At 41.5% G+C, this 277,868-nt stretch overlaps 9 protein-coding genes and 1 long non-coding RNA gene across 13 annotated transcripts; 6 read left to right on the top strand and 4 right to left on the bottom strand.

The window, feature by feature from the left end:
• Positions 1 to 1,873: 1,873 nt before the first annotated feature.
• On the bottom strand, positions 1,874 to 33,053 carry LOC117262176 (ceramide kinase-like). Its single transcript, XM_033634927.2, has 13 exons — positions 32,704 to 33,053; positions 24,262 to 24,402; positions 19,419 to 19,541; positions 19,180 to 19,305; positions 19,026 to 19,092; positions 18,626 to 18,771; positions 16,663 to 16,737; positions 15,660 to 15,812; positions 14,926 to 15,031; positions 14,588 to 14,667; positions 13,110 to 13,315; positions 12,743 to 12,957; positions 1,874 to 10,453 (listed from the first exon to the last, which is right to left on the bottom strand). The coding sequence occupies exons 1-13, from the start codon at positions 32,837 to 32,839 to the stop codon at positions 10,366 to 10,368; spliced, it is 1,662 nt and encodes a 553-aa protein (XP_033490818.2). The 5' UTR covers positions 32,840 to 33,053; the 3' UTR covers positions 1,874 to 10,365.
• A 4,998-nt stretch (positions 33,054 to 38,051) lies between these two features.
• On the top strand, positions 38,052 to 39,207 carry LOC117262823 (uncharacterized). Its single transcript, XR_013491568.1, has 3 exons — positions 38,052 to 38,122; positions 38,234 to 38,410; positions 39,094 to 39,207. It is a non-coding gene; the product is annotated as an uncharacterized LOC117262823 (long non-coding RNA).
• A 3,491-nt stretch (positions 39,208 to 42,698) lies between these two features.
• Positions 42,699 to 53,140, top strand: LOC117262594 (E3 ubiquitin-protein ligase TRIM21-like). Its single transcript, XM_033635611.2, has 2 exons — positions 42,699 to 42,801; positions 46,300 to 53,140. Exon 2 carries the CDS (start codon positions 46,309 to 46,311, stop codon positions 47,980 to 47,982), a length of 1,674 nt encoding a protein of 557 aa, XP_033491502.2. The 5' UTR covers positions 42,699 to 42,801; positions 46,300 to 46,308; the 3' UTR covers positions 47,983 to 53,140.
• A 1,546-nt stretch (positions 53,141 to 54,686) lies between these two features.
• LOC144463434 (E3 ubiquitin-protein ligase TRIM21-like) lies at positions 54,687 to 58,503 on the top strand. The gene is made up of 2 exons (XM_078167619.1): positions 54,687 to 54,797; positions 56,363 to 58,503. The coding sequence occupies exon 2, from the start codon at positions 56,574 to 56,576 to the stop codon at positions 58,017 to 58,019; it is 1,446 nt and encodes a 481-aa protein (XP_078023745.1). The 5' UTR covers positions 54,687 to 54,797; positions 56,363 to 56,573; the 3' UTR covers positions 58,020 to 58,503.
• Positions 58,504 to 59,521: 1,018 nt separating this feature from the next.
• On the top strand, positions 59,522 to 72,940 carry LOC117262593 (E3 ubiquitin-protein ligase TRIM21-like). 2 transcript variants are annotated; one of them, XM_078167616.1, is made up of 2 exons: positions 59,522 to 59,598; positions 71,120 to 72,940. In XM_078167616.1, the coding sequence occupies exon 2, from the start codon at positions 71,129 to 71,131 to the stop codon at positions 72,803 to 72,805; it is 1,677 nt and encodes a 558-aa protein (XP_078023742.1). In that variant the 5' UTR covers positions 59,522 to 59,598; positions 71,120 to 71,128; the 3' UTR covers positions 72,806 to 72,940. The 2 variants fall into 2 exon arrangements, with proteins under 2 accessions (XP_078023742.1, XP_078023741.1); XM_078167615.1 differs by lacking the exon at positions 59,522 to 59,598 and adding an exon at positions 69,153 to 69,245.
• LOC144463433 (E3 ubiquitin-protein ligase TRIM21-like) lies at positions 59,522 to 148,551 on the top strand. 3 transcript variants are annotated; one of them, XM_078167618.1, is made up of 2 exons: positions 59,522 to 59,598; positions 145,775 to 148,551. In XM_078167618.1, the coding sequence occupies exon 2, from the start codon at positions 145,784 to 145,786 to the stop codon at positions 147,455 to 147,457; it is 1,674 nt and encodes a 557-aa protein (XP_078023744.1). In that variant the 5' UTR covers positions 59,522 to 59,598; positions 145,775 to 145,783; the 3' UTR covers positions 147,458 to 148,551. The 3 variants fall into 3 exon arrangements, 2 of the variants coding, with proteins under 2 accessions (XP_078023744.1, XP_078023743.1); XR_013491567.1 differs by lacking the exons at positions 59,522 to 59,598; positions 145,775 to 148,551 and adding exons at positions 143,904 to 144,277; positions 145,046 to 145,379; XM_078167617.1 differs by lacking the exon at positions 59,522 to 59,598 and adding an exon at positions 143,918 to 144,277.
• Positions 78,258 to 90,080, bottom strand: LOC117261990 (zona pellucida sperm-binding protein 3-like). The gene is made up of 9 exons (XM_078167614.1): positions 89,900 to 90,080; positions 87,697 to 88,004; positions 86,520 to 86,638; positions 86,071 to 86,174; positions 84,830 to 85,007; positions 83,804 to 83,921; positions 81,329 to 81,411; positions 80,751 to 80,839; positions 78,258 to 78,385 (listed from the first exon to the last, which is right to left on the bottom strand). Exons 1-9 carry the CDS (start codon positions 90,030 to 90,032, stop codon positions 78,324 to 78,326), a joined length of 1,194 nt encoding a protein of 397 aa, XP_078023740.1. The 5' UTR covers positions 90,033 to 90,080; the 3' UTR covers positions 78,258 to 78,323.
• Positions 148,552 to 171,776: 23,225 nt separating the features above from the next.
• On the top strand, positions 171,777 to 269,059 carry LOC117262440 (chemokine-like protein TAFA-5). The gene is made up of 4 exons (XM_033635406.2): positions 171,777 to 172,623; positions 220,937 to 221,086; positions 241,741 to 241,868; positions 265,938 to 269,059. The coding sequence occupies exons 1-4, from the start codon at positions 172,533 to 172,535 to the stop codon at positions 265,944 to 265,946; spliced, it is 378 nt and encodes a 125-aa protein (XP_033491297.1). The 5' UTR covers positions 171,777 to 172,532; the 3' UTR covers positions 265,947 to 269,059.
• LOC117262438 (E3 ubiquitin-protein ligase TRIM21-like) lies at positions 194,441 to 200,554 on the bottom strand. Its single transcript, XM_033635404.2, has 2 exons — positions 200,294 to 200,554; positions 194,441 to 197,329 (listed from the first exon to the last, which is right to left on the bottom strand). The coding sequence occupies exon 2, from the start codon at positions 197,318 to 197,320 to the stop codon at positions 195,647 to 195,649; it is 1,674 nt and encodes a 557-aa protein (XP_033491295.2). The 5' UTR covers positions 197,321 to 197,329; positions 200,294 to 200,554; the 3' UTR covers positions 194,441 to 195,646.
• Positions 204,060 to 212,561, bottom strand: LOC117262439 (E3 ubiquitin-protein ligase TRIM21-like). The gene is made up of 2 exons (XM_033635405.2): positions 212,446 to 212,561; positions 204,060 to 205,829 (listed from the first exon to the last, which is right to left on the bottom strand). The coding sequence occupies exon 2, from the start codon at positions 205,818 to 205,820 to the stop codon at positions 204,186 to 204,188; it is 1,635 nt and encodes a 544-aa protein (XP_033491296.2). The 5' UTR covers positions 205,821 to 205,829; positions 212,446 to 212,561; the 3' UTR covers positions 204,060 to 204,185.
• Positions 269,060 to 277,868: the final 8,809 nt, after the last annotated feature.

The raw sequence follows: 277,868 nt of genomic DNA, 5'->3' as shown, positions 1-277,868 counted from the left end.
ACCCTGGCAGGTAAATAACATCTGGTAACATCAAGTGGAGTGAAGAGGAAGGAGTATGGCAAGCCGTTTTAACATTTAATCGCTAGACTGGATATTCATTAGTGATATCTGCAACATAATTTTGCCTAGTCAAAACTCTTATTCGGGATATCTGTAATTAGATTTTGACTAGTCAAAAATCTTATTCAAGATATCTGTAATTAGATTTTGACTAGTCAAAAATCTTATTCAAGATATCTGTAATTAGATTTTGACTAGTCAAAACTCTAATTACAGATATCTGTAATTCAGTTTTGACTAGTAAGATTCAAACTATTTTTGCCATTCATGTGTATGGGGTTTGTCATTATAGATATCTGCAATTGTTATTGTTGATATCTGTAATTCCAGTTTGAGATATCTACAATTTAATTTTGACTAGTCATAATTCAAGTTCAAGATATCTTTAATTATCATCAATTGAAGATATCTACATGGTCCTTTCTAGATATCTTGAATTGAGTTTCAGATAGTCAAAATGACGTTGTAGATATCTCAAACTGGAATTATAGATAGTCATAATGTAATTGTAGATATTTATAATGACAAACCCCATACACATGAATGGCAAAAATAGTTTGAATCTTACTAGTCAAAACTGAATTACAGATATCTGTAACTGTAGTTTTGACTAGTCAGAATGACGTTATAGATATCTTCGATTAAAATTCATACTAGTCAAAATGACGTTGTTGATATCTATAATGGTAATTCCGGATAGTCAAACTTAGCGATTAAATGTTAAAACGGCTTGCCATAGAAGGAGGTGGGCGCAGGGAGAGGAGGGAGGAGTAGAAAGACAGAGGGGAGAGGCTGAGGAGTCAGGAGCAAAGTTCAACGCTTTTGCACAGGCACTGAACAGTATTAGAACGTGTTAAAATATGTAAACATGCTAGTTTAACAGCATTAAAAATATATTTTTATAGTTTCACATGATCTACATCAATCTTGAAATTGGTTTATATTTTATTAACTGGAAACTTAAAGGCTGTCCAACCGAGTGGACATGTGAAAAACTCCTCGAGAAATGCATGTTTAAAAAATGAACTTTAATTTTTGTCATGTCTAAAGAGGAATAAAACAATTAAGAAAAAAAACTTGTACCATAACAATTACATATTATCATTATTACATATTGTCATTACCTTCTGTCCTGTATCTCTCTCTCTCTCTCTCTCTCTCTCTCTCTCTCTCTCTCTCTGTCTCATTGTGTCATACGGATTACTGCTAATTTATTATGCTGATCTGTTCTGTACGACATCTATTGCACGTCTGTCCGTCCTGGAAGAGGGATCCCTCCTCAGTTGCTCTTCCTGAGGTTTCTACCGTTTTTTTCCCTGTTAAAGGTTTTTTGGGGAGTTTTTCCTCATCAGCTGTGAGGGTCCAAAGTACAGAGGGATGTCATATGCTGTAAAGCCCTGTGAGGCAAATTGTGATTTGTGATATTGGGCTTTATAAATAAAATTGATTGAAAATTGATTGATTGATATTATATAGCATAAAGGATTAAAATATAAAACTGAACTAAAAGTAAAACTAGCTTTACTCTTTAAAGCCAGACTCCAGTTCTGAGGTTTTTTAGTGATGCATTTGTTTGTGAGGTAATGATCACATGACTGGATACATGAGACTTGGATTAAACCACTCGAGATGTGTGAGAGTTTCTAAACAGATGTTTTGATACACTTGTGCCGTTTTTAAATGTGGACCTCAATCAATAAATCAGTTCGGTGCATTTTCTTCAACGTAACACGTCATGATTAACTGATGTACAAAGGGTCATGCAGTGGGTGAGGAAATACTTTGAATAATAAAACCATAAACCGTGAACATGAAGAGTTGAATATGTTTTTATTTCCTGATAGTGAAACAGCTACAGCAGAAGGTAAAGATCAGTTACAGCTCAGATTACAGCAAGAGGTCGACTGATTCACTACATCGTCTAGTGTTCAGTCTTCAGATTTAACTACAGTGTTGAAAATAAAAATATTCCCTGTTAGTGGGAGAGGGTGAAAGAGTCTGAAGAATCAGTTTGGACTCTGAAAACTAAAGGTGGACATTTAAGTTTGACATGTTAGAGACAACTAGACAGTTAATATTAATCGACACTAAATAGACTAATGCTGCGTTCTACCTGCTCTACGTGCTGTTTGCAAAATACCGGACACAACACTAGAGATGTTCTCATGATTTAATTCTACATGTTCAGTTAAAATCTAGGATTTATTATTTTACTTGGCGCTGCTTTCGCATATCAGCAAAAATGTAATGACAAATTTCAATGTTTTTGCCACAATCAGTGGATTCACTAAACTTTAAAATGCAAACTTGCATCACACATTCAAACCGTCTCAACAGTGTCGAACTCTGAGGGAACAGAAAGCTGGAAAATTGGGGTTGTTTTCTGTGTCAGCACTCCGTGTTATATTAGCCTGCGTCTCACAAAGAGATCGAGCTTTGTCTTCTGTTCCCTTCACTAGACTGTGCGTATTGTCCCATTAGCATAGCTAGCTTACAAAACCTTCCTCCAAAATACGACCGCAGACAACAGACAACTTATGTGGTCGTTGGCGCTGGAGAACTTGCTGAGGTTGCTAGCTGCTAACTGGTAGAAAGCATGTTGGCAGAACATGAACAAGACAACCTCATGTTTTGACCATCAGTTTTTATGTGTTAAGTTCTTTTCACTGAGTGGGAGATAGAAATCCTGAAATCTCTGACTCAGAAATAACTAAACTTGGCTGACATGAATGTTATTTTTCAGTTAGGTGCTTGTAACTAAAGGTCACAACATTTAAATGCACTCAAATCAGTTAATTCCAGTGGAACCTTTTTCGTAATTACGCTTTGCCACTTCCTGGTGTGACCGGGCCTTCTCAGTTGGGAGCGCATCATTAGCTTGTAGCAAGCCATGCTAGACAGCATGTTAGCGGTTAGCTAATCAGCTACAGTCACTTGCGGTGTATTTACCATCAAACCTCGCACGGACTATTTTAAAAACATGCAAATGAATTGGTCAGTTTCTGGTTTGATGGGCACTAAATCTATAGTACTAAAGCACAAACACATTTAATTCACAATTACCGCTGGCTTAATGTAAATAAATATTTCCATTGTCTCCTGATTCAAAGTCCACTTCAGTCATCAGTCGACCTCTGAGTGCACATGATTTACACATTTGGTTTGTTGTTTCGAGGTTTTACAGCAAACATTCAGACTCTGATTGTTCATCAACAATTTGAGACAAATCAACATGAGACAGACGACTGAGCTAAAAGGTCTTCACAGGCCCACTTGGTCCCTACAAACATAAGGAGTTTTTGGACCAAAGGAACTTTGTCATAGTTTTAAGAATGCCGCTTTTTATTGTGTCTGCACTGCAAGAACTAAGAGCAACTGTGGTTCTTAGAACGTGGTTTTGAGGGACTTATTTCCTCCAGACACAAGAGGAACCTTGAGCCACGAAAGTTAAAAGGTGATTGAGCCAGAGGTCTACACTGATTCGCTGAACATGAGCCAATGCAGCATTCCGTCCGCCATTTTTTAAAGACCGGTTTGTCATATAAAGTCACAAAACAAAAGCTTGCAACAAAAACTTGAATTACTGCCTCACGATTGAATGCCTCAGCGAAACAGACAAGTTGCACTTACAATTTACGTCTGTGAAGTTGATATCGCCTTGTCATTTGTTAGACATTTGTGTGAAATTTGTCATGGCCAAAAACATGTTTTTTAAGGTCACAGTGACCTTCGACCACCGAATTCAAATCAGACAGTTCTTGAGTCCAAGTGGACATTGTGCCAAATTTGAGGAAACTCCCTCAAGGCCTAATTGAAATAGTGCAATCAAAGGAATAAGACGGATGCAAGGTCACAGTGACCATGACCTTTGACCTTCAACCATCAAATTCTAATCAGTTCATCGTTGAGTCCAAGTGGACGTTTGTGCCAGTTCTCTCAAGATGTTCATTAGTTATCGCTTGTGTTCACGAGAATTAGACGGATACAAGGTCACAGTGACCTATGAGAACCAAAATCTAGTCAGTTCAATCTTAAGTCCAAGTGGATGTTTCTGCCCAATTTGAAGAAATTCCCTCAAGGCATCCTTGTGACTCACGGGAATGGGACGGATGAACAACCTGAAATCTTAATGCCTCCGGCTGTGGTGGAATAAAATGAGGACAAAAGGGCCGACGGTGAAGTCCAGGCTTTACTGAGCACAGATGCAACGGGTGACATACGATGAGACTTTATCATCAAAGTGTAAGTTGCTATACCAACCGCCGGCCTGTATACATAAATTAGGGGTTCCTTTTGGCGGTGTGAATGCAAACCTAAAAAAGCCCTCCAAGGAATGTAGTTCTCACGGAAGCTCCCCAGAGGGCAGTTCCTCTCAGGGAGTCCTCAGAGCTGTTTGGTCCAAAAACGCCTACAGTCAGTCTAACCAGGTCTCTAAAGGTGTTGTAGTGCTGTTATAGTGTATATTAGTGATGCATGAAGCAGCTAGTGTTGGTGTTCTCTCTCAGGTCAGGTCGGGTCCACCACATTCAGGTCTAACTCCAATTCACATAAGACCAGTTCTGACTGTCCCTTTTGGATCCAGTCTGTGTGCTGGTACTTCTGATTGGATCCAAGACTTTGGACCGGTGAAGACCTCTAAGTTAAGCTACAACTGTCGGAGACAGACAGACAGCTACATCATCAAACCCCAGCTGGTATTTGGTCAGATTAGAATCAAAAGAAAGCTGACTGGTTGGCGTCTTGGAGCACCGTGAGCTGCTACTGGTTCCCTCCTCCATCAGTTTGAGTCCAGCTCGACGTCAGCAGAGGGGAAACAGAATTGTTTGTCAACAAACAATACGCAAACAAACAAACAAACATCTAAAGTCTGACAGTCCAGTGTTGATACTCGACTTCATGCCCGGTTCATCTCTGGGTCAAAGTTAAAATGATTTCTACTTATATGGAGCTCTGTCGCTGTTTTGGAAAATAATCACATTATTTCAAATCTATTAAATTTGTGTTTCCTAAAAGCAAATAACACGCTGATGATTTAGAGCTTCTAGTGGAACTAAAAACGTCTAATTTGTCCTGACGTTGGAACTAGATGAACGGGTTTGAAAAGGGTTCATCCTCTTGAAAGAAGGAATGAGATCAGGACATTTTATGATCTGAAAGTATCTGTGGACCAAACTGACATCACCATTCTGAGGCTAAATGGAGAACATGCTCCTTATTTATTAGGGATGCACGATATTGGATTTTTTGCCGATATGCGTTACGCCAATACATAACAACTTATTTGGCCGATAACTGATCCATTTTTCCCCCCAACTAATTTTCTTCTATCATGACAGCACACCAGCAGATGGAGACATGAAATACAATACTTTTCACAGTATGTAATATCCATTCATTGTGCAAAACAAAAAAAGTACGTTGGCCAATTCTCATTTTAAAGCCCACACTGATTACGTATCGATATTAATCGTGCATTGCTATTTACTGTAAGTAACAGAAGGGAAGAATATGGAAAAATGAAATTACAGATGATGTTGCTACATGTGGATTGTAAAAACTGATCCTGTGGACACAGTGAGCAGTGGCTACAGGTACGGCTAACATCAGAGGCTACGACATGCTTAGAGCTGTGAATGCTTAAAATTCAAAACCTACAAAGATCCAGAAATGGTTGAATATCAACACTGGACTTTACAGTGCAGCTTCCTTCAACAAAACAACAATGGACAAAACTTCAAATCAATAATATCAACCTTCCACTAACACAATATAAATTCCTAATTGGATTTTGTGTGAAATGTGAGGTGGATTCATTTATACACAATCAGTTTAGCTTTTTGGATTCAAAAGACAATATTTGTAGTTTTGTGGGTAAAATTTAAAAACTATGTGGCCATAAGTCCAAACCTTTTGTTGCAGCGAATCCAACATTTTTGGCTTCAGACTCCCTAAAACAAGGCTATGTCTTTTTACAACCTCTTGTCACAGGTTGCATATGTCAATTGGTTGCGAAATGTTAAGATCAGATTTAGATTTTACTATAATTTCTCAGACATATCCAACAATATACAGTCTGTGAGCCCGTACTTATAAACATAACCCTTTTCCACCAACATCAAACAGGTTCCGTTGCGACAGTCGCACCTAATTTTGAACCATTTGGATCATTTTGACCAAAAATAATTTGGTGTGGAACCTGAAAAGTTGTTTCCAAGCTGGATCAAAAAAAAAAAAAAAGAAAAAAAGAAAAAGCAGGTTTTCCTTGACCTAAAGAGCAAACCGTGACTACTTCTGTGGAAGCTCGCAGGTAATCAATGCCATCTTGCTACTGTAAGTTATTTTGCTGAATGCACTTTAGCGAGATGCTCTGAGAAATTTTTGCGTTGGGGTTTTTACCGTCAAAGACAATGGCCAAAAAGATACTGGCGAGTCATAGCTCTGAAGATTGAGTCTTCAGGTGAGAAATGAAGTTTAATTAGGTTCTGTCCAAACATGATTTTAAGCCAGTGCATAGGTGAAGGAAGTACAGATCTTTCAGTAAACGTAGTAATAAGTTTTCATGGTCGTCTGTTGATGAGCTGCGGAGCGACGTGTCCAGTTTGTGCGTCACATGACACGCATCAAGTGTGTTTTCAGCTTTACTATAGGCGCAACCTTAAGTACCTCTGGTACACCACTGCTGTTTACCTCCAATGTGCAGTGCCCTTCAGTGATAACCCATCCTTGATTTCAATAGTTACACTCAAATCCTGTGAAAAGTGGATTGTTTTGCTAGATAGCACCAAGGTTCCAAGAATATTTAACGGAACAGGTTCAACAACCAGAGCTGATTTGGCGGAAAAGGGACAACAGTGGAGCTCTGAGCTTAGTGCCAACAATGACAATGCCAACACACAAATGTTTAGCTTCAAGATACAGTATGCTCCATGGTATTTTGATATTTTGCTGTGTGTGAATCTTGTTTGATTTGTGGAAGGTTCAGATGATTAACTTGAAGTTTTACAAAACACAATAAACCTGACAGACAATTTCAGAACACCACGTCACACTGTGAGTAAACTGAAGTTACAGCTACGACTTTAGCTCATTCTGAAGTGAGAACATCTGCACAGTTTCAGTGAAACATTGGTGTTAAAGCTGTACTTTTTCAGATGATTTACTTTGAGTTCTGTTTGCTCAGTTCATTTGCATATCGAGCAGAAATGGAAGATTAAAAACATTCACGCGTGTGCTCTTCAGCACGACCAGCTTGACTGACACAAAATCATCTCAACTAAAACTAAAATTTGAGATTTTTCATAGTTTATTTCTTTCTAGATTGCTGGGAATTAAAACGTGTAAAAATATAGTTTCAGTTACGATCGAGCTCAGGTTTTCCTGAGAAACGATGGAAACATGAAGATTCAGAGACAAATCTAATGGAGCTGTTTGAGAAGCAGAAAGTAAATGAACTCTTGACAAATGATGACTGAGAGGAAAGTTCAACCATGGAAACTACATCTCCAGTCAGCCTTATTTTTCCTCACAAGTACTGACCATGTGAAGGGGATTTACTTTCTACTTCTCATGAATGAGAATCAACCTCTGACCCCTAATGAACACAATGACCCTTGGAATGACTGGCAGGTGTCTGGCATCTTTAAAACATGCAACAGATAATTCCAAATTCAAAATAAGTTTTTAAAATAATCAAAACTATTCAAAAAGTGCAAAGAAGCTAACATTTCTGTAACAACATAGAATCTACTTACATGCTAAATAAATAAAATCAGCCTGCAGGGCAGCACTGAGTCAAAACATTCACAAGACAGACAAGTCTGAGATAATAGTAACAAAGTCTTGAGTTCGGACTCAAGACCAGATTTGAGTACTACAACACTACCAAATAATATGGAGAAATACAACAAACAAAACAAATAAAAATCAATCCAGTCAGAGTCAAGTCCAAATAGGGGTCGGGCTCACGTCAAGATCGCAATAACAGATGAGAATAACTGGTGGCCAGAATGAGACAAGTCAGAGTCAAAACACAGACTACTGAGAAAACAGCGAAATGAAACAATCACCAAGACCATGATGAGTCCGAGATAAAGGAAAAACTCATCTCGACTGAGACGAGATGTTTGAAAATAAAATCACAAATACAGAAGGAAATATAGACATTTAAATCTAATCTAGAGCGGTTTTGTGATCAAGTCAAAGCCGAGTCCAAACGGGGTCGAGTCCGTGTCAAAACCCCCGACAGCTGACTGACGGCAGCCTCGCCTACACTGAGAAAACATCTGGGGTCTCATTTATAAAACAGTACGTAGAATTCAGAATGAAATTGTTCAAGTGCGTGGGTGAGTCCGACAGTGTGCAATGTAAATCCCAAATCACCGTGGAATCGTCCGCACGTGGTTCAGCTTCATATCCCGCCCTCTACACGCCCACATTCAACCTTAAACAATCAATGCAAAGCACCTCATGAATGCTGTTGCATAGAAATGAGTGTGCCAATCAGAAGTTACCTATGGTGAGTCACAGCTAAAACGGTGTTACGGCAGTATTTCTGCGATTACAGCAATCAGACTGATTGTTTCAAACCTTGCCAAAATGATCGCGACAGTCAGTGGTATCCCTTACCCTGGGATATCATTTAAAGATGGAAGCTTACTAGGGTTGTACCGGACTCAGGATTATGTCAGTCGTACTGGATCTGGCTGTTCAATACAAATATTTGACTATTTGTTTCTTTTTTTCCCACATAGAGTTTGACGGTTTGAATGGGGTTCAGCAGAACGTTCAAGGTGAGAGCTGTGCTAACGTGCAACAACAGTTTTTGCTGGCACTTGATATCAAAGAAAACTGGAGACTACATCACATTACACTGCTGTGAGCTGTAAATTCACCATTTCTAGCAGAAGGCTGAAGATAACGTTACCTTGGAGCCTGAGCGGGCAAAGCCTCTCTTCCTCCAGGCAGCTGCCTCTGTGTCTGCAGCTGCCCGTACCAAAAAGCGGTGTGAAAATGGGGAGCGCTCACTCTGCAGCTGATTCTGGGGATCAAAACTTCCCGAAGATAAAAAAAAACAACTGCTCAACGTGAAAGAATCTCAGCCGACGAAGGGGTCTCCGACTGATGTTTTGGACCTCTGACCTGTCATGGTAAACTTTGCCTTAGGATCTAAAATAAGGATATGGAGTGTAATGATTGTGCAAGAGTTGTCTCTGTCATTATTTCCAGACTTTGCTAATTTACACAATCCATATGTTCAGGTGGTAAATATGTACATGAGGTGCCTGGAGTGTCAGCGTCATACAGTCGGCCCTCTCCTCTGCATTCTGGGCAAATGTGATGGTGAGACAGTGCTGATAAAACATTGAGTGAAATTTTATTTGAGATTTGGTTCGGCTATTTTCTTACAACTGAAAGGTGCTTATAAAAAAGTTATGGATCACTTTTCTATCGAGTTTAATCACAACTTTTCAAAGTGGTGCAGCCTCTTCAGGCCACGTCTTGCATGTTTGCAACGGTTATAAACGAGACCCCTGGACTTGGTCGAGACAAAAGTCTGTAACACGTAAGGTGGCTGACATGACGGCAACTCCAAGTCAAAACATCTATAACAAGCTCGAGTCAAAATGAGAGAGAGATGAGTCCAAGTCAAAACATCTGTGGCCCAAAACAAGTCTGAGATAACAGAAAAAGACTTCAGCTGACTCTATAGGCAGTGACACGCAGGGCGACACTTTGGGCAACACAGAAACAAGTCTGTGTTGTTCGTCTACACGTTATGTAACTGTTACAGGCAGCATTTGTAACCTCAACGGTAACGAGATCATCCAGTCACGATCTGAGGATTGTTGGGAAAAAATATTATCAAAGAGGGCGGGACTGGAGTTCAATATTAAAAACAAACCAGGTGCCAGACACCCATCAATCATTCAACACCAACAGTGTCACCCAGAACAAAATGTGAGGGTGAAGCTTTACTCTCCAGGTCAATCATTTCCTGATTATTTCTTTAAAACAGGTGCTAGTTTCCAAGGAATATATTTAAAGCTGTTCAGGACATTTTAAGAAGACTACACCTCACGTCCTGTCTGTGAGGAAATCATTTCGGACTGTCAGACCAAGAAAGTAAAGCTTTGTCTCCTTCCCTACTGCTTATCTTTGTAACAGTAACAGCACAACTCTGTAAATCTGTGAAGTCTCCTGGTGAAGGATGTGCTGAGTGTCACATGACTACAACAGTGACGTAGGCCATGGCTGGAAACAGAAAGATGACTCCAGTGTCTGACGGGGAATAATGGGGGTGTGGACCTATATTGCACAGGGGTTGTTGAGCTCCTCAAACACTGTGGGTTCTTCGATGCCTCGTGCAAACAGCTTGATCAACTGACAGTGCGCTCTGAGGAAAAACAAAAGGTGTTTGTTGTAAGAGAAATGAAGTCAAGGCTGAAATAATACTTCACCTGCAAAATGTATCTGTATATCAGTTACTCACCATGTTACCTTTCATGGAGAAAACTTTATTTTCTTGAATGCCTCCACGGTGGACAGAGAACCCAAAAAAGGCGACATTCTTCAATAACTAAAGTTAATATGGACTGCATTTAACAACAGCAAACCTACAGGTGCAATTCCAAAAAAACTGAATGCAATGATATCTATATTCAACTGAATACAGTACAAAGACAAGATATATAATGTTCAAGCTGAAAAAGGTATTTTTTTTTGTAAATCTACACTCATTCTGAATTTGATGCTGCAACACGTAATAATAAAAATGGGACATCACCTTTTCCTTTCTCTCAGTCAGTGTTTGGGAACTGAGGACACTGCAGAAGTTTTTCTTGTCTGATATCCGACTTCAGTGTCTCAACAATCGACGCTTCATCATGTTCCACACATGTTCAGTGGGAGACAGGTGTGGACTGCAGGCAGGTCAGTCTGGTACCTGCACTCTGTCACTACGAAGCCACACTGTTGGAACACGTCACAGTGTGTCTCATTGTCTCGCTGGAATAAGACGGGACGTCCCTGAAAAAGATGTCGTCTGGATGGCAGCATATGTTGCTCCAAAACCTGTGTGTACCTTTCAGCATTCATGGAGGCTTCACAGAAGTGAAGTTACCCATGATGCACCTGTCCGTCCCATCACAGATGCTAGCTTTGAACTTTGAGCTGGTAACAATCTGGACGGTCCCGGAGGACAGGATGTCCATGATGGACTGGTCAGACCACTTTGTGTCAGTCAATCTCAGATGAGCTGAGGTGCAGAGAAGTCTTTCTGGATGTTGTTGACATCGAGCTTTCACTTTGAATGGTAGAGTCTGAACTGTCATTTGTAGATGCTGCGATGAACTGTGTTTCCTGATAATGGTTTTCCAGCGCTGAGGGATCAGAGCTCATGAGCATTCAGTGCTGGTTTTCAGCCTCGCTGCTAGTGTGCAGAGCTTTCACCAGATTCTCTGAAACTTTTGATGATATTTTGGGTTTGTAGATGGTCCATCCATCCATCCATCCATCCATCCATCCACATCCGTTTATCCGGGGCCAGGTTGCAGGGGCAGCAGGCAAAGCAAAACACCCCAGACGTCCCTCTCCTCAAAAACGCTTTCCAGCTCCTCCTGTGGGACCCCCAAGGTGTTTTCAGGCCCTGATAATGGTTTTTCCAAAGTGTTCCCAAGCACAGGGATCGAAGGTCACGTGCATTCAATATTGGTTTTCAGCCTTGCGCCTTAGGTGCAGAGATTTCTCTGGATAGTCTTTTGATGATATGGATTGTAGAGGGTGAAATCCCTGAATTCTGTGCATATGTGTGTTAAGACCCGTTGTTCTTAAGCTGTTGGACTGTTTGACTACACAGTTTTTCACAAAGTGACCGTCCTTGCTTGTGAACAACTGAGCCTTTTGGAGGATGCCCCTTTCATTCTTAATAATGATGGGGGACATTCAACAACTTTTCCTGTCTTTTGTTGCCCCTTTCCAAACGTGTCACAGGCATCAAATTCAATACAAGTATATATTTTACTAAAACAATAAAGTGAATCAGTTTGACCAGTAAATATCTTGTCTCTGTACTGTTTTCAACTGAACGTGTGTTTAAAGGAATTGCAAATCACTGTGTTCTGTTTTCATTGAAGTTTTACACAGTGTCCCAACTTTTTTGGAACTGGGGTTATATATCAAAGTAATCTGATAAAGTAAAAACTGTCACACAACTCCTGCAGTATGATCCAAGTCTTAATTATCCAGTCGTGCACTCAGTGCTACTCAAACACATGCATTCACAATATAACATTACCATTTAAATGCAAACGCCTGTCCTGGTACGCTACTCAACCGAGAATGAGACTGTCTGTACTGATGTAACTTAAGTAGTAAAGTTTTAGCGAAAATACATTAGTTTGGGAAGTACTGAGCATACAACTAGACAAATGAGACTCGGATTATACTGCACCAGTTATCTAAGAGTTAGTAAATGAATGCCTTGATATAGTTTTACTGTTGTTAAACGGGGTCTACGTTTTTACTTCAGTTCATTAAGAATGTTCCCCTTGCTTGGATTCTTTGTTCACTGTGGAGGCCTCAAGAAAAACAAAGTTTTCTTCACGTATTTAAAGTAACTAATATACAAATGGTCACTTTATGGATGACAATGGCAAAGTATGAGACTCCCAAAGGGTCGTGTTACCTGACGTCGATGGCCGTGTGGGTCAGAATCTCGCCGTCGCAGTTCCAGCTGCTGTAGGCGGGGGCGCAGCCGCAAGCCGGGTGGTCTCGGCAGATCTGGCTGAAGAGCTGGTGTTTGCCGTTCTCCTGCAGGTCCAGGTCTGAGTCGCTCTGGCAGTGACGCGGTGTGAAGCGGAAACGCCGAACCCGGTGGACCTCAACAAAGGTCAGGTCAAACTGTACAAAGACAGAACAAGAAAAGAAGGATACAGTAAGGGAGGTCTGGAGGAAAGCAGGTGAAACTGTACCAGGTGTTTTGGATCTTTGGATGCAGTCTTTTTTATCATCATTATTTGTAGAGACCATAAACCAGAGTACTGATTTATTACCTGGTCGTCTTTGCTGGTGTGACGTAGAAGGTGTCTGAGGAAGTTGAAGCGGGAACATTTTCGGACAAGGATGAGGTCGGTGGTGCCATCGGCCAGGTGAGCTGCAGGTGAGAGGCCTTTGGGGCTGCGAGGACAAGCACAGCTCATACTGGCAGCATTTATTGCCAGGAACTTCCCTCGGATTGTCCTCCACTCGCTGTCGTTTTCTAAAACAAATCCCATCCCAAAAGACAGATTTCAACTTTCATGCTGTTGCCAAACCTCCATCACTCAAGTGCGCACATTTTAAATAGCTCGGCTTTAGAGGAATACACTGATACATATACATCAGTGACTGCAGAGTTTTAGGAAATCAACCACAGGTAATCATGAATTCACTGGGTAGCATTTAATACCAACCAGATACTAGAATGAAGAGGAAAAACGAGAGAAGAAATCCATCTTAATATCAGACAAATTACTGAAAAGCTTTAAAGAGTTGTGGCTCAAAATGTATTCTAAGAAATGTAATTGACTGCTCCAGAATAGCTACTGTTCTTTCAATTGCAGGTTCGAAGGTCAGCAATGAACTTAAATTCTCAATTTTTAAGTCAACATGACAACTGACTATCTACAATTCAATGACAACTGGTCAAACTCTGTCTGCTGATAAAGATCATGGGATATGATTGACAGCTCCAGAGCAGCTACTAAATGGATATACGTTGAGGGAAGATTGTTTTGTCAACGTTCAGATGGTATTATACAGATCTTTTCATGTTAACGCCAATGATTTTAGTTTCTTGTGAAGAGGACTATCCTGAGGTGTCCCCCAGGGCTCCACTCATGGATCACTTTTGTTTCCAAATACAGTGTAAAGGGTACAACAAGTTAATCCAACAGCTTTGTCTTTGTTTGTTTTTGAAGGTGTATTTCTTTATCACTTCTGATGAAGCCAGACTTGCAGTTTCCATCTGCTTCCACTCTTTGTGACTGATGCCTTTTTGTGTAAAAAAAAAATTAAACTGGTTTGACAGGATATTTCAAATACAAGACAGTTCAGTACTTTTCTTATTAACTGGGTATTGTCCAGCAGGGTGGAAATTCGTCTTCAGCTCATAAAACACAACATGAAACAAAGCAGACGAGCAGTTAGTATAAAGAAACATATTGATATATTGATCGTATATTGATATTGATCATTTTACAGATTAAATCAGTTCACTTCAGTGTCTGTCTGTGGTTTAATCTGTCACTTTGTCAAGATAAGAATATTGATGGCATTTGGGATAAAGGAGGCTGAAGAAAAGATGGGAGCTATCTACCAACATACTCTCTGCTTTCTTCCTCATCCTCTCTGTAGAGAGTTGGTGACTGAACCAGGCAGGAAGGTGAAAAGTTAAAACACTTTAAGTACAGTTTTGCACACTGGTTCAAAAATCTGCTGACTAACACCGAGGCCACTAAGTTTCCTAAGAAGACGATTTTGTTGGACTCACCGCTGTCTGATGCTTCATCCATCTCATACTTCTCAGCCTTCTCTGAAAGTAGCTGCCCGTTGTGCTGACAAACCACACAGCTGGAAATTAACAGACACACCAATATCATTTTAAATGTAACAGATCACCAGATCACAGTTCAACCAACAATTACACCTAAACTCATTGGTAAAATCATCTGAACCAAACCATTAACTCACCTTCACTCCATTCAAACAGTTTAAACTGATAAACTGAACCATTGGCTAACTGGAACCAGAGTATTTTAGTCTTTAGAATTGAAAAAACAAATTAAACACAATTTCGCATCTTTCACATCAATACAGCATCTCTCTTACCCAGATCGACACCTGGCGTTGTCCCGCGGAGTTCCCATGATGCCTCTGGCTGGGAGGTAGGACACTGTTCCTTCATAGTAATGATGAGTCAGAAACATCTTCACACCTGGAGGAGACAGAGCGTCATCAAGGTAAATACATGGGACAACCAAGGGTTACTCTGGTCGTCCATTTTTCATGCAGTACGAGTATCGCAACTACCTCTCGGCCACTTTGTATTTATGTCATTTCGAGTCCTTGCAGCCTCTCGCACTCAAGCAATTACGAGGTGACATCAATTAAGTCTGTGAGGGTTCAAGGCTCAGGCTTTAAGGCAGAGATTGGAATAGGGCCAACAATTTGCAGAGCCTTTGCGTTTTATGCAAAACGTGATGATGTAATTTTTGGCGTTTTTGACAGCGGCTGCAGCTGATGTGGAACCTTCTTTTGAAGTACTATTTTCAAACTGTGTTGGCAAAGATGTCAAGACTCGGACATATTGATGCGACGCATTACATTTTCATTTGTCCATCTAAAGTGCAAGGACACGTTTCATTGCTCTGATTGGTCATAGGTCTATCCAACTGCGTCCTGAGGCATTCCGGTCTAGAGCAGATGATAACGCCCCTTGGAAATCGAAAATGAACTGAAAGGTTCCAGACAAACTCGTCTGATGATGTCAGGCTAGTATGAGGTAGCATAAAATGGAAATACTCCATAAAAGTCAAACATCTGAACAGATGTTGTTTTCACACCTGAGAGGTCGTATCTGGCCGGTCCCATCCATCTCTTCCTCTCGCTGTCAGTTAGCACATCGCCGTAGAAACCGTATCCCAGGAGGGAGACGGAGTATCGCAGAAAGGTGTTGTTGTGGTGAACTGAGCACACGTCCATCGGCTGAGAGTCTCCTAAACACACACAGACACATAGATAAACACACGCACGCACAGTCAACATACTGACCTGGAATCATTTTACCTTAGACTCAAAGCAGAGGTTTTAAAACACAATTAAAAAATAGACCTGCACCCAGCAAATCAAGTGTGTGTGTTGGAGTTGGCCTATTGTATTTTTGTATTATTCTAACTGTCTGATTTTAGTTGCCTCATTACAATCCTGACACGTTTTCATCCTGGTTCTGCCACGTAAAGCACTTTGTTAATTTGTTCGGAAATATGCTATAAAAAATAAAGTCTATAATAATTATTGTTGTTGTTATCATTTCTACTTCTATTTGTATATTTGGTCCTCCAACAGGTGCAGGCTCAGAGCCCATTTTTATGAACGAACACTAGATGGCAGCATGAGACTGTGGAAAGCCAAGTGATATGCATCAAGGCATTTTCATTACATCTGATGAGACTATGTTAGAACTGGATATGAATAAACTTATGTATAATGTGAAATATAATTATTAGAATGATGAGTTACAGCGCCTCCTATTGTTACATTAGTACCTAATGTTGGCACTGGAGATCACATCTGAGATTGGTGTACCAAATTTAGAGAATGTACTGGTGAGAGAATGAGATCTTTTTTCCAAAATAGCAAAAATGACGCTGAATATTCAAATTCATAAAATCCTATTTGACTATGGATTCATCACCCTCCTTAAATCAAACCATCTCTGTGGGGTCAAATAACCAAAGACTTTTCACATTCTTCGTTAACAAATATTCTATTTATAATAAAAACGAGTCTCCCTGATTGAAATAATGGACCCGCCCTTTAAATGTGTAGTGAGACCATGTGACCCACCCACTATGATGTGCAGTGCAGAGGTCACGGGGTCGTTGGTGCCCACAGTGGCGAAGCAGATACAGTCTGTTGAGCCTGAAACACACAAACAGGTTGTATGATTAATGTTCTGGTGAGGTGAGGAGCAGGACTGAAGGTTCTGACAGCATCAGATGTTCTGATTAATTTTTATAAATGTTGCCTGTTTACATACGAAAATGATAAAACTGCACATTTTACAACAACAACAACAACAACAACAACAACGACACTGCTGCACGGAACATCAGCAGCCATTAATTAACCAGGTGAGCTGCTGCGTCTTTACTGCTGCAGAGAGAATTAATGTCTCCCTGGTGTGTGTGTGTGTGTGTGTGTGTGTGTGTGTGTATTTATAGAGCACTTAAGCAGAACAACAGAAAACACAAAAGGACACAAACAAAAAGAACAAGCAGCTGAGAAACGAGGCCACAGTCAGTACCTGCATTTATACCCCGGTAACAGAGAATCCTGCTCTCTGATTGGTCCTCATCTGTCTATTAAAATCACATCATCGTTCACCTCAAACATCGCTCGTGTCAACATTGTACAACCTTCGCTCTAAATCAGAGCTCAAGCTATTTTTAGCCCTCTGTGTGTCTGAATGTTTTATTAATAGTAACATAACTTTATTTATACATCATGTGGTGACGAGCTGAGAAACCAGTTCATAGTTCTGATGATGAGCTTTCACGCAGTATCTTGTTACTTCCTGTCTGTAGACCATGAAATAACATTTTCACTGATTTGTTTCAGTGATTTACAAACAAACAGACTTTGAATAAAAAAGACACAAAAACGAGTTGGAATAAAATCTCTTTACATGTGTTACGGTTTTATTTCTGATTTTTTTCTGCTGCATTTGTGTATCAATAGTAAAAATAAATTATTTACAACCTTGAACTGTTATAAAACAATATTTGACTGATTATTATTATAGATTTGTACATTTACAGGTGTCTGTCAGAGGGCTCAACCTTGAACCTAACGTAAAAGGTTATACCTAAAAATGTATGGGAAAGGTTCTACCCAGCACGCGCCTAAGTTTGAACCATTCAGGGCATTTCGACCAAAACAAATTGTTTCGGTTGATGATGCATGCTTGATTACAATGGTTCTAATCAAAACTGTTGGGACATGTGGGCTGGTTCACTACATAGCACCAAAAGCCCTGAACAGAACCAGTTCAAGAGCCGGAGCTAATCTGGTGGAAAGGGACTGAGGGAGGTTCTACAGAGAACCATTCTATTGTGTAAAGCTTCCACCCACAACTGCTCTGAGGGTACTTTCCAGGACCCTTCCACTTTCTAAGGGTGCTATCAAGAACCCATACAGGGGGATTTCCTCTAGAACTCATCTGGGCGGGGAACTCTAAAGCCTAGTTCAGACCAAACATTCACAACAAGCAGAGTTGAAACAGGCAGCTACTTCCAATATGCAACGCTCTAATAGCCTGCTGGTTGACAGGAAGTGACCACCATGAGACAGCGTATCATCTCTAGTCAACAATTCTCTGTGCTTCTGATCTGTAACGTTGACAGGAAGTGACCACCATGAAACAGCGTGTCATCTCTAGTCAACAATTCTCTGTACTTCTGATCTGTAACGTTGACAGGAAGTGACCACCATGAGACGGCGTGGCATCTCTAGTCAACAATTCTCTGTACTTCTGATCTGTAACGTTGACAGGAAGTGACCACCATGAAACAGCGTATCATCTCTAGTCAACAACTCTCTGTGCTTCTGATCTGATTTGCAGCTTTTCAGATTTATTTTGTGGCTAAATATAATTTGTAGCTTCTTAAAGAAGATAGAAATGAATGAAGATAGTGATAGTGAGATACTGGCTACAGTGATGAAACAAAACCAGCATCAGATGGATTGTAGAAATAAAATAAAATAAAAAAAGAGCAGTATGTCAGATTGTCACGTCAGTGTTTCTGACCTGCAGGAATGATTCCAATACGAAGCGAGCAGGGAAACAGCGTTTCCTCTGGACAGTTTGGATCTACGCCACCGTCGATCTGCGTCCTCCAGATCAGCCCATGAATGATCTCACTGAACATGCCGTCCCCTCCGACACACACCACCCTGTGACATGTGAAACAGCAGGAGCTTAAAAAGTGAAACAAAACTGAGCGTCTGTTTAAACTGTAGTTCCATTACAGGGTACGACAGCTTTTTGTTCTCTTACAAAAAAAAAAAAAAACACATTTCCTGACAGATGTCTTCTCTGTTGTGCTTTTATTTTGGCGGTTCATCTGTTTTAGCCATCCTGCAGATATTTGTTCTGTGTGATGTAATAATTCATTTGAACTCTGTCAGTGAAGGAACCAAACTCTCACCCGTCAAACTTCTTCAGCTCCGCCTCCATCCTCAGGTGATCCCTTGCATAATTGGCGTACTCCGTCACTATGACAACAAACAAACAGAAACATTAGATGTAAAATCCCTGATACAGGAAGCCCGAGAACAGGAAGTGAGTGATACGGGACGTACCGATGACATGCGTGGAGATGCCTGCCTGGGCGAACAGCGGGGCGACCTTCTGCTCGTAGATGCGTTTTCCCTGTTTCTTCCCGCCAAATGGGTTGATGTAGACCAGCAGGTGTTTTGGTCTGCTGGCTATAAATAACAACAAAAAAATAACAACGATGATGATCTCTGGCAACAATCATGTTAGCAAGTGTGTGTTAGCGAGTGCATGTTTGCGAGTGCATGTTTGCGTGAAGTCGTACTGATAGCTGCGAGCTGCTCTCTGATGCTGTTGACCCAGCGTTGACACAGCGCCCCCTCTGGACACGTGAAGGTGACCTCAGCACACCGCCAGCGGTGCTGCTGACACCTCTCCACATACAACACTGAAAGACAACAGACACAAACAGATACAAGTTACATTTTTATTTTATAACCACTTAATGATTCACTCGGGACTAAATTCAGATCATGAACTGTTCTGATTGGCTGCTTCACATTGAAAACATTCAGCCTCTGAGCCAATAAAATGCTTTTATTGTGAAGGAACTATAGAAAAAGTCACCCAGGTTATCAGAATATTTCCAGAATATCCAGGTCACATGTTGCTTCATTCAGGTAGTGATCCACAGTTAACACACGTGTGGTCACATGTTTGTGTTTACAGATCGGTTTACTGTATGTACAGGGGTCCGTTTCACAAAGCAGGTTCAACAAACTCTGAGTCAAATCCTGAACTCTGAGTTGATCTACTCTGAGATAGGAAACTCTGAGTTTCCGGTTCCAGAACAGCTGATTTGAATCAGTTTAATCAACTCGGAGTAGTTTCACCTGGAGTTAAGCGCGTGCACTACGACTATAAAAAGCCAGCATCAATGGAGCCCCGACTCGACGAGTCACCATGGCAACGGGGACGGGGAGGGCTGCGTTTTTCACCCCACCAGAATTAGAAATCTTAATGCGCTCATGCTGCGGGTTTGCACACGTTTTCAAAAAGAAGTGCAACACCGCTGCAGCTGCAAAAGAGAGGGAGACGGCGTGGGAGAATGCATAAGTTTAAATGTAGTCCTTTGCAATCACAATAATATTACAGGGGAAAACTGCTTGAATGGTAGCCTATTAATTTATTTCATTTAGGTGCAGTCCCGCGGGGGAGAAGCGCACTTGGCAGCAGTTTAGGATGAAATATAAAAACATTGTTCAAACAGGTAAGACCTCGGCATAACCTCATGGGGGTACCTCATTTTGATCATGTTTTACATTGTAAAGTAAATATTAAGTGGCTGTTTGACTGTGCAGTTGTTTTATCCCCAACATAATGCTGTTTTCACACACATAAAGTACAGGCCAAAAGTTTGGACACACCTTCTCATTCAATGCGTTTTCTTTATTTTCATGACTATTTACATTGTAGATTCTCACTGAAGGCATCAAAACTATGAATGAACACATGTGGAGTTATGTACTTAACAAAAAAAGGTGAAATAACTGAAAACATGTTTTATATTCTAGTTTCTTCAAAATAGCCACCCTTTGCTCTGATTACTGCTTTGCACACTCTTGGCATTCTCTCCATGAGCTTCAAGAGGTAGTCACCTGAAATGGTTTCCACTTCACAGGTGTGCCTTATCAGGGTTAATTAGTGGAATTTCTTGCTTTATCAATGGGGTTGGGACCATCAGTTGTGTTGTGCAGAAGTCAGGTTAATACACAGCCGACAGCCCTATTGGACAACTGTTAAAATTCATATTATGGCAAGAACCAATCAGCTAACTAAAGAAAAACGAGTGGCCATCATTACTTTAAGAAATGAAGGTCAGTCAGTCCGGAAAATTGCAAAAACTTTAAATGTGTCCCCAAGTGGAGTCGCAAAAACCATCAAGCGCTACAAGGAAACTGGCACACATGAGGACCGACCCAGGAAAGGAAGACCAAGAGTCACCTCTGCTTCTGAGGATAAGTTCATCCGAGTCACCAGCCTCAGAAATCGCAAGTTAACAGCAGCTCAGATCAGAGACCAGATGAATGCCACACAGAGTTCTAGCAGCAGACCCATCTCTAGAACAACTGTTAAGAGGAGACTGCGCCAATCAGGCCTTCATGGTCAAATAGCTGCTAGGAAACCACTGCTAAGGAGAGGCAACAAGCAGAAGAGATTTGTTTGGGCCAAGAAACACAAGGAATGGACATTAGACCAGTGGAAATCTGTGCTTTGGTCTGATGAGTCCAAATTTGAGATCTTTGGTTCCAACCGCTGTGTCTTTGTGAGACGCAGAAAAGGTGAACGGATGGATTCCACATGCCTGGTTCCCACTGTGAAGCATGGAGGAGGAGGTGTGATGGTGTGGGGGTGTTTTGCTGGTGACACTGTTGGGGATTTATTCAAAATTGAAGGCACACTGAACCAGCATGGCTACCACAGCATCCTGCAGCGACATGCCATCTGGTTTGCGTTTAGTTGGACGATCATTTATTTTTCAACAGGACAATGACCCCAAACACACCTCCAGGCTGTGTAAGGGCTATTTGACCAAGAAGGAGAGTGATGGAGTGCTGCGGCAGATGACCTGGCCTCCACAGTCACCGGACCTGAACCCAATCCAGATGGTTTGGGGTGAGCTGGACCGCAGAGTGAAGGCAAAGGGGCCAACAAGTGCTAAACTCTTCTGGGAACTCCTTCAAGACTGTTGGAAAACCATTTCAGGTGACTACCTCTTGAAGCTCATGGAGAGAATGCCAAGAGTGTGCAAAGCAGTAATCAGAGCAAAGGGTGGCTATTTTGAAGAAACTAGAATATAAAACATGTTTTCAGTTATTTCACCTTTTTTTGTTAAGTACATAACTCCACATGTGTTCATTCATAGTTTTGATGCCTTCAGTGAGAATCTACAATGTAAATAGTCATGAAAATAAAGAAAACGCATTGAATGAGAAGGTGTGTCCAAACTTTTGGCCTGTACTGTAAATGTCTTCTCATCTATATCATGTTCTGTTAAATAATTAAGCCTATTTAAACTAACACAGACTTCTACTCAGCCAACAGAAAGAAGGCAGATGCCCGTAAAACGAGCACACTTTTCTGACCACCCTGCATACAGCTGCCTTACTCAAGTGCTCAGCGTCTCCGACATTGTACAAAAAACTTCCATTTGCAAAGAAACACAGCGCAACACACAATGTCTGCTGGGATGTGAGAGCATGACTATGATTGGTAATGTTGCAGATGTAAGGACGGATTAGGTTGTGTATGTAGATGATGGACTGTGACGTGAAATGGTACCGCTCAAAAAGATAATTGTGTGGAAATGCTAAAACATCTATCCGCGGTCTGATAACCATCTCCTGACGAATATTTAATTCTCTGCGCAGTAATGCTGCACCTTCATCCACGGGATCGTTATCTAAAGGACATGCCATGTTAGTGAAAAAAGTCGGCACCTACTGTGCCTACATGGACTTCTAATATACTGACTCTGATTTTTTTTTTTTTTAAATGACAGACGGCAGAACTAGGCTACGCCAAAACTTGCCTGCTGACTGAATGAATGAGTGTGTGGCTCTGAAAGAGGGCGGAGACAGAGAGATACTCGAGGTTCATTGAGAAAAACCTGGTCCCGACCAGGTTAGGTTCATAGAGTGTGTTACTATGGTAACTGACCGAGAGCTTAAGTTACCTCTCTCTCTGAAACAGGCTAGAGTTACCCCTCTTTCTCTGGTTTGAGTTACCTCCCTTTTTGAAACGGAAAACTCAGAGTTTCCCTCATTTCAGGGTTAACAGACTCTGAGTTTTCACTAAACCTGCTTTGAGAAACGGACCCCAGGTGTGTTAACGAGTGTGTTTAGTGTGCTTCAAGTTTCTTATGTCCGCCATGTGGGGATCATGTGTTTCTTCATGTGTGTGCATGGGTGAGTATGTGTATCTCTCTGTCCGCAGCTAAACTACTGGACCTATCAGCCTAATATTTTGTGTGCACATTTATGACTGTAGGCTCAAGGACCTCTCGTGGATTCGGTGATTCATAATTGTTGAATTATTTGTTTTACAGGCTGTTTTATATCGTCACATGATGCTGGCTCCTCACTTATCTTCACCAGCAGGTAGGGGTCGCAAATTTTCCGAAAATTGTCTTGGCTCAAAACAACAACTTTTAGTTCCTGTTTTGTTGTCTTTTGTTGTCCCAAATTTGTCGACTTACAGATTTTGTTGATTCGGTCATTTTTCCTTGATATTTACGCTTCTACCAAAGTAAGTAATCAGGCTGTGTTGTTAATCTGTTCCTGGGTGTGATACCATGTTATGTTTCCTCGTGCATGGACTAATGTGTTTCCAGAAGGGTTCTTTTTTTTTTTTAACTGTGTTTCCATTTTTATTCGTTGCACTTGTCAGTGTTTCCAGGTGTGTTTTAATGAGTTTCGAGGTATGTTTCCTGGTGTTAAACCCAATTTCAGCATCTGTGTATTGTGCTTCCAGGTGCATTTCCAGTTGTGTTTTCACGTGTATTTCCAGGTGTGTGTACAGATATTTCCAGAAGTTTTTTAACTGTATTTACAAGTGTGTGTTCCTGTATTTTCTGTTTTCAGCTGTGTTTCCAGATATATTTTACTGTGTGATTCCAGATGTGTTTCAGTCTGTTTCCAGGTGTGTTTTCATGTATATTTCCAGCTGCGTGTACGGATGTGTTTTTTTTTTTTTTACAGTACTTCCAGATGTTATTTTACTGTGCCTCCAGGCGTGTTTTCATGTTTATTTACAGGGGATTTGTTACTGTGTTTCCAGGTGTGTTTTCATGTATGTTTCCAGGTAAGTGTACAGATGTGTTTCCAGATGTTATTGTACTGTTTGCAGGTGTGGTTATGATATTTCCAGGTATGATTCTAGATGTGTTGTAATCTGTTGCCAGGTGTGTTTTCATGTATGTTTCCAGGTGCGTGTACAGGCATGTCTCCAGATGTTTTGTTACTGTTCCTCCAGGTGTGCTTACTATATTTCCAGGTGTATTTCCAGATGTTTTTCTCCTGTGCCTCCAGTGCTTTCATGTATATTTCCAGGTGCATGTACGGGCATGTTTCCAGATGTTATGTTACTGTGTTTCCAGATGTGTTTACCTGTGAAGGCCTGCCTGCAGTCCTTTCCTTCTCTCTCCTTGATCTTTTTCCAGCTGCCATCGTCTCTTCCTCTGCTGCTGTTTTCCTCCTCTTCCTCTCTGACAGAGATGATCTCTGACACTGACACACTGTGACACACACCTGCAAACACACACAGACACCCACAGCTTGTTAGTTGTTTGAAGGCCAGATATTTCAGAGCCTCTCTACTGCACATGAATGCATCACAAGTTTCAAGTTTCATGTGATATTTTAAGAAATGAACTGAAACCTGAACTTGAACCAAACGAGAACAACACAAGAAGAAACAGTTCAGCTGGGATTGTGCAAGAGTTGTTTTTGGTTTTGAATGTCTGAACTGTAATCTTGGATGAGCCCAAGTGAAAGCAGAACTTTCAGGGTCTAAACCAGAAGAAACTAAACGTCATTTGAAATCAGACTGACATTTTCCCTCCACACACCAGTCATGTTGCACTCACAGTTTCCATCCATGTCAGTGAAAACATGGATGCTTCACACAGAAGATCTATACAATCAGCACAGTTTCAAGATTAGAGTCACCAATTCAGTATCTGACCAAATGTCTCCCCTTCTGTTCCTGGAGTAATGTTAAAACATGGTGATGTCACAGTAAAGTTGATCTTTGACCTTTTGGATATAAAATGTCACGACTTCATTATTTTATCCTGTTTGACATTTGTCTGAAGTTTTGTCATAATCAGTGTATGAATTCTTGAGTTATGGCCAAAAACATGTTTTGTGAGGTCACGGTGACCTTTGACCACTAAATTCTAATCAAGTTATTCTTGAATCTAAGTGAACGTTTGTGCCAAATTTGAAGGTAAAACCTCAAGGTGTTCTTGAGATGTTACATTCACGAGATGAAACTGATCACAGTGGCCTTGACATTTGACCAATCATGACCAAAATCATTGTTAAGTCCAAGTGGATGTTTGTGCCAAATTTGAAGAAGTTCCCTCATGGTATTCTTGAGATATCATGTTCACAAGAATGACAAGGATGCAGGTTCACAGTGACCTTGACCGTTGACCACCAAAATCTAATCACTTGATTGTTCAGTCCAAAGACCCTGAAGGTGTTTTTGAGATATCATGTTTGAGAATGGGACAGACATACGTACGTATCGACAGGCGTACAGACAGACATATGAAAGGATGGAAGGACAACCCGAAAACATAACGCCGCTGGCCACGGCTATTGTTGTCATGAAGGTGCTGGTGGTTATTTGAAATTCCCAGGTCGAGACTAAAAGCACCTTAAATGGCGTGCAAATTATATTTTAATTACAAACTATCTATTATGTCTCGTAGTGTTTTTATTGCAATCTTATTTAATTTTCATGTCCTAGATTTTATGGTCTTTATTCTTATTAGGTCATATTACATGTCACACTGATCTTTCTTTGATTTATGTCTTTAATAAATACACTTTGTGAGCAAGAAAAAGGTTTTCATGGTTTTAAAAATGTATTCACCAGGTTACTTAAAGGAAGAACATTGATATTATAACGTTTATAGGCTTTTAATTCTCATAAACATCAGCCTAAATATTACAGCTGCAGACTGCTTTAATAAAAAGCCTTCTACAATGTGTAATTTGGTCTCAGTGTGTCCCTCAAGGACACTCTGACTTGACATGTGAACCAGAGGAGCCATGGATCGAACCACTTACCCTGCGATTACATCACCACTTTGTGTAATGCTTGTTTCTCTATTCAGACTGCTATCATCATTAATAGATTTGATAATAAAATATGTAAGAACATTCAAACCCAGACTGTCAGGGGGAAACAGGCGATATAAAGAGGACTGACAGGAGCTGATTTAACTCTTGGTGTTTTAATCCTGCGAGTCAGTTTAAGGCTGTTTACAGTTTGTGTGTCCATGTTTTACGTTGAATTGAACCTGTGTTGTGTGTTTTCTTGGTTAATATGTAGCTGTGTTATTGTGTAGTTTGTTTAATGACAGATTAAAACATCTTAATACGGCAGAAAGAGAGCAAACTGTAAAAACAACAGCTGCTATGCTAAGCTAAGCTAACAATGTCTTGACTGCAGCTGCAGGTTTACCACGCAAACATGAGTTCAACGTCCGTCTGAACATCTCACTCTTACAAAAAAAACCCTATTCTTCAAAGAACATTTGATTAAATAGGATTTTTTTCTGAAAGCAGCAGCACATGAATCGACAAACTGAACAAACTACAGCAGAGGCACTGAAACTACTCAGCCACACTACAAACACTAACCAGGAGCAGCGAGGGGAAGAAGCATGTTTCTGCTGGATGTTGATGGAAAACAGCAACAAAGCTGACACCATTTACGTCTCTGAAAACAAGAGTTTTATTCCAAAATGTGAGTTTGGAGACTCATAAATGAAATTAAAGCTAACATTAACAGAATTCAGACTGAACACAGCCAGTTTCTTTGTTAAGATTTTAAGATAAATATTTAAGATGCCTGATTTACTTTCATCATTTTGGAACATAACTGCAGGTTGAGTCATAGTTCAGCCATCAAACACAGAAACATGTTTTTAAACAGCAGCACCACAATAACTAAACCTGCACCCGGGCAGGTGGAGGTGGCCCACTGCATTGTGGGAGCTAAATCTCCTACCTGAGTCTGGTCGACGAGGGAACGAAGGGACACAAAACCCTGCAGGAGAACCAGACCGTTACCAAACACTCCACAGATCAGAGGTCACCCAGGAGACCCTCCACCTCAGTGTTTTAGTGCAGAGAGCGAACTGTGGTGGTCCTCCACCGTGCGGAGCCCCGACACTAACAGAAGGCATTAAAATGTTCTTAGTTTAATAACTAAAATAGAGTGTAAAAACAGGTTTGTAAAGTAAATTTTAGTACTTTTTAAATTTAGCTCAGTTTAATAAATGTTAGCGCAGTGGATATCACATTATCACGTGAAGCCTTTTTCTTCATACACAACACAGCTGCACAAAATGTCTTGTTGTGTTTTTGTTACCTTAGAATGAGCTGTATATATCTACACAAGGGGCAGGTCTAGATAGGAACATTGGAGTTTTTGCATCAGCCACTGTAGTTAGCGGCCCCTCTGTGACGAGAGCAGCGGAAACACTGATTTTTTGACATGGTCCCACCTACTAATCATTCACACGCTCTCACACAGTGATAGAACAACATCCAGGAGCTTTGTGGGGTTCAGCATTTTGCCCAAGGATACCGACCCGCTCTACCTCTGAGCCGCAGACGCCCTAAAAAGCATGTTGGCTGATTCTAATATTTCATTATTGGCCAATACTGATGACGTACCAATATTATCCTGCATCCCTAGTTTATTTCGTCCGAATTTGTGCACATTCTCTGAAAGCTTTTGGAAATGGACCAAACACAGCAGAACCACCGGAGATCGTGGGCGCAGTGTGGCACCATTTCAGCGAGATATGACCATGGGAGAATTTTAAAGAATTTAAATAATGGCGTAACACAACAAATTGGAAATACAGTGAAAAGAATTCTCCATCCACACATTGGGGATGTATTTAATGGCCTCACAGACTACTGCCATCTATAACGCTGCCTCCTTTTAAAGGTACAATATCACAACCTCCTCCATCGTTGCCTCGTTTGTTGTTGTCTGAAACTTTTGACTCCACCCTCTAGCGCCGTCTATTGGCTGTATCTATGCCAACATACAGGATGTTAGCACGAGGGCAGTGGCACGGTTTAAAAAGGTCGTGCCTATCTTGTGTGTCTCCAGCATAACACTGACTTATAACATAAAACTAATTCATTCAGTGTTTTACTGGTTTAAATCACCTGGTTTGTTTTGGCACAAGACACCTCTGCAGATAATTTGGCTCCAGCTGAAAACCTTCTCAGTGTCTGGATCAGAAAATAAGTGAGCACACAGCAGGTGCTATGCTAGCAACCCGTCTCTGACGTGCCAACCAGCATCAGAAAAACACTGATTGTAACTTAAAACTGCTTTACTCAGTCTTAATCACCAGATCTGTTTATTCTGGAGAGCAGGCGACCTCTGTGGATAATACGGCTGCCAATTAAAACCTCCTGATCAATGAACACCAAAGGAATTCTAACTACGAGAAGATTCAGCTGGTTGCAAACTGCAACCCTCACCACTAGGTGCCACTAAATCCCCCTAAATCTTACACACTTAACCGTTAGCAATAAACACGTAGGAAAAGACTGCAATATTGCACTTAAGTATATTTCGATTAGTTGAAAGAGAGTATCTGAAAGTTGCACTTTAAAATATAATTATCATTCTTTGTTTTATTGGTGTCTTTTTTCTTGATCTTATTCGATGTGATGACATCTGAACAGTTTAAAACAGCTGTTTGATCTACTTATTATACCCCATTTCATGTGTGTGAGCAGCAAACAGGAAGTAAATGTCAATATAATACTGCCCCACTGGTTTACTAACATACAGACAACATGTAATTAATGTTATACTGTTTGTCTTCTTCATATGTGCTCTTAAACTAACATTTTATAATCATCAGCAGCAGCAGACAGGAAGCAGGTCAGACATTAAAGATTCACACCTGAAACACAATCACGACACAAACACACTGCTTCCTGTCTCAGCGGCTGTTTGTCGTCACCATGACAACACAAACAGCTGGACTGTGATCACCCGAGAGAAACCCGTGACAGAGATAACGTGAAGGCGCTGACACTTTTTAACAGACAGGAAACGCTGCTGGTTCACTAAAGATGAACAGCTGTGCCAGAAAAACATCTGATTGCTCAAGAAAGAAAAGAAATAAATTGAAAGCTACACGCCTGTGGACATAAATACTGAGGATGAGAAGTCAACTACAACTCCCAGGATGCTTCTCAGTTAAAAGAAAGTCACAGAGCTTGAAATGCTGTTGTTTCTTCAAAGGTCAAGCTAATCTTTACCTTCAGAAACCTCCAGCAGTGTAAATAAATCTGTGACTCTATGACTGCAGGCTGCCTCAGCTGCAGTCATAGCGCATGTTGAGACAGCCTCTGATCTGCTGCTTTTAATATTCAAACTGTCACGTTCCTGAACGCAGCTCACCTGTCTGACTCTCAGGACACACCTGGACGAACACAGAGTCTAAATATGAGACATTTACACTTGGAGGTTTTTAAAAGTGCACTATTACTAAAGAATATTGTTATTATTATTATTATTATTATTACTAATAGTATTCTTTTCATTTTTATTTATCCATTTTTTAATCTTCATACACTTTGCCCTTATATTTATTCCACTGTCATGTACTGATACATCAATGGACTAGTCTCCTGCATATTTCTGATATGAATGTAATGATTAAATGATATATTTTGGTGGTTTGAGTTGAAGGTGTGAGAAAGAATAGTATCAGTAACATTGTTAACACTGTGCTACATTACAGAGAAATACAAAACCGTGCTAATGAACCTTCATTAATATAGGCCTATATTTTATCTCCAAGTGCACGTCACACACTGAGCGAGCCGCCTGTTAATGACGCTGTGGGCTAATGGGCATGTAGCTACTTCCATGTTTCAGATGATACGTCATGTTTGTAGTCGACCAATGAAGATGAGTTTACATATCACCTTGGGTTCGTCCTTCACCTTCTCAAAATGATCCCACACTTTGGATTTCCTGCCCGACATGTTATTAACTAGCCTGTGGAATAACTACATGATCTGGATCAGAATGATTCAGTCCAATGTTGCTTTGAAAAACCGGCAGAAAGGTGAAATGAATTATCTGATCCTGGACAGCAAAACATGGGATTTACAAATCTGGATCATTCTAATCCAGATTTAATTTCTTTTTTAACAACTAGGCCCAGACGACGGCGGCAAAGTTCAGCAGCTGATCACAGAAATACGATTACTCCACATCACAGTCCACATTCAGGGCTATCAGTTATCCTCTGCGGTGGCCTTCACGTGTAGCTGCTTAAACTTCTTACAAAAAGCGGGAGCACTCGTTACATATCCAGTCATACTGTAGTTGTGCAGATCTGCATGTCATAGAAGACTGGAGCGTTGACAGAGGTCTGCGCTCTCCTTTCTAGTTCTACACATTACTGTTTATTCTGTTTATTACTCTGCACTTCACTGCTTTTTGCACCTCTGGTTAGATGCTGAACTGCATTTGTTGTCTCTGACCTGAACTTTGTGCAGTGACAATAAAGTTAGATCTAATCAATATTTTACCAAATACCCTCAAAGCACTTCTTTCATCACAAGCTCCACAGATTAATGGACCTTTATCTGCACCTTGAAAACCCACTGTCAACCTAAACACTCTCAGGAAGCTGAATCTTCGAGGAAACACAGTGTTCAGTAACAGTTATCACAGTGAGTGTCCTTAAAGAACAAACAGGAGGGACAGTTCAGTGTTCACTGCAGAGCTCCTGAAGATAAACTCCTCACCTCCTGAAACCAAACCCACTGATATTTCACTCATCGACTCACTGCAGAGATTATTATGATGGAGAAAGCAAACAGAGCAGTCACAGCCTTTAAGCAAAAGGAGCAGTACACTATGAGACTGCCACCAGCGCAGCCAGCCATTTCCAGTTGAGCTCTCTGCTAACGTGAATGGAAATAAAATAACTGAATCTTGCGGCTCTTCTAGACTTTCCAGATATTTTCAGACAGAATGGATTTAAACCTGCTATTGAAACGAGTCATCACAAACTGTGAAACTCAAAAAATCATCCACTGATCTACTGACCTACAAGCGTCTCTTTCACAATGTTAGTCAACAGAAAATAGTCTTCTTGAGCCCCAGGTAGGGGTGTGCCATCTTATCTCATTCACTTTAATACCAGTATGATTTTTAATAAATTAAAAATTCATATTGTGATACTTGTTCACATATTGACGTCATACTGTTACCCACGGCTACAACAAGAATGACTAAAAGCGAAACTATTACCGGCTGTGCGGTGGTTCCAAAAAGAGGAGCAGCTTCAGTAGTGTGGAATAAACTGTGGCGTCCTGAATGTTTTACTTCTCTTAGCGCTCAGAGGGAACTCATTCAGCGGCTCCTCTGGCAGCAGCACAGCGTCTCTCCCTCTCCTCTCTGGTTTTGTCATAAACCTTTGGTGATAGAAACCTATATGTGACTGTGTGATAGTTGTGGTATCATAACAGCCTGTCACAGGTTACAGCCTGATGATTAGAGGAGAAATGGCAGAGCATAAAGGTCCAGGTGGAAAAAACAATCATTTAGGATTTTACTATTTTACTAAAAGAAGAAAATCAGCTGTTGATTTATATATATAGATCCCAGGGGACACTTTTTGCATTTGGGAGCTGTTTAAATGTGTAATTAGTGTCAGATTTTATTTAGTTGAACTATTAATATTGTAACAGACTCTGAATCTCACTCTGAGTTACTGTTGTTGTTCACAAACTAAAGAAATGAGAGATTATTTTTCTTTAGTTTTTACTGAATATTTGAAGCAAACTGTAAAACTACACTTAGTTTTTGTTTTACTAATTTGTCATATCGTCACAAATATTTTTATCCCAAAAATACCCTGAAATATAGTGTAATTACGTAAGGACCATATCACCCTCCCCTAGCCTCAAGGCATCATGTGATGGACTCAGGAGTTGTTTAACCGTTTGGCCACTATGAAAATTAGCTTCAAGGCTGACACAAAAGCCAAAGTTTGGTTTGTCCATTCTGGGCTACTGTAGAAACATGGCAGAGTCCGCAGACGAGGACTCGCTTCCTATAAACTGCTCAATCTAAGGTAAAAGAACACAGCGACTCAGCGACTTATCATGTTATATTCCATTGCTGCCAATATGTCGCCCTAAACCTACAAACTGGAGCTTTAACAGTCTGAATCTGCAAAGTGAGCTCCAGCTGTCAGACAGATGTTCTGCAGTAGTAAGTACATTATTTGCCTCTGACCTGTAGTAACCTAGAAGTATAAAGTAACATAGAACACAAGTGAAGTATAAATACCTCAACTACTGAGCTACAGTTGTGCTTCCACATCTGCCCTGAGAACTGTGAAATATCATGGTTTAGTTCCTCGAACATATTTAGGCTCCTCTGTTTCTCCACATCAGTCTGACTTTAAAATCCTGTAAAAAATGTATGAGGTTTGGTTCGTGCTGTTCCTCCCCCCCCCTGCCTGCAGCCTTCCTGTGACCTCCATATATCGTGTGTCAGACTCGATGATGTGTGTTGTGTAACCGGATATATCATGTCTCACTCATTGTTACAGCCCGGATTGCTTCATGTCTGTTAAGTCCATTAACGAGTGTGTTGTGTGCAGGTCCGGACACTGTGTCCAACATGTCCTCTGTCTGTCCTTTGTTTATCACACAGGATGTCGCGGTGTGTTTAGGGCCGACAGACAGAGAGGTAACTCAGAGACACATGGACATAAACAGACATATTATCTATCCGGGTCTTACTGGGTCTGAACGGGTGGTACACCGGGCTGGAGATCCGTCTCTTCCAGGTGAGCAGGGACCGGCTCAGGCTCACATCGTACGCCGCGTTTCTGACGCGGAGCTCGGACAGCAGCAGCAGCCTGCCCGGCCTCTCCATCTGGGTCTGTCCGTCCTGCTCCTGTCCTTCAGCCGGCTGAGGAGGCAGCAGCGGCCCGGGGACGGTTACCTCAGTGCGGGCATGTTCTCTCTGTGTGTCCGGAGAGGCTACAAACCCCGTAAAATAACAACCAGACCGCGGTGGTGTCGGGAGAAGTGTGTCCGTGTAGCGGATTTCAGCTCGGGATGTTTTTTCTGACGGATAGCGGTTTCTTACCGGAAGTAGGAGGAGTCTAGTGGTGCGTTCAGGTGCTGCCAGAAAACTCTGACTATCCTAAAGTTCCGTTATTCCCCATGTTGCGATCGCACTGATATTCAACCCCGTTTGTGACATCATGGACTTTATTAACAGAAAAATACACGCTCAGATTAAAATATAAATTGAATCCATATCTAAAAAGTTGTTTATTTATTTATCTATTTTATTTTTTCGCTGGGAAGCTTTTCAGTATTCGGGACTGTTAGATATTTCAAATCATTTCTCAAGCACTGGAAGGAGATTATTTAGGTTTAAGGGAATTGTATACAAATTTAAACAGCTGTATTTTTTTTTTCTTTTTATTGAGGACAAAGAAGAAGATATACCTTACATGTTCATTTTCAGTAGGCTAACCACTTATTCTGCTGGGGGTCACAGGGGTCACCAGACTGTCACAGGGCTGACACATAGAGACAGACAACCATTCACACTCACATTCACACCTACGGACAATTTAGAGTCACCAATTAACCTGCATGTCTTTGGACTGTGGGAGGAAGCTGGAGCACCTGGAGAAAACCCACGCTGACACAGGGAGAACATGCAAACTCTGCACAGAAGGACTCCCCCACTCTAGGGTTCAAACCAGGAACCGTCTTGCTGTGAGGCGACAGTGTTAACCACTTTTTTGGGGAGTTTTCCATTATCTGCTGTGAAGGTCCAAAGGACAGAAGGATGTCGTGTACTGTAAAGCCCTCTCAAAATGTTATATGTGATACTGAGCTTTATAAATAAAATTGAATTGAATTTAATTTTGGGGAAATGAAAAAAAGAACAGAACAGACATCTTGTCCATAAATTTGTTATTCAAGCCTGTTTGTGTGACATTAATAACTGTATTAAGAGAAAATTAGACACTCACATAAAAAAATTAAAGTCTGACCTCAACACATGAAAATTCTGTGTGAAATATATTTAATTTATTTTGACAACATTTTTAACATTATTAACTGCTCAAGTGCACAAACCCGTAAAACCTGCTGTCAGCTCTATTTAGTGAAATTACACAGAACAATTATGATCAGTTCTGCAATCTGTTTTTTTCTTTTTCTTTTTTATGTAAGATTATTGCTTTTAAATTTAAGAGGTATCTTCATGAGCTGTTTTTGGCTCCTAACCTTTCCTGCACGATGTTTAAGCCTTTTATTAGCTCTTACTGTCCTTTCTGTGCACATAAATAAACTAAATACCCAAAAACTTCTCAGAAGTCTCAAACATGGCATATTCATTGAAAATATTGAAAATAAAATATGAGGTTTGTTGGAATAAATTAACATTAAATATGTGTAAAACCAAGTTTAAGATTTTTGGGAACTGAAAATAAAGGTAGAACAAAACAGACAGCTTTCACAGACATACATATTCTTAAAAATTTCTTCTGCGAGGGGTAAGAATACACGAGATAAAGCCAATAAATAGGTATTAAGTGGGGCAAACGTTGGGATGAAAGTGCCAAAATATTTACAATGAATGCATAACTCAAATGGACATCATGAAAAGGATGATCACAGTCACATCTACAGATGAAGCTGAGATTGAATTACTTGTTTAAAATCAATATTTTTGGGTGTCAAAACTTCTAAACTTCTATAAAGACAAATATGTCCAAAAGTATAAAACAAAGTATGAGATCAAGTTGCACATCAAGTGAAAGGCAAAATAACCAAAAATGAAGGAGGAGCTCACAATACTTAAATATCACTTCATCAAACTGATGTATAATCTTTTAAAATGATCTGAATTATTCCAGTTCTCACTGACTGGTTGTTTGTGTTGCTGTTAAAAGTCTCATAATTCCAACATTTCACACAGCACGTGAAGGCATCAAAAATCTGATGCGTCTGTCGTCAGTCACGTCACACGTCATCACGTCCCCAAAAACATTTTTTTAAAACGCCATTTTCAGCAAAGCTCAACATCAGCTCCACTTTAACCAACAACAATATTATTGAAAAACAATAATCTATTTTAGTAAAACAGTCACGGGAGACATTTTTCTATTTTTTGAACATTTTCCAGATCATAGGCTACTGACTTTAATTTCAGTAACAGTTTTTCAACGCAGGACTTTTACTTGTAACTGAGTATTTTTACATCATGGTCTTAGTACTTTTACTTTAAGGGTCTGAATTCTTCCTCCATCACTGATAATAACGGAAAGTTTGAACATCTACTGACAACCAGTGGTGTAAGGGAGTTAGAGAGGCCCTAGTGCACACTAGTGTGCACATATCATCTCGTCACATGATCAGAGACTTGCCACAGGATAACATAAACATTCATATTACCCAGCAATCATCATTGCATATCTGTATATAACAAAAAATACCAAAGAAAATGAAAAATATTAGTTGATTTATTTTTTATTTTTTTATTTTTTTATTTTGACAGTTACAGAATAAGCATGTCATTGTGTTATAGAAGCTGTTGACTGGTGTACAAAAAAAGTAAAAATTAACATGATGGAGATGGGTTTCCTTTTTTCAAGGGCATATATAGCTAATGTTTTTAATTTAATGAGAGTTCTTCTTTGAACACGGACACATTTTCAAGGTGGCAGTCACTCATCAGGGCCCAATCTGCGCCCAACACTTCAGCCCCTTTTACACTGCCAGATTTTCCGCGAATGTTGGGCCGTTTTGCCGGCAAGTTACGAGCCGCGTTTAGACACACAGAGCTGGATTGGCGAGTTGATCCGAGGTGTCCAATTTTCCCCCTCGTAGGGTAGACATATTGGAGGAACCCTTTTAGTTTAAACAGACCGAGGCGGCCTTCTGCCACGGGAGGGGCTGTTGAAGACTTGTGGGAGGAGCTGTTGATGACGCTGCACGTGCGACCCACTGGCGGTGGATAAACAGGAAACAGCTGATAGCAGGAATTAGCGAGCAGCTAGTAGCAAGAGGGAAACACAAACCTGACAGACACTGTAAAGATGAGCAACTGAGGAGACAAGGAATTGTGCGCCCTCCTTGTCCTCGCAAACGAAGAGGCCATTAACTGTCAGATGACGGGGACGGTGAAGAACGGGCCGACTTACGAGAGAATCGCCGAAGGACTGACCAGCCGCGGCTTCCCTCCCACGTCACTGTTTACGTCACACGCTGAGCTACACGTTTTGTTACTTGCTCACGCCCCCCATTGCCCCGAAAAAGGCTCATTCTGTATGAACAAAAGTAGGCAGGCGGCATTTTGCTGCACTCCCCGATTTTGTTTTTATACTGCCGATGCTGAAAAAAGACTGATTGGGCTTTCCTGCAAATTTGCACAGTTCCTATCTAAAAAGGACTATTGTTGGAGGGCCCACTCTCTCTATGGCCCCCCCACATCACGGGCCCCAGGGCAAACACACAGCCTGCACTGTCTGTATTAACGCCCCTGACGACAACTGAACAAACTCATATACAGCTAAAAGCTCCAGAGAGACAGAGTAAGTGGGCCTTGAGTGGGAGACAGTTTGTTCAGGTGTTTAGGATCAGCTGTCTCTCTTTGTAGCTGTGTCTGGACGGCCTAACTACATCAGCAGTGTTGAGCAAGTTACTCTCAAAATGTCATATATTACGTGTTACTAGGTACCTTCATTTGAGAGTAGTTTGTTACTTAAAGTGTTACTCTGTGTAGAGTAACACTTACTGATCTATACTTATATATATAAATATATAAAACGCAATAAACAAATGTTGTGGTTAGAACAACAAACAGAAAGGCGTGCGATTAAGTCGCTATGAAAGACAAGAAAAAAGTTCTGTTACACAAATCAGTTTCCATTCACTCAAACTTTGCTATATCATTTTCCTTTTTGGGAAAAATTGGATCATTTTTCTGTTTTAGGCCTCAAGGTTTTATTTTAAGGAAACACTGTGTAGATATAGTGGCATCTAGTGGTGAGGACTGCATACTGCAACCAGATGAAACTTCTAGTTAGAATTCCTTCAGCATGCTGTATGAGGTACTTATCCATAGTCAGTGTCTTACCTACAGTGGACAGGCCATTCAGACGGGAAAGCCGTTAGCAGCTTCAGTTTCACATTTATGCTCAATCAAAACCACCAGACTGAGAAAAACAGTAATTTTTGCTCACTGAACACGGGAGCTGTTGGTCTACTGCTGCTCCCATCACTTATGTTGTTTTGTGACTTTGGTAAATCTGAATCAAGTCTTTTAAACGCCAAAGTCACATAATAAATGTTAAATCACCGTTCTTCTCAATGGAGTCTGGCTTTGATGAAAGCAGTATAATGGCTTCAGTTTTAATTGCTGTCTGACAGAATGGATACGGTGGTAACAATACCCTCAATATGATGTACACTTAAACTGACAGTAATTGTTGTCGGTGGGACTTTTTCTAGGTGTTTAAAAGGTGTTTGTTTTATTGCTGACCCATCCACAGCAGTATTGCTTAACGTCTGGCTCAGACTCCAGCCTGTTTCTCCAATCTGGGGCCGTACCGACTGACATTTACTGTATGTACTACACTGATAAGTACCTCATACAACCCCGCTTCAAAAAATCATGACTATCCCCTGAAGATCTTGACGTGGTTTTCACCAGAAGCTGAATTATCGGCAGAGGTATCTCCCTCTCCAAAACAAAAACACCTGGGGTTTCATTTATAAAACAATGCGTCAGATCCACACTAAAAATGTACGTACGGACAAAAGCCAAAAATACTTGACAGTTTCTAAAATCAGTCTTCCACCTCACCATCTGTGTCGCTATTTTCCAGTCTCCAACAGGAAGTGGCGTACGCCTCATCCAGGCCATGTTTTGTGCATACACAATGTTTACAAATGAGACTCCAGGTGATTTAAACCAGTGAAAACACTGAATAAATTAATTTCAAGTTAAAAATCAGTGTTTTTGTGATGCTGCTCATTGCAGAGGGGCTGCCGACTATGGTGGCCGACGCAAGAACACAAATATCCCATCTAGAGCCAGTGTTTGGTTTGTCTCCTCAGGGCTACTGTAGAAACATGGCGGTGCAACATGGTGATCTCTGCAGACAAAGACCTGCTTCCTACAGTATGTGTAGGTATAAATATCTCATTGTAAGGCAATGAAAACACAACGATTCTTATTTTCAGGTGATTATACACTGAAGAAAACTGACTTATTATCTTTCTGCCAATATATCCTCAGAAATCTTTCACGCTAGACCTTTAAAACCATCTGAGAAGTTTGGAGGAGGAACGTCTCTTTGGTGGAGCTGCTAACAGCTAACAGACATCTGAAATACAGCAAGGAGTCAGAGGATGAGCGGCCACAAGACAAATAGGTTTAATCTTTAACACTGGGTTCTGTCCTACATCATGTCAGGTATTATTATTTAACTTCACTCTGAGATGTCGTGAAGTAGACGTATCAAGTAGCATAAATAGAAATACTCAAGTAAAGTGCAAGTACCTCAAATTTATTCTTAATAACAGAACTGATGATCACATTTCAAGGATATATTCACATTTCTGTAAAGTGTATTTTAAACATATTTACATGGATGTCACTGTTTAAATACAAATAGTGTGTGAAGTTAAGGTGAAGCTTATAAGAGGCGTCACAGCTGAGTTAAAGTGCTGATTAATTATGTGAATATAAAATCTGCTTTTATTTGATTATTTGGTTAAATTGTATTTAACCTGTCTTTGTAAAGCACAAGGTTCATTTTAATCATCCATTAAAACAGGCTTATCACTTATTACTGACAACCAAAACGCAGAAAACTGATACCTGCAAAATAAAACCACACACATAAAAAACAACACACAGTGGGTCAGGGTCAGTTTGGCAACCAGGACTGTGATGGTGCTCAACAAATAAATATACTTCATTTAACTTAATTTATTTCTTGAAAAACAAATTTTATAGATTTTCTTTTCATTTATTTGTTTTTATTTGATAGAAACAAAAACATTTATGTAACTTTTTGTGGTTAATCAGTGGGAACACACAAGACAAACTCCACGTTTTCAAAGACATTTGAATATTATTTTGACATTTTCCAGAGCGTCTCCCTGATAGAGAAGATGTCTCGTTCCAGGCTGTGCTGCTTCATCCAGAGTCAGCAGGGGGCGCTGCTGCTGCACTCACTGCTCTCTCCCTCAGTGTGAGTGGAGTTTGTCTCAGGTGTCTATGAGAGGCTTATTGTGTTTCAGGTTCAGTCATTTTTCTTTGATATGAGATTAATTTGAGCCGATAAAATCTCAACTCAAACCTTCAGCTGCTCAGTAAAATCAGACTGATTTTAAATTCCTGACTTTACCTTCACAGCAGTTGAACTACTTGTTGCAGTGACGTTACAAACTCAGTCTGCTGGGTTCATCTTAGTTTTCACTCGTGCTACATTTAATTAATGTTTGTGTGTTTCAAATCAGAGTACTCACAACTCCCGTGGGTGGGGAAACATTGAACGCAGCACAAAGGCAGTGGGATCATTTTTTATTTTAAAATTATTGCTGATTATTTATTGACGTTTTTTTTGGCATCTGCAACAGATTATTAAAACGGTCTGAAAGAGATTAAACCTCTGGGGCAGGTTGCAAGATTTTCCTTAAGGTCCTAGTTAAGGTTTTCTTAAATAAAATCTGGGGCGGCTTGCACAGAACACCTTGAGTTAAGATTTTCCTTAAGGTCCTAGTTAAGGTTTTCTTAAATCTGGGGCGGCTTGCACAAAACACCTTGAGTTAAGATTTTCCTTAAGGTCCTAGTTAAGGTTTTCTTAAATCTGGGGCGGCTTGCACAAAACACCTTGAGTTAAGATTTTCCTTAAGGTCCTAGTTAAGGTTTTCTTAAATAAAATCTGGGGCGGCTTGCACAAAACACCTTGAGTTAAGATTTTCCTTAAGGTCCTAGTTAAGGTTTTCTTAAATAAAATCTGGGGCGGCTTGCACAGAACACCTTGAGTTAAGATTTTCCTTAAGGTCCTAGTTAAGATTTTCTTAAATAAAATCTGAGGCCCACAAAACACCTTAAGTTAAGATTTGAAGTGTTTATGATTTTCTCCTTGTCTTGGACTTATACTTAAGGAATCCCTTGACCGCTGCACAAAAGACCTTAGCAACCATAGCCAGGTAAAAAACAAAAACAAACTTAAGGTCCCTCTGAGTCTATCTTAACTGCAACATGACCAATTTTATGGTGGTAAATGAAAACAAAAAATTAAAAAAAACACCTTTTTTAGATTTAAGATTTGACTGAATTAATGTTCACTAAGCTCCGCCTCTTTGTGATGGTCCGACAAGCTGTCAGAGTAAGCGTGGAGCCCACACTGTAACTAACTGCACTCCCTGAAGAAATATTAATATCATATATTTGGGAAAATGAAACAGTGATCCCAGAGAGAAGCAGACAGAGGGGTCTACAGTCTGTGTTTGAAGGATATATCCAGGATGTCAAACTGACTCAGCAGCAACAACAGGTTAAAAAGACAAAGATAGTTAGAAGCTAAAGCCGAACTATAGGCTACAGATCACAGTGTAAAAGTGAACCACCACATTACTGCTGATCGCCACACAACACAATGCATATAAAGGGAAACTTTGCTGATACTGAACCAGCTGTGTGGCATCACAGTGTGTGCAGATGAACAGTGTTTGGCTTCACCCCCGTGCTGCTGCCAGCACCTGGACCTCTGTCGCTGGACAGGCAGGGATCTCAGGGGGAAGTCAAAAAACGTTCAAGCCGGCCTGATGCTATGTTGTGATTGGCCAGTCTGCATCCAGGGGTGGGACTTAGCAAAGGGTCAGTTTCTTCCTGTTATAGTTTTTTGTTTTCTGGTGTTTGGGGATCAAAATTATTTTGTAGTTTGTGTATTCAATGATTGTATTCCTCCAGAAGTTTAATCTTTTCCTCCTCTGACCAGTTTGGTTTTCTTGTCTTCTTTTCTTCTGCCATTTTTTCACTCTCTATTGGCCATCTCTTTCAATGCAGTAAATGAGCTAATGTTTTTCCCTCACTAAGGAAAACTTTGAAGGGATTCTGTGCTACTGTGTGAGTCCCTCAGCTGAGGAGAAATTAAGCCTTAAGTGGGCGAAAACCTAAGGTGTTTTGTACAACCGGTCCCAGCCGCACAAAACAAAACTTCTCCTCCGGATGATCTTCAAGTGTTCACTTTAGTATAAGATTTTCTCCTTTCTTGATCTCATACTTAAGGAATCCCTTAAAATTAGTGAAACCATTGCACACAAGACTAAGGTATCAAAAGTGTGAGTGCAAACAAACAAACGGTTACCACGGAAACTGTGGAATCTGCTGGCTGTAAAATCTCTCTCAATGCAGTAAACGTCTTAATGATTTTTTACCTAAACTAAGGGAACTGTCTATGGGACTCTGCACAATGCTCTTAAGTAAGGACCTCAGCTAAGGAGAAATTAAGCCTTAAGTGTCATACTTAATGAGAAAACTGGCTCCTGACTCTGAGGAGACTCTCTCTGTGTCTCTGCATTTTTGTTGAATCTCTGATGGATGCTGAAGCTGAATATGTCTGTTTTTCGTTCTCTGGACTTTAGAGTTTCTTTAAGCACTAAAATATTTTGTGAATAACTCTTAAGAGCTTTTATTTTAGCTTTGAAATGTTTAGTGAACACATCCCCCGCTCTCCATTAATGTATTCTGACCTTTGACCTTCAGTCTGACCTGTCTGGTCTCGTCTTCCAGCTGTGGTGAATTTACTGGGGCGCGCGGTGCTGTGCTGGGACAGCTGCTCTGCCGCTTCGCCCATCGTCCATTTTAGATGACATCACCTGAGTGGACACAGCTGGAGAGGCTGTCATCATGCATCACAGAGAGGGCGGAGCAAAAACCTCATCATCTGTTTTCTATATATAACCCTGACCTACACCCTCCTCCTCCTCATCATGGAGCCGCCGTGTTCCCTCACTGCAGCCTGAGCGTCAGAGGCAGCAGCATCCATCACGGGCTGGAGAGGAGCTTCCTGTCGGACTCATCCATCTCTGCTCTCCACCTCTCGGGGGAAGAGAGGACAACCTGCGGGCTGTGTGACCTGAAACTGAGAGGTCACAGGATCAAACTTTAAAATCAAAGTCTTTAACACATAAAAACTCTGTGATGAACTTTTCCTCTGTCTTTACTAATTTATTCTTTAAACTTAATAAATCACCTCAGAAAACTCTTAGAGACACGTGGTTCTCACAGGACAGCCACGCTACAGACATATGATGATGTTATAGACCATGATGCATTGCTGTAGATTAAACTCCCCAACAGGATATAAAGGAGTTCAAATGAGCTCAACCTGAAACATGTACAGCAGTAAAATGACACATACACATTAATGCAGCAGGAATATTAATCCAAAAACATCAGATAGAATAAAACACTGACAGCAGGGAACACTTTACTGCACTATCAGTCATTTTACACATACTTATAATAAATGTTCCTGATCAAACTTTTACTGAGGGAAGGATTTGAAGAGAGGATTTTTACCTGTAGTGGAGTATTGTCACAGTGTGGTATTAGTACTTTGACTTCAGTAAAGGATCTGAATACTTCCTCCACCTCTCCCTCTTGGTGACGGCCCACTGAGAGGTGGAGCAACAGTGAAAGAGGAGAGCTTCACAGTCACATGACCTGAAGTGAAAGTGAAAGTGTGTGTGAGTGACAGCAGAGCTGCAGTGGAGACGAGTCTCTCTGTTTCTCTGGAAAGAAACATTCAAGTGAATCCAGCAGGTTTTTCTCAACAACAAACACTGGTGAGTTCACTGTCCTACAGAGACAAAATACACTAAATATTTGCTCAAAGTTTAGTTCAAACCACAATCTGACTGTTTTACATCTGTTTTACCTTATAAAGAATATTATACCATAGAAATGTGTCAGTTTAGATAAAAACAACATGTGAATTTAGCCAGAAATACAAAACAGAGGTAAAAACCAAAGCACAGTGACTGAACTACAGTCACAGCTAGCGTTAGCTTCAAGCTCATTTACAGGCCTGTTTACCTGTATGAACTCAAAACCTGAGCTCAACTCAGACAGGAAGTTACACTCAGAGCTGTAGACAGGGCAAATGGAGAAGGAGATTTTATTTCACTATACTTCCTCAGACGCTTCAACAAAACAAATAATAAAGACAAACACTGGCTAACTATATCCCAGTAAACTGTAATACATGTGTTCAGTTGATATTAAAATGATTCGTCTACTTCAACAATAAATTCACTCCAATAACAATATAAGCAGCAGTGTATCAGTGTCATTATGTTATTTCATGTGTGATGTGACAGTAACAGAAGTTAAATTCTGAGTCAGCAGTTAAGGGGAAAGTTAAGGGAAATGTAAAATACATTGCTGAGCGACCGATCTTCGGCTTCTTGCAGCTCCTACTGTTGTGAATGCATGTGAGACATTTTAGGTAAAGCCTTTATATTGTCTGAAACCCACATTCAAATTTGTGATTTTTTTTTCTGTTTGTAAAAATACAAAAATGTGAGCTTTCACTTTGTTTTTCACCTCGAGACCACATGAAACCAGGTCCAGATCAAAACCCACTTAGACAGGTCAAATCTGGAGTAGATTTTCCCAGAGAGGCTGAATATTATTTAAAACACAGTTTCAGATTTGTGAACCCTTGACTTTATTTGTGAAGATGCAAAATGAACTGCAGTGAATCTCTGGTGTTTGATCTGGACCAGGTCCAATGTGGTCCATGTGTGAAAAACACAGTGAAATCTCCTTTTATGCATTTTTACAAAAATAATTAAAGTTTCACAAAACTGAAACTGTGTCTTATATGCAATATTACACCAGAGGCTGGGCTTTAACGTTATTTGAGACGTTAAAGCCCAGCCTTGAGAGTCATATTGTGATTTTACAACTATTACCAACAAAATAAAATATATAATCAAAATGTTTTCATGTTGAGGGGCAGTTAGCTCTCAAAATGAAAAACTGTTTGCCACAGTTGTGTCCGTTTCCATGGAGATACACTGGGTCTGACTAATAACTGGAAAAGAATGTAATGAAACCTAGTTTACTACTCCAGCAAGTAGGTGGAACCTTAGTAACGACCTACAGACTCGTTTTCTAGTCCCTGTTGAGTCCGCCAGCCAACAAGAGCTTCTAGAGATGGTCAGGTTTCTCAAACTAAATAATACCTCATATATAAACACCAAACTGCACAGCTAGCTCAGTCTTGTTACGACTAATATAAAAATAATTTTTCCACAAACAGATTTAGCTCCCACATCCTCAAACTTCATATGTATTATTAAGATGGTAGCGCCGTGTCACCGGCACAGCTAACGGAGGACTCCAGAGGATTCCAAACATTTCCAGTCACTCAAGAGCATTGTGAAGTCCAAAAGTCAAAATTAATTGAAAAACAAAACAAAACAAAAAACAATGTAATAATTTCTAAAATCCACAACATGTTTTTATCTAATGAAATGTTCTGCTTCAAGTCCATATCTGATGCATTCAGCCTTTCAGAAACGGCTTTTTACTGTTTCAGCTATATTAGTTTAATAAATGTTGACATTCAGTGTGCTCATACTTACATATTAGGCTGTCTAATATTTTCAGGATTGTGAGGAGTTTTTTCTGTAGATTTTAGCCCATATACATGAACACATATAGAGCATGAACGTGACCATGGATTAAAATCACTTCAGGCTGCAACAACGTCTAAGTGTGAGTTTACATCAATATGAACCAGCGGTGGAAGAAGTACTCACATCTGTTACTGAAGTAAAAGTAGTAATACCACAGTGTAGAAATACTTTGTTACAGTAAAAGTCCTGCAGTCACTATTTGATTTGCAATAAAAATACACAAGTATTAGCATCAAACTAAAAGTACCAAAAGTAAAATGACTCATTACCCAGAACGTCCAGTTTCAGAAAAATATACTATATTACAGGATTATAATTATTGATGCATTAATGTGTTCATCACTTTAATGATGAAGCTGTTAACAGTGGAGCTAATTTTAATGACTTTATACACTGCTGGGTGGTTTGTAAATTCCCCCCGGGGTCAATAATATCTTAACTGATAATAATACATCAGGATTTATTTGTTGATTATAATTTTTATTCTTAATCTGAATCTGTAAAGTCATTAATGATATTAAATTAATGTAGTGGAGGAATAAGTAGAATGTGTCTCTCTGAGATGTTTTTACCAAAGTAGAAGTATAAAGTAGCAAAAACATGGAAATACTCAACTAAAGTATCTCAAAATAGTACCTTAGTACAGTACTGTAATGAATGTACTTAGTTACTTTCCATCTCTCTCTCATGTTTTTGTGTCTTATTATATCTCCTCTGTGTTTCTGATGAATGTGTGCAGGTTAATGTTTACTAATGTCTTAATAATTAGATTCAGGTTGAAGATTATAATGTCATTTTGATGCCTCTGTGCTGGTGACAGCCGTGGATGGAGGCATTATGTTCTGTGTCGTCTGTAAGTCGTCCGTCCCACCCATTCTGGTCAACGTGACATCTCAAAAATGCCTTGTGGGAAGTTCTTCAAATTTGGCACAAACGTCCACTTGGAGTCAACAATGAACTGAATGAATTTGGTGGTCAAAGGTCACTGTGACCTCACAAAACATGTTTTGGCCATAACCCAAGAATTCATATGTAAATTATGACAGAATTTCACACAAATGTCTAAAAGGATAAAATAATGTTTTATATCTAAAAGGTCAAAGGTCAACTTCACTGTGACATCATAATGTTCTGCAGTTTTCTGGACATTATTAAAGGTCATATCTCAGGAACAGGAGGAGAGACATTTGGTCAGATACTGAATTGGTGACTCTAATCTTGAAACTATGCTGATTGTATAGATCTTCTGTGCTGCCGGAGGGAAGATGTGTGAAGCATCTATGTTTTACAGATGTGGATGTAAACTGTAAGAGAAACTTGACTGCTGTGCTGAGGCAGACAACCACGAGGCAACTTTAGTTTGAGTAGTATTTTGAGAAATAGTATTTTTTCTGCAGGCAGTCAGAGTAAATGTTTTAGAATGAAGATCTCCACGTTATCATTTATTCTCTGAGCTTGATGATCTCATAGAAATACCACTGCTGAAGTGCACATCTGAGCTCTCCTTCACTCACAGCAAATTCTTATAACAACAGAATTCAGGATGCTTATATTACATTGATCATAGTTTGATTATAGTAAACAAATAAAAAACAACATGTAATCACAGTTTTGATGTTTCTCACTTTGTGTCCTCAGAGTGTCAATATGTCTGCTGCCAGCTGTCTGCTGACTGAAGATCAGTTTCTGTGCTCCATCTGTCTGGATGTGTTCACTGATCCAGTCAGCACACCATGTGGACACAACTTCTGTAAAACCTGCATCACTGAACACTGGAATATTAATGTCCCCTATCAGTGTCCAAACTGTAAGAAGGTTTTCTACACCAGACCTGAGCTGCAGGTCAACACTTTCATCTCTGAGATGGCTGCTCAGTTCAGACAGTCAGCTCAACAGAAAGCCAGCAGCAGCAGCTCAGAGCAACAAGTTTCCAAACCAGGAGAAGTTCCCTGTGACGTCTGCACTGGAACCAAACTGAAGGCCCTGAAGTCCTGCCTGGTGTGTCTGGAATCCTACTGTGAGACTCACCTGGAGCCTCATCTGACAAGATCAGGCCTGAAGAAACATCAGCTGATCGACCCTGTGGAGAACCTGGAAGGCAGGATGTGTCTGAAGCACGATAAACTGCTGGAGCTGTTCTGTAAGACCGACCAGATGTGTGTCTGCATGCTCTGCACTGTTTTAGACCACAAGACACATGATGTTGTTCCTCTGAGAGAAGAATATGAAGGAAAGAAGGCCGAGCTGGGGAAGACAGAGACTGAAATTCAGCAGATGATCCTGAAGAGACGACTGAAGATTGAGGAGATCAAACACTCAGTGGAGCTCAGTAAGGAAGACGCAGACAGAGAGATAGCAGATGGTGTTCAGGTCTTCACCGCTCTGAAGGAGTCTGTTGAGAGAAGCCAGGCCAAGCTCATGGACACGATCAAAGAGAAGCAGAGAAAGACAGAGAAACAGGCTGAAGGCTTCATCAAAGAGCTGGAACAGGAAATCTCTGAGCTGAAGAAGAGGAGCACTGAGGTGGAGCAGCTCTCAAGCTCTGAAGACCACCTCCACCTCCTCCAAAGCTTCATGTCCCTGAACACTGCTCCACCCACCAAGGACTGGACAGAGGTCAGCGTCCGTCCACCTTCATATGAGGGGACTGTGAGGAGAGCTGTGAGTCAGCTGGAGGAGACGCTCAGTAAACAGATGAAGAAGCTGTTTGAGGTCGAGCTGAAGAGGGTCCAGCAGTCTGCAGTGGATGTGACCCTCGATCCTGATACAGCACATCCTGAACTCATCCTGTCTGATGATGGAAAACAAGTTAAACATGGTGATGTAAAGAAGAATCTCCCAAACAATCCAGAGAGATTTGATTATTGTGCCTGTGTCTTAGCAAAGCAGAGTTTCTCTTCAGGAAGATTTTATTATGAGGTTCAGGTTAAAGGGAAGACTGACTGGGATTTAGGAGTGGTCAGAGAGTTGATCAACAGGAAGGGAAAGATCAGAGCGACTCCTCAGAATGGTTACTGGACGATATGTTTGAGGAATGAAAATGAGTACAAAGCTTTTGCTGGCCCTCCAGTCAATCTCTCTCTGAAGTCTCAGCCTGAGAAGGTGGGGGTGTTTGTGGATTATGAGGAGGGTCTGGTCTCCTTTTATGATGTTGATGCTGCAGCTCTTATCTACTCCTTTACTGGCTGCTCCTTCACTGAGAAACTCTACCCATACTTCAGTCCCAGTCTTAACTATGGTGGTAAAAACTCTGCCCCTCTGATCATCTCTCCTGTCAATCAAGCACGTAGGAGCAGTTTGCTCAGAGGAATTGTATTTTAACTAAAACTAATAGCGTCAGTCACACAAAGTAGAACAACCATCTGATTGTCTACAGAAAGATTCACTCTCATTTAATGTAATAAATGTATATTATTGGTAGGGTTGGGATCCGGATCCGGTTCTTTTTTGGAACCGGGTCCAAAGTGCCGATTCCGGAACCGGTTCTATCACATTTGGAGTAACGGTTCCTAGATTGTAAAAAAAAAAAAGGTCATGTGCATTTCCATTAGAGTGCGGCACGGGCCACATATTTCTGTCCGAACCCGACCGAGCCCAACATTTTTTAATTACTAAGCACTGAGTTTGTGTCACACAGTTGTTATGGTTACAGCCAGGCTATTTAACAGGCTGGGCGTGCACCCTGGGTGATCCGCGGAAAGGAAGACCTCCGCGGGCGGCGGGAGGTCCGATGCTTCTAGCGAGAGGAGAGGGAGAAATATAACAAAATAAGATAAAATAGGAAAACTTGTCTCCCTCTTTTATTTTATTGTCAGCGTTTAATCAAGGCGGAGGCGGGCGGCGGAAGGTCCGAGACTTCCAGGAGGGGAGAGGTAGAAACAAACAGCCAATGTGCAGTGTTGCCAGATCTCGCGAGACAAATAAGCAACCAGACCTGTGAAAACAAGCCCAAAACAAGCAACTTTTTCTACGGAGCCCCCCTAGGTTCCGGTGAGAGAAAATTAAATAAACTGTGTGCACGGTTTTACAATCCGTCGGGACAGATTTTAAACTGTGGGTACAGATTGTCAATTTACATCCATGTGGACAGATAAGTAAACTGTGCGCAGTTTTGCAAAACTGTACCCACGGTACACAGTTTATTTATTTATCTCCCCCCTGAGCTTCAGGACAATGACTACAAGAGGGAGTTAAACCACCTTTTAACATTATTTAACATTAGAAAACAGATGGGATATCAAATATAGACTGATGCATCAAGTACATTATATACACAGTAAACCTCTGATAATTAAAATTTGCACACACAAATAAATATCATCCTGAATTCACAAATTCTTTATTTATTATTGCTTTTTATGCACTCATCTAACTTTTTTCTTTTAGTTACAGGACTGACGTTTTCCTAACCAGAAAACACATTACTCTGCTCTGCCTCTGATTGGCTAGTACTCGTTGCCATCAGGGTCAGAGCCAATTAAAAGCAGGATGCGGGTGGGAAAAAACTCTGCTGTCTCCTGTGTGTATGGGGAAAGGGGAGGGACAGAGGGAACAGGCAAGACAAACTATCCTACGTTTAAATAACATATCAAAAATATCTGCTTGACAACTTATTATGGAGCTGGGAACAAGCCCAAATAAGCAACTACGCTTAAGAAACAAGCCCAAAAAAAACACGACCCGCAACTACCAATATTTGTAAGGACTTTACAGAAAAACAAGCCCAAAGTGGCTTATAATAAGCGGGCTTGGCAACACTGCCAATGTGTGTGTGTGTTGTGTTCAGGTGTTGTCACGTAAATAACAGTGCCCAAGCATGAATGCATAAAGTATTTTTTATTAGGCTACATTGCTGTGGTTAATTTGAGGTAATAGTGTTACTGTAGAAATCAGAGAATCACTTTTTGTTTTTATATATTCTCAGGGAGATGATACAAGCTCTAAATCTGAAATACACACCACACACAAATGTGTATTTTCATCTAACAGTTAGAATACAGTTTTTGTATTTGTATGATTGCATTTGTGTTTATTATAAACTTGTTTAAGTATAGCAAGTATAATGAATAGAATGTAGGAATCGTTAAAATCCTAATGAGTCCCAACCCTAATTATTGGTGGTGTACTATACATTGTTTATTGTTTAGATTCTGATCAATATGGTTTTTCCCTTTTTTCTGTTATTGTGTCACGTTGCTACTTACTACTACAACACAAAGATTTAATCACACTGCTGATATTATCTCATGGATAGTCTTTGTTGGGGGCTCAGTCCATAGGGACTTGGGTTGGGAACCGGAGGGTCGCCTGTTCAAGTCCCCGTCCGGACCAAATATAGAGTGTGGACTGGTGGCTGGAGAGGTGCCAGTTCACCTCCTGGGCACTGCCGAGGTGCCCTTGAGCAAGGCACCGAACCCTAAGACCAAGGCAGCCCCCTCACTCTGATATCTCTCCACTTTGTGCATGTGTGTGCCTTTCAGACCTGTGTGTTAAAAAAAGAATGACAAAATTGAATTTCCCCTCAGGGAAAAAAATAAATAAATGCTCTTCTTGTTAAAGTTATAGTCCCTTACAGGAGTTGGGCTACTTCTCATGGAAACAAAAGAAGACAGGAAGTGTCATCTTTACAACAGTTACTGTTCGTCCCTCCCACCCCATCTCATGTATAGTCTGATTTATTCTAATGATTTCATTACCTGTTTTGGGATTAACTGGACCACAGATGATTTGTCATTTATTAAAATTTAAACTGGACATGTGAAGGCTTTTCTTTTCTGCATGCTCTTTGTTCCTCAAACAAAGACAGCCATCTCTACCATCTCTCTCATTCTCACACCGAAGTGAGAGACCAGCCTCCAAAGTTGTTTGGACAGTAGTTTCACAGTGACATGTGACTTTGTGATGTCACCATGCAAACTGTAGGATAAGTTCTACAACTCTTCCCCCCAGCTTCTTCCTCCTGAGCTGCTGACCGGCTCAGATGTGCTCTTGCCCCTGAACCATTGAAGGGGCACTTGCTCTCAGACTCTTGCTCTCTTTCTTCTGGACCACAACCTGCATGCCCACAGCAGGAGCACAACCTGGAGACCAGAGAACTTAGTGTGCCAAACACAAGGTTTGCAACTAACTTTCCAGTAACAAGAGAACCAATTTAAGTAAGCATCCCAATGTTTAACTGTGCAAGGACCCCGAGCAACCGGCTCGTCAAAGACTGCTTTTTAAACTACAGCTCTTTCCAGCTTTCTTCTGCTGGTTATTAAAAGCAGCACGCCACAAAGCAACTCTTCCATTCATCCATTCAAGGATTGGTAATGTAACAACTGGGCATAGCTTTATCACAGTTGTACAGGCTAAGCAAGACTGTTTAACTTGTCAATTGTGATTTTATGCTGATATTAAGTTATTGTTGTGATTACTGCAGTTAGGTTATTGGTTAGTTGGCTTGGCCAAAGCTAAGTGGTGTTAGTGCTAATGCTTTTCACAGACAGAGTCTTGCATGCAACTAAACATCCTCTGTACTAACGAAGACCCTTTGCAACACAGATCACATTCACATAGACTCACTCACACATTGGCTTTCGACAGTTACACCCAAAGAGGCAACTCAAAGTTTCCGCTTCTTTTCCTTTGTCTGTTTTTAGCCTTGTAGCCTGCAGCTCTAACTGTCTCTCTGTGGACCGTGCTTACGTGTGCACGCTTGCGCAAGAGACCAGCAAAAGCACATGAACACACATGAAGGCGATGCCCACGTCTCATGGTCTGACAGTTAGAGGTACAGGCTACAATGAGGCTAAAAACAGAGTTCAAATGACGTTTCTCCAAACAACTTTTTATGTTCGGGCTTCAGGACACTTGGATAACTACAGACGAAAAGTATGGAGATATTTTGTGGTTTCAATTATGTGTTTTTGGACGTTTGAATCTGCGGCACCGTCAGCCTCCATTAGGTGTTCAGTTGTGCTGCTACCCACTCCTCCCTCTGAACTCTGTAAGTGTCGTGAGGACTCTAAAACTTTACCTGAGCCTCCCTCGACATATGGGTGAGTAGATAATGGGTGAACATTAATTTTTGGGTGCACTATCCCTTTAATGATGTTGGCTAAAATCTCTGCCCCTCTGATCATCTCTCCTGTCGATTAGGAGCAGTTTGACCAGAGGCATATTTTATTTTAACTAAAACTAATAGCGTCAGTCACACAAAGTAGAACAACCATCTGATTTTCTACAGAATGATTCACTCTCATTTAATGTAATAAATGTATATTATTGGTGATGTACTGTGAATACATTGTTGATTTTTTAGATTCTGATCAATGTGGTTTTTCTCTTTTTTGTGTAAATGTTTTTATTTGATGTGTCATGTTGCTACTTACTACTACAACACAAAGATTTAATCACACTGCTGATATTATCTCATGTATAGTCTTTGTTTAATACACTCTTTATTTGTCAGAGTTATAGTCCCTTACAGGAGTTGGGCTACTTCTCATGGAAACAAAAGAAGACAGGAAGTGTCATCTTTACAACAGCTACTGTTCGTCCCTCCCACTTCATCTCATGTATAGTCTGATTTATTCTAATGACTTCATTACCTGCCTTCAAGACTGTTGAATCATCAAAAACAAATGTGCTCAGAAATAAGAAGCATTTGCACATTTCTTAAATGTCTCTGTGCCAAATTCAGAACTTTATATTGTCTGATAATTGTATATAGATAAGAAGTGTTGTCATGCACACTTTATTTGTTAAGAGCTTTTCAAAATAAGATGTGGCAATACGATATGATGAAGTACTAATTTACCCAGTAGTGTACAAAGTTTACAGTGCTGCTGTGGCATAAGCAGTACAGGTGAACACTGAGGGCGCCATCATCCACAGGGGGCGCCACAGATGGGGAAGAAAAAAATCTTATTGTTTATCTTTTGCTATTTTTTACTAGAAATATTAGGCCTACTACTATTATTTTGAAATATGACATAAGGCCACAACAACATAACTACACAGCAAAGTCTACTAAATAACAGAGAGGCCTTTATTTGTGGGTTCCTGTCGGTCCCCGGCCCCCCTACCCAGCTTGTTACTCTTTACCTGCTCTCTGGGGGAGTTGGGCGGAGTTATCTGATGTCACCTGAACTCTGGACCACTACTCTGTTATCATGTCAAAACGACTCAACTACCACGACACTACTGAGAGGAGTGGATGTGGAGAGAAAGAACATGAAATCAGCAGGAGGAGAGCTTGTTAAGTTAGCTGTTAGCTGTTAGCAGCTAGTTATTGTTTTCTCTCAGCAGGCAGTGGACACAACCAGCAGCTCACAGAGGTTGAAGTGATTTACATTGTGAAGCGTTCAAGCTGTATTTAGTAAAATGAATACTGGGCAACAGTAAATGATAACGTTCCCATGATGTGTTCAGTGTAATCTTGTAAAATGTATCTTCTGGTGAGAAACTTGAATAAATCAGCTGTTTGAAAGAGAAATGCGTTGATGTTTTCGCAGCACTATAAAACATATATCAGAGAGAGAATTAGGACGTATCATATATAGTAAAAAGACTTTATGCTTTTGTTTTTTAAAGATGTTTTTCATGTGAAAGAAGGTGTTGTTAAAGGTTGTTTCATGAATGTGTTTAATTGAATTTGTGCTCATTCGAAGGTGTGAAGTGTAACGAAGGACTGAATGACCTCAAAATACAAGAAAAAAGAAACACCAATATAAAAACATCGGTATTGGCTGTTGGTGAAATTGTTATTTTAAACATTATATTATTTTACAATGTAATATATTATTTTATTGTTTATTCTTCTGAACCAGTTAATTTGTGATTCTTTTTATTGATTATTGATTTATATGATTATTATAACACATGTTCAACATGTCAGTTAAAGCAAATCAGCACAAATTTATATCGTTTTTTTTTTTATTGTTAGCTTGGTTTTTATTTGCATTTTAGTAGTTACCAGACAGCACTTTGGCTGTTGAGCTGCAGCTGCTTTTATTTGGGGTGATTCGCCTACAGGGCACCAAATGTGCTGGAACCACCACTGATACAAAGCATCTGAAGTTAGCTCCACATTGACAAATTACAACATTAAAATGCTCTTACATGTGAAATGAATCATATAATATTCTATCATAACCTGAGGAGCTCATGTTATGATGATAGAAATAATATTTCTGTGGTTATGATACTTTGATACTATTCTGTATAATGAGTACTTCTCACTTTTCAGTACATTTTGCTGATAAAACTTCTCAACGTTTACTGAAGTAACATTTTGAATCCAGGACTTTTTCTTGCACCGAGTATTTTAGACTGTGGTATTTCTACTTTTACTTCAGTAAAAATTGGAGTAGTTCTTCCACCGCTGGTAATGACATCATAACCAAAGGTTGACAGGATGCTGCTCACCTCTTTCCTCAGTTGGAGCAGGGCTGGATCGTTGATGGTGGGAGGTATATGGGGACACAAGGCTGCTGAGGATGAAGCTGCATCTGTACTTTGGTCTGGTACCAGGCACAGAGGGACAACTGATTTAGGATGAATAACTTTCTAAAAGTTTTTCTGTGAAGACATTAACTTCATGCTACAGACATATGATGATGTTATAGACCATGATGCATTGCTGTAGATTAAACTCCCCAACAGGATATAAAGGAGTTCAAATGAGCTCAACCTGAAACATGTACAGCAGTAAAATGACACATACACATTAATGCAGCAGGAATATTAATCCAAAAACATCAGATAGAATAAAACACTGACAGCAGGGAACACTTTACTGCACTATCAGTCATTTTACACATACTTATAATAAATGTTCCTGATCAAACTTTTACTGAGGGAAGGATTTGAAGAGAGGATTTTTACCTGTAGTGGAGTATTGTCACAGTGTGGTATTAGTACTTTGACTTCAGTAAAGGATCTGAATACTTCCTCCACCTCTCCCTCTTGGTGACGGCCCACTGAGAGGTGGAGCAACAGTGAAAGAGAAGAGCTTCACAGTCACATGACCTGAAGTGAAAGTGAAAGTGTGTGTGAGTGACAGCAGAGCTGCAGTGGAGACGAGTCTCTCTGTTTCTCTGGAAAGAAACATTCAACTGAATCCAGCAGGTTTTTCTCAACAACAAACACTGGTGAGTTCACTGTCCTACAGAGGTTTCAAAGGTTCATATGAAAAATGTTTGGCCTGCTTTCAAATATTTCCACTCTAATAACAACATAAGCAGCAGTGTAGCAGTATTGTTATATTATTTGATGTTTGATGTGACAGTAATGGAGAGTTAGTTTAACATAGTTTGATTATTTTTGAAACTTTTATTTGAATAACTAAAGTTTTCAGGTCGACTTTAACAGTGAACTCTGGTTTTATCTGTGAAACAACATGAGCTAACACTCCCCACTGCAGACCAGTCACACTGGTTTCCCCATGTTTACATATGCTGGCACATTTAATTGGTTGCTTGTTAATGTGGTGACCAATTAATGCCAGCCCAAATAAGCCTTGAGGAAATGCAGTTATCCTTCATATTCATATACTATGCAGACCTGCACAAACAGCATATTTATCAGATTTCAGATGAATGTCTGATGTTACTCATATTGATGTGATCTGCTGTTTAAATCCTGTTTACAAAGCCTAATCCAACAAACAACAAGTATAATAAACTTCTCACTTAATTCAGGCATATTTTCCACAGTATTCAAGACCTCAGTGGTAAAACCTCTTCCCAAGATATAAGACTGACAGCCTGATTTCAAATCTATCTTTTCTTAGCAAAATTTTTCGACAGAATTATTTTTAATCAGCGACTAGTTCATCTTACCAACAGTGGCGTTTTAGGAAGGGTTCAGACTGGTTATCTCATAAACCACAGCGCAGAGACGGCCCTACTCAAGGTTGCACATGATCTCTGAATTATTGTGGATGAAAACAATATGGACGTTGTTCTCCTGTTAGACTTAAGTGCAGCATTTGATGCAGTCGACCGCAGTGTTTTAATAGTTGGGTGGCCTTAGCAAGCACATTAAAACTTACATCACTAACCTGGGAGTGGTTTTAGACTCTGATTTAAATTTTAACTCCCATTTTAATAAGGTCATCAAAAAAACCTTTTATTTGAAATATTGCTAAGGTCAGACCTTTTTTAACCCAGAAAGATCCCAAAAAAACTCACTCACGCTTTTATTACTGGCTGTTTAAACTGCAACTTCCTTTTCACTGCACTACCCAAAAAGTCAATTAAAAAACTACAGCTAGTCCAGAACACTGCAGCCGGAGTGTTGACCAAAACAAGAAAAATGGATCACATGACCCCGCTGCTGAAGTCACTACACTGTCTCCCTGTATCTTTTCAAATTGATTTTAAAATGGTTTTAAAAAGCTGTGCTAAACTTTTAAATGACCTCGTCCCTCCATATGTCAGAGCTTTTCGATCATTTTATGTTCCAGCCAGATCACTGAGGTCCTCTACTGCTTTACTTTTAAATGTTCCTCATGTGTCCCATAAAAGTACTGGTGAGAGCACTTTCTGTTTTCACGCCCCTAAGCTGTGGAATTCTTTACCTCTGGATATCAGAATTCTGGATAAAAGCAGAATTCAGGATCCTTATATTTCATTGATCATAGTTTGATTATGTCAAACAAATAAAAAACAATATGTAATCACAGTTTTGTTGTTTTCTCACTTTGTGTCTTCAGAGTGTCGATATGTCGGCTGACTGAAGATCAGTTTCTGTGCTCCATCTGTCTGGATGTGTTCACTGATCCAGTCAGCACACCATGTGGACACAACTTCTGTAAAACCTGCATCACTGAACACTGGAATATTAATGTCCCCTATCAGTGTCCAAACTGTAAGAAGGTTTTCAACACCAGACCTGAGCTGCAGGTCAACACTTTCATCTCTGAGATGGCTGCTCAGTTCAGACAGTCAGCTCAACAGAAAGCCAGCAGCAGCAGCTCAGAGCAACAAGTTCCCAAACCAGGAGAAGTTCCCTGTGACGTCTGCACTGGAACCAAACTGAAGGCCCTGAAGTCCTGCCTGGTGTGTCTGGAATCCTACTGTGAGACTCACCTGGAGCCTCATCTGACAAGATCAGGCCTGAAAAGACATCAGCTGATCGACCCTGTGGAGAACCTGGAAGGCAGGATGTGTCTGAAGCACGATAAACTGCTGGAGCTGTTCTGTAAGACCGACCAGATGTGTGTCTGCATGCTCTGCACTGTTTTAGACCACAAGACACATGATGTTGTTTCTCTGAGAGAAGGATATGAAGGAAAGAAGGCCGAGCTGGGGAAGACAGAGGCTGAAATTCAGCAGATGATCCAGAAGAGACGACTGAAGATTGAGGAGATCAAACACTCAGTGGAGCTCAGTAAGGAAGATGCAGACAGAGAGATAGCAGATAGTGTTCAGGTCTTCACCGCTCTGAAGGAGTCTGTTGAGAGAAGCCAGGCCGAGCTCATGGACACGATCAAAGAGAAGCAGAGAAAGACAGAGAAACAGGCTGAAGGCTTCATCAAAGAGCTGGAACAGGAAATCTCTGAGCTGAAGAAGAGGAGCACTGAGGTGGAGCAGCTCTCACGCTCTGAAGATCACCTCCACCTCCTCCAAAGCTTCATGTCCCTGAACACTGCTCCACCCACCAAGGACTGGACAGAGGTCGGCATCTGTCCACCTTCATATGAGCGGACTGTGAGGAGAGCTGTGAGTCAGCTGAAGGAGATGCTTGGCAAACAGATTAAGTTTCTTGCTGAGGTCAAGCTGAAGAGGGTCCAGCAGTCTGCAGTGGATGTGACACTCAATCCTGATACAGCACATCCTGCTCTCATCCTGTCTGCTGATGGAAAACAAGTTAAACATGGTGATGTATGGAAGAATCTCCCAAACAATTCAGGGAGATTTGATACTTACGTCTGTGTCTTAGCAAAGCAGAGTTTCTCTTCAGGAAGATTTTATTATGAGGTTCAGGTTAAAGGGAAGACTGACTGGGATTTAGGAGTGGCCAGAGAGTCGATCAACAGGAAGGGACCAATCACACTGAGCCCTCAGAATGGTTACTGGATGATATGGTTGAGGAATGAAAATGAATACAAAGCTCTTGCTGGCCCTTCAGTCCGTCTCTCTCTGAAGTCTCGGCCTGAGAAGGTGGGGGTGTTTGTGGATTATGAGGAGGGTCTGGTCTCCTTTTATGATGTTGATGCTGCAGCTCTTATCTACTCCTTTACTGGCTGCTCCTTCACTGAGAAACTCTACCCATTCTTCAGTCCTTGTCTTAACTATGGTGGTAAAAACTCTGCCCCTCTGATCATCTCTCCTGTCAATCGAGCACGTAGGAGCAGTTTAGTCACATAAAGTAGAACAACCATCTGATTTTCTACAGAAAGATTCACTCTCATTTAATGTAATAAATGTATATTATTGGTGATGTACTGTGAATACATTGTTGATTTTTTAGATTCTGATCAATGTGGTTTTTCTCTTTTGTTTCTGTAAATGTTTTTATTTGATGTGTCACGTTGCTACTTACTACTACAACACAAAGATTTAATCACACTGCTGATATTATCTCATGGATAGTCTTTGTTTAATACACTCTTTATTTGTCAAAGTTATAGTCCCTTACAGGAGTTGGGCTACTTCTCATGGAAACAAAAGAAGACAGGAAGTGTCATCTTTACAACAGCTACTGTCCCGACAAGTGTGTGAAAACTGCCTGTGACTATTTCAGTGCTGTGCTACTTTATACTTCTACTTCACCACATTTAAAACTCAAGTATTGTGTTTTTGTTTTTTTCTAATAAACATTTTACAAATAAAACATGATCACTTTATAAAATATGATGCACACTTTATTTGTTAATAAGAGCTTTTCAAAATAAGATATTTTCAGCATTTCAGTTTTTACCTTTGCAAAGTGCGATCAGTTTATAAAATATGATCCATTGTTACAGATTAAACTACTAAAAGTATATGAAGTAGTTAAAATTAGCTCACCATGACCAACAACAACATTAAAGTACTGCTTACAAATGAATCCATTAAAATGATGCAGTGATACAATAACACTGACAGTATTCACTCTGCATTATGTGTACTTTTACTGTTCATACTCTAAGTACATTTTGTTGCTGATACTTGTGTACTTTTACTACAGTGACATTTTAAATGCAGGACTGTTGCATGTTATTAAGTATTTTTCAGTGGTGGAATCAAACTAAGTACATTTACTCGAGTACTGTCATTAGGTACACATTCATTTCATTCCATTTATATCACATGGTATGGAGTACAAACATTACGTACAATAACAAAACTCCGTTACACACCATGGCTAAAGTACAATCAATGTTACTTAAACAGAGGAAGGACATTCTTCAAAAAAACAAAACAACACCAAGTTGACAAATTTGTTTCATTTGAACATTCAAACAAAATATAATACTCATCTCCCACACGATTATCATCACAGATCCTCTGGTTTCTATCCAGCCCTTTATATCTTCCACTGAATTTCGGAATTCTGGTGTTCTTTCCCCTAAAATTACAAATAGCCTGTCTGTACTTTTTGTTTTCATGCTACGTACTTCTCCTTACTTAAAATACTTATAATAAATGTTCCTGATCAAACTTTTACTGAGGGAAGGATTTGAAGAGAGGATTTTTACCTGTAGTGGAGTATTGTCACAGTGTGGTATTAGTACTTTGACTTCAGTAAAGGATCTGAATACTTCCTCCACCTCTCCCTCTTGGTGACGGCCCACTGAGAGGTGGAGCAACAGTGAAAGAGGAAAGCTTCACAGTCACATGACCTGAAGTGAAAGTTAAAGTGTGTGTGAGTGACAGCAGAGCTGCAGTGGAGACGAGTCTCTCTGTTTCTCTGGAAAGAAACATTCAACTGAATCCAGCAGGTTTTTCTCAACAACAAACACTGGTGAGTTCACTGTCCTACAGAGGTTTCAAAGGTTCAAATGAAAAATGTTTGGCCTGCTTTCAAATATTTCCACTCTAATAACAATATAAGCAGCAGTGTAGCAGTATTGTTATATTATTTGATGTTTGATGTGACAGTAATGGAGAGTTAGTTTAACATAGTTTGATTATTTTTGAAACTTTTATTTGAATAACTAAAGTTTTCAGGTCGACTTTAACAGTGAACTCTGTTTTTATCTGTGAAACAACACGAGCTAACACTCCCCACTGCAGACCAGTCACACTGGTTACCCCCATCTTTTCATATGCTGGTACAAATAAATGGTTTCTTGTTACCATGGCTACCAATTAATGCCAGCCCAAATAAGCCCTGAGGAAATGCAGTTATCCTTCATATTCATATACTATGCAGACCTGCACAAACAGCATATTTATCAGATTTCAGATGAATGTCTGATGTTACTCATATTGATGTGATCTGCTGTTTAAATCCTGTTTACAAAGCTTAACCCAACAAACACACATGTAATAAACTTTTCACTTAATTCAGGCATATTTTCCACATTTTTCACTCTTCTCAAAATGTCCAACCTGGATAACTCAGACTGAAAGACTTACAGACTGATTTCAAATCTACCTTTAGCAAATGTTTGAGACAGAATTGTTTTAAAGCCACTTCTAGTTCATCTTACCAAAAGTGGCGTTTTAGAAAGGGTTCAGACTGATTATCTCATAAACCACAGCACAGAGACGGCCCTACTCAAGGTTGCACATTATCTCTGAATTACTGTAGATGAAAACAATATGGATGTTGTTCTCCTGTTTGTCTTAAGTGCAGCATTTGATGTAGTCGACCACAGTATATCAATAGACAACTTAAAAAGAGTTTCAGTTTTTTGTCACCCTGGGTGCTCATGTATCACAGACTCGTATCATTACATGTGGTATTCTTCAAGGAGGCATTTTTGGACCCATTTTGTTTTCATTTTATATGCTTCCACTTGGAAACATTATTAGCCATCACCACATTAATTACAATTTTTATGCTGATGATGCACAATTATACATCTCTGTCACACCAAATGCCCCTAATGCACTGGATGCTCTCACTGACATTAATGAATGGATGTTAAATACATTTTAAAGCTGAATGAAGAAAAACGTGAGATTCATTTTACTGGACCAAAAGCAGCAAGATAAAAAAAAAAAAAATTGCACTCAATGTTTGGTGGCCTTAGCAAGCACAATAAAACTGACCTGGGAGTCGTTTTAGACTCTGATGTAAATTTTAATTCTCATTTTAACAGGGTCATCAAAACATCCTTTTATTTGAAACCCCCTCAAGGTCAGACCTTTTTGAACCCAGAAAGATCCCAAAACACTCATTCACACTTTTATTACCAATTGTTTAAACTACTGCAACTTCCTTTTCACCTCACTACCCAAAAAGTCAATGAGAAAACTGCAGCTAGTCCAGAACACTGCAGCCAGAGTGTTGACCAAAACAAGGAAAATGGATCACATGACCCCGCTGCTGAAGTCACTACACTGGCTACCTGTATCTTTTCAAATTGATTTTGAAGTTGTTTTACTTGTTTATAAAGCTTTAAATGACCTTGTCCCTCCATATGTCAGAGCTTTTCTATCATCTTATGTTCCAGCCAGATCACTGAGGTCCTCCACTGCTTTACTTTTAAATGTTCCTCGTGTGTCCCATAAAAGTACTGGTGAGAGCGCTTTCTGTTTTTGCGGGTCACTTTCGTTTTCATTTTAACCCACACCATGATCTTTTCCTGACCCTAACCAAGTGGTTTTTGTGCCTAAACCTAACCAGACCTTAACCACAGGGCATCATGATGATGTCGGAAACGGACTTAGGAACAATGAGTTTAATATGGTCGGAACAATGGGCTGTCGAACCAATGGGCAGTTCCTGTTTTTGCGCCCCTAAACTCTGGAATTCGTTACCTCTGGATATCAGAATGTCAAGCTCTCTTGGTATTTTTAAACGTAAATTGAAGAACTATCTTTTTATTCTGGCTTTTAATGTGGAGTAACATTACAGTCTAAATTTTAGATTTTTTTTTTAACCATTGGTTTTTACCTTCACATATCCCTCCTGTTCATTTTTATTCTATTTTATTTATGTATTTACTCTCTTTTTATTCTATGGAGTTTTAATTGTCTTTTTTGTTAGTTTGTTGTGTTTTGGTTCGTTTGCTTTTTTCGTATTTTTTTGTCTTGTGTCTGTGTCCTTTCAGTTTTGCCATGTGAAGCATTTTTGGCTGCATGTTTGTATGAAAGGTGCTGTCTAAATAAAGTTGAGTTGAGTTATCTCTTCCAACCTTCCTGTGTCACTGACAGCATCCCAGGCAGGTGTGCAGACCAGGTGTAAACATAGTGCAGATGGGATTTACAGGAGACACATGCAACGTTGTGGTGGGAGCAATAAACATGAATTAAATAAAGGCCGATATAAGTGAAACATTATTACTATGAAGAAGAATGGAGCAATTAGGCTGTTATTAATGAAGACAATATCTGATGACTGAAACACAAACAAACAGTGGATGAAGAGTATTGGTTTGTGTTCATGAAACTTGAACGTGACCATGGATTAAAATCACTTCAGGCTACAACAACGTTTAAGTGTGAGTTTACATCAATATGAACCAGCGGTGGAAGAAGTACTCACATCTGTTACTGAAGTAAAAGTAGTAATACCACAGTGTAGAAATACTTTGTTACAGTAAAAGTCCTGCAGTCACTATTTGATTTGCAATAAAAATACACAAGTATTAGCATCAAACTAAAAGTACCAAAAGTAAAATGACTCATTACCCAGAACGTCCAGTTTCAGAAAAATATACTATATTACAGGATTATAATTATTGATGCATTAATGTGTTCATCACTTTAATGATGAAGCTGTTAACAATGGAGCTAATTTTAATGACTTTATACACTGCTGGGTGGTTTGTAAATTCCCCCCGGGGTCAATAATATCTTAACTGATAATAATACATCAGGATTTATTTGTTGATTATAATTTTTATTCTTAATCTGAATCTGTAAAGTCAATTCAATTCAATTTTTCAATTCAATTTTATTTATAAAGCCCAATATCACAAATCACAATTTGCCTCACAGGGCTTTACAGCATATGACATCCCTCTGTCCTTATGACCCTCACAGTGGATAAGGAAAAACTCCCCCCCAAAAAAACCCTTTAACGGGGGAAAAAACGGTAGAAAGCTCAGGAAGAGCAACTGAGGAGGGATCCCTCTTCCAGGACGGACAGACGTGCAATAGATGTCGTACAGAACAGATCAGCATAATAAATTAACAGTAATCCGTATGACACAATGATACAAAAAGAGATAGAGAAAGAGACAGAGAGAGAGAGAGATGCAGGACAGACGGTAATGACAGTAGCTTATGTAGTGTAATGTACTGATTTACTGTGGTGTTTATACTGTACCTTTAAGTTGACCTTTAAAGATACGTGTTGAAGCAATGTACTCTGTGCCATAATAAACCAGTGTGTGACAAGTCACACACTGGTTTATTATTTTATGTATTGCTATGACACACATGCACTCATTGAGCACTTAAACATTGTGGTGGAGAAGTACCTAGGATTCACTGTGTATCATTTTTTAAAAATAGCATGAGAATGGGCTCAGAAATATTGGTGGAAAATTAGGGGAATTCCAGCTTGGCCTGATATGACTCTGGTAATAGGAGGCGGGCTTAGACTGCCCAGAAAAGCATTACACGGTGAAATTGGCTCCAAGAGGGAAAAGGAGAGCGGAGATACTATTATGTATGAGTGCAAGTAAATGGGCGGGCTTCAGGGGAAGAACGGAGAAGCCGTGACACCGTTATGATCAGCCCAAAAGGGTAGGATGAAAGAAAAAGTGGAGACTCAGCAGAAATGTGACACCTATGTTCAGCCCCAAGTGGGTAGGGTTAAAGAAAAAGACGACTCAGCAGAAATCTTCACAATAAAAGCGAGTGCACAGACAAAGAAATTCCAGTCTTGCTCCAGAGTTTGACTCTTTGAGTTGTGTTGTGCTGATGCCTGCGTGCACAATAAAACTCAGTTGCATCTGATTCTACGTGTCTCTAGTGATTTTTTGACTTCTGAGTATTTGAGTTTTGATATTTAATAGAAAACAAAGAAAGTTTGTTCAAGAAGAAGGGAATGAGATCGCAAGCTTACTGGCCTAGCTCCAGACCTTAATTTTTGTTTCGACACTTACAACAACATTCATGAATGTAATAATATTATAATTATATTTCTGGCTACTGTGGTACAATATGTTGAAAGTATAATATCTGACAGTATACATATGTGACAATAATCATATGTGTGTATTATAGGGGGGTCCCCTGGCAGACTAGGCCTAAGTCAGCCTCACTAGGGGCTGGTACAGGGCAAGTCTGAGCCAGCCCTAACTATAAGCTTTATCAAAGAGGAAAGTCTTAAGTCTAGTCTTAAATGTGGAGACGGTGTCTGCCTCCCGGACCGTAACAGGAAGATGATTCCACAGGAGAGGAGCCTGATAGCTGAAGGCTCTGGCTCCTGATCTACTTTTGGAGACTTTAGGGACCATGAGTAACCCTGCGTTCTCAGAGCGCAGTGTTCTAGTGGGATAATAAGGCACTATGAGCTCTCTAAGATATGATGGAGCTTGACCATTTAGAGCTTTATAAATTAAGAGTAGGATTTTAAATTCAATTCTGGATTTTACAGGGAGCCAGTGCAGAGAAGCTAAAACAGGAGAAATATGATCTTGTTTCTTAGTTCCTGTTAGTACACGTGCTGCTGCATTCTGAATTAGCTGGAGAGTTTTTAAGGACTTACTAGAGCTACCTGATAATAGAGAGTTACAGTAATCCAGCCTTGAGGTAACAAAAGCATGGACCAATTTTTCTGCATTTTTTCGGGTCAGGATAGGCCTAATTTTCACAACATTACGCAGATGAAAAAATGCAGTCCGTGAGGTTTGTTTTAAATGAGAATTAAAAGACAAATCTTGATCAAATATTACTCCGAGGTTTCTTACGGTAGTGCTAGAGGCCAGAGCAATGCCATCTAGAGAAACTATAAAATAAAAGATAAAGTCCGCACACCAGAGGCTGCTCCTTGAAAATTTATTCACATGTTACGTTTCGGGCTCCTGCCCTTCATCAGACATCTAGAGAAACTATGTCATCAGATAAAGAGTCTGTGAGTTGTTTGGGGCCAAGAACAATAACTTCAGTTTTGTCTGAATTTAACATCAGGAAATTGGTGCTCATCCAGGTTTTTATGTCTTTAAGGCAATTATGAATGTAGCGACTGCTATCAATAAAAAAGCCACTGAGAGGCTTAAGTGGGCTCGCATCTGTGACTCGTTCCTTCATTGAATCAGTCCACTTGACAGTTGTATAAGTTTTATTTTGCAAACGAAAGAAGACTTACAATACAGTGATCCGACGTGACGGTCAACAGAAAATATCAGAGCTCACTCAACCCTATTGTCTCCATTCCCACCAGGGATTTAAATGCCCAGTTAAATAACTTAAACCACACTCATGTGTCAACCACCGGATGTGACATGCCTGTGCATACATACAAATAAACAATAAACATAAGCAAAATATATGTTTTGGCTCTTACAATAAAGTTTAGTTAATTGATTACTTTCTTCTGGCTTCATCGATAAATACAACTGTGTATCATCCGCATAACAATGGAAATTTATAGAGTGATTTCTAATGATGTTACCTAAAGGAAGCATATATAGAGTAAATAGGATTGGTCCGAGCACAGAACCTTGCGGAACTCCAAAACAAACTTTAGTACATAAGGATGATTCATTATGAACGTAAACAAACTGAAAACGATCAGATAAATAAGATTTAAACCAGCTTAGTGCAGAACCTTTTAGGCCAATTAAGTGTTCCAGTCTCTGTAGCAGAATTTGATGGTCAATTGTGTCAAATGCTGCACTAAGATCTAATAAAACAAGTACAGAGATGAGTCCTTGGTCTGAAGCAATCAGAAGGTCATTTGTAATTTTAACTAGTGCTGTCTCAGTGCTATGATGCACTCTAAATCCTGACTGAAATTCCTCAAATAAATTATTATCATGGAGAAAATCACACAGCTGGTCTGCGACTACTTTCTCAAGGATCTTTGACATAAAGGGAAGATTAGATATTGGTCTATAGTTGGCTAACACCTCTGGATCCAGGGTGGGCTTTTTTAGGAGAGGTTTAATTACAGCTACCTTAAAAGACTGTGGTACATAGCCTCTTAATAAGGATATATTGAATATATGAGTGTTAACTAAAGGTAAGACCTCCTTAAGTAGCCTAGTTGGGATGGGGTCTAAGAGACATGTTGATGATTTAGATGAAGAAATCACTGCAGTCAATTCTTGAAGAGAAATTGGGGAGAAGCAATCTAAATAAATATTAGGTCTTACAGTTGTGTTTGAGGTTAGATAGGTGCTATCTGAGGACAGGAGGTCATGAATTTCGCCTCTAATAGTTAGAATTTTGTCATTAAAAAAGCTCATAAAATCATTGCTGCTAAGGGCTAAAGGAATACAAGGCTCAATAGAGCTTTGACTCTCAGTCAGCCTGGCTACAGTGCTGAAAAGAAACCTGGGGTTATTCTTGTTTTCTTCTATTAAAGCTGAGTAATAGTTTGCTCTGGCATTGCGGAGGCCCCTCTTATAAGTTTTGAGACTGTCTACCCAGATTAAACGAGATTCTTCCAGTTTGGTTAATCGCCAATTCCTTTCAAATTTTCGCGATATTTGTTTTAACTTACGGGTTTGAGAGTTATACCAAGGAGCGAACTTTCTTTGCTTTGTTAACTTCTTTTAAAGAGGAGCCCCATACAGAGTCGAGTGTTGTTCGCAGCGAGCCAACGGCGCTATCGACAAAATGATCAAAGTCGGTACAGGAAACCTCTGTTACTGAGGGACTTGGTATTGAATTTAACGACGGAGTAATCTTTTCCTTAAATTTTGCGACAGCACTATCTGATAAACATTTTGTATAGTAACTGTTGCTGAGTGGCATGTAATCGAGTAAAAAGAAATCAAAAGTAATCAAATAAGTCATTAATGGTATTAAATTAATGTAGTGGAGGAATAAGTAGAATGTGTCTCTCTGAGATGTTTTTACCAAAATAGAAGTATAAAGTAGCAGAAAATGGAAATACTCAACTAAAGTACCTCAAAATAGTACCTTAGTACAGTACTGTAATAAATGTACTTAGTTACTTTCCATCTCTCTCTCATGTTTTTTGTGTCTTATTATATCTCCTCTGTGTTTCTGATGAATGTGTGCAGGTTAATGTTTGCTAATGTCTTAATAATTAGATTCAGGTTGAAGATTATAATGTCATTTTGATGCCTCTGTGCTGGTGACAGCCGTGGACGGAGGCGTTATGTTCTGTGTCGTCTGTAAGTCGTCCGTCCCACCCATTCTGGTGAACGTGACATTCATATGCAAATTATGACAGAATTTCCCACAAATGTCTAAAAGGATAAAATAATGTTTTATATCTAAAAGGTCAAAGGTCAACTTCACTGTGACATCATAACGTTCTGCAGTTTTCTGGACATTATTAAAGGTCATATCTCAGGAACAGGAGGAGAGACATTTGGTCAGATACTGAATTGGTGACTCTAATCTTGAAACTGTGCTGATTGTATAGATCTTCTGTGCTGCCGGAGGGAAGAGACAGGAAGTGTCATCTTTACAATAGCTACTGTTCGTCCCTCCCACTCCATCTCATGTATAGTCTGATTTATTCTAATGACTTCATTACCTGCCTTCAAGACTGTTGAATCATCGAAAACAAATGTGCTCAGAAATAAGAAGCATTTGCAGGTTTCTTAAATGTCTCTGTGCCAAATTCAGAACTTTATATTGTCTGATAATTGTATATAGATAAGAAGTGCTGTCATGCACACTTTATTTGTTAAGAGCTTTTCAAAATAAGATGTTTTAAGGATTTTAGGTTGTAAGATTTCAAATTAAGGGACAAATTAAGGGATCTCTGCGTGGTGTGTTTTCAGGGGTAAATTAAGGATTAGTTCTTGATTCATTTTGGTACAAAAATAATTGACATGAACTTTAAACATCAACAGAATCTGATGCTAAAACATTGAGCTGCAGTGGTTTTACACACCAGAGAAGAAAAAAAGTTTTGTCTCAACCGTCTGTTGTGTTATTTTCATTTCATTTTGTCCACCTCTCTGCAGACTGTTTGTACAGCTTCAACAAAGTCAACAAAAACTCAACAAATGAAAACAAACAAAGTTTCCACTGGATGCATTTTTTTCTTTACATTAACTCCAGTACTGTACTTACGTAAAATACAAGTGTGTGAAAACTGCCTGTGACTATTTCAGTGTTGTGCTACTTTATACTTCTACTTCACCACATTTAAAACTAAAGTATTGTGTTGTTGTTTTTTTCTGATAAACATTTTACAAATGAAACATGATCAGTTTATAAAATATGATCCATTGTTGTCTGTTCATTGTATATAGATAACAGTGTGGTCATGCACACTTTATTTGTCAATAAGAGCTTTTCAAAATAAGATGTTTTAAGCATTTCAGTTTTTACCTTTGCAAAGTGCGATCAGTTTATAAAATATGATCCATTGTTACAGATTAAACTACTAAAAGTATATGAAGTAGTTAAAATTAGCTCCACCATGACCAACAACAACATTAAAGTACTGCTTACAAATGAATCCATTAAAATGATGCAGTGATACAATAACACTGACAGTATTCAGTCTGCATTATGTGTACTTTTACTGTTCATACTCTAAGTACATTTTGTTGCTGATACTTGTGTACTTTTACTACAGTGACATTTTAAATGCAGGACTGTTGCATGTTATTAAATATTTTTCAGTGGTGGAATCAAACTAAGTACATTTACTCGAGTACTGTCATTAGGTACACATTCATTTCATTCCATTTATATCACATGGTATGGAGTACAAACATTACGTACAATAACAAAACTCTGGCACACACCATGGCTAAAGTACAATCAATGTTACTTAAACAGAGGAAGGACATTCTTCAAAAAAAACACAGAGTTGACAAAATTATTTCATTTGGACATTAAAACAAAACATAATACTCATCTCCCACACGATTATCATCACAGATCCTCTGGTTTCTATCCAGCCCTTTATATCTTCCACTGAATTTCGGAATTCTGGTGTTCTTTCCCCTAAAATTACAAATAGCCTGTCTGTACTTTTTGTTTTCATGCTACATACTTCTTACTTAAAATACTTATAATAAATGTTCCTGAAACTTTTACTGAGGGAAGGATTTGAAGAGAGGATTTTTACCTGTAGTGGAGTATTGTCACAGTGTGGTATTAGTACTTTGACTTCAGTAAAGGATCTGAATACTTCCTCCACCTCTCCCTCTTGGTGACGGCCCACTGAGAGGTGGAGCAACAGTGAAAGAGGAGAGCTTTAAAGTCCTGAAATCAAAGTGAAAGTGTGTGAGTGACAGCAGAGCTGCAGTGGAGACGAGTCTCTCTGTTTCTCTCTAAAGAAACATTCAACTGAATCCAGCAGGTTTTTCTCAACAACAAACACTGGTGAGTTCACTGTCCTACAGAGGTTTCAAAGGTTCAAATGAAAAATGTTTGGCCTGCTTTCAAATATTTCCACTCTAATAACAATATAAGCAGCAGTGTAGCAGTATTGTTATATTATTTGATGTCTGATGTGACAGTAATGGAGAGTTAGTTTAACATAGTTTGATTATTTTTGAAACTTTTATTTGAATAACTAAAGTTTTCAGGTCGACTTTAACAGTGAACTCTGTTTTTATCTGTGAAACAACACGAGCTAACACTCCCCACTGCAGACCAGTCACACTGGTTTCCCCACATGTTTTCAGCTGCTGGTACAAATAAATGGTTTCTTGTTACCATGGCTACCAATTAATGCCAGCCCAAATAAGCCTTGAGGAAATGCAGTTATCCTTCATATTCATATACTATGCAGACCTGCACAAACAGCATATTTATCAGATTTCAGATGAATGTCTGATGTTACTCATATTGATGTGATCTGCTGTTTAAATCCTGTTTACAAAGCTTAACCCAACAAACACACATATAATAAACTTTTCACTTAATTCAGGCATATGCATATTTTCCACATTTTCCACTCTTCTCAAAATGTCCAATCTGGATAACTCAGACTGAAAGACTTACAGACTGATTTCAAATCTACCTTTAGCAAATGTTTGAGACAGAATTGTTTTAAAGCCACTTCTAGTTCATCTTACCAAAAGTGGCGTTTTAGAAAGGGTTCAGACTGGTTATCTCATAAACCACAGCGCAGAGACGGCCCTACTCAAGGTTGTACATGACCTCTGAATTATTGTGGATGAAAACAATATCGATGTTGTTCTCCTGTTAGACTTAAGTGCAGCATTTGATAGAGTCAACCAAAGTATTTTAATAGACTGCTTAAAAAATGCACTCTGACACTGTTTTAGCTTGGTTTAGGTTGTGTTTAACTGACAGAGTTTTTTGTCAGCCTGGGTGCTCATGTATCACAGACTCATGCTTCACTTGGAACCATTATTAGCCATCACCACATTAATTACAATTTATGCTGATGATACACGATTATACATCTCTGTCACACCAAATGCCCCTAATGCACTGGATGCTCTCATGGCCTGTCTCACTGACATTAATGGGTAAAAACATTTTGAAGCTTAATAAAGAAAAAAAATGATTCTTTTAACTGGACCAAAAGCAGGAAGAGATAAACTGCACTTAATGTTTGGTGGACTTGGCATGTGTATCAAAACTTTTATCTTTAACCTGGGAGTAGTTTTAGGCTCTGATTTTAATTTTAATTCTCATTTTAATAGGGTCATCAAAACACCCTTTTATCATCTTCCGACACTGGTAAGGTCAGACCTTTTTTAACCCAGAAAAATCGCAAAACACTCATTCACGCTTTTATTACCAGCTGTTTAAACTACTGCAACTCCCTTTTCACCGCACTTCCCAAAAAGTCAATAAGAAAACTTAGGCTGGTCCAGAACGCTGCAGCCGGAGTGTTGACTAAAACAAGATAAATGGATCACTGGCTTCCTGTATCTTTTAGAATTGATTTTGAAGTTGATTTACTTGTTCATAAAGCTTTAAATGACCTCGTCCCTCCATTTGTCAGAGATTTTCTATCATTTCATGTTCCAGCCAGATCACTGAGGTCCTCCACTGCTTTACTTTTAAATGTTCCTCATGTGTCCCATAAAAGTACTGGTGAGAGCGCTTTCTGTTTTCGTGCCCCTAAGCTGTGGAATTTGTTACCTCTGGATATCAGAATTCTGGCTAACAACAGAATTCGGGATCCTTATATTACATTGATCATAGTTTGATTATGTCAAACAAATAAAAAACAACATGTAATCACAGTTTTGGTGTTTCTCACTTTTTGTCCTCAGTGTGTCGATATGTCTGCTGCCAGCTGCCGGCTGACTGAAGATCAGTTTCTGTGCTCCATCTGTCTGGATGTGTTCACTGATCCAGTCACCACACCATGTGGACACAACTTCTGTAAAACCTGCATCACTGAACAATGGAATATTAATGTCCCCTATCAGTGTCCAAACTGTAAAGAGGTTTTCCACCAAAGACCTGAGATGCGGGTCAACACTTTCATCTCTGAGATGGCTGCTCAGTTCAGACAGTCAGCTCAACAGAAAGCCAGCAGCAGCAGCTCAGAGCAACAAGTTTCCAAACCAGGAGAAGTTCCCTGTGACGTCTGCACTGGAACCAAACTGAAGGCCCTGAAGTCCTGCCTGGTGTGTCTAGCCTCCTACTGTGAGATTCACCTGGAGCCTCATCTGACAAGTTCACGCCTGAAAAGACATCAGCTGATCGACCCTGTGGAGAACCTGGAAGGCAGGATGTGTCTGAAGCACGATAAACTGCTGGAGCTGTTCTGTAAGACCGACCAGATGTGTGTCTGCATGCTCTGCACTATTTTAGACCACAAGACACATGATGTTGTTCCTCTGAGAGAAGGATATGAAGGAAAGAAGGCCGAGCTGGGGAAGACAGAGGCTGAAATTCAGCAGATGATCCAGAAGAGACGACTGAAGATTGAGGAGATCAAACACTCAGTGGAGCTCAGTGAGGAAGATGCAGACAGAGAGATAGCAGATGGTGTTCAGGTCTTCACCGCTCTGAAGGAGTCTGTTGAGAGAAGCCAGGCCGAGCTCATGGACACGATCAAAGAGAAGCAGAGAAAGACAGAGAAACAGGCTGAAGGCTTCATCAAAGAGCTGGAACAGGAAATCTCTGAGCTGAAGAAGAGGAGCACTGAGGTGGAGCAGCTCTCACGCTCTGAAGACCACCTCCACCTCCTCCAAAGCTTCAGGTCCCTGATCACTGCTCCACCCACCAAGGACTGGACAGAGGTCAGCGTCCGTCCACCTTCATATGAGGGGACTGTGAGGAGAGCTGTGAGTCAGCTGGAGGAGACGCTCAGTAAACAGATGAAGAAGCTTCTCACTGAGGTCGAGCTGAAGAGGGTCCAGCAGTCTGCAATGGATGTGACACTCGATCCTGATACAGCACATCCCAACCTCATCCTGTCTGCTGATGGAAAACAAGTTAAAGATGGTGATGTAGAGAAGAATCTCCCAAACAATCCAGAGAGATTTGATTATTGTCCTAATGTCTTAGCAAAGCAGAGTTTCTCTTCAGGAAGATTTTATTATGAGGTTCAGGTTAAAGGGAAGACTGGGTGGGATTTAGGAGTGGTCAGAGAGTCGATCAACAGGAAGGGACAGATCACACTGGGCCCTCAGAATGGTTACTGGACGATATGTTTGAGGAATGAAAATGAGTACAAAGCTCTTGCTGGCCCTTCAGTCCGTCTCTCTCTGAAGTCTCGGCCTGAGAAGGTGGGGGTGTTTGTGGATTATGAGGAGGGTCTGGTCTCCTTTTATGGTGTTGATGCTGCAGCTCTTATCTACTCCTTTACTGGCTGCTCCTTCACTGAGAAACTCTACCCATTCTTCAGTCCCAGTCTTAATGATGGTGGTAAAAACTCTGCCCCTCTGATCATCTCTCCTGTCAATCGAGCATATAAGAGTAATTTACCAAGGCATATTTCATTTTAACTCAAACTAATAGCATCAGTCACAAAGTAGAACAACCATCTGATTTTCTACAGAAAGATTCACTCTCATTTAATGTAATAAATGTATATTATTGGTGATGTACTGTGAATACATTGTTGATTTTTTAGATTCTGATCAATGTGGTTTTTCTCTTTTTTGTGTAAATGTTTTTATTTGATGTGTCACGTTGCTACTTACTACTACAACACAAAGATTTAATCACACTGCTGATATTATCTCATGTATAGTCTTTGTTTAATACACTCTTTATTTGTCAAAGTTATAGTCCCTTACAGGAGTTGGGCTACTTCTCATGGAAACAAAAGAAGACAGGAAGTGTCATCTTTACAATAGCTACTTTTCGTCCCTCCCACTCCATCTCATGTATAGTCTGATTTATTCTAATGACTTCATTACCTGCCTTCAAGACTGTTGAATCATCAAAAACAAATGTGCTCAGAAATAAGAAGCATTTGCACATTTCTAAAATGTCTCTGTGCCAAATTACGAACTTTATATTGTCTAATTGTATATAGATAAGAAGTGTTGTCATGCACACTTTATTTGTTAAGAGCTTTTCAAAATATGTTTTTAAAGACTTTAGGTTGTAAGATTTCAAATTAACTACATCTTACTAACATGTTAACATGGATTTTAACAGTTCAGGTTTAGTCCTACTGACACAACATATGGATTTTTTCTAATGTTATGTCGATGTACTGGGTGATGAATCCGAATGTCCTCATAAGTTGAAGGTGCGTGCCAGTTAATCCCTATTAGCATTGGCAGTGGCGTGCACAGACTTTTTGAAGTGCAGGGGGGAAAAGAAAAAAAAGGGCACATACAGCACGTTCTCGCCACTGAAGAGGGCACTAAGTTCCGCATGTTTTCGAGGGCACTTTAGACATGTTTATATGTTATACAAATGGCACATTATATAGCCTTCAAACAGTCTAAGTAGACAGACTACTCAAGTTAGTTTGTAGTTAGGATCAGCATCCACGAGAACTGTGTAGATTCAACGTTGGACTGTGAAGAACACAGAGACATGGATGTATGAAGGAAATAAATCCCTGGGTCCTCCCCCAGAAAATTTTCAATTAAGTAGATGCCATTTCCTGTATTCTAGTGCATTTTAACACCATATTAGCACCAGATAATCCAAACTGGTTCTGTGAGATATAGTTCTGGCTCAATATAGATCAAAAAAGGGTCCAACATAAAAGTCATTAGCACGGACACGGGAACTTTAGCATGTGTTTTGGCTCCCAGGAGGACATTTTGGCTCCCAAGAGGGCACTTTAGCGTGCGTTTTGGCTCCCAAGAGGGCACTTTAGCACACATTTTGGCTCCAAAGAGGGCACTTTAGCGCACGTTTTGGCTCCCAGGAGGGCACTTTAGCGTGCGTTTTGGCATTACATTGTTGTCAGGTGGCATTTCAAACTGACGCCATGGCGATCTAATTGATGCTGCCTTACAGTGTAATATACTACGGTGAAAGCAACACATTCTCACTTCAACCTCGTCACACAGATGTTTGGTCATGGACTTTCCATGTATAGATACGATCAGTGGTCGAATTGAGGGGGGATGAGGGGGGGATGCCATCCCCTTTGTTAGAAAATTGACCAAAAAGCATCCCCCTTGTTAATCTAGAATCTGTGTGTGCAGGCACTGACATAATTTGAGGGTGGGACACAGGGGACACGTCCCCCGCACTTCCCGTATCTGTGTCCTCTATCACCCGCACTTTTTACAGACCGTTCAATTCGTTTTTAACATGTGGTAACGTGTTTTTCCGAGCTGTCTTTAAACGCACCATGAGTAGATGGCGCCAGGCGCATACACATGCTGTCATGTTGTGATCAGAATCAATAGCACACAGATGAGAGGTGTGCTGCTGACCGGTGCTGCTGTATGTTCAGCAAACCAGCCAGCAAGAAGCAAAAAAAACTTGCAGTTTCTTCCAAACAAGCTGTGTAAGTTGAGTAATGCAGTTGCATGTAGATAATGATAACTAATTAATAGAGACCTACAGTACAGGCCAAAAGTTTGGACACACCTTCTCATTCAATGCGTTTTCTTTATTTTCATGACTATTTACATTGTAGATTCTCACTGAAGGCATCAAAACTATGAATGAACACATGTGGAGTTATGTACTTAACAAAAAAGGTGAAATAACTGAAAACATGTTTTATATTCTAGTTTCTTCAAAATAGCCACCCTTTGCTCTGATTACTGCTTTGCACACTCTTGGTATTCTCTCCATGAGCTTCAAGAGGTAGTCACCTGAAATGGTTTTCCAACAGTCTTGAAGGAGTTCCCAGAGGTGTTTAGCACTTGTTGGCCCCTTTGCCTTCACTCTGCGGTCCAGCTCACCCCAAACCATCTCGATTGGGTTCAGGTCCGGTGACTGTGGAGGCCAGGTCATCTGCCGCAGCACTCCATCACTCTCCTTCTTGGTCAAATAGCCCTTACACAGCCTGGAGGTGTGTTTGGGGTCATTGTCCTGTTGAAAAATAAATGATTGTCCAACTAAACGCAAACCGGATGGGATGGCATGTCGCTGCAGGATGCTGTGGTAGCCATGCTGGTTCAGTGTGCCTTCAATTTTGAATAAATCCCCAACAGTGTCACCAGCAAAACACCCCCACACCATCACACCTCCTCCTCCATGCTTCACAGTGGGAACCAGGTATGTGGAATCCATCCGTTCACCTTTTCTGCGTCTCACAAAGACACAGCGGTTGGAACCAAAGATCTCAAATTTGGACTCATCAGACCAAAGCACAGATTTCCACTGGTCTAATGTCCATTCCTTGTGTTTCTTGGCCCAAACAAATCTCTTCTGCTTGTTGCCTCTCCTTAGCAGTGGTTTCCTAGCAGCTATTTGACCATGAAGGCCTGATTGGCGCAGTCTCCTCTTAACAGTTGTTCTAGAGATGGGTCTGCTGCTAGAACTCTGTGTGGCATTCATCTGGTCTCTGATCTGAGCTGCTGTTAACTTGCCATTTCTGAGGCTGGTGACTCGGATGAACTTATCCTCAGAAGCAGAGGTGACTCTTGGTCTTCCTTTCCTGGGTCGGTCCTCATGTGTGCCAGTTTCGTTGTAGCGCTTGATGGTTTTTGCGACTCCACTTGGGGACACATTTAAAGTTTTTGCAATTTTCCGGACTGACTGACCTTCATTTCTTAAAGTAATGATGGCCACTCGTTTTTCTTTAGTTAGCTGATTGGTTCTTGCCATAATATGAATTTTAACAGTTGTCCAATAGGGCTGTCGGCTGTGTATTAACCTGACTTCTGCACAACACAACTGATGGTCCCAACCCCATTGATAAAGCAAGAAATTCCACTAATTAACCCTGATAAGGCACACCTGTGAAGTGGAAACCATTTCAGGTGACTACCTCTTGAAGCTCATGGAGAGAATGCCAAGAGTGTGCAAAGCAGTAATCAGAGCAAAGGGTGGCTATTTTGAAGAAACTAGAATATAAAACATGTTTTCAGTTATTTCACCTTTTTTGTTAAGTACATAACTCCACATGTGTTCATTCATAGTTTTGATGCCTTCAGTGAGAATCTACAATGTAAATAGTCATGAAAATAAAGAAAACGCATTGAATGAGAAGGTGTGTCCAAACTTTTGGCCTGTACTGTATATCAAGTTAAACTAGTTAATAAGAACACTAATGTTATTGTTACCTATGTTAAATCACTTGCTAGCTAGTTTCATGCTAGGAATAAACCCACTACTCTTAAATAAGAACTTGTGCTCACTATTGCTTTGCACATATTTTTTTGATCTTTATTGCCACAATAGAAAGAGCAGGGTCAGGGAGGAGACAGTGGACCAGAGGCCAGCGAGGATGATCATGCAGGGTCTTCACAGGTGAGGAGAGATTATAACTGGCTGAGAGAAAATATCTATAGCATAAAAGTGACTGTGGGATTAATTTCTACAGCTATGTCATTCTTAATTCTATTTCTAAACTTTGCTTTGCACATTTTTTATCTATATTATTGCAATAGATAGAAGAGGGACAGGGAGAAACCAGGCAGGTATCAGGACAGGGACCTGACAGCAGCACCAATTATCAGCCCAAGGCTTCACAGGTAAGGAGAAATTATAACTGGCTTAGGAAATGTCTATAGGACATGACTCTAAGATTAATTTTCACAGCTATTTCAGAACTACTCTTATTTGTACTCTAAAATGTTTTTTGTCTGTATTGCAATACCACTGCATTATTTGTGTTTTAAAGGCAGCAGGTATAGGTCAAGCCATTTTTCTTTATCTTGATTAATTTTGTACATCTGTGCTGTCATATTTGATGATGTGTGCATGCAAAAAAAAAAAAAAAAAAAAAAAAGCAGCTACATTGCATCCCCCTTGTTAAAAATTAACACTTCGACCACTGGATACGATATGCAAGGTACTCTGGGTGTGGTGGTTGTTGATGTTCCATCTCAACGTCAGCCTGTTACATGGTTTGTCTTCTTTCAAAGTACACTTGTTTTCATAGGAAATTTACTGTTTTCATAAAGTCACTTCCAAAACCGGCCCTCCGGGGCAAAGTCTGTGTTACTTGGACCCATCCACCATATTCGGACCTTTGCCCCCTTAACTTACATGATCGTCCCACTGTGTTTCCCCCCCTGACGCAGCCGGGTGCTGTTACACAATAATGGCAACGTGAAATTACAGCTTTTTCGTCTCCGACGCTGGAAGTCAATGTTGTCATGTTAAATGCCCAAATTTACAGCAGAAATGAACATGTTTACAGCCTGGTACAAAAAACAGTTTAAGAATGTATAGCCAATTTTATCACTTATGACAACAGGGCAAATTTTTATGTAACTCATTTGTTAACATTTTACTAAGGCCTAAAGTTCCACATAATTAAGGGTGGGCCGCTTTGACTGCAGGCTACCTGCTGATAGTGTCCTCTGCTTCTCAGTCAGATCCACCCTCTCGCCCGAATATGGTCACTTCTGACTTAAAAAAAAAACAAAAAAAACAGACAGCTGAAAAGGCAAACTCATGGCTTTAAAACTGGAGCCCACACACCAGTGGGTGATGTCAGGGTAGCTATGTCCATTACATTTACAGTCTATGCTAATATCACTTTCAGGCCATAAGACAGTTGCATGACGGCACAGTTGGGTGTGTGTCAACAAAACCACACTTTGGCTGGCGTGAGGTGTCCGCATTTGAGTTTTAGGGAATTTGTCAAAACCAGATGCATCAGAGCTTCCAGAAAAATCCCTAAAACCCATCATTAGCAATTTGGAAACTGTTGTACCTTCAATGAACTTGTTTTTAGAGCTTCTTGTAGTCATTCAGAACTGCAGAAGTCTCTTGAACGAGAAGGGAAACATCTTCAAGAAACTCAAGTCCAGTTGCCTTGTAGGATCCTATTTTACCACGATAACAAACCACACAGTCATTCGAGTATTAAGAGCTTTAATCTTATTCCATTCATATTAAAGTTCTTTTGGTTTTGTTTTTTCACTATAGAGGTCTCTCCTTCACTGTGATTGGTCCAACAGCTGTTTCCTGTTCCCACTGAGCACCTGCAACACACAACCAAACTAAGGTTTATAAGACAACATGACAGGTACAGCTGGATTTGTGTCTGTTTAAAAAGGTCAGTTTAAAAAGGTTCATCTCACATTTGAAGTTAACTGATGGATTATAGCACTTAAGGGATTCTGATGATGCATTTGCATATTTAAAAATAGCACATATGTAAGAGATAGAGATAGACAGAGATAGAGACATATCTATATCTCTATATATCTCTATACATCTCTATATTTATATCTATATACCTATATAAATAAACAAGCAGAAATGGAATAGTATAAGTATGTATTCTTTAGTGGAAAATCACCTGAAAGTAAGAATTGGTGTGTTTCGTTACCTCGGAATGAACCATTTATAACTACATAGGGAGCAAGTTTGCGAGGGAATGACCTGCCCTACTCTCCTCATGATTGACTGCTACTTATTGCCTTTGTTGGTTGGACTGGATAGGTTTAGGCAAGATGAGTGGGACTGGTAGTTCGGACCAAAAACTTGCAACGAGATGAAACCGTTTTAGAACGTTACAGAATGGCGTGATAACAGTAGCTGCCTTTTTCAACTCATCTCGTCACGAGTCTGTGGTCTGAACTGGGCTTTAGGGTAAGAATATCAGGGTAAGCCAATCAGAGGCACAGTAAGGCTGGTCATTCCTTCACCATCCTAGGATTTGCAAATTTGCACATGGGGAGCTGGGGTCAGTTTATGGAGATCGCCATGGTGCTCTGCCATGTTTCTACAGTAGCCCAGAATGGACAAACCAAACACTGGCTCTAGACAGGGACATTATTATTTTTACGTCGGCCATTGTTGTAAGGTGTTACACTGATTTGTAACGTGACACTACTTGATTCAGTGTTCTCTTTTTCCCTTTTATTTATTTTCTTGAAGTTTGAATCACCTGGTCTGTTTTATTTGGAGAGGAAGAGACCTCTGTGGATAATTCAACTTTCAGTAAAACCTCCTGAGCATCTGGATCATTTGTTATCAGGGTAAAAGTCTGAGCACAGAGTAGCATGTGCCAGACTGCATCATAATTCAATTTGGTCAAGTTTAAGGGAAGTTTTACCTTCTGAAAATACGCTTAAACTTAACAGAGATTCCATCAGGAACATTTAAACAGATCAATTAGTGAACAGTATCCACTCAAAATCCCATTATGACAGTACTTTGATTACATTAAGAATAAATGGAATTAAAGAACTTCAAACAGAACTAGAAAACTCGTCAAAGTGGTTTTTGGAGTCCACTAAGGCCTTGTTCAGATTACCACTCCAAATCGGATTTTTAGCATATCCAGATTGTGTCTAGCTTCATTTTCTGACAGTCTGGACAACGAAAAAACACAAGATCTGATTTATCCAAGTCTGATTCAAACCACATACAGAGGTGGTTTCAAATGCTATTCCAATCGGATTTTTACAGATCCGTTTCAATCTGAACGTCTCGGTGGCTCAAATAGGATTTCCAAGTGTCTTCCGCGTCAACAACAACAACAACAACAACAACAACAACAACAACAACGTAGAGCTGGGGAGATGCTCGTTGCCTAGCAACGCCTGTGGAGTTACAAGTGGGTAAGAAATAGTCAACCCACAGGTTTTAAAGCATGGAGGAAAACAACAAACCGTGGACGGACGAGGAGATAAAGTGCCTGATAGCTATCTGGGGGGATTCGTCAGTTCAGAAAAAAATTAGAAGGTACATAAAGAAATAAAGCCATATATCAGGACACAAGTATCTTTGTGACAAGCCCAGTGTGGATCCTAAATTTGTTCTGGACAGCACAGCAGAGGAAGACTGCAGCATTCAAGACAGCAACGGTGAGGAAGATTTCTTAACAGATTTTTAAAAAAAACAAACAAAAACAAACACAGTGTTGAGTAGTAAAAGTAAAAACCCAACAGAATTTCTGTCATGATGTAGGCCTATAAAACCATGATGGGAAAAGAGAGCTGGACTGGAGTTTTGATTTCACTCATTGATGACTCCACTAATCGCTCCACTACCATTCCGAGGCGGCACAACTTAGCAGTCTCCTCCGTTTCTGTCGCTTCCTTGCATTTAGGACAAAAAGTCGCGCTGCGGATCCACATAACCATTTGGGACAGAAACACGCACAGTTTACTGTTGCCATTGTTTGTTTTTCCTGGGCATAGCCTGTTACCATGGAAATCTATGTGGATAAGACTTCGTCAGTATGGACACATGCAGATCGGATCTCATCACTTGCAATATGTAATGCCAACGGTCAGTCAGTAAGTTGCAAAAAAAAAAATAAATAAATAAATAATTATAACAACAACAACAACAACAACAAGATGTGGGCTGCAGTCTGACCAAGGCTTAACTCACCTGTTCCTGTCAGGTGACTCTGGCTTCCTGTCCCACAGTCTGTATCACAGCAGGCACACACCTGATGGCTGCCACTGGCCTCCCTCCACCTGTCAATCAAAAGCTCTGCATCTTATAGTGCATTTAAAAGTTTGAGAACTTTCATCTCTTCACAACACAAGGTTTTTATCCATCACGTGTCAGTGTTTCATGTTCCTTGTAGTGCACTTTGATTTAACTTAAAAAAAAACAACATTATTCTCACATCATTTCTGATTTCTAAGACTACAAGTATTTCAGATTGATATGTTTTCTCCATCCACCATGTATTAACTAAAATGAACTGAGTAGAATATGAAATCATTGTTCATAAAATCTCTTTAAGAAAAATCTAAATGCAAGTAATAACGTTTGCTTTCACCAAACAAACTAAATTTTGAAAGAAGTTAACTTTTATAAATGTGTACTTTGTCTTGATTTCTAATATTTCAGCATCAAAACACATCGTCACAACTGAGTAATTTAAACCCACTGAGACTGATAAGTATTTGTAGTGTTTGCAGCAGAAAGGATGATGGGAGTTGTAGTGTTGGTCTCACCCGTTGGAGAATGAACAGGCCTTGTTGGTGGCATCAACAGCTGCAGCAGCTGCTGTGGCTCTCACACTGCAGGTGATGTAGATCTAAAGAGACACTCAGTACATTTACATGACAGAGGAAATCAATTTCTTGTGTCAGTCCGACTAAAACCGGACTTTTAAAAATTCAAGTAAACAAGTTAGTCCGACTGAAATTGTACTAAATCAAATTTCTCAAAGTCGGACTAACACACCCAGATAATGTGACTCCTGCATGCATACACTCAGACAGAAAACTGGCCGGTTTCCGTCCCGGGCTTTGACCCGGAAATCCAAGGGAAGGGAAGAAGAAGCCGGTAACAACATGGAGAAATCTACATCCAGAGCTGTGACTTTTTGGATGGACCAAATGTACAGAGCTGTAAAGTTGTCCACCATGGTACCAGTTAGCTGCTAGCTAACCGTAGCTAACTTGTTTGTCTATTGTTTGGTCTGTGACGTAATAGGTCAACAGGAAAAAGGTCCAATACTAACAAGCTGAAAGGGGGCATATCTCCACCTATCGTAGAGGAGTCGTACATACTTGGCTCAATAAATGGATTCCCCTCCCATGCTTGTATACTGGGACAAGGACAGTAGGCCAGTTAAATGGCCCAGTCGTGCTGTAACTGTAGCTCCACTTAACTGTGTGTGTGTAAATGTACTGAGTGAGAAGATGTTCATTCAGGTTTGTCAACATAGACACCAACAACTATCTGCAAGAAAGGAAACCAGTTACAAAATTCCAGTTCAGTTGTCAAGCAGGAGACAAGGCTTTTCAATAAAGGCTGGGACAGCTCTTTGACCCCATGGGAGCTCTGAGGTTTGACACACGTGCAGTGTGGCTGGAGCTGCAATGTTGGAGGGTTGTAGCAGATGGCACTAGAAAGAAAGGGAATGTGTTGGCTCAGGTGCCATTTAGGTGCACTCGGCCTGACAGAACTTTTTGGGTACGCTCAAATGGATGGCAGCCGATAAACAAAAGAATGTCTGCATATAGAAAGTATGTGAACTTTTTCCAATAATCGCAAGAGTTTTTTTTAACTCCTTTGTCTTGTCCTGTCCTGAGTATCTGCATTTAATTAGTTAAGTTGGATGCCTGCTCTCCAAAAACTGCAAAACAAATCTACCTGCGGGTATTTGATAAAGTAATCTAACCTAAAATTGGAATTTTCAACCATCTCTTAATTTTTTGTACAACAAATGCCGTCTCAAACAGTGATAATTTTGTTGACATAACCAACAACCTTTTTTCCCCCCATGAGGAAAATGAGACGATGACAAGCTAAAACTAGATCTTGATAAGACAAAATATGTGTTTCATTTTCGTTGATGAGATGTGACAAAAATATCAGTGGTGGACAATCAGACATTGAAAGTCGAGAACGGCCGTGCTTGTAATTATCTTCACATGCCACATGAGCAACAGGCTGTTAAACTCCGGTAAATAGTCTGCACCAGGATGTTTCCATTGGTGCGAGTTGTGAGCTGTAATTCAGCAGTAAATAATCAGCCGTGTGTGTCTGACTGTGGATGGTGGAGCTGCTGAATGGATTTGTGGAGTTTGTTAGTTGCAGCGGTGGCTGTTAGCAGCTAGCTCCACTCTCAGACTTCACAGCTTCACCCCGCAGGACTCCACTCAGTCCGGACTGGAGAAGGTTTGTGGGTTGATGGTGTTTGACAGGCAGGTAGGAGGCTCAGTTATCTGTGAGTGTAGCTGTGCTGTAAGTAAACAGTCTGAACTCAGATGATGAAAGTTTAGTTTGAATCACCAACTCTGTGAGAGGACACCAGTTTAAACCTCCAGACTAACATGTTGCACATGAAGAAACAAGTTATGTTTCTGCTTCTTAACAGTCACATGGATAAGTCAGAGTTTACAATGAACCTGGGGACAAATCCTAGTTGGCTCACATTAGTTATTTGTTGAGAGCATAAATAGAGAGATGTTGAGCTTTTCAGATGATGATCAGTAAGTGTGTGCTCGTAAATCAGCCCTCAAACCTGTCACACACTGCTGGAGACATGACAGTTTGGAAGTGTGCAGAATTATTTGTCTAAATGAAACTTTTATACAACCTGTCACCTTGATTCTAATTACTTAGACATGAATTAGCCTCACTAGATCAGTTCAAAGATAAAAAACATAGATAATGACTAAAGTGTTTTGAATTTTCGTTGACTAAAACCATGAAGAATAAAAATGATTAAAACATTTTCATCTCACAATTAAGACTAAATCTAAAATAGCTGTCAAAATCAACACTGGTCTCAAAGCCGACTGTAGACGGCTCAAATCAATCATCTGCCATGTTCTCCGATAGTGAGCCGCCTAAGACCTTCCGTAGGTACAGACCAGATTTCACTGGGCATGTCTTGTACCCCAATGATATGACGTTATGACTTCTCTTTAACCTCCTTGGAGATAAGCAGGAAGTGTGCGATGTGTTTGAGTCACCATGCCGCTGTCGTCCTGCTGGAACCTGAACGCCTCCACCTCAAACTGCAGTCTGTCGTCCTGAGACCGAGGCAGGAACTGAGAGCTGGAGCCTGTCAGCTGGCTGTCAAACAGGCACCTGAATGCAACGCAGAGGGGAACAGACAAGACACCTGAATGCAACGCAGAGGAGGACAGTCAAGACACCTGAATGCAACGCGGAGGAGGACAGACAAGACACCTGAATGCAACGCGGAGGAGGAGGACAGAGAAGACACCTGAATGCAACGCGAAGGAGGAGGACAGACAAGACACCTGAATGCAACGCGAAGGAGGACAGACAAGACACCTGAATGCAACGCGAAGGAGGACAGACAAGACACCTGAATGCAACGCAGAGGAGGACAGACAAGACACCTGAATGCAACGCGAAGGAGGACAGACAAGACACCTAAATGCAACGCGAAGGAGGACAGACAAGACACCTGAATGCAACGCAGAGGAGGACAGACAAGACACCTGAATGCAACGCGGAGGAGGACAGACAAGACACCTGAATGCAACACGAAGGAGGACAGACAAGACACCTGAATGCAACGCGGAGGAGGACAGACAAGACACCTGAATGCAACGCGAAGGAGGACAGACAAGACACCTGAATGCAACGCAAAGGAGGACAGACAAGACACCTGAATGCAACGCGGAGGAGGACAGACAAGACACCTGAATGCAACACAAAGGAGGACAGACAAGACACCTGAATGCAACGCGGAGGAGGACAGACAAGACACCTGAATGCAACGCGGAAGAGAACAGACAAGACACCTGAATGCAACACGGAGGAGAACAGAAGACACCTGAATGCAACAGAGGACCATCAGACAGACAACAGACCCCCATGAAGCTATGAGGAAAGGTTACAGTGTGGTGGTGGAGAAGCTTTGGTATGTTAACCATGCACAAACATGATAAACGTTAAACTGAGCTTTCAGGTGAGCCGTTCTGAGTGGACGTGGACTTTAAAAACCACCAGTACAGTAAACTGACCCGTTGTTTCCCAGGAAGGCGTATCGAGGGACGGTGTCAACGTTTGGGACCACAGTGGCTACACAGCTGTCCACCGTCACTCTGAGAGGGACGTGATGAAACTGTTTGACTGAAACCTCAAACTTCATCATGTCTCCCAGCAGGTACTGAGCGGACGGACGAGGAGACTGCCAGTCATCTGAGAGACAGAAAGATAAGGACAGTTGTGTTCAGGACGGAGGAGATGTTCACCTTTATTTTAATTGGACAGTCATGAGGACTGTCACATTTACTCAACAACTGCAGCCTGTTAGGGACTGTTCTTTATTCATCAGGAGGGTGGTGGCTGGGGTATGACTTTTTTTTTTAAAAAAAATTTTATTTTTTATTTAAACCCCCCTGAAGTTACAAATGTTTGTGCTTGAGCCTCCCTCTGTGTTTGGTGGAAAATGCATGCCCTTCCCTCCGCCATAAATTAGTTATTAGATTTTTAATTATTTTTCAATGTTTGAAAGTTCTGATGGAAATGTTGATCCCACATAATGTTTTCCAGGACCGTCGGAAATTTGAAAACCCAACAATAATTTCTGTTTTTACAGTTTCTGGCTGTGATAAATGGTGTAATATTGATGATTAAAAAAAAAAAAATAATAATAAGGCATGTTTTAAAAAAAAAAGCAGTAAAATAAATAAAACATTTGTATTCCCCTCCCCTACGGCAAGATAAAAAACCACAAGTCCCCCCCCCCCCCCCAAATTATTTGACATGCCTTCCCCTTTTTGCACCACCCTCTCCCCCAAGTAATGAACAGTCCCTTACTTTTTGAAAATTAAGACTTAAAATAAAAATGCAATTCATTTATAAAATATGATCCACTGTCTACAGATTTAACAACCAAAAGTACATGTAGTTGAAAATGAGCTCCACCATAACTAAAGACAACGTTAAAGCACCACACACACATTAATACATCAATATATTATCTATTATTTTGTTTGATTGTTTCTGTTGTTTCAATGAGAGGCAGCCCAGCTGCTGTATGGGAATATCATTTTGACAAAAACAGTAAAAAAAATCTCTTGTTTAAATGTGCTCTTTGAATAAATCTGACTTGACTTCATCACTGCTGATTTTGAAACTAAATTCAGAAAGACTTCAAAATTTGAGGATCACTAAAGTTTTGATAGTTCAAAAAGAACTGCGATGTGTATTTGTACCGCCAGGAAACACCATGAAAAAATAAACCTGGACAAACACTCACCGGTCATGAGTTTGACGGAGAAGTAGAGACTCTCCTCTGAAGCTTTGGTGAGACTGAACGGACTCCAGGTGGGCTTCAGCGGGCCACTGCTCACATCATGCTTCCTGAAAACAAAAAGACATCAGAAAAATCAAAACACTTTGTTTTCAAAAAGCAAAAAAGTCAGATTTCATTAACATTTATTCATCATCAATAATTATAATCCAGTCACACATTATTCTGAAACGGGTCCTTCTGCATGATGAGTACTTTTACTTCTGGTACAATGAATATATTTTAATGTCATTAATCCTAAAGTAAGATTTTGAATGCAGAATTATACTCGTATTGTTATGCTGCAGTGTTGCTACTTTTACTTAAGTCAAATATCCAAATACTTCCCCCACAGCTGTTCAAATGACAGAAACTTATGACACAAGTTTTTCTGGTTCAGCGGTTTGAATTCTGACCTCTGGTAGTGACACTGGATGCTGACTGTGACGCCTCTGGTTCGGATGATTTGACTGTTGCCCAAAGGACTGGGAGTGTAGATCAGCGTGAAGGCGTAGATGAACGAGTCCTCAGACATCTGAAACACAATCAACTGGAGTGTCAAGCCTGAAAATAGATGCTATTAATCTGTATTTAGACAATAACACTTATCAAGTGACTGATGGTAAAGTGTCTTTGGGAGACATGAACCAACATATTTGTCACCAACTTTGCAGCTGTGGAGCTTTTTAGCCTCTTTTAGCTCAGTTTTGTTTTTAATAGCACATTTCCTTCCTGGTTCAGTTTCAGTGGCCCTTTTTACACAGAGATGGCGCTATAGAGCAGCTACAGAGTCCCTTCTTTATGCTGCCTCTGCATTTTTACACAGAACCAACAATGGTGACAACATGTTGCTCCAGTGTGTGATTGTAGATAGTATGCTGGCAGTGTGGAGGCAAAAGAGACTTGACAGGCGTGACGTAACACAATGACGTCGGACTAGTGTGACATGACATGCGTGTCCACACAACATCGGCATAACATGACAAGAAAAATCAATTTACCATCCCTGTTGCATGGCGGCTGATCTCATCCTCTGTTCAGGGGGTAGGGAGCCCCCTGATGTCATTGTTTTCCCAATCCGCAGACATTTACAGCTGCTGCTCTTCTTTGAGTTAGCTGCTAATTGCTAACAGCTACTTTTTAAATATCCTGCAGTGGGTCGCACACATTACATGTCATCAAAACGTCACTCATGCTGCCCATGATCCTGTTCAGTCCTGTTTGTACAGACATTGTTTTGATACTGCTACAACTGCTCACGGGCACTGCTGAGGTGCTCGAGAAAGACACCAAGCCCTAACTGCTCGGGCTGTCTGTCGATGGGCAGCCCCCCTCGCTCTGACATCTCTCTGCTTGTGCATGTGTCTGTATTTCGGGCGTGTGTGTATGTAATGTGTCAAATAACTGAAAAAAAAATGGATTTCTTCTTGAGGGACTTAAAGGAATGCTTGAGAGATATTTCCCTCAGGAGCTGGCAGAGACCAAACACAGAGCTAAAACAGAGTGAATACTGGCCCTATCAGGTGGACACAAACAGCTCTCCAACATTTACCTGCTGCACCAAGGTGTTATTATTTCACATTTAACCCTCACCAGCAGCTGGCTGCCACAGCCGTGCAGCTCCGACTCAAAGACCAGGACCTGAGCTTCAGGATCCTCGCCCGTGGCAGGACATCCTCCCAGCGTGACATCTGCAGCCAGGACAGGTTTACCGATCCCCAGCAGGTCCTTCTTGGCCTCCACCCGGATAGAGTTCTCCCCGCAGATGGCGCTGACGCTGTCGGCTGCCTCCGGAGCCTTCAGCTCAAAGTCTGGAGGGAACCGAGGCTCCTCCTCAGCCGGAGGGTCCGGAAACCTCCATGACAACGGTTCATGGAAAGACTGCTTCTCCTGGAGGACAGCTGGGACAGAAGGGTTGGTCATATCCATCAGGAGGGTTGCAATGGTATGAGACTTTTATAATACAATGTCTAGAAATGGACCGTTGTACCTTGTGAGATATAAGGGAGCAGAATTTTCTACTTGTGGTTATTAAGCAATGTTTTGTGTGTTTTAACCCAGCTGGCAGTCTGATGTTTGATCACTGTTGAATCAACGTCAAACATCACGGTTCAATCAGCTGTTAAATTATGTTTTGATTTAGACAGAACAGTCAGCATTGATTTCATGATGTTGTTTCATAAACTTTAAACATTGTTTCAGAATTGTTTCAACATTTAAAAGAGATCTCTCTGAAATTTCAATGTTGATTTAAGAGAACTTTGTTAACCTTTTCACAACCCTCAGAATTCAACGTTATTTCAATGTTGTTTTAATGTTGAAACAACAACTGACAAAATTTCAAGCATATTTCAACACTGAAGGTCAGTCATGTGCCAGCTGGGAAGTGTGTTAGCTGAAGCAATCAAACTTTACAACACTCAGCACAGTGATGTAGAAACTCCACCAAGGAGTGTGTCAGAAACACCATTTCACAAGTATGCTGGCTGGGAGCCAGGTCCAGCCCTCATGATGTTTTCTGCTACCTTTTTTCCATTATTATTTCCTGTTAGCAAGAATGTGCTTCAGGCCATCATACGTTGATAATGAGCAACCCCCACCCTGAGGCCGTTTGGTCTCAGGGGCCCCAAAACCCTTTTGGGACATGTTCCTGGCAAAATAAATGCAAAAATTAAGACACTGCGACGGCTTAAAGAGTCACAGTTTGAAAGTTGTCCTGACACAAAGGGGAAAGTTGCAAAATAAGATTCTGGGACTTGCTGCAACTCTATTTCAAAATATCACACACAATAGTGACACCTAAATTTGTCACCATAACTCACATTAGAGAAAACTGAATTTTTAGTCACTAGTCTTCCAGAGAATCTACTTGCCAGCAACATGAACCCGGAGGTGTTGAGTTCCCCAAAGTTATTAGCTTCTGAGACAGAGAGCCTGCACATATATCCATATAAGATATGACACATAAGATAACGTAGCAGGTAGGGTAACATTTACTAACATTTGGCTGGCACTGCACCATCGTGTAAGTCGTCTTTGCATATTGGTTTTCCTATAGGAGTGCCACAGGTGGGCAGTTTATACAACGGAGTGCAAAATGCCCTTAAAAGAGCCGTCTTCACATTAACTGCATATTAGCTTGGGCATGCACGTTGTGACACCGTCTGTGGATATCTTTATCATCATATATTTCAGCAACTGCTTGGCTGATTTGGACAGTAATGGAGTGGTTTGGGGGTGACTGAGGATGCTGAATCCATTTCTGACATTTTTTAAAATTCAAAATGGCTGTTTAAACCAGATGTAGCTGTATTTCAACTTCTGCACCATGGGGATTTGTTTGAGCCTGACACTTAAACACTTGCATCATCTTTGAGCAACATTTGAGCATGAAACGTGTGTAATGTGCAGTGAACAAGTGTCAGTACGATGACAGTCTTTGCTTTCTGTCCTCTCTGATCATCATCTACAGAATAAAATACACGCCCCTCCCTGCACATGTCAAAATCAAACAATTACCCCATCTAATGGTCAAACTGGAAATAACACCTGTTTAGGTTATTGATGAACATGCAGAGTGTTTTGTACTGAAATATCAAAAACTTCACTCACAGTAATCTGATCATTTATCACTGGACCAGGATCATAAAAATAAAAAGTGTCAGTTTCAGTGTCGGTTTTTGTGTTGATGTTTAAAACATCAAAGTGCTAAATTGACCACATTAATAAAACACTTTCCATCAGGTATCAAAGTGCTCAGTGTTGCAGTGATCCCTGTGGTGTGGATCAGGTCTACCTGCTGGTTCCTGGACTTCAGGCCGCTCTGGTATCTGGTGTCCAAACCTGCCGGCTGCAGGCTGGATGAAGTCCTGAGCAGCTGATAGAGCTCCACAGAACAGACAGAAAAAGATTCTGACGGATGGGTTCATGCTCAAGAGTTTATTCTGTGTTTCCTCTGTTTGAAACAGACTCACCTGGGCAGCAGGTTGATTTATAGAGCTGAAGTTTGGCTCCGCCCACAGCCTGATTGACCTGATGGTTCTCCAGCTGTGTCTCATTCACCTGCACCAACCTGCTGAGACTCACCTGAGCTACATTCAAAACGCACAGAGCTTCATTCTATATCCCAAGGATACGTTTTCATTACGTTTTCAGAGAGATAAATCTGTCGGGATGAACTGCAGCAGACATGTTGGGTATTTCTGTTTGTTGGCACGGAGCCACACTTTGATCTGTAAATGCAGCTGATCATGGAGGCTCCTTCTTCACATATCTGTGATAAGATATTCTAAAGTCTTCCCATGACATCACTCAGGTGGTTTCAGGTGAGCCAAGCACAAAGGAAATGTCATGATTACACGTTCAACGTTTAACTGAACAATTTTTGCAAAACTGGATTTTTAAAGCAAAAAGTAAATCATAGTGAGATGGAGGTCGACCTCAGCTGTAACTGACCTACATCAGAATAAAGGGCAGAAATATTTTCTTTATGTTTTTCAGCTTTTATTTAACCAGGTGTGTCGCATTGAGACCACAGATCTCTTTAACAAGGGAGACCTGGGCAGTAATAGCAGTAACACAACAACAAATACAATTTACATAAAAGCACATAGAGTCACATAAAATGGTTGGATAAAATATAACAGTACATTTTGTAATTAACGCTGTAACCCTGCTAAAGTTATTGTTTGGACATTTTAGTTGCAGCCTGTGGTGAAACATAAGTCCACCACCGAAGATGCACTGGTTTCCAGTTGGTTACAGATTTCCAGTCATTTCACAGGATCTGAAACACATCGGCTTCCTTGTCAGCGCTGCTCACAACCATCATGAAACCCTCCCAGACTGTAGGGAAGCAAATCAAAGCTGTGGCACTGACGCTCCATCCGGTCTTATCCTGGATCAGCTCAGCTCAGCGCAGATCAGCAGAAACAGACCCAGGAACAGAGGAGGAGGAAGTATCCAGATCCTTCACTGAAGTAAAAGTACTAATACCACACTGAGAGAGGACTTCCTTACAAGTGAAAGTCCTGCATTTAAAGCTTTATGAAAGTAAAAGTTAGTGCAGTAAAGTGTTCCCTGCTGTCAGTGTTTTATTCTATCTGATGTTTTTGGATTAATATTCCTGCTGCATTAATGTGTATGTGTCATTTTACTGCTGTACATGTTTCAGGTTGAGCTCATTTGAACTCCTTTATATCCTGTTGGGGAGTTTAATCTACAGCAATGCATCATGGTCTATAAGATCATCATATGTCTGTAGCGTGGCTGTCCTGTGAGAACCACGTGTCTCTAAAGAGTCATAAAAACAGCCTGTTTTCAGCTTTGTGACGACGACTTTTCAGCTGATCCAAGAGGGTTTTTAAAAAGTTTATTTAGCTTCAGAAGGAGGAGAATGGCTCCCTGTTGGGGGCCAGATTTGGCCCCCGGGCCACAGGTAGAGAATCACTGATGCCTCGTTATCTCTCATGTTGTCATATCAAAGTTTTATTCTGCTCAGAGATATTGTCAAACCTCCACTGCAATGAAGCTGTTTGTGTTGTAAATCTTACAGACACAGACAGACAGTTAAGAGATTTTGCAGTGGTTTTAAATATGTCAAAAATAATCCTAATTAAGGGTACACTTTCTAGCTTTTTCTGGAGCTTTCTACCACATCTCACAGTCACTGTCTCAGGGATTGTCTGGTGTTGGATGTGAATGTCCTCCTTGATGTTTCGCTGTTCCTCCACAAAACAACATTTACACATGGCCATATAACATGTTGTTTGTGTTTGTGTGAGTGTGTGTGTGAGAGAGAGAGAGAGAGAGTGTGTGTGTGTGTGTCGGAGACTAATTAAGGTCCTGGTGGAGTTCATCCTGTGAAAACTGTTTATGAATCATTAGAGGCGGAAAAAACGTGCTCTCCCTCCTGTGTCCTCCATAGAAATAATTAGTCCAGACAAGGTCACACTAACACTAATGCTAACAAATACACAAACACCCACCCACACCCACCCCACACACACACACACACACACACACACACACACACACACACACACACACACACACACACACACACACACACACATGGACACTGGTTTCCTGGTGACGGAGGTCCTGAGAGAGAAGAGAAGAAGAGAGAACAGTGAGAAAGAAAACAGGAAGGTGGAGGAGGAAGAAAGTTAGGTGAGTGAGTTTGTTCACAAATCTGACATGTAACTCGTAATATATTTATTTATTTATATAAATATGTCTGTCATCAGTATCCAAAACACACAGTCCAAATGACACACATTACACAGTGTGTAAGTCTACCACATATATTTTTTCAATTGTGTCGACCCTCCTTCCGCTGAAATCTAAAACAAAAAATGTTTGTCCACAAATATAAATTTATAAATTTGTCACATAAATTCTAATATATGAGGTTTGGATTTGTCACTGTTTTGCTCCTTATATTCATTCAACATCCGAGACCATCTGATGAGACAATAGACAAATATTACAAATGTGATTATTGATGTATTAAAATATGCTGGACTTTTAGTTTATATTATTTTCTTTCCCTCTGTGAAATAGAAAAAAATCTCTTTTAGTATATTTAAAACTAATAATTGCATATAACAGTTGGGTTGTTATTCATATTGTTCATACATGTACAGACATTTTATATAAACATGTATATTAAAATGTATAAGATATATATATATTTATTGCTCCAATACAGGTGAAAGTTGCTGAGTCAAATTACTACTTAAGTTAAAGTACAATATTTGTCTTTCGAATGTAAAAGTCAAAGTAATAACTTAAAAAAATTATACAACAAAAATACAATAATACTAATAATACTAATAATAATCACACACAAGTAAAGTACAGATACTGAAAAACTGTACTTAAGTACAATATGTGAGTAAATGTATGTCTTTACTGTCCACCACTGTATACGTTCAAAAATGTAAAAATAAATGAAAGGCCACATTTGCTTTAACTGCACCACAGTGATTGAGTGTCAATATTTGAAAACAAAAAAGACATCTGAAAAAAAATTGTAAAATATCTAAAATATGTTTGTAAAATATATTTTTTTAAGAAAATCTGTTAAATAAAAAAAAATCAGTTAAATATCCGATAATTATTACTAAAATCTTTAAAGAAATCATGTAGATATCTGAATACTATTAGTAAAATACCAAAAAAATATTAGTAAAATATAAACCAAAATAACACTGAAATATCTGGAAATTATACACAAAGTAAAAATATGTAAAAACAATCATAAAACAGCTGAACCGAACCCTGAAATATTCCTGTGTACAATAAACAAGTTTGATAACTTTGTCTTTAACCCTGTAAAATAAGGCGAGATGGAATATTTAATAATTAAATATTATTCTGATCTCTTTGGTTTATGTGGAACATGTTTTTGTCAGTGGTTTAAAAATCTGGTTTTCTTTCTTTCTTTTTTTTTTTTTACTTTAGGTTGTATTCTTTTAAGATACAAGAGAGGAAACCTGTGTGTGTGTGTGTGTGTGTGTGTGTGTTAGCATTAGCGTTAGCGCTGGCCGTCTCTCTCCATTCATTTCCTGTATTAACAGCAGCAGCCTCCTGGGGCTGTTAGCTGCTCACCTTCACTGATATTAATGAGCTCTCTCTCCGCTCATTTCCTTTATTTATTAACCGCTAACAGCCACAGGAAGGAGGTGTGTGTGTGTGTGTGTGTGTGTGTGTGTAAAGGGCTTAGTCGTTTAAGTTTAATGTCGTGTTATTTTTACGCAGACGTGGCTGTTTTTTTTTTCTGTTGTTGTTTGTTTCTTTTTGTTTCTGGGAAACGAAGCAGTTTGTTAATGATAATGACGGCAGCAAGTTTTTGGGACGACCTTGATGAAGGTGTGGAGAGTTTTTAAATGACAGAACGCTGCTGTGATCGGACTGGTCACAGGAAACATATGAGTTTGAGGTTTTCTTTTTCCTTGTTTCCTTTAAACCCTCAGGAATTCCATATACAGTATAAATATAATACTTTTATTTTTGTATGTTGTACTGTGTGTGTGTGTGTGTGTGTGTGTGTACAGTGTGTGTGTGTGATGGGAGACATTTCGGGGACACGGTGGAGGTAGCTGCTCAGACAGGTGAGGTCAGAGGTCGTCAGAAGACAAGCGAGTGCTGTTGTGGAATCTGCTGAGCGCCGCACTTCCTGTTTGACCTCTGACCTACACCATCCATCCCATAATAACTATCCTGCTCCATCCCCCTCTGCTGTCTGACTCCTAACACTGAATCTGAAATACACCAACTGGGACTGTGCGTCTGCTTTTATGAGTAAAGAAGCATTTTAAACAGAAACAATATTCACCATCAAACACTGAAGTAAATATTGATTTCTTATTTTAGATTATTCTGAATAACAGTGAGCTCTTATTTTGAAATAAAGGCTGAGATCTTGACCAGCACTTTTTCGTATCTATTGAATGTTCACTCATCTAACCCAAAACAGGGCTGCAGCTAGGGATTATTTTCATTATTGATTCATCTGCAGATTATTTCCTCGAATAATTGATGAACTGATCGCTTGTTTTGACCAACAATCCAAAATTCAGTTTAACATCACATAAGACAAAGAAAAGCAGAGGGTAGGCACTTTTGTTTTGGTGTCACTGGGTAGAAATCCCACAATAAACTTTAAGCATGTTGTAATTCAAGTGGTCTGAGAGAACTAGACCTCTGCACCTCCTCTTGACTCTGTTTTAAAGCTGTAGGAAACTTTAGCCCAATCACAGGTCATTTCAGAGAGAGGGCGTTCCTATTGGCTCTTCTATATACAGATGTGCGTCCCTTCAGGTGGTGACAGCCTGAGTCAGTAGTGGAGAATCCTGCAGAGAAAGTTACTATTCCAACATTGGCAACCATTGCCTACGTCACAAAGGAACCCAAAGGGAAAGACGGACCCATCAAAAAGAGACTGACAATAAACTAAATAAAACGTGTCAGTATCGATGAAGCGTTTAGAGATAAAGGGCAAATGTAGTTAATAGCTGTGTAATGGGTAAAAATATGTATTTATATAAATTCATGGGTAGGGGCATGAGAGAATAAAAATATGTTTTTTATTTTTCAGAATAAAATAAATAAAAAAAGCTGTGCAGTATATGTGTAATATTCTGACATCTAAATCTCTATTATCAAGCTGCAGTTCCTTTTATTTTGAAAGTCAGTGACACAAGTGTAACGTTTGACCCCGTGGTCTCATTGGTCACCGACATGGAGAACTCCAGCCATGAAACTTTGCAGCCCGAGGATGAGGTGGCAGCCTACATGGAGTTCAAGACACCCAAGGAGGATCTTTTGGAGGTTTGATGGTGGTGGAAGGTGCATGCTAACATGTTTCCTAACCTGGCAGTGATTGAATGTTTTCACCATCCAGTCAAAGAGACGTCCAATTCAAGAACGGAGAACCCGCTTAAAGGGAAATTTCGGTTTATTTCAACCTGTCTCCTATCGTCCTAAATTTGTTTCAAGTGACTAGTGACATAGAAATAATAGTTAGCATGTTAGCCGTTAGCCTAGATACAGCCGGGGCACATAGTAGCGTCAGACCTGTTAAAACGAGTGAACGGGCAACCTTCAAGTGCAAAGTTAGTCCACTAAACAAGCTTTTTTTCCACAAAGACCGCCTCATATCGTTAGGATAAATGTCAGAGAACATATAGAAAACAACATGTAAACGTGTTGTCTTACCTTACCGGTGTGCTGCCATGTTTGTTTACTATTTAGCTCTGCTTTCCAAAGCGCAGACGAAACATCTGAAATCTCGCGAGCTCTAGATAAAGCCCAGCTGGATACTACTCCAGGTGGAGGTGTCTCGTCCTCGGTCACATCCAGACCTTGAAAATAAGGCTGCAACCGGTCCCATTCCTTGCAACAGAGGCATTCCTCTTCTGTGGGCACTGGGGCACAGCATTCACAGGTACACCACCAATCTCCAGAGCTACGCAGCCTTGCAGCAGCCATTCCTCCTCTCTCGTCCTCTACCTGTTGCGCCTCTCTCTCTCTCCTCCTCCGTTCTTCAATTTCACGAAGCTCTTCGTCAGTGTATTCTGGCTCAAATAAATAAGGGCGGCCATCAAACTCTGCAAAATCAAATTCCTCCTCCACAAAGTCAAAGTCTGGCAAAAAGTCAGCCATTATTCTATAAATCTTTCATAAAATAAATGAATGAACTTTTCAGGCTACTGTCCGGTTCTGCCTTGCAGCTGCTGCTGCTTGTTCTCGCAATATTTCGGTGAAAAAACATGGCAGCACACCGGTAAGGTAAGACAACACGTTTACATGTCGTTTTCTATATGTTCTCTGACATTTATCCTAACGATATGAGGCGGTCTTTGTGGAAAAAAAGCTTGTTTAGTGGACTAACTTTGCACTTGAAGGTTTCCCTGTATCTAGGCTAACGGCTAACATGCTAACTATTATTTTTATGTCACTAGTCACTTGAAACAAATTTAGGACGATAGGAGACAGGTTGAAATAAACCTAAATTTCCCTTTAATGTGAGGGACTGGAGCCTGGGGGGGGGGGGGGGTTTGATCATGGGGGTGGGTCGGGTGTGGCTTTGACTCAGACATAATGACGGGTATAAGGACAGTTCTGGTACTGAGCTTTACAGGTATGGGTGAGTACAGTTTTTCAAAAATGGACCCGTGCAGGACTCTGGTTAGCCTTCTGTTAACTGAAGCTAAAGGCTCAAGGCTGCAGCTTCATGTTCACATTCATGTAGCTAATGTCAGCTAGAGCCTCCAATCACAGTGTGTCCTCTGCCTCTCTCCCCGCCTCTACAGACCACCTCACCAGGAGGAGAGTGGGCAGCAGCTCCAGAGACAGAGATGGACCTCCAGGAAGTGGCTGCATTAACTCGAATCCAGCCAGCACAAACCCCAGCTTTGGGGGACTAAACAGCCCAGACTCCTTACCAGATTAGCAAACTTTCTGTTGCTGCTGTTACACAAATTAGACCCAGCAATGCCACTGGCCACCAGCCCGCTGTGACACCCGGCGCTAGGGGGGTTTGCACTGGCCAAATTTGATTTGCTAAATCTGCCGAACAAAGTTCAGTCTCAGGAGCTGCTGCCAGCTCTCCTCCAGGTGAAGCAGTCCACAGCACCAGGGAGTGAGGCCGAGGGACCTTGAGGTGGCTAGCAGCTAATTCGTGTCTTATTTGTGATCTGATAAACAGAGACAGAGACCTTCCTCTCCTGTCCATGATTATATCATTTTACTATTTAGAAATGGACCTATAGAAACACACCTCTGTGATAAAATTCTTTAAACTGAGGGTGTACCTAAGAGCTTGTTTCTTTAATGTTAACACACGAGTGAGCTGCAGACCAGACGTCTCACACCAAATATTAGATACATGACCAAATATTCAAAGTCTTAACAGCTAACAGCTAATTTCTCATCTGGTGAACCACTTCCTGAACATCTGGACCAACTCCCCTCATCATCATCATCATCATCATCATCATGTTGGTGTCTCATTAAACCAGAATCCCCATGAGCTGCTTTGCCAGACAGACGTTTCTGTGTCTGAGAACTCTCTAACATTAGATCCTCAGTGCTGCAGAGGGTGGAGAGGGTGGAGCAGAACACAGACATGTCTGGCGTGTCTGAGATAAACTCAGGACGAGCAGATGGAAGGAGACGGAAAGTCCTGGAGGAGCAGCAGAAGAAGAAGAGCAGGATGTTTCGCCTCTTCAACACCGACTCTGAGAGCTGGAAGCGCCTTCAGGACGTCTGAGGAGTGAAAACACATTTCAACTTATCTTTATTATTCATGTCTGGAACACACAGACACTGAGAGACAGGAGGTGAACCAACACAGAGTTCAGATGACAGGGAAAGATTCATAATGAAGTAATTAAAGCTCTAATGGCTGAAGGGTTGAGTTAAAGAGAGCTACAGTGATTTAGCACTTTTAGAACATTGTGGGACGATCGACATCACAACCCAATCACCAGAAAGATGTTGGCATTATGTGTTTCTGCAAATCACAGATAGATTACATTTGTACCTTACTGTGTAGCAGATACACTGAAACTTAAAGAAACGCTGTTGTTAACGTGTGGTTAGATTTAGGCACAAAAACCATTTGGTTGTGGTCAGGAAAAGGCAACACGTTCTCATTCCTAGTCATCACATGTTGCAGCTTTGTCAGTCACCTTTCACGTCTTGATATTACACGCTAGGTATCCTCCTGTGTTTGCTGTTGATTTTCTGGGATACTGCAGCCGACGCCAAGATGTCAACAAAAGCATGGTTAGGTTTAGAATAAAAACATCATGGTTTGGCTCCACATTCAGATGGGAAGCAAACACCAGGCTCTCAGATGAAAGTCCAGGGTTTGTTGGACCCTCCTGCCTGCCCTGTGGGGACTTTCATGCTGCTTATATTACATTGTTACAAGCAGCACTTCAAATTGCTCCAGTGGCGTATCATACTGCCGCGACTGGCCGCGTTATGAACTGACGCCCCAGTCCGTGTATCAATCTGCTGTGACAGGTGCTGACTGGCCGTGTTACAAACTGACGCCACCTGGTAACCTGCTAAACTCAGTTTTGAGTGCGAGCTGTTTCCAAAAACTATTAAGTTGAGTAAGCAAATAGATGTTTACAGCGTATATCACTTTAGATTTTTTTATTTTATGTGTTCTTCTTTCTTGTCAAAATTTGGTACCTGCACTACCCACAATGCAACTGGACCGCTGACAGTTCAGTGGGACATTTGGGTGTGTTATGCTAATAGTGGATAACAGAGCCAGTAGCCTGCAGCAGAGATGAGCAGCAGGCTGCAGAGTTCTGGTAGCTCACTTCTGTCTGACTCTGCACCTCCAGAATCTTTTTTATTTTCAGTCTTGTTGTCTTCAGACCAAACTGAGTCAGTGAGTCGTTTTTAAAACAATGGTCTTACATATGAGCATACAGGAACCTTTTCTATGATGTGTTTTGAATTCTCACCTGCTGTCTGGTTGACCTCTGACCTTCGTCTGCTGAGACAGCTCAAGATTCTTGTTGGAGCTCAGGATTCTGGTCTGTGTTGATTTTTGTGTCTGAACCTTTAGACTGTTTCAATACAGATTTGGAGGTTTAGACAGGACCTGGACTCAGACCAGCGTCTCTGTTCATCTGATCTCTTTGGCGTCTTCGCCGCCAGCTGGAAGATGATCTGACGGAGTTGATGTCAGTCTGTGTGAAAGGCTGTGTGGGTACGATTTTTAAGGGCTGTTCAGTGAGGAAACTGCTGATTTAATTGAAAAAGAGACGTTCAGAGGAGGAGGAGGAGGAGGAGGAAGAGGAGGAGGAGGAGTCACTGGCTGTTGTTCTGCTCTCATCCAAGAGGCTTCTTCAGTTCTAAAGGACTGGTGCGGAGTCGCAGGCTTTAAACCCTGTGTGGGTGTGACCTCTTACAGCAGGCCTATTCAGCTGATTTGTTGATTTGATTTTATTAATTCATGCTCACAGTGGAACCGAGGGTTCACTGAAAAAAATGCAGAATTTTACATATCTAGTTAAAAAACATAAGCATACATACATAGAGAATGAATGGCATTTAAAAAACAATCATAATGACAACAATAGTAACAGTAATTTCAGAGGTAGCAAGGCAAGGCAAAGGTAGCAATCAAGGTGGTAGGCAATAAAACACAAGTAACAAATACATGTATGTAACTTTGTGAGTCTATACGGCATCATTATATAGCCTAACTGCAGTGTGCAGAGTTGAGTTCCTCAGCCTGTTGGTTTTGGCCTTCAGTTCAGCCAGCTTATGCTGGTTCCTGAGTGTTTTGGCAGTACAGCTGCCTCGTGTTGGTGGTAGGAGGTCATGCAATGGATGTTGGGAGTTGTGCATGTCCCGGATCAGCCTCCTCTCTTCCTGAACTGGAGTGAGGGGAGAGCTTGCGACATTTTTCCTGCTCTCCTTGTGATGATTTTGCAGGCATGTGTTTGGACCCGCTCTAGATCTGCTTGTTGTTTTTTGGTGCAGCCCACCAAGAGTACTGAGCTGTATTCCAGACATGGTCTGATGGGGTTGTGTAGATGGTGACGAGGTCATCTGCAGGTAGTCCATGTCTTGCCATGACAGTTAGGTAGTGCAGCCGTTTAGAGGCTGTTTTAACTGCCTTTTCAATGTGCACATCTCCACTAAGTTTTGTGTCTAGGTAGTCTCGCTCACCAGACCTTTCTCAAGAAAAGAAAGGTCTGACTGGGCCGACTCTCACTTTAAGATTGGAGAAAAAAACACCCCGGCTGCTTGTATTTCTTTCAACCAATCACAATCGTTCTTGGCGGTGCCACAGCAACGGTGCGCTTGCAAAAATATTGCCGGGGGGAAACAGGTTTTGGTTAGCACGCCCACAAAAGTATACAGGACGCGAACCATGGCAGAAAAATGGCTACATCCCCGCAAGATCAAACACCGCAAAACTTAGTAAAGGACGTGTTGAAAACTGCTACACAACCGGAGGTGGTAGGGCGGGACTTCAGCGGGTGGCTCGTTCCACCCAATGAGAGGCTGATCTATGCAGTGAACTTCCGCCCACTCAGACTAGTGTCTAGGTGATAACCCAGATATTTTGTAGTGTCCACAACAGGTACTTCCTGTCCTCCAAGCATCAGGGGAGGGGGTTGTGGTGGATCCCTTGCAAAGCATATTCGCAGCTCTACTGATTTCTGCCCGTTTAGCAGAATCTTATTTTCCGCCCAGTCATCTGGCATGTGTACCTCCTGGTGCACTGATGTGTCCATCATGATGTTAGATAGGGGGACTGCCCTCGACAGCCCGATGTCATCTGCATATCCCACATTAAGCGTGTCCTTGAACACAGCATCACAAGTGGCCATATAGAGGAGGAAGAGGTATGGGGACATGACTCCCCCTTGTGGCACTCCAGATGTTACCTCGATCCAGGAGCTGTGAGCACCATTTGCCACCACTCTTTGTCTCCTCCCTGTGATGTAACTATGAAGCCAGGCTGTCAGGGCTGGGCACAGTTCTAGGTCCAGTATGTTTTGCATCATTCATGCAATGTGATCAACTCGATCAAACGCTTTGGACATATCTGCCAACAACACTCTCACAACCTCTGAGTGGCCTGGCTAGGGAATGGTACCGTGACCTGGTATTAAGCAGCCTGGGGCAAAATTAAACAAGATCGTAGTATTAATAAGCTCCGCCATTATCGTCTCTTTCAAGGTTACTTTTTAAAGTTTTGGTTTCGTGTCTCATTGTTGGGGTCGCCACAGGTTTTAAGTGCTTCTCTGATGTGTTTCTGTTCCTTCACCTTCCCCTCTGTCCTCGTGGGCATGTTCTCAGCCTGATGGTTAGTTAGAATTGAAGAAGCCTCTTACAGGAGGTGAAACGTCTCAAAAAACTCAAGCAAGTCCAGTTAGCTACGATATAGCTCTTATGATCACCATGACCTGGATGACTGAGAGTCTTCACCAACACACTACATAGTTGCAGTCCATTTAGAGACCAGTTAACAGGTGAAGTGAAAGGTTGTGTCTCAGTATGAATTTCAGATTGTTTCTCAGCAGTTTGGGGCCTCGAGGAGCCACAGCAGATCATGAGGGTTCAAGCTCTTTAATAAGAGGCAGATTTCTAATAAATTAGTGCTAATAGCTCACTATTTATATCAGACTAATGTGGCATAATGAGCTACGCCCTCAATTACAGCGTGTTTCATTATATAATTAATGTTCATCCTCGTTTCATTTCATTCAGAGAGTGAGGAGAGCTCAGCCTGCAGGATGACAAATGTTTCAAGTTTAAAGAATCGCCTGAAGAAATTAAAGTTTCTCACTCGGATCAGTTTACTGAAACACAGCAACACGAGGAGTCAAGATTCTTTATTACCAAGGTGACCAATAGATTTCTTAGGAGCCATCAACACCCCTGAACTGTTCTTAAACAGGTGAAACTGCACTTTATTTTAGGGCTGAAACAATCAGGCGATTAATCAACAAGCTGACTGACAGAAAATTAGCCTGCAATGATTTTAATGATTGGTGAAGCAAATTGTTGTTTTCAGCAAAATTGTCTGAAATTTACAGGTGTTGGTGGCGACATCCCAGCCATCACCGTCAGACACAGGAGGAAACCTAGTGCGTAATATGTAGACGTGAAAGTCCACTGACGGAGCATTGATATGTGATGACTTGGGATGAGAACAGGCTGGCTCCACCCTCTTGTCCAAATATGGTCACCTCCAAGACAGCAATGTCCGAAATGCTGAACGCAAGACTTCAAAATCAAAGTCCACAAATCAATGGGTGACGTTGGCATTTCTACGGAGCATTTTCAGGTGGGAAATTGACGCTGTGGTGGACACAGGGACAAAGTCATCAGTGTGAATGTAGATGTAGTCGTGATTAAGTCTCAATCTCAGGTGAGTAAGAACATTCTGAGAAGCAGGTAACACACACATAGACTCTCTGCAGATTTAATGTCAGACAGTTTCCATAGTTGTTGATGATGATGATGCTTCATGTTGTCTGACAGCAGACAGCTGTTCATCTCTGTCATCCACACTCTGGTTTCTCATTTCTCCAGAGCTCGATTTTTTTGTCCCTCTGGTCCTCTGAGCAGGACGCCTCATCTGTCACCAGCTCACACCCGCGTCAGAACAATAATATCCCTGCCAGGTGTGATGGACAGCTGAGGCGAGGCGGTGACAGCGGCGTGGTGTCCGGACACAGATTGAAGGTGGAGCGACGGAGACGAACGTTGACATTTCCATCAGAAGTCTGTTCACGATGCCTGGAGACGCCGTGTCCTCAATAAAACACCTCCGCCCTCCGAGCGGTTCTTCAAGGCCTCGGCCGTGATTGCAGCATCGCTCGTTGAAAACTTACAAGAAACACTTCAGCTTTGTCCACACTGAGATTTATTGGATCAAAGAGTTTCTTTTCCACTTTAAAATGTATTGTCTCTGGCTCAGAGAGTGACAGCTGAGGGGAGCAAACTCAGAAACATGTTTTCTGCTTCCTGAACTCCTCGAGAACTTATGAAGTCTGGCAGCTCGGTCGATAGAGGAAAATGTTGCCACTGTACGTTTCTGCAAACCCCGAATACGTTACATTTGTATGTTTTATGTGAATCATATTAACGTTGCTAAAGTAGGATCGCCACAGTTGATTTGTGAAAAAAAGCAATGATGTGAAGCTGATAACACTCAGTCAGTTACAGCTGCTCCTCTTAAACATTTATGGATAAAAGCTTCACTAACGACACCTGTCCATTTACCAAAGTAATAAGAAAACTTGAGTGGGTTTATACCACGTCCATGACAAAAACAGGAGCACATAATCTCCATTCAGTCTTTAATGGGTTAAAGAGACTGGTTGTCATGGACACACACAGACTGAGTACACCAACGGCTGAAAAAGAATCGATCACTGATCATAACATCTAGAATTTTATAGAAACCTACGAACTGTTTTTGTCAAGTCGTTGCAGAGTGAGCCAGGCTTTTGATGCATGCAGTGATTTGTCCAAACTGATGACATCTTAATCGTGACGGCAGCGCGAGACATGAGAGTAGCCTAACTGCGACATCCAGTCAGTCAGGGGTTTTCAAAATGACAAACTGTTTCCAGACATGCACAATGCCAGCATTTTTTGGGCAGAATTAGGTTGAGTCTGCTTTGAAAAGAACATATCTATAATTTTAGAAATTACATCTCAACATTGTCTTTATTTATTTGTATTTAAAGGTAGACTATTCAGGATTTGTGGTTACTGCAAGCAGAAGTGAAAATAAACGCCAACCCCAGATTGATTCTCTTTTGGCATTTTGCCTCTCCATATTTGCGTTTTTGTTGGCGCTGTGTTTCTTAACTTCCTGCTGCTCACGGTCTGGCACCTGGTGGCTACATTTTTATCAAGCCCCGACCTCACCTGAGCAGTGTGAGGCTACACACCCATAAATGTCCCAAATACACATCAAAAAATAAATAATGATTTTGTTCTTTAAATCCTTTAAAGCCTCTCTAAGTCTTCCTAAGCTTGAAAAGTTTTTGTCACATTCAGCCAACATCTCCTCACGATCCGCTGTGTACATGTCCTCTGAATATGCTGTGAAAAAGTCCGGTCCTGTAGGCAGCCCAGGCCAAAAACATCTGCGTCCAGGCTGTACCAACCAGCACATGTGATCGCGGTGCACAGAGAGGCAGTCAGAGCTACAGGCTACAGTGAGGCTAAAAACAGAGTTCAAATGACGTTTTTCCAAACAACTTTTTATGTCGGGGCTTCAGGACACTTGGATCACTACGGACGAGCAGTATGGAGATATTTTGTGGTTTCAATTATGTGTTTTTGGACATTTGAATCTGGGGCGCCGTCAGCCTCCATTAGGTGGAGTTGTGTTGCTACCTCCTCTGTGGATAATTCAGCCCTTGATAAAAGTCTCCTGAAACACTGAAGGAATTCTAACCAGGAGAAGTTTCATCTGGTCACGACCTGCAATCCTCACTGCTAGACGCCACTAAATCCCCCTAAGTCTCACAAACTGTTCCTTTAAAACAATTAGCTCCAGTTTAACCTCTGAGACAGAGACAGTCAACACGACAAATATGCCTTTTGAGTAAACTTTGAACTTATTGTCTCGTTATCTATCAAGCTAATGAACTTTGAGCTTTTTCCTGTCTTTAATGAATAAAATAGATTTAATAAGAAAATAGCAGGGAAGAGTGAACAGATCACTATGGACAGAATAGAAAGAGGAGTTCATTTGCAAAAACAGATTTTTTATTTTCTTTGTGCTCTCCAGGTGATATCAGTCAAAACAGTGTTGTTTTATTCACACTAAGAAAGTCTTTTATCAGTTTGTGCAGATCAGAACTGACGGCTGCATTGTTAGAGTGTGACGGTGACAAGGTGAGGAAAAGTCTCTGAATCAGGAACATTTTATCAGCATGTGAACTCACTGAATATTATGAGTCATTACTGAGGTGATTAATATTCAGATCAGCTGCCTGTCCTTCATTAGAGTGACCATGCTGATGAAGGACAGGCAGCTGAAAACATTCTGTACGCAAGGTGTGGCGGAGACGAGCTATGAGTGTTTTCATTTTGATGGGCTTGTATTGAAGATCACACTGATCTTCTCCCTGCTGAGTGTGTGTGTGTTCTCAAAGTCAGAAGTCAGACAGACAGACAGACAGTGATTGGACGTCTCACCTCTGCTGAAGTAATGAGCTCATTCCAGTTGACAGACTCACGGAGAGTCACTCACCTGCAGACTTTGAGCAGAATTTCATTTTATAAAAGATATCGACCCATGCACTGAGAAGACTCCTGTCGGCTCCGACTTCACCTGAACTTTTCAGAAACACGAGACGCTCGATTACAAAGAGACGAACTGCAGGTTTTAGGACTTCTCCTGAGATTAAACTGATCAGTACATGTGGAGACCTTTAACTCACGGTTCTAAATTCTGTTTTCCACAAACAAACTATCCACAGCAGGCAGGCAGGGATTCTAGCAAAGCTGTTTTAAACCCAGTCTAAACTGGTCTGATCACAGTTTGATCTGGTTTAAACACAGTTTTAGCCATAGAAACAGATGAGAGTAGAGTGAATGTTAAACTGTTTGCTGTGGTCATTTGACTGGCTCACAAGAAAATGGCGATTGTTGTTGGTTGTTATAGTGACGGCACACATCAGTGGCAATAAGGTGCATCACACTCACCAGTTTGAGAGCATTATTTTGGGCTACAGTCTAAAGCCTGATGTATGGTAGGGCGCTCTTGATGAGTATGTGACATGAAAGAAAAGTGTTGTACGTCACTTTTCTTTCATGTTCCGCACCCGGATAATTTTGTTATTCCCTGAAGACTGTCATATTTTGTTGTGCAGTCCTTGGTATCGACGTGCCCATCCTGACTCTCCTGCTTCATCTGCTCCCTGGTAAACCACTTGCCTTCTGTTTTCGACCATGAGCTCTGCTTCTGCCCTCCTGGTTCCTGTTCGCACGTTTCCTTCCTTGTCACAAGTTGATATTTTGGTCATGATTGTTCCACGTCCACATACGACGTGCAAGGTGCCCTGGGTGTGTTGGTCGCTGACGTTCTGGGACACCGCGTCAAGTTTAGCCTGTTATAGGCATTGTTTTCCTTCAAGATGCACTTCTCTTTTCACAGGAAATGTAGTCTCTTTAAAAAAATGCACTAAATCTGTACAACACCGCAAATTAATGTTTATTTTCCTTCAAACTTAAACACACATGGTTGGGTTTAGGAAAAAAAAACAGGGTTTAACGTTAGAATCTTACAGGACACAAACAAAGTCTGTTTGTTGGACCCATCCACCATCCCTCCCGCCTGCCCGCCCCAGTCGGACTTTCACCGCCTTAAAGGGAAATTTCGGTTTATTTCAACCTGTCTCCTATCATCCTAAATTTGTTTCAAGTGACTAGTGACATAAAAATAATAGTTAGCATGTTAGCCGTTAGCCTAGATACAGCTGGGGCGCATAGAAGCATCAGACCTGTTAAAACGTAAGTGAACGGGCAACCTTCAAGTGCAAAGTTAGTCCACTAAACAAGCTTTTTTTCCACAAAGACCGCCTCATATCGTTAGGATAAATGTCAGAGAACATATAGAAAACGACATGTAAATGTGTTGTCTTAAACGTTGCTCGTTTGGTCCTTACTGCAACCCCTCACCTCAGAGAGTTTGCGACCTGCTGTAAATTGGTTTATACTGACGCTGCCCACAGAGCAGTTAGCGTTGCCGTGGACTCTCAGTCTTGAATCAGCTCCTGCAGCGATTCTCCCAGATCTAGTGTCAGCCACTCTCACAGGTTTTTATTCAGATGTATTGGGAGAAGTCATGAAAACAGATGAAGATGATGAGAAGAGCGTCTCCTGTGAATCAATACTCAGGTCGGCGAGCTTCTTCAATCTCACAGTGACTTATTGATCAGTCGGACTCCGCAGACATCTGCGGCGATAAATGAGCTTGAGGGAGAGTCTCTGCATCGTATCCTCAGAGGACCTCAACCAATCAGATCCAGGTCACCTCTCTCAGTCACTGGATAACACACACACATATTTAACTGAGTCACGGTAAACACACAGTGCTGCAGGCTGACTCACAAATACTGCCAGAGGTCTTTTTTTAGAGGGAAAACTCATCAGCTGAACACAAAACAGCGAGCCTGGGAAAAGGTCTACAGCAGCTGATCTTCACCAGCACAAAGACCTTTTTGTCAGAAGAGTTCAATCAGTGACTCACTCTGTTTTGTTACAAGAATCACATGGTTTGAATCCATCACCCAAAGTTAAGAAGTTTCCACAATCACGTATCACCTCCTCTGCTGCCTCAGTGCACAAAGTGTCACACAAACCATTTTAACATGAAAAAATCAGCTCAGCAGCATCTCTGAAGCATCTCTAAAGCTCACTGATTAACATGTTATCTTGTGTCCAATAAAAGTGGATGTTTTTTAAGAAGAGTTTGGGAAATGTCCAGCCATGTTTTAGTGACCAGACCAGGTATTTTCAAACCAAATCCTTAAGTTTTAACCCTAGCCAAGTGCTTTGGGGCCTAAACCTTACCAAAGTGTTGTCACAACAGAAGAGAAATGTCAAGTTTTAACGTATCTACTATATATGATACAAAGAAATGTAATATATCCATGGTTTGCAGAAACGTATGACATTTATTCTGGTGGTTGGGCTGACAGGAGCAGTGGAAGAAGAACTGAGATGTTTAATTAAAATAAAAAAGGAACACCAAAGTGTAGAAATAGTCTCTTACAAGTAAAAGTCCTGCATTTAAACCAGAATAAAAAAATATATATATTCCTCTTACCTGTTTCCTATTTATCGATCTAGATTGTTTTGGTGTGAGTTGCCAAGTGTTGGAGACAATGTCCACTGAGATGTCTGCCTTCTCTTTCTTCCTCTCTCTCTGACACTTGGCCTGTGGTGCTCAAAGAGCCAAAACTCAACATCAATGTCCCATTCCAGAACTCATGACCTGGTTACTCAAGATAATCTGCAGACCTTGTTGTGAGCAGTTTTATGTAGGAACTACACCTGCCAACTGTATCACCGCACAGACAGAGGTGTGCATCTACTCAGGGACGAGAGGCTCGTGCTCGTGAAAGTGCAAGATGCAAACATTAATGGAGTCCTCCTCGGCTGGGCTGTAACATTAGTATCATTGTTATATTATTTAGGCTGACCAAACGTCCTCTTTTGCCCGGACATGTCCACTTTTCACGTCCTGTCCGGGGCATGTTTATAAACTGATGATAATGTCCAGTTTTCCATGTGTTTGTGTGTGTGTGTGTGTGTGTGTGTGTGTGTTAGAGTGCGGCATGGGCCGCATATTTCTGTCCGAACCGACCGAGCCCGACATTATTTAATGACTAAAGCACTGAGTTTGTGTCACACAGTGGTTACAGGCTATTTAACAAGCCAGGTGTGCACCATGGGTGCTCAGCGGAGAGGGAGACCTCCGTGTTTGAGACGGGAGCGGGCAGCGGGAGGTCCGAGGCTTCCAGCGAGAGGAGAGGGAGAAATAAAACAAAATAAGATAAAATAGGAAAAACCTGTCTCCCTCTTTTATTTTATTTTCAGTGTTTAATCAAGGCGGAGGCGGGCGGCTGGAGGTCCGAGACTTCCAGCAAGGACAGAGGTAGAAACAAACAGCCAGTGTGTGTCTGTGTGTGTGTTATGTTCAGGTGTTGTCACGTACATAACAGTGCCCAAGCAATAAACAGGACAGACAATAGGATTTTATTTATTTTTACACTACATTTTCACTGAAAGCTGACCGAATCTGACCCGAGCCCGAATACAATTTATAGCTACATTTTTTACCAAACCCAGCCGACCCGTCGGGACCCATCGGGCTCGGATTGGGTAGCCACACTCTAGTGTGTGTATGTGTCCCCTATTGGGGCCTATCTGAATTTCTGTCTTTGAGAGATATTATTTTGTAATATAACTGAATTTTCTATCCATACATATAAACTTTAAATATATTAAAATTATAAGGCATCTTTGAGTAAACTGCAAGTATCATTTAAGTAGGCTATGTCGTGGCCGGCCAAGTGTCCTCTTTTTTGGAAATCTGTATTAATTTTTTTAATTTTAATTTTTAATTTTATATACTTTATTAATCCCCGAGGGGAAATTCAGTTTTTCACTCTGTTTGTCAATTACACACAGGTCCGAACACACACATGCACAAACTGGACCTATACATGCACTAAGTGGAGAGATGTCAGAGTGGGCTGCCCATGACGGGCGCTCTGAGCGGTTGGGGGGTTCGGTGCCTTGCTCAGGGGCACCTCGGCAGTGCCCAGGAGGTGAACTGGCACCTCTCCAGCTACCAGTCCACGCTCCATATTTTTGGTCCGGACAGGGACTTGAACAGGCAACCCTCCGGTTCCCAACCCAAGTCCCTATGGACTGAGCTACTGCCGCCCCAATTATTAATCTGAACCTGCAAACCAAAGCTATCAGATAGTTGTAGTGAACTGAAAAGTACAATATTTGCCTCTTAGATGTCATAAAGTCGGGGTACAGAGTGGCCCAGGGACGAGTCCTAAAACCAGGACATGAGTTAGCATTTTTTGCACTCCTAGTTACCTTGTCTTGAATCAACAGGATTTTTGCAAGATGCCTGAAATAATGTTTGTGGTTAACACAAGCTTAAGAGATGTTCACATTTTGTTCTACATCATAAAATACGTCAGTAAATACCCACTCATTTAGTCTGGATCTTTTATGTCTTAAAAAAGGCGGTGGCTAAAACGTCATCACTCAAACCCAGCTTTACAGACGTACTGCGGGGACGGTGTTACGTCATGCGACCACAGTGTAGTTCACTTACAGCCAAACGTTAGCTTTTTAATTCTGGCGACTGCATGTAGGCCTCAAAAATTATAAAAGTGGTTTTCATCTGTGAAGATTAACATGTAAGTATCATAAACATGTGGTTGCCAGAGAGATTTTTTTTGCACTAATCCAAAATACAGTGGAATAATCCCATCAGCGTTTTAACAAGGCAACAACAACGATGCTAGTTTCTGCATCTCTAAACTGTACTGTACGTGAGTTAATGTGGTTATTTCCACCACTTCCTGAAATCTCTGCTGGTTGCTTCATGGCTCAGAGCCAAGAAACAGTGTGGAACATAGCCCACTGTGGTTTTCACACAATTTCTAGATATAAGTGCATATTAAATGAGCTTCAGAGCTGATTCCTTTTTTGTTTTTAACATTTGGACGGAGCCAGGCTAGCTGTTTCCCTCTGCCTCCAGTCTTTATGCTAAGCTACGCTAACCAGCTAAGAAGCTTTCCTTTCAAATTTAATATATAAATATGAGAGTGGTGTCAAACTTCTCATCTAACTCTGAGCCAAAAGGCCAATAAGCATGCTCAAGTGGTGAATTGTTGCTTGTTATCTTCCTGATGAACTGATAAGCAGATCTTTCATCACACCTCCTGGACAGACCTTCAGTCTCTGACGATGTACTTGTTCTTAACTTGCAGTGTTGCTACAGTACGATCACTACCTGTAAAGCTAAGCAACATGTTTCAAGACACACTCACTTCGAGGTTTTACAATCAGCTCTTAAACATCTTATGCTGGTTATTACACTGTGGTGCGTTTTAGTGCCTGCTGGGACAAACGGCCGTTGCAGGATGGATTCATAAATCCCTGAATAACAGTCGTATTAATGCCCCCCTTCATAAAAGTGATGTGTTTCCTGCTGCTGACTGGATGACGAGGGTCGTAAATATGAGCAGCTGCTGTTCAAGGCTGATCGCTTTATCCAACAGGAGAAGGAAAATGGCAGCACACAAAATAAAGTCCAGCCTGGATATCAGATTCAACACTGTGCCAACATTTTATTATGTCTTTGTTGAGTAATGTGGTGCTTGCATTTAAGGTGAGGAGAAATAATATTATAGTGTTTTCATGGTGCAGATTTGTCCTCAGTCTATTTGGTCCTGCAGACATGTGGCTCACGATATTCCTTTAATGTTGTTTCCTGTCACACAGCCTGAGATCTCTCTGCAGCAGTTTGGAATTAAATTAACCCTGTGATAGTCTGGTTCGGGCCTTGATCACAGCTTTATAGTTCTGAGTAGAACTGCAAACCTTTGATCAGTTCAAAGATTCGTAGTCGCTTACTGTTGTTCTGATGTTCCTGTGCCATTTTCCTGTTTCCTTTGGTTTGCTGCATTGCCTAATGAGGTGCATTGATCAGTAAGGTGCACCTGGCCTGGGAAGGAGGTGCTGAGGAGCTCCTGTGGCAGCAGCACATCCCAACGATTTCAAAGGTCTCTTCTATGGTTGATTTGGGTCAGTGTTGTTCGCCCTGTAGGGCTGCCCAAAGGTGGATCGTGACACGCTCGCATCCCAACTTGTCAAATACTTGGGGTGTAATGATCCATTGATCTGGATCGATATATCCATGCAATCATCAGCAAAACATTGATCCATATCATCATCTTTAGGTTACGCCTTTATTTTGAAAGTCTGTGCCACCGTGAAACAGCAGTAGCCGAGAGAAAGACAACGAGGATAATGTTATTTACTCTGAAATAAATCAGCAGTGTGGACATATTATCGATTTCAGAACAAATTTGATTCAATAGACAAAACACAATGTATGTAAACAGAGTTATGACATAAAATATGATTAATCTGTCTGGACGGGCATCTCACACCACTAACTTCTCACTGCAGCAACATTAGCTGCTCTGTTTCAACAATGTTCTGCTGAAAAAACATGCATGCAGGCTGAACTTCAACCGAGCTGTTCTGCCGAGAGATGCAGTGACGTCAACCAACAGTTAGTAGGAAAAATAATAACGTTACATGTAACTTGTTAAGCTGTTAATAGAGGAAGAAAAGGCCACTAGCCGCTTGCTATTTTACACAATGTATACATGCGTAAAGCTATTAACGTGTGACTTGCAAAATACAGTTGTTTCGTTTATGAACACCCGGCTCTGAGTTAAGCACGTAGCAACGCGCTAACTGGGCAGACTCTCTGGGAGGAAAGCAGCTCCGTCGACAGTGGCAACAGAAAGTTTGTTGATCAGGTGGGGAGTCGGGACACGCTGAGCAAAAAAGTCGTATTCAGGTGTTTGACTGGTGACCTTTTGAAAGATGTGGCAAATCACTTCGGACTGGCTGTGTCAGAAAACAGATCAACATCAGGCAGGAGAGTCCTGTGAGATGGCGTCTGGGCTTTTTCAAGATGTGTTCAAGTTGTCATGTTTGTTGTAGATCTCAACAAAAAGTAGTAGGTCGTAGGTCGTTGGCTTTGAGGTTGTTGTTCCTGTAGCAAAGGTGATTTTGAAAACAGTCACACAAGTCATGGAAGAAGGGGAGAACTTTGGCAAAAACAGCCGGCCAATGGCAGGTTTATAGCCACAGTGTACATCTGGTAAGTCACCCTACTCCCACTCCAACTTATCTTTACTGGATCTCACAAGCCACCTAAGCATCCATTGGCAGGCTGTTCTCACAAAGTTTTCACATGTTTTCCTACAAACAGCAGTGCATCCAAATCCGTACATATCTCACACATTTTGAGAGGCTGCGATCACGTGACCAATGCGCTGGTGGCAGTAAACAAGGAAGCAGTCCTGAGCGCTTGTAAGGAGGCAGGTTGGGGTGGTGGATGGGTCACCTGACCTGATGTCATTCGTGGGGTGCAAATTCGTAGGATATCTTTCTTTCTTTGAAGATGTTTCAGCTCTCATCTAAAAGACTTCGTCAGTTTTAACGGACTGGTGCGGGGTGGCAGGCTTTAAACTTTGTGTGGGTGTCATCACTTACAGAGTCGTTGAGGTCACATGTGAGTCGTTGACCCACTCGGCCATCTTGTGTGTCCTTAGGGTTCGATGGATCCAGGTGTTGAGTCGTCTGGGGAGGGATCTCAGGACTGCATTGTAGCTGGGTGATAAATGGTGTCGTAGACCACCTCCTCTGTTTAACAATGGCCATTCCACTTTGACGCAGATAACTTCTTTCACGCCTCTTTCAAACCATCTTTCTTCTCTGGCCAAGACCTACACATTGCTGTCCTTAGAGGAGTGTCCCTTCTCCTGTAGACGTAAGTGGACAGCTGAGTCTTGACCTGACGAGCTGGCTCTCCTGTGCTGTGCCATGCGTTTGTGGAGCGGTTGTTTAATTTCACCAGTGTACAAATCTGTGCATTCCTGGCTGCACTGAACTGCATCCACTGCATCACTCTGCTTCTGCCTGGGTGCTTTGTCCTTGGGGTGGACAAGTTTCTGTCTCAGTGTGTTGCTGGGTGTGAAGTGCACAGGGATGTGGTGTTTGTTGAAGGTCCTCCACAACATAAGAAATGACACAATTTTTGTGTCTCCTCTCTGTCTGCTCTGGGTCTTTTTGAGGTTTTGGCCCAGTTGGGGTCGCCACAGGTTTGAAGTGCCTCCCTGAGGTGTTTCTGTTCCTTTGCCTTCCCCTCTGTCCTCGTGGGCACGTTCTTCAAAACTAGTTAGAATTGAAGAAGCCTCTTGTAGAGCTCGTAAGTCACGCCCCTTCCGGTAGACTCCCATTGGACCTCTAGGCTCGGAAAATATGAATGGGAGTCAATGGAGAGAAAATTATTATTTTCTGGTCCCAGTCATTAAATGCCTTGGATTACACAAATGTTTTGTGTGGGACTAAATAACATTTTTTCATGTTAAGAGTTTGACAGTTTATTGTATGATTCTTCAGTTAAAGGCTGTGGAAACAACGTAATGAGAGACTACATGTCGCCTATGTGACGTCACGTCATCACACTTTCCCTCCACTTCTCAACTCACAGTGCTGCTGCTGCGTTTTCTGCCATGATCTACGCAGCCATCAGATCAAGATGCCGGTGTGTTTCGTACCCGAATGTCACCATTCCAACAAGAACAGCTGTTCTTTCTTTCGATTCCCATCTGATGTCAAAACTCGTCTCGTCTACTGACATGGACAACGCCGACCATCTCCCCACTGGCATCGCTGAAACTTTCCACATGTCCAGACTTGTAGTGGTTTTTGCCACGCTTAAAAGGCTTTTGTCCTCTGCTTGGAAGAAGGCGGTGAAGTGTACCAGAGACACAGCCATGTGCCGAGTGCGAGTGGTGACGTATATCATACGCGTTGAGAGCAGCGAAGAGCTGTAGTCCACAAAGCGCTCTCACACAAAACCTAACAGTATCAAACTTCTTCCCGCTAAATTGTAGCCTTCTTTGCACGAAAAAATATATTAAAAATTCACAAACAACATATGTGAGATTCATGACACAATTCAAACGGGACCAGAAAATAATTTTCATCTAGCCATTAAAATACATTATGAGAAATCGATTTTTAAGGTCCCATGTACCGGAAATGGAAACACGCAACTTACAAGCTCTATAGGAGGCGAAACGTCTCAAAAAACTAAAGCAAGTCCAGTTAGCTATGATATAGCACTTATGATTACCATGACCTGGGTGACTGTCCTCATGGTCACGTTCTCAGCCCGATGGTTCAGGGTCAGATGACGTCTAGCTCGTGCTCCAGTGGGTGTAGAGTCAAACAGCAGGTATTGGTCTGTGTGTAGGTTTCCTGTACAGAAAGTCCAGTTGCCTATGATATATCACTTTGGATTACCATGACCTGGATTTACCAGTACGTACAAACTGTTGTGCCTTTATCATAGGATATCATATGAACCGTTCTATGAGAGCACGTTGCCCTTGGAATCTGTGCATGAGTGACAATAGTGAGTCCTGTATGGCGACCCCTGAGCTCCGTCTATGTTCCTTTATTTTTGTGTAGACTCCTAAAATAAATAAAGATAAACCAACACAACCACAAATGCTTTCACGGGAACCTTGAAAGAATGATGGAAGTTGAAACTGTCCCAGACTGTGAATGTAAAATCAGAAAGGAGCTTGATCTGGATTCTGAAAGCTGGCTCCAGTCTAGCTCTGATAAAATAATTAATTTTTAGTTCTGTTATTAACAGATCATTCGTTAATAAATAATAATGATCAGTGTCTCTCTCTCAGCAGCTCTTGTTCCAGCTCCCTGCAGCTGTCTCGTCATCGTCACGTCCTCCTCGCCGCAGTGTCGTCGTCCTCTGGTCGTGACTTTGCCTGAGGCGAGTCCACGTCTGTCAGTCTGTCTGTCCATGCTGATGTCTCACACTGTGGCGGTGGCAGGTGGCACTTCCTGCTGTCTGACGCCATGACGACGGCTGAAGACCTGTCAGCAGACGTCTGTGATTGGCTGAGTGACGCGAGGCGAGCAGCTCCTGCAGGCGTTAACGTTTCAGCGGGAGACGCTCAATGAAGAGTTCACGAGGAGTGACGGACACAGATGTTTTGAGACACCACCTGTCAATCAAATATCACCTGACTGAGTGGTGACAGGTGAAGAGACCGTCAGCGTGGCAACGTGCCGTCACATCCAGCTGATCCTGCTGCCATTGAACGCTCCGTTTCCTCCTCCCTTCATCCTTTGTGTCTCATAAATGTTTGATGTGACATTAACAGGCGTAAACACAGATGCCGACACATCACAAACCAGCCTCGCACATCAAACACATCATCTCTCTGACACCCCCCAACCCCAAGGGCACCGTTTCCCAAGTGAGCTAACTAACGTGAGCCGCCGCCCCCACCGCAGACTTCACTTCCTGTCTGTCTGCAGAGCATGAATCAAACAGTGCATGATGAAATACTGACTGAGTGAAGAGCCGTATGGAGAGAGGTTAATATATCTGTTCACTTCCAACATCTTAATATGTGAATCTTAAAACCAGCTGTTCTTTCACTTTGTCCTGTTTCACAAACTCTGCATGGAGCCATTGGCTGTTTATCGAATATTCATCTGAGGAAAATTAATAAAATGGTGTTTTTGATCAAGTGCATCATTTAGGAGAAACTTTGAAGTGAGCTTTCTGTAATCTGCAGAGGGGAACATCTTCTCTTTCATCTGACTGGCTGTTTTTCTGACACTCTTATTAAACGGACAGTTCACCCCAGATCATTTTTTTTGTCCTCCTACCTGGAGTGCCACTTTTTACTCAAGATTGTTTTGGTCTAATGGAACTAGAAGACATCGGCTGGAGATGCTAAAGTGCAAAGAAATAACCTACCAACCCCCAACCCACTAACCCACGTATCAACTCATGGACGAGGGCACAGACAGACCCCAGGTGATGCTCAAGCACCTGCCCTTTAGTTCTTTGACTAGATAAGTGCCTTTTTGAAAGACATTTTTTCGCTTTTTTTTTTCTTCAGTTTTTAGATTTGGCTCATGGCATCAATTCTCAATAAAAAGCATGTTGTACATTCGATAAATGCATCTGACTCGAGCCCCTGCCCCTCCCTCTGAATCTTTCTGTGCGTTCCAGTACCCATGTGACCATACTATATACATGTAGTACGCCAGAAAAAGATTTAGTATGTCCCAGAACATAGTACGTGAAATGCAGTATGCCATCCCGTCGTATTTTGCAGTACGAGAGGCAGCATGCAGCGGAAGATTCTTTACATCAGCTGAGATGCAAACAGATGACAGCTGACTGACAGCTCTCAGAAACTGCAATGAAGGCTGACAGCAAACTCAAGTCAGTGATGACCAGTCACACAGTAATGATAGGAATATATAATTGTTTAAATGAACAAAAAATCATAAAGATTACAAACAACAGGGCATAACTATGAAAATAACAATGACAGAGACTTGCAGATGTAATTTCACTGTGGTGAATATAGAATCTACCTTGTATGCATTTATAACTTCAAAATTTAAAACCACACTGCAGAGTAACAACATCTGGCGAGCTCTGTGAACGGCGCTTTTTTAATCACCAAGGTAACAAATGTATGTGCAAGAGACATGAGACAGTGGTATGTCCGATTCTGTGCATACTGCATGCAACAGTAGGTACTTTTTGAGGGCAGCTGCAGCACATACTGAAAGTAAAAAGATTGAGAACGCACCGTGTGTTTAAAAAGAGAAGCACTACCTGGATACGTTACATACTGACAGTACGACCTCAGATTAAAGACTGATGGAATATCTAATTATTTGCGTAAAATGAAATGTTTGTATCATGGTAGATTTGGCTTTAAATTCTGTAATGTTTAAACTTTTCTATCAAATTTGCGACATTTCTATTTTTTAATGCACAAATTGAACATGTGCCTACAATGCATGAAAATGCCTTTATTGAAATATTGCGTTAAATGATCTTTTAAAAAGAGCAGGTACCAAATCTTCTTGGTCGAACATTAGAGCTGTAGAAGAAGAGGGCTGTTGTGCTGCAGCTACACTCACTGAAATCTGAAAATAACCTTCAAAGGTGAAACCCTGTGATAAAAGACACTCTGCCGAGCAGTTGTGTGGTCTGAAACGTATTGATCTGATATCAGAGGAAACCACAGCTGATGAGAGGAAACACTGGGCCCTGATCAATAATTCAGAGGAGTTTGTTGGAGTTTGTGCAGGCTGTTAGCAGACTTGACTCAGGCAGATCGACAGATTACAGAGTGTGTGATAAATGATGAATGACAGGGTGAAGAGATGAACCTGTGAGTCAGAGCGAGGAGAATATTTACTGTATTAAATAATGTTAATGTAGATTCTGCAGGTTTAAAGTGATCACTGAGACTTTTAAACATGTGCAGACATGTTCCATGACTGAAGGGCTTCACCTGCAGAAACAAAACGACCACAAGGAGACACAAAACAACAGCCTGTTTTCATTCTTAGGTCATCATATACTGACACTTTGTTATGCCTGTCAGCGTGGCATCAACACTGAAGGCACCCTTTAGCATCTTTATGTCACGCACCAGGTTTTCACCTCACTGTAATGTAAATCCAGCCACTGCGTTACTTGATACGGTGAAAGACACATGTAGTATTAAAGTGAGAAAGTCTGTGTAGAGTGGGAGTGACAGGAGTTGGATTGGTCAAACAAAACCAGACTTTTACCCAGGAGACCGCAGTTCCTGTCCTGCGTGAAAGCAAAAGTCAACATTGCTTTAAAGTAAGCTAACGTTACATAATTTATGTATAGTCTAGACACCCTGATGTCACTAACATGACATATTTACATCACATTGCATTAAGCAACAAACATACCTCATTCCGTCATTAGCTAATTTTCCGTAAACGCATGTTGGGGGTCGCGTGGGGGCTGGTATCCCAGCTGACATTGGGCGAGAGGCAGGGTTCACCCTGGACAGGTCGCCAGACTAAGGCAGGGCACAAACATACTTATTTGAACCAAAAATATGATCTTTTCACTAAACCCAACCGAGTAGTTCTGTACGATGCAGAGGACGAGAAGTTCATTCAGGAATTCATGTGCGTATGAAGCCAGTCAACACAAAATATTCTAGTGTTCACACTTGCACAAGCAAGGTGACATGTAATCCAACAAGGTCATTGTTGTATCCAAGTGGATATTTGTGCCAAAATTAAGGAAATTCCCTTAAGGCGTTCTTGAGATGTCGCATTTAAGGTGCGGACACACCAAACCGACATCAAAGAACTAGCGGCAACCAAAGCTAACTGTTGCGTCGCCTCACGTCGCCTCACGTCGCCCTGTGTCAGTTGCATTTGAACACACTACACGGACTACATCCGACGGCCAAGTAACACGTACGTTCTGCGCCTGCGTGAGAGAGAGCGGAGTGAGAGAGTGGTACATCCTGTCAGCCGAGGGGTTTCCTATCTGTGCAGCCGAGCACCGCAGCACCTCCACGGACTATTACATCCAGACGGTCCCGGTGTTTCCTCCGCAGGCTCCACTTCACTCAGCTGCCCGATAAACCCGCTGCTTCTTCCCACTTTAACCTGAATAACAAACCAGGGCTCGGTGCTCTGGTTGGATCCAAACGGAGAGCCGGGGCTAGCTCAGAGACTAGCGGAGGCTAACTGGCTGTGCTTCCCTCCGGTCATGCTGCAGCAAACGCCCCGCTAGCTGCTCCCAGCTAGCCCCAGCTCTCCGTTTGGATTCTAACAGAGAGCTGGGGCTAGCTGGGAAGCTAGCGGAGGCTAACTGGCTCCGGTTTGTTATTCAGGTTAAAGTGGGAAGAAGCAGCGGGTCTGTGGGCAGCTGAGTGAAGTGGAGCCTGAGGAGGAAGCACCGGTTAGCCCCGGTTTCACTACAGGCAGATTCACTCACTGCAGGGGCGAGGAAATAAAACCTGAACAGCCAATCAGAGTGATCTCTCTCACCAACTAGCTCCGCCGGCGAATCAACATGCTAAATCGGCCGAAAAGCCGCCGACGCCAAAGTGTAGACGGTGCGGGACACACCGCAAAAATGCAGACAGCCCAACTTTGGTTGACGGCCAACTGTCGGCTTGGTGTGTCAGGGCCTTTACAAGGATGGGATGGACGTATGTACATGTACGGACACTGGAAAACATAACTATCGCTGGCGTGGATGCAAAACAAAGATAAAATAGGCCAAATGTCATTTTCTTTCTTTTAACCATGTGATTCATGTTAAAAGAAACCGATGTTGTGATCATGCGTCTGTCTCTGAGCCTGATCGTCTCCATGTGGTTTCTGAGACTCCGTAATTTCCGTAACAGAAAGCACTTCAGCTCAGTGTGCAGACACATGTAACAAAGTTCAGACTCAAACTGCTGATACTGACAGAACGGGACCTGGACCTGAACACGCTGACCCCCCTCCTCCTCCACTGTCCCTCCTCCTCTCTCCTTCAGGCTGTAATCTTCTTGATAAAGTTGTTTTTTTCTCTCAGTGGATGTTTTTTATCTCCTGATGCAGCTGATGGCGCTCTGATAGGCCTCGTCATTATTCTCAGCATCATCCTGCCTGCAAAGCGTCGCTGGGGCAACGGTGACCTTGCCAACGGGACTCCTGTATGAAGCACTAATGAGGACAGAGTTTGGGAGACCAAGAAAAAGCTGCATCAGGAGATAAAAAATGTACAGACACAGTGACAGATTAGATTCACTGAAACACTTGAACAACATCACTGATACAATTTATAACCACTGAGAACTGACTGAGCGTTTACAGTGTGTGTGGACAAAGTTACAGTGATGTAAGAATCTTAACTGCAGCCTCAGCAGCCGGGTCACAGAGGGAAAATAAAAATAGAAAAATAAGAAATCCATGGTTTTAAAATACGGCTTAGCTCAGCCTGACATTACTTACCATCCTCAGATATTGATCAAAGAGACTCGGAGATGTAATCCAGGACAAACTGAGCAGTTATTGACATTTTGGGGTTAATTTGTCTCCAGAGACAAACAGTCAGCTGTGTTTCTGTGTTTTCTCCATCAGTGTTTTTACAGCCAATCACATCTGCAGTGATCAATATCCCCACAGTTAATCTGACAAACTGGTTCTACTGATCAGCTCCTGATCCCATTAACCTCTGACCTCTGAGTGTCTGAGTAGGATCTGTGGATGTTTGCTGGAGTCAGAGAACAACACAGACTCTCAGTGAGGACAAAATGAAGTGAAGAGGTCTGGATCCATACAGAGGTCAGAGGTCAAGTGCTGCAAATGAAGAGGGGATAGAGAGAGGAGGATGAGGGGGGTGAAAGATATTGATCAATCGCTGCACATGAGGAGTGTTCAACTGTTTTTGTGTGGGTTGGGGAAAGAGGATAAAAGAATACTGGACAGATCCAGGGCTGAAGAAACAGAGAACAAAACCAGAATTATGGAAAATATCAATGGCTAAAAAAACAGAGAGTATTGGAAAAAAACTAGGACTTAACCAGCAACATTTATAAAACAAAACAAAGTTTAAAAACAAAGAAAATATTGGAAAACCAGAATCACCACCTTGCAGTTGTTTGCCTCCCCAAACCAGACTCATGAACGTATAAAATATGGATGCTGCTGCACAGAAGCTACAAATTCTAACACGTTAACGCTTCACACGCATCTTCCCCCCGACAGCACAGAAGATCTATACAATACAGTTTCATGATTAGTGTCACCAACTCAGTATCTGACCAAATGTCTTCCCTTCTGTTTCTGAGATATGACGTGGAATAATGGCGAGAAAAATGTTCTTGCAGGCAACACATTCTCACTCCGACCTCTTCCCATGTCCACATATGACGCCCAAGGTACCCTGGGTGTGTTGGTTGACGTTCTGGGATGCCGTGTCAACGTCAGCCTGTTACATGCATTGTCTTCTTTTAAGAAACACCTCTGTTTCACAGGAAATGTACAGTTTGTATACAGTTTCAAAATAAAAGCACTACATCAGTACATCACCACAAATTGAATTTGTTTTCCTTCAACAACAAACACATGTGGTTGGGTTTTAGGAGAAAAGAACAGGGTTTGGCTTTATAATCTTACAGTAAAAAAGGGTAAACGTTGGTGGTTGTTGGACCCATCCATCGTCCCTTCCTTATCCACGTTTGCCCCCTAATGCTGCCAGGCGTTAACATATATCAGGCCAATACGCCAACTTCAAAGTGAGACTGGGTTTTTGCAGAACATTATTGTCAGGCACAAACTGGAGAAGGACTCACAAAGCAGACTCACACACTCAGATTAAAATGTTCATGGTCTTTAATCAGGCTCAGGTCGGTTCACGGGTGATTAGTAACACATGTATCCAGTTTGACAGACAAAATGGGCGGTCAAGGCAAAAACGGCCAAAAACACACTCACTGGGAGCACCAGGGAACACTGGAACTCTCACTCAACGGTAAAGACGATCTGGTGACAAAGGGAGGGGAAGACGTGGACTCAAATAAACTAAAACGAGGGAGACAACAAGACACAGGTGAGACACATAAGGGCGGGGCAAGTAATCACAAAGGAGGGAAACTTGACAGGATGTGAGATCTGAAACGAGAAGAGACACAGAGATGACAAATAAAGATGAGTTCAGGTAGCTCGACAGGTCACGACAATTATGATGTCACAGTGAAGTCGACCTTTGATTTTTGGATATCGGTGAAGAACAGTGGAATAAAGAGACTGAAAACACATAGGATCAGACATTTGAGGATTTATTTGCGAGAAAGCCAAAGAATTGATTCACAATGACAATTTATAGAGTCTGACAAACAACTAGTATCAGCTCACAAATATGTGACGCTCCTACAAGCCTTCACATAGACACGCATTAAGAGGGACTTCCCGTCACTTAAACTGCTGCTTCCTGTCATATAACCAGCTCTCTGTTAGCACGTCCGTAGATTTGGTCATCTGCACTACGAATTCCCACAGACTATCCTAATACTTGCAATAGAAGAACTTGCTTCATAAAGTTTATTGCAAGTTTTAGGCCAGTGTGCAGGAATTCTCTAGTCTTCACAATTTCCTCTAATGCATCTGTCTACAAGTTTTTGAAGGCATGTACGAGAATCCACTTTCAACCTCTTGGATATAAAATGTCATCACGTCATCATTTTTATCCTGTTAAACATTTGTGTGAAATTTTGTCAAAACTACCATGAGAACCTTGAGTTTTGGCCAAAAACATCTTTTACCCATTTTACCCAACATCTTTTTTAGCCGTGGAGATGTTGATGGTCTCAGACTCTGACACTTCCTGTTTTGATCAATATTCTGAATCCGATCTGGAAGAAGGAGCAAACGAAACACGATCAGGAGAGAATATTATTTTCACAATTATTATTATTATTATTATTATTTGTTTGTTTTTTTATTTATACAATTCAAATTGACAAAAGGAAATGAGAAACAACAAAAAATGTAAATGTGAAATTGATTTTTTACTTGAAAAGGACATTCTTTGTCCAAAATGTTGTTGTTTTTTAATGAAAATGCACAAATTCAAGTGTTAATAAAAAAGAAATGAAATGAAACAGAACAAAATGTTTTTTTTGTGTGTTTAAAAAGAGAAGGTCTCTTCTTTAGTTGCATATTCATAGAACAAATTCTTCTGTGGGTCTTGAAAGATTAGTGAATATGATCAGAAATGCTGGCGGTGGCTGGAAACGTAAAAATAATACTCTGGCAGGGAAAGTGTTAAAGACCTAAGCATGCAAAAGTATAGTCTTCCTGACTGGACTTCCTTCAGCCGCTGTTGTAGCTGGTGCAGAGGTATAAAAACAGAGAATACGGGACAAAATTAGGGCCAAAAAAACATCAGCCAGTATAGAACAAATCTACGGCTAATACAGAAGAATATTGGACAAAACCAGGCCAAAAACACTGAATAAATCATGACCTTCGTGAAGCCTGTAACTAAAACATCCACTGAAGCATTTTCTGACTACTCCACATCAGACGTGTCAGAGTTAAACACCAGAGTTTAACATGCTGAGTTTTTGTTTCTGAAGATATTTCTCAGTCTCTGGAGAGTCCTAGGCCTCCCGCTGAGCACCTCCTCTGACGACGCTGCTTCTTCTTCCCTGACAGAAAACTGCTCTTTAAGACATCAATAACTCTTCTTCTCTACTTCATACTCACGCTGAGCTGCGTTTGAGCGTGGAGGAAACACTCAGCAGACTTCAGTTTGTTTCTAACAGCAGCGATTCACCGACACTCTGCCTGAAGCTGTTTGAATCTGCTGATGAGGGAGAAACTGGTTCACAACATCAGGCTCAGCTGATCTGCTGACGAGACGCAAAATAAACACACTTCATAGAAATACAAGAATAAACCTAAATCACCTCTGATACACAAACCACAGCTGAATGATCTGAGGGAAATATGATTTTCCTGACAATATCACACTTACTTTCGATACATTAAAGTGACTGCTGGGCAGCAGCCTGTAGCCTCATTCAGCCACTTGTTAGCAACCGACTTTTTTAAGACCTATAAAGCCTCAAAATCCACAGTGGGGTATTTACTGACGCATTTTTATGTCAGAACAAAACGCGAAAGTCTCTTCAGCTTGTGTTAATCACAGACCTTATTTCAGACATCTAACCAATAGTGCTAAGAGCGCTAAAATGCTAACACCCTTTTAGGACTCGTTCATGTAGCGCTCTATTGTCCTCGGGATGACAGGACGCCATTAGTCTGGAGCCCTGGTTTTTAGCCTGTGCAAAATTGATGTGACACAGCAGAAAAACATCGGCCCCTGCCATCGGTGGATGCAATTTTATTTGCCAGTTGGCCGAAGCCAGTCAACAAGGTGAATATCGGCTGATACAGATGTGCGGTCAAGTCTGTGCTTCCCTGACTGGGTGATTTAATTCATGAGAAAACAAATTTTAAAAGGTCTTTGTGTGAATTTCAGGGTTATTACTTCTCCAACTGTGAAGCACAACATAGAGGCTCACATTATTAAATAACCTAAAATTCTGTGTGTGTGTGTGTGTGTGTGTGCGTGCGTGTGTTTGCTAGCTGCTCGGTGTCTCACCTGGCAGCTGTAGCTCCGCCTCTATTTCCTTCCATGCTTTGTCCTTCTTTACGCGATCATGGTCAGAGCTGGAGGACACGTCATACAGACAAGGCTTCACAAGGTTTTCCTCTTTGCTGGAATCACACACATTTATTCTATCTGTCTGTCTGTTTGGGTTTAGCGCTGATCAGTGCGTCATTTCATGCTGCATTTCTATTGGTTGGTTAGTAGACGTAGGTGTTAACAGCAGTCACACAGTGAGGTGGTCATCCCAAATTCCTGACACTGTCAGAATTTTATCCCAGGCTGTCTTTGATCCCAAGAACGTGACAACAGCCATCTTTGAACCTTTCTCACTGTGCGACGCTGAGCCACTGTTTTAGGAGCCCAGTCTCATTCCAAAGCTGCAGAAATCCAGCACTGACGTAGTGCTTTATTTTGAAAAGATGTTAAATTTCCTGTGAAAACAGAAGTGTATTTTGAAAGAAGACAACCAACACACCCAGGTACCTTGGACGTCGTATGTGGATGTGGAAAGTCCATGACCAAATGTCGATATGTGAGAATATGATGGTTTTAGAGCCACGACGAAAGATATCACCACGTTTCTTTCACGTTGGTCGTCTTTTGTCTGGGACAGCCCAAAATCTCACAGTGCGTACTGGGCTTTAGAGAGTTGGATGGACTGTCAGGAAATATTAAAGCATGCAGATCCCATCTACCCATTCCAATCATAACACACAACACTTTGGTCTCTCATAATAATAATATGAAATGCATAAAAGAATAAATGAATGATCCCACACAGCTGCAGAACTTGTTATTATCCAACAGATACAGGAAGTATCAAAAACATTGATCAGTGCAGCTTGAAAAGACTCAACGATGAAGGTGCCTTTACCTGAAGCCTGGTGGCAGTTTAACAAAGACGGTGTTATAAGTCCGTTTATTCAAGGATAACCTCTGCATGTAGTCTCTTCTTCTTCTTCTTCTTCTTCTTCTTGTCTGCCTCACACAGAGAGACAAGGTCAGAGGTCACAGCAGCTGGAGTGCTTTGAAAAGGATTACATGTATGTATCCAGTACCAGGATGTCACTTCTGACCCCCAACAGAGATGAAACCTACACATCTTTCTTTTTTTATTCTCTGACCTGAATCACAGTCTCAGAGCTCTACACCACCGTGTGACCTTGATGACAGAAACCTTCCACGACCGCCGCCGCTGCCACCTGGAGAAAAGGCTGGCGCTCGCCCACGGAGAGCTCTCAGCGCTGGTGGTAATTGGATCCTGGTCTTGCTTGGGCCCCCCCGTTGCGCCTCTCTGTTCTCTCTGCTGGAGGTGTCATCATCAGCGCCCTAATAAGGCGGAGGCCACCAGCGCCTTCAGCGAGTCATTATTCACAGTAATGACTTCTCACTCGGCTCCTCGGTTACAGGACAAGTTGTATCTGAGCACTCAGAGCTGCAGTTTAAAGACTCGGGTCAGCAGATACTGACAGTGGTGGGTTGTAACTCAGTTTATTTTAGAGGTACACAACCCTGCACCTCTGTACTTGTGAGGACATTCATTGACGTAATGCATTTCCTGGCCCTTTACCCTGAACTAAACTGAATTCTAACACATGGGAGGAGTTTGCTTAGAGAACAGCAACATATTCATTTAAGCCAAACAAAGACTTTTTCCTCACTTTGATTAAGAAATACTGTTCTGACAGAAAGCACTCCAGACAAATCTGTCCTAACAGCATCCTGACCATTAACACCCAGAATGATCCCCCAACAGGACTCTGAAGGTCTGTCTGAAGGTGAGGACTGGCCCGAATGTCCCCACTTTCCAAAATGTCCCCACTTTCCAAAATATCCTCACTTTCCAAAATGTCCTCACTTTCCAAAATATCCTCACTTTCCAAAATGTCCTCACTTTACAAAATGTCCCCACTTTCCAAAATATCCCCACTTTCCAAAATGTCCTCACTTTACAAAATGTCCCCACTTTACAAAATGTCCCCACTTTCCAGAATGTCCCCACTTTCCAAAATGTCCTCACTTTCCAGAATGTCCCCACTTTCCAAAATATCCTCACTTTCCAGAATGTCCCCACTTTCCAAAATGTCCTCACTTTCCAAAATGTCCTCACTTTCAAAAATATCCTCACTTTCCAAAATGTCCTCACTTTCCAAAATGTCCCCACTTTCCAGAATGTCCCCACTTTCCAAAATATCCTCACTTTCCAGAATGTCCCCACTTTCCAGAATGTCCCCACTTTCCAAAATGTCCTCACTTTCCAAAATGTCCCCACTTTCCAGAATGTCCCCACTTTCCAAAATATCCTCACTTTCCAAAATGTCCCCACTTTCCAAAATGTCCCCACTTTCCAGAATGTCCTCACTTTCCAAAATGTCCCCACTTTCCAGAATGTCCCCACTTTCCAAAATATCCTCACTTTCCAAAATGTCCCCACTTTCCAAAATGGCCCCACTTTCCAGAATGTCCTCACTTTCCAGAATGTCCTCACTTTCCAAAATGTCCCCACTTTCCAGAATGTCCCCACTTTCCAAAATATCCCCACTTTCCAAAATGTCCCCACTTTCCAAAATGGCCCCACTTTCCAGAATATCCCCACTTTCCAAAATGTCCTCACTTTCCAAAATATCCTCACTTTCCAAAATGTCCTCACTTTCAAAAATATCCTCACTTTCCAAAATGTCCTCACTTTCCAAAATGTCCCCACTTTCCAGAATGTCCCCACTTTCCAAAATATCCTCACTTTCCAGAATGTCCCCACTTTCCAGAATGTCCCCACTTTCCAAAATGTCCTCACTTTCCAAAATGTCCCCACTTTCCAGAATGTCCCCACTTTCCAAAATATCCTCACTTTCCAAAATGTCCCCACTTTCCAAAATGGCCCCACTTTCCAGAATGTCCTCACTTTACAAAATGTCCCCACTTTCCAGAATGTCCTCACTTTCCAAAATGTCCCCACTTTCCAGAATGTCCCCACTTTCCAAAATATCCTCACTTTCCAAAATATCCCCACTCTCAATGTCTAAATCTCAAATTGTTTCTTACAGAAGAAGCCATACAAGTACACACACACACACACACACGTAGAATATGTGTTGGACATCACACTGGTGATGTTATAGGAAAACAACCTGCTCTCATTCCCAGATTATCCAATACCAAGGGCATTTCTAGGAATGAGGACACTGGGGGCTTACCCAGACCTCTGTAGGGGGGTCCACAGGGATCCGTTCATTCATTCATTTTCCATGACTGCTTATCCTGTTAGGGGTCCTGGGGGATACAAGTATTTCACAATTGTGCTTCAGTACAGTACTTGAATAAATGTACTCAAATGAGTACTGTCTGAAAGTGTTGTATAAAGAACATGTAAACTCCACACAGAAGGGCTCCCCCATCCCAGGTTCAAACCAGGAGCCCTCTTGCTTTTTTATGCACTCTGACACCTTATTTAACCTTAAAAACCTTTTTTAAACTTTTCAGATTGATTGTTAATTGTTTTGTTGAAAATATTAGCGGCTCTACTCCGAGCTCCCTCCAGATGTCAGACTCCTCCCCCTATCTCTAAGGCTGAGCCCAGACACCCTACAGAGGAAACTCATTTCAGCTGCTTGTATCTGCGACCTCATTCTTTCAGTCACTACCCAGAGCTCATGACCATAGGTGAGGGTTGGGACATAGATGGACCAGTGAATCAAAAGCTTTGTCTTTTGGCTCAGCTCCCTCTTCACCACGACGGTCTAGCGCAGAGCCCACATCACTGCAGACGCTGCACCAAACTGTCGATCCATCTCACGCTCCATTCTACCCTCACTTGTGAACAAGACCTCGAGATACTTGAACTCCTTTGCTTGAGGCAGTAACTCTCCCCCAACCCAGAGAGAACAATCCACTGGTTTCGGGCAGAGAACCATGGCCTCAGATTTGATGGTGCTGACTCTCATCCCGACTGTTTCACACTCAGCTGCAAACCGCCCCAGGTCACGCTGGAGGTCACAGTGTGATGAAGCCAACATCAAATAATATTTTATTTTCTAATTCTACGAGGAAACTTTTTGTTCTTAGTTAGGAGGCATCAGGCTGATGGTGTGACACATAAAGTAAAAATCCTCTTCATCACAGACTCTTCAGGATAACGATGGAGTATAATTAGTGTATATTGTGATTTGACAAGAACATGTCACCGTAATACCACCCCACCTTCAATCCCCAAGGCCTTAAATCACTGATCAAGTGAATACAGTGAAGTGTTTCTTGTCTGTAATAAAGCATGTAGTGTTTGTGTAACCTGCAGCTCCTGATCTGAGCTGTCGACTCTGTGATTGATTAGCGTTTATTAACTCAGAATAAATCCAAAACAACGGCGTGAATAAATCAATCTGAGTCCAGCTTCATAAATAAACAGTCAGTGTATTAAACTGTTGGTGTCGGAGCTGCGTTGTGTTAAACAGCTAGCTCATTAATTTTGTAAACAGAATCCGAATCATCACTTTAAGTGTCAACTGCAGTGATTATATCTTTATTCGTACATCAGCTGTTGACAGACGGGTTACAAATGATTCATAACAGGAGGAAGAAAAGACTCTGAGTGACTGTCAGTCAGCCAGTTAACACGCTGTGAAGTTAGAGGACCGACATGAAGGAGTGTGTCAGTGGAGGACAGAGCTGGAGTGTAGTTGAGTATATTTACAGTAGGGTGCTTTAAAAAATGGAATGTCCCCCTCAGGGATTCATGAAGTATATCTTCTTCTTCTTCTTCTTCTTCTTCACACCTTTAATAAAAGGAGGAGGACGGAGGAGAAAAGGCAGAAGGAAAACATAAAGAGAAGGAGGATTAGTGATGAAAAGAGGATGAATCAGTAAGAAAATGTGTGTTTGATCAGGCAAATTTTTCATCCATTATTTTCTGACTGATTCAGATTACAGACGAAATATTAAAAGAGTGAAAAATGTTTTGTTTCAGAAATAGAGCGAAGTGACTGTAATGAGCAGATATTAGGATCAGCGCACATCTGCTGCACAAGACTTAAATAGCTCCACTCTTTAATAACTCCACCACCACCAACCACCGTTACATAAAGCTGCTGCACATGAACGAGTCTCTGACTCCAGACGGTCCACTCGACATGAACGGAGACATGACATGATATGATGTTGATGGTTTCTGTACAACAACAGTTTTAACGAAGGACTGTGTGAAAATCGGTTATAATGTTTAATACCGACAATGTCAGATTTTTTGTTAAGTCTCACTAAGATAACAGATTGTTTAAAAGTGTTTGAGTGTGACAAATTATAATCAAGTTGAATACAACGAGTCAGATCGATCAACTTCATGTCTGTGTATTATTGTTGGTCATGAGGCAATTGGCCCCTGGGCACAGAGATGTAAAGGGCCCCACAACCTCTCCGACTCAGGAGCAAGACACACAGATGGTTGTGCATCTCTTTGTAGTTGTTATGTGTCTATCAGAACAATTTTGTGTCTTTTTTGTATTTGTTTTGTCTTTTTGATGTCATTTTGTTTCTCCTTGTGATTGGTTTGTGCCGTTTTGTAGTTGTTTGAAGATAATTCTGTTTTACTGAGGTAATTTTGTGCTTTTTTTGTAATGCAGTCCGGGTGATGTTTTGAATATGTGGAAAATGTGGATTTGGAGCCGATGAGCAGGGCCTCGGTTTTATTGTCGTTTAGCTTCAGGAAGTTCCTGCTCATCCAGTTCCAGATGTCTTCAAGACAGGTGGTGAGGGAGGTGGGAGGGCTGGCAGTGGCGGGTTTGGAGGAGATGTAGACCTGTGTGTCGTCGGCGTAGCAGTGAAAATGGACCCCATGTTGACGGAGTTATTTTGTGCATTTGTAGTCTTTTAGTGTCTCTTGCTGTTGGTTTGTGTCGTTTTGTAGTTGATAATTAAGCATCTTATTGAGGTAATTTTGTGTGTTTTGTGTCTCTACATAGTCATCTGGTGTGCCGGCCCTTGTGGCCGTTTTGAATCTCTTCCTGGTTGGTGTTAATTAGAGTGATATTTTGCAGGTGTAGGGGGGGTTGTCTGCTCTCTGACACATTGGGCTCCTGGTCCTGTGCCCTGTTGGCTCATTCAGTAATCCATCCATGCTCTTGGTCCTAAACCAGTTTAAAGCCACATTACCACCAACAGCTGGACAGATGTGGAGCTGCAGACTGTGGTGAACTGTGGGATAAACTTTATTACTACAGGTGTGCATCAACTGTGGGATGAGTGGACTATGTGACTGTGTGTTTGACTGTGTTTGTACACTTTGATGAAAACACAGAAACTCCACTGACATGTTTAACGACACTAATTTCTAAAACTACAGCTTTTCTTAACACTATGTCGCGTGGCTCGCCTCATATGTCCAGATAAGGACTGTAGTTTTTTTGAACAAAGATAACTGTTTGTGAAATATTTCTGTTTTTAAGGTCAGTGTTTTATATTCTAATGTTTAAGAGAAAATGCATGTGTTTGGGAAGTACTGAGCGTATGACTGGAGACTGTGAACAGATGTTTTGATATAGTTCCTGTTGCTGTTAAACGTGGTCGGAATCAGAATCAGCTTTATTGACCAAGTATGTGCACACATACAGACACAGAACAATTTACAGGATGATAGAAACAGGGTAAAAACAAGGACAACAGAGCTGAACAAAGACACTACGCCCCTTGTTTCTGTAAACTGTAAACAAACACAAACAGTGCAAAGGAATAAATATTAAAAGATATGATGTTAAAGCATGTTAAAGACAACGTATCTGTAAGATTTCGTCTGTGTTCACGTGAACAAATTTGATGTGAAACTGACAGATGTTGGTGTCTGACTGCAGCTGCACCGACACTAATGTTCACCAGCAGGAGCTCCATAAATCCATCACTGATACTGACTGATTGGTCTGCCATGTCGCCTCCTGGAGCTCTAAACAGCAGCTTCCAGCAGTCAGATAACAACCGTCATCGTCTCAGCAGCAGAAATAGCAGAGCCATTATCCTGCTGTGTGTTATCAGGCGACGGATGAGGAGGCAGGATATCAGCTCCTAATCTCCCCCTGCTGCTGTCGCTCGCCACCGCCGCCGCTGCAGCAGGCTGAGGAAAATGGATTCTTCATGCTCACCGCCAAAACATTTCTACTCCTCTTTCTCCTCCTCCCCCCTCCTCCTCCTCCCTCTTTCTCCTCCTGGCCAACAGTTTGGTGAAAAATGAAACGCTGGCAGGAGAGACAGAAGGAGTGGCGCTCTGTGACCACAAACAAACAATCGGTCTGACTTTTAATTAAAGTAAAGAGAGACAAACTCTGTTTCAGGAAGGCGAGGGAGCTAAAAATGATGCACAGGTCTGTTGAACACACACAAACACACACCAAACAGAGCTGCCTGTGTGGCATCAGTCAATCAGCAGTTGGCACCTGGCCATGGTAACTGTCTGCTCGTAATGCCAGCAGAGATTGGAGAAAAACATTACGCTGCTTCACACACACGTGAGTTGATGAGTAATGCTGTAGCTTTAGCTCTGACTGCTCTCTCTGGAAGACCAGCCACTGTAGGTGATGGAGAATGCATCACTAACTGACACTAGTGCTTGTGATTTTTCTGATGGCTGCTGGTTAACTTATAATTAATCCCACCTGTGTATATTGTTTGTGACGTGGCCAGAATCGTCTTGCCCAAAACGTCTGCGTGGCAATATCAAAAAGTTACATTCTTCACTTGCATCAAGAATTCAGCATCTGGTCGTCAAGGTCTCATCGTGTCTTAGTTTTCAAAGGAATGTCACCACAGATACCCAGTTCATAACACTGCAAATGCAGCGGCTCTCATCAATAGGTCATAAGCTCAGGGCGCTATCTCACACCATGTGAAAAGTAGCACAACTGTCATTGCTAGGGTTAGACCGATGCAGCTGTCATTTTCACAGCCGGCATCCATGCTGTGTAATTAGCAAATGTACTTGTGCCCATCTTTCACCTGTGGGCGAGTAGAAGAAATACACATGGTTATGTTTGGCCAACACGGGCAAAAGTCTGTGTAGGGTGGGCAGGAGGGATGGAAGGGTCCGGGAACCACTGAATTTCTCTCAGGTGGCCGATGTTTGTTTCCCGTAAGTTGAGTATGACAAGTTTGATATATGCAGACTGCATGATGACAGCACCTTTGTTATCCCAGGCTGTCGTTGATCGCAAGACTGTGACAACGAAACTCTCTCACTGTGCGATGTAGGACCATCGTTTAAGGAGCACAGTCTCATACCAAAGCTGCCAAAATCCGGCGCTTGGGCAGGGACTTTCAGTGACTGAAACCAACGTAAAATGTGTCCTTTAACATGGGCATGATATGAAGCCGGTTGCTGTTATAGTTTACCAGTGTCTGGCGGTGTCAGAGGGAAACGGGACAAGAACAAAAGTTGAGGCGGCGAAAGTTCGACTGTGGGGACAGCCACAGTCAGCTGGACCTGGGAGAGCGGTGTTTGCGTCCCGTAAGATTCTAAAGCCAAACCCTGTTCTTTTTTCCTAAACCCAACCATGTGTGTTTGTTGTTGAAGGAAAAAACATCAATTTGGGGTGTTGTACCAATGTAGTGCTTTTATTTTGAAAAAGACTGTATGTAAAGGTTAAATGTCCTGTGAAAACAGAAGTGTATTTTGAAAACTGACAATGCATGTAACAGGCTGAAGTTGACACTGCGTCCCAGAACGTCAACAACCAACACAGCCAGGGTACCTTGGACGTCATATCTCAACGTGTAAAGTCCATGACCAAAGGTGGACATGTGACGAGGTCGCAGTGAGAGTGCTGTGAATTCATGTCACGCTGAAACCACACGTATGATTAATTATGGGACTAAAGAAAACACCATTTGCCCTGTGCGTCTCACTCTGTACCCAGATTATGCGCTGTTTAACCAGCTAGTTGAAGACGCCCTAAATGCACTTTAGATCATGAGCTATAGATCGTATAAAGACGGCCCTCAATCACCACAGTGTAAACTCATTCAGCGATAGATGGTGACTTATGATTATGGCTGTAAAATAGATAAGATAAACCCTTATTGATCCTAAATTAGGAAACTTGGTTGTTTCAGCAGCACAAGGACAGAAGTACAGATCAACAGAGAAAATAAAACGAATAAACAATAAGAGGTAGAAAACTAAAATAAGAATAAAAGATAGAAAAATGTGTCCTGCATTTGCACAATCCATCCTCGTCATTTTAAAACACTTCACACTTAATAAAACTGCATTTTGAGTAACATTTTTTATTCCAGCATGTTTATGAATTCTTATTTGTATCATTTCAGACTTTTCACTGGTTGTTTTTTCTTGCCGGGATTAAACTGGATGAAAGAACCGTCGGTGTGTGAAATGTTTTGTCGTCCCACAGGTTCAGTTCATCTCCATAAATGCTCTGTGCAGCCGAGGTGACAAACCCTCCACAGAGGGTTATAAAAATGTCAGAGAGGGGGAGACGCAGGAGGTGAAGATAACCCACAAAGACGCAGATGGCGGCAGGTTTCTGACCTTTGAACGCTTCAGAGAACTTTACAGTGAAGACGTGTGAATCTGTGGGATGACGTCTCCCCTGATGCTCCAGAAAACTGTGAAAACTGAAGGTTTTAAAGGCCACAGAGTCACAGTTCTCCTCCAAATTGCAACCCAAGATTCACTGTAACTGCCTCCCAGAATGACACAAAGTGTTTTCTGTTGGTGCTTCTATGCACAAGACAACGTCTTTTTTTAAAAAACAGAGTCATTTCCTGATTTGAAAACACCAGAGTTGAAGCATGTGTTTGGGTTTAGAACAAAAGAACATGATTTGGCTTTACAAATGAACAGGAAGCAAACATCGGCCTCCCAGGTGAAAGCTGGTGGTTGTTGAACCCATCCACCACCCCTTCCACCCGCCTTACTCTGACTTCTGCCCACTTACCTTACGGTGTTGTCTGGCTGTGTTTTCCCCCTGTATCATGCCAGTATGAAAGGATGGCTTTATTTTCGCAGGTGTCTGACGCTGGTCACTGACAGGGTGTTGGTATTCGATGACTTTGGAGTGAGACTGGGTTGTTCAGAAAGTAAGATGCACCAACACAGGTGGGTTCACCACACGTACACTCTGCTTGTGACACACACAGGGTCACACAGATAGGATGTGACCATGTGTTCCTTGTGCCATTATCAACCTTTCCTGAAAATTTCATCAAAATCCATTCAGAACTTTTTGAGTTATTTTGCAGACAAACAGACAAACAGACCAACGCCGGCGAAAACATAACCTCCTTGGCGGAGGTAAAAAAGAGAAATAGTGAATTTCCATTGTGGATCAATTTCAAACCACCAACCAAGGCAATTTAAGCAAAGGCTAGCTAGCCTGCTAAGCTAGCTAGCTTTGTACTTACTCAGCTCTTTGTTCCCTTGAAGGTCAGCGTCCTCCTGATGGTTTGAAATTGATCCACGGTGGAAATTCACGAGTTGAACGACGCAAACGCAAGTGAGTTCAGATTTATTCACACACACTCACTCATCACATTCACACTTTGTGTCCTACCTTTGTCCCAGCTGGTCCACAGTCAGTGTCCTTCACCTCTGGACGATCTTCAGCACTGATGAACACAAACAACCAGAGAGAGAAAGAAGATCAGACTGAAGGAGGAATCTGCAGAAAATTCACCTTCATGAATCTGCAGAGAAAAACAACCTAACAAACTTCAGACTGAACAGAGATTCAAAGTGAAACATGTCCACACTGACAAACTGTCACATTTAATCTGATGTCTTATTGGTGTCAGAGATCTGGTAGCTCATGGGTTTGTAACCCTGAGGTTGCTGGTTCAAATCTCTTTGGTCATTTTCTCTTTCACTAAAACATTTTCTGCATCAGAGTCTTTTATTTGATTTCATTGCATTTCATTCACCTCTGCTGTACAATAAGACTCCAAACTAACATGTCCTCACCACACAGGTAGCTTCACTCTGTGGTTCTTTATGTCCTCCTGTAGTGGCGGTTCGGCCTCTGCAGGATGTTTGATGACGCTCCCCGGCAGCTCGTTCGTCTGAGGATGAGCAGTAAACAAAAGAGCAATAATAGCTTTTCTCTGATAAGACTTTGATTCATCCTGTTTTCTTATCGCCTGTTTCTCAGAGTCACCTGCTGGCCTGGTTTCCACCGACACACTAAACCTTCCCTTCATTCATCTGACGAGTTTACATACAGCACAGACAGTGAGACGGCGCCCTGCGTGCCGCAGGCGAAGTCTGGGGGAATTTCATTGACAACATTCACTGTGAAACAACATCACGCTTGCTGCATGGAGCATTTAAACATTAATACCAGCTGGGAGGCAGAGGGGGAAAGTTTTTCAAATAAATAATAAATTTCAATGTATCTTCACTCACAAGGCCTGAATGAACCAAGAAATGATGTCCTCTCATTTTAAAACTGGAAGCAGTCAGAGTGAAGGACGAAAAGAAGAAAAGCTAAACATTTCATAATCATTTCAAAAATATTATTTATAAAAGCTGCTGATCTTTTTCGTCTTAACTCTTTTCTGCTTCTCAGCATAATGAGAGCCAAACATTAACATCCTCTCCTGGAGGACAGACAAGAAACTACTGTATCCTTAAAGTCTTTGTCAGTTTTAATGCAAAAATAAAAATAAATAATTTGCTATCACAGTCTGAGGACTGAAACGTCAGCAATAAATTGTGTTTAAGGTAACAGTTTACAACAGTTATTGAAAAACATTTTGCCATTAACTCACCAGTTCATTGTTTAAGTTGTTTTCAGCACGGACCTGCTCAGTGCTTCAGTGCCCAGGGTCAGTGACTCATCACATTAATTTAATCAGCTGCAGCTTCATATTTCTCCAGCAGAGAAACTGTAGCAGCGGCTCATTATACAAATTAATTCATGGGACGGTTACAAATGAGCTTTATTTCTTATTCCTAAATGGAGACACCCACTTAAAAAACCCACTGGATCCAGCAGTACTCCTGGAAATTAAAAACCTGATGGTGAGACTGAATTAAAACTAATAATGCTTTTAAAGGAGATTTTGGATATTTGGAGACGACAAAGCATTTTTACAGAGTGAATCAGCTGTATGTAAAGGAATTTAAATACAACAGTGACCTTGATATATTCTTCAGTCATTAGTTTATTTATTTATTATTTATTATTATTTTCTGCCTTCAGAGCTCATTTGAAATTCTTTTCTGTCACCTGTGTGAATAAAGTGAATTATTAATATTATCTTATCATCACATTAGCTAGTAGGTTCTGTTGTTTTGTTTCAGACAATGGAGTGTAGGAGCGCACTCTGACACAAACTGGAGCGTTCGTTAATTCAGAGCGCTGTCTGAATGTAGCGTTGGGTTATCCAGAGCAGCGCACTCTCAGAGTGGCAGAGCGCACTCTGGACACTCTGTCTGTGGAGACGGAGCAGCAGAGCGCCGAGCGGAGTGAATGTGTGATTAACTTAACCGTTGGTTCATTCATGTAGAAATATAACGCTGCGTTTCTTCCACCAACAGGGCTCTCATTTTAGTGTAGAGCGTCAGACTGACTTTACCAACGCACCATGTCAGGTCACTCACTCTCCGGGACCGCCAGTGTTACTTGAATAAGTAAACACTGACCAACGGGACCAGACTGGCCGACCCGTATGCTCTCACTCAGTGGATGGATGATGTCACAGGAAGCCAATCTTACAAAGGAGGACCACACTTGTTTGTTTTGCTATAGAAGCTAACGTTAGCTAATGTGCTAAAAAGTTAGCGTTCCAGAGAAATCCAATCTTCCTCTTAATCCCTCCCCAGTTTCTGATGAGGTGGACATGATAACCCTTAATACACATAACCTTATTCATCCCTACAACAGGAAATACTTTTTCCCTAACCTGATATGAAGTGTGCGCTGCACATTTTGATGATGGCCTCCGTCCAGTCCTTTGGTCTTATCACATTTAACCATCTTTGTTTTTGTTGACGGGCAGTGGCGGCTGGTTTTGAGCCATGACTCCTTCTATTCTGGCTCCCAATAACACAACAAGACAAACACATTTTAACACTCCTGTGGAGCCTACAGCCCTGTGGGGGAGAGTCCTGTTTTGCCTCCAGCTAACAAAGTGACATCATCAAGGCTGACGTTTAACTTGTTACTGTCTACCACAAATATATATTATATCCCTATATTTTAACTTCAGCTCTATTTTATGTCTAGATTCTCATTTAACTTGCATGATTTTCTTTTTCTAGCTTCCACTAAGCGACAGTTGTAGCACAATGTTCAGCTGCTCTTCTTCAATTATTTTTCTGTTTCTGTTACAACCTAATGAGCATAGATGGTGATTTGAAAGAAGCTTTCTTTAGTTTCATGTTTTTACTCTGAACTGTCACAGAATGTACTTTTTATAACCTCCATCAGAGAAAAACAAACCTGTTGACCCGTTGTCGACTAATTACTTCATTATAATAATCACTTCAGAACCGAGTAGTCAACTTGAAGAGCTGAACCTCTGCCTCTTCACTATATCATGTACATATAGTTCTCTACAGACACGACACTGTCCAACATCCACACTAATTTTCATTCGCAGTATGATAGAGTTCTCTGAGTGTCACTTCAGAGCTAAAGGTAAATTCTATTTAAAGCTACAGCAGTGTGTTCCCATCCTGACATTAAAGACATCTACTCAATTTCTTGTTACAACAATTCATTTATATTTATTTGCGATATATTTTTTACGTTTGAAATATTTTCCTTCTATCAAGAAACGTTTCTTGTTCAACGACACAAGTAGTGAATTTGTGTTTCCCAGGATAGCAAAGGACCCGCCATACTCTGCCTCTGATTACTTAACCCTGACAGAGTTTATTTTTTTAACAGATTTTTTAGAGGGGACTTTCCCTTTTTATTGATAATACAGCTTAAGATAGGCAAGAAAGGTGGGACAGGGAGAAGGGGATGACACATAACAAAGGGCAGCAGGTCAGAATCGAGCCACGGCTGCTGCAAAGGCCTCAGCCTATATGGAGCGCACACACTACCAGGTGAGCTACAGGTTGCCCCTACCCTGACAGTCTTGCACAGTAACCACCCTGACATCCCTTACCTGTGTGGTGGCGAAATGGCCTAGAAATATTTGACCCTTTAGGTTAGAATCAAAACATGTTTACTAAGATTGAGTAACCCTGAATGGTCTCACTCTGGGGAGAAGTCAAAGAGCAGAGTGACCTGGCAAACACCGTGATGGTGAAACATTGTGATGGGAAAGAGACGTCGTTGGCAGGAAAAAGGTGTGGTAAAATGGCAAGTATTAAGATGAAGATAACGCAAGGTCTGAAAACAGCAGGAAAACACACCCACACACACACACACACACACGGAAAGATAGGTATGATAAGAATGTTTGGTGAACTGCTTTACGGTACTGTCTCGTTGTGTGTGTGAAGTTGAAAGCTGTGCCTTCAATAAATCCCGCAAGGCTGCAAATCGGCCCCAAGTCATACGAGTCATTCTTCTACACCTGCAGGAGCGTTCCCCCAAAAGAAAAGTGTTTTTAAAGTGATTGCTGTTGCTGCTGCCATTCACGGCTGGCAGGTGGAGATAACATGAACACTGGCAGAAGTGCAAGCTAGCTTGTATCTGCATACTGTCGCAAGACAACAGAAATCATTTGAATTACCAAAGTTATCTACATAGTTGGACACTTTACCATCTGAAGTTTGGTGGAAACTTTGCTCCAGGCCTAAATGTTTGTTGCTAGTGCCGTACCTCCAGGTATTCAGACACCAACATTATCAACTCCTCCATGTTGTCCTCTTTCTGCTATCATGATGCCTGCTGTTTGATCAGCCAGGCAGGCGGCAAATGCCAAACGCTAATCACAGTGCACTCAGCACGGCAGAGCAAAATCTGTGCACATGCATGTTGGCAGCAACCACTTCACACCCCTACCGCCATCATTCAAAAAGGGAAACCGGAAGACTGTCTTGATGCTAATTAGCCAGTTAGCACATTAACAAATCCTACAAACAATTTCAGCTAAAGAGCAGCTAAAAATATCAAATGTAACAAGTTTGTTTTGGTTTCACTTCCTCTTGACTTTAGCTCTTTGTTTACTGGCATCACTTCTGTTTCTTTTCTCATGTGCTGAGCTGAACCAATCACAGTCATTTCATTCATCAGCAGGCTCCACCATCACCAACCAATTCATCATGCTAAATCAGCCACAATACAACAGGAGCCAACAGGGACTAACAGGAGCCAACAGGGGCCAACAGGGGCCAACAGGAGCCAACAGGAGCCAACAGGGGCCAACAGGAGCCAACAGGGGGCCAACAGGAGCCATCAGGGGCCAACAGGAACCAAAAGGGACTAACAGGGGCCAACAGGAGCTCAACAGGAGCCAACAGGGGCCAACAAGAGGCCAACAGGAGCCAACAGGGGCCAACAGGAGCCAACAGGGGCCAACAGGGTGCCTACAGGAGCCAACAGGGGGCCAACAAGGGCCAACAGGAGCCAACAGGGGGCCAACAGGAGCCAACAGGGGCCAACAGGAGCCAACAGGGGCCAACAGGGGGCCAACAGGAGCCAACAGGAGCCAACAGGGGGCCAACAGGAGCCAACAGGGGCCAACAGGGGCCAACAGGAGCCAACAGGGGCCAACAGGAGCCCAACAGGAGCCAACAGGGGCCAACAGGGGCCAACAGGAACCAACAAGGGGCCAACAGGAGCCAAAAGGGGCCAACAGGAGCCAACAGGAGCCAACAGGGGCCAACAGGGGCCAACAGGAGCCAACAGGGGCCAACAGGGGCCAACAGGAACTCAACAGGAGCCAACAGGGGCCAACAGGAGGCCAACAGGAGCCAACAGGGGCCAACAGGAGCCAACAGGGGCCAACAGGAGCCAACAGGAGCCAACAGGGGTCAACAGGAACTCAACAGGAGCCAACAGGGGCCAACAGAAGGCCAACAGGAGCTAACAGGGGCCAACAGGAGCCAACAGGAGCCAACAGGGGCCAACAGGAACTCAACAGGAGCCAACAGGGGCCAACAGGAGGCCAACAGGAGCTAACAGGGGCCAACAGGGGCCAAAAGGGGGCCAACAGGAGCCAACAGGGGCCAACGGGAGCCAACAGGGGCCAACAGGGGGCCAACAGGAGCCAACAGGGGCCAACAGGGGCCAACAGGGGGCCAACAGGAGCCAACAGGAGACAACAGGGGGCCAACAGGAGCCAACAGGGGCCAACAGGAGCCCAACAGGAGCCAACAGGGGCCAACAGGGGCCAACAGGGACTAACAAGGGGCCAACAGGAGCCAACAGGGGCCAACAGGAGCCAACAGGAGCCAACAGGGGCCAACAGGAGCCAACAGGAGCCAACAGGGGCCAACAGAAGCCAACAGGGGGCCAACAGGAGCCAACAGGGGCCAACAGGGGCCAACAGGAGCCAACAGGGGCCAACAGGGGCCAACAGGAACTCAACAGGAGCCAACAGGGGCCAACAGGAGGCCAACAGAAGCCAACAGGAGCCAACAGGAGCCAACAGGAGGCCAACAGGAGCCAACAGGGGCCAACAGGAGCCAACAGGAGCCAACAGGGGCCAACAGGAACTCAACAGGAGCCAACAGGGGCCAACAGGAGGCCAACAGGAGCTAACAGGGGCCAACAGGAGCCAACAGGAGCCAACAGGGGCCAAAAGGGGGCCAACAGGAGCCAACAGGGGCCAACGGGAGCCAACAGGGGCCAACAGGGGCCAACAGGGACCAACAGGAGCCAACAGGGGGCCAACAGGAGCCAACAGGAGCCAACAGGAGCCAACAGGGGCCAACAGGAGCCAACAGGAGCCAACAGGAGCCAACAGGGGCCAACAGGAGCCAACAGGGGCCAACAGGAGCCAACAGGGGCCAACAGGAGCCAACAGGAGCCAACAGGGGCCAACAGGAGCCAACAGGAGCCAACAGGAGCCAACAGGGGCCAACAGGGGCCAACAGGAGCCAACAGGGGCCAACAGGGGCCAACAGGAGCCAATGGCCAAACATTTATTGACGGCCGATCATTGCCTTGGCTCGTCAGGGCCTTCACATGTTAAAGTCAGTGTCTGTCTTCAATCAGCAGCTGTGTAATAGCTGTAGGATTTCTTAATATTTCTTCGTGTGCACAGTGAAAGCTCTCCGCTCATTGTTTGTACTGAGTGAAACAGGTTTTATTCTCTGTCTGCACAGAAACCAAAGTCTCTCTGTGAGTCCAGCCTGCTAATACAAATAATGCCTGTGTTATTTAATGGCATTTCATGACAGTAAACGCCCGGGGTCGGCGCTGTGTGAATCTGATTCAGGGAGTTGTGTGTGCTGAAACGTGCTCCGCTCAGAGGGAAGTGGATTAACTAAATAGACAAAAAGTTTCCCCCAAACTTCCACCCTGAACTTTCTGCTGTAATAAGATATCAGGATAAATGTCAGCGTGGATTAACTCATCTCTGTTCAAAACAGAAGGCAAAGTTTAAAGTTTATCCTCGTTCTCTGCTCTGTCGAGGTGTTTAATCTTCAGTCTGCCTCTGAGCACAGCTCTGACCCTCAGGCCCTGTCTACACGGATACAGATATTTTCCTTTATGTCCTGGCCTCTTGTTCACACAAACACACACACACACACACACACACACACACAAGTTATTTTAGGCCAATACATGATCTTTTCCTCACAGTAACAGAGTGGTTTTTGTGCCTAAACACAACCACATGTTGTTGAAGTGTAAAGAAAGTTTCAACATAGTGGTTCCCAGCGAGTCCAGCCAGGTCATTAGCTCAAGGTCCCCACAGGTTAGCACACTCAGCGTCACACTTGCATTTGGCGAGCTAGTTTGCTGTCTCTGTTTAAAGGGAAATTTCAGTTTATTTCAACCTGTCTCCTATCGTCCTAAATTTGTTTCAAGTGACTAGTGACATAGAAATAATAGTTAGCATGTTAGCCGTTAGCCTAGATACAGCTGGGGCGCATAGTAGCGTCAGACCTGTTAAAACGTAAGTGAACGGGCAACCTTCAAGTGCAAAGTTAGTCCACTAAACAAGCTTTTTTTCCACAAAGACCGCCTCATATCGTTAGGATAAATGTCAGAGAACATATAGAAAACGACATGTAAATGTGTTGTCTTACCTTACCGGTGTGCTGCCATGTTTGTTTACCATTTAGCTGTGCTTTCCAAGCTCTGTGCTTGAAATTCACTGTACTTCAAAATCCAGCACATCTGTGGTTTGCAGAAACACACAATCCCAACACTTATTTTGGCAACTGGGTTGTTTAATATTCTACTGTGTACTGAGATATTTTGTATTTTTCTTTTATTTATGTATGTATTTATTGACTGCAGGGGAAAAATATCTGTTTTAAAATATCCATAGAGGTGTGCAGGTGAAGACAAGAGCTTAAACTGCCTCCAGCAGCAGGTGGAGCTGAACTGGTCAACTGGTCAACTCCCACTGTGAAAGGTTGAAGGCAAATAGAGCAATAACTTTTTTTTTTAAAAAAAAAGTAAAATCTCTGTAACTTTTCAATGATTTTCATCAATTGTATTTTACATGCAATGCTCTTTTGATGCTATATGAATTAAGTTTTTCATTTAAAAAAACTCCAGTCCAGCTTTGAACCCACAGTCTCTGCACTATTGACATGTCTCTTGTCAAAGTGAGCTACCTGTATCTGAGGTCCTCCATGAGTTTTTCACAAACAGAACAAGTACATCTGGTGTTCTGCTGTGAGCATCATGAAAGATGATGTCATGACAGTGATCAGCAAGTTGTGAGATTTTCCTCTGTGGAGGGAGAAATCTGATAATAATGGAGCCAGAGAGTCTCATAGTGCTCAGATGGTCCGACCTCAAAACCTATAAATCCTATCATCATATCAGCCTCAATCATCTGATAGAAATGTGTCTCTGTTGGACTCTGATGCAGAAAATGTTTCAGTAAAAGAGAAAATGACAAAAGAGACTTGAACCATCAGCCTCAGGGTGACAAACCAGCTCAATAACCAGCTGAGCTACCAGATCTCTGACACCAATATGACGTCAGTCTGAAGTTTGTTTGGTGTTTTTCTCTGCAGATTCCTCCTTCAGTCTGATCTTCTTTCTCTCTCTGGTTGTTTGTGTTCATCAGTGCTGAAGAAGGTCCAGAGGTGAAGGACACCGACTGGGGATCAGGAGGCATGGGATCAAAGACCAGCTGATGCCACTGCACAGGACAGCCACGCTACAGACATATGATGATCTTATAGACCATGATGCATTGCTGTAGATTAAACTCCCCAACAGGATATAAAGGAGTTCAAATGAGCTCAACCTGAAACATCTACAGCAGTAAAATGACACATACACATTAATGCAGCAGGAATATTAATCCAAAAACATCAGATAGAATAAAACACTGACAGCAGGGAACACTTTACTGCACTATCAGTCATTTTACACATACTTATAATAAATGTTCCTGATCAAACTTTTACTGAGGGAAGGATTTGAAGAGAGGATTTTTACCTGTAGTGGAGTATTGTCACAGTGTGGTATTAGTACTTTGACTTCAGTAAAGGATCTGAATACTTCCTCCACCTCTCCCTCTTGGTGACGGCCCACTGAGAGGTGGAGCAACAGTGAAAGAGGAGAGCTTTAAAGTCCTGAAATCAAAGTGAAAGTGAAAGTGTGTGTGAGTGACAGCAGAGCTGCAGTGGAGACGAGTCTCTCTGTTTCTCTCTAAAGAAACATTCAAGTGAATCCAGCAGGTTTTTCTCAACAACAAACACTGGTGAGTTCACTGTCCTACAGAGACAAAATACACTAAATATTTGCTCAAAGTTTAGTTCAAACCACAATCTGACTGTTTTACATCTGTTTTACCTTATAAAGAATATTATACCATAGAAATGTGTCAGTTTAGATAAAAACAACATGTGAATTTAGCCAGAAATACAAAACAGAGGTAAAAACCAAAGCACAGTGACTGAACTACAGTCACAGCTAGCGTTAGCTTCAAGCTCATTTACAGGCCTGTTTCCTGTCTGAACTCTGAGCGCCACTCAGACAGGAAGTTACAGTCATGGCAAATGAAAAATGTTTGGCCTGCTTTCAAATATTTCCACTCTAATAACAACATAAGCAGCAGTGTAGCAGTATTGTTATATTATTTGATGTTTGATGTGACAGTAATGGAGAGTTAGTTTAACATAGTTTGATTATTTTTGCAACTTTTATTTGAATAACTAAAGTTTTCAGGTCGACTTTAACAGTGAACTCTGTTTTTATCTGTGAAACAACATGAGCTAACACTCCCCACTGCAGACCAGTCACACTGGTTTCCCCACATGTTTTCATATTCTGGCAAATTTAATTGGTTGCTTGTTACCGTAGCGACCAATTAATGCCAGCCCAAATAAGCCCTGAGGAAATGCAGTTATCCTTCATATTCATATACTATGCAGACCTGCACAAACAGCATGTTTATCAGATTTCAGATGAATGTCTGATGTTACTCATATTGATGTGATCTCTTCCAACCTTCCTGTGTCACTGACAGCATCCCAGGCAGGTGTGCAGACCAGGTGTAAACATAGTGCAGATGGGATTTACAGGAGACACATGCAACGTTGTGGTCGGAGCAATAAACATGAATTCAATAAAGGCCAATATATAAGTGAAACATTATTACTATGAAGAAGAATGGAGCAATTAGGCTGTTATTAATGAAGACAATATCTGATGACTGAAACACAAACAAACAGTGGATGAAGAGTTTTGGTTTGTGTTCATGAAACTTGAACGTGACCATGGATTAAAATCACTTCAGGCTGCAACAAGGTTTAAGTGTGAGTTTACATCAATATGAACCAGCGGTGGAAGAAGTACTCACATCTGTTACTGAAGTAAAAGTAGTAATACCACAGTGTAGAAAGACTTTGTTACAGTCAAAGTCCTGCAGTCACTATTTGATTTGCAATAAAAATACACAAGTATTAGCATCAAACTAAAAGTACCAAAAGTAAAATGACTCATTACCCAGAACGTCCAGTTTCAGGAAAATATACTATATTACAGGATTATAATTATTGATACATTAATGTGTTCATCACTTTAATGATGAACCTGTTAACAGTGGAGCTAATAAACAAAACAAAATTCATATAATATATCAAGAGAATTCAGGATAACTCTCCTTTTATTCCACTAAGCATAGTTTTGTTTTATTCAACAAATGATCAAAAGGTATGTAATCACAGTTTTGATGTTTCTCACTTTGTGTCCTCAGAGTGTCGATATGTCTGCTGCCAGCTGTCTGCTGACTGAAGATCAGTTTCTGTGCTCCATCTGTCTGGATGTGTTCACTGATCCAGTCAGCACATCATGTGGACACAACTTCTGTAAAACCTGCATCACTGAACACTGGAGTACTAATGTCCCCTATCAGTGTCCAAACTGTAAAGAGGTTTTCCACCAAAGACCTGAGCTGCGGGACAACACTTTCATCTCTGAGATGGCTGCTCAGTTCAGACAGTCAGCTCAACAGAAAGCCAGCAGCAGCAGCTCAGAGCAACAAGTTTCCAAACCAGGAGAAGTTCCCTGTGACGTCTGCACTGGATCCAAACTGAAGGCCCTGAAGTCCTGCCTGGTGTGTCTGGAATCCTACTGTGAGACTCACCTGGAGCCTCATCTGACAAGATCAGGCCTGAAGAAACATCAGCTGATCGACCCTGTGGAGAACCTGGAAGGCAGGATGTGTCTGAAGCACGATAAACTGCTGGAGCTGTTCTGTAAGACCGACCAGATGTGTGTCTGCATGCTCTGCACTGTTTTAGACCACAAGACACATGATGTTGTTCCTCTGAGAGAAGAATATGAAGGAAAGAAGGCCGAGCTGGGGAAGACAGAGACTGAAATTCAGCAGATGATCCAGAAGAGACGACTAAAGATTGAGGAGATCAAACACTCAGTGGAGCTCAGTGAGGAAGATGCAGACAGAGAGATAGCAGATGGTGTTCAGGTCTTCACCGCTCTGAAGGAGTCTGTTGAGAGAAGCCAGGCCGAGCTCATCGACACGATCCAATGGGAGCAGAGAAAGACAGAGAAACAGGCTGAAGGCTTCATCAAAGAGCTGGAACAGGAAATCTCTGAGCTGAAGAAGAGAAGCACTGAGGTGGAGCAGCTCTCACGCTCTGAAGACCACCTCCACCTCCTCCAAAGCTTCAGGTCCCTGAACACTGCTCCACCCACCAAGGACTGGACAGAGGTCAGCGTCCGTCCACCTTCATATGAGGGGACTGTGAGGAGAGCTGTGAGTCAGCTGGAGGAGACGCTCAGTAAACAGATGAAGAAGCTGTTTGAGGTCGAGCTGAAGAGGGTCCAGCAGTCTGCAGTGGATGTGACACTCGATCCTGATACAGCACATCCCTGGCTCATCCTGTCTGATGATGGAAAACAAGTTAAACATGGTGACGTAAAGAAGAATCTCCCAAACAATCCAGAGAGATTTGACACTTCTGTCTGTGTCTTAGCAAAGCAGAGTTTCTCTTCAGGAAGATTTTATTATGAGGTTCAGGTTAAAGGGAAGACTGACTGGGATTTAGGAGTGGTCAGAGAGTCGATCAACAGGAAGGGACAGATCACAGCAACTCCTCAGAATGGTTACTGGACGATATATTTGAGGAATGAAAATGAGTACAAAGCTCTTGCTGGCCCTTCAGTCAGTCTCTCTCTGAAGTCTCGGCCTGAGAAGGTGGGGGTGTTTGTGGATTATGAGGAGGGTCTGGTCTCCTTTTATGATGTTGATGCTGCAGCTCTTATCTACTCCTTTACTGGCTGCTCCTTCCCTAAGAAACTCTACCCACTCTTCAGTCCCAGTCTTAATCATGGTGGTAAAAACTCTGCCCCTCTGATCATCTCTCCTGTCAATCAAGCACATAGGAGCAGTTTACCAAGGCATATTTCATTTTAACTCAAACTAATAGCGTCAGTCACACAAAGTAGAACAACCATCTGATTTTCTACAGAAAGATTCACTCTCATTTAATGTAATAAATGTATATTATTGGTGATGTACTGTGAATACATTGTTGATTTTTTAGATTCTGATCAATGTGGTTTTTCCTCTTTTTCTGTAAATGTTTTTATTTGATGTGTCAGGTCAACCCACAAATTTTATGACACTACTTGATATTATGTAATGTAATGACTGTTGAATCATCAAAAACAAATGTACTCAATCTATATAGTGATAATGTGAAAAATGATGGAAAGTGTACAGGACTGCTTCTAAAACATTCAAAGGTCTAATGAAATAATTAGGCATGTACCCGATTATGTCAGTTGGATCAGATCCAGCCGTTTAATACGAATATTCAACCATTCTTTTTGTGTTTGTTTTCATATACAGCTCTAACGTTTGAACAGGGCTCAGCAGGACGTTCAGTGTGACAGTGGAAATCATGCAATATCGTAAACAAGCTAATGACAGATCAGAAATGTGCAACATTTCCTGCAGACACCACATATCAAAACAAAAGCCAGAGACTGTCGTATTAAGTATCTGTGAGTTGTAAATTCACCACTTCCAAGCAGAAAAAAAAACCAGACAGCTCGACTTGAAGCAATCTCAGTCAAATCTCCGACTTTAAAGGGGCAGCCCGACAAATATATTTGTTTAATGTGGTCTTTTAATGTTTAGGGTCACCAAACCTCCAACTCCTTTTTTTAATGAGTAATCATTTTAAGGAAAACTGTTAAAAAATCGTTGTTTGTAGCTTCTCAAATAAGAATATTTAACAGATTTTGTCATTTTCTGTGATTGTAAACTGAATATTTTGTTGATCTGATAAAAAATACGAACTTCAGATTTGCCAACTCCGGCTCTGGAAAGTTATGATGGTCTGTTTTTAAATAACAAATAATCACTAATGTTACGACCCGGCTCAAAGGCTGCAACAAATATGGGAGACCAGGTGAGTGCACAAAAGCATAAAGGCATTAAAGGCATATTTAGTATTTACAGAGATAACAACATCACAGAATAAAAATCAGTATAGTCAGTAATCAGTTGTGTATGCATGTATCTGTGTGTGGAAATGTCTGGAGTAACGGCCTTTTAACACTGATTCTGTATTTTTTTTTTGTTTTTTTGGATGAGTTTTTTTAATCCTTCATCTGAAAAAAAATCATCACACACACAAACCTTGCACACTGACTCCGATGTGTTTCATTGTTCTGCTCATTGTGAAAATTGGAAGTACGTGACAAAATGGAAAGACACATTTCCTCCTTTGCCTCTCTCCACTGGAGTCACCTATCTGACTGTCACCACTCCCTCTCACAGCTGCATGAAGGGGCGGAGCTGTCCTCCACATTCTATAAGCGGTCCTCATCCTCCTCCTCTTCATCATCATCCACCTGAATATGACTATCTGACCTGTTTAGTGTGAGCTGTCTGAGTTATGAAATGAGTCTGTGCACCTCATTCCTCTTCCTCTTGTCGCGGCTGTGTCCCACCGCAACATTGTTTAACTGACTCATGGACGAAAGTTTCGGACTCAGTGTGCAAACATGGTTGACACAATGTGAGGATGTATTTTTGTTTTAGATGTGCAACAATTGGACTCAGTGTGCAAAGGCCTTAACCAAAAGGAAGCAGCTGTGTCAGGGATGGAAGAGAGATTCTGTTTGAAGGTGGTGAGCCTTCATGTCGTGAACCACACCAGGCCCAGGTGTGGCTCCTGAGGTTAACGACGACCCTCTGCCTTGACCCGTATCCTGTCAGACAGCGTTTCCCAGTCGCCGGCAAGACTATTCAAGAGAAGGCTGAGACACGGGGTCAAACATGGGGGGATTGCACATGCGCAGTAAAATCTGGTCTGCACTTCCTCAAAGGCTCAGTAGATGGCGTGAGACCGTGGAATAAAGGGGATGTGCATGCATGTCATTTTCACAGCTTATTACTGGACTGTCACTGGTGGCCTGCGTTGTGGGTGAGAATGACAGAGATGCAATTCCGACAACTTCAGGCAGCCGCCGTCCAAAAGTCCAAGCAGACCGCACCAAGTGCACTCTTTGATCGCCTGAGCGGTCCTGCGCTTTTTATCTAGCGCCCCTGCTGTCACCCTCCAGCATCGCAGCTCAAGTTACACTGCGCATGTGCAATTCCCCCATGTTTGACCCCGTGTCTCAGCCTTCTCTTGAATAGACTTGGTCGCCGGTGTCCTGAGAGCTTTAGATCTCTCCCTGCTCCAACACAGCTGATTTAAATGATCAGCTCGTTATGAAGTCCTGAAGCTGCTTGATAACAAGCTGATCATTTAAATCAGCTGTGTTGGAGCAGGGAGGGATCTAAAACGTGCAGGACATGGGCGACTCCAGGAGAGGTTTGGAAAACACTGCTGTGAGACAAAGAGCAGGCAGGAAACAGACACATCGAGTGGAGCGGAGCTGTCACACATATTAGAAGAGTTGTGACGTTGCAGCCAATTTTACATGAGCTCTCTGATGATAACACTTTTTGTCTCTGTTATTGTGGTATTGTTGCCAAGCAACCTGGTGAACTAATAGCTTCTTTGGCATCACACATCGGAGTGCTGTCCAGATGGAGGGCAGGACACTGGAGGCAGAATCTACTGTAACACTAACACTGTACAAATGCCTGTAATTTAAGCTGTTTACGCTTGTTCCAATCGATCATACTGGGGGTGATTTAGTGGCATCTAGCAGTGACAAGTGCAGATTACAACCAGCTGAAATTTCTCCTGGTTAGAATTCCTTCATTGTCCTTCACTCTCGGCTTTGCACAGGTGTGAAAGCTTCTCCTGTAAGTACTCCTGGTTTTGGATTCCCTGCTCATCTGACATCGTTTTCTGCCTTCTCCCTTACGGTACTATTGCACACATTCAAACTGCTGGCTGTGTGTGCATCCAGCAGACACTGGCGACTCACCTGTTTTCAGCCTCGGCGTTCTGTGCAGAGAGCTGTGGACTGAACCCACAGCTCAGAAAGTTCTGAACCTGGACATTGACTCTTCCAATAGATTCACCAGTGTGTTGTCTCTGTACTAATCACCAAGGTGCATTAGAGCTCATTATAGCCTGTTCCAACACTCATCTGTTCAACCAGTGTTTTGACACACTGGAGACAGGCTGTTATCCCTGCACCTGCACGTATGATTCAGACGTTCACGCAGTTTTTATTGGGAAGCCAAATTATCTACAAACGTCTCTTCCTCTCCAAACAAACCGGACCATTTAAATCAAACCGCTAGGAACGCTGAATCAAGCAGCTTCACGTCACAAATCAGTGTAACTCCAGCGGCTCATCGCAGCAGGCCCCTTATGACGGTATGCAAAACACGAACATGTTAATGGCCCTGTCTCGAGCTCGTGTTTGATTTGCCCGTTCTGGACTACTGTTTATACTGTTTCATGGCCGTGCAACATGGTGACTTCCGTGGACGAGGACCTGCTCCCTATGTAGATATAAACTAAATTTATATGTAACAATAAAAAAAATAATCTCAGTGTCTTGTTTTATTAAGTAGCTCATTTTCACCTCTGTGAGTATAAAAGTATAAAACTTTAACATGAAATTTGCTTTTTATTATGTCGAATATGTTTCACAAAGGCATCAGGGCTGCACTGAAATATGACGCCGGATGTGTGAACGCTTGTTGTACTGCAGTGAAAACGACGCTTCGTGGTTCTTTATGTACTACTGATACTCTCTCACACTGTTTTAACCACAGTGTGTGTGTCTGCGTTGGGAAATGAAGTGACGGCCTGGTGATGTATCGCCGCTGTGTTTCCTTTAATTAATCCTCCTCCTGTGCAGTAAAGTGAACGTAATAATTCCACACAGGCCGCTCTGATCTGCCTAATGTGCTGCTCTACCTCTGACTTAAAGCCGGACCATAAATCTAGACGAGCCTTTAGAGACGCCGGCTGAATAATGTGGCCATTAGATGATAAGGAGGGACGCAGCAGGAGGCGGGGTCAAGCAGAGGGGGGAGGGGCTTCCTCTCAGCTCTGAGGTCGACCTCTGAGGGAACATATGTACTTGAAACATCTGCACAGAGTCACCATAGACGCATTTTTGGCTTTTCTGGGGGACAGGGGATCTTTAGGAGGAGATAGCAGGTCAGCAGTAGGTGCCACATAGAGTTGATATACCAGCCCGTTCTAATTCTGAAGTCATCAAATACCGCCGCTTTGTCAGTGATTTCGGCGTCAGGCACCTGATGCTGAAAGCCACCTTTTGCGGCAGCATGATTCGCTAATGGGCTCCGTCAGTTTGTAACGCAGCTGAATGTAACCATTCGTGGTTTTGTGCTATGCCGCCAGTCGGCTGGACAACACCTGTCGTGGCAGTTTGATACACAGCTGCATGGCCTCAAGTAAAACACTGTCTGTGAAGGTGGATGCATCCAACAAAATCAACCCAGTCTCACTCTGAAGTTGTGGAAAACTAGGGATGGGGGATAAAAATTGATTCAGCGTGCCTGCGATATTTTATCGATACATGGACGCCAAATATCGATCTTTTATTATATACATTATTCATTTTTGCAAATACACATTTTTAAAGGGAAATTTCAGTTTATTTCAACCTGTCTCCTATCGTCCTAAATTTGTTTCAAGTGACTAGTGACATAAAAATAATAGTTAGCATGTTAGCCGTTAGCCTAGATACAGCCGGGGCACATAGTAGCGTCAGACCTGTTAAAACGTGAGTGAACGGGCAACCTTCAAGTGCAAAGTTAGTCCACTAAACAAGCTTTTTTTCCACAAAGACCGCCTCATATCGTTAGGATAAATGTCAGAGAACATATAGAAAATGACATGTAAACGTGTTGTCTTACCTTACCGGTGTGCTGCCATGTTTGTTTACCATTTAGCTGTGCTTTCCAAAGCGCGGCCGAAATATCGCGAGAACAAGCAGCGATCTCATAGTGTGCCTGAAATCTCGCGAGAACAAGCAGCAACAGCTGGAAGGCAGAACCGGACAGTAGCCTGAAAAGTACATTCATTTATTTTATGAAAGATTTATAGAATAATGGCTGACTTTTTGCCAGACTTGGACTTTGTGGAGGACCTGTGAATGCTGTGCCCCAGTGCCCACAGAAGAGGAATGCCTCTGTTGCAAGGAATGGGACCGGTTGCAGCCTTATTTTCAAGGTCTGGATGTGGCCGAGGATGAGACACCTCCACCTGGAGTAGTATCCAGCTGGGCTTTATCCAGAGCTCGCGAGATTTCAGGCATGGTTGCCCTTTCACTTACGTTTTAACAGGTCTGACGCTACTATGCTCCCCGGCTGTATCTAGGCTAACGGCTAACATGCTAACTATTATTTCTATGTCACTAGTCACTTGAAACAAATTTAGGATGATAGGAGACAGATTGAAATAAACCGAAATTTCCCTTTAATACAACTTTTGGAACCAGAATAATAAAATCAGTTGCTCTTTCTGTCCACTAGATGGTGCTGATGTATTTGTCCTGGTGAGGTCAGCAGAGGTCTCAGTCAGCGGCAATTGGCGGGAAGTTCATCAAAACAAAGATGGAGGCACCAGAGAAAGAAATCAGAAAATCAAACATCTGGACTTTTTCTTAACATCTGGATTTTTTTTTAACAGACGGAAAGGAGGACTTGGATATGACATGCGTGATTTACAGCAGTGTCATTTGAGAATAAAATACTCTTGGAATACTATGAACATGAGGGCTCACCTCACGCCACCATCCAGAAATAGCGTTAGCTAAGCTAACACTAAACCCGCTCCGCAGAAAAATCACCCAACACTTGACACACTTAGCTCGACACAACTACCATCCAACTGTGAGAGAGCGAAGAAAATAACAGTCCATCACATACTTCCTGTGCAAAGATCTGCATCCATACAGCGCTGTTGAAAACCAAGGCTTTTGTTACATGTTAAAAACACGTGAACCCAGGTATGTGACTCCGCCCCCACATTTTTCCACCAACACAGCTGTGATGTAAGTGATGGAATCTTTGAGTGCAGCAGGAAGGGTGGCGTTAACCTGTGACCAGAGCATGTGAGCAGAGTGGACCGGGTGAAAATTTCCACTCCTCGCTCGCAGACCTGTCACTTTGCGCCGCTCGTCCGCTCCGCTTGGTTCTGTGCATTCTTCGCTCCGCTCCGCTCCACTCCATCATAAATTTTATCCTGCTCCACTCGCTCACCACTCCGCTCAAAAAAACTGCGTCGTACTACCCTAACCTGTAATCTTCTATTCACAAATAAAACATGAGCTTGGCAGATTCTCCGGGGAAGCCCTCTCCCCTCTCCCCGCAGTTAGGGACCGTTCTCCACGGTACCGCTGTCGGCAGGGTGGAAATAAGTCAAAGTGTGGAGGAGACAAACTGGGTTAAGCGGCCGACCTCCGGGGAAGCCGTCTCGCCTCTCCCCGCAGTTAGGGACCGTTCTCCAAGGTACCGCTGCTTCTCTCTCAGTTTCTTTTCTGAAGTACACAGTAAACTCCATAGTTTTGAAAGAAAATAGTGTGGGTGTGCGCAGGTGCAAAGATGCATTCTGGGTGGGGCATGAGCGACCGGAGCGAAATTGGAGCGAGAGATAAGGCTCCGCTCCACCTTTTAAAAAAAATAGCCGCTCCTCACTCAACACAAAATCCTTCCGCTCCCCGCTCAGCTCCGCTCACATGATATACAGGGATACCTGTATGTGAAGTGTTTCAATCACGCACTTAATCTGTCCTCTCAGAGGGGGTTAAATCTGCCCACAGTTCAGTCTGTCAGGTGTATGCAGCACTTCTGACAGGTGTTATGATGGTGTTGGTCAGTCTGTCTGCTCTGTGTCTCACGTTGCTGCAATAAAAATGATTAAATGAACAGACTGAAAACTTTATCTTAAGAGGTAAAAATGATGTTGACAAAGTTTTCCTTTGGGGAAATAATTTGCAGTTGGAAAAAGTTAATAAACCGCAATATATTTTATGGCAATACTCAGCACATTGAAATATCACAATAATATAGTTTGGTGACCTGAGTATGGTGATAATATGGTATTGTGGGTCCTATGGTCCTTTCATGTCGGCATGATACACAGTTGAATAGATGATAACTGTTTTATTTTTGTTTTTCAAAATGGGCTCCTGATATCATGAAGATGATCCACTCTGCAGCTCCACTGTGAAATCCTACATCAATGCTGTGTTTTATTTTCCAGAGTAAATGTTTGCTGAGAATGATTAAAAAGATGAATGCAGGTGACTCAGTGCGCCATGTTGTAATTTCTTTGGATGACAAATTAATAAAACAAAACAGACTACATTTCTAATTTCTGCACTGATGGGGAGAAACTCAGTGTGAGAGATGAAGAAAGAAGTTTTATTCCAGTTCTCTTAGATATTCTCTTATTTATGCGTCGCCTTGAGAAACTCTGTGCTCTGCATGGCAATGACAGGAAGCAGAATGTAAATTTCAGATTGAATTTGGATGTAATGTGCTCACTGCTGACCTGAGGCCAGTTTCATTCACTTCATTCCTCCTCTTTTTATGGGAACATTAAACTTATTTCAGCCCGCTCTCTCCAGCGGCAGACGAAGCAGAGTCTTCGCTCTCAGACGATGTTTAAGTTGTTTTACAGCTGCAATATCTGCAGGAGAGATGGTTCTTTGAATTGTCTCTGCTTGTTTTTAAGACAGTTTGGTAAAAAATCCATCGCTCATCTTTACTGCAGGTAGAACTGGAAATGAACTGTTTAACGCATGGTTACATTTCTCTGGAATCAGAAAGGTCAGGAGAATTAAAAGTTTCATTTAAAGGCTGTTTCTAACTGTGTTGGTTTTTACATCTTCGATACATACACAGAATAACAAAATGTCAGAACCAGAAGCTTCAGAGAGAAGAACATCTTGACTGATCTGAGGCGTTAATGTTTGGTCTTCTCCCGCTCTGCTCCATCACACACATGACACATCACCAACACACCTGTACCTGATCAGAGTCGTCATATTTCACTGACAAGTCGACTAATCAAAACCTGAACTTCATGAATTCAGCATTCAAGTATCACAAATTTGACAATTTTTTTTTAATAAACAAGAAATGACATACAAACAAAGTTTCTCTTATTTTCCTTCATATCCTCTATTTGTTTTCATTTTGTTAGTACCTGATGATTTACCAATGATTTCTTGTTTTACTCTTTTCTCAGAAAATGTACAAGTGGTGGAGAGCACTTATTGTACCAAGATAAGACAAAGTTGTTGTCCCACAGAGTGGGGAATTTGTCTTGTGCTCACCCATACTACCAACGCTTGGGCAGTGACTTGTGGTATCAGACACTGATGAAAAAAGCCGTCCTTTAACGTTGGCATGATACGTGGGTGATCACCGTTTTTGTTTAACAGTGTTCAGCGACATCAGGGGGGGAACGCCATGAGACAAGAACTAAAGTTAAGGCAACGAAAGCCCGAGCAGGGCGGGCTGGAGCCTGGAGGGGTTGTGGATAGGTCCAACAAACATCGACTTTCACCTGGGAGAGTGGTGAAAGATTATAAAGCCAAACCTTGTTCTTTTTTTCTAAACCCAACCAAGTGTTTTTGTTCCTGAAGGGAAAAAAACAGTAAAATCACAGTGATGTAAAGACGTAGTGCTTTTATTTTGAAAGAGACTGTATGCAAACTGTACATTTCCTGTGAAAACAGAAGTGTATTTTGAAAACAGACAATGCATGTAACAGGGTGAAGTTGACACGGCATCCCAGAACGTCAACAACCAACACACCCAGGGTACCTTGGACGTCATATGTAGACGTGGAAAGTCCATGACCAAACGTGGACATGTGACGAGGTCACAGTGAGAATGTGATGGATAATTTGTCTCTCAGTAAAAGAAAAAAAGACGAAAACCAATGAGCAGTCTGTCTCCACATGTGGCCGAGCTGCAGTTTGCAGATGTGATTTTATTGCTCCTCTGCAGAAGTTTATTAAATATTTGATCTGCAGATTATATTTCCTCTCAGTGTTCTGCAGGTTTCAGTCTGCCGTGATTCACTGACCCACAGGGCGATAAAATGTGTCGTGTTTAAGCACCGATACTTATGTGTTTTTTTTTTTTACTGCCGCTGTGTAATCAAGCTGCTGCTGTCAGAGAGTCATATTTTACACACACACACACACACACACACACACACATACAGTTACATATAACAGTCCTTAATTACAGGAGTCCACTCAACAAATAATATTATTTATATTACATTTAGCTAAAAACAAAACTTTGACATAAACTGTTTGGCCAAATTATTTCATTTACACTTGCAGTGGTTCAGTCAGTGGTGGAATGTAACTAAGTATTGAGGTACTTGTACTGTACTTGAGTATTTCTATTTTATACTACTTTCTACTCCTCCTCCCCTACATTTATTAGATGACTTTGCAGATTCAGGTTATTAATATAAAATATAACCAACTAATCAATGGTAATGTAATATTATAATTAAACTACACAGCAGGATATGAAATAATTAAGATGAATCCACATTTATCAGCTGCAACATTAAAGTAATTGTGCATAATAAATACTTTTACTTTTGGTACTTTAGGTATATTTTGATGCTAATTGTCTTATACTTTTATTTGAGTAATATTTTAAGGGCAGGATTTGTTCTTATAGTATTACTACTTTTACTTGGGTAAAAGATCTGAGTACTTCTTCCAGTTCTGGGCTCACTGTAGACGGGGTTTAAACATGTCCGTCTGTAGTGCTACACACTTAGACATGAGGGTTCTTCCTGAGGGGCTGAGGTTCAACAAAGAATCATTTGCTTCCCTTCTGTGGTTCTTCAAGGATTATTGAAAGTATGGGTGTAAAAGGATTTGCAAATATTCATCCAAGAGGAGCGAGCACATCAGGCCAGTCTGAGCCACTCTGCACTGATTTCCTGTTACATTTACAATTGATTTTAAGCTCCTCCTCCTTGTATACAAAGCCCTACATGGGCTGGGACCGAGCTACATCACTAACTCCCTTGTTAACTATTTGCCTCTAAGAACACTGCGATCATCTGCTGCTGGTTTATTGGAAGATGATCAGGGATGCAGGCGTCATCAGTGATGCCCCAAAGTTATGGAACACACGACCTACAGATATCAGAGAAGCTGCTCGATAAATAATGTTAAAAGAAAGTTAAAATCACATCTGTTCACTTTAGACTTTAACTCGCTCTGACTTTCCTCATACAGGTCTGAAACTCTTTGTTTTTGCGCTTCACAGTGCTCTTTTAAAATCTTATTTGATTTTTATGATTTTTATGAATCAGTTAACCTTTGTTTTAAACTGTTTTAAATGTCATTTTATATTGAAATGCCTGCTGATGTTCATTCTGTCTATTTTCATGTGAAGCATTCAGTGCTTATACTGCTCGTATTGTAAAGTGCTTTCTGCTGCACGTCTTGTATAAAAGGTGCAGTATAAATAAAGTTTATTATTATCATTTTGTTATTATTATTATTAATAAATATTTCATTTAATAAATGTTTCAAATGTTATTTTAAATGTAGATGTATCTTAAGTGAATTCATATACATATATTTAATTTAATTTTATATTTTACAGGTACCTGGTACTCTGTGTTTTGTATTCAGTTCTAATCTGGAACCGAGTTCAAACTGCTAAGCCTGCACTGCTGCACCATTAAAGGAGCTATATGTAAGAAATCTAAAGCAAATAGTCGTAAAATCCTCCTAATATGTCACAGAGACTAAGGAATAATGTTCATATAACAAACTGATCTCACCGACAACAATAGTACAGCCAGAATTTTATTCTCGCATTTTAAAAAAAAAATTACGGTCCGCAAATCATGTTTATGTTTTGAATTTGTGTTTTGGCCTGTTGTGCCGATGGAGACGGTTGAAAGTGGAGAAGAATTTGAAATCGGAAGTTGAAGTGGCTACTCTTCTCCTCCACAGGTAAGCTTTAGCCAAAGTTGGCTAACTAGCATCATAGCTAGACGGGGATGGACATTTTGAATACTTTCAACTGTTATTCATTTTCGATGATACATTGTAGCCCATGTGCAGGTGGGTCATCGACCCCACTGATTTTTTTTTAGAAACAAACGTTAGCAGCACGGCAAGCAGCATTAGCAGTGTCCCAGTACATAGCATTAGCAGCTGGCTCCTCCTCAGCTGTATCCCAGCAGCAGCGTTAGCAGCAGAGAAGCCGGACTTGCTCGAACAGTCTGCTGGAAAACCGGAGATCAAGGATGCTGCAACGCGGCCCTGCCACGGCAGCCGCCCATGGGCAAACAAATCACCCCCAGTTTCCACCGGATGCGTGTTGGTTGCGTCTGCGCTCCAGCACGGCAGCGGAGCCGATAGGATTCAATTCTAGTCAATGTGTGTGTTTCCACCGTCTGCGGCTGTGCTGCGTTCCGGCTCCGTCTCAGCTGCGGCACTCCGGAGCCCTCTGCAACAGATATGCAGGACTTCTATTTTTGCCGGACGCCGGAGCACAACGCAGCAATTCAGCACAGAGCAGCAACCTCGAATCTGTAGAGGAGGGGGGGCGGACACGACTCGCGGCAGTATTTTGAATTTGAGTGCAGTAACCATTTTGGGCACATTCTTACATACAGCGCCTTTAAAGCAGTGAAGGCTGTAGTGGTAATAATTTAACAAAACTTCGACCTCCTAAAAATGTGACTGTAAACCATGTTTGTTGCACTGACACAAATCAGCCCTTTAGGTTCCTCATGAAGCCCAAGACTGCTGCATGTTCCCTTGGCCCCAGGCTCACCTGTTAACCATGATGAGTGGGAGATATCTACCGGTCACATAGACAGTCATGTTAGAGCCATCATCATTTTGAGGGTACTGGTCTTGGTACTGGCATTGTACTTTTTCACACAATACCCAGCCTGGGTGCAAGGTAGAACCCTCTGAAAGGGTTTAGGGGAATGTCTGAAAAAGGTTCAACCAGAAACCAAAAGGGTTCTCTTATGGCGACAAGCTGAAGAATCCTGCATGACTCTAGTAAGCACCTCTATTTCTGATGGTGTACATACTCAAATAAAACCAAACTGACACACAATAATCCTTTTTACACAGAGATCCTAGAGCTGCTATCAAGTCCCTGCTTTATGCTGCCTTTGCATTTTTATACGGAACCAAACTGCTGCATCATTCTGCTCCAGTGTGTGATTTTAGACAGCAGAACCAAGAGAGGCTTGACGGCCGTGACGCAACACAACAGCATCAGTGTGACACCGTCCCTGTTACATGGCGGCTGATCTCGTCCTCTGTTCAGAGGGTAAGAAGCTCCTGGACCTCATTATTTCCCCGACTGGCAGACATTTTCGGCTACTGTTCTTCTTGTTTGAGTTAGCTGCTAACTGCTAACAGCTGCTTTTTAAATCTCCTGATGTGTGTCGCACACATAACATGTCATCAAAACGTCACACCTGTCCCGCCCATGATCTCATCCTGCCGGCTGTCCCTTTCATACAGACCTTGTTTCAGCGCTGTTACTACCTCCACTGACGCCGTAAGGACAAGACAACTCTGTCCACCCATTTAGCACCGTACCTCTTTTACAGACCAGAGAGGCGGGATAAAGGCCTGAAATCCCCACCTTGAAGGGACAGTGTAAACGGAGCAAATGATCCATACTTTATCCTTCTGTGACAAAATGACATGAGAACATCAGAACGAGCCAATACTGAACATGAAAACGGGTAAAACAGCAACAGAAGCCTGCGGCCAGATTCAAACTGGCAACGTTGTTACACATCAGCACCTTAAACCCCGGAGTGCGTTTTGAATGAGGCGTCTCAGTAGTATAGAAATAAAAATGTGTCTGTGTGTTTTGTAGAATTGAAAACTCTCATTAGTTGCAGGTATGATCTCTCTGCACTCGTTCTGCTCATCACCAAATAAACAGTGAATGTGTTCCTGCCGTTGAGTTAATTTGGCTCCTGGAGGAACGAAATAAAAGTCAAACACTAAAGAAACAAACAGAGAAATTGATCCTCAGCTTTGAATTAGAGAAGAAGAGTCTCCATCTAAAAGGAATCAGGAGAATCGCTCCTCATTTTAAAGCCAGCTGCGTCTCTCTCGTTGATTGGGTGCAGTTTTTTTTTTGTGAGTGTGAATTTGCATTTGTTTCATGCTGACTGGAGTGTTTCCTCTGCTTCCTTCACGCCTGCTGAAAATCACTATAACACAGTCTGGAGGAGTTTTGAAGGCGAAGCACACATGGAGCTGATTTCCATGAAATAAACACAAATATCCCCCCGAAGGCTTTTTAATGGGGCTACCACTTTGTTCTTCACATAAGATTGACGACACATTTCTCTCCGTTTGTGCAAAGTAAAAACGACCTCAGTGTTCGTTCTGCAAACAGCAGAGTTTGCTCTGAAAAGCGACCATAAGGTGCTCAGTGGTGTGAACTTTTTTGTGGGTTGCAAATTTAACCAGTTTTAGTAAAATAAATTGAAATGCAGGGAGGGCTTTGCTGTTGGATTTCATTAATCTTATCAAGACTTCAAAATTCTAAAGGATGCACCAACATCTGAGCGCTGAAAGTTGGCTTCTGAGTAGCGATACGTTCTCATTTCAACTCAACAAATATCAACGTTTTGTCACTCGACTTTCACATCTACATATTACAGGTGAGGTATCCTGCTGCATCTGTTGTTTACATTCTGGGAAGTCAGTTTACGCTTGTTACATGGATTGTGTCTTTTCAAAATAAATGGGACATGTACAGTTTCAACTTGTTAGACGCATACAGTCTTTTTCAAAATAAACATGCGACATCGGTAAAACACTTTACATTTATGTTTATTTCCTTGTGCAACAAAAGCATGTGGTCAGGTTGAGAACAAAAACATAATGGCTTGGCTCAACATTGATTCAGGCAGCAAACACCAGGCTCCTGGGTTACAGTCCAGGGTGTGTAGGACCCATGCATCCCCTCCCCCTCTTGCCCTACAGGGACTTTCCATGTCCTTATATCACATTTTTATGGGAAGGATTTCAGAATTTACATGTACAGTTCATGTTCACAGTGTCTCAATGACTTCATTCATATTTCTGTCTTTTTTCTTCTTGAATATTCTTTACAATGTAGTGCAAAACCTAACAGCGACTTCTTCCTGCTGATCATCTGCCATGTTTGTTTACTCTATAGTTAGTTTTAATTGTAAGAGGTTTGCGAGATTTCTGGTTTTGAGAGTCGGGACTCTGGTTGTTTGTGAATGGAATCTGTTTGGTGTGCTGTTTTGGCCAAATCATTGCTCTCTACATACAACAGGGACAAAAACATTTAATTTATGAGTACAGCTAAATATATATTGGCAGTTTGTGAGCACAGTTGGCAACCCCCTCTATGAGCTCAGAACCATTGAGAAGTTTCCATGCAGCCAATTAGTTCCCACAAAATGACCATTTTTATATCAGTTCCTCACTGCGTGTTAGAGCTATAGTGCGTAACTTCTGTTGCCTCCCAGCGGATAATGCGTTATTACAACAAATAAGCCGGCACTTCCATGTACACAGAGTAACACTCGCCACACACCGTGTACACAACGCTACACAACGTGGTGAACACCAGGCTGCTAACATTACATTACGTTCATAGCACCATTTCCAAGAAGAAAATAATAAAGTACTAGGTCCAGTACATGTAACAGCAACACATACTACTCATAATATAATTATAAACCAAGTCACTTACTTATCCAACAGCAGCAAGGCAACATCCGTGTCTGCCCTCAGCCCAATTTCTTCCTTCAGGGCTCTCCACCGAGGAAAAGCGACGCCAATACAAATCCTTGTTTGCCTTCTCCGTCGGTCACTTTCCTTCTTTGCTAACAGACCTTCAGCCGAACGTCCAGGCTTTTTCTTTGTGGTAGGATCCACTTCTGAACCGTGTCTCGGCCGCTTCTCCGCCATGTTGTTTTCTCTTTCTACCTGCGCTCTACCTCTTGCTATGAGACTCTCCGCTCTTCCTCCCCCTCCCTTCTTGTTGTGAGGAAGCATTTCCTGTGTGCCAGCGCGGGAATGTCGCCAGTCGACAAGCAAACTAAAAATGATATATATTGAAAAATACCGTGAGATGTTAGAGGAGCCGATTGGCTTAATCATCATTGTGTCATCTCCTCTAGTAGTGGCTTGGGTGAAACGAACATTTACGGACCTGTAGAAGTTACGCACTATAGCTTTAAGGTCAATTCATGAAGAAAACTTTCATATGCCTCCTTAGTGCACGGAGAAATATTCTTCATAAATAAGCAAACGGGGACCAGGTTTAACAACAGCAAAACTATATCAAAACATCCATTTATAAACTCTCACACAACTCGTGCAGTATAATCCAAGTCGTATTTATCCAGCTGCTCAGTAACTCTCAAACGTGCATTTTTGCTAAAACATTATGATTTAAAACACATCAGTACAAACAGTCTCATGCATGCTCAGGGCGCGCTACTCGTAGACAAAAGGTGTTTTGTATCATAACTATTTTGCAAAAAAAGATATGTGTTTGGGAAGTATTGAGCAAATGACTGGATAAATGACAACAGTTATAGTATATAGTTTTGCTGTTCTAACACTTGGTCCACTTTTACTGCAACACATCAAGAATGCTCACCTTTTTGGATTCTCCGTTCACTATAGAGGCACGTGAGAAAAACAAAGTTTTCCTCATGAATTCAAGGTAACACATGGCGAGCAACTGATACGCAAATTGTCATTTTGTGAGTGAAGTATTCCTATAAATCAGTGGTTTTCAAACATTTTGTGCCGTTCTTCCAAAGTGATTGGCAGTTATTTACCCCAGTGGCCAAATTTTGGAAGATGGTTGCCTTTAATTTCTCTAAGTTGCTTAAGATCAGATTGCCCTGTTCGCCTGCTACACTCGTTTTGAATGATTTGTCAGCGCTGGGTTTGACACTGGACAAGAGAAGCACATTGTTGGCTGGACTTACGGCTGCAAAAAAACTAGTTGCCACACGCTGGAAACCTCCACATTCACTCTCTTTTCGAGCATGGGTTTTAACATATTTGGATATTGTTTATTTGGAGTTGTTGACAGCTACAGTCCACGGAGCAAAAGAGTCAACAATAGAGGCTTGGCATTCACTTTTAACTATCCTCCGTGGGTTTCAGGTGTAATATGTGACTGAGGTATGAAGCTCTGGATCCAGGGGGTGGGTGGGTTATATTTGGGGTTGTGACTTTTGCTATGACTTTATTATACATAAATATATATATATATATATATATATATATATATATATATATATATATATATATTATTATTGTATTATTATTATTTACTTTTTATTTATTTTATTTTATATATATATATATATATATATATATATATATATATATATATATATATTACTTATTTATTTTTATTTTTTATTATTTTATTTTAGTGGTTTATTCATATGTATCTGTATATATGCATATGTATAGGTATGTATGTGAATATATATATTTATGCCCTATTTTTGTAATGTCCATATACCTATCTATATCTTTCTTTAAAATAAAATAAAAATTTGATCACAAAAAAAAAAAACATTTTGTGCCCAAGACACAAAGGGCAAGCCAAAATCTCAATACAGGAACATCTGTATTTATATCTGTGCACAACAGCTTCTGTAACGTGTGTTATCACTCTTATCATGACATAAGACAATAAAAATAAGAAATAATAAGACAGGTAGCTTTCGGCGGTAGGTCGTCTTCACTGGTGCTTTGTTGTAATTTGCTCTGTACAATAAAGCGATCCATCGTCCCACTCACAGCTTACTGCTTTTAAATGTTACCATCCCTCACACTGGCTGCCAATCAGGGCTTCTCATGTGTCACAAACTGATAATTCCCACTTGCAAATGGCAACAAATAGCTTCCCCGTGAAGGTTTTTTTTTTTTTTATTAAATCAAATTAAATTATATTATTTTAGCCAGACTTTGCCTCTTTATTGGGAAATGGGTGTGCACAACATTCTGATGCAGTCAATTAAAAATTCATTCATAACTTTTTGTATAGACCCAGCTGAATACTGCAATAATAATGTGTGATTACCACAACATCCCACAACACACCTGGATTTGCATCACGGCAAATCATTTGAGAACCAGTGCTCTAAGCATTGGCAGCAAAATGCACTGCAAGTATAGAAGTACACATTGTAAAGTGTTTCCTGCTGTCAGTGTTTTATTCTATCTGATGTTTTTGGATTAATATTCCTGCTGCATTAATGTGTATGTGTCATTTTACTGCTGTAGATGTTTCAGGTTGAGCTCATTCGAACTCCTTTATATCCTGTTGGGGAGTTTAATCTACAGCAATGCATCATGGTCTATAGGAGTAACTAAATCTGTCATACAAATAATATCTCCCTCTGACATGTAGTACAAGTATAAAGTAGCAGAAAAACAAAATACTTATGTAAAGTACAAGTACCTCAAAACTGTACACAAGCACAGCACTTACTTTCCGCCACTGGGTCTCGGTTATGTGTCAGGTGTTCATTTCAGACCTTCTCAAACAGACAGGTTTCATTTCCTGTTACAGACACCACACGAGTCCTGACAGCGTTTGTGTTGATCTCTCTCTCTACAGACTCGTCTCATACGTCGCCTCCAACCGCTGACTGACGGCTCCGCGGAAAGCTAATCGATGGCAGGAAAACATCAGTAATAATCACCGCCGCCAGAGGCCCAGAGAGCACGACCTGACGGAGACAGATCCCCGTCAGAGCAGGAGGGCAGCGGTGATGGAGTCTACCTGACAGACGTCGGCTGCTGAGAGCTTTGATAAGAGTCTCAATATAACCTGAACGATCAATCGGCTGGATGGAGTCATTCAGAGAGGAGAGACACTCTGTTGCTTCTGCTGTCAAACGTCTCCATCAACAGCCAACTGTTTCATCTCCCATCGTTCATCTCCAAACACTGAACGTGGAAGAGAAAAATGTTTGTGTGCTCAACACATGAAAAATTACTTGATAAATTAATGTTTCCAGAAAGCTCTAATGTTCATACAGATACAGGTTTACAATATATTACACAATATATAATATATTATATATAACCAGTGATGGAGGAAGGTTTCAGATCTTGCACTCCACCCCCATTTTGTAGCAAAAACGCCTAAAATGACATACCCAAATTAAAATGACTGTAGCTTCTGAAGCGCTCTGACTACATGCTTACATGAGGTCTTGCCAGAAAGAAAACTCTCTGAAGTTTCTTGTGAAAGTGTCAGAAACACTCTAGGTGATACTGAGGCAGAGTAATGGGCCTCTGAAGTCAGTAAAAAGTTGAAGATTTTGCCTAAAATAAAAAAAAAAACAAACCATGTTTCAGGATGAATAACTGTCTGTGGCTTCATCTGAGCAGGTAAATGACACTGTGGGGCTGTAGGCACACTATCAATGAACACTTGTTTCAAATTTGAAGAAGACTGCTCAAAGTATGACCATTCTACAGTGTTTTTACCATGAAAAGATCCAGGCGGAGCTCCAAATGACAAGGCGGTCACTCGGCTTCAAAACAGTCCTGTCAGTGATCAAACGACACTCAGCCAGCTTCAAACATTGTACCTTATTGAAATCAGGTGTGATTATGATAGCTGATGTTGTTTATGACACAGAAACACCATAAAATATCACCAAATAAAGCCATATGAAACGTGAAAGTTATGATCCCACTTTCTAGACGGTGTATCTCAGCCAAAAATAGTGGTAGGAGTGAGACTCTTACCGTTTATAAAAGATCTAAGTCTCCACTCGCAGCTCCACATAAGATCGCGAGTAATCCTTTAACTTTTCCCCTCGAAAAACGGCATGACATGACTTGTCACCACTCATCGCGATTTTGGACTTTGTGTGTTTAGGCTGCTCTGGTGCGAAATCCATTAGAGATAAAAGAAAAACGATGTCATTTTTGAAAAGTCGAGAGCTTCCTGAATCCGGCAATACCAAACATCACATGGTTTGATGACGTAGTGCGCCTGGGAGATACCATTTAACAGAGGAGGGAGGGAGCGCGGACGTGGGCGTCCGAGCGGAGTTAAATAAGAAGAGGTACTAATAACACACTGTCAAAATAACTTGTTACAAGTAAAAGTACCGTATAACTTAAATTAAAAGCCTCATCCCAATTAAACATCTGGTCTCTTTTACTAGCCTGGTGTGGCTACACATTTTGACAAATAAATGCCTGTCTCAATCAGAGGCCTGGTCTGCTTCTTTGGAGGTATAAATACATATATCTGAGGGACTGCTGTCGGTCCTTGGTTGTCCTCGGTGTTCCCCCTCATAACAGGATATCAGATTGTTAAGATTGAACATGTTTAATATTTGCAATTTGAAATCAGTGCGACGAGGATGTTAAAAAAACAACAATAAAAAAAACCTCCAAACACAACTCCCACTTCAGGAAAATCTGGCAAGACTGATCAAAAAAACTGGGTTTTCCTGAGTGTAGTCAGGACGGAGGAATTGGGCCTAAAAAATGGCTTAATTCTCTTGTAGTGTGTACGAGACATTAGCCTGGAAATAGTCACTGTGTTTTCTGACCTTTTGATTTTCTGAACATACTTCATCAGTGTATCGCCAGCCCATTCTCATTCCCAAGTTGTCAAATATCGCCGTTTTCTGAGTGATTTCAGCATCAGATACCAGCAGCATGATACGCTGTCAGGTGGCGTAGGTTTATACCGCAGCTGGATGGCGTCAGTTTGAAATGCTGCCAGTGACAACGTAATGTAAGGACAGTGAAAGTCCCTATGGGGCAGGCAGGAGGGGGTCAGTCTCCCATATGGTGGATGACCTACTGTACCTCTTGAGCCACAGCCGCACCTAACAAAACATCACATTTTCTAAACTCTTCATATGTTTTCTGCGCAAAAAACTTTGTGGAATTTTACTCCAACCAAAATATCCTCACTTTTGATGTGATGCGATGTCCTAATTAAGCAGAAATGTCCTCACTTTTAGGGACTATGACTTGGTCCTCACAAGGATAGAAGGACAGGAGTACACACACACACACATACACACACACACACACACACACACACACACACATACACAGAGGTAGTATCATCCTCTCCACGTGCTCCCAGTTTCAACACGTGTCGTCTCAGCAGGTTGATTGACAGGTGAGGAGGCGGCCAGGTGACCTTTGTTTGTGTGAGAGACAGCAGAGCATTAATAAGTCAGAGTGCAAGTAAACACACCATGATGGAGAGAGGATAGGGAGACAGACAGGTCTGACCCTGAACGCCTCATCGCTCAGCAGGACACAAGCAGCTGATTAACAAAATAAAATGATGACTTAAATATGAAGTAAAAGAAATTTATTACAAGTGAAACAATGTACATTACCTTATCTAATTATTACTTTAAGTCTACTTACTTCATAATACAATTAAAATATGTAAAATATATCATTCAGAATTTGAGGACAGCATAAGGAACTAATGTATTAACTGGCCAATTCAATGATCTCTATTATTATTTCAACATATTTTTATGTTTACATTTATTATTTGATATATTATTATTAGTGCATAGATCAGTTTTCCAATTTTGTTTATATATACTTTACTGTGTGCATTGTTTAAATGCAAGTCTAATTAAATAATCTGTAATGGCGATTGATATAATTAATATGATAAACACAGTTAAAGTCCGTCCAGACTGCATATATTTGACTCATTTTTCTGATAACCAGAAATATATATTTTTTAAAAACCATTCTATAAATGGATGTGAACATGTTTTGAAAGTGCAGATATATAATATGACATAAGATATATTATAAGTGTTATTAAAAGTACATTTCTGTATCATTGCAGACTCTGCAGCTTCAGTTTCTGTAGAAACTCTGAATAATTTATTCCTTTATGAGAGAAACAAACACAGTAATGAGAGCAGGATGTAAAGAGCAGCAGATTGCAATGCTGCTTCACAGCAACGTCTTCAGTTCAGAAATACAAACAAAAATAGATGTTGACTGTTGTATTACTGCAATAATTCATGTTGTCATGGCTGCTCACCAACAGTTTCCTTCAACAACAGACTGTTTACACAAATTTTTTTTTTTTTATAAACGAGAATTAAATCTGACAAAACACTTCTGTTAAATCCAGACGTGTTGGGTTCATGATGGAAGCAGCAGGACGACAGAGGCTGGATTAGTACAAGTTTATAAGAGTGACATAAAGCTGGTTTGTGTATTTACACAGAGCTCCTGAGGATGTTTTTTAAACGCGTGCCTTTAGATAAGAACAAACGCACCAGAGATGTGCACAGAGGCCAGTATTTACATTTCTGTATTCGTTGAAGCGAAAAAAATATTTGCATTTGTATCATCGATGCAACAATCCTGTTTTTATCACACCTTTAGGGTATTGATGTGTTAATATAAAAGTTCCTCAATTGTATTGTAATTATGAACACTTGAATCTAATATTGGTTCATGGCAGAGGTGTCAAACTCATTTTGGTTCACTGGCCACAAAAGCCCTGTTTACACCAAACCCTTTCAGTCCAGCACCTTTGGAACCAGCAGTAACCCTTCAGACATGGTACCTAGACCCTCGGTGTGTTCAGACAGTCCTCTTAAATGTGGGCGGGGTTGTTGTCACTCACTGCTCCGTCCAGCACTCGCTGTATTTCCTCATCAGCGGTGACACAGATGGAAGTCTGCACCTGGTTTATCGTCCACAGAACGAGGCTGCACGCCCACATTTTCACAACAAAATAGAACAGGCTGCAGTGAGAGTCTCTCTCCATGGGATATTTAAAAATAGCAGCTTTGTGCATTTAGTCCTTCTCAGGCAAGCTCAGGGGTTTAGTGTTGCTGTAGCCCACAGGAAGTGAGGATTAGAATATATGACCTTCACATAATCCGCTCCAAATTAATCTATATTTTTAAAGTCATTACTAAAAGTGTGTGTCATATAAAAACTAAAGTGATGGTCAAAGTTGTCACAGTGAAATTTAAGGTGTGCTGATGTGTTACAACCCAGCTCGCAGGGGAAAGGGAAGCAACACAAAAACCCAGATATTAAAAGGTAAGGCGGTTTATTGCAACTCAAATGAAGGAAGTCTGGTTAACAAAAAACTGAGAACAAACCAAGGAAGAGGGCCGGTGGGTGCTGTTTAACTCAAAAAACAAATAACAAAAGGAGGACTCACTCAGAGTTTAATCTACAATCTGTCTAATCAAAAATAAAAGGGAAAACAAACTCTGACTGTCTAGTGCAGCTTTTAAAACAAACAACAACAAAACAGCACTCCTGCACCTAGTGTCTCTATACAGGTAATTGTCTAAGTGTGGATGGAAATGTTTGGAATCAGTCAAAAGGATAGCAATTTCTAACAACCTGGCCACACTTCAAGAGTTCACAAAAATCTACAAAAGCTTATGACAAGCTACAAATGCTATCAGTGGGCTAACCAACACAACACAAAGTTATCACGCAAAGAGGTGAACTGCCACCAACAGTCAGCCGCCAGACTGACAGACTGGCAGGGCACTTATAGATGACGGTCTTGATTGAATGGCTGGGATTGGTCCACTGCACCTGTGCCGCACCAATTAGGGACCCAGGTGAGCTGTGGACTGTGCAGTCAGAAGCAGCAGAGGCTGCACCAATCAGAACAGAGGAGGTGGAGCTTCTGAGTCCAGTGGAGGTGCAGGCAGCTCAGCACACAGAGGGAAAAATTAGTGTTACACACACACACACACACAATGAAGGTGGAAAGAGCGCGGCCGTAACATGATGGATTCACGTCATCAACTCATGCATTGAGTAACATTACAAGTTAACGTTCCACCTTAAAAGTTGCCGGCAGTCGGCCCAGTGAATGAAGTTATTTTTTCTCTTTCATTTTATAGTTGTAGTTTACTGATGTATGAACAGAGGTTACATAAAACCAGAGTGACCGTCCTCTACTGACCAATCAGACTGCAGGGTTCACAGCTCCACCTTTTAGTACCAGATCTGTGTGCTAGGTACCCCAACAGAGGGGGGACCAAACATGGGGACGCTAAGGAACGCTTCTGTTGGTACCATCCACAACTTTTACTGTGGAGACAGAAAAAATGTGTACAGAACTGAAGTGAATCATACTGCTCGGTGGAAACTGGGCTAAACACGATCGCAGGTGGGCCAGACCAGTAAAACCACTGCACAGTATCCTAAAAATCACAAACACCTCCAATTTACTATTTTTTTTTTTTTTTTTTGCAGTTTCAACAATATTTCTCAGTTGTTCCACATTCAGTCAGTCGACTTCTCGCTGTCGTTACATGAGCATTTGTCTGTACATTTCCACTCCTGTGTCGTCATCCTGACATCACCACACCAAAATAAAGTGAAAGAAAAGAACTGTACTCTGGTCGGGGCTGATTAAGTAGAAAAATGTTCCGTTTTTTAATGTTTTCAAGAAAATAATTATCAGATTATTGGACAATGATAAATGCTTATTAGTTGCAGCCCCAGTGAGAACATTCTTTTGGGTTGCCAGGTTGTGAAAATCTCTTTGGCTCATTTTTAAACTGTCTATTTGATTATCCTCCTGAGACCCCGTGTACTTGTATAAGGACATCACATCTGGGTTTACTAGACTTTATACTTCATCCTACTTAAGTTAGACCTGCTGTCCTTTTTCGTGGACACTTCTTTGTGCCATCTAGTGGTAGTAAGAGCACAATACACTAATCCATGTAAGAACAAGATGGCAGCCATCTCTGCCAAGTCAGTCTGCAGCCGATCACGACACAAAAGAGGACAAGGTCCAAAACCTGATCACATGTTATGGATGAAACTTGTTTATTTATGATTAATAATGTTTGTAGTTTGTCACACAGATTTGACCAAATTTTGCAACAGTAACAAGATAAGACACTGTTAATTAGAAAGTGTCTCATCTGAAGAGGCCAGGACTTTATTATTGATGACAGTGTTTAGTTTTTTATACTGATCAGGTCCTACTGGTCCCAAATAGCCATCAAGTCTGTAGTTATAAATGTTAATAAGTCAATAATTAAAACAATCCTACATGTCTGGAAACATTCACAACCTGGCAACACAAAACTTGTGCTTATTTAGAAAATGATGCACTAATTAATTAAAACTCAGAACACCCACATAGAAAGATCTATCTCTCTCTCTCTCTCTCACACACACACACACACCGGGGTGTTCCTCCCAGTGACCCTCAGATTCTTGTTTTCCGCCCCTGCTGCACCGCATCGGTCCCAGTGTTCAGTTGGATTTGACACGCGTTATTGTAACCGCTGTGACGTCAGTCCGTGATTAGACAGAGGGGGAGAGAGAGTCGGTGTGGACGCTGCAGATCGCGGCAGATCTTCAGACCCGGAGGCAGCAGCTGCATCTCCTCTTCCTCCCTCTCCTCTTTCTCCTTCACCACCGGACAGCCAGACATCGACTAGCCGGTCCGCGGGGCGACATACCCGGCGGGGACACGTGCAACATGCCCGCTGAGCAGCTCCACCCGGGCCCGGTGTCGGTTTTTCCACTTCTGGGAGGATTTACGCGGACGAGCGGACAGAGACTCCCGGTGGATGCGAGGCGCAGAGAGCTGTAAGTTGGAGGCGGAAAACTGGAAAACTTCCCAGCCGGAGCAGATTTTGTTTTGATGAACATGCTGTGGTGGAGGGGATCCCCCCGGGCATCTGCTGCTGCCGCCGGCCGCCGCTGCGCACCGTGACGCGCCGGGGAGCGCGGCGAGGACCCCGGCAGTTTCACCCGGAGGGTCCGGGGAGGGAAAAGAAAAACCTCACTGCTGCTTAAACAGATCTCCTCCACTGTGGATTTGTCACTTCAGGCTCGTGCGTGGTTTTATATGCCGGAGATGCCACCTGTCTCTGGTCTCCGTCCTGCTCTGGGTCGGACCGGGATGGATGTGGCGCAGTGAGGAGGCACCAGCCTGCGGATAATCACAGTTTGGACTTTTTGGCTCCCCGTGCGGCTCGCGGCTCTCCCTCATGCAGCTCCTCCGGCTGGCCTGGGCTCTGACTGCCGCTGCGGTCTGCTTCCTGCTCCTCCTGCTCCTCCACAACCAGATCCTGAGAGAAGGTAGGGCTCTGTAGTCCGGTCACAGACTTCGTGTGTTTGTGGGTGTGTGTGTGTGTGTGTGTGTGTGTGAGGTCAAACTGAGTGTCCAGAATGCTACAACAGGTCACAGGGAAGATGTTATTAAGATCCGTGTTTTTATTCAGATGATTTTGGTGCTCTGACGACAGACTGGGTTAAAATCTACACGTGTGCACGCACTCGTGTGTGTTTTTCGCACCTGTCATCCCGTGTGCGTGTGCAGCAGCGGGTGACATGCTGGTAAAAGGCGGGAGATGGAGAACAGATAACAGCAGGAGCAGCAGCAAAAGCAGCAGCACGAGTACCGGGGTTTGGACGGGGCCGGGCCGGGCCACGCTGTGTGGCCGGGCTGTGGCGCTCAGGAGGCGGACTGGGCTCCCGCAAAGGTCCACTGTTTTTTACTGGAAGATTCCAGAAAGATTAGAGACAAATGACGGAGAGAGGAAACGCAGTGAACACACACACACACACACACAGTCTCACTTATACTCAAAGTATAATGTGTTGCAGAGAGAAATTTGACACATGATGCATGAAACAGATAAATTAAAAATTAAAGGGGGGCTGCAACAAATGATCATCTTTACTAGATTAGATTGATTAATTCACTTAATCAATATTTTCATGTCAGACAGTAGAGAAAAATTGCCCAAAGTCATCAAACATCTTGTTTTTTTAAATTAGTACATAAAACAGATAAAATCAGCAAGACTTGAGAGAATAAAAATTTAAAACAATAAATCAATTTTCAAAATAGTTGCTGATTCATTTTCTGTCAGCTGATTAATCAGTAACTAATTGTTTCAGCTCTAAAAGGCCGAACCGTCTCTGCAACACCTCACAGAATGAGTGAGCTGATAATTAGTGAACACCTGCTTTGATTTCCTGCCACACACTAACCTCGTCCTCTCATTTCACCTCCCTCCCCTCCCTCTCTCCATCCCCCACCATCACCTGAATAATCCTCCACCCACCTGCACACCTGTTCCCACTTCCCCCATCAGCCCTGCAGTATAAATACACCAGCCCAGTCCCGGCCCACTCTTTGCCAGATTGTCTATTGTGCTTCCGCCTTCCTGCCATCTGTTCTGCCCGTCTGACTTTGCCCGCTCGCCCACCAGACTCTTTGCCCCTCGGCAGCATGAACCCTTCTGGATATTTATTTATTTATTTTTTGCCAGTAGTGGAGGAAGTCTTCAGATTCTTTATTTAAAGATGGAGGCACTGATTCTGGAGACAGATTGTTGATAATGTGGAGTTTAACCTGTTAGCTTGTAGCAGATTCATCGTCCCTCACGCTTACACTGCCTTTCTCTGTGCACGTCCCCTGTCCTGTGCACGAGCAAGGATGCCCCTGGTTGCTGATTGGCTGGAATAGTGTCGTGTGGCTCGGTCTGAGCGTCTTAGTTTCCAGTTTCCAGAGCAAGAGCTGTGTGCTTCACAGTAAGATCAACATACCCAGATTATCTTTTCACTATCCACCTCCATTAAAGGCTCTGGCACAAGAAGCTGATGGTCGGCTGTTGGTCAGTGTCGAGGTGTTGGTGAGAGTCTGAGTTTTGGCCGTGTGTCCTGCACCGTTGGCACAAGTTGGCAGAGTCAGCATGTTGAATTTGTTGGAGCCAGTGGAGCCCGTCAGTGCAACACATTCTCACTCCGACCTCGTCACATATTGACGTTTATTGACTTTCCACGTCCACATATGACGTCCAAGGTACCCTGGGTGTGTTGGTTGTTGACGCTCTGGGACGCCGTGTCAACTTCAGCCTGTTACATGCATTGTCTGTTTTCAAAATACACTTCTGTTTTCACAGGAAATTTAACGTTTACATGCAGTCTCTTTCAAAATAAAAGCACTACATCGGTACAACACCGCAAATTAACGTTTTCTTTTTCCTTCAACAACACACACACTGTTAGGTTTAGGAAAAAAGAACAGAGTTTGAAAGTCTGCGTTTGTTGGACCCATCCACCACCCCTCCCGCCTGCCCCACTCAGACTTTCGCTGGCTTAACTTTCGTCCGTGTCCCGCCACGTTTCCCCCGATCCTGCCAGGCACCCTTAAACTATAACAGCAACCGGCTCGTAAAAGGACGCCTTTTTTCGTTGGTTTCTGATGCTGCAAGTCACTGCCCAAGTGCCAGATTTCGACAACTTTGGAGTGAGACTGGGCCTGTCTGTGAGTGAAATCACTGTGACTGGCAGTTCAGCTCAGCGCATGAGGAGAGAAACGGAGGTGAGGAAAGTAAACAAACGACTAAAGTCCAGAGGGCGTGGGATCGAAGGAAACTTGTTATATGAGGTAAGACTATTTTGCTAGCCACTGAGCTCTTTATCTTGTAATTGTTTGTTGTTACAGTTCGCTAGTTCACAGAAAATACCCTTTGTTTTTTCAGCATTGAGTTGTGTTGTTAATGTGCTAACTGGCTAACTAGCGTCCTGAATCCGTCCTGACAATCTTCAGTTTACCTTTTTGAATGGCAAATTCAGACTTGGGTCGCCTGCTGCGATGGAGAGTTATGTGCTGAACGTACGTGCTGGTTGTCAGTTGCCTGTAGTCTTTATGGTGTGTTCAAGTGCAACTTTTTGGAGCATATGACCAATCACATGGCCACACTGTCGCCTCACAGCAAGAGGGTTCCTGGTTTGAACCCCAGGGTGGGGGAGCCCTACTGTCTCCCTGTGTCAGCATGGGTTTCCTCCAGGTGCTCCAGCTTCCTCCCACAGTCCAAAGACATGCAGGTTAATTGGTGACTCTAAATTGTCCGTAGGTGTGAATGTGAGTGTGAATGGTTGTCTGTCTCTATGTGTCAGCCCTGTGATAGTCTGGTGACCTGTCCAGGGTGAACCCTGCCTCTCACCCAGTGTCAGCTGTCAGATAGGCTCCACCCCCCCACGACCCACAAGAAAATGACTGAATGAATAAAAATCAATCCAAGTTGTAAGTATTGTTTGAACAAGATAAAGTGGGGGTGTGTTGGTATGCTGGGTGCTGTAACTCTCTCTCTGATGCGCTGTAGTAATATTCATACTGGTTAAAATAAACAATTTGATTGTATTTCCTGATCTTTGCTGAGCAACAGTTTTGTGTGAAAGGAATTAAAGGCCTGTCCCAAATATAGGCCTGTTGATTTCACTGATTTAAGCAAATAATAGCCCGGGCTATTAATTGAAGATTTACAGTATACTAATCTGAAGAGTACTCATTACTTAATGAATATAATCTACAGCAGACGTCCACCAGAGGTCTGTACTACGAAGCCACTTCAACTTACCAGGGATATGTTTTCCATTGTCACATTGGCCGTCTGATAACTGGTACTACAAAGCTGGTTATCAACCAGTTCAGCCAACTCTGGGTTTTCATATCCAGCCATGAGCACATTCATGTGAGAGAGGCGGGGCTGTTAATTACGAGCAGCATCATCAGAACCATGAATGAAGTAGGCTGCTTCATATGATATGAGATGAAACATTACCGAAAGTGTCTGTGACTATGAGACAGTAAAATGTCAGTGGTGTGGGATGTAAACGATGCTCTGTGATCTTGTAACAGGAATGTAGAAACATTGAAACAGTTTCCACAAAATTACTTAACTTACGCGCAGGTATCACTGAGAGTATTTTTTGCTGTTTAGTTGGATGATGATGAAACTCCTCTGAATATGTCACATAAACACTTTAAAGTAACACCAGACTGTTTGTGCTGCTGAAGTAAAGAGTGGAAAAGTAATGACTGATGAGGCATTTATAATAACTGGAGCCAATTAACAGTGTGTGGATTATTTTACTAATAAAATAACATATTTTATGCTAGTTCTCATCACACAGACACAGTCACACGTCACACATCTCATTCATGTTATTTTGAGCTGCGGTGATGAAATCAGAGTGTAAAATGTCAACACTCACTGTGGATTAAATAAACTCTGCACAAGTTAAAATCCTGCTAAAACCATGTGTTCAGTGTGTGAACGATCTCTGTGTTTGTTCGTGCTCTGATTTAAACCAGTTGAAACAAACCCCCTGAAACAATGAAATGATTCTGCTGACCTGTAACAGCACATAGGCTCCTCTTTTTTACATGTCACTCCGGACTTTCATTCACAGATACTTTTGTCTTCAGTGATCTGATTGGTCAGAGGTCGGGGTGTTGACAGGCTGTGATGTGATACTCTAACATAACCTGCTCCGGAGCCGGTTAGCTGTTCAGCATCAGTTACCACGGTGATGTATCCCAGTAAAAAGAGACTCAGCTAACAGAGTTAACCCTCACCAACTCCAAATCCCGCTCCGGGCTACAGGCCTCGGATCAACATGAAGCTTTGTTTTGGTCCAGTTGAGTATCGGAGCCTCATTAACAGAATCAATGTAAAACTGCTCGGTGATCCAGGCTCAATAGAATCAAACCAAACAGCCTCAGCTTCCCTCCTCGGCAGCGGTAATGATCCTGTGTGATGGTATTTAGGTAGTTAGAGCTGGTTTGTGCAGCTCGTTATCAGAGGTCTCTGTAATGTTGAATACATCCGTCGGTGAGAGTGTGTGCAGGAGAGCAGCAGAGTTAATAATCCTCTAACACTTTAAAATGTAAAATGAGGGGACAGTATGGAGTACAAACACTGCATTAAACACACGCTGAGTCAAAGAGTCACACAGAGCACATCACACGGTCATTATTTGTATCTGTTTGTATTCCAGTTTGAACCTTCTGCCTTTGACAGGAAGCAGGGATGTCTCTCAGGCAGCTACGTTCAGTCATCAGGATTAAAGGGGCACTTCACCAATGCCACAAAGGACACTATTACTCTGCGGGTTAGTGTAGCTTTGAGGGAACACTTCACCCAAAAACAACTGGAAGGTTGTAATAGTTGAGGAGAGAGGAACACCTGAAATATGAAAGCATATCAGTGCAAACAGATTTCGACAGAGGCCGAACGAAAGACAGCAAAAAGGTTGTAAAACATCCGAAAACCCTTAAGAAAATTCCTGTTTAGCATCATCCAGCTGTGTTTTATCCATTAATGGAAAAAACTAAAGTACATCAAATCTCTCTCAAGAAAAGCTTTAAGTGCAGTTGATTGTTCTTATTTTAGCAAAAACAAAGCGTCCAGTTTGTGTAACACTGACAGCAGAAAGTTCCACATCAGCTGCAGCCATCTTGGTCGTTTTAGGCTCTAGAGTGGTCTCCTCTGGTCTGAATCAGGGACTCATGTTGTTCCAAAGTTGTATAATTGCCTAGAGTTGGTTCGTGTTCTCACGGCAGCATTTACAAGAAGACCAGATCAAAAGGCTGTGTGAGAACGCTGCTCTTAATTGGTCAGAATTTCCATGTGGGAAAAATCCAGGAAGTAAAGCAAACGTTGAAGAAGAGTACACTTGCAAGATAAATGAGACTTTTGTTGCGTTTGCTGTCAGTGCCCAGAGGCTCTGGAGCAAGCTGCCCCTGAGGAAACCAGGTCGGCCGAGTCAGTGATCTCTTTTGAGTCCCTTCTTAAAAAAGACTTTAATTAGAGAGCTTTTCCTGATTTTAATTTTTAATTATTGACATGTAAAACATTTTGTAACTCTGTTTGGTAAAGCGCTTTATAAATACAGATTATTATTATGATATTATTATACGCAGCTTAAGTCAGAGCGGTCAGCGCCATGATCTGGTTGCAGATCAATAACAAGACAAACAAAGGTGCAGGTTTAGGTAAGATACGTTAATCAACATCACGTTATGTGTTTTTAATCTGGTGGATGGATTTGAAATTGAGACATCGAAGATATGTGGGTAACAGTTTGCTGTGCTCGCCCCACTGACTCCAGTAGAGCTGACACTGACCTTTCCGTCTTTTATAGTTTCCTTGTTTTTTGCGCCTAAATCAAACCAAATCTAAACCATGGTGGTGTCGCATCATAAACAGATGTATTTTTCGACAGTGTTTGCCCTCTGAGAGTCTGAAGCAGAAACTCAGCAGTGTTTATTCAGCAGCTGCTTCTCCTCCTTGTATGCAGATGTTTCGTCAGTGCTGCTGCAGAAAGGAGAAAATCACAAAAAGCAGCAGCTGCTCCTTAAAATTCAAAAGTGTCAGACAGACTGAGCAGGTTCAGTTTCCTGTCATGCAGCCGAGACTCGAGGTTCGTCAGGTTAAACAACAGATCAGTTTGTTCGATTGTTCTCTCTTTATTAAACCAGGTTAATGCTTCATCATGTTTCTGTTAATGTCACACACACTGGAGCGTTAACATCTGTACTCGGACTTACAGTTAAAGTCCCAACTGGTTTCAGGATGTGGCGTCTGCTGTCGTCTCCTCTTCATTGATCATCTCAGTGTGAAAAACTTTATTGAGCACAAACTGCCGAGTGGATTCAATTCCCCCACGCTCTCTGTTTACTGACTTTCCCTTTTCTTTTTCTCTGCCTGCTCATAAAGCTCATTTAGATCCTGGAAACAAGCCTATTATGCAGCAGATACACTGTTGTGCCTGCAGTGTAGAAAAGCTTACCTAAGGAGCCCTCAGAGTCCAAATTAATTCTCAATGCTCCATTAAGTCAAGCATATATTCATGGGAATTATGAACACACAGAATGAAAGAGAAAATCAGCAGCTGAGAAGAAAAAAAAAACAAAACACAAACAGAAATTAACGGAGCAAAAAGCTGCAGAGGGTGTAATTGGATTTGAATAAATTCATCTGGAGGAGGAACATCAGCTAGTGATTCAACAGCAAGCATGAAACCGAAGCTCTTTTTAAAATTTAAATCACACTGTCCTCAGCCCCTCGGCTCGCTCACACAAAGACAAGATGATTAACTGCCGTGACACTGAGAGACTTCACAATAAGAGTCTCTGCAGCGACAAAAACTAAACTCTGTGGGCGAACTTTATCCTGGAAAAAAGCCAGTTTTTCAAATGTAGTTTTTGCCCCGTCCTCTGACTTTGCTTAGAAATAAATTCCTGTATATCTGATGTGATTCCAGCTCTGTATTGTGAAATGTCCTTTTGCTAAATCTTGATATTGTTTTTTAACAGGAGTAAATATTATGCAGACTTTACATGGATTTGTCTTATTTTATTCGAGATATGAATTTTAAAAGGAGACATCCACAACTTGTGACTTGCAGATGAAATTTTATTATGACGTTTAAGTTCCTCTCTGTGTTCTCTACGTTCATTTTGTCCGTATTTTTGCACATTTTCTGAAAGCTTAGGGCTCATTTACTCTCCCTTTACATATTGAAATAGATTAAATAATGCCTCATTTGCATTTTATAAATCAAATTTCAGAAAACTTGTAATATATCAAATATACTCTGACTCACTGTGAGTCATCAACTGGGGAAGTTTTCTACCCTTTCCACCCTCCATGTCTCCCGTTAAAGGCTCACTTATGTTTCCTTTACGTGCAAAAATAGATAGGTCCATTCAAAATATTGTCGCCCTCATACTTCCATGTGCCCTTTATGACGTCATAGATACAGCCAGTAGATGGCACCAGAGGGCAGAGACAAAAGTTTCACGCAACAACACACAAGGCGACGTTGGAGGAGGTCGTAATGATGTGCCTTGAAACAGAGGCAGCGCTGTAGATGGCGGTGGTGGGTGCAGCCATTAAACACATCTTGACATGTGGATGGAGATTTTTTTTCACGTTATCACCAATTCATTGTGTTCCACCATTATTTACACTTCTTTGTTGTCTCCTACGGTTGTATTTTTCTTGAACGACGCTACACTGCCTCCACGATCTCTGCTGGAAACGTGCACAAATAGGGACAAAATGTAATATTGTAATATTTCAGTGCGGATTTTGCCTCAAGTACGTTAAAAAAATTGGACTGTTGTGGTGGATTCAGATAAACACCAATTGTGTATTTTGGACGTTTTCTGCTGGTCTAACAGAAAACATGTTTTAGAGGCAAACTAGCCTAAAATCTCAAAATTGTCCAGCTGTGTTTTCACCCCGGGGTCCCTCGCCTTAAACTCTTGTCTGTGCAGTTTAGATTTACAGAGAGGGGTTTGAACGTGGCTCCCTGCTCTCCTCACTCACATCTGTTCCTCGACAAAGACGTGACAGAGATGAGAGGATGGAGAAATGTTTTCCTCGCTCACTAACAGCATCATGTCGAGGGGACGGCAGTAACTCATGACGCTCAGCTTCTCAGCTCTCATATAATGTGCAGGAATAATCAGGCATCTGTTTAAACGCCTGACTGCTGCTCCAGTTATCCTGACTGTAGAGATGTTTTGGCGTGACCTGATGTGACTGATCATTTTGTTATGTTAAAGAGCAAAAATACTTTAAACAAAACCTATAATGAGTTTGTCAAAGGCTGTAATAAGTCTGATAGTTTTCAGATATAACTGCTGATGTGGAGGACAAATATTTGGAGAGATGTCACAAATTAACCAACATCAAAAATACAATTTAGTCTTTTTATGATTTAGATTTGCACAAATCTAATAAATGTATATTTTCTTATTTTATGAATAAAACATAAGTGCTCGGATCCTTTATTTTAAATAAAAGTAGAAATACTTTAGTCTAAAAATACTAATTCAAAACGCTACATAAGTAAAAGTACTTAATATGCAACATTGCTCCTGTCAAAATGTTCATGTATTTATAGAATATTATAATATCCTGTTGTTATCACTAATGTTGTAGCACTAATTGGTAATATAGTGCTGTATTGAATAATATAAGTATAATATGTATAAAGTTTCTCTATCAAAAAAACGTAGTGCAATATTTCCCTCTGAAATGTCATGCAGCAGACATTTAAAGTAGGGCTGTTAAAATTACGTGTTAATTTCCATTAATTAATCACATCAAAAAAATTATGTGTTAAAAAAATCAACCCTGATTAATCACATTCTGTGGTGCCCTTTGACCCGATGCGTCACTGAGGGCTTTGTCACATGATGGAGGCAGATGAGACGACGCTGCCAGGCCCCCGAAATGGAACATGTACATTTAAAAAACGCCCAGATGGAACAGTTGATAGGAGCACCGTCCTCTGCAGGCTCTGCAGTAAGGACCTTTCGTACCATTGGAGAACTTCGAGTGTAAAATATCACCTCAACACAAAGCATTTAGCATTTAGAGGTCTGAGCTGGCACTGCCTCTGATGCTAGTGCTCGCAGTCAGACTTGTCAAGCTACACTCGACCAGGCGTTCAAACTGAGTAAAGGCCTCTGCGCACTGAGGATGCGTTTCTTTAATGTGTCATCCAAAAAATATTGTTACTCACAGAAACCTTACACACTGATTCTGATGTGTTTGATTGTTCTATTGGTTGTGAAAATGTGCCGTACGAGACAAAATGAAAAGACACATTTCCTCCTTTGCCTCTCTCCACTGGAGTCACCTATCCGTCTGTCACCACTCCCTCCCTGTCTTTCATTTGGCGCTGTGGCTGCATGAAGGGGCGGAGCTGTCCTCCACACTCCTCCTCTTCATCATCATCGTCCACCTGAATATTATATCTGACCTGTTGAATGTAGCTGTCTGTCTGAGTCATGAATGATTCTGTGCGTCCTGTTCCTCTGTCTGGTCACAGCTGCTTCCCGCCGCCACATTTTCTTCACTGATTTGTGGTCAAATGTCTCGAAAGGCTCTGACGGACGCAAAAAAACGCAGAAAATGTTCCGAACATTTTAATGCATTGCCTGCACTGTCTATATTTACGCCGCTGCTTTACAGACAACAATAAAACAAAACAAAACAAAAAGGCTCAGAGATGAGATTATCTTCTGTCTCTGCTTGAAGTGGTGAATTTACAGCTCACAGATACTTAATATGACACAGTCTCTGGCTTAGGTTTGATATCTAGTGTCAGCAAAAGAGGCGTTAGCTTGTTTATTATTTTACCTGAATGTTGCTGTCACGCTGAACGTCCTGCTGAGCTCCTTTCAAACTTTAAAAGTTTAAAATAAAAAAAAAATCATTGAATATTCGTATTAAACATTTGACTGATATAATCCTGAGTTGTGTACAGCCCTTGTCTAAAGTCCAAATCTGTGACTCCCGTCTCACTCAAGTCCAAGTCACATGCCTCAAGTCGACACCTCTGATAAACACCATGTTACCAGCCTGTTAAACTTTGTCACTCCTCGTCTCCTCTAAGGATCATCCTCAATGATGGCGGACCTCGACTGATTTCTGGGTCACGGGCCAGAGGAGGAGGAGGAGGCAGAATCATCTGAATGAAAAGCAGCCACAGTCTGATCTTTGACCTTTCTGTGTCGGTGTCACTTCTTGTCCAAAAGCTGCTCTCAGCCATCATGTTAAACACACACAACAGGAGCAACCTTGACTCGTGTTAAGGTCCTCTGCAACGGTTTCTGTTTCCAAACAGCTTCAGAGACTTTGTGTTGGATTTGTGTCGCGCTGCAGAGACTCATTAACCGTCATCAGAGGATCAGCAAACAGCCGCCGCCGCGTGTCAAAACCAATTTCAGCCTCATCATTATTCCTCTGTCTTCACTCTCAGGACAAACACAGTGACTCCAGTTTTCCTGCTCTGTGATTGTTGTTCTTATTTTCAATTTGCAGGGGATTTAAAAAAAGATGACGGATAATAAAAGCTCATATCACCTAGATGTCAGTTTATCTTCGCTTCCTCTCGTTCAGGGATAGATTAGACGTCAGCTGTGACTGAGGAAACAGCAGTCCGAGCAGAGAAAACAACGCGCTGTAATTTCATTATTCTGCTGTAATGTGAGCGAGCTGTTCAGAGACTTTCTGTTGATTCGTTCAGCCGAATCACACAGTTGAATAAATGTGCAAGAGTTTTACTGCACAGATCAATTCCTGCAGGCAGGAAGTCATCGCACTGAGATTACTGCAGAGAAAAGGAACAATAATAATAATAATAAAGTTATACTGGATATAAAGAATTGAATAAGACATTATCTGTGAGGTCGGTTTTCTTTATGAAGGTAATAAATATTTTCCTGCAGGTGGAAAAAAAACGGCATCTGGATCTGATGAGTTTTAGCTGAACAATAAGAAATGTTTTTATCTTTGAACACTGAATGTGACTGTCGGCAGGAAGATGAAACATGTTTAGGATTTAATGTGTTTTCAGCTGATTGATAGAAACAGTTTCACTTTCATTAAAACTTAATTTGAAGTTAATTTTCAAAAAAACATTCAGCACCAGTTTGACTGATATTCCCTGGATTGAACAAAAAAAAAATTACAAAAGAAAATGAATAAATGAAATAAATTATCCATCCATCATAGGGTGACAAATACTTAAACGTTTGTCCTTGGGAACCTTGGGTACCAACACAATCACCCAAAAAAATGTTTGCATTGTACATTTCTGCAAACCACAGATACGTTTCATTTGCACGTTATTAGCAGAGCTATGTTGAAACTTTATGTTTCAACAATGCTCCGGTTAACACGGTTTGGGTTTAGACACGTAAACCACTCGGTTATGTTCAGGAAAAGATCAGGTTTTGGCTTAACATGTCTTAACATGTTTTGGGGGCACAGTTCCTGATAGAAAAGTCTCTGTAAAATAAACCACTTCTTACGAAACTATCCCCGCTGGAAAAACAGCAACAAAACACCTAAGTTTGGTGCCGTAAAAGCTGCTGGAGCCACAGTGACGACTTGCTGAATCACATCTAGTTTTGTTGTTTGTTGGTCTTAAAACAGTGTCCTGCAGCTTGGCAGGCGTCTTGCATCGGTGTCACATCATCGACCACCCCCTCCACATCCAGATCTCAAAGTCAGCTCATATGTGACGTCAGTTTAGATACATATTGTAACATGTATGTAACATATTCGTAGTTTGCAGTGAGAATAACGGCAACATGTTCCTGTGGCAATCCTTACTGACACTTGGTCATTAGACCTCGGCATCAGTTGTCGACACACCGAGGAGTCCTTCAGCTGTGATATGAGATGCACCGGGTGGCAGCATTTTTGATGCTCCGAATAATTGCGGTTGTATAAAGAGCGAGAAAGTCTGCATTAAGTCGTGGGAACGGGACGTGGATGGGTCAAACAAACTTTCACCCAAGATGGCGCTGTTTGTGTCCCGTGTGAAACCAAAAGTCAGTTGGGTTGTTCTAATAAGGACATGGTATGCTAGTATGTTTAACATGCTACACTAGCGTGGTATGTCACATGATGCATGTGATGTATGTCACATGATGTTACATGACATTTCAATCAGGAGAGACAGGAGAATGAAGTAAAGATGATATTTAATTATGAGTGTACAGATTAACAGATGATTAAGATTTAACAGAAGTCTTTGGTGCTTGGACGATAGGGAGAGATATTTTTGTGATCGAGGGACATCTGAGCGGCAGCAGGCTAAATCTTTAATAAATGTCTTTCTTGTATTCTGTGTTCTATGTTTTGTTTTGATTGTTCAAACTGTGATGGATGTTTTGACTCTCGACTGCGAAACTAGTTTACCCTTGGGTATCAAAACCTGAACCTGACCTGAACCTGAAATCCCCCCATGGAGTCCAGACACTGGTGGTGGCTGATGACTCTGAGGCTGATGGCTGATGAGGCGTAAAGTGTACGACTTCACCGTGGCTCTTTGTCACTGCCTCCTGCTGCAGCCGCCTGCTCTCGTCCACTTTACAGACGAGGCGCAGTTCATTTGAAGAAGCGTGTGTTGCTTCGGGTGACTGCGCTGAAAGAACAGACAGGCACGTGCACAGATAGACCCCGCGTGACATTTCCCCCTCTGACTAAATATGTGCCCTTTTTTGAGAGACATTTAATTCCTATTTCTTTTCTAATTTCATAGTTTAGTTTTTAAATGTGGCCCATGGCATCAATTCTCCATTAAAATCTTGTTGTAACACCTGACAACTGCATTTGAGTTTCAGTTCTGCCAGACCGCCAGAGCCTCTGCCCCTCCCTCGTTAACGCCTCTTGTCACAGTCAAAAAAAAACCTCAAGTTGCTCAGAGCTGATAGACAAACAGCTGTCAGTAGAAACACACAGTGGATAATGTTGAATTAATAAAGATGAATGTAATAAATGGCTGCACAATAAACCTTCAGTGATGACATGCAGGTGCGTTTGCTTTAATGTGAACGGACATGATTGTTTCCCAGTGTCTGTTCTGTCCACAGGATTTTTTTTCACCTCAGTAGTTGGAACAAGTTATTTATTTTTAGGGAAAGTTTGAAATTTATGACACACATCGATGTCCTCACAACCTTCAGTACTATCATTAAAATTTTACTGCTACTCAATACATCACATTACTTTTTATTACAGCACTTTATTTTTAATGTGCTGCACATCCTGTTCAGGGACTTTGGCTGCAAAATAGCTCAAAGCTAACGGTGGTGCCACTGGTTTGAAACTGGACATGAATACATAAAACACTCAGCTGCACAAGGAGCACAGTGAGATAGACTTTACACAACTCACAGTCGTCCATAGATAGACAGATTGGGTGTAAACTGTTCACAGAGGGAAATGTACGTGTATTTCAGCATTCATCAATATGTTAGTAGCTCCAATCTTTACATAGGTATTAACAAAATCTACACCTGCTTCTGACTGCTTCTAGTGTTCGTGTAAATCAGATACTGCACATAAATGTTGCTTATCGTTATTAGAAATTACAATTTTAATTTGTTTTGTGCTCTGTTATGTTCACATCACGCAGATGCTTTTAAAACAGAAAAGTTAAACATGACAGAAGATTAGAATTGTAACACATTTAGTTGAATTTGTTGGCATTTAGCAGATTTAAGCTTCAGATTAGGTTCCATTAAAAACCTGAATGAGTAATTTAAATCAATTTAATACGAAATTGATAAACGCCGTTCTCTGAATAAATAAAACTAGTCCATACCCACTGAGTGCACAGTGGCCCACGTACAGTTTCACATGGTGTGTGTTTGGGATACAGGTCATAGGAAATTGCAGATTAAATAGTCAACTGACCCCATTAAGAAGAGCAATGTATTCAGACAGAGTGTTTGTGAATTTGATAGTACGATTGCTTTATTGAAAGTACAGTAGTACCATTGCCAATAGTGGGATAGTTAGTGGGCTAAAACTGTACATTAGTAGTTGAGGTAGCACGTTGAAAGGCAGATAGTTAAAGTGTTTATATGCTGTATTGACTTCAGAGTGGGGCGCACTGGTAGTTCACATGGGAAAGGTGCGGCTAGCCCTCGTTGCAGCAGCATACCATACCATGACTTACACCAAAAATTAGAAAACCCCAACATTGGTCCACAGGGGGAGCCACAGCGATCGGTCGCATTTTAGCCATTTTGAAGCATTTTTCTGTTGTTATAGCGCCACCCAGTTGCCAATTAGAGTTAAATTTCTCCAGTCACCTTGAGGCGTCCTGTTCTACATATCTACCAAGTTTAGTAAAAATCCATATGGCGGTTAGGCCTAGATAAGAAATGAGCTCTCTAGCGCCCCCATTTTGTTTGATGGGGTCAATAATGGAGGGGTCCCCTCAGATTATGTGTGGTCATATGCCTACAAAGTTGCGTGGTGATGGGTGAAACCCTTGAGATGTTATACACCTTTATGTGATGAGCCACGCCCTCCGCAATATTCATTGCCTTATAGAAGCTCAGTTTTAGTAAGTTTTCCAACTTTTGCCAAGAGGGAACTTTAGATATTGGTCCCTAGATTATGTTCACCCAGTTTCATGCAGATCGCTCAAACTTCCTAGGAAGAGATCCATTTGAAGTGTTTTTCAAAAAATTCAAAATGGCAGAAAATCTATATAAGCGGAAGTTATGGGTTCTTGAGGCAAATGTGTTCCTCATGAGGAGAGGCATCTCTGTGCAAAGTTTCATGTCTCTACGACATACGGGGCATGAGATATGCCCATTCAAAGTTTGACATTTCAATTGGTTGCTATAGCGCCCCCTTTGGCCAATTGATGTAATATTGCTTCATTGGCATCCTCCCATGACCCTCTACCACTGTGCCAAATTTCACATGGATTGACCAAGTCAGTGAGGAGAAAAACGTGGAACAAACACACACACACACAGTTTTTGTCATTATATAGTAAGATATAACAAATCAACGCACTCCTCCTCTGCCGTCTTTATGCACCGCAGCCCCAAACTGGATGTCATTTTTGTTTAATTTAATTACCAGAGACGTGACATAGGAGACGTAAACAGAGTCTGTAATCATTTACCATTACAGCAGCTCCAAAACACTACAAATACTTAACAATGTACAAAACAAACAACTCAGGGTTGTTGTTTTTTCTGCATCAGGGTTATTTCAACATACTGAAATTTCTATCATGCAGAAAATGAAAATGTGACAGAAACCAGTCCAGAGCGTGAACGTTGGCTGAGATCCTGTGAACCTGATCTTGTTTTTACGTTTCCTGAGATGACAACATGCTCAGCTTCAGTCACAGCAGCTCCGCCTGGGACGTCACAGGGTCACAACATCCACTCCTGTCATTATAGAGGAGGCATGCCTTTCTTTTCTTTTTTTAATCAGGACAGTAAATCTTCATCTGAGAGTGTTACAGCAGCTGTGAGCAGAGCGCAGGAACACCTGAAGCAGCTGCAGAATTTCTGCAACTGAAAAACTTTAACTTTGGTTTGATGCAATTGAAAAAAAGTCACAAGGTCATCAGGAGCAGGCGATGTTTTTATGCCTCCACCAGTGACAGTCGTGGCCAGAGGCATCATGATTTTGGGTTGTCCGTCCACCTGTCTGTCCGTCCACCTGTCCCATTCTTGTGAATGCGAATTCCAAGAAGTCCTTGAGGGAATGTCTTCAAATTTGGCACAAACATCCACGTGGACTCAAGAATGAACTGATTAGATTTTGGTGGTCAAATGTCACTGTGACTTTGTCTGCAAAAACACTTTTCTGACCATCACTCAACGTCATATCTATTCACACACTGGAGCAGCATGATTGGCGGATTTATACTTGTGTGTCAGCTCTATGCTGTAGCCTACACATGTGGCCTACGCAGTTGTGAGCATTTATATTTGTGCGGTGGTGTGTCTGTGTCACTCTGCAGTTACACCTCTAAAACACTAGGTGGTGAAAGAGGTTTCTGTGAAGTGCTGTAAAGTTTAGTTGATTCAAAACACACATTAAACACATATTAAACACACATTAAACATGGCTTAATAGAGACAATTTCAAACACAAGTACACAAATCTGGACACATTTCCCCCACAAATACAACATGCTAACGTTATTAGCACAAGCCTATGGCATTTTACATTGTATAAATTAGCCTAGCAAGTAGCAGAGATTTCCTGTACTCATATGAAGCCAGGATAAATCACACACAGGACTTAAAATACTGTTTTGTGGAGGCTTTATTGTCTTCACCATTTATTGTTTCTTATCTGTGAAATTAACGTAAATAAAAGCTTTGTTTCCACTGAGGGAAATGGTCTCAGCTAAAAAAAAACAACAACAACAAAAAAAAAAATTTCTGGGGAGGTGCACGTCAGGCTACACCGTAGGTACGTAGGTAAGAAGGGTGCAATCTCTGTGTAAAAAGGGCTAGAGAGACAGACAGCATTAATGCTCACATTCACACCTGCAGGTAATTTAGAGTCACCAGTTAACCGAACTTGCAAGTCTCTGGTCTTTAGGAGGAAGCTGGACAAAACTCACGCTTACACAAGACTCCACACAGAGGAGCTCCAGCAGGCTCAAACCAGGAGTCCTCATGCTGAGAGGTGACAGTGCTAACCACTGCATCACCACATTTTACTCCATTTATTTGACAGCTGATTACTTTTTACAGATTCAGATTAATACAAAATATGACTAACAACTATCAGCTAATAAATTATCAAGCTAAGTATTTCCACTTTATGCTACTTGATACTTTTACTCACTACATCTCAGAGGGGAACAGTGAAAAGTTGTAATGTGCAGCATTGAGCCTCAGTCGTCAGATTTCCTTCAGTTTTACCTTCTTTTCTTTTCTGATCATTATTATTTTATTAAATGCTGCCGTCTCTTTAATCATGTTTACAGTGAACACGCTGTTCACTCGTCTTCTCCCAGTGTCCTCTGCTCAGACCGATGGAGACGAGACACAATAACATCTTCCTCCTGGTGTGCTGGAGCAGATGGAGAATTAAAGAAGGCCGGTGATGAGCTGCAGCTAACGAGCAAACAGAGGCCACCGCCACTGTCTCCGCTGCTGTCTCTAGTTACCATGGGATACCTGTTACAGAGCAGCGTATATTACATTATCTACATGCAGACTGAATCCCAATTACTGCAGAAGGCTCCGGGGTGTCTTGGCCCTCAGCGGCTCCGAGGCTTCAGGGTCTTTGAAAGAGAAAAGGCGACCTGTGATACCGATCCTTTTGATTTGAACTTTTATCTCATCAATCATGGCGCTGAGCTCAGTTTAAAGGCCCGTCACTCTTGAATATTTGGTTCAAGATGTCTGGTGACGTAATGACAGCGATTTAATGTATGACAGATGTGAGAGTCACCTAATTCTTCACAACAGAGTGATAAAGGCTGTCTCCCAAAATGTTGAATTGGTCTTTATTCTTGAACACAGTAAGGACGTCTGGGCTTTGCAGATTTTTAACCAAAACCCCCATCCTTCCTGCATCTAACAGTCTCAGTCACACTTTAGCTATTCAGCAGATATTTCCCAGGATTTGTGGGAAAAATAACAAAAAAATTGCTGATAAGTTTATTAAAAATATTTTGTCATGATGATAAGAAAACCATCTGGGCATTTCTCTCTCACTAAATGTGTTTGCTGTTGTAGAAAATTAACATAATAAATATTCTAATTAAGTTTCTCATCATATTCTCTCATCCTTCCCTCGCTGTAGAGGTCAGTCTCTCACTCATCTGTGGTTTAATGTGAGAAGTGAAGGGAATGCTGTGGTGCCTTAAACCTGCATTCTTTCTAACAGCCAGCAGGGGGCGACTCCAGTGGTTGCAGAAAGAAGTTTGATTGCACTGAAGAGTTATTCTTTCTCCTTGAGTTTTTACCTCAGTTAACATTCTTTTAATGAGTTTATGGTCTCAGTCACTCATATCAAGTTCTCTTTCATAAACATGATGTTCATTTTGTAAATTATGCTCCCATTTAGAGTAAAATACACGATAAAGCAGGGTTTGCTTTTGGGCGTAGCTACCTTGACAAGTTGCTACCATGACGATGTCCTCAGTTCTCAGTCAGATCCGCCCCTCCCTCCTTCACAGCTCCATCCTCTTGTTCAAATACGGTCACTTCTGGACCCAACAAATCAAGATGGCGATGGCTAAAATGTCAAACTGGAGGCCTCAAAATGGCAGTCCACAAACCAATGGGTGACATCTCAATGCCTGTTCTGGTGCACCATTAGTATGTATACCTATAGAAAGTAATGTACCACGTTTTGTATATATAACCCACATAATCAGGAAGGCTGCAATTGCATGACCAATGTGATGACAGGATGCAGGTTGGCGTGGTGAATTGGTCAAACAGCACAGGACTTTCCCCCCAGAGATCAGTGTTCTTGTGTGTTTCTGATGTTTCTTTCTTTCTAACCTCCGTATCTTTACATTCCTAACCCCAGCCTACTTAACTTTATGTTAAGTACGTTATGTTAAATACATAATTACCCGTTAAGTACGAAAGTTTACATTAAGCACATAATGTGACGCTGCCCAACCATGTTTCCTTCCCTAACCTACATAACTCTACTTTCCTAACCCTAACCTGCATAACACAATGTTAAGAATGTAACTCCACGTAAAGTATATAACATGACAATGCCCAACCATCTTTCTTTTCCTAAATCTAACCTACAAAACTTTCCTAACCCTAACCTGTGTAACTTGATGTTAAGTAAGTAACTTTACGTTCAGAACGTTACATTTAGTATGTAACTTTATGTTAAGTATATAATATGATGACGACCAACCATATTTCGGTTCCTAAACCTAACCTACACAACTTTACTTTCCCAACCCTAACCTATGTAACTTTACGTTAAGTATGGAACTTTACCTTAGATAAATAACATGACAACATCCAACCACGTTTCTTTTCTTAACCCTAACCTGCATAACTTAACATGAAGTACGTAACTTTAAGTGACGTATATAACGATTATGATATCCAATCATGTTTCTTTTAGGGATGTCCTGATCCAGCTCTTTCACTTCCGATCCGATACCGATATTACAGCCTTGAATTTTGGCCGATACCAATCCAATCCAAGCGCGTATTGTACATATTTACTTACTTTGTTGTCAGTCATGTTAGAAAAGGTTTGATCAAGCAATATTACTCTAACAAGAACAACTACTTAATCAAGTTAGTTAGAATGATCCACAACAGTTGGTATGAGAAACTGACCTGTTTATTGTTAACAGGGTTAAATAAACAAACTTTAAACTTGAACATTAACATTAAATAAAAAATATAGCTGGTTTGCTGTGGCCCCTTAATAAATAGAAAATAAATCAACACAAGAAATCTTTAAAATGTCTAATATTGAAATTAAAATAGCAGCAAGATGCCACACACTTGTGCTTTGGCCCCCTAATAAATAAAAAATAGATTAACACCACAAGACATTGTTGACATTTAACAAACAATGCAGCCTTTCCTTTTCAGTTATTTTAGTAGTGTCAGTGCCAGCCTGGTGCTGCTGTTTCCCGTGTGTCTGCATTTCTGGCCTGGTGGATTAATAGTAAGCGCTGGAGCGGATCACTGGAATGGACTGCTTGAATTGCGGAGCGTTGGGCTGGATTGGACTACATGAAAAACTGGATCGGAGTTCTTGGATCAGCATTTTTCCATGCAGTCCGATCCGATGCCGATGCCCCTTTTTTGCTAATATCGGCAGCCGATACCGATCCGAATATCGGATCGGGACATCCCTACTTTCTTTTCCTAAATCTAATCTATGTAATTTAATGTTAAGTACATTATGTTAAGTGTGTAACCTTGTGCTAAGTATGTAACTTTAAGTTAAGCATATAATGTGATGACACCCAACCATATTTATTTTCTAACTCTAACCTGCTTAACTTTCCATTTCTAATACTAACCTGTGTAACTTTACTTTTGTAATGCCAACCTATGTAACTTAAGTTAAGTACATAACTTAATGTTGAGTATATAGCGTGATGACTTTCAGCCGTGTTTCTTTTCCTAAACTTAACCGTTGTAACTTTAAGTCAAGTTTGTAACTTTATGTCAATGTGCATTTTTGTAAGATATGATACGAACCGTTGTATGAGGATACATTGACTATTATACAGTCTGTGGATAGTGTCCATCCTCTGACCTTTGTGTCAGATATGATAGCGCTCAGAATAAAGAAGGTTAAAGTGTCCTCTCTGTATGTTGTGTGGCAGCCCATCACATATGAAGCTCTAAGACTTTCCACTGTGACCTTTGACCCCGTAAAGATGAGAGGACGTGAAGCGCTGAGCTCACAGAGCTCTGACTGTCTGTATTCATACAGAGAGGAGGAGGAGGTGATAACTATCATCACAGCAGTCCTCAGACAGAGATGAGAGAGTTTATTAGCTTCCATGTAGCCTCGAGGCTACGAGGAGGAGGGGTAGAACACATCAGACAGAAAGCAGAAGTCGTGTTAATGCAGGCTGTCAGATGTAATTATGAGCTTCATTAAAACTGCACCGAGTCTCAACACAGAGACCTCAACAGTGTTTTTGAAAGCAGAGCTGGAAGAAGTATCCAGATCCTTTATTAACACACTGTAAAAATACTCCATTACAAGTAAAGGTCCTGCATTCAGAACTTCACTTTGGGAAAGTTAGGCTTTACTGTAGTCAACGTATGTATTATCAACAAAATATACTTAAAGCACTGAAAGTAAAACTATTCATTGTGCAGTCAACAGTGTTTTATTCTATCTGATGTTTTTGGATTAATATTCCTGCTGCATTAATGTGTATGTGTCATTTTACTGCTGTAGATGTTTCAGGTTGAGCTCATTTTAACTCCTTTATATCCTGTTGGGGAGTTTAATCTACAGCAATGCATCTAAAGTAAAAGTACAAAAGTGTTAGAATCAAAATACATTGAAAGTAGAGAAACTAAGAGAAGTCTTTATGCAGAATTTGGCCCATTTCAAAACAATATATTTTATATCATTGGATTATAATTATTGATGCATTAATGTGTTCATCACTTTAAACCTACAGCTGGTAAAGATGGAGCTCACTTTAATTAGTTTATATACTTCTGAGCAGTTTGATCTACAGTAATGCAGCCTACATTTATTAGTTTAATATATTTGTCATTAATAATCAGAATCTGTAAAGTAACTAAGCTTTAAAATAAATGTAGTGGAGTACAAGTACAATATTTGTCAACAAGAATGAGTGGAGTCAAAGTATAGCAGCAAATGGAAATACTCAAGTGAAGTACAAGTACCTCAAAGTTGTAACTAAGTACAGGACTTGAGTAATTGTTGAATGTCTTGTTTGCTGTATGTTCTTTACTGCACCTGGATTTTTTTAACAACATTTCGTTCACTGTATACTGCTGTATATAGAGAATGATAATAAAATGTAATTGAAGTAAATCGTGTTCATGTTAACTACATCATATGGATTAGATATAATAAAGGTAGATTGATCTGGAACAATGGGCAATAATATTTTTATACTGATCATGTTTTGTTTAAATCTTTAATTTAAAAGTAGTAAGGCTACTTTTAGTAAAGTTTTTCTCTCTGAAATGTAGCAAAAGTATCAAGTAGCATAAAATGGAAATACTTGAGGTACTTGTACTTTATACTTAAGTACAGTACCTGAGTAAATGTGACGAAAAAACAAATCCACTGAAACTTTTTTATTTGTTGAGTTTTTGTTCACTTTGTTGGAGCTGTACAAACAGTCTGCAGAGAGGAGGACAATATGAAATGAAAATAACACAACAGACAGCTGAGACAAAACTTTTCTTCTTCTCTGATGTGTAAAACCCAAACTGTAACCTCGGAGGCTGAGAAATGAAGCCAATGTGGAAGTGCCAAAAACTGCAGTTCCTCTAATGACCACTTGAGGCTGGCTCCAAAACAGAGTCAGTCCCCATAGACCTCCATGTTAAAATGTCCAACTTTATACTAGAAATAAACATGTTTACAGCCTTTACTGTCTCTATAGCTAATTTCAACATTCGAGGCGTACATTTTTATATAACTCATCCTTTTACATTTTATTAAGACCCAAAGTTTTGCATGTTTAAGGGCAGGGCTGCTTGACTGACAGACTGCCTACAAGTCGTCGCTACTGGTCGCTGCAGTTTGTGAGTCAGATCCACCCCTCACTCCTCCACAGCTCCAGCCTTTCTCCAAATTTGGTCACGTCTGGCTCCAAAAAGCCAAGATGGCAACAGCTGAAATGCTGAACTTGAGGTTTCACAATTGGGGTCATCATGACTCTATTGACACAGTCGATATGTAAAACCACTGCAGCTGAATGTTTTATGATCAGATTCTGTTGATGTTAAAAGTAAATGTCAAATTAATCAAGAATTTATCGTAAAGTTTCCCCTGAAAACACACCACACAGAAATCCCTTAACTTGTCTGTTGATTAGAAAAGGTAAACCTAAAATCCCTAAAACACTTTATTTTGAAACCTTATATGAACAAAATAGAGGATGCTTGGCAACACTTCTTATATAAACAGTTATCAGACAATAAAAGTTCTGAATTTGGCACCCAGGCATTTGAGGACATTTAATTCAACAGTCTCAAAGACAGGTAATGCAGTAGTTAAAATAGATTATATTACACATGAGATAATATCACCAGTGTTGTTAAATATCTGTGTTGAAGTAGTAAACTGCAATGTGGCACTTCAGTGAAAAATATTTACAGAAAAAAAGGGGAAAAACCACATTGATCAGAATCTAAACAATCAACAATGTATTCACAGTACATCACCAATAATATACATTTATTACATTAAATGAGAGTGAATCTTTCTGTAGAAAATCAGATGGTTGTTCTACTTTGTGTGACTGATGCTATTAGTTTTAGTTAAAACAAAATATCTCTATACAAACTACTGCTATGTGTTTGATTGACAGGAGAGATGATCAGAGGGGCAGAGTTTTTACCACCATAGTTAAGACTGGGACTGAAGAGTGGGTAGAGTTTCTCAGTGAAGGAGCAGCCAGTAAAGGAGTAGATAAGAGCTGCAGCATCAACATCATAAAAGGAGACCAGACCCTCCTCATAATCCACAAACACCCCCACCTTCTCAGGCCGAGACTTCAGAGAGAGACGGACTGAAGGGCCAGCAAGAGCTTTGTACTCATTTTCATTCCTCAACCATATCGTCCATTGACCATTTTTAGAAGCTGCTGTGATCTTTCCCTTCCTGTTGATCGACTCTCTGGCCACTCCTAAATCCCACTCAGTCTTCCCTTTAACCTGAACCTCATAATAAAATCTTCCTGAAATGAAACTCTGCTTTGCTAAGACATTAAGACAATAATCAAATCTCTCTGGATTGTTTGGGAGATTCTTCCTTACACCACCATGTTTAACTTGTTTTCCATCATCAGACAGGATGAGCCAGGGATGTGCTGTATCAGGATCGAGTGTCACATCCACTGCAGACTGCTGGACCCTCTGCAGCTCGTCCTCAAACAGCTTCTTCATCTGTTTACTGAGCGTCTCCTCCAGCTGACTCACAGCTCTCCTCACAGTCCCCTCATATGAAGGTGGACGGACGCTGACCTCTGTCCAGTCCTTGGTGGGTGGAGCAGTGTTCAGGGATGTGAAGCTTTGGAGGAGGTGGAGGTGGTCTTCAGAGCGTGAGAGCTGCTCCACCTCAGTGCTTCTCTTCTTCAGCTCAGAGATTTCCTGTTCCAGCTCTTTGATGAAGCCTTCAGCCTGTTTCTCTGTCTTTCTCTGCTTCTCTTTGATCGTGTCCATGAGCTCGGCCTGGCTTCTCTCAACAGACTCCTTCAGAGCGGTGAAGACCTGAACACCATCTGCTATCTCTCTGTCTGCATCTTCCTCACTGAGCTCCACTGAGTGTTTGATCTCCTCAATCTTCAGTCGTCTCTTCTGGATCATCTGCTGAATTTCAGCCTCTGTCTTCCCCAGCTCGGCCTTCTTTCCTTCATATTCTTCTCTCAGAGGAACAACATCATGTGTCTTGTGGTCTAAAACAGTGCAGAGCATGCAGACACACATCTGGTCGGTCTTACAGAACAGCTCCAGCAGTTTATCGTGCTTCAGACACATCCTGCCTTCCAGGTTCTCCACAGGGTCGATCAGCTGATGTTTCTTCAGGCGTGATCTTGTCAGATGACGCTCCAGGTGAGTCTCACAGTAGGATTCCAGACACACCAGGCAGGACTTCAGGGCCTTCAGTTTGGTTCCAGTGCAGACGTCACAGGGAACTTCTCCTGGTTTGGAAATTTTTTGCTCTGAGCTGCTGCTGCTGGCTTTCTGTTGAGCTGACTGTCTGAACTGAGCAGCCATCTCAGAGATGAAAGTGTTGACCTGCAGCTCAGGTCTGGTGCTGAAAACCTTCTTACAGTTTGGACACTGATAGGGGACATTAGTACTCCAGTGTTCAGTGATGCAGGTTTTACAGAAGTTGTGTCCACATGGTGTGCTGACTGGATCAGTGAACATATCCAGACAGATGGAGCACAGAAACTGATCTTCAGTCAGCAGACAGCTGGCAGCAGACATATCGACACTCTGAGGACACAAAGTAAAAAAAAAAATTACTTCATACTGCTGTGACTGCAGAGGTCCACAGGTAACAGTAAGGGGAAAGTTAAGGTTTCACCCTTTACAGGTGTCTCGCTCTTAAAATATGCAAAATGCTTGAAGGTAGAAAGTGGAGAAAGAGTTCTTGCCCATCTCTAACAAAGTCAAAGGTAACTGCATGGTGATGGGATATGCTTTTGTTTTAACTGTTTTAGAATTTTCTTCAAATTTAATTCAAATGCTGCACCAAAACTCAGATGTCTGTTTTGTCAGAAACATATTTTCATTCAGTTATTTCTGGGTGTGGCTCAGGTTAAAGCTATTTTTGTGTCAGTTTGTATCCAAATCAACCATTCATGTCATGTGAGGTGAATATTCCAATAAAAATACATGTTAATAAGAATAAGAATAACTTTATTCCTCCCCAAGGGGAAATTCAATTATCTGTCAGCTCATCTATTATATGTCAAAGAATTATAAAGCCTGATGGCTGTTGGTATATAGGATCTTCTGTATCTCTCTGTCCTGCAATGAAGAGAGAGGAGCCGTCCACCAAAGTTTTTCTGTTTTTTTTTAAACGGATTCCTTTAAAGTTTGAAAAGAAAAACATGTTCAACATATCAATATTATCCAATGTGTTTATTTTAAAGTAGTGTAGAGTAAATAGAAATATTTGTGTTTTGCAGCCCTGAGTCATCGTTATTACACAGAAACTTACACAAGTTTTTCCAGGTAACAAGTCACGGCATTAATTTACCTTGAAACAAGAGTTTGGAACAAAAATGGAGGATGACTTTCAGCATTATAATGTGGTAGTCATCAATTTTGACTTCCAAGAATTTTCATGAGATTTTAAAAGTATTTCTGTGTCAGTGTCCATTAATATTGTAAAAACATCAACCTGTGTCACCTCATTATCATCAGGCTTTAATTACCCCATTAATGTCAGCATATTACCATTTTTAAACCTAAACATTGCACTGATACAACAATGTTGTTGTTATCAGGTTACCATAGTGATACGAAAGCATTACTATTAAGTAAGAAGTTTAACCTCGCTGTTATCTTTAAATGTGCTTCCTGATTATTACCCTCTGTTTTTGGCCTCTTATAACCAAACGCATTCTCACTCCCAATTTGTCCAATAATGACACCTGGTCAGTGGTCCTACATGTCAGACTGTGACGGTCAAGTAGCCCTCCAGCATCAGTTTTTGATGCTCAGGGACGGTGTGTCCATTAAAGCTTGTTACATATAATGTGTCTTTAAAAAAAGAAATAATTTTCAGAGAAAATGTATTTACTCATAAGATGTAAATAATCTATTTTCAAAATAAACGTAGAGCATAGGTTAAAAATCGTTGTTTTTTTTGTTTACCTCCTTAGGTTTAGGTGACAAAAGTACGTTAGGTTTACATTACTGATGCAAGGTCACATCATGTACGTGGCATACATCGCTAGCATAGTATGCTACACATAATAGCACAATATGTTATTATTAAACTAGAATAACCGCCCTGCACACCAGTCAACTTTCTCTGACATGTTCTAAAGTGTCATCGATTCATAATTTCACCATATTAGACATTTGTGTGAAGTTTTGTCATAATTACCACATACATTCTTGAGTTATGGCCAAAAACATGTTTTGTGAGGTCACACTGACCTTCACCTTTGACCTTCGACAACAAATTTCTCATCAGTTTTTTCTTCAGTCCACGGTGATGTTTGTGCCAAATTTAAAGAAAATCCCTTAAACTGTTCTTCACGTCACATTCACAAAAATGAGTCAGACAAGATCACACTGACCTTGACCTTTGACCTTTGACCACCAAAAGCTAATCAGTTCATTGTTGAGTCTAAGTGGACGTTTGTGCCAAATCTATGGAAATTCCCTTGAGGCGTTCTTGAGATAACAGATGAACTAATGGACAACCTGGAAACAGCTATCGCCGGCACAGAGGCATAAAAATTACACCAATGCCTTTTAGTTTCACACAGGACATGAACAGTGGACTCCCAGGTTACACACCGAAGTTTGTTTTACCCCAACACTTCACCTCCCGCCCTCCCTAAGCAGACTGTCACGCTCTTTATACAGCAGCAGTTGCTTGTAGCCTCAAAAAATGCTGCCGCCTGTTGTGTCTCATACCACCACTAAAGGATGCCTCTGTGCGTCTGTATGTGACACAGAGGGCCACCGACCAATCATCTGTATTTGCTGAGTTGGGAGTGAGACAAGTTCTATCACTGTTACATACATTTCAGTCTAATATTACCCAGATATACTCACTGTTAATACCAAGCTTTACCTGGTTATTAATTTGGTCATTACGTGTTACTACTTAATTATTCCCTCTTCATCATGAAACTATTACCTCACTATCATCATGTTATTACGGAGCTGTAATGTGAAGTGCTTCCAAAAATTACAGGGACATGTTGTACTTCTTACTCCACTGCATTAATTTAATACTGTTTGTTATTAGTTACTTTGCAGATTCAGATTCTATATAATCAACACATAAAATATGATGTATGATCATCAGTTAAGATATTATTGATCCACAGGGGAACTGCAGGAAATTAAATATAATACAGTTTCTCTTCACAACCCCTGAGCCCCTAATTGACCTGAAGTATTTGCCCTGTCTACGGCTCTGAGTGTAACGTCCTGTCTGAGTGGCGCTCAGAGCTCAGACAGGAAACAGGCCTGTAAATGAGCTTGAAGCTAACGCTAGCTGTGACTGTAGTTCAGTCACTGTGCTTTGGTTTTTACCTCTGTTTTGTATTTCTGGCTAAATTCACATGTTGTTTTTATCTAAACTGACACATTTCTATGGTATAATATTCTTTATAAGGTAAAACAGATGTAAAACAGTCAGATTGTGGTTTGAACTAAACTTTGACCAGATATTTAGTGTATTTTGTCTCTGTAGGACAGTGAACTCACCAGTGTTTGTTGTTGAGAAAAACCTGCTGGATTCAGTTGAATGTTTCTTTAGAGAGAAACAGAGAGACTCGTCTCCACTGCAGCTCTGCTGTCACTCACACACACTTTCACTTTCACTTTGATTTCAGGACTTTAAAGCTCTCCTCTTTCACTGTTGCTCCACCTCTCAGTGGGCCGTCACCAAGAGGGAGAGGTGGAGGAAGTATTCAGATCCTTTACTGAAGTCAAAGTACTAATACCACACTGTGACAATACTCCACTACAGGTAAAAATCCTTGGCCCATTTCAAAACAAAATATTTTATATCATTGGATTATAATTATTGATGCATTAATGTGTTCATCACTTTAAACCTACAGCTGGTAAAGATGGAGCTCACTTTAATTAGTTTATATACTTCTGAGCAGTTTGATCTACAGTAATGCAACCTACATTTATTAATTTAATATATTTGTCATTAATAATCAGAATCTGTAAAGTAACTAAGCTTTAAAATAAATGTAGTGGAGTACAAGTACAATATTTGTCAACAAGAATGAGTGGAGTCAAAGTATAGCAGCAAATGGAAATACTCAAGTGAAGTACAAGTACCTCAAAGTTGTAACTAAGTACAGGACTTGAGTAATTGTTGAATGTCTTGTTTGCTGTATGTTCTTTACTGCACCTGGATTTTTTTTTAATAATGACATTTCATTCACTGTATACTGCTGTATATACAGAATGATAATAAAATGTATTTGAAGTAAAGGTACTGTACACACTAATGTTACCTACTTCATATAGATTAGATATAACAAAGGTAGATTGATCTGGAACAATGGGCAACAATATTTTATATACTGATCATGTTCTATTTAAATCTTTAATTTGAAAGTAGTAAAGCTGTTACATCAATATAGCAAGAGAAATTGCAACTTTGAGGTACTTGTACTTTATACTTAAGTACAGTACTTGAGTAAATGCGAAGAAGAAAAACAAATCCAATAAAACATTTAGTTGTTGAGTTTTTGTTCACTTTGTTGGAGCTGTACAAACAGTCTGCAGAGAGGAGGACAACATGAAATGAAAATAACACAACAGACAGCTGAGACAAAACTTTTCTTCTTCTCTGGTGTGTAAAACCCAAGCTGCAACCTCAGAGGCTGAGAAATGAAGCCAGTGTGGAAGTGCCAACAACTGCAGTTCCTCTAATGACCACTTGAGGCTGGCTCCAAAACAGAGTCCAGATTTACAGTAGGAATAAACATGTTTACAGCCTGGTGCAAAAAACAGTTTTGGTCTCTATAGCTTATTTAATAATTCTCAGACTTCATGTCTTCTATTATAATCAGTCATGACCGTGTTATTTTGGTTGGTGATTTTAACATTCACGTGGATGATCCCAGAGATAATTTTGCACTAGCTTTTTTTTTTTTTTTTTTTTTTAATATTACTGATTCTTTTAATTTAATTCAGCATGTTACTGGACCCACATACAACCGTGGCCATACCCTGGACCTTGTCTTTACATTGGATATAGCTCCTAGTGCCATATCACTGAAAGATTTGACCTCTGATAACAGTTGTATTATTTTTGAGACAGTCTTTCTGGCAGATTCTTTACCTAACAAACATACCTTCCCCTCTCGTGTATTCAATGAACATCAGGAAACTCCACCCAGTTCTCTAATCCCATGACATGCAAAAACTTATTCAAGCTTTTATCTCTACCAGTCTGGATTACTGTAATTCCTTATTTACTTGCTTCTCCCAAACTTCTCTGAACCGATTACAGGTTGTGCCAAATGCTGCAGCGAGGGATCTCACCAAGTCTTCATGCCGCTCTCACGTAACTCCCACCCTGGCCACTCTGCACTGGTTACCTGTTAAATTTAGAATTGATTTTAAAATACTTTTAATTACCTTCAAGGTTCTGCATGGCCTGGCTCCCAGCTATATTAGTGATCTGCTTAGTCCTCACACACCTGTGAGACCCCTTACATCATCCCATGCAGGGCTTCTTACTGTCCCCAGGACTAATTTGAAACCCAAAGGTGACCATGCCTTCTCTGTAGTGGCCCCCAGATTATGGAACAAACTTCCCACCGCAGCGGGTCATCGGTAGCGTAGTGGATAGTGCCGGCGCCCCATGTACAGAGGCATTGCCTCGCTGCAGCGGTTGCGGGTTCGAGTCCGGCCTGCGACTCTTTGCTGCGTCAGTCCCTGCTCTCTCTCTATCTCTGTCTCCCCATTTCACACACTGTCCTATCCATTAAAGGCAAAAGCCCAGAAAAAAACGCCTTAAAACCCACCTTTTTTCTGTTGCCTTTTTAGATGCGGTGCCTATGGTGTGATTACATAATCTTTCCTGTGTCGCATGTGTATATATTTGAACTGTTTATTTGGTGCATTCCAGGCATATCTTGTCTTTGTTTGCCGTGTGTACTGTAATATTGTATTGTATTATTTCTATTTTATGTCTACTGTACAGCACTTTGTGACCATGGTCTTGAAAGGTGCTATATAAATAAAGCTTTACCTACCTACTACTTAGTAATAGCTCCAGCTTCTCATCCAAATTTGGTCAATTCTGGCTCCAAAAAAAAACACAAGATGGCAACAGCGGAAATGCCAAACTTGAGGCTTTACAACAGGAGTCCACAAACCAGTGGTTGAAGTTACAGTGGCTACGTCCATTATTTATACAGTCCATACATAGAACCACTGCAGCTGATCAGATTTTGTTGATGACAAAAGTAAATGTCAAATGAATCAAGACCTAATATTAAATTTACAACGGAAAGACGACAGACAAAAATTCCTGAACTTGTCTGTTGATTATAGTCAAATTTTACAAATGGTTGTTCCATTTTGTGTGACTGATGGTATTAGTTTTGGTTGAAATAAAAGGTCTCCAAACTAGTGCTGCACGTACATAATTACATAACATAAAAGGCTGCAATTTGCGATTTAATGTAAACAAATGTTAACGTGTGTGCCTGTGAACGTGACTACCTCTCCTATAGTGTGTGGAGTTTGATGACATTACGTCCACAAGCTATCCTGGTGTGTGCAGCATGTATGGTCAGGTGACCACCCGGCGTGCAGCAGTGACTAACATGGATGCTGAAAAGGAGCATGAGCACAATGAAAAACAGGCTGAGTTGGTGACGAAAAAAAGCAGCAACATCTATTATATGGCAGTACTTTGGATTCAGGGACGGCGATGTTGAATAAAAAGACATGCTGTGTAAAACTTGCAAAGTTAAAGTCGACAAGTCCCGCGGCAACAAGACCAGTGTTTATCAACACTTGAGACAGCACAGAGAAAAGTACAAAGGATGCAAGTAACGTTAGAGACAAAGAGACAACTGAAAGCCGCCAGAGCCTCATAAAACAACAACAAAGCACAATTACACATATCACGGAAATCACGGACTCCATAACAAACTATATAACAAATGAACACTATAACAAATGAAATGAATTTTGCTCGGGCTCAGCCCACTTGGCATGCTGCTGTGTTGTGCAATGGGCTATTCACGTGCTGGAATTTGTCATTTACGTGACAACGCCAGAACGTAACACAGGCTCCGCTCCAACTGAGTGTGTGTACAGTGCCGTGCTGCGCTGCTGTGCGAGCAGCGTGCTTGACTGTGCCTAACAGCAGTTTGTTGATGGTCATTTACACACTGTCCATAACAATAACTATTATATGTCAGGTCATGCCAGTGCCCCCCTAATATGACGGCAGGGGAAACACTGAATCAAGCAAGAAGACTCAGGATACCATTTAGGCATGTTTATTACATTGTAATAACAATTGTAAATCGCGATATTGTCCACCAAAGTCTCAATCGCACATTTTTATCAAATCATGCACCACTTCTCTGAACAAACTTCTCCTACGTGCTTAATCGACAGGAGAGATGATCAGAGGGGCAGAGTTTTTACCACCAATATTAAGAAATGGACAGAAGTATGGGTAGAGTTTCTCAGTGAAGGAGCAGCCAGTAAAGGAGTAGATAAGAGCTGCAGCATCAACATCATAAAAGGAGACCAGACCCTCCTCATAATCCACAAACACCCCCACCTTCTCAGGCTGAGACTTCAGAGAGAGACTGACTGAAGGGCCAGCAAGAGCTTTGTATTCATTTTCATTCCTCAACCATATCGTCCAGTAACCATCCTGAGGTCTCAGTGTGATCTGTCCCTTCCTGTTGATCGACTCTCTGGCCACTCCAAAATCCCAGTCAGTCTTCCCTTTAACCTGAACCTCATAATAAAATCTTCCTGAAGAGAAACTCTGTTTTGCTAAGACACAGACAGAAGTGTCAAATCTCTCTGGATTGTTTGGGAGATTCTTCATTACATCACTATCATGTACTTGTTTTCCATCATCAGACAGGATGAGCCAGGGCTGTGCTGTATCAGGATCGAGTGTCACATCCACTGCAGACTGCTGGACCCTCTTCAGCTCGACCTCAAACAGCTTCTTCATCTGTTTCCTGAGCGTCTCCTCCAGCTGACTCACAGCTCTCCTCACAGTCCCCTCATATGAAGGTGGACGGACGCTGACCTCTGTCCAGTCCTTGGTGGGTGGAGCAGTGTTCAGGGACGTGAAGCTTTGGAGGAGGTGGAGGTGGTCTTCAGAGCTTGAGAGCTGCTCCACCTCAGTGCTCCTCTTCTTCAGCTCAGAGATTTCCTGTTCCAGCTCTTTGATGAAGCCTTCAGCCTGTTTCTCTGTCTTTCTCTGCTTCTCTTTGATCGTGTCCATGAGCTCGGCCTGGCTTCTCTCAACAGACTCCTTCAGAGCGGTGAAGACCTGAACACCATCTGCTATCTCTCTGTCTGCATCTTCCTCACTGAGCTCCACTGAGTGTTTGATCTCCTCAATCTTCAGTTGTCTCTTCTGGATCATCTGCTGAATTTCAGACTCTGTCTTCCCCAGCTCGGCCTTCTTTCCTTCATATTCTTCTCTCAGAGGAACAACATCATGTGTCTTGTGGTCTAAAACAGTGCAGAGCATGCAGACACACATCTGGTCGGTCTTACAGAACAGCTCCAGCAGTTTATCGTGCTTCAGACACATCCTGCCTTCCAGGTTCTCCACAGGGTCGATCAGCTGATGTCTTTTCAGGCCTGATCTTGTCAGATGAGGCTCCAGGTGAGTCTCACAGTAGGATTCCAGACACACCAGGCAGGACTTCAGGGCCTTCAGTTTGGTTCCAGTGCAGACGTCACAGGGAACTTCTCCTGGTTTGGAAACTTGTTGCTCTGAGCTGCTGCTGCTGGCTTTCTGTTGAGCTGACTGTCTGAACTGAGCAGCCATCTCAGAGATGAAAGTGTTGACCTGCAGCTCAGGTCTGGTGCTGAAAACCTTCTTACAGTTTGGACACTGATAGGGGACATTAGTACTCCAGTGTTCAGTGATGCAGGTTTTACAGAAGTTGTGTCCACATGGTGTGCTGACTGGATCAGTGAACATATCCAGACAGATGGAGCACAGAAACTGATCTTCAGTCAGCAGACAGCTGGCAGCAGACATATCAACACTCTGAGGACACAAAGTAAAAAAAAAAATTACTTCATGCTGCTGTGACTGCAGAGGTCCACAGGTAACACTAAGGGGAAAGATAAGGTTTCACCCTTTACAGGTGTCTCGGTCTTAAAATATGCAAAATGCATGAAGGTAGAAAGTGGAAAAAGAGTTCTTGCCCATCTCTCCAGCATCAGTTTTTGATGCTTAGGGACGGTGTGTCCATTTAAGCTTGTTCGTTTTCAAAGAAAATGTATCTGCTGATAAGATGTATACTGTCTCTTTTCCAAATAACCTCAGAATGTACGTTAAAATGTTTGTTTGATTTTTATTTATTTTTTACCTCCCTTATGTTTAGGTGACATAAGTACGTGATTAGGTTTACATTACTGATGCAAGGTCACATCATATACGTGACATACATCACTAGCGTAGTATGCTACACATAATAGCACATTACGTTATCATTAAACTAGAATAACCGCCCCGCACACCAGTCAAGTTTCTCTGACAGTTTCCATCCATGTCAGTGAAAACATGGATGCTTCACACTCAGAAGATCTATACAATCAGCACAATGTCAAGGTGGACACCCAAGATTAGTGTCATGGTTTCAGTATCTGACCAAATGTCTCCCCTTCTGTTCCTGAGATGTGATGTTGAAAAATGTCCAGAAAAGTGTGTTATGCAGAACATTATGATGTCAAAGTGTTGTTGACCTTAGACTTTTTGGTTAAAAAGTGTCATTGCTTCATAATTTTTACCCTATTAGACATTTGTGTGAAGTTTTGTCATAATTATCACATACATTCTTGAGTTATGGTCCAAAACATGTTTTGTGAGGTCACACTGACCTTCACCTTTGATCTTCGACAACAAATTTCTAATCAGTTTTTTCTTCAGTCCATGTTGATGTTTGTGCCAAATTTCAAGAAATTCCTTTCAACAGTTCTTCAGATATCACATTCACAAAAATGAGTCACTATGCCCTTGACCTTTGACCTATGACTACCAAAATCTAATCAGTTCATTGTTGTGTCCAAGCAGACATTTGTGCCAAATTTAAGGAAATTCCCTTGAGGTGTTCCTGAGATAATCAATCAATCAATCAATCAATCAATCAATTTTATTTATAAAGCCAAAAATCACAAATCACAATTTGCCTCACAGGGCTTTACAGCATACGACATCCCTCTGTCCTTATGACCCTCACAGCGGATAAGGAAAAACTCCCCAAAAAACCCCTTTAACAGGGAAAAAAAACGGTAGAAACCTCAGGAAGAGCAACTGAGGAGGGATCCCTCTTCCAGGACGGACAGACGTGCAATAGATGTCGTACAGAACAGTGTGAGATGCAGGACAGACAGTAATGACAGTAGCTTACAACATTAATGAAAGTAATACTATTACAGTTATATATTACATATTGTATTATTGTGGTACAATATGTTGAAAGTATGTATTAATATCTGGCAGTATACATGTGTGACAATAGTCATATGTGTATAATAACAGTAGAAGTATGACTAATGACTAATGATGGCAGCAGCAGCAGGAGGCATCTGGCAGGACCACGGCAGCAGCACAACCACACACGTCACGCTGTCCAGGCACCGCTGTGATATGAGTTAATCTGAGAGACAGTGGAGCACAAAGGCTCCGGAGAAGAAGCCGAGTTAGTGACATGCAGTATGTCCAAGTTAGTGACATGCAGTACGGCCGAGTTAGCAAGATGCAGAAACAGGACATGAGTGTTAGTAAGACAGAGAGAGAGAGAGAGAGAGAGAGAGAGAGAGAAGGAGAGAAGGTGCCCGGTGTATTATAGGGGGGTCCTCCGGCAGACTAGGCCTAAGTCAGCCTAACTAGGGGCTGGTACAGGGCAAGCCTGAGCCGGCCCTAACTATAAGCTTTATCAAAGAGGAAAGTCTTAAGTCTAGTCTTAAATGTGGAGACGGTGTCTGCCTCCCGGACCGTAACAGGAAGATGATTCCACAGGAGAGGAGCCTGATAGCTGAAGGCTCTGGCTCCTGATCTACTTTTGGAGACTTTAGGGACCACGAGTAACCCTGTGTTCTCAGAGCGCAGTGTTCTGGTGGGATAATATGGCACTATGAGCTCACTAAGATATGACGGAGCTTGACCATTTAGAGCTTTATAAGTTAACAGTAGGATTTTAAATTCAATTCTGGATTTTACAGGGAGCCAGTGCAGAGAAGCTAAAACAGGAGAAATATGATCTCGTTTCTTAGTTCCTGTTAGTACATGTGCTGCTGCATTCTGAATTAGCTGGAGAGTTTTTAAGGACTTACTAGAGCTACCTGATAATAGAGAGTTACAGTAATCCAGCCTTGAGGTAACAAAAGCGTGGACCAATTTTTCTGCATCTTTTCAGGTCAGGATAGGCCTAATTTTCACAATATTACGCAGATGAAAAAATGCAGTCCGTGAGGTTTGTTCTAAATGAGAATTAAAAGACAAATCTTGATCAAATGTTACTCCGAGGTTTCTTATGGTAGTGGTAGAGGCCAGAGCAATGCCATCTAGAGAAACTATGTCATCAGATAAAGAGTCTCTGAGTTGTTTGGGGCCAAGAACAATAACTTCAGTTTTGTCTGAATTTAACATCAGGAAATTGGTGCTCATCCAAGTTTTTATGTCTTTAAGGCAGTTATGGAGTTTAGTTAATTGATTACTTTCTTCTGGCTTCATCGATAAATACAACTGTGTATCATCCGCATAACAATGGAAATTTATAGAGTGATTTCTAATGATGTTACCTAAAGGAAGCATATATAGAGTAAATAGGACTAGTCCCAGCACAGAACCTTGTGGAACTCCAAAACAAACTTCAGTACCTACAGATGATTCATCATTAACATGAACAAACTGAAATCGATCAGATAAATAAGATATAAACCAGCTTAGTGCAGAACCTTTTAGGCCAATTAAATGTTTCACTCTCTGTAGCAGAATTTGATGGTCAATTGTGTCAAACGCCGCACTAAGAGCTAATAAAACAAATACAGAGACGAGTCCTTTGTCTGAAGCAATCAGAAGGTCATTTGTAATTTTAACTACTGCTGTCTCAGTGCTATGATGCACTCTAAATCCTGACTGAAATTCCTCAAATAAATTATTATCATGGAGAAAATCACACAGCTGGTCTGCGACTACTTCCTCAAGGATCTTTGACATAAAGGGAAGATTAGATATTGGTCTATAGTTGGCTAACACCTCTGGATCCAGGGTGGGCTTTTTTAGAATAGGTTTAATTACAGCTACCTTAAAAGACTGTGGTACATAGCCTGTTAATAAGGATATATTGATCATATCTAATATATGAGTGTTAACTAAAGGAAAGACCTCCTTAAGTAGCCTAGGGTTTAACCTGGGGTTGTTCTTATTTTCTTCTATTAATGCTGAGTAATAGTTTGCTCTGGCATTGTTTTATTTTATGGGTTTGAGAGTTATACCAAGGAGCGAACTTTCTTTGCTTTGTTAAACTTCTTTTTAAGAGGAGCTACAGAGTCGAGTGTTGTTCGCAGCGAGCTTACTGATAAGATGATCAATTCGGAAGAGGTTAAAGTCGGTACGGGAAACCTCTGTTACTGAAGGACATGGTATTAAATTTAACTTCGATGGAATCATTTCCTTAAATTTTGCGACAGCACTATCTGATAAACATCTAGTATAGTAACTGTTGCTGAGTGGCATGTAATCGAGTAAAAAGAAATCAAAAGTAATCAGATAATGATCCGATAGCGAGGGATTCTGTGGAAAGACTTTTAGGTTATCAATTTCAATTCCATACGTCAGAACTAGATCGAGGGTATGGTTAAAACAGTGAGTGGGTTCATGTACACCCTGACTGAAGCCAATGGAGTCTAATAATGAGATAAACGCGGTAGCCAGGGAGTCATTATCAACGTCGACATGAATGTTAAAATCGCCTACAATAATAACTTTATCTGATTTAAGAACTAAACTGGATAAAAACTCTGAGAATTCAGATACAAATTCAGAATACGGGCCAGGAGCACGGTACACTATAACAAATAAAAGTGGCTGCGAGGTTTTCCAGGTCGGATGTAAAAGACTAAGAACGAGGCTTTCAAATGAATTATAATCTAGTTTAGGTTTAGGGCTGATTAACAGACTAGAGTTAAAAATGGCTGCAACTCCCCCTCCTCGGCCGCTGCCTCGAGGAATGTGGGTATTATTATGACTGGGAGGAGTGGACTCATTTAGACTAACATATTCATCTTGACACAGCCAGGTTTCAGTGAGACTGAGTAAATCAATATGATTATCTGATATTAATTCGTTTACTAACACTGCTTTAGACGATAGAGACCTGATATTTAACAGTCCACATTTAATTGATTAATTAAAATTACAGCGTTGACTTTTAGTTTCACACAGGACATGAACAGTGGACTCCCAGGTTACAGGCCAAAGTTTGTTTTACCCAACACTTCACCTCCTGCCCACCCTAAGCAGACTTTCACACTCTTTATACTTCAGCAGTTGCTTGTAGCCTCAAAAAATTCTGCCCCGTTGTGTCTCATACCACAAAAAAGGATGCCTCTGTCATAGACGTCGGAACTAGGGGGACCTGCTGCGCTCAGAGGTGGAACGGCGTTTTGATCAGGAGGGACTCCACGTAGCTGCAGGGCGAAAGCAGGCAGTTCTGGAGGCGGCTCAGGGGAAACAAGTGGATGTGGGTTCCCCAGAACTGACCCCCTTTCCACGAGAGCGGCTAAGCCTTGAGCTGGACATACTGAGGGATGTGTGTAGGGGACGAGAAGTTATCACCATCCAGGATGTTGTGTCCATCCTGCAAACCTTGCAGCCCCAAACCCGCTCCATGCTGTCGGAGGTGGAGAAGCTCATAAGCTCTGTCTGGCCCTGCCCTTATCTGTCGCGGCATCCGAGCGCTCTTTCTCAGCCTTGCACAGGCTAAAAACCTGGCTGCGCAACACCATGACGCAGGAGAGACTAACACATTGGACCATTATGAACGCTCACAGTGACCTTATGGATGAAAGCAATGTCTTGACCCTGCTTAAAATCTTCATCAGTATGTCAACTGAGAGAAGGTCCACTTTTGGAAATGCATGAAAGCCCTGAGTCAGGAGCGCAGAGTTTTCTTTTTTTCATTCAAGGTTACAAATAATGTTATGTTCCTTAAATGACCTGATGTAGTTATCAACGTTTCATTTTCTTAACCGTAAAGATGTCATGTTCATCCATTCTAGTTCTCTTATAATTGCATGTTATTATAAAATAATTTCAAATCAAATCCTTAATCACTGATAAGTGTGCGTGCTTCCCCTTCCAACAAAAATCCCGCCCCCCCTCTCAGAAAATAGTTCCGACATCCATGGCCTCTGTGCGTCTGTATGTGACACAGAGGGCCACCGACCAATCATCTGTATTTGCTGAGTTGGGAGTGAGACAAGTTCTATCACTGTTACATACATTTCAGTCTAATATTACCCAGATATACTCACTGTTAATACCAAGCTTTACCTGGTTATTAATTTGGTCATTACGTGTTACTACTTAATTATTCCCTCTTCATCATGAAACTATTACCTCACTATCATCATGTTATTACGGAGCTGTAATGTGAAGTGCTTCCAAAAATTACAGGGACATGTTGTACTTCTTACTCCACTGCATTAATTTAATACTGTTTGTTATTAGTTACTTTGCAGATTCAGATTCTATATAATCAACACATAAAATATGATGTATGATCATCAGTTAAGATATTATTGATCCACAGGGGAACTGCAGGAAATTAAATATAATACAGTTTCTCTTCACAACCCCTGAGCCCCTAATTGACCTGAAGTATTTGCCCTGTCTACGGCTCTGAGTGTAACGTCCTGTCTGAGTGGAGCTCAGAGCTCAGACAGGAAACAGGCCTGTAAATGAGCTTGAAGCTAACGCTAGCTGTGACTGTAGTTCAGTCACTGTGCTTTGGTTTTTACCTCTGTTTTGTATTTCTGGCTAAATTCACATGTTGTTTTTATCTAAACTGACACATTTCTATGGTATAATATTCTTTATAAGGCAAAACAGATGTAAAACAGTCAGATAATATTCTTTATAAGGTAAAACAGATGTAAAACAGTCAGATAATATTCTTTATAAGGTAAAACAGATGTAAAACAGTCAGATTGTGGTTTGAACTAAACTTTGACCAAATATTGAGTGTATTTTGTCGCTGTAGGACAGTGAACTCACCAGTGTTTCCTCAGGGCTGGGCTGCCATTAATTGGTCGCCAAGGTAACAAGAAACCATTTATTTGTGCCAGCATATGTAAACATGTGGGGAAACCAGTGTGACTGGTCTGCAGTGGGGAGTGTTAGCTCGTGTTGTTTCACAGATAAAACCAGAGTTCACTGTTAAAGTCGACCTGAAAACTTTAGTTATTCAAATAAAAGTTTCAAAAATAATCAAACTATGTTAAACTAACTCTCCATTACTGTCACATCAAACATCAAATAATATAACAATACTGCTACACTGCTGCTTATATTGTTATTAGAGTGGAAATATTTGAAAGCAGGCCAAACATTTTTCATATGAACCTTTGAAACCTCTGTAGGACAGTGAACTCACCAGTGTTTGTTGTTGAGAAAAACCTGCTGGATTCACTTGAATGTTTCTTTAGAGAGAAACAGAGAGACTCGTCTCCACTGCAGCTCTGCTGTCACTCACACACACTTTCACTTTCACTTCAGGTCATGTGACTGTGAAGCTCTCCTCTTTCACTGTTGCTCCACCTCTCAGTGGGCCGTCACCAAGAGGGAGAGGTGGAGGAAGTATTCAGATCCTTTACTGAAGTCAAAGTACTAATACCACACTGTGACAATACTCCACTACAGGTAAAAATCCTCTCTTCAAATCCTTCCCTCAGTAAAAGTTTGATCAGGAACATTTATTATAAGTATGTGTAAAATGACTGATAGTGCAGTAAAGTGTTTCCTGCTGTCAGTGTTTTATTCTATCTGATGTTTTTGGATTAATATTCCTGCTGCATTAATGTGTATGTGTCATTTTACTGCTGTACATGTTTCAGGTTGAGCTCATTTGAACTTCTTTATATCCTGTTGGGGAGTTTAATGTACAAGCTGGGATGTAGGGGGATAAAAACTGTAATCTGAAAAGTAGGAGCTTTCAGACAAATGTAGAGGAGTAGAAAGTACAATATTTACTTCAGGGATTTAGTGGTGTCGAAGTATAAATGGAAACACTCAAATTAAGTACAAGTACGTCATAGGTATGGTATTTGAGTTAATGTACTTTGTTACACTCCACAACTGTAAAAGAGTAAATCTGTTAAATCTGAATTTTATGAAATAGAAATATTATTTAAATCCTTCAAAACAGAGCTCACTGGTGTCATACAGAGGCATTACTTCAACTAGTTTTAAGGACGTGACGTTTTCGCACTGTTGTAATGAAGTCATTTTCCTGTCGAGGTGGAGGAGCTTGTGTGTACTCGTCGTCACACAGACATTAATCCTCCTGAACAATAACTCAGCTGATGGACAGCAGCAATGACTCTGAGCTGATAGAAACAACAACACTGTGTCTTCATACATGTTTCACAAAGACGCCACTGACAGCAAAACACTGCTTGCCACATCAAAACCTCTCAGCTCCAGAGTGCTGCTGTTGCTGCGTCATGTTTCAGTCTGACAACTGAAGCTTTTCAGCCCAACACTCAGGACGACAGACAGCTACAGCTGCAGAAATGACAGAGCAGATTGAAAAGATAAAGGACAGAGCAGCCTTTAAAACTATAAAGGTTTATACTCAGTAGTCTTCTTACAGAGCTGTCAATAAAAGAGATTCTTTCTTTTTTTTTTTTTTTTTTTACATTTTCCCTTAACTTAAAATTAAGGAAGCCTCGAAAAACCTCTTATTTAGGCAACATTTTAAATAACTTCAAATTACACAAAAGACTTTTGGAGCCAGTGTAGCGTTCAACTGTTCAGGGCTCCCAGAGCTAAAATATGTTTTAGCAGTTCCAGGTTCAAGTTTTTAGTTTTCAACACACAATACACTCATCAACCACTTTATTAGGTACACCTGTTTAACTGCCCCTTAATGCAAATAGTTAATCATTCAATCACGTGGCAGCAGGTCAATGCAGTTAGTCATGTAGACATGGTGAAGACGAGCTGCTGAAGTTCAAACTGAGCATCAGAATGATGAAGAAAGATGATTGAAGTGACTTTGAACGTGGCATGGTTGTTGGTGCCAGACGGGCTGGTCTGAGTATTTACTGGGATTTTCAGCACAACCATCTCTAGGGTTTACAGAGGATGGTCCCAAAAAGAGCAAATATCCAGTGAGCCAAAATGCCTTGTTGATGCCAGAGGTCAGAGGAGAATGGCCAGACTGGTTCAAGATGATAGAAAGGCAACAGGAAGTCAAATAAGCACTGGTTCCAACCAAGGTGTGCAGAAGAGCATCTCTGAAGCAACAACACCTTGTCCAACCTTGAAGCAGATGGGCTACAGCAGCAGAAGACCACACCAGGTGCCACTCCTGTCAGCTAACAACAGGAAACTGAGGCTACAATTCACCAAAACTGGACAATAGAAGATTGGAAAAACCACATTCAGATGGAAGCATGGATCCATCCTGCCTTGTATCAACGCTTCAGGCTGCTGCTGGTGGTGTAATGGTGTGGGGGAGATTTTCTTAGTACCAACTGAGCATGGTTTAAACACCACAGCCTACCTGAGTATTGTTGCTGAGCGTGTCCATCCCTTTATGACCACAGTGTACCCATCTTCTGATGGCTACTTCCAGCAGGATAACGCACCATGTCACAAAGCTCACATCATCTCAAACATGACAATGAGTTCACTGTACTCCAATGGCCTCCACAGTCACCAGATCTCAGTCCAATAGAGCACCTTTGGGATGTGCTGGAACGGGAGATTCTCAGCATGGATCAACTGTGTGACGTCATCATGTCAATATGGACCAAAATCTCTGAGGAATGTTTCCAGCACCTTGTTGAATCTGTGACACCAAGAATTAAAAAGTGGGTCTAACCTGGTACCAGCAAGGTGTACCTAATAAAGTGTAAATGTTTCTATAGAGGACAGTGTCAATGTCCAGGCTGATAAGAATTCTGTTAATGAAGCATGTTCAATAATGTAAAAAAAAACAACAACACATTTATATAAAACCTGTATTAATACAGTTTGACATCACTGTTTATTATTCCTTGTACTACAGAAACTACAGTTCCCATGATATATTGGGAGATAAACCGGAAGTGTAACTTGCCGTGGACTCTTTAGCTTTGGGTCACGATGTCCTCCTCTGCTCCTTTCCCTGTACTTTTCTACACATGCTGGCAAATTGGCACCATTAAATGTATGCCGAATTATCTATTAGCAGTCCATGTTTACAGTATACTAATACAGACAAATATCACTGAATTATTTTGGTACTGGAGAAAACCTAAAAACGTCAAGATTCTCAGGCAAATTCTGGATTAGAAAGAGCGTCTTTTTTCTCTGACTTTAAAGCAGATATAATGATATCTTCAGAAAGTGTGACACAGAATCTAAAAATATGCGTATTATATTTGTGTGTTCAGATTTGACCGAGTTATTATGACTCCGTGAAGAAGACGTGTGATTTTGTTGGACAGAAACGGTGTCAATGGATGGCAACAGGTTAGTGAAATAACCTGAGACCAGGAGGCTGTTCGGGGCCCCTGGTGGCCCCTGGTGGCCCTGCTGGTTGCCTGCTTTGACCAGTTGGTGTAACAGCATAGGTGACACTTGTGTGAGATGGAAAAGTTCTCTCACAAATAATATTTTGTCCTGATGTTGGCGCTGCATGGTGGAAAGCGCAAGCTAAACTGTGCTAACATCTCATTCACATAAACTTTATTTGGAATTTATAAATCTGTGGTCTGCATTGTGATGCCAGTTGGTAAAAAAGTTACGCTTTTAGTCATTAAATAAACTAAAAAACATTAAAAGAGATATTTAAAAAACATTTTGGGGCGTGCACATTTGGGTACCTTACAGCAACACTGTATCATAATGGTGAGAAATGTGAAAAGAGGGTTATTATTTAAAGTTTTAGTAAAATTAAAAACAAATTTGGCTCACAGAAATTAATATGTCACAGAGTGTAAGCAAACTTTACACAAACATTTTATCAAACTAAACTATCATAACCCTCTTAAAATCAAAATAGTGAGTTATATTTTAGTGTTTGATTCATTTTTTTACATGTAAATGCTCCTTTTCAGTGTCCTGGTGTGTGTGTGTGTGTGTGTATTTCCTGATGTACAATAGCAGCTTCTTGTCCTTCAAACCTCTATATTTTGATTCATCCTCACGAACATCAATTGAAACTGCTAATTTTACCCTTGTTACATTAAACAATTAAAAATAATAAATAAACACCATGCGAGGAAGGCTGTAAAGAAGACACTCATATGGCCTCCAGGACGTCATGTTACTATATAAACTACTGGTTTCCTTATAGGGCCCCAGCTCGTTTTTTAAAAGTATTGCGATATGAGTGGAGATGTATGTTGTGACGTTCAACGGCCAAAAATAGCTATGTTTCCACCCAAAAGTGATTTGAATCATTGGGAAATGCGCATTAAAAGAAATACGAATCCTCTGTGTTTCCATTAAATGTACGGACTTTGGTGAAAACTACGAACTTGCACGAGTTTTCCGCAGAACCGGAAACAAAACAAGTCTCGCATTCTTCTTCTTCTACGTTTTCTGGCGGTTGGCAACCAGCTTGTAAATGCATTACCGCCTTCCTGACCTGGAGTGTGGATATCACCATGGAGAGAAGTGCGCTACGTCACACTTAATTCGAACATAACTGTTTCCATCCTCCCTTTTGCAAATCAACATTTTTTCGAATCAACCAAAACCCGGCTAAAGCAAGCGTATTTTAGTTTGTGCGAATCAGGGGATTTTAATTCGAATTTTGGCGTTTCCATCCTAACTTTCTGATGCGATACTTCTAGATGCGCATCTAAACAGGCTGATGGAAACATGGCTAATGAGTATGTTACTTAAAGGCAACACGTTACCGCAGAGGGTTAATGGACAAAGCTGTCAGGGCGTTCAGTGTTTACAGTGTCAAATGCTCTGATATTTGAACAGTGATGAGAGTAACTTGACATATACTTCAGCACAAGTTTGAGGTGTTTGTACTTTACTTGAGTATTTGCATTTTATGATAACTTCATACTCATACCCCACTAATTTTATAACTGTAGTCACTCTGCAGAGTTAGATTTCATATTTTAATGCAAAATATAAATCAAATTATACATGTTGATATATAATTCCATAGGTTCAGCTTACCAGCAGTATATAAAGTAATTAAAATAGCTCAGCAATATTAAAGTGATGTGGACAACACAATAATAATGCATCACAAATTGTAATCCAGTAATATAATATTTGTGATTCTGATAAAGGTGATTCTGCATAATAAGTGCTTTTACTTTTTGTACTAGGGCTGTATTTTAATGCTAATACTTTTGTGTTGTTACTCAATTACTTAAAAATTTGAATGCAGGACTTTTACTTAGTAGTTTTACACTGTAGTATTACTAATTTTATTTAAGTATAAAATCTGAGTACTTCTGACAGTTGGCAGCTTGTTTATCAAAACATACAGTTGAGGAGTTTTGATTCTGGTCTGTTTCCCAAATAATTACATCATTTACATAAAGTAAAATTAGCCAATCAACACAATTGACTCCCTCCATGGATCACATGACCTTCACCTGCAGGTCGTAGTGGTCCCTCACTGTGAACATCACTGCTTCATGGAAGTCTTTTTAACCTCTGTAGTAATTTGTGCTTCTCAGAAAAACGAGCTGTTGTTGTTGTCGTTGATCGGGCTCTGACCCCGCTGCCCTCCGTCTTTCTGAAGAACTGCTCCCTCTGTTCTCCTGACTCTGAGGTCATGGTCCTTTCTGAAGAGGGGGACGCTCCATGGCTCTATTGATGACAGTTCATCAGCATGCAGGGGGGGCATCTGCCATCACCATGGCGACCAAATACAGCTTCTGTCCCCTCTGATTCACCCAACATTCACCCCTCCATCACTTTGCCTCTGCCTCAGCTGAGCTCAGTAGATATTTATATTATAGATATCACCACACTTCAGTCATGTCATTCAAATGTTAAATGTTCATTACAATGTCAGAATTTGAGCAGAATTTTTATCCTCAGTTCCCAGAAACCAAAGTGTGTCTTTAGACTGTTTATAAAGCAGCATGGTTTTATGTTTGGAGATGACTGTGTGTTGGTTTGTGCGTCACTCTGCTCGACATTTAAATACCTCAGCAGCTATTGGATTGATTGATCTCATGATGCACAGTGGTCCCCACAGGATAAAATCGACTTTGGTGATGTTTAGCCCAAGATTTTTCCTCCATTGTCATTATAAGGTTCACATTTGTGGGTTTGGAGTGAAATGTTTCAGGTGTTTTCTTGGGGAAGTTTGTAGAGGTCTCTGAGGAGGTTTTCTTTTTTCTTGAAGAGTTTTTGGGCTCTTTCTACATGTGGATGGATATTCCCCCTTCTGTTTAAACAAATAACTCTGACCACACCACCTTTATTTCACAAAATATCTCCGTCCACACTGGAACGCAAAAATGACCCCAAGCACTCACCAGTGTTAGCCACCTTCAGCGTCTCCCCTGTCACTAAGGTCATAAAGTGTGCAGGTTAACGTGACCTTTTTGAAAACACCTACTGTAGATCTCATCACTGTTGATTCCCCTTCAATTTAAGGATGAAGGAGCTCACTCTAATATAGGAGTGATGCCCTGGATATTCAGAAGTTTTTTCTTCCACTCCTCATCGACAACAGTCCCTCTCTGGAAATTGTCCCGCCATCTGCTGGATCAACTAGGCTCGATTCAAAATGTTGTTTCTAAAGTGGGGCAAAAACAAATTAGGGTTTTAAAGCTCTCAGTTTTAGTGACCTAAAATAAAATATAAAAACGTAAAGGAAAATATCTGTTTACAAAATTAACTGAAAACATGTCGACATGGCCTTAAGAAGTCATTTAAAGGTTCCAGAGTTCCTCAAGAAGGTAAGAAAGGGCCTTAAGGAGGCATTAGCATTTACTGAAAAGGTTTTAGCTGTCCTTTCCCACCATCTGTAGAAGAGGTTTCAGAGGTTCTTGAGAAGGTTTCAGCTGCGTTTGAGGAGGTTTAAGAGGTCATGTAAAGTTACCAGAATTCCTTAAGAAACTTAGAGAGGGCCTTGAGGAGCTATTGTCATTTATCAGAAATGTTTAGGCTGTCTTGGAAGACTTTAAGAGGTCTCGAAAAGGTTCCAAAGTTCCTCCGAGGAGGTTTTTTGAGGTCCCTTTGAAAGGTTTTAGATGTCCCTGAAGAGGTTCAGAATTCCTTAAGAACGTTAGGAACGACCTTGAGAAGTTGACAGTGTTTTTAACTGTGCCTTAAGAGGTTGCAACAGCCTTGAGGAGGTTTCAGAGTTTCTTGAGGAGGTTTAGGTTTCCTTGAAAAGGTCTTGAGGTCTTGAAATGGTGCGAAAATTCCTTCAGAAGTTTCCAAAGGTCCTGCTGGAGGTTTGTGAGGTTCTTGTTAGAGGTTTTGGATGCACCTGTAGACTGTAGAGGATCCAGAGGTCACTGAAGATGCAATTGTTCTTTTGGAGATTTTACGTTACCCTGAGGAAGTGAAAGTTGTCCTAGAGGAGTTTTAAGAAGTCATGTAAAGGTTTCAGGCTTCCTCCGGGAGGTTCCAGAGGTCCTGCTGGAGGTTAGGGAGGTAATTTTAAGAGGATTACATGTCTCTGAAGAGGATCCAGAACTTAAGAAGTAAGAAAGGACCTTGATGAGGTTTAAGATGTCTTGGAAAGGTTCCAAAGGTCATAAAGGAGGTTTGTTAGGTTCTTTTAGGAGGTTTTAGATGTCCCTGAAGAAGATCCAGAGGTCATTGAGGATGCAGTTGTTTAGGAGTTGAGGAGATTTTCGGTTTCCTGAGGAGGTTTTAGCTGTCCTTGATGGAGGTTAAAGAGATCATGAAAAGGTTCCTTGCATTTTTTAGAAGGTTTTAGAAAGCCTTGAGGATGTTGTAGAGAGGGTATCAGAGCCCCTCAGGAGGTTTAAGAGGTCTTGAAAATGTTCCACTGATCCTCACAATGCTTACAGTCATCCTGAAGAAGGGTTTAAAGTTGTTAGAAAAGGTTTTAGAGGTCATTGAGGAGTGAACTCTAGTGTGATGGGTGTAATGAGATCACTACTGTTGCTATGGTTACTTGCGGTTCAATAAATCTTGAACTCTGATTTAGACAACTATATTTGAGGTGAACACATAACATTTGACAGACACCAGGACAGGGTCAGCTGACTGACAGGAAACAATCAGCCCAGAGTCAGTTCAGACGCTCGGCAGCCGTCAGTCGAGACACTGAAGTGTTATTCTGAAGCTGGTTCAGCAGTGCAGTGAAGTGAAGAGAAAAACTTTTCTCTGTTTCACTTTAAAACTTTAATCTCAGGAGAGAGTTGCAGACTTAATGGTCATGTAACAGCTGGTGGAGGCTGAAAAAAATGTTTAATAATTTACCCAAACTCAGACTCAGCCACGTTTCATCAATAATCATTTTGAGAACTGAACCTAATTCTGTCTTTTCAGGAGAAGTAAAAATATGATTTTAACTTCCAGTGTGTCTGTAAATTGGTTTCAAACAGCAGCAGTTTGTCAGTCATGACACTAATGAGGGAAATAAAAAATAAACTTGCCTCGTGGAGAAAACAGCATGAAAACAATATTGTCACACACCTGCTGCTGGGCCTTTATTGTGGAAGACATTCACAGGTCGGAAATAATCTCATGTGAGCAGAGACATGAGCCAGTGATTCAGCTGAGGATGAAGTCACAGAATCACAGAGATCCTCATCTTGTCTGTTTTAATCACCACCTGTAACTATTTGTCAACTCTCAGAGTTCAACAGTAACAGAACAAAAAATTAAATAAAAGAAAATATCGCAAGTGCTTTTTTAGAATGAAGATAAAATGTTTCTCATCACTGCTTTACTTCGTCCCTCAGGTCAGCTGGCGGCAGGGACCTGTGAGATCGTCACTCTGGACCGGGACAGCAGCCAACCGAGGAGGACCATCGCCCGACAGACGGCCCGCTGTGCCTGCAGGAAGGGACAGATTGCCGGGACGACACGAGCCAGACCGGCGTGTGTTGACGGTAAGACGCTCGCCGTCCTCTGACGGCTGCTGCAAACAACAACAAGCCCTCTACATCAGTGACAAAATATGTTGTTCATCCATGCCCAGCACAGTCACCAGGAGAACATGTTGGTATTTTACATCTCTGCAAACCACAAATATTTTATATTTGTAAATTTCATACAAATCAAATCATGTTTCCAAAGTGACATAATATACAAGCTGACGTTTGTCATCGGGAGGTGGGGGTGACCACTGCAGACCACTGTTTGAGACCAACTAACAACAAAACTGGTTGCGTTTTAGCGAGTCATTGCTGTTTTTTCAGCAGCTTTAAAGCCACCAAATGTGGTCATTTAGGTGTGACCCATTGCTGCGTTTCCTGCCAGGATCCATTCATCCATTTTCAGCCATTTATCCAGGCCTGGGTCACAGGGCTCAGGCTGTGCAAAATACTCTAGACGTCCCTCTCCCCAGCAATGCTTTCCAGCTACTCATGGGGGACTCCGAGGTGTTCCCAGACCAGATGAGATATGTAATCCCTCCAGTGTGTTCTGTTCTGCCCCGGGGCCTCCTACCAGTTAGACATGCCTGAAACACCTCTAACAGGAGGCATCCAGGAGGATCCCGATCAGATGCCTGAACCACCTCAACTGACCCCTTTTGTCGCAAAGGAGCAGCAGCTCTACTCCGAGCTCGCTCTCGGTGTCTGATCTCCTCCCCCTATCTCTAAGGCTGAGCCCAGACACCCTACAGAGGAAACTCATTTCGGCTGCTTGTATCCGCGACCTCATTCTTTCGGTCACTACCCAGAGCTCCTGACCACAGGTGAGGGTTGGGACGTAGATGGACACACACGCTCCATTCTACCCTCACTCATGAACAAGACCCTGAGATATTTGAACTCCTTCACTGTCAGGATAGTGTCCTAAAAAGCGGTTGTTGTTTTACTGAGATGTTGGCGTGTTTCCTGCCAGGACAGCGCCATGAAAAGCACTTTAATGGACACAGGGCCCTGTTAAAGTAGCACCAGCGACCGTCCGACCAATGACAAATGGTTGGACAAGAGCTTAATGACCAAACAGTCGACCAGTTGACTAGAACGTGACAGTCCGACACAACAATCCTGCCGGGATAGTGCCACAAAAAGTGAGTAATTTAAGCCAAATCATGATCATTTCCTAACTCTTACCATATGGATTCTGTTAGACTTGCACCGATTAATCAGCAGTGCTCAGAATTGGGCCGTTTTCATGTGATCGGCCACGACCTGTGACCGGCCGGTCAACCAACGTTTGACATCGTGTAACACCAGCAGTGCACACACACGCACATGTGCAACTCACGGCGTGGGCGATGTGAGGAAGGGGACCTCAGGGACACACTGGTTTGGGTAGGACAACTATGGAGTAAATGATTCCGGCCAGAGAATCTGGTTCGAAGCAGGAGGTTCACAACAAGTGTAGCGTGTGTGTGTTTCTGAAATAAACAAAAGGAAAAATAGCTTTACACTCAATTCTTACAAATATGGCTTCTCACCTTAATCATTCACGCACACACATCAAAAGAGAGAAGGAGAAAGTTGTTAATTGTCCGTGTTAAACTGAACTGCAGAGCTCTCACTGCTGCACTGTGCCACTTGAAACTGACGAGGCGTGTGTCCGCGTGCTTCAGGGGTTAAAGTTCTCCGGCACAGCGCTGGATTTCCGGCGTGGCGAAGTTTCTGTCCGGCACGGGCAGAAATGCTCTGCAGTGCGAGCATTTCACTCGCATTTGCCCCTAAAAATATATATATGTGCGAACCGGGAAAATGATTTAGGCGCAGTGTGCCAGTAAACACAACCTACTGTTTACCATAATCGGCATCGGACGTTTTTTCATCGATAACTGATCAAATAAATGTATTTTGAAACTCACTCCTTTGGCTCTGATACAGCCTCTCCCTCCCTGCCTGCAGTCACCACTGCACTGGAGTTTGTAACAATGTCCCGCCTACAGCCCCCTCTGATTGGTTACACGGCACAAGTGATAGCCAATCAACACTGATGCCTGTGGGGCGTCGGTAGCGTAGTGGATAGTGCTGGCACCCCATGTACGGAGGCGAGGCCGCGCTGCAGCGGTGGCAGGTTCGACTCCGGCTTGCGGCACTTTGCTGCATGTCGGCCCCCGCTCTCTCTCTCTCTCTCTCACCCCATTTCAGTCTGTCCTGTCCATTGGAGGCAAAAGGCCCAAAAAAAATAATCTTAAAAACCCCCCAAAAAAACTCACTGACGCCTGTGCATGCTTTCACATCATGTCTGTCATTCAGAGCTCAGACGGAGCAGGAGAGGTTCCGGTGAGTCAGCGGTAATTTTGAAGGTAAAGTAACAGAAACCAGACAGAAATGAAAGTTGCAATAAAAGTCCTGTATGCTGAAGTTTTAAAGTCACCACCACAACATTATATGATCCATTTCAATGATGACATGCTTGCCCAGAGGCGAAATTTCGACGTAACTGCCTGTTTAATTCACATTAAGTGCGATACAATTTTGCCAACAGCCTAAATGATTTAGCTTCTAAAAATAAATAGCACCAAGGCAAAAAAGAGATGTAGGAGCTGTAAGTCAAAAAGTCTGGTAACAACTGAAAGTTTAATGTTTATATATAAACTCATTATGCTATAAAAGTTTAATCTGAAAAGTAACGACTAAAGCTATAATCTTTTTGTTCGTTTTGATCATAAACACGTTCCTTTGCAACACATACATTTCTATTTCTTCATTTTGTGACCACAACACCAAGCCCCCCGCTCCGGAAAAGATTTCAGATTTCAGGCACACAAATCTTCCGTGCTCCACATTTCAGGTACAAAATTTTTTCTTGCTTTAACCCCTGGTGCTTACTGGCGGGCGCGTCCTCAGCACTCAGGGACACACCATGTCGGCCATATGGAATTTTTGTCTATTCAAGAAATTACCCACAAATGCTATACACCAAGACTTATCATTTTATTTATCTATGTTTTTATTTATGTATGCCTTTTTTACTTATTAACAAAAAGGAAAATGTTTCTTAACCTGTGTCACTGTGTTTGTTTGTTTGTCTGAGATGATTATTGAAAAGCTGGTTGTGTCTTGGTTAAAATGTTCTAATAAAGGAAAGATAGAAAATATTGGAATATCTTATGTGCTGTAAAGTGGTTTGAAAAAAATTAAATCGGAATCGGCCGCCCAAACACTCTGCAAATCGGAAATCGGTATCGGCCCAAAAAATTGTAATCGGAGCAAGTCTAGATTTTGTGCCTTAACCTAACCACATGTTAACTGTAGTACTGTTGTAATGTAAAGAAACACAAGTTTAAACAAATCTGCTACATAAGAACATACAAATGTGATGGATGGCAACATTTTACCTGGTGATCAGGTCACCATGTCCTCTAAACAGACACAAAGACGTGTTTTATGAGCTCATGGCCTTATCAGCAGGACGACATCCTCTGTCTGTGCCTTTGAAATCACTGTTGAAAAATAAATCAGCTTCATGAGGTGACAGCAGTCCATTTAAGGTTCGGTTAGGTTTAGACTCAAAAACAACTGGGTTTGGTTCAGGGAAAGATGCGGTGATTTCCAAATGACTATTGTTATGGTGAGGAAACAACGTTGAAACAAACTGCAGTCCATGTTTTGTTGAGTCGTTCATCCACCTCGACCTCCTCCTTTCATTTCCTTCCATGACTGTCTCTCCTCTCTGGCTGTATGTTTACTGTAGTTAACAAGTATAGTCTCTGATTCTTATTTATGTTCATAAAGGCCAGTTGGGTGATATTTGGGTGCACTTTTAGGGGTAAATTAAGAATTAATTTGGGGTATTTTAGAGTGTTGAGATGTCATCAGTGTTCAGAGTCTTCTCTGAGGATGAAGGTCAGCTCACAGTTTGAGGCTAAACTTGCAGTTTATGAAGGAAACAAACACACAGATATCTGCGGCTTCCCCTCTAAATCCTCCACATCTCTTCATCTGGACCGCCAGGTTCAGAAAGTCAAAGCCCAGATGGGAACAGCCCAGAGTTGCATTGCATTTCATCACCTGCTGTCTCCTCCTTTCTCTTTCTCCCTCTCTTTCTGCCATCTGGAGACGACGACAACAGCTGGAGGGACTTGTTCCGCCCTGCAGGGATTTTACAGGCTCTCCTGGTGATTTTCACAGACTGTGAACAGTTGTTTAGCTGAGTTAAAGAACCTCTGCAGCCTCTCCCGCTGCTTTCTCCTCTGTAAAACTTGAGTTTAATAGAACTTCAGATTTTTTCTCCTTCAGATTTGTTCTCAGATTTTTACTCACATCAGCACTGATTTCCTTCAGGACTGATACAATCAGGACAAACTATCCAAAATTATCATATTCAGCAAGATTCAGCAAAGGTTGTTTTCATCTAATCAGTAGAGCTAATTGTTTTTGGCTGGACTGCACCAAAGTGGGGCCAGTCGTCAGTGAATGAGTGAGTCATGAAGCTAAACCATTGGTCCATTACTTTTTCAACATGACCACACACAAACAGTCTTTATGGGCAGAAACATGGTCCACACAAGTATGTGATCACACACTGAGCTTCACAAGATGGATTTCACATGTCGTTGCATTCTGGAGTCACACTGATGTCGATTCAGCCCTGTTAATACTTCTGATGCCAGCTTATAGGTGGAACAACTCTATCCCCTCAATCCGTGATCGTACCTTTTATACAGAGTGGGAGGTGGAATAACAGTGTAACATTCCCGCCTTAAACACACAGTGTAAAAGGAAGCTTATGTTTTCTTTTTGACATGTATCAGTTCAGAAAGGGACCCAAATGCAGAGCAGTGGGCAGGTGGATTTGGATCAAAAGACGAGCTTTAATGAAGCTGATTAAAAAAAAAAACATCCAAAACAGACGGGTCACTGAAAGTCCAAAAGAAGGACATCCAAAACTAAACTGAAAACCAACTGGGATAACACAGTGAACACAGGGACGAACTCAGGGAAGAAATCCAAAATGGAGCACAAGAGACCAGGCAGGAAATGGAGCAGGGAACAACACCATGAACACGGGAAATGAACACAGATAAACTGACCAGGAACAAAGGGAAACACACAGGTATATGTCAACTGCCCAAAAATATGAAGAAAACACGTAATAATCACAGTCTAACACCACGTCAGTTAAACTTCAGGGATATCAATGTGTCCATGTAGGAAGCACAAGTGATTGTGAATAAGTTTCAGCTGCTTTGGTGCAAATCAAAGTGACAACAGGTGCAATGGAGAGGCAAAAGCAAGACAAGCCCCAAAAAGGGAATGGTTTTACATGTGGTGTCCACAGACAGTTCTCTCCTTATCCTTCCTGACTGATTCTTCTCTAGTTTGGTCTTCTGCTAGTGTCCTTGTCACTACTGGCTGCATGAGGCCGTACCTGCAGCCCAATCAGATTGCACAGGTAGTCCAGCTCCTCCAGGATGGCACAGGAGACCGGCCGTCACACCAGGAGAGCTGGACAGGGCCGTAGAAGAGCATCAACCCAGCAGCAGGACCGGTATCTGCTCCTTTGTGTGAGGAGGAACAGGAGGAGCACTGCCAGAGCCCTACAACATGACCTCCAGCAGGCTACTGGTGTGCATGTTTCTGACCACACTGTCAGAAACAGACTCCATGAGGGTGGCATGAGGGCCCCACGTCCTCTAGTGGGACCTGTGCTCACAGCCCAGCACCGTGCAGCTCCATCATTCACCAGAGAACACCAGAACTGGCAGGTCCACCACTGGCGCCCCGTTCTCTTCACAGACGAGAGCAGGTTCACACTGAACACATGTGACAGGCGTGAAAGAGTCTGGAGACGCCATGGTGAACGTTATGCTGCCTGTGACATCATCCAGCATGACGGGTTTGGTGGTGGGTCAGTGATGGTCTGGGGAGGCAGATCCTTGAAGGGTCACACAGACCTCCATGTCAGAGCCAACAGTATGACATCCTCAGAGTCACTGTCAGACCTTATGCCGGTGCAGCGGGCCTTTGGTTCCTCCTGGTGCAGTGGTGAATCCCAGATTTCTACTAAAACATTTGTACACAGTTTAAGCACAGATTTTTGCATATGCACTGTTATTGAATGAGGCCCAGTGTCTACAGCTCATTTCAAATCTATCGCATGCCATACACACTCCAACCTTATACAAGGTTACGAGCTAGTCTTGCCTTCATCTGATTTAAACAAGACGACTTCCTAAAATGCCTCAGATATTTGAAGATAAACACCTAAATATTAATATTATTCACTGCAGTTAAAGTTTGTGTTGTTGAAGGTTTTGTCGGAGCTGAACAGGTTAAACTCGGTGCTGTCAGTGATCAGAGGAGTCTGAACGTGCTCTGCTGCTCTGGGAGGATATTTTCAGCAGCAGACTCGATGCTGCTGATCGCTGCAACCTGTTTTCTGAGCTCAGAGTCTCATCAGCAGCTTCCTGTTTTTTTCCTCACTGAATTTCTCTGAAAAACTAAAACAAATCCTGCTTAAACTTTTAGTGACCTCGTCATTGCAGTGGATGACCCGGAGCTGCTGCTGGTTGTCAGATAGGAGACATCAGGTAATAAACTGGCTGACTGACATAAACTAAAATGTATGTCTTCATCTGTCAACACCTCAGAAGGGTTAAAAAACTTTTTAATTTCCATGTTTTACATTCAGTGCTTCATTTAAACATTTATTTATTTAGAAAACTCATAACTGCTAAACACTGAGGCGTTAGGCAGACAAACGTATGTGGACACCTGAACCATTCAGCGGTATATGATAATTGACACATAGCCTACTTTTGGACATATCTTACACCCGGTCCAACGCAGTGTGCAGCGCACAGCAACAGCTAGTTTCACACTGACACAGTTGTCATTTTCACGCTTAGCGCCCTCGTTGTGTAAGTAGCAAACCATGTAACTAGCAGTGCACCAGGTGCAGGCACACCTGGCTTTTAAAGGGAATAGGAGATGACACTCTGATTGGTTGAATTCATGTAACACCCAGAACACACTTAATTAAGGGACTAAATACACTTTGCCCTTTGCGCCTTACTTTGCACCCAGATAATGCATCATTTAAGTCGCAAAGGTGGAGTTGGAGAAGCCCTAAATCTTATAAATACAGTGCAGTATAGATCGTTTAAATACGGCCCTGAGAGTGACGTACGTCAGAGGCACTGGCTCAAATGTCACTGCTGCAAAAGGTAAACTGATTTGATGTATTGATCACTCTGCCCTTCAGCCTCAATCAATGTGAAAGAGAAATCTTTGTAAGTTTCCAGCAGAAAGAGTTATATCTCATAAAGTATTACAGTGCAAACTTTCACCTCCTCCTGAGTCTCTCTGTGACCTTTACAGAGCTGCATCTTCATGTTGGTATTTATGTCAGGTTGTGTTTTCTGTTGCAATCTCCGGTAACAAACTCTGGAGTCTCTTCAGTGTTTCAGGGAGAAAAACTGGTGTAGCTCAGATAAAATGAAAACTTTATTCAACTCAAGAGACCAAAAAAAAAAAATGAGGGAAACAAAACAGAAGTGTCTCATAAAAAATAGAAACAAAAAACTTTCCCCACTCACATCGTGGGACCTGTAACACGAGATGGAACTTTTTTACCCAGAGGGAAGTTGTTTTGCAGGAGCTGCAGTACAAAGAAGGAAAAAGTGCAAATATGAAATGTCAGTAAAGGTGCAAGTAGACAAATATTAATAAACAGAAGCCAAAATATAAAATATACACAAGGTTAATGATGATAAGTATCATGTACATATTGGTGGGAGAAGTATCAGGCATTTACTGAAGTAAAAGTAGCGATACGACAAAGTGCTTGTGAAAGTCCTGCATTGAAGTAAGAGTACAGGAAGTCTCAGAAAATGTACTTTTATTAAAGTAAAAGTTCTCATTATGCAGAATAGCCCATGTCAGGTAAGCTGCACATTACGGCTGGGCGATATGGACAATAATTCATGTCTTGGTATTTTTGATAAAATTGGTAAAATGTTCAGCTGCAAGTCACAAACACTTTTATAAAAACAGACTGTGATCAAAATAAAATGCAAAGACAGGATTTTTTTCCCTGTTTGAAAATAAACAGCTGCACAACATGTAAATGAAAAATGATATAAAATAAACAGCAGGGCTGCACGTTTATGTTTGTGTACAGAGCACTGGAGCTACAGAGATTTAAAGGTTTGCAACACAGGACACTGAACTATAACATGACTTTAAAAGGATCAGGTCAGTTTGACACAATTAAAAATTCGTTGTGGGAGGACTTAAAAAGTTGTTCTCCATCTGTCGGCCTTTCAAATGAATCTAGTGCTGGAAAATGATTTCAATCTTTTTATTAATTTAGGCTATTGATCTTATTTCTGCTCAGAGCATCAGCAGAGACACTTTGTCCTCGTTATATACGTCTTGTGTATGAAACGTCTGAGTTGTCCCTGCTTTTGTTAACCTCATCTGTCTCCTGCATCCAGGCGCTGTCACACAATAAACTACAGTTACCAAGAAGAAGTCACATATTAAGAACGGAAAGTTGGGTGTAACACGTTACCTGACTTTCCTTTCATAATCTGTGACTTCTTTGTCCTAAAATTATAACTTTAATCTCATAATATTATGACTTTATTCCTTGTTGATTTAAGACTTTATTCTCAGGATCTAAGATTTTTTTTTCTTTAACTTGGCCCCAATCCTCCTTCGTACAGATGATCCCAGTATCATCATTCTAGCTTTAAAACTCAGCCATCAATAGTTATTTTCCCACCTTAAATGCATCACAGTTAAGGGCCTGAATAAATACATAACTTTTGTTAACTCTGTCACATCCATCATGTATGCTACTCAAGAAAATGAAATTAAATCCCTGTAAGTTTGTCCCTTTACAAGGTTTAATAGTCATAGGAAAAATATTTTTCATATAGTGTTAAAAAATATATTCCCAGCCTAGTTTTGTTACAGGTCTTAGGGATGAGTGTTCATCAGTAATATAACTTTATAAAAGTTAAATATTTCCATCTGAAATGCTTCTCTTTTTACACTTTTGTTTTTAGTATGTTTTTTTAATTTGTGGGCAGAGCAGGTTGTCTACTTATTGGGAGATCATGTGTCGATCCCCGGTTCCTCCTGTCCGGATGTCAAAGTATCTTTGGACAAGATACTGAACCTCAGATTCTGACTGTGTATGAATGTTTAACTGACCTTGTGTAGTAGCCTCGGCCACCAGTGTGTGAATGTGTGAATGTGGCTCTGTAGCATAAAAGCACGAAGAAAAGCTCTTTTCAAGTGCAGTCCGCTGACCATAAATAGTAACATAGATACTTCTGCTTCTCATTTGTTACAGTGAAAGAAGTACAACACACCTTCATCAGTACTTTGCACCCCCTTTGTATCATTTTTTCCACGTCTGTGTTCTTATATATTTTTTGGTTATACTTTGGTTTGGTTTGGTTTGGTTATACAGTTCTGTTTTACTTTAACTCATCCTCAAAAAAATATAATTTTAAAGACACACAAACCTGTTTTTCAGTTGTGTGTGAGTTCAGAAAGTCTTAAATAAAACTCTCAGCGGCTGCTGTGTTTGGATCTCAGTGACCTTTAAGCTGGATGTTGGTATTTATGTCAGTTTGTATCTGAGGCAGCTGCTCGCTTCGCTTCATGTAGCTCTGCTGCTGAAATCCCCCAAAAAGAGCTCGAACCGATCAGACTGTAGTCAGCTCTCGTCCGTCCTCTTACATCTCGAAGCTCCGGCTTGAATACCTCGGCTGACTTTAACTGTGAGTCTGAGTCCTGTTTCCTGTGTGAAGGGATAATCCCAGCATGCATCACAAGGCCACGAGGCTCTGAGCCTGTGTAGAGAAAGAAACAAACAAGAGACGGGAGACCTTTTTGTTTCTTATCAGGTGGAGAAGAAGTGAAAAGGGCAGAGAGGCGGTGATGTGTTTGGGAGCTCTGAGGCGTTCAGGGTGATTCCTGTGATCTGAGACCAAAAAAGAAAATACGGTGGGAAGGTGATGAATAAATGTGAAGAAGTGAAGGAATATCACAGCAGCAGCAAATATTTTTCACCAAAACATCTTATTTTATTTATGACTTATGTATCTAATAATTATATTTATCTCAGAATTAAGGGATAGTTTGGATTTTTTTGAAGTGGGGTTGTATGGGGTTATTATCCATAGTCGGTGTATTATAGACAGTAGATGAGAGTCGGCACGTCCCCAGTTTGGAGAAGCAGGCAGGAGTCTGATATGGAAGCTAAGCAGTGTACTGCTGTGGACGGGGGTCAGCAACAAAACCTATTTTACCTGGCTGAAAAAGTCCCACCAACAAAAAAAATAAAAGATCAATATCAGTTTGAGTGTAGACTATATTAAGAGTATTTCCACATCTTTACCTTTCTGTCAGACAGCCCATTGTGAAGGCTTCAGTTCCCCATCTTTGCTCTCGTCAAAGCCACCAGACTCCACTGACAAAAACAGTCATTTTAGTTCACTGAACACAGGAGCTGCTGGTCTACTGCTGCCTCCATCAGTTGATTAGTTTGTGTTATTGTGTGACTTTGGTGTATCTGAACTAACCCTTTGAAACGCCAAAGTCACACACAAAAATAAACAGTATAACTATTCAAGGCAGTGGTAGACCAGCAGCTCCTGTGTTCAGCTATGTTAAATCGCTGTTTCTATGCGTCTGTGTCGATGATAACCTTGGCCCGTGTCATGTTGTCCTTCCGTCCATTGGTACATACGGACGTCCCATCCTTGTAAACACGATATCTCAAGAATGCCTCAAGGAAATTTTCTTAAATTTTGCACAAATGTCCACTTGGACACAACAATGAACTGATTAGTTTTGGTAGTCCTAGGTCACAGGTCAAGGTCACTGTGACCTTGTCTGTCTCACTGAACGCGATATCTCGAGCACCTTGGAGGAATTTCTTCAAATTTGGCACAAATGTTGACTTGGATTCATGGATGAACTGATAAGATATTGGTGGTCAAGTGTCAAAGGTCAAGGTTGAACAAGGTGGAACCGATTTGTTTTTGGTGGTCCTAGGTCAAAGGACTTGGACTGAGGAAAAAACTGATTAGAATTTTGTAGTAGAGGGTCAAAGGTCAGTGTGACCTCACAAAATATGTTTCTGGCCACAACTCAAGAATTCATATGCTGATCATGACAAAACGTTTATAACCAAAAGGTCAAAGGTCAGCTTGACTGTGACATCATCAAGTTTTAACGTCATATCTCAGGAACAGAAGGGGAGACATTTGGTCAGATACTGAATTGGTGACTCTAATCTTGAAACTGTGCTGATTGTATAGATCTTCTGTGTGTGAAGCATCCATGTTTTCACTGACATGGATGGAGACTGTCAGAGACACTGGACTGGTGGGCGGAGTCATACAACCACGGGGCGGTAACTCTAGTTCTCATCGGAGTCTGGGTTTGAAGAGAGCGATATAATGGCTTCATTTTCTTGGTGGAAATCGCTCTCTGACGTTAAGATAAAGCAGTGAAAATGTTCTAAAAAACAGTGTACACCTAAACTCATATAGAATTTTTTAGGGGGCAAAGATACATTTTGTTGTTAACCCTTCCAAAGCAGTAGATTGCTGAGTTGCTATGTCTAACCCCAGGCTGCTTAACCAAAACAGGGGCATGCCCACAGACCCCTTCTGTATGAAATACACTCTTGATGGATAAGTACCCCATTCAACCCCACTTGAAAAATTCTGAAGCATTTCTTTAAGAATCACTTATCCTGCAGATCAGTGGTTCCCAAATGGTGTGCCGTGATGCCAATCCAGGTGAGCAAAAAAAGTTATGAATGAATTTTTAATTGACTCTATCGGTGTGTTGTGTGCACCCATTTCCTAATAAAGAGGCAAACTCTGAGTAAAAAATTATTTTGTTTAAAAAATCCTTCACCTATTTGTTGCTGTTTGCGTGTGGGAATTATCAGTGTGTGACTCATCACAGGCCCTGATTGGCAGCCAGTGTGAGGGATGATAACATTTAAAAGCAGAAAAGTTTGAAAACCACTGCCATAGGTCACATCTGTGTGAAACGAATATACGCCTACTATCAAGACATCGGGGTCACATTATTACATAAATGTATTTTTGCGATAGAGAAATTTGTGTCTCATAATTACAGAGAAAACTGTTTGGAATCATAGGAAATTGATCCCACAAAGAGCTCATATTTATGATGTCCTTATGTTTTAATCAGAAGGTGTTTGTCTTATAATTACAAGATTATTTTGTCTTGTGTGAGTGTGGGATGTCGAACAGGATCTTTGTCTCATGATTTTAAGAAAAAACCTGTCTTGAAATTTAGACCCTATAAAAGCTATATGGTAATCATAAAATCTGTATCTCATAATTTAAAGAAAACATCTCCTCTTTTTCTTTTTTTGTTTGTATAAAGAGCATTCTGCAGAAAATAAAGAAATCAGGCTCCAGGGAAGAAGAATCTGTAGAAGGAAAAAAAGGACAAGTAAAGGACAAAAACATCAAAATAAAAGCTGATTACAAAGTGGAGGAGAAAGAAAAGTAGAGTAAGCAAATGTGATTTTTCTCTTCTGTCTGTTCTTTAAAACAGGAATAATGGTGTCCACTTCCTGTTCAGAGAATAGCACACTTTTTATTTTCTTCCATCTGTTTGTCCTTCGCCTCGTTTCCTTTACCTTCGTTCCTCTCGGGGGACGAAGCAGCGTCCCTCCTTCTGGATGGTGTCTTTGATGAATGAAGCGATTACAAAATGGCCGCCTCTCTTTTCGGATAAATGAACTGTGCTGAGCGGCGGCGGCGGATGGATCTGCGCTGCGGTCGTTCATTAATCAGCGCCCGCAGGTGTTCAGGTGTTCACTGATACCTGAGATTAATCCACTGCGTCTCCGTTACACACAGTTTGTTAATGTGAAAGTTTCCGACTGTTTTCTAAATTTAACTTCTGGTTGTTTAGTTGTTGTTGTTTTTTTTATGGATCCTTACAAACAAATAAAGCACCTGTGAATTTATCTCATTATATTTATAAACTCATACACCACAGTTCAGGAGTTTGGGATCAGCTTTTACATAATGATGTTTTTCTTCTTTTCTCCAAGAATGTCTTTTTAATAAATATAAAAATATTTTATTTCAGACACCAAATGTGTCATTTGCATTTGAAACACTTTGCCCACAGTGTTGCCTGACAGGGGAGAATACTGTGCAACCCTGGATTTTGATTTGACCCAGTCCAGAAAAGCATCAGTGACCCTCGATCATTACTGAACCTAATGTTACCCTATGTTAAATAATAAAGTTGAACTATATGTAAAATGATTTTGAAATAAGTAAAAAGACCATTTTGATTTTTATTTAAAAAAAACAACAAGACATTTTTGACATCTCCTTCTAAACTGTAGTGCAGCATGCACACATCCTGGTGCAGACTATTTACTGGAGTTTACCAGCCCGTCGCTCATGCTGTATTTGAAGATAATCATAAGATCAGCTTTCAAATCCGATAGTCCACCATTAACATATTTGTCCTGTCTCATCTCGTCGCAGAAAATGAAACATACTGTAGATTTCATTGTAGTTTTTATAGAACCTTTAAATGTTAGTAAGTGTAGAGCGTCAGACTGAATTTACCAACGCACCATGTCAGGTCACTCACTCTCCGGGACCGCCAGTGTTACTTGAATAAGTAAACACTGACCAACGGGACCAGACTGGCCGACCCGTATGCTCTCAGGAAATTCTTTTTCCCTAACCTGATATGAAGTGTGCGCTGCACATGTGAGCATTTTTGATGATGGCCTCCGTCCAGTCCTTTGGTCTTATCACATTTAACCATAGTTGTCTTTGTTTTTGTTGACGGGCAGTGGCGGCTGGTTTTGAGCCATGACTCCTTCTATTCTAGCTCCCAATAACACAACAAGACAAACACATTTTAACACTCCTGTGGAGCCTACAGCCCTGTGGGGGAGAGGCAGCTGCACCTCCAGGTGATAACATGATGTCATTGTGTTGTTGGCCCTTAAAGATCGTTTTTTTAGCATGTCATCGTCTTGTGTTTGTTATGGAAAAAACGGTTGTTGAATAAAATTTTTGTCATAGTTTTCATTAAGGAAATGAACACTGTTACTGCGCACCTGACACTGAAATGGGAAACCTTACCTCTTTATATCTGCACACATTTTGATGCTAAGCTTTCAGTTGCTTCTACAAACAACTGGTGATTTATTCTCTTCTTATTCAACCATCAGAGGGATCTTTGTCTGGTTGAACCATACAGTGTTTTATTCTCCATGTACAAAACAAATCCTTCATACAAAATAACATCTGTTTGTAGAGAGGTCTCTCTATGACCCAGAACATGACAGACCATTCAAACATATACAGTAGTCCTTTCACACATCTGACTGAATCCAAGTGAGTTTTGGTGGCAGGCGAGTCGCTGGAATTTATACCCAAACAGTCACAGATTTTGTGACTGTGACCTTGGATATGGCGCTGATCGGTTCAGTTAATATATTCCATACATGATGGGTTGAATTGATGGGTTCAGTGTGATCACTCCAGCTGATTTCAGGAAACGGCAGCATTTACAGCCTCACTGTGAGGCATCTGATAAAATGCCGCTGAGGTAATGGAGGCGTTATGGAGGGAGGCGTGTGGCATGCTGCTCACTCAGCGGAGGCGTCCTGGGACGATGGGGGAAAGAGGCGAATCAACAAACAGTGGCGGCTGCTGTCAGCCTCCATCCTCGTCCTCAGCAGGAAGTCAGAGGAGCTGTGATTACACGTGGTTCCTCTCAGAAACAAACTGGGCGCTGCTGTTTCCTGCTGCTCTGCTCTCCGACACCTTTCATTGCGTCTCAGGGGGGAATCTGAGCGTGCTCAGTGCTGCACTGCTGAGCCACAAGGAAGGAGCTGGTGAAATGTTTCCACACAGGTCAGACCTGGGCAGGATACTCAGATACGCTCTAGATAATATAACCAATAGATGTCCAGTCAGAATTCAGTATCTCTGCTCCATCATTTCATGCCACAGTCTCTCTGTTCACACATAGGGCAGTCATAATCATCAAAATATAATGATTTGATATACTTATTTTTCTTCATGCCATCACAGCAGGGATGCTGAGTTTGGCTTTGCAACTAAATTCATGTTGTTAATTTCAGTTGGCTAATCATGGAAATGATGCGATCGTCAGTTAATCTTCAAATAGTTTGCAGGGACAATGTTTCACTTCTCGCTCACTGCACAAAGATTTATTTTAAATAGCTTGATATAAAACTGTTTTGTAGGCCGACCAAACATAAGGAAACAGTGGTTTAATTAATGTAGGAAGCAGCTTGACTTTATTTTGAAAAGTTAATATGCTGGGGGGAAACACGAAGCCTGTGTTAACTGTTCCAGCCTCATGTTGTCTGCCCCTCCCACCCCCAAACCAGAACTTTCTACTCCAGTGAGACACAGTGGGAGACACGCTATGCTAAGCTAGCTAGTTGCAAGATGGTTAGTAACGCCATTACAGGAAACAGAAGATCATCTGATAACCTTCATGTCTGGTGTTTGGAGCCACTTTGGTTTCGCTGTGAATAATGAGGGTGATGGCGACAGAGAGAGAGAGTGGTGGATAAAAACACACGGAGCCAAAGAACAGGGCACCACACCACTACACACTCTCCTCAGGAGCTAATCCAGTAGACCCCGAACCAGGGAACAAGAACCGCTGTGCAGCTACAGCCTCTCGTTTAGCAGCTAACATTGGCACAGAGCTCGGAGGACATAGTGAACTCACCGCCTACACACAGTGGGTGAAAGAAATGACAGATACTGAGTGCTCTGATGTCAGTACAAACATAGTATTTCTATAGTAGGGGAGGGGTTACCTTAAGGATGGCCCAACGAAAAAATCCTGGACACAGAAATGATGTGAAACAGTTTATTGGTCCAACTCAGCAGTTCACAATCTTTTTACGTTTTCAACATGTATTTTCAACTCGGTCTCACTCCAGCGTCAAATATGGGCTCTTGGGCGGTGACCTCTGGCGTCACACGCCACAGAAAAAGCCGTCCTTTCATGTCGGCATGATACATGATAATGGCCGGTCGCCATTAATGTGTAACCGTGACTGGCCGCGTCAGGGGGAAAACATGGCAGGACGACAGCGTGAGTTAAGGGGGCGAAAGTCCGAGGAGGATAGGTGGGAGTGGTGGTGGATGGGTTCAGCAGCCTCCGACCTTCACCGGGGAGGCTGGTGTTCACTTCCCGTATGATTGTTAATACAGCCGTGATATTTTTTTCTAAACCCAACCACGTGCATGTGTTTGCTAAATATAACCACGTGTGTTTGTTGTTGAAGGAAAAAACATCAATTTGCAGTGTTGTACTCACGCAGTGCTTTTATTTTGAAAGAGACTGTATGCAAACGTTAAATTTCCTGTGAAAACAGAAGTGTATTTTGAAAACAGACAATGCATGTAACAGGCTGAAGTTGACACGGCGTCCCAGAACGTCAACAACCAACACACCCAGGGTACCTTGAACGTCATATGTGGACGTGAAAGTCCATGACCAAACGTGGACATGTGACGAGGTCGCAGTGAGAATGTGCTGGTATTTAATAACATGTAAATTGTGCTGAGAGAGAAATCAATAATTTTGCTTTACCCAGACTAACAGGCCCATTTTCAGCCCGACTGTAATTCCTGCTTTATACAGATGAAAAAAAAAGGTTATTTTTTATACATTTAAAGATTAAAAAAAATGAAGGACATTTCTCCAGCATTTCTTCTCTTCTGCCATATCATGAACATGAACCATTACACCCTTAGTGGACTGGTGACCTGAACTGAATGCACAGAGACATGACTAATACCCAACTGCTCATCTGACTCTGGAGAAGACAGAACAAGGAGATTTACCCAGATGTTGTAATATAACACAACCCTTGTGGTATTTGTGCATTTAAATCCTCAACCTAATTTCTGAAAAATAACCTTTTCATGAAAGGAGTGGAAGTGTTTTCTCACCCTGGAGGATCTCTCTCCGTCATGATAGAGGTGTGAGCAATGTGAGGATTTAATTAAGCATCATGGCTGAGAGGAGCCGCTGCTGTTCAATAGGAAATTGGTTTGATAATTGGGGGCTAACGGGCTATCACAATCACACCACTGCTCTGCTGCTCCGAAGGGAGAACTGATTACCTGGTTATGTATTACAGGCCTGTACAGACTCTCATTTTCTTCATCTTTCCCCGGGCTCACAGAGTGTAATTTAGTGCCGGCTGAAACGCCGCGAATGATTGGGTCAGTAAAGAGTCGCCCAAACAGCAGGAAATCCCTCCGAGTGAAGAATTCATTTTCAAATGAAAGAGAGAGGCGAGACACAGGATCAGCTGGAGCTGACAGACACTGACTGACTGTGTGTGTGTGTGTGTGTTTTCCACAGAGGATGCCTGCTGTGGGTGCTTTGGGCAAACACGTTTATTTTATTCAAGTTATATTACATCATGTCATCCTGTGTTATGAAGTGTTAGGAACATTTTTAAGGCCCTGTCTACACGTACTGTATAAGGATATTTTTACATAATGTTACATAAGTAAGTAGGTAAAGTATAAGTATAAGACCATAAAAAAGCCTAAAAAGAAACAAACAATAAAACATAACAGCAGACCTTATACACACACAAAAATCACAAACATTAAGCCCAGTTCAGACGAAAGATTGGCAACAAGACGAAACCATTTTAGAATGTTGCAGAGAAAATCGCCGGCGGCTAGTTTTAAAGCACGTCACCTGTTTCAACAGCCAGTGAGCTTCAAGTGAAGTCCCCTGGTCAAGTCCAGATTTCGTTATAATTAGTGGATGAATTCTTGAGTTACAGCCAAACACATGTTTTGTGAGGCCACAGAGATCTTTGACCTTCGACCACAAAATCCTTATAAGTTTATGTTTCAGTCCAAGTGGACGTTTGTGCCAAATTTGAAGAAATTCCCTCAAAGTGTTCTTGATGTATCACATTCACAAGAATGAGACAGATGAGATGACGTAGACTTGACCTTTGACTTATGACCATCTAAATCTAATCAGTTCATCTTTGAGTTCAGGTAAATGTTTGTGCCAAGTTCCCTCAAGCTGTTCTTGAGATATTGCATTCATGAGAATGGCATGGATGCAAGGTCACAGCGACCTTGACCACCAAATGTAAAGAAAGATGCCCTTGAGGTGTTCTTGAGATGTCACGTTCACAAGAATGAGACAGATGAGTTCACATAAACTTTGACCTTTGACCTATGACCAGTAATCAGTTCATCGTTGAGTCACAGTGAATGTTAGTGCAGATTTTTTGAGATATCGTGTTCACAAGAAACAAATGTACAGACAGACAACCCAAAAACATGATGGCACGGCTGTCGTTGGTCCAGAGGCATAAAATTAAACAGAATGGCTGATTTCACATTATTGAACGATTTCAGTGAAGATGCTGCACAGTTTAGCATGTACTGATAGTGTGCCTGTTATACATGTATGTAAAAATAAACTGTATTTGCATACAACCTTTACATTTAGGATTTTGTCACCTCAAAGTCTGCTGGTAGGCTGCGGTGTGTTAGTGGACAGAGGAGGTGGGAGTGAGAGGCCAAATGTTTCAAAAGCTAAAATTTCTCACTAAGATAAGTGTTGGTTGGTAAATCAGATACACCACCAAGTTAATCACTCCACAACTCCACCAGGTTCTCCTGATTTTCCACAGAACAAGAGAAGCAAGACTCGTTCATGTTCTTGCTCCTCCCTGGAGTCCCCTCCGTGTGTACTGTGCACTCGGTTTGCTGCTTCCTGTTCGGTGCTGGACAGAGCGCAGCTGTTGGCTGTCGACAGTGTTTATAACATTAAACTTCAGTATTTGCATGAGCCAAAATGTTTCGGGAACATTAACATGATTGATTTCATCAGAACATCAAGACAAGAAAAGGCTGACTTAAGACAGTTTGGACTGAGTTTGTGACCACCTCACACCAAGTCGTCCAGATCACAGAGCGCGCCACAATGTTAGCAACACTTTCATGAGTTTATTAGACATATAAAACTTGTCTGCTCCTGTAAAACTGCTTGAAAACTTGTTTGGTGTCAGGCCGGCTAAAACAAGCTCATTATTATGAGTTACTGAGCCTCATTCTGAGCTGTATATGTCTGATATATAACGTCAGTCACGATAATCTTATGAGAAGACTGACCTTCATACCTTCATTAATCACATGCATTAGTTACGGGTAATGCTTCTGTGATTCGTGCTGTTGTTTGAAGCTTCCTCCTCGTCTCGTGTGTTTCCTCTCCGTAATGAGGAACATCACTTTCTCTTCTCCCCTGTGTGTGTTTTTTTTCTCCCTCTGGGACCAGCGGCCATCTTTAATGAGATGCACACACTGCTAATTGCTGACAGATGTTCGTTCCATATCCTGAAGAATAAATTAACAGCGTCTTTTTTTAATTTTATTCTGTGTCGTAGAGTTACGACGTGCACGATAAACTCATGATCGTCTGATGGAGAGAAGATATCAAGTTGCATTATGGGACATGTAGGATGTGTTTTTAGAGCTTGACGCCACTGAACGTCCTGTGATTCTGTTTATTTCTCGTTCACTGTTTCCTCCTCAATTAAACTCCTCAACACACTCCTCCTCATCTTCATCCTCTTCATCCCCCCCCCCTCTCTGTGGGCCAATCAGGGAGCCACAATATGCAAATGTGGCTGTGAGAATGTCCTATTTCTTTATAAATAGCTGAGTGTGATGAAGAGGAGGTGTGTACAGTAAACAGAACCAGTCCTCTGATGTTGGACTGAGTTCAGTTTGGTTCTTTTATTTGTGAGTTTGTGAGAACTATTGGTCGACTAGGAGAATTCTTAGCTGGGGCAGCCCGAGTAAATATTATGATAACAAAATGAATATATCTGCAAGTGGTGATTCTGGCGTTCAATCCAGCACGGACCTTTAAAACTGGGTAGAATCAAGACCTTCGACAGTTTCTGACACCGGCATTAAAAATAACCAACAGGTTTTATGATGATCAGGCAGATGCACATTCATTTACATCCAGTCTGAGCTGGCTGAGCTCTTCCTTTGCAGCACTGTTGCTTTTTATTGGTCAGTGGCAGAAAGCTTTCGGGGTGACGCTTCAATGGCTTTGTTGAAAATATCCATTGAGTTTGGTGATGTTTGTACAAACGGTCATTGATTTATGACCCAAGTTTTGTGAAGAGTGAATGCAGTTGTTTGGAACTGGTGACGCCCTCTGTTTCAAAAAAGTTTTAGACACATGATTCAACATTATTATTTAACAAATCCTGTAAGTTTTGGAGACAAACAGTTTCTGATTTATATTCTAATTCGTGATGTCCATTTTTTACATTCCAATTTATTGTTATTCTCTATATTCAGCAGTGTCCAGTGAACGAAATGTCGTTACTCATGAATCAGTAAAGAACATATAGCAAACAAGACATTCAGCGTGGACAGGACATTAAAGTGAAATAAAGTGCACTGAGAATACTCATAAAAACAGAAGTGCAGAGGAATAAGTGTTGCATAGTTATGAAGTAATAAAACAGCAAATGATGATCTAGATAACATCTTCATCTTCCTCCTCCTCAGTTCGTATCGTGTGGGCTCGACAGTGGTGTGAGATGTCTCCGTGTTTGGACGATGAAGGATGTGATCTCCTGGTCAATCAGTCGGGCTGGACCTGCACGCAACCAGGAGGCCGAGTCAAGACCACCACGGTGAGAACCAGATCGTTTGTTTGTGATAAACTGAAAGATGAAGTGTTTCTTTATGAGTTCAGAAAATTCTCCTCAGGATTCCTGCAGTTCCTTAAAAAGTCCAAGATGGCATTGAATTCACTAATCTAGGTGTTGATTTAGATTTGTTTTAGATTTTATTCCAAACATGCAAAATAAAGAAAAATTCAATGTATAAGTAAAAAAAAATCAGAATATCCAGCAGACATATAAATATAAAAAGTTAAAGGAAGTAAATTTTTGTCCCACCTCTTTTAAATTTTATTAATAAACTTGATATTAAACATAAATATTCACACTTTAATCTAAGATATTATTAATCAGTATTAAAATGTCTTAAATCAATCTTCTTAAAAAAAATTAACTTAAAATTTCACAATAACTGATAGCTGATTATTTACTGTTGAATCCAGCTCACAGCTCGCACCAACGGCTCTGGTGTGAGTGTTTTTGCTGGCTACTGAAACATCCTGGTGCGGACTATTTGCTGGAGTTTACCAGCCTGTCACTCACAATAAAAACACGGCCGTTCTCAGCTTTCAATGTCCGATAATCCACAACTAACATTTTCGTCCTGTCAGCGGAAATGTAACATAAATTAGTCTTAGTTTTTATCATCAAGAAACCTTTTTTTAACTCGTCATAGTTTTCACCAACGAAATTAACACTGGTTTGGACAGAATTTTCTCAAATTATAAATAACTATTTATAAATTTTATTTATTTTTTGGATTGTTGTAAAATTGGTCTTAAAGTTAAGAAGTCTTTAAAAAGTCTGAAATCTGACTGTCTTAAGGTTCATTCTCACTGCCGCGATGCGGAAATTCGGGACGGATTTGCGGAATATTCACGCAGCGCTTTTCCACGTTTAAACCATGCACACAGGCGCGGTACGGGCGCGGTGCGGAATTTCGCGTTGTTGTGTTCCAAGTCAGCGCAGTGTGAACGGGTGTGGGTGAACATGGACGAGAGTAGCAGCAGCAGCGAGCTAGCAAGCTAACATTTAACAAGCGTCAACATCAACTTTCTTTAGCACTTACCACTCTCACCGCAGCAACCAAGCTGGACAATGGACTGCCAGATGTTATCCTTTAATTCATTGTTCATAAAATCATCCCGTCTTTTATCAAAAAGGACGGGATGCTGTGAAACGAGGTTTATCAACCTTTCTCCCATACTCTCCTGCCTGACTGGATTTTGGACTCTTCCGGGTCTGCGCGACGTCACTATAAACAAACAATTTCATTGGCCCAGCTGTGTAGTTCCGCCGGCGAATTCCGCGGGGGTCAAAGTCTGGGCGGAAACTTTTTCACCGCACAAAGGTTCCGCCCCGGTGTGCAAACTTCCATAAGAACCCATGAAATCAGCTTTTATATTTTTTCGCAAGAATAATCCGTGCGGATATTCACCCTCAATGAGAATGGACTTTTAGAGCTCTGGAAAATACTGCTCTTCCTTCTGAAGCTAAATAATCTCTCTCCTGGATCAGCTACTCTTACTTCAGTATGTGAATACTTCTTCCACCACTGTTTCATACAAACCCTTTTTAGAGGAAAACCAGAGAAACTGGACAAAAAAAAACAGTCTTAGCATTTCAGAAACAAACACACTGGTTATATTGGACAGAATTAAAGACTTTAAGGCAGATTAAAATTGGTGCGGCGTCATTGTGAAGACAGCAGGTGTGCAGATACACACTGTTGGATTTTATTTTTATCATCCACCTGTCCACATCGCTGCCACGGACACAGATAGATTCATTTCCTCTGTACTGTGACTCTTTGTTACACCAGAGGGTGTAAAGGACACACACTTTGTTTCTGTTGTTCACACACGGTCAGAAATGTTATTAAAAGAAAATGTTATAAATGTAGAATAAATCTGGAAATGTTCTTTAGAGTGAGAGTCCTTCACTCCCTCTGTGTGTTTAATTTCAATCAAAGGTCTAATTTTAAACATCAGCTTCTAATAACATAATAACATCTAACGAGGACGCTGCTGGCCCTTATTAAAATCACAGCCGGTGCGTGTGTGTGTGTGTGTGTGTGTGTGTGTGTGTGTGTGTGTTGATTGAATAATTGCTACCCATGAGCACTCTCCTCTCCGTCTGTCACTCTTCACAGCGGCTGATTAACTGGAGTAGTTTCAAAAGCCTCCTCATGCAGCAGATATCATCATCACACCAACCAAACCTCATTCAACTCTTGTTGATTTTTAAAACACGGCGCTTCATCTTCTTTCAGTCCTCTGTTATTCTCCGTTGGAGGCTGGTTATCTTGATGAGGCTGATTATCTGATTATGTTTCATTACTGTCTATTGAAAAACCCTCTGATGGCTTCAGTTGTGAGACTTTCTACTTTACTGTGGTTCTGCAGCAGCGTCTGTTCACCTGCGTTCTGATCAGCACCTGTAAACTGTGCTGTGGTGGCTTAAAGGAATACTTGTCTCTCAAAATGACCATTTTTATATCAACTATCAGTTCCCTTGAATTTGTAAAGAAAAGTTTGTTTTTCTTGCATGCCTCCACAGTGAACCAATGATCCAAAAAGGACAACATTCTTCATGAATTGAGATAAACAGGGATGGTGTTTAACAACAGCAAAACTATATCAAATCATCTGTCTACAAATTCTCACACAACTCGTACAGTATGACCCAAGTCTTATTTATGCAGTCATACGCTCAGTACTTCCCAAACACATGCACACAAGTGCCCAGGGCGAACTACTCATAAGTGTTTTATGTTGTAACGTTTTAGCAACAATGCATGTGTTTGGGAAGCACTGATCATGAGACTTGGGTTGCACTGCATGAATTGTGTGAGAGGTTGAAAACAGGTGCTTTGAAATAAGTCGATCAGCCAGAACATACAGCTCAGAAACTAAAGCTAGGCGTCCTATAACTTAGTGCCTTAGTCCCTACGTGTTGCATTAGATGTGAGAAATGTACCTGGACTCCCGTGGGTGAGTGTAATCTTTTCTATCTGGGGTGTGTGTGTGGTTGGCTCCAGACGTTGTGCTAGACTTTTTCGTCGCCAGTCATTTTGACTGACAGGGTCATAAAAATCTGGTCATAATCTATTTTTACCGGCCATTTTTATTTTTGTTTTTAAATGATAATAAACATATTCAAAGATATTTAGTTTTCATTCGTTCGTTTAATAAATCCAACAAGCAAGTTATAAAGTGTGCATTAATAAGGACATGAACGACACACCGCAGCGCTTCAGTTCGGCGCCTGGTCTATTTTTCACGCGAGCCGCGAGCGCTTCTGTCAAGCTGGATCGAGCGGATCGTGCCAAACAGGAAGTCAGACACAGAAAAGACGAGAGAATCCGGCCAATTTTCAAAATAAAATAACAACAGTGCACACTGAAGAATGTGAGGAGAAAATACCGTGTTTATAATTTAAAATAACACAACAGTGCATAACCGAACACATTTTTCAATACCCTAATCACTTCATTACAATTTTAATTTTGTGTCACCGAGCCTACAGGCATAACTATATGAATTAAATGGTCAGAACAATATGCCCTATTCATTCAGTGTTTATCCAACATGCTCAATACATGGACATGCAATGACAAACTGTCATTAACTTATTACGTTATAACAACGATTGAAATATGGACTTACCCATGTTTAAAATGACCTGTTGATGTGAAAAAACGAGTACTGACGGGAACAGACGAGTGGAGTCGAGCGCAGGAGAAATGCACTGCCTGGTGTGTCCAGGCCGTTATGTCAAGAACGCTACATGAAGCAGATGAATGACTTTTTCTCTGCAGTGTGAAAACAGCAGCCACTTAAACCACTGACTGTGCACTCCACCGCCAAGTGGGCAGGGGTGGTAATTGCAACCGGTCAAAATGACCGATGGCCTTCAGATTTTCTGGTCATTGTAGTAAAAAAACGGTCAATGACCGAGAATATCCGGTTAACGCGACCCCTGGTTGACTCATCACAAGGCTACCACCCTTGCTCCTCACAGCCAGCTCACTTGCACAGGGCAGCTACGCCAGACACCTCTTAGGTGTCGTTCCGTCTGCCCAGTCGGCCAGCTCGCTCTTGTTCGTGGTTGTTCAGAGTAAATGTGTATTTGCATAGATAATTCGTGGTGGCGTGTCAAATGCTTGTTCACTCTCTTCTTGTCTTCAGAATGTTTTGCCTCCAGCGTTTTCTTCGTGGCGTGCCCGTTCAGCTCAAAGGCCTCTCCAGCTCTCTCTCTCCAGGCCAATGAGTAAATGCTACCAACCCCCAAGTGTGACCTTTGACCCTGCCTCCTCCCACCTGCCTAAACCACACCCACATCTACAAGACATTCATTAAACTACCAATAAAGCTATCATACCAACTCCCTCATGGCAGCACCACTCCCTGATGGCAGTGTCCCCCCAGCAGGATAATGCATCATGCCACACCATAGAAAATGCTCAGGGACGGCACAAGGACTGTGACAAGGGGCTCAAGTGAACCTGGCCTCTGAAATCCCCAGATCCAAATCTGATAGAACATCTGTGGGACGTGCAGGTACCCCAGATCCACAGCGGGGCCTCCTTGGATCGGACTTGGCTCTGACCTGTCGAGGCGTGGACACAGGACTTCTGGGGCTGTCTTGTGGTGTCTGACACCGCAGCGTTGCATCCTTTGAGTCCTATGGGTTGAGAGGTGGGGAACCAGCACATCCCACAGGTGCCCAATCAGGTTGGGACTTGGGGAATTTGGAGGCCGGGTCGACACTTTCTTCTCTGTCATGTTCCTGAGCATTTGTCATGGCATGGTGCACTTGTCTGTAGTGGCGTTTTGGGTGGGTGGAGCAAGTCAAGGTTTCGAAGGTTTCCCAGCAGAACATTGCACTGTAACATATGATCAATGTTATTCACTTCACCCGTCAGTGGTTTTGGCCAGGCGGCATTCTCTGAGGGTGAAAAATGAAGCCAATGTCAAAGTGCCCACAACAGTTCCAGTTCCTCTAATGGCCACTTGTGGCTGGCTCCAAAACAGTGTCCAGTGGGTCCATGTCATTGGTTCGACATCCCATTAGTCCGACTGTCGGTGCTGAACGGCTTGCGGCGGGCGTATGGTGCACCGCGACCGGCTTGGCGGCTTGGCCGCCAGGGCGGACGATTTTCCAATATTGCAGTATCCAGACATCTACAACTACTTGATCAACTCTCCCTCGTCCTACTCCGCAGATTCCCTGAAAGTCTGCAGGGGCCTAGAGAGGTACAAATGGATACAATCCAATACAATGGACACAATCTCAACATATACTGGTAATACAATAATGTAATTTTCTTATCCTACGTTTGTTTTGCGCTGATTATTGAGTGAGCAACATCCTTTTACTAGCTCCGCAAAATCCACGCCATAATGCAAAGGTCAAACTTGCCTTTTATAAAAATTAAACAGTTAGAAATCGCAATGAAAGCATGTAAAATAAACATTAAAGTTAGCGAGCGTCGGATTCTGTACCTGATATGAAGTGATCACTACACAAGTGGAATCCGTTGCCTGTGGGCTCCGTTTTCTTCTGCTCGCTTTGTGCATGTTTTATGGCAGTAATCCACCTCCGCCGTCTTTCGGGATGTTTCGGGATTCGATTAAACGCTCTCCCCTTCACGTATCGACTGTTCTAAAACCCAAGGGCACAACAGCTGTCCACCATGTTCACTTTTATATGAATACAGCCTGAAGAAGAGACGAGTTAGCTGTCAGTTAAACAGTCAGTTGAACAGCGCGCTTTCCTGCCAATATGGCTGTGTTTTGATTTTGACTGTTGCATGCTGGGATTTCATGATGTCACCTACCGGAGTTCTATTTCACCACATCTACAGCACATAAAACAATATAGGCCTACAGCGCCCCATGGTGTCTTGGCACTGTAATTGCAGCCAAAGGCCTGTCATTCATTTTGTCTCGCTAACGTAAATAATACTCATTACACTGAAAAATGAATAATTTGTGATAAAATAGTGGTTGTTAAAGTTTTGTTAGAGACCCCCACAGATGTATGGTTTTACAGCTTTCATGGGAGCTAATGCCCTCTTTATGGGGGCTCAGCTCCCACTGGCTCCCACATAGTTCGAACCCTGCTTACAGCAATAGAACAGTAACGTCAATCAGATATAATAACTGCAGTCAACGTAGACTCAGTCAAACACATCAGTTCTTTCCCTCAGCTTTTCTTATTGCTTTTTTACTGACAACCTGGAACAACTCATCCATTTACATTTTATTAAGGTCCAAAGTTAAACATATTTATGGGACTGTCTGCGAGGTGTCACCACAATCTATGAGTCAGATTCAATTCAATTCAATTTTATTTATAAAGCCCAATATCACAAATCACAATTTGCCTCACAGGGCTTTACAGCATACGACATCCCTCTGTCCTTAAGACCCTCACAGCGGATAAGGAAAAACTCCCCAAAAAAAAACCCTTTAACGGGGAAAAAAAAACGGTAGAAACCTCAGGAAGAGCAACTGAGGAGGGATCCCTCTTCCAGGACGGACAGACGTGCAATAGATGTCGTACAGAACAGATCAGCATAATAAATTAACAGTAATCCATATGACACAATGAGACAGAGAGAGAGAGAGAGAGAGAGAGAGAGAGAGAGAGAGAGAGAGATGCAGGTAATGACAGTAGCTTACAACAACATTAATGAAAATAATAATATTATAGTTATAGTTCTGGCTACTGTGGTACAATATGTTGAAAGTATTTTATTAATATCAGACAGCATACTTGTGTGACAATAGTCATATGTGTATAATAACAGTAGAAGTATGACTAATGACTAATGATGGCAGCAGCAGCAGGAGGCATCTGGCAGGACCACGGCAGCAGCACAACCACACACGTCATCTGCGCCTCACTCCTCCGTAGTTCCACCCTCTCGTTCAAACACTTCTGGCTCTGAAAAAAACAGGATGGCGACGGCCAAAATTCAGAATTTGAGGCTTTGGAACGACAGTACTCAAACTAATGGGTGACTTCAGGGTAGCTCCATGCATTATTTATGCAGTATATGGTTTTGGCCATCACATTCAGACGTTTGGTCGTGGACTTTTCATATCGAGATACAAAGTGCAAGGTACCCTAAGTGCGTTGGTCATTGACGTTCTGGGACACCATGTCAACTTCAGCCTGTTACATGCATTGTCAGTTTTCAACATGCACTTCTGTTTTCACAGGAAATGTTTGCATACAGTCTCTTTCAAAATAAAAGCACTACACCACAAATTGATGGTTTTTGTCCTTCAACATCAAACACACATGGTTACTTTTAGCCAACACACACACGTGGTTGGATTCAGGAAAAAAGAACAGGGTTTGGCTTTACAATCTTACACAAAGTGAACACCAGCCTCCTGGGTGAAAGTCGGTGGTTGTCAGACCCACCCACCACCACTCCGCCGCATCCGTGCTATGTTGCGCGCCCTTAAACAATAATGGGCATCAGAGGCTCAGAGGTAGAGCAGGTCATCCACTAATCAGAAGATCAGAAGATCAGGGATTCGATCCCTGGCTCCTCCAGTCCGCATGTCAAAAAATCCTTGGGCTAGATACTGAACCCCAAATTGCTTGTATGGTACCTTGTATGGTAGCTTCAGCCACCAGTGTTAGACTGTGTGTGTGAATGGGAATGTGACATGTAGTGTAAAAGTGCTTTGAGTCTTTGGAACACAAGAAAAGTGCAGTCCATTTACCACTTACTTATTTCGTCCGTGTCTGACACAGGAAGTCACCAAACCCCTGATTTTGATGACTTCAGAGTGAGATCGGGTTGTCTTGGCTGATCGGTGTAGGTTTGCTGTTGTTAAATGTGGACCCCAGTTATTTTAATTCATGGTGTTTTTTAATTTTTGGTTCACAGTGGAGGCATGCACGAATAACAAACTTTTGGTCTGTATTCAAGGTAACATGGTGAGTAATTAATATAGAAATGCTCATTTTGCAGGAGAAGTATTCCTTTAAAACATTTCTTACAAGCTAAGGTCAACTGAAGTCTTCTCAGTGCAATGACAGAAATTTGTGACACAATCTCTGACATGCGCCTTCTCCTACAAAATGTTCAGCACAGCCCAAAATATATTAAATAGAGATTGTATAACATTTCTCATCCTTAATAAGAGGCAGGGGTCAGGATGGGTGGTGGCAACGCAGACCAAGCATTATGCATGACATTACACACAGTATATGGTTTGTATGTTTTTGGGTCAGGCCCAACTGGGTTCAGCCAAAGATTCAAAGGTATAGTAGCAGCGGCGGCACGTTTCCTGTCTGCAGTTTGTGTCCTGCACATGCTCACATTTAAAAAGCTTATTACAACTCCAGTATTGTAAGTTATTCATGGCCGAGACATCAGCTGTCTCCTGGAGAAATGAAGTTTCATTCCTCGACTCAGATTACAGAAACCAGGTCTCAGTTCACATGATGTTTAAGAAATTAGGCTTCTGCCGTCTGCATGTCAGAGCTGAGGGTTTTCTCTGAAAGCTGACGTCCTGCATCAACACACCAAACCCTGCCACTCACGCTTTCTTTTCCTGCGTTCTGGTTGGTCAGTTTGAGTCGAGTCTGTACGCTCTCTGAATAATGAACCGCTACTGACTTTCACAAACCTCCCTCCTCTCTCTGCCCCGTCTGAAGAGCTTCTCCTCCGGTGGGTACTTGTTGTTTTAAAGATGGACAGCAGAACGAGGAGCCGCTCGCCGTCATGAAATTCAGAGTCGGATCGTTGGAGCGTCGCCTCTCGGCCTCCTGGGGACTGAGACACTGCTGGAGCACGTCAGGACATCTGAAGTCAGACACATGTTGAGGGATTTTGTCTGTTTTGGGGCCCCAGACTGCAAAATGCAATTATTTGATTTTCAGTTTTTAATGTTTTTGTTTTTAATGGTGGTCTTATGCCTCTGTGCCAACAATAGCTGTAGCTGGAGGCATTATGATTTAGTCCATCAAGACCATTCTCATGAATGCTATATCTCAGGAACCTCTTTAGGGAATTTCTTAAAATATGGCACAAACATTCCCTTGGACACAGTGATGAACTCTTTAGATTTTGTTGGTCAAATGCTGAAAAAAGTCCTTTGGATTAACTTGATTTTATTACGTATATTAATCTCACACCACCAATAGTCATGACCAGAGGCAGTGGGATTTCGGGTTGTCCGTACATACGTATGTCCCATCCTTGTGAGCACGATATCTCAAGAATGCCTCAAGGAAATTTCCTCAACTTTGGCACAAATATCCACCTGGACTGGGGAATTTTTTGGCAATTACATTTTTATAGCTACAAAGTCAAAGATCAACTTGCAAAAACACGTTTCTGGCCGAACAGAAGGGGAGACATTTGGTCAGATACTGAATTGGTGACTCTAATCTTGAAACTGTGGAGTGAGTACAGGTTGTCTTTGGGTAAATTTAATGTGCATTTTGATACTTCTGTAAACCAGACACAAAAGGTATTTGGAAAAATGCCTTAATCCACAGAGCGTTCATGCATGCAGCCATGAATAAATCCCTTCCATTTAACCCTGTTTTAAGATAAGAGGGAACTTTATTTATCCTAAGGGAAACTGATGTGCAGCAGTCAGAGAACAAAGTAGGAAAGAGTGCAAATATAAAATATAAGATGTCACTAAATCCAAAATTAAAAGAATGGCAAATATTTACACAGGTCAACAGTGAGGATCAGAGATGTGTATGAATCAAATCATTGTAAATAAATCATGATCATGAAATCGTTATTCTTTATTTTACTGTCAATATGAAGAACATTTCAAATCTAATTTATCAACTGAACAACAGCATGATGATGGTAAAATTCTCGACACCCTGGCCCGAGATCTCCGCTCTAACTCGATGCTGAGGATGCTGGGAGAAGATGTTTGATCCTCTGAGCTCCAGCTGATGAACGTCTCTGACACACAACAACAACTCTCTCATCTCTCCTCTTCATTCGGCTGAAAGATGGCGGCGCGTTGTTGCGTCTGCCGCCTCCAGCTCGAGAAATTCTTCTTTTTTTAAAAAAGGGAGCTTCACACAAACAAGCTCCTCTCGCTAATGAAGGACAGTGGATCTGATTGCCTCGCTGTGAGGCAAATTACATTACAGAAACGCAGCCCTGAGTGGGCGGACCAACGCAAAACTCTGCTGTGTTTACACGAGGAGAGGAGCGAGCATTCATTAAAGCTCAGAAAGCAGGATCAGAGGAACAAATGACATTCAATTAGCCCCGAGGAGGTTTTACAGGCTTACAGGGACGTACAGAAAGTGTAGAGGATTTAATTAGTGATATATAATGAGCCTGTATTGTGCTCCTTCACACAGTCTGATGTTTCTACAGCCTGCTGGAGAGGCTTTTTGTTATGTATGGGTCCTTTATGGTGTGATGAAAGACTCCCATCTTCCTCCTTAAGGACACGGTGCCGTAGCATTGTTCCGACCTCTCATTAGTCCAACGTCCCGTTGTTCCGATATGTGATTACACTAGGCTATACTGTATTTGTGTACCATAGAGGATCAGCAACGCAACAAAAGTAGGCTACTGGTCGAGATACAAGTGTCATAGAGAGGAGAGAGTGAAACACCTCCTGTTATTAACTCTGGGGTTCGGGTTGTGTGGGGAGCTCTCCGCGGTGCTGAACGGCTGCCGGCGGGCGTATTTCTGCCTTGATGGTGCGCCGCGACCGGCTCTGGGTCAGCTGGGAAAGGCTTGAGGTGAAGCAGGCTCACGGCTTATGTGTTTGCCACTTTCTTTTTCATTTTAACCCACACCATGATCTTTTCCTGACCCTAACCAAGTGGTTTTTGTGCCTAAACCTAACCAGACCTTAACCACAGGGCATCATGATGATTTCAGAACAGACTTCGGAACAATGGGTTTAATATGGTCAGAATAATGGGCTGTCGGACCAATGGGCAGACCCCTAAGGACACAACACTTCTTATCATCAGGCCTCATGTAAGAACATTTTCTTATCCCAAACCTCCTTACACAGTGGTACTGGTCTGTCCCACACCAAAGCTGACTGTCTGCATCCAAATTATTGTATTTAAAATGTGGACCAAAATCCTACAATATTTACCATGTTTAAGGAAACCTCATCTCCCAGAAATCATGTTTATATGCAACTAATTTCAAACTGTATGCGTGTATCTGGCAAGTCGCAAAAATATTGAATTTGGTGGTCAAAGGTCACTGTGACCTCACAAAACACTTATGACACAAATTTCTCATGGGGGCTGTAGTTTTACGTAGAACCAGGAAGTCAAACGTCATACTAGACGGACCATGGTGTAACAGATGAGGTGGCCTACGAAACCATGTATTACCCACCTAGAAAAGCAACCGTCAACTTTTATATCATGGTATAAATTGAAACCGGTATATTGCTGCAACCCTAATCTACATTCTCACATTATAAATCTAAGAATGGGAGCCATTTGTATTTGCAAGTTACGTCATGTTTGGGGTTCACAGGAGGACGTCTGGGTCATGATCCAGCTAACTGCCAAGAAGCCGCATCTTTGCAGGTTTGCTTTTAAGGGCTTAAGGAGTTCCAGATTAATTTTAAGCAGCTTCAAAAGACCAAAAAACCCAGACTCATGTCAAATCTGGATAACTATCGTATAAAGAACAGGGCTCTGGTGGAGCAGCTCTCACAGCAGAGACAGATACAAATAAAACAGTTTTGTTAGCGTTACCTGAGAGAAGCTGATGTCTCTTCACCCAAATATTCACCTGTGTGTTTCACAGACTGGACGGTAATTTCTCAGGAGGATTTTCAAACATCTCCGAGAATATTAAAAATGAGTTTTATAGCTCGATTTAATATTTTAAGAAGCTGCAGCTTTGGAATATTAATGAGACGATTTCTGGCTTGTTTTTGCTTTGGAAGTGAAATAAATAGTAACGGAGCTCATTGTTTCTCATCACCAGCCGCAATTCATCATAAAGCAATTATGTTGGAAACAAGGCCGCCTGCTTTCCAGTTTACTCCCAGCTGCAGTGTTTATCATGGAAACAGCAGATAACACACACACACACACACACACACACACACACACACACACACACCTCTGGTAACTGAAGGCAGTTGTGTAGCAGTGATGTGATTTAATCTGATGTGTAACTAACAACAACATGAGGCTCATTTCTGTTGTCTAATTTCATTTCTTTGTCATAATTTTTCTCCTTTTAACGAGCTGCAGACACTAATGTTCTCATATTAACGCCGTCTACTTATTGGTTGGTTTTCATGCTTTTATTTTACTGCACTTTGTGTCTTTGATTGAAAAACTAAATTATTATTATCGCAGCTCGTGTTTACATCTTCATCAAAATCATTATCTTTATCCAACAGTGTGTTATTCGGTCTGACACACTGTCTTCTCCTGGAATGTAACCACATTTATTTAAGTACTGCGGTGAAGTAAAAAGTTCGAGGTACTTGTTCTTTCCTGGAGAATTTCAGTAAACTGCTCGGCTGTGTTTTCAGTGATTTCCTGTTTGTCTCAACACCTGGCTGTGAATTAAAAAGTCTCTCCCATTGGGGACAAAACAAGAAAGCGATGCGTGACAGGTGCTGCTGTCTGATCCTCTTCCTGTAATTGATCCCATTGGGCCACCAGGGCTTTAGCGGGAGCCAATCAGAGCACAGGGTTTTAACCTGCAGCAGCTTCTGTGCGGCAGACAGCTGGAGACAGGAAGTGTTTGATTGTCTGAGATCACCTGATGGCGTCCAGTTGTTTTTAATGTCTGATCTGTGAGCAGTTTATGTTGTGTTTGTTCATCTGGAGCCGATGATTCAAAGCTGAGAAGACGTCACTTTGTCCCTCTGAGTCAGACTGACGCTCCAAAGAGCTGCTGCAGCACCTCCAACATGTGGAACTGAACTTTGGCCTGAAATCAGTTCATTTCAATAGAATTGTCGAATTGAGTTTTTGAGCTTCTGCAACTTTGGTAAACACAAAGATGTGGCGTTGATGAACTGTGTAAACACAGATGAGTTTATAGAAAGAGATCTAAAGAGTCTATAATGGAGGAAGACATAGAGCAGGGATCGTCAGCTGGTGGGCCACATCTGGCCCGCCAAAGCTTTCCATCCAGCCTGCAGAATATTAATGAATTCAGATAATACAAGGAGGAAATAAATGCTTTACGCTATTTAGGATATTTAGTATTTGTTATGTCCCATATTGAAGCAACCCCCAGAAGAACTGAGATGGAAATAATGTTATTAGGGACGTGTGTTTGACCCACAGGTACTAAAGACATTATAAATCCATCTGTCAGCTCAGTATTGCGGTGGTGATGAGGCAGGTTTGGGTGAGCTTACCAGGAAAATATCAAAATATCAAATGTCAGTAAGTGACAAAGCTGCGTCCTGAGTACGAAATGAATAACTCACGGAAACATTGTGTGCAGTAGTTCACCTTCCACCATCTCTTCTCCTCTCTCTGTCCCACACATACAAATGCACATTACTGCACTCAGTCTGTCTCTGTCCTCAGTCCTGACAGTAAAGACTATTATGTATTTGCAGTTTGCAGGTTTAATCAGGTTCAAGTGGTTGTTTAACCCATATTTTGCTGGTTGGTGATGTGGACTGGATCATTGAAACTGAAACAAATTCTGTTTGGGTCATATTTGAGACCAACTCATGGCAGCTTTTTGACTTTTTTTCCTCACATGCTCTTATTTAACATTTTATTATTAAAACATTCTTATTGTTATGCAGACTGGCCCCTGCAGAGTCTATTTGGAAAAATTCTGACCCTTGGACAAATCTAGTTGAAGACCCCTGACGTCAGACAGTTGGAGCCCTGCAGGCAGTGTCGGCCTGTGGCATCAGCAAATGCTAAAGGCACCAAAAAAAAAAAAAATCTAAATGTCTATCTTTTACTATTTTTCACTAAAACTATTACTGCTATTATTTTGAAATGTGACACAGGGCCACAACAACATAACTACACAGCAAAGACTACAATTAATAGAGAGGCCATTTTGTCTGGGTTCCTGCTGCCACCCTCCCCAACTCATTACACTTTACCTGCTCTGTGGGTGAGATGGACCGAGTTATCTGACATCATGTGAACCCGAAACACGCTGTATCGCTGTCATGTCAAAACGACTCAGCTACCACTACACTACTGAGAGGAGTGGATGTGGAGAGAAAGAACCTGAAATCAGCAGGAGAGCTCGTTAAGGTAGATGTTAGCTGTTAGCTGTTAGCAGCTAGTTATCGTCTCCTCTAAGCAGTCGGTGGCCACAACAAACAGCATTCAAGCTCTTTCAGTAAAAATTAGTATTGGGCGAAGTTGAATTATAATGTTCTCATGATGTGTTCACTGTAATCCTGTAAAATTTAGTTTTTGGTGAGAAACTTGAATAAACCAGCTGTTTAAAGGAGAAATGTGTATCAAGTGACAATGCTACAGAGCTTTACAGTGAGTTTCAGCTCACTGGTTATCTATGCGGCCCACATCTTAACTGTTCTGGTTCACTCTCAGACCGTCATCGTCAGGGAGGAAGCTGTAAAAGCCACTGTACTCTAATTGTGCACCAGTTTGAGACTAGCCAATGAACAGAGGGGTTATCGCTGAGTCTGAAAAACAAAGATAATGTGGAAGTGCCATAAACCTGCATTCTTCCTAATGGCCAGCAGGGGGCGACTCCACAAGTTGCAATGAGAAACTGAACCTACTTCTCACTTGATTTATTACCTCAGTAAACATTTTCCTGATGAGTTAATGGTCTCAATCACTACTTTCAAATATTTGTCAATGTGGCGTGATTTCAATTTGTAAATTAAGGTCCCATTAAAACTAAGATACATGATAAAGACAAGGCATTGCTACCTTGTGATGGACAGGTCTCTACCACATCGATGACCTCAGGTTCTCAGTCAGATCCACCCCTCGCTCCTCCACAGCTCCACCACTCATTCAAATATAGTTGCTTCTGGCTTCAAAAAAACAAGATGGTGACGGCCAAAATGCCAAGACTCGAGGTGAATGATGTTGCTCTGTAATTGCTGCGTGGGGAAAGAAGGTGATGTGTCAATAAAATCATTTATTGCAGTTTTAAGTTCCTTAAAGTTAATAAAAACATTCTTCTGACATTGGTATCTTCTGGATACCTTCTTTACTAGAAAAGTTTGAACTATGTAAGTCGATGACGATGGATCCGCTGGTGCTTTCAGGAGTTGAAGAGGTTAAACCTGCACACTGCTCTTCATCTCTTTCAGCTTTTCATCTGAAAGCACTGAACATTTCATTTCCAACATTCGTACATGATCATTACAGCCCGCGGAGCGAGGGTGTAATTTGCCGTTGCAAAGGTGTAATCAGGCGTCGTCGCAGCAGAAAGCAGAACTCATTTGTGTCTCGCTGCATCAGCTCGCCTGGAATTTTTTTTCCAACAGCATAACCGTCCTTGAAAAAAGTGTGTGACTTTACCTGTCTGCATGTTTCTGTATGTTGGAGTGTGTTTGTGCGCTGAAGCCTCCTGTCTGGCGGAAACCTGCAGAGGTACTTTGAATTTATTTTCCATCGCACCGGGAGAGAAAAAGACAGAGGAACAAATCACAGTCTGCTCAGTCAGACAGAAATCCAATTCTCTTTGGAGAGAAGGACAACTATTTACTTTGAATGTGAACACGGCGTGATGCAAATTCAGAGAGTGAATATCCTGTAAATGTTTTTTTAGAGCAAGAAAGATTTCAGCTGCTTGTTTTCTGCTCAGATAGAATCTCTCAGTTTGACTCTAACCTTCCTGTAAACAGTCAAAGGTTACATTTTCTGCTATTTTTCAATTTATGCAACTTTATACTTTAACTTCATTTCATCTCTGAAGAAAATACTGTATTTTTAAATTCTTTCTCTCGTATAAAGAGGTGAAACGAGCACGACCTGAAACATCTACAGCAGCAAAATGCAACATAATGCAGCGCTGATAGGAAATATTTTACCACACAATGAAAACTTTTACTTTTATACTTCTTCATGCCTTGAACCTGGGGCTTTTTTTTAACTCTGGCCCAATACTATCTCTCACAAAGGGTAGTGGTTTCCTATGAAATGGAACAACCTTTTGAGACACGTCCTCGGTAGCTGTCGATGCTGGACTTTGTAAACAAGTGCAACAAGTGTTGGTGGACATTGTGAATATGCTTGCAGTGGTGATTTCTCTTGCGTGGGCTGCAGGCAGCCTTTCACAGTTGTCGGGTGGCTTATGATTTGTTCACAACTCAAACTTCACTCCATCAATCGATCAAACAAGTCATCACATAAAAAAGGACACTGCTTCAGTACCAGACCACAAGCGGTGCTCTGTAGGCTAACGTTAGCAACCCATGCTCCTACCCTGCCAGTCTACACTGATATTAGAAGGGGGAGTGCGACATGGGAATATGTCAGATGTGGGCCTGTCATGCACAAATCAGCAATAATGTTGTGTTCACACCGGCGGGAGTAAAACACTTTGCTAAAGTGAATTACATTTAAAGTCAATGTACAATGGACATAATGCAAGTGACTCGAAATACGTAAATTTAGTGAGTAGCGCAATTTTGCATCATACCCTTTTTTGCGTCAGTTGCAAACTCTGAAGTTCAGCAACTGATTCATGTTGCAATAGCCAATCAGCATTGAGATTCTCCAGAGATGTATGACGCCAAGACCGTACTGGTAGAAGTTCATTCATTGATTCAGCAATTCATGCTTATGAAGCATCGACACAGAATATTTTAGCGTTCAAACTTGCGTGAGTAAGGCAACGTAAAGATTTGCATCGCATTTAGTGTGAACACAACATAACAATGTAACGTTAGCTAGCTAGCTAGTCAGCTTCCAAGACATTGGGACACGAGCAATTTTATGTAATGCTTGTAATTTAAAAAACACCTTAAGACATTGAAACATTAAACTAAGATAGGCTATGGTAATTCTAAAGTCTTTGTTGACAAAGAAAATACATTTGTTGTTCAATAAAGGCAAAAACACACAAAAAAACTACCAACTACAGACCACTTTCCAACGCAGTTTGCAAAGGACTAGTTTTTCCTGGGAATGTCTGGTAAATTGGAATAATTGCAGAGGTCGTCTGTAATCTTTATCCCATGCAAATCTGCCATGTCCATAATTTGTCATGTAAAACTTTCACAGCAAATTCCCTCCAATATTTGGCCAAACACAGAGGTCATGTGATCACATCAGTCTTGTGCTGTTAGGCATCTCTCCTGTTTCCTCTGCACCGTATTTCTGTCTCTTTCCGTGTCGAGAACTACAAAGGCTGTGTTGGCTATTTTAAATGAAAGATTTGACAGCAGGGTCATTTCTTAGTCACACGAGATCCCCAGGACCTACAAAAAGCTACAAGCAATTGTTAGACTGCTTAAAAGAAATTACCTCACAACCGTTGTTAGTGTTTTTTTCTCTGAAAACAGCTGCGGCTGAAAATGATGCTATGAGAGCGACAGGAGTGAAACATGAAGTCATCACAGTTTTGCTGATGTAACAAGAAGTATGATGCTGCCATGTGATTTTATATGTATTTTTTGGACTCTGCAGACACACTGTGATTTAAGGCTCCAGCTAACATTTAGCTCCATTACCTTCGGCGTTGGTTAGCAGAAGGTTAAACTGTGAGCATCATTTTCTCTCCATCTCTGAAACACTTTGCTGATATTGATAAGTGTCAGACTGTCTTTTAGACTCTCTGTTTGATTAGTCCGTCTTCCTGTTTAGGCCCCTGTGCTGGCAATAGCAGTGGCCTGAGGTATTATGGTATTGGGTTGTCTGTCTCCGTACATAATTCCCATTCTCATGAACACCATATCTTAAGAATGCCTTGAGGGAATTTCTTTGAATTTGCCACAAACCTTCACTTGAACTCAACGAGGAACTGATTAGATTTTGGTAGTCGAACGTCAAAGGTCAGTGTCATATCACAAAACATGTTTTTGGCCATAACTCAAGAATTCATGTGCTAATTAATAAAACAATCACACAAATGTTCAACAGGATAAAAAAAAAATGAAGCGATTACATTTTATATACAAATGGTTAAAGTTTCAGCTCCTCTATGACATCATAATGTTCTGCATAAAACACTTTTCTGTCCATTATTCAGCGTCATATCTCAGGAACAGAAGGGGAGACATTTGGTCAGATACTGAATTGGTGACTCTAATTTAACACTGTGCTGATTGTATAGATCTTCTGTGTGTGAAGCATCCATGTTTTCACTGACATGGATGGAGACACTTGGCTGCATACAACTGGGAGGCTGTAAATTCTAGTTTTTGTTGAATCTGCACCATGATAAGTCGTACTGTATTACCTGCTCGTAGTCTGTGTCTGCTCTGTAACTGTGGAAACAGACAACAATCACTGGATCACCTCTGACACTGAGACATGATGATAACAAGGCAACATTTCAAGTCAAGACGGACTGCCAGAACATGAAAGATGAAGCTGTTGCTGATTAGGTGTGATTTTTCCATCCCGCTGTGTCACCTGAAAGCATCGGGGGAAAAGTGACCACCATGTGATGGTTTGTTGGATACTGAGGGCCAAAGGTCTTCCTGTTGCGTCCTCCAGAACAAGACTGAAAACTGAAAGCAGGTCACAGTTTTTATGTTGTTTTCAGTGTTCACTTTGGCCTCAGGATGACCTCAGCTCAGTGTATCACAGCAGCACCTACTGTTTCTACAAAGACATTTCACGTGTGCTCTGACTGCAGCAAACACACTTTCACCTCCATGTTTAATCAGCTGTGAGCGGAGTGTTTAGGGCCGGTCTGAATGTCGATGCTGTTTTCAGAGTGATGTATGGTTCTCAGTGTAATCCAGCTCGTCCTTGTCTGACTCCTCCAACTCTTTTTAGGATTCCAGCTGCAGTCAGACAGGATGGACATGAATAATTTAGGGGCTGAACAGCTCAGAGGTTCTTCTTCTTCTTCTTCTCCTACTTCTACTTCTTCTTGTGAGGCTTCAACTGGATGCAATTACAGCTAGTTTTCAGTGGAGGGGACGGAAATGAAGTGTCTCAGCTCTTCTCCAGAGCTTCATGTTTTTTAATCATAGTCTGAGAGCCTTCAGGAGGACACATCCACACAGCCCAGCCGCCAGAAGAAGATGTTGGCTTTGTACGTTTCTGCGTTGTATTTGTACCTTTCATATGTATCATATCAGTGTTTCTGAAGTGACTAAAGCAGACTGTGTCATCAGGAGGTGGAGGGCAGATGGAGGGTATGACACGTAGGCAAGATGCCTGCCAAGCTGCAAACCACTGTCCAAGACAATCAAAAAATGAAGCGAGACATCAATCAGTACGTTCACATGATTGTCTGAATGAAATTGTACTAACCTGGATTTCTCAAAGTCGGACTAACATGGAGATTGGGAGTTGAATTCCTCCTGCATGTATACAGTCAATCAGACCCAAACTGGCCGAGGTGCTCTGAGCATGCTCCACAGTTTCCGCCCCGGGCTTTGACCTGGAAGTCCAATAGCATTAAATGTGTAAGAGAAGAAGAGGCTGGTAACAACATGGAGAAATCTACATCCAGAGCCGTGACTATTTGGACGGACCAAATGTACAGAGCTGTAAAGTTGTCCACCATGGTACCAGTCTGTGTTGAAAAAGGAGTCTCATGACAAAGGATCAATCTTGCAGCCTTTACGGGATTATATTGGAGACACAAATACAAACTTCACATACTGCAACAATGAGAAAGCCCTGTATAGCAGTTCATCAAACATTCTTATATTCCTCCTCAGATAAACATCAAACCTAACTTTCCATGTGTTCCCCACCACAGTGTTTCCCCATTACAGTGTTTCCCCATTACAGTGTTTGACCTGGCAAACACTGTAATGGGGAAACACTGTGTTCCCCACCACAGTGTTTCCCCATTACAGTGTTTGCCAGGTCACTCCCCAGAGTGAGACCATTTAGGGCTGCTCAATTTTAGTAAACATGTTTTGCTCCTAACTTGACCTTAAGGGTGAAGTATTTCTCGGCCTTTTCGCCCCCACATATGGGGGCATATCTCCACCTATCATAACGAAGTCGGACATACTTCAGTCAGTAAATAGATTCCCCTCCTGTGCTTGTATACCAGGACAAGGACAGGAGTCTAATTAAATGACCTCGTCGAGCTGTGACTGTAGCTCCACTTCACTGTTTGTTGCTGTTTTAGACATCCCTGTTTTTCCTGCCAGGATAAGGCCATGAAAAGAGAGACATCACTGCATTTCCCAGCAAGTGGTAACCTCAGGTGCTGAAAAAAAAGCCAGTTGTCACCATAGAATTATAAAGTTCTCTCTGACATTATTGTCAAAATTTATTATTCATATATTTTTATATTATAAAAACTGTATAACATAGCGTGAGGTTTGTTTTTTTTTAAGTTTTATGCATTTTTAGACTTTCTCTGACTGAAGAAAATGTTAAATAAAAGAAGACTTTCTTTTCTTGATTAGCTTCAACAACTACAGAACATCCGGGGCATCGGTGGCTTAGTGGTAGAGCAGGCGCCCCATGTACAAGGCTGTTGCCGCAGCGGCCCGGGTTCGACTCCAGCCTGTGGCCCTTTGCTGCATGTCACTCCCTCTCTTTCTCTCTCCCCCTTTCACACTTGTCTGTCCTGTCCATTAAAGGTTGAAAATGCCCCAAAAAATATCTTTAACAAAAAAAAAAAAAAAAAAAAAAAAAAAACAACTACAGAACATCCAACCTGTTTCTTAAAAAACAAGTCTACGAAGAAGTGACTACTGAAACAAAAATACATAATTATCTTATACAGTATACCTCAGGGGTTTTGGAGCTCTTTCTCTGAAAACAGCTGCCTGCTGTGGCTGAAATCGACGGCGTTCAGTTTGAGTTCCAGCTCAGCTGCTTTTAATTGGATTAAGGACTGTGTGGTTTTTAATTCTGCAGTCTGTGTGAGGCTCGTTTCCTCTAATGAAACCCAGCGGAGTCGAGACGCTCGTCGACACCAGCTGGAAGATAAACATGAAGCTGAGGACTCAAACTGAGCTGCTGTTGTTTTTAATCAACCCGGCTGAACCTAATCAATAACTTTATTTTTATGATTTTTATACAGATTTGTATTTTTAATTCACAGTAGCCACTTTGGAGTTACATAAGGAACCGATGCATATTGTTACATCTAAACCTCATTCATTACACTTCATCTAATGAGCACAGCTACAGTTATTCTGTCAGTATTTTATTTTATTTCTACAGTATCTGATCGTCCTGCTGTTTGTCTGACAGTGGTGGGATGTAACTAAGTACATTTACCAAGTATCTGACATACTTGTACTTCCATTCATTCTTCCACTACATCTCAGAGGGATACATTTTACTTTTTACTTCATTTACTGGCACGTTCATAATTTTTTACATTAAAAAACATAATATGTTTATCTGATATGATGCAGTACTGTAGGACTAATTTACCCACTTGTACACAACGTATATTAAATTGTCTTCACAGTGACGAACTACAACATTGAAATGCTCTTTATTTGAGGTGAATACTGGTAAAGTGGGACAGTTAAGCTTCATCACTGTTGTCTTTACATGTTCGTACTTCTGTTGCTAGAACTCAACACTGAGCTTATCATAAGCTAGTATTTGATTAAATATATATATATGTTCTGTGGCTATGACATCACTTCCAGGGGTGTGGCCCACCACATTCAGCAACCTTGCAGTGAACTGCAGTAAAGAGTAAAATGACAGCCTTCTTGAGTAAAACATATTAGGAAATTGCAGATTAAATAGTCAACTGAAACCAGAGCAATGTATTCAAAGTTTTTGTGAATTTGATAGTACGATTGCTTTATTGAAAGTACAGTAGTACCATTGCCAATAGTGGGATAGTAAGTGGGCTAAAACTGTACATTAGTAGTTGAGGTAGCACGTTGAAAGGCAGATAGTTAAAGTGTTTATATGTTGTATTGACTTAAAAGTGGGGCGCACTGGTAGTTCACATGGGAAAGGTGCGGCTAGCCCTCATTGCAGCAGCATACCATACCATGACTTAGTCATACCAAAAATCAGAAAAACCCCAACATTGGTCCACAGGGGGAGCCACAGCGATTGGTCGCATTTTAGCCATTTTGAAGCATTTTTCTGTTGTTATAGCGCCACCCAGTTGACTTAAAAGTGGGGCGCACTGGTAGTTCACATGGGAAAAGAATACTAATATTGTAATTTTTTGGAAAAAGTAGCTTTGTCACCTTCTACCTATGCCAGTCCTCAATGCCTATGTGCAGTTTCACATAGATTGACCACGTCAGTGAGTAGAAAAACGTGGGACAGACAGAATGACTGACTGACAGAATGACACACTGACGGTTTCCGTGACTATGTACAGCATACCATACCATGACTTAGTCATACCAAAAATTAGAAAAACAACCCCAACATTGGTCCACAGGGGGAGCCACAGCGATCGGTCGCATTTTAGCCATTTTGAAGCATTTTTCTGTTGTTATAGCGCCACCCAGTTGCCAATTAGAGTTAAATTTCTCCAGTCACCTTGAGGCGTCCTGTTCTACATATCTACCAAGTTTAGTAAAAATCCATATGGCGGTTAGGCCTAGATAAGAAATGAGCTCTCTAGCGCCCCCATTTTGTTTGATGGGGTCAATAATGGAGGGGTCCCCTCAGATTATGTGTGGTCATATGCCTACAAAGTTGCGTGGTGATGGGTGAAACCCTTGAGATGTTATACACCTTTATGTGATGAGCCACGCCCTCCACAATATTCATTGCCTTATAGAAGCTCAGTTTTAGTAAGTTTTCCAACTTTTGCCAAGAGGGAACTTTAGATATTGGTCCCTAGATTATGTTCACCCAGTTTCATGCAGATCGCTCAAACTTCCTAGGAAGAGATCCATTTGAAGTGTTTTTCAAAAAATTCAAAATGGCAGAAAATCTATATAAGCGGAAGTTATGGGTTCTTGAGGCAAATGTGTTCCTCATGAGGAGAGGCATCTCTGTGCAAAGTTTCATGTCTCTACGACATACGGGGCATGAGATATGCCCATTCAAAGTTTGACATTTCAATGGGTTGCTATAGCGCCCCCTTTGGCCAATTGATGTAATATTGCTTCATTGGCATCCTCCCATGACCCTCTACCACTGTGCCAAATTTCACATGGATTGACCAAGTCAGTGAGGAGAAAAACGTGGAACACACACACACACACACACACAGTTTTTGTCATTATATAGTAAGATGAATAGTTTGGGATTTTTATATATTCTGTTATGGGATGTAACAGTGAATCTGAATTTTTAAAAATCATACTCATATTAATCTTTTTTTTAATGTGATTTTCACACTGTCCCAGTTTGCCCATTGCAAATTGTTAAAGTCGAACAGAGTGCTACTGGTAAACTTGGACAGCCATTCGAGTCATTCTAATAGGGTGACTGTGTTTTTATGTTTCTCATAAATTTAACAAGCTAGTTGCTAGAATCTGCTGTACATACACCCCTCCATTAAAATAAGTGGTCTTTATTGTTCTTGTCTACATTATTATTGTGTATTGAATTCATTCGCCGACACTCAAATAACAGTAGAACTTTTTTTAGGTGTTGGCCAATAAAGGTGTCTCAGTTTGACAGAAGCACCTGGGAAGTGGTTCCCAACTGGTCCAGTCACGGGATCCTGAAATTTCCTCAGTCATTAGTTCATGGTCCACACAGTTTGATATATTCAGCGTCATACTTGTGTTTGTCCATGTGGTCGAGCTGGTTTACTGTCTCTGTCAGGTAGCTGTCAGCTAGTCAGTCACTGCAGCGGGAAACAGCACTTCACAATAAAAGCTTTGTGCCAGATATTCAATGTACTATATGGAATGAAGATTTTTATCATATTCATTTTTTTAAAATATTTATTTTTTTAAACATTTTTTGTACCATAATGTGACCTCATCAGACTCATATAGCTGAATGACCAGCAGATGCTGTGATTGGCTGTGACAGATTCTCATTTCTGTCTTCCAGGTCTCCTGACAGCGGCGGCGAAGACAAACGCTCCCCAGAGAGAGACTGGTTCCCATCGTCCATCGCCCATCATCGCCAAGCGGAGCATCCACTGCTGCCAATGCTGCTGACGAACCAATCATCAGCCACTATCAGAGCTGAAGGGCGGGCGGGGGTATTGTCACTTCCTGCGTCATGCTTGAGCGACCTGTGGAAACTGCAGCCTGAAGTTCTTCTTTCTTTCTGGGAATAAAGTCTTTATTTACCAAGAGATCTGAAAACAGCGGACAAGCTGCTGGATGGATTTCCTTTTGTTTGGCACAAAAACTCTGTTTCGTTTTTACAGACCAAAGATGAACAGAGACGACGATGAGACGTTTTTAGACACACGAACCATAGCTATGTAAAGAAACAAACACATTGTGATATTATACAGTAAGTGACTTAACTGAGCAAAGTAAAAATTGTATATGAGTTAATGATAAAAACATGTATCTGTATGAGGAGAGCTGTTCGTGTTTCTGTCGGGACAGTTCAGACGTCCATGTGCTGAACATCATTCAGGTGGAGAAGGTGGAAAGTCACTTCAGATGTTTTTTTTATGATGAGAACATTAAACTTTGTGCACTTTTAGCAGAAACCTAAAGACACAACTTAAAGATTAGAGGCGGTCTTAGAAAAGCAGGGTGGTGGAATGTAACCCAGTACATTTACTCTTAGAGAAACTGTGGTATTTTTCAACCTGGTCCTAATTTTCCCATATTTGACTTAAGGCCCAGATACACCAAACCAACCTCAACAACTAGTGGTAAGAAAAGTCGGCTGTTGAGTAGCTTCACGTCACTCGTGTCTCGGCCAACAAGTTGCACATGAACCCACCGCAAAGACTACAGCTGACAGCCAACCAGCACGTACGTTCTGCGTCTGCGTGAGAGGAAATAACTCTCCACACTAGCAGACGGCAGTAGCCTGTGTTCATCATTCAAAACGGGGAAACAGGAAGACTGTCGTGAGGCTAGTTAGCCAATTAGCACATTAACAACACAATCCAGTGATAACAGAACAGAGCATATTTACTGTGCACCAGTGAACGATAACACAAACAATCAGGAAACGTTTCTGCTGAAGAGCTCAATGGATAAAGAAAAATAAAGCAAGTTTGTTTTCATCTCACTCGCTCTTGACTTTAGGTCTTTGTTTACTTTCCTCACTTGCGTTTCTGTTCCAGTAAACTGAGCTGACTGCCAATCAGAGTGATTCATTCACCGATGGGCTCCACTGTAGCTGAAGCCAATTTAACATGTTGAATTTGCAAAAGAAAAAACCAACGGGGGCTGACAAGGGCAACGGTCACACTGCACCAACTAGGGAGACAAAAGCTCACCGAAGGCCCAACACTGACCGTCAGCTTGGTGTGTCAGGGCCTCCATGGAGACAACTATCTGTGAAATAGCTCCAGTATTGATAGAGATCGCTGCAGTTGCAGTGGGGTCACTCGGGCGTTTGTCACTGTCAATGTACGCGTATTAGAAGTGTTTGTCTTTGCCACTGACATTTCTCCAGCGAGATAGTCGCCAAGGTGGCAACACTGGCATGGAGTCCAGTGAAAATGAGATGGTGATTTCTACTTTTTTATCTGGTTACTCATTCAGTTTTGTTTTTTTCAAACGCAGTGCCGATTAATTTTTAATGATCAGGTTGCTTGAACCAAGGGGTCCATGTCATTGGTCCGACATCCCATTAGTCCGACGGTAGACGGTGCTGAACAGCTCCCGGCGGGTGTATTTCTACCTTGATGGTGCGCCTCGACCGGCTCTGGGTCAGCTGGGAAAGGCTTGAGGCGAAGCAGGCTCACAGCTTATGTGTTTGCCACTTTCTTTTTCATTTTAACCCACACCATGATCTTTTCCTGACCCTAACCAAGTGGTTTTTGTGTCTAAACCTAACCAGACCTTAACCACAGGGCATCATGATGATTTCAGAACGCACTTCGGAACAATGGGTTTAATATGGTCGGAACAATGGGCTGTCGGACCAATGGGCAGTTCCCAAACCGAGACGGATAGTATTTTGTGTCGGGGCATCATCGCATTGTGCTTGAAGACAGGCAAGAATTAGCATGTTCGCAACAATGTGAAAATAGGGTCCAGGTAGAAAAACACCAAAGTTTCCCTTTATATACTTCAATGGACTCCTGGTGGACATATTACACATCGACGTCCAACTATAATATATTCTTGGAGACGTTTGGTATCAGTGTGCAAAGTTTCCACCTTTCATCATGAAAACTGCAGAACTCTGAATGACTTCCATCTCGTCTCCTCCAAACTACATTATGCATTCAGTCAGATTTCACATTCTCCAGTGCCACGTGCAGTCAGCATGGTAGGTTTTAATCAAACAAGAGGCAAACCATTTCACACTAGAATTATGTCTGTTTGGGGGAGAGAAGCATTAAATGTATTTTCAAAAGCCTAAAGTTCTATATTTAACAGTTTTATATGTTGTATCTTTGTAGAGAACTTTATTTAACACATCGCTGCTGTTTAAAGCTCGCTCTCGGTTTCTGACGGTCAAACTGTTTCTCAGCAGGAGGGAGGAAGACTTTTCATACCACTTTCTCATCAGTCAACCTTTATGAAGCATTTATAAGTTGTAACCAATGGTTTTATTACTTGTTAATGATTAATGAAGTATTAATATCTAAACTTTTGGTTCCCTAGTTAGTGAAAAATTGCTTTGGGTGTTTATGTCTGCAGTTTTTTTCTTATAATAATCCATCAAGCCTGCAGCTGAAAATGTGATGAAGTTATTCACTGTATATAAAGAGAATGTCAGAGAGCTGAATTAAAGAGCTAATAAGACAAATGAAGTGTCCTGATGGTGGAGGGATTAGCATTAATAAGTAATTAGTAAGTAATAAAGTCATCAGTTACAACTTTAAAATCTTTTTTAATGAGAAAGTGGTGTTGAGTTTTCTTCAGTTATTGTAGGTTATGTACACCAAATCCCAGAATGCAGTGTGTCTGTAGGTCATTGCGTTATTTACTCATGTCAGTCTCCATCAGCTGGAGGAGGTGAACTCACCGTCTGTGTTTTCTCTGCCACTATGAACCATATTTTTCATTAAACAGAAAACACGAGTTCTTCTGTGTTTCATCTCAAAGGTTTTCTTCCCATGACAGATTACAGAGTTTTGTGTGGAAGACAAAAGAATGAGGTAAGAAACTGTTTTCCATATACCATAGGCCACGCCTTAGTGATGCGCAGATTGGCTCTGACATCGTTTGAATCAATGTGTATGTATAGATCATCCACCCGCCGCCCACCTGAGTGAATTACTTTCTGTTGCCCCACTGCCTCTGCAGGGAGGGAATTTTATTCTGTAAGGGGCCGTACACGTGCCGCGTTTTTTGTGCCCTCAAATTCAGTGATGTCACTGCAGCAAATATTGTGGGGCATTTCAGCAGTACACTAAAAACTGTAGTTATAAACTTGACAGATGACTGCGCATCACTACCGTGCTGTCTTCTTGGGGTTAAGCATCACGCTGTCACATTAGAGACACAAGAAAATGCAAAAAATCTGTTGAGTAGCAGATTGTAAAAGAAATAGATCAAACTTTCGATCAACGTTTGCTGTTAACAGGATGGTTATTTACAGACGACACAGCCTATGATGCCTGGTGAGTCAAATATGTAAAGGTGTAAAACAAATGCTCAGGTTCAGACTTGCAAACAATTATTAGACATGTCTCTAAAACAAATGTTTATTTGACAAGAAATAAATGTCTACAGACTTGTAAATATTGTAATTCAAACACACAGCAAACTGCATTGGCATCTACAGGATCTTTGGTTTTCTATCCCCAGAGGGGGCGCAGCCTGGACGCTGTGCAACATAACCATATGTGCTGCTCTGGTCTATGATGTAAGGTGCCTTCAGGGGCAATTGTGTTTTACCTTGTTCATGAGATCAGCACATGAATGTGGTAATCAAGACGTCTTTAATTAAAAGGTTTGACTGGTGTGAGTTCACACTTTCACCAGGGTATTTCATGGTTTTTGGAGAGATAAACTGCTGCGAGTCAATAATGATGCCGAGGGCACCTTTGAGTGTCTGTATGAGAGACCAAAGGTTTTCAGCCAACTCCAATATCAGCCATCCACACTGTGATTAAACTTTCAGAGCAACAGAAGTAGTATAGTGAGCACGAAAGTCTACTTGGGATTACCGTGACGCTGACCTCATCAAATATCAAGGTTTGGTCATGGACTTTCCACGTCCACATACGACATGGAAGGTACCCTGGGTGTGTTGGTTGTTGACGTACTGGGACACCGTGTCAAGTTCTGCCTCTTACATGTGTTGTCTTCTTTCAAAATATACTTCTGTTTTCACAGGAAATTTAACGTTTACATACAGTCTCTTTCAAAATAAATGCACTTAGTCAGCATTTACGTTTTTTTTTCTTCCTTCAACAACAAACACACGTGGTTAGGTTTAGGAAAAAAGAACAGGGTTTGGCTTTAGAATTTTACGGGACATGAACACTGCTCTCTCAGGTGAAAGTCTGTGTTTGTTGAACCTAATGCCACAGCTCCCATCTGCTCAATTTTGACTATTGCCGCTTTAACTTTTGTTGTTGTCCCGCCGTGTTTCCCCCTGACGGTATCAACCCAGCCACGCATCATGCCCATGGTAAAGGACAGCTTTTATCGTCTGTGTCTGACACTGCAAGTCACTACCCAAGCTCATTTCGCCGACTTCAGAGTTCGACTTCGACTACATCGCTTCCTAGGAAGTTTGAGCGATCTGCGTGAAACTGGGTGAACATAATCTAGGGACCAATATCTAAAGTTCCCTCTTGGCAAAAGTTGGAAAACTTACTAAAACTGAGCTTCTATAAGGCAATGAATATTGCGGAGGGCGTGGCTCATCACATAAAGGTGTATAACATCTCAAGGGTTTCACCCATCACCACGCAACTTTGTAGGCATATGACCACACATAATCTGAGGGGACCCCTCCATTATTGACCCCATCAAACAAAATGGGGGCGCTAGAGAGCTCATTTCTTATCTAGGCCTAACCGCCATATGGATTTTTACTAAACTTGGTAGATATGTAGAACAGGACGCCTCAAGGTGACTGGAGAAATTTAACTCTAATTGGCAACTGGGTGGCGCTATAACAACAGAAAAATGCTTCAAAATGGCTAAAATGCGACCGATCGCTGTGGCTCCCCCTGTGGACCAATGTTGGGGTTGTTTTTCTAATTTTTGGTATGACTAAGTCATGGTATGGTATGCTGTACATAGTCACGGAAACCGTCAGTGTGTCATTCTGTCAGTCAGTCATTCTGTCTGTCCCACGTTTTTCTACTCACTGACGTGGTCAATCTATGTGAAACTGCACATAGGCATTGAGGACTGGCATAGGTAGAAGGTGACAAAGCTACTTTTTCCAAAAAATTACACTATTAGTATTCTTTTCCCATGTGAACTACCAGTGCGCCCCACTTTTAAGTCAATACAACATAAACACTTTAACTATCTGCCTTTCAACGTGCTACCTCAACTACTAATGTACAGTTTTAGCCCACTAACTACCCCACTATTGGCAATGGTACTACTGTACTTTCAATAAAAACTCTGTCTGAATACATTGCTCTTCTTAATGGGATCAGTTGACTATTTAATCTGTAATTTCCTATGACCTGTATCCCAAACACACACCATGTGAAACTGTATGTGGGCAATTGTGCACTCAATGGGTATGGACTAGTTTTATATTATTTGATGACTAACTGACTAACTACTAAGCAACTAACTTCTTAAACGAGTTAAAGGTCAGTGGAAATTTGAGCTGTAAAGATTAAATCAACCTCATTCAAGTCCTCTGACCCACAAGACTACGTAAGTCATATGTTCAGACCTCTGAATACAACTCCCAGAGCATTTCCTAAACTAGCACACCTGCAGCTGGACCACAGAATAGCTTGGATGACTGTTGGTAATCACAGGTTTAAACATGTGGGTCGCAGTTGCACCAAAACTGTGTGGTTAGGTTGAGAAACAACATGATAGTTTGGCTTAAAATAAGTACGTTTGTTACTAAGATCACATAACTTATAAAATACAATCACTTTCCAGCACAACTATACAGCTTTTTGTAATTACCTCTCTATATAGTAGTTTTATGGTTTGTGGCGGGGTCCGCCATACCTACACTGTCCCCAAAAACAACTGATTCACAAAAACTTATGTATGCAGTTGAGAACAATGTTATTTCAATATCGTCTTCACTGTTGACTGTTCAGTCACCTGCAGTCGTGTCCAAGTTTTTTTGAGTTACTGCTTATGCTAACTGAACTTCCTCCCGCTGCTGCTGCTTCATATTAAAAGCATTCAGCTGGCTTTTATTGTGAAGGAGCAACAGAAAACAGTGTGTTTTTCACTTCAGATACACCAGCTGTTCTTCTGTCAGAGCAGCTGCTCGACGTAAACCTGACTCTCTTTGACCACGGTAACCACGGATGTCACAACCCAATCATCCACGTCTGACATCTGAAGGATTGCGTCTTTAAAGAAGTTGAAATGTCAGTTAAAGTGTGGCAGTGAAAGGAACAGGGAAATGTCCCTTTAAATATGAGTGCTGTGTGAATTAGAGATGTCAAAATGTAAATGGAAGCAAAGTGCTGAAAAGAGTTGAAATGTCAGTTGAAGTTTGAGTGATACAAGGAGCAGGAAGTGTCAGGTTGAATGTAGCTGATTAAGTGCAGGTGCTCCCCCTGAAGTTATAAAAGGTGTGAAATGTGAGGCTCTGAAAAATCAGTTCATGTGAAAGTGCTAAAAAGAGCTGAAGTGTCAGGTGAAGAAGACGTGATCAAAGCAGCTGAGGAGTCAGTTTACGTGTAACTGCTGAGTGAACACGAGGTGTCGATTCAGGTCTAAAACCCAGGTGACGTTATACCTGTCAGTGCTCGGACGGATCAAATCTAAGCACTAGCAGAGCTGATGTTCTTCCAGGAGCTGTTTATAAGCGTGTAGGCCTATCGTCCGGGGGACAGATGTAAAGCTCTGGGTAGCCCTGCACTAACATGATCAACTTTTCCGTGTTTATCTGACTAAATATTTACAGAAGAAGGGAAAGATATCTGTCGGCTGTGATTGGTTTGTAACCTGACTCCTGTCTGACTGCTGAGCGTGGACACTTCCTGTGTCTGTCCTTTCAAATTAAACTCCCATATGGTCCAGTCATATAGGTTATTGTGACAAGGCACAGCTCCTGATAGAGTTTAACATTTGTTTTTGTTTTTCCTGCAACTAAGCGACCAATGAAATCTTGCTGACTAATGACCTTTCTGGTCGACTAACGTTTGGTAGAGTATTAGGGGGCAGCCCTATGGATCACCCTGGCGTGGTAAGCTGACCTGTGCCTGGATCTGCTTGAAAAGTTGGTCTTGAGTACAATTTATGTGTACACCGCGTCCAGTTTGCATCAAGTGTGAAGACCAGCTGCACCAAACCAGGAAGTGGACGGCTTTTTAATCAACACATTCTGATCCTAACTCGTCAAATACTGCCATTTTGTCAGTTGACCTACGTGTCAAAATATGTGCCAGACCTTTGTGTAAATGAGTGAAGTTTACTGAAATACTGGAATCCATCAGTCAACAGTATTGACTGACGGATAAGGAAAACTCCCCCCCAAAAAAAACCTTTAATGGGGGCAAAACATATGGGTGCGTCTCATACAGACACTAAAGTGTGCCCCTGGCATATTTTGCAGCGTCGTATTTTGCCACCCTGGGAGCGAAACCAGGCTGTTACAAACCTGCTTGTACACAGACTGTGTGCCAGATGTGTGCATTCAGATACAGACGGGGTGAGAACAGACACAGCCTCATCTCCCAGATCATTGGTGCTTTATTTTAATGTGGTTTATTACTTTAACATATATATATATGTATAAATTGTTCCAGCTGGGTCGGGTCGTTCCCCTCCAATGTCTCCCTAAAGATTTCGCCCTTGTTGTAAACAGGTGATTTGTATCCACAGCTGGTTCCTCAGACTGACGGCTGTTACAGACTCACTCGTCTCCCTGTCAAACAGAAGCCTTCAGACGTTTCCAGAAGTTTTCCTGCTGATTTCAGCGACTGAATGTGTCAGTTTTCAGGCTTCAGATGAACTAAAAATACAGAGCAGAATGTAGGCTGAGCTCTCTGAGGCTTCTCTGCTCTTACATTATCCTTTTTTATTTATTAACTTTATATCCTGGCCTACTTCTCCCCCCTCCTCAGCACTATTAGCCCACTTTCACACACAGAACAGGAAATTGTCAGAAACCTGCTCCTCTGGATCACTGAGAGCTGACAGGAAGTCATCACAGCGGCTTTAAAGTTCATTTACAGCAGCAGCTGAATTAGACGTCATCAATCATGTCTTTTATATGAATCATATAAATCCAAATGTTTGAACTTACCTGCACCTGCAGACTCCAAAATGAACCTCAAAACCACATTCTGTAGACTTCCAGAGAGGCCGCGCAGCTTTAGACTTTTATCTAATTTAAGTCCAGTATTCACTGTGAGATTTTGGGCTGTCCCACATGAAAGACGACCACTGTGAAAGAAACGTGGCGATATCTTCGGTCGTGGCTCTAAAACAGTGGTCCTACGTCGCACAGTGAGAGAGGTTCAAGGATAGCCATTGTCACGTTCTTGAGATCAAAGACAGCCTGGGATTGTCAGGAATTTGGGATGACCACCTCACTGTGTGACTGCTGTTACCACCTACGTCTACTAACCAACCAATAGAAATGCAGCATGACATGACGCACTGATCAGCGCTAAACCCAAACAGATAGATAGCAGCTCGCCATGGAGGCAAAACACGCGAAAATAAATGTGTGTGATTCCAGCAAAGAGGAAAACCTTGTGAAGCCTTGTCTGTATGACGTGTCCTCCAGCTCTGACCATGATCGCGTAAAGAAGGACGAAGCATGGAAGGAAATAGAGGCTGCTGTCATCGTACAGTCTGCATACATCAAACCTGATGTCGTACCCAAGTTTATTAGATCTGCAAAGTGTAGCTGCACTAAACTTATAAGACTGATAAAATCTCACAGTCTGTCGGAGGCTTTACAGCAATATGGATGTGACACTATGAACGACAGGAATAAGAATCAAGATCATTATCACAACAATCAGTTTGTAGCCGGGGCGTAAATATAGACAGTGCAGGCAGTGTGATTGCACTGGGGCCCCAGAGGATGGGGCCCGTGAGAGCAGGCCCTAGTAAGTGATTCAGATTGCCACCTTGGAAATAAACCTGTGTTCAAAGATTATTCATTTAAGAAGAGGCACCATTTGCTTTATATGTCCTCAGATAGGCAAACCCATCTGTGTCATGATTTAATTTTACCAGATGTCCAATAGCATTAAATGTGTAAGAGAAGAAGAAGACGGTAACAACATGGAGAAATCTACATCCAGAGCCGTGACTTTTTGGACGGACCAAATGTACAGAGCTGTAAAGTTGTCCACCATGGTAGCAGTTAGCTGCTAGCTAACCGTAGCTAACTTGTTTGTCCATTGTTTGGTCTGTGACGTAATAGGTCAACAGGAAAAAGGTCCAATACTAACAAGCTGAAAGGGGGCATAGCTCCACCTATCGTAGAGGAGTCGCACATACTTGGCTCAGTAAATGGATTCCCTGGGCCGTCAGTGGCTTGGTGGGTAGAGCAGGCGCCCCATGTACAAGGCTGTCGCTGCAGCAGCCCGGGTTCAAATCCAGCCTGTGGCCCTTTGCTGCATGTCATCCTCCCTCTCTCTCTCCCCCTTTCACGCTTACCTGTCCTGTCCAATAAAGGCAAAATGCCCTAAAAAATATCTTTAAAAAAAAAAAAAAAATGGATTCCCCTCCCGTGCTTGTATACTGGGACAAGGACAGTAGGCCAGTTAGATGTCCTCGTCCAGCTGTAACCATAGCTCCACTTAACTGTGCGTGTAAATGTACTGAGTGTCTTTCAGGAAATTCCTGCATATTATAACTTAGATTAATAATGGAGATAATCGTCTGCTGTCACGCTAAAAGGAAGTGATGTGAAAAAAATGTCCTCCAAAATGAGACATTTTAGTCCATCATTTAGTGTCACTATAATCACAATAACGTGATTAATGTCACGCTGAGATGTAACAGTAACACTTAGTGATGATTCCTCCTCCTCTTCCTCCTCCTCCTCCCTCTGTCGTCATGGCTGCAGGGAGTTGAGCTGATGTCAGCCAGTCATCATGCTCCATTTAACATCACTAACAGCTTGAATACATTAACACCTTCTATTACACCTCTTCTGCTGGGACTGTGTGTGTGTGTGTGTGTGTGTGTGTGTGTGTGCCCAACTCCTCATAAGGACCAGCTCCAGTCCCTGATTGGCTGACCGACCAATTTCGCAATACATGACGCGTTTCCTGCCGTAAAAGAAGCAGATTTTTTCCGCGAAATTTCTGCACCGGTGGCAGAAGCTTATTGCACAGCCACTAAGTAACCTATGTAAACGCTGATAGTCTGATTTTACTGTGGCCACTACCCTGTGCAACCCACATTATTTTCATCATGATATATTTAGGAAAATATGCTATCTGTTGCCTCTTTAACATAACCTTCTTTCACATGAAAAACATATTTTAAAAAAATCAGCAAAAAGTCTTTTTACTAGGCTATATGACACATCTTAATTCCCTCTCTAATATATGTTTTATAGTGCTGTGAAAACATCAACACATTTCTCCTTCAAACACCTGATTCATTCATGTTTCTCACCAAAAGCTACATTTTACAAGATTACATTGAACACATCATGAGAACCTTATAATCTACCTTTGCCCAGTACTCATTTTTACTGAATAGAGCTTGAACACTTCACAATGTAAATCAATGCAAACTCTGTGAGATGTTGGAGGCAGCCACCACCCTGCTTAGAGGAAACGATAACTTGCTATTAACAGCTAACTGCTAACTGCTAACAGCTAACAGCTAACTTAACAAGCTCTGTTCCTGCTGATTTCATGTTCTTTCTCTTCACATCCACTCCTCTCAGTAGTGTCGTGGTAGTTGAGTCGTTTTGACATGATAACAACACAGCGTGTCACTAAAAAGGCCTCTCTGTTATTCAGTAGGCTTTGCTGTGTAGTTATGTTGTTGTGGCCTGATGTCATATTTCAAAATAATAGTAGTAATAGTTTCAGTAAAAAATAGCAAAAGATAAACATTTTGATGGGGTTTTTTTCCCCCCATCAGTGGCGCCCCCTGTGGATGATGGCACCTTTAGTAGGCTACTGCCTATGGACAAGACTGACACAGGAGTGCGTCATATAGAGACATGTAGGTTCACTGACAAAGCACTTGGTTGTTTGCATGTATCAGTGTACCATGAAAAATAAGGTGAATTAAATTTGTGGGAATTTTCCTTTGTTTTCTTTTAGCCAACAATGCAAACACTACAGAACTGAAATCATGTTCACCACCTTTATTCCACACTCTTGTTTTGCACTGGCAGTTAAGTGATGTCCCAGCAGTCGTCGCCTTGACCAGACTTGAAATAAAATCCTGTGTCCTCTTTGTCCGAGACTGTGAAACCAAGGAAAAATGCGATCAAGACCGTAACCTTCAAAAAGAGATGTGTCCTCAGTGCTCCAACACTGATATGTGATTCTAGAAACTGATGAATTAATTTAGCAGGCAAAACAATCACGGCAAACGAGCCAGCTGGGGAAACATGATTGCTCAATTACAGTCGCTCTCGTTTGCAAACGGCACTGGTGGACTCATGTTCGCTCCTGTGTTTGGACAAAAAAAAAGTGCTGTCTTGGACGCCTCCCCACGGTAGATAAAACATGATAAAGTGCCCTACATGCTTGAAAATGAGTTGGCCTCTATGTGTATCTGA

The sequence above is a fragment of the Epinephelus lanceolatus genome, chromosome 5 (genome assembly GCF_041903045.1).
Source record: "Epinephelus lanceolatus isolate andai-2023 chromosome 5, ASM4190304v1, whole genome shotgun sequence".
Classification (NCBI taxonomy): domain Eukaryota; kingdom Metazoa; phylum Chordata; class Actinopteri; order Perciformes; family Serranidae; genus Epinephelus; species Epinephelus lanceolatus.
The sequence above is the reverse complement of the archived record's forward strand: the minus strand, read 5'-3'. Positions and strand labels throughout refer to the sequence as shown.

Excerpts from the sequence above, each read along its gene's own strand:
- LOC117262176 (XM_033634927.2), bottom strand. The coding sequence starts at position 32,839 with ATGGAGAGGCCGGGCAGGCTGCTGCTGCTGTCCGAGCTCCGCGTCAGA. Across the intron at positions 19,306-19,418 it reads AGAGCAGCTCGCAGCTATCA|CCAGCAGACCAAAACACCTG; the intron begins GTACGACTTCAC and ends TGTTATTTATAG. Across the intron at positions 12,958-13,109 it reads ACACCAGCAAAGACGACCAG|TTTGACCTGACCTTTGTTGA; the intron begins GTAATAAATCAG and ends GTCTTTGTACAG.
- LOC117262594 (XM_033635611.2), top strand. The coding sequence starts at position 46,309 with ATGTCTGCTGCCAGCTGTCTGCTGACTGAAGATCAGTTTCTGTGCTCC.
- LOC144463434 (XM_078167619.1), top strand. The coding sequence starts at position 56,574 with ATGGCTGCTCAGTTCAGACAGTCAGCTCAACAGAAAGCCAGCAGCAGC.
- LOC117262593 (XM_078167616.1), top strand. The coding sequence starts at position 71,129 with ATGTCTGCTGCCAGCTGCCGGCTGACTGAAGATCAGTTTCTGTGCTCC.
- LOC117261990 (XM_078167614.1), bottom strand. The coding sequence starts at position 90,032 with ATGAACCCATCCGTCAGAATCTTTTTCTGTCTGTTCTGTGGAGCTCTA. Across the intron at positions 86,639-87,696 it reads GCTGTGGCAGCCAGCTGCTG|ATGTCTGAGGACTCGTTCAT; the intron begins GTGAGGGTTAAA and ends ATTGTGTTTCAG. Across the intron at positions 80,840-81,328 it reads GCCTGTTCATTCTCCAACGG|GTGGAGGGAGGCCAGTGGCA; the intron begins GTGAGACCAACA and ends TTTGATTGACAG.
- LOC144463433 (XM_078167618.1), top strand. The coding sequence starts at position 145,784 with ATGTCTGCTGCCAGCTGTCTGCTGACTGAAGATCAGTTTCTGTGCTCC.
- LOC117262440 (XM_033635406.2), top strand. The coding sequence starts at position 172,533 with ATGCAGCTCCTCCGGCTGGCCTGGGCTCTGACTGCCGCTGCGGTCTGC. Across the intron at positions 172,624-220,936 it reads CAACCAGATCCTGAGAGAAG|GTCAGCTGGCGGCAGGGACC; the intron begins GTAGGGCTCTGT and ends TTCGTCCCTCAG. Across the intron at positions 221,087-241,740 it reads CAGACCGGCGTGTGTTGACG|TTCGTATCGTGTGGGCTCGA; the intron begins GTAAGACGCTCG and ends CCTCCTCCTCAG.
- LOC117262438 (XM_033635404.2), bottom strand. The coding sequence starts at position 197,320 with ATGTCTGCTGCCAGCTGTCTGCTGACTGAAGATCAGTTTCTGTGCTCC.
- LOC117262439 (XM_033635405.2), bottom strand. The coding sequence starts at position 205,820 with ATGTCTGCTGCCAGCTGTCTGCTGACTGAAGATCAGTTTCTGTGCTCC.